General features: G+C 37.2%; 2 protein-coding genes across 6 annotated transcripts; one reads left to right on the plus strand and one right to left on the minus strand.

Annotated features, from left to right (window-relative positions):
- Positions 1–58207: 58207 nt before the first annotated feature.
- Positions 58208–95964, plus strand: MOCS1 (molybdenum cofactor synthesis 1). Of its 3 annotated transcripts, none has more exons than XM_074311014.1 (11): positions 58208–58438; positions 75612–75744; positions 76430–76597; positions 79364–79528; positions 81305–81366; positions 81700–81811; positions 82866–82978; positions 83402–83512; positions 86114–86234; positions 86721–86783; positions 93000–95964. In XM_074311014.1, the coding sequence occupies exons 1-10, from the start codon at positions 58316–58318 to the stop codon at positions 86774–86776; spliced, it is 1164 nt and encodes a 387-aa protein (XP_074167115.1). In that variant the 5' UTR covers positions 58208–58315; the 3' UTR covers positions 86777–86783; positions 93000–95964. The 3 variants fall into 3 exon arrangements, with proteins under 3 accessions (XP_074167115.1, XP_074167112.1, XP_074167113.1); XM_074311011.1 differs by having other exon boundaries at positions 86721–86768; XM_074311012.1 differs by lacking the exon at positions 86721–86783.
- Positions 95965–98925: 2961 nt separating this feature from the next.
- Positions 98926–235947, minus strand: DAAM2 (dishevelled associated activator of morphogenesis 2). 3 transcript variants are annotated; one of them, XM_074311009.1, is made up of 26 exons: positions 235830–235947; positions 158069–158271; positions 146899–146988; positions 140658–140732; positions 139751–139845; positions 136495–136828; positions 134443–134553; positions 131677–131780; positions 131167–131233; positions 130108–130225; positions 128141–128279; positions 127041–127099; positions 126724–126908; positions 125662–125964; positions 115312–115419; positions 112816–112845; positions 110820–110926; positions 108707–108791; positions 108071–108177; positions 107328–107416; positions 104483–104651; positions 104227–104334; positions 103665–103725; positions 101868–101999; positions 101540–101710; positions 98926–100493 (listed from the first exon to the last, which is right to left on the minus strand). In XM_074311009.1, the coding sequence occupies exons 2-26, from the start codon at positions 158234–158236 to the stop codon at positions 100275–100277; spliced, it is 3234 nt and encodes a 1077-aa protein (XP_074167110.1). In that variant the 5' UTR covers positions 158237–158271; positions 235830–235947; the 3' UTR covers positions 98926–100274. The 3 variants fall into 3 exon arrangements, with proteins under 3 accessions (XP_074167110.1, XP_074167109.1, XP_074167111.1); XM_074311008.1 differs by lacking the exon at positions 235830–235947 and adding an exon at positions 198838–199099; XM_074311010.1 differs by lacking the exons at positions 112816–112845; positions 235830–235947 and adding an exon at positions 198838–199099.
- Positions 235948–288358: the final 52411 nt, after the last annotated feature.

Raw genomic sequence — 288358 nt, forward strand, 5'->3', positions numbered from 1 at the left:
AGATAATGAAGCAATATCAATATTAAACATATATGCACCAAGTGGTGTAGCATTTACATTCTTAAAAGATAAATTAAGAGAGCTGCAAGAAGAAATAGATCGCAAAGCTATACTAGTGGGAGATCTCAACCTTGCACTCTCAGAATTAAATAAATCAAACCACAAAATAAATAAGAAAGAAGTCAAAGAGGTAAATAGAATACTAGAAAAATTTAATATGATAGATCTTTGGAGAAAACTAAATGGAGACAGAAAGGAGTACACTTTTTTCTCAGCAGTTCATGTAACCCATACAAAAATTGACCATATAACAAAAACCTCAAACTCAAATGCAATAAGGCAGAAATAGTAAAAGCATCCTTTTCAGACCACAATGCAATGAAAACTACATTCCATAAAAATCCAGGGGAAAATAGACGAAAAAACAATTGGAAACTAAATAATCTCATACTAAAGAATGATTGAATGAAACAGCAAATCATAGACATAATTAATTACTTCACCTAAGAAAATGACAATACTGAGACGTCATACCAAAATGTGTGGGATACAGGCAAAGTGGAAATAAGGGGAAATTTCATATCTCTGGAGGCCTACTTGGATAAAATAGAAAAAGAGAAGATTAATGAATTGGGATTGCAGCTAAAAATGCTAGAAAAAAAAAACAAATTAAAAACCTAGTCAAACACTAAACTTGAAATTCTAAAAATAAAAGGAGAGAGCAATAAAATTGAAAGAAAAAAACTATTGAATTAATAAAACTAAGAGTTGGTTCTATAAAAAAAAACAAATAGACAAACCCTTAGTAAATCTGATTTTTAAAAAAGAGCTATAATTATTTATCCATCACACCTTAGACCTCTCATTAGCCTTTAGGCAACATACAACTTTAATTCTTTGAAGGCTGTGATATTCCATGAGGCAATTCTGTTCTCTTGAATATTATCATTTTTAAATGGGTCTTTGATTCTGGAAGAAGTTGGGGAGTTAAAAAAAACAACTATATAATTCCCCAAGACAAACCAATTGACTTTTTAATTTTTCCTCTTCAATTCTATGAGCAGTCTCTGTCTGCTATATAGTAGGCCAATTTTATGGGTTAGTCATCTAGCTGAATATCATTGTCTAGATAACAGCCCATCTTCATCCACATGGCTTTTCCAGTGTAGATAGGAAACTTTTGATTGATTGTAAATTTGGTTTATGAAACTCAGCAATATCTTGGTGCTTCATCCAGTCAATACAATTTCTTCCCAGAATAGGACTATTTGAAGAACCTCCCCATCATTAAAGAATCTCTCTTCCTTTTGGATTCTACAATAAAAATCTTCTATGATTGGAACCAACAAAAATGGTGAAAACATGTTTCCTCATTTTTATGCTTTATTTGCTGTTAGTAATCATAAAACAAAGAATCTATAAAACTTTCAAGAATCTGGTATGTGTAACAGGCAGATTTGGGTTTGCTTAATCTTTATTAGATACATATCTTCTCAAGTTCTCAAATTACTTGGATTTTATTTCCCATGATTAGGCAGTAATTAATTACATGATATCATATTGTAGTGATTTAAAAGAAAAAAAGACAATTCACCTAAAATAGAAATATAACCTGGAATCAGAAAAAAAATGCAGCAACAATAAAAACTTTCAACTCCTATTTCCTTAAATAACTCATTTCCCATACCTCTAAAACTAGGAGATTGGAAGCCCTCTTTTCCATTTCCCCATGTTGTTAAGGGAGGACTAATACCTCAGCTGCAAGGGTTTGCCTGTCTGCTCATTCACCTTCGACTTTCACCTAACTCATCTGTAGCTCCAAGAAGTTGTAGCATGCACAGTGGGCACCCTGGTAAAATTGTGTGGGCAGAAGGGTTAAACCAGGTTAGGGATAGCCAACAAGTCTCAAACCAACTAGTAAGTTAGGGGGATATCTACCCCAAGTATATAAAGACTTCTCCTGGCAGAAAGGATGCATGAGAACAATTTATTCCGAAGGCCATGAAGGCGATTAAAGCAGGCTTTGAAGCTTAGTCAGACTGCATCCCAAGCTATCCTCAATCCTGCTGATTTTTATCCTGCCATTGAACTCTGGAAGAGAGACTGAGGCTGACAACTTTGTGTAACTGTTTCACTTAAGTCCAATTCACAACCAATACAAGATGACATCTTCCTGATGTCATTGGTCCTTTTCAGGAATGAGGGATGAACAATAGGATATAAACAAAATGTAGCCGGGTAGGTAGCAGGGTAGATAAAACACTGCACCTAGAGTCAGGAAAACTTGAATTTGAATTCTTTCTCAGACACTTCTGAATTGGATAAGTAATTTAGCCTCTCTGTCTCAGTTTCCTCATCTGTAAAATGGGGATAATAATAGCCTCTACCTCCTAGGGTTGTAGTAAAGATCAAGTGAGACAATGTGCAAAGTATTTTGTAAACCTCAGAACACAATGTAAGTTATAACTTTTATTATTATTATTAACATGCTTATCAGTGAACTAGATGTCTGGATTCCCTATGTCTCTCCACACAAAAACACCAAGTCTTTGAGGATCTGCTTCTACCGCTTCAGCCTCTTCTCCCTCCAGGCAGGACAGAGCTGTATTGAGTTCAAAGGCTTGCATCTCCAAACATAAAGAAACAGCTCAGTGTCTGTATCAGGGAAGCTAAACCAAGGCTCACAAGCCTGTCATTGCAAGAGAAGAATGGAAAAGTTTAATGCCTCAAACCCCAGAAGGGCATAGCACTACATGGTAGAGGAAAGGTGGAGGCTAGACAGCATCAGAGTTTGGAATCTCTGAGCTTGGCAGTCATACCATTCCCTATTGGTTTATTCTCCCTTTCAATTCTCTTTTCAAAATATTTAGCCTCTGAGACATTCCCACACTACGTTCACACATAGACATCTAAGACAGAACAATCGGGACTCTCTCCACAACTAGAGATTCTCCCCCTTCTTATAGCCCTGTAGAAGTGGAATAGTTTCATGAGGAAAGGTTTGGTACTCCTTGACATATGATTTTGCATTATGCACTGAGTATAGACACCATGTTGATAAAGAGAAGACTTTAAGACTCATTTTGCTCTCACAGATTAAAAAAACAAAACAAATCAAAACACAACTTTCCTATAGCAAACAACCAATATACATTGTGTTGTTTTGTATTCTCCATATCAATTGGTGTGATGGTAAAGATGGCATCTACTAAAGAATGCCACAGGTGTTCAGTGGATAGAGTACCAGACCTGGCATCAGGAAAATTCACCTTTTTGAGTTCAAATCCAGCCTCAGGTACTTACTGGCCATGTGACCCTGGTCAAGTCACTCTCATCCTGTTTGCTTTAGCTTCCTCTTCTACAAAATAAGCAGAAGAACTATTCTAGTATATTTGCCAAGAAAATCCTAAATGGAGTCACAAAGAGTAAGACATGACTGAACAACAACAAAGAATGACATTTGTAAACCACTTTATTTTTCCTTTCCCTTATTGTGCCTTACTCAAAAATGCCCTGCATCCACATGTGATTATTTTCATCAAAATTGTATAGAGATAGGAAAATCTGTGTTGGTTTTCTTATATGTAGCGTGGAGATAATAAATACCAGGAATGTGGTAAAAATCAAATAAGGTATTTGTGAAGTGCTTTATAAACCCTAAAATGTTCTATAAAAGCTATCAATTCTTTGAGCTATCTTGTTAGAGCACCAAGAATTTTTCCCCCAAGACTTTTGGGATATCTTAAAATCGGTTTCTCAATGCCATCAAAATTGTGCTGCCTACAAGCATGGATCTTATCTGTGTACACTTATTTGGTCTTGTTCTGACCATCTTTACTTCTCATATTTGTTTTCCTTGGTGCTACTTCTGTTTCCTAATATAACATATAGGTCATTGTTGTATTCAAGGACAAACATTTGTATGTATCTTATATAAGCATCAAATCCAAAAGGTTCACATTCCCTTCTCCTTTAATAACAAACAAAAAACAATTACACCATGTAAGACCCTGGAAATCATCAAAATTCATTCCATTAGTCAAGAAGGTATTTGTAGAAAGGAAGGAAAGTCAGGCAGGAGAATGGAAATTGTATTACAGTTACTCTGCTTTTCAAAGGTCTCCATCTCATTTCAGATTCTAACACTGTCATTGTTGGTGAGGGGGAAAAGCTTCTTTTAAAAATCAAAAACAACTTTTACAGACCTTTTGCATTTAAAAAAAATCTGTTTATTGTCAGTCTTCCACTGTCACCCTTAAACGACTTAGAATGATTTTACTAGATAAGATTTTTTTTTAATTTAAAAATAAATGTTTCTTGATGTCTTTGGGTTATTATTATTTTTTTACTTCACCAGAATTTCTCTTTCTTCATCAATAGTTTTTCCATTGCCCCCTCCAAGAGAGTCATCTCATACAACAAATATATGTTGTTGTTTTTTTAAAGAAAGGGGAGGAAGAGAAAAGGGAAGAAGAGAAAAAATCAGCAAAACTGAGCAATACATCAAAAACTTTGCAAGTCTAAGCAACATATGGACATCCTATCTCTACAAAAGAAGGAGAGAAGAGGATCTTCTTTGGGGAAATAGTTGTTCTTTATATATATAATAGTTTTGTAGCATTCACTTTTGATTATTTTGTGGTTGTTCATTCCAATTACATTGATGAAGTCATTGTAAATGCTGGTTTCTTGGCTCTGCTTACTTCAATCTAAACAGATGATATAAATCTTTCCATACTTCTCTATAGTCACCATTTTTTTTATAACACAGCAATATTCCATTATATTCATGTACCACAATTTGTTTAGCTGTTCCCCAATCGATAAGCATCTACTTTGTTTTCAATTTTTTTGCTAATATAGAAAAGGGCTGCTATAAATATTTTAGCATAGTTATAATATGGTTATTGTTTTCAGCCAAATGGAAATATGCAGTTTGAATTCAAATAATACGACCATGTCAGGGGATTTGTTATTAGTGCTATTCAAGATCTAGCTGTATAAGAGGCTTTTCTTTATGAGCCAAATTTTAATAAAACCCTTTTCATAATTGGTAAATAATACTAAAAAAAAGTCCTGTAACATATTAATTGTAACTAATGATGCAGTTTTCTCATTTAAATCAATGTATCTTTGTAACTTTTCCAGTAAATGACTTGTCATTAAACCAATTAAAATAAACTGAATCATATCTTCAATTCATTGTATCTCAGTACTAAATCAAGATATTAAAAGATTTATCATTTATTAATTATTTAAAATTATTAATTTTAGTAAGAAAGTTTTGTATTATTAATAGAGAAATTTTTAAAAATATTTTTATTTTAACTTTTACAATTTTATTTATACATTTTATAGTGTACATCACACATTTGCATAGCAAAGCCTGTATATAATTCAAAAATAAATCTATATAAAATGAGGATCCATGCTTAAAATTGTTTTTATTAATAGGGATATGTAATCAAAAAATTTTGTATATATTTCTCTAGCTTGATACATTAATATTACTCCTAGTAAAAGCTTTTTTTCAGCCTCATTCTTAATTTTCATTTCCTAAGCAGGCTGGGAAACAAAACCTCTTCATCCCTATAAGCTAATCTCTTGCCTTTTTTTGATACAATTGGTTTATTTGTGTAAAATGGAGGATCTTGAACAATTAAGGTTATGACCAAGACTATTTGGATGGGAATAAAAAGGAGAATCTAGTCCAGTAAACTGGGAGTATTCTAAGAACAAGAATCAAGTTCTAAGCTGAGAGCTTTCAGAGCACTTGGAATAATGAGATTTATAACAAGAAGAGACATTAGATATCATCTATCCTTACCCAGGAGATTAGAGCAGTGATACAAGTGAGACTGACACTTTGAGCAACTCTGCCTCATTTAAATACAATTCACAAACATGTTATCATCCCATGATGTCAGTGGTCCCCTTCAAAAATCAAGGATATCAACTCCACCTCTAAGACCACTCCTCAATTGTACCTCTAAGCCATAAAATTAGCATATCGGTGACTTGGAGCCCCGATCTTTCTTTTTCCTATAAATATATCTTCTTGCTCCTGGTTCTTAGCTAAATTCTATTGGAATTTAACCTTCTTCAATTGTTACAAGTATGGTAAACTTTGTCCCTTGACTTGGAAAAAAAAAAATGAAGGTTAAACAGCAGCAGCAGCAGCTGCAGCACTGTCCCCAACAAGTTAGCAATTTTGTCAGACTTAAGCAGAGATCCACCAATCTGAGTTGCAAAGGTAAACAAAGCTTATCCAATTTGATGTACCCTGAAAAATAATCCCCTCTGCAACACCGCTGAAAAGTAGTCTCTGGGTTTCTGCTTGAAAACCTTCAATGATGGGACATTACTTCTACTTTCAAAAGATTCTTTTAGTAGACTTGGAATGGAAAATGCCATTTGCATCCAGGGAGAGAACTATGGAGACTGAAGATGACTGAATTGAAGGATAGTATTTTCACCTTTTGTGTTTGTCTGGTTGTTTCTTTCTTTCTCATATTTTTTTCCCCTTTTGAAAATGGAAATATATTTTAAAATATGTAACTAATGTCCCAGAGGTATATTAAATGATTTGCCCAAGATCAAATAGCTAGTAGTATTAGAGGCAGGATTTGAACCTAATTTTCTGGTTCTGGAGTTAGTGTTTTTCTTACCTTTCTAGGAAAAAAAAAATTTCCCAGTAATTATATGCCATATTTGCCTCAGTTTCCTCATCTGTAAAATGAGCTGGAAAAGGAAATTGCAAATTCCTCTAGTATCTTTGCCAAGAGAATCCCAAATGGGGTCACAAAATATCAGACATGACTGAAATAATTGAACAATAATGCCCAGAACAAGGAAAGTATTGGTTTTGCTATACTCACTATGTGACAGACCATGTCTAAATAGTCTATTGTGGACGTCACACATTCAAACTCTCTCTAGATGTGGATGGAGTTTTCCATCCAAAGTTTATTGGAATTGCCTTGGATAACTAAATTGATGAGCAGAACCAAGTCTATCATAACTGATCATCACACAATCCTTCCGTTGCTGTACAATGTTTTCCTAGTTATGCTTGCATCACTTGGCATTAATTCTGTAAGTCTTTCCAGGCTTTTTAAAAATCTGTCTGCTCATCATTTTTTATAGAACAATAATATTCCATTTCATTCATATGTCATAACTTATTATGGTTGCTACGAATATTTTTGCACATGTGAGTCTGTTTCTTTCTTTTACAATCTCTTTGGGATTCAGACCTAGTAGAGACACTGCTGGATCAAAGGGTATGCAGAATTTTATGACCTTTGGACATAGTTCCAAATTACTCCTCAGAATGGTTGGATCAGTTCCAGTTAGGACTCTTAATGAGTTTGTGATCTATTAAAATATTTCAGCACCCCTATTTATGCTTTGTTTTTCCATGAAATCACAGATTTTAAGAATTGGAATATGGTTTAGAGACCATCTAGTTCATTCTACAATGGAAAGCCCTACTATACCATACCTCAAAAATGGTCATAGATTTTTGCATAGCATTATTGGCAAATTTCTTGTCATCTTGTTTAAATTGCCCTCCTTTGCATCTTCTTCCCATTGCTCAGGCTGCCCAATGTGTAGTGCCTAGTTCCCATTCTGAGATGTTGCTTTAGTCTCTACCTTCCCCAGATCCCTTCCTCTTTTCCTTTCCTTTTTTCTTTTGATTCCCCTCCATCCTGAAGTCCACCCGAAGGAAGAATAGAAAAGAAGAAGAGACTCTGAGGCTCCCATCAGAGCAGAGCTAGCCTTTAATATAGGAAAGCAAGACTATATGAAGAGCAGCCTCTTCTATTATACTGGAAAGCATCTGAGTTTGAAATCTCAAGATCAGATCCTGATTCCTTCTGTTACTCATTGTTCAATCTTAAGCAATTCTCTACCTTTCTGTGAGTTTATTTTCTCATCTGGATCAGATTACCTCAGCTCCCACTGGTTCTACTTTCTCTGATTCTCTATCCCTTTTCATCTTCCTCAATCTTAGACAGTCATTCTCTCCAAGCTCCTCTTTCCCAAACCTAACCCACGAGATTCCATGTCTCTCTCATGCTGAAATCTCATCTTCTCCATGAAGAAGACAGGGATAGGAACCATATCTATGATTTCATTTTTTTATTTTAGTTTTTTTTTTATTTTTCCATTTTTAATGGTATTCATTTTTCCAAATACTTATGAAGATAGTTTCTAACATTAACTTTCACAAAACCTTGTGTTTCCAATTTTTTTCTCTCTCTCCTCCCCAAGACGCAAGCAATCTGATATAAGTTAATCATGTGCAATTCTTCTAAAGATGTTTCCATATTAGTCATGCTGAGGGGAAAAAAAGTCAGTCAAAAAGGAAAAAAGACATTCAAGAAAGGGGGGAAACAAACAAACAACAACCAAAAAAGGTGAAAAAAACTATGATTTGATTCACATTCAGTCTTTATAGTTCTCTTTCCTGATGTGGATGGCACTTTCCAACACAAGTCTACTGGAATTACCTTGAATTGTCTAACTGTTGAAAAAAGTCAATTCCAGAACAATTGCTCATCATATAATCTTGTTATTACTGTTATGCCTATGATTTCACTGGTACATGGAACTCCCAGATGAGAACTTTCCCTCTATCAGTGCAGACAAGTTCCTTCTCTCCAATTTATAATCTTAATAGAACACTAATTTATCCAGGATTATGTAATCAATATATGTCAGTGTTTGGACTTGAACAGAGGTCTTCCTAGCTTCAAAGTCAACTTTCCATCCACTATTCCACACAACTTTTTTCTGCTCTGTAAAATTTTCCCAAATTAATCAATTTCTCCCTTGACCTTCACATGACTGCAGGTTATATAAAATGATCTCTCCCTGAAATTTTCCACAAGTCTTTGAATAGGTACTGAGTGCCTCCAGAATACTCTTCTGAATACGTGCAATTTGAAAAGGGGAAAAAGCCATTAAGATTAAAACCTTTGAGACAAAGAAAAAGTTATGCAAAAACTAACCAACACTGTAATATCAACTAACAGCAAACATATTGTCTACCTTCATTATCTTCCTACATTTCTAAGAAAAGCAGGGAAGTTTCTCTCTTCTAGAAACAAGGTAGGCCATTACAATTTCATAAAGTCTTCAATTTATTTTTATATTGTTTTTATTAGAGCTTTTTATTGACAAAACATATACATGGATAATTTTTCAATATTGACCCTTGCAAAAACTTCTGTTCCAACTTTTCCCTTCCTTCCCTCCACCCTCTCCCCTAGATGGCAGGTAGTCTCCTTCAATTTCAATGTAACATTTTTTTTCAAATACATTACTCTAGTCACTATGCATGATCATTACCAGACTATTTTCTTTATTCTCCATCAATTCCTACAAATGTCCCCAGAATCTATGTTATACAGGTGAGGAAACAGAGAACCAGAGTGATTTAGCAAATATCACATATGTGGTATGTGACAGAACCAGAGTTTGAACGTAGGCCCAATTTTTTTTTCCACTTTACCATACTGCCTCACAAAATATCCCACTATATTAATATTATGGAAATAATAATTTATTTAGCTATCATTTTCCACTTTCCAGTGTTCTTTTCTTTATACCACACTGTGTGAGGCTGGAGCCAGAGTGAGCTCAGTTCTGGCTGGCATTTCCTCATTTGCAGCTCAAAGATTGTGGGATCAGGGAATTATGGGGATTTTGATGGATTTGCTTGATGCAGGAAAAAAGAATTACTGGTGTAGAAGTCAGGAGACCTGGCTTCTGGTACTAGCTCCGCCTCTAAAAAGTGGCCTGACATCTTTGGACAAAATATTTAATCTCCTTAGATTTCAGTCTTTCCTTCTGTAAATGGACTAGATAATATGTAGTTTCTCTTCTACTTCTAATAAACTATGAGTTGTGATGACCTAAATTTTTTTCAATCATTTCCCTCATGTCTGACTCTTTATGACCTCATTTGGGGTTTTCTTGGCAAAGATAATAGAGTGGTTTGCCCATTTCCTTCTCCGGCTCATTTTACAAATGAGGAAACTGAGGCAAACAGGGCAAAGTGACTTGCCCAGGGTCATAGAACTAGTAAATATCTGAAGCTAGATTTGAACTCAGAATTGTCTGAGTCTAGACCTGGTACTCTACATACTATACCACCTCAATGTCCCTATGATCGTCTAATTCTGGTATAAACTGAGAACAGAGCTGTATCTAGGAATTTTGGCACATTAGGGTAAATTCAGTTGGGTAGTAGGGATTGGGGAGTATCTAAGACCCCTTCTTATACATAAGTGCAATAGACTACAGATATAAAGAATGGGAGTTGAGGAGTATAAAAGTGTTGGAAGTGAAGAAGATTATGAGTCAGTTACCAAACTTTGGAAAAAACAAACAGAGAGATCTGGAAGTATATAAACAGCAGCAACAAGAAACTGGCTACGATGGGGTGAGCTTAAAAGAGAGAGAGAGGCGGTTAATGACTGATAACTGCAAAGAGAAGGTCTGAAGATGACATTGGGGAGTAAATAGTATGGTGAATCTTCCTTCTGGCCTTGTGTGTTAGGGAACATGAGAAAAAAACCAGTCAGATTTGGAGAGAATACTAAGAAAATAAAGTGTTTTCAAGACATAGTTAGTGTTCAGGGCACCACAGGATGAAAAGAACAGATAAAACCATCTAGTATCATAGAGTTAGAGCTCGATGAGACCTCAGAGGCCAGAAATTCTAAACCATCCACCCATGCATTTTACAGGTAAAGAAACTAAGGATAAGAAAGTTTAAATGTCACATCTCATAAATGTCTGAGGCAGTATTTCAGCTCAGATTATCATGACTGTGTAAGTCCAGTGCTTTATCCACTGAGTCACCTGGTCATCCAGAACAACTCTCTCATTTTACAGATAAGGAAACTAAAGCCTAGAAATTTTTAGTGATTTAAGGGAAAGTCACACAAGTACTAAGTGGCAAAAGTAGTATTTGAAATAAGAGCCTTCCAAAAATGGAATGGGGCAGCTAGGAGTTAATGTGGATAGAACCCTGGAGCTGAAGAGAAGAAATTTCATCTTTCTGAGTTCAATCCAGCCTGAGACCCTTATTAACAGTGTGACTCTGAGCAAGTCACTTAATCCTATTTGCCTCATTTCCTCATTTGTAAAATTAGTTGGAGAAGGAAATGTCAAACTACTTCAATATCTTTGCCAAGAAAATTCCAAGTGAATTCGTAAAGAGTCAATGATAATCGAAATCTACTGACCTGAACAAAAGTAGAATGGATTGCTTTGAGAAATGTTTGGGTTTCCCTTCTTGGGGATCTTCAAGTAAAAATCTGGACAACCATTGGTTGGGTATACTCTTATGGCAATTACTTTCATTTATTAATTAGACTAAAAGGTTGCTGAGGGTCCTTCTAATGCTTAAGTTCTATGATTTCCTCTCCAAAATACCAATAGATCTCTTTCTTTTGTGGTAACTGTTTGCAGTATCTGTCACTATTTATAAAGATTGGATTTGTTGGGTCTTATCTCTGACTTGCTGTCACTCTTTACTCATTCACTAACCAGTCTTTTATATTTTGAAATAATCATTTAACCAAGTAAGGACAATTCCCTCTAAGGATGCAATCACATCAGTGTGTGTATAAAACTCCACTTCTACCCAAACCTGAGGCAGTTTTCCTGAGGGATAGCTCTGAGACCTGCTGTAAGATATTATTCCTGATTGGCTGAGAGGCCTCTGAGTCAATAATGATTCATACTTGCATGAATCAGGGCAATCACTTTGAAAGAGGAGGTAGAGAGAGGTTTTTCTGGAGAAGCAAATGAGGACTTTTGCTTTTTGTGTTTTAATTAAATTTTTTTTCAATCAATAAAAACCCATCTTATCTACCTCCCAGTTCCAATACATTGAGAAAGAGTAAAAACAAACAAAAAGAAAGAAACAGCTTTTGTCAAGAAAAACAAATTCCCAAATTGACCATACCTAAAAAAAATGTGTCTCAATCTCTATCCTGAGAGCACATCTCTAAATAAGGTGAGCAACATATTTCATCAAGAATCCTCTGGAATCACAAACTGGAGCTTTTGAATGACAGACCAGAGATTTCCCACAAGCAAGAAACATATGGAAAAGCTGGTCCCAACATGTCCCTTGACTTCTAGTGTCTGAAATCAAAGACAGTGAAGACAGTGATAAGAGGACATTCCGCCAACTCTTCTTTTCCTCCAATGTTGTTTTTTTTTTTTTTTTCTCTCCATGGTTGAGCTTGCTCACAGAGTTCATTTACTTTTCTGTGGTTTTTGATGTATTCTAATCTGTATGACATTCCTGATTTCTATTTACTGTTTACTTTGATAAAGAGATTTACTAGTTATTCCCTATTGTCATATGTGTGTGTGTCTATGTGAGTGTTTGTGTGTTGTACATACATGTGTGTTATCAGTATTTGGTGGGAGGGAACTAGACTGGGGAGAGCAAATTAACTGTTACCCTCCCCTTGAGTGTAGTCAGGGACACCTGACTTTTATTTCTGACTTTTATTCTGAACTCCTATTATCCTCTTGGACTATAAATATTTGATATATAGTGAATAGATTTAATTCTAACCTGATATCCTTCTTGGAGATAAGAGAGAAGAAGAGAGATCACCCAGCCACAGTAGCCTTGGATCCTGACTGCCCCTTTTCCTCATTGCCAGGCTCAAACCTCCTACTCTACATAAAAAAGGAGATTGCAATCTTCTTCGGAAACAGGACAAGCCAGATCACAGATCAGATATCTATCAATTCTACACACAGACCAAATATATTTATATTAAATGACCAACCACCAATATATTTTTAAAGAACAGTTTGTATTCCTCTGCCCCTCTCTCCATTAGATTGACATCCCTCATCTTTGTGTACCAAGGCTTAATTTACGTTTGTTGAATAAAATGGGCTTAGACTTGAGACTGAAGGAAAAGAGGCTACCTCCTTTGTTTTTGGGGGAGAGGGGATACCACTGGTTACAGCTTTTTGATCCTTTTCCTTTAGATCCAGACTCCTAGGAGTGATTTTAGATAGTCCTGAAACTGCGGCTTAAATTTGCTGAAGTGGCTTGCCCAAGATCCAGTAATTTAAAGAACTATATATAAACTCAACTCTGAAGTAAAGGTCTCTTTCTCTCTTATTAGCCTAGTGACAAGAACGTTTTCAATGTGCTCCTAACTAACCTGCTATCAATAAGTAAATGATCCAAGAACTTGGCTCTGTGCCTGAGATTATCATTGTCTCTTACTCAATTTCCCTGAGTCAAGGAGCAAGGGACAGTTTGATTATCTGGCCAAATAGATATATCAGGATTTCAGGTTCGATGATCTGAAAAGTTCTGAAATTAATGGTTTCTAGAAGGTGAAAATTCTCAGTCCTTAGAGATTTTTAATAATATCCTTCCTGAATCTCTACCTACCATGAAATTATAGGCAGGGGCCTACAAGAAATGACTTCCTACATGAAAGTCTTCAAGGGCCACTGCACTGGCCAATCTGACTGAAATGATAAATATTAAGTAACTAGAAACTGATGGAGTTAATAAAAAACCTAGAGATCTCCAACATTTGTAGATGTGGAAGTTAAAGCTTAGAGATGATTTGAAGAAGGGACCTTGCCTCATGCGTCACAGATACTAAGTAAAAGGAAGGAAAGAATTTATTAAGTACCTACTAAGTGCCAGACACTTTACAACTATTATCTTATTTGATCCTCACAAGAAACCCAGAAGAACAGTACATGTGTTGTTATTTCCATTTTATAAATAAGGAAACTGAGCCAGAGAGTAGTGAAATGATTTGCCTAGAATAATACAAGTAATTTTTCAAAGGTAGGATTTGAACTTGGATCTAACAAACTAGGTACAACACTTTATCCACTGTACCATCTAGCTGCCTTTAGCAGAGCTCACATTTGAAACCAGGACCTCTGTTCCCAAATTCAGTATTCTTACCACTTACAATCTCACACAACAAGCTTCCATTCCCTTCCCAACTTCTCTCATTGCCTAAGAGTTTATCCTTAAGAATATAGAATATAGAGATTAGAGTTGCAACTAGAATGGATATTTCCTAATATTGAGTCCTCACTATACCACATTAGAGTTCTAGATCTGGAAGGGATTTGATTGGTTATTCAGTCCAATCTCAAGATGAAATTAAGGTTCAAGAAATCTGCTCATTATTATCAAATTAAGTGACTTGCTCAGGCAAAGGCAAGATTTAAACCCAGGGACTGAGATCTCCTGACTCCAAAGTCAGTGTTATTTCTCCTCTATCCTGCAAAGATATTCTTTTACTCCAAGATAGTCCTGTCCTCTATATCCCTCACTTCACTCTTCTAGTGACAATTCTATGACTAGTAAAGATGTTTTTAACCTGTCATATGTGGCTTACAAGGAAACATCATTGGACGGCTTTTTCCTCACTAAAAAATACTTTTTTTTCCAGCCAGATGTTTGTTCACATTCTTCTCTCCAGAGAGAAAGGGTACTGGGCTAGAATTATATCTATTTGCTCCCTTAAATGTTGTTAGTCTGGATGATATGACCGTAAGGTTCAAACAAAACTAAATTTCTGATTTTTAGTCATTAATGAGGAAAGGAGAACCCTAAGCTTATATTCAAGTCTAGACTTCCTTCTCACCAAATACCATTTCCACAATGAACACATACTGTAAGTAGCAAAAAAAAAAAAAAAAAAAAAAAAAAAACAAAACAAAAAAACAAAAAACAAAAAACACCCTCATTTATGCAAGTTAATGGTAAAATAAAAATCAAAGAAAATAGGTTGTTCTTCAGTCATATCTAATTCTTCATGACTTTATTTGGAGTTTTCTTTGCAAAGATACAATTTGCCTTTTCCTTCTCCAGTTCATTTTACAAATAAGGAAACTGGGGCCCACAAGATGAAGTGACTTGCCCAGGGTCAGACAGCTAGTAAGTATCTGAAACCATATTTAAACTTAGGAAGATGAGTCTTCTTGATTGTAGATCTGGCATTTTGTCCATTTTGCCACCTAGATACCCCAAATATAGGTATATTTTAGGAGAAAATATACAAGATGAACACGTGCTCCCCTTGGGAGAATTTAATCAAGATAAAGTCCCAAATCTCACCCAAAGAAAAAATTGCCATCTCCTTCAATGTAGCAAGCTGGGAAAAGGGACATAATGGAAATTTCCAATTCCTCCCATGTAAGCTTCTTCTCAGGGTTTTATTCTCCCTTCATGGACTTGAAGTGGAGTTATCATCATGCATCTTCTCTCTTGAATCTGGAAGCCAGAAATTCACAAAGTAATTACAGTCTCTAAAGATAGTCAAGAAACTGAAAGAAAATCAAGAAACTGGATCTTTTTTTTTTTTTCTCTTTGACTCAACCTTGCCTCCTTACATTGGTCAGACGAGGGTACTGATCTCCAGCAAAGAAGAGAAAGTCCTATACCAATGGGCCATGGGACTTGGGCTATGATGGGAATTTCTTTGTCCATTCCCCATACCTGGAATTTTTCCCTCCTTTTCTTCACCTTTTGGTTTCTCTTGCTTCCCTCAGGTACCAATGTAGAATTATGCATTCTATAGGAAACCTTTCCCAATTCTCTTTAATGCTAGTGCTTACTCTTTATTATCCCCCACTTATCTGTATACATCCTTTCTTCCTATATGTGTCTTATTTGTATGTTGTTTCCTCCATTACACTGCAAGTTTCTTAAGAGCAAAGATGATCTTTTGCTTTTGTTGCAACCATAGTTTAGCACATGTTTTATAAATATGTTTACTGACTGACTGAGTCACAGAATTATTTGCACTGTAATTTAATAGGCAGCAGCACAGTAAATAGAATGTTAGCCTTGGAATCAGAAAAATATTTGAATCTTGCATCAGACACTTAGGATCTATCTTACCCTGGAAAAGTAAGTTAACCTCTGTCTGCTTTACTTTTCTCATTTGCAAATGAGAAACCAATACCGCGACCTACCTCACAAGGTTAAGCTGAATATTTAATAAGATAATGTTTGTAAGGTTTTTTCCCAACCTGAAGTTTATATAAATTTGAGAGAGTGGGAGCAGAAATGCAATGGTCTCTGCTCCTTACCTGGAGAAGAGAAGAGACAAAGGCAGAAAATCTCTAGGAGGCTAAGAGATCTTTTGAGTCTGTTTTGATTTACTTAGGAATCAGTGAAGACTTAGATAATGAGACGAGATTATGATGAGGCCCTGGACAGGATATCAGAGGCAAATGGGGTGAGCTATTGTTGGATAATAGGTGGCCCAGAAGTGGCCAACAAGGAGTTTCCCTGCTCCAGATACCTTCTGCAGCAAACAAGGCTTCCATTCCCCACCTCCCTGAGGACAGAAAAAGTGAGATGTGAAAAGACCAGAACCTAAACAAAAGTTTTTAACAATAAAGTAGGGGGTTGCAGTTGTGCAATTGAACAGGACAGAACATACAGGTGATTTTGGAGGAAAGCCAAGCATGGATTGGGATAAAATCATGGAGAAAAGAGGCAGGAAGAAAATTTTTTTTTTTTTGTTGTTGTTGTTTTATGCCTCAACAGAGATTGATTTTAAATAATAGGATCACATATCTAGACCTCAATGAGACTTCAAAAATTATTTCTTCCTTGTCTCTTTCATCCCATCACTAATTACTCCCAGATGAGCCTCAGCCTCTAATCACTCCCAACATGTGTCACCTTCAATCCTATACATTTGTTACTGATATTCACTCAACCCTTCTGACGGGATCTGCTACAAATTTATTTAAACTGGGTCCTCACTGCTGCTGGGCAATAATACTTTACCTCCCTTACCAATTCACTATCCCATTGTCCCCTGCAGCTCTTCCAAACCTTTTTATCCCTCTCAAAACTTCCCATTCCTCTCCCTTCCCTCTCTTAGTTCAGAGACTTGCCTCATATTTTACAGAAAAATGTGGCCTCCTTTTCCATATCTATCACTCAGATGCATTCTGCCATTCTTCCCTCCTTCATCCCTGCCTTACATGATAAATTAGCCTTCCTCTTTAAGACTAACTCTTCTACTTGTTCTAGTGACCCCATTTTATCCTGTCTCCTCTAACAGATTGTTCCCACTATCATCTGTACTCTTTCACTTATTTTCAATTTTTCCCTGTCTTTTGGCTCATTTCCTACAGTCCACATATATGGCTCATGTCTTGCCCATTCTGAAAAAGGTCCTTACTTGATTCTTTCTTCCAGGTATCTTCCTATTTCTCTTCTGCTCTTTGCAGATAGTTTTCACTATAGTTCCCACTATATTCTGCAGATTTCTATTTAAAAAGCACAGACAGAGCAAGTGTGGATTCAAGGATTGATCAGGCAAAGATTAATCTTTACATCAGAGGTCTTAAATCCAGTATCTATTTGATGGCATCAGTCTCTCTCCAAATCCATTCTTCTGCTTTCACTTAGAGAGCTTTGTAGCATTAAAAAAATTTTTTTTTGTTGCTGGAAGGTTGCAGAGTGTTGAGCCAAGGACCAGAAGCAGAGAGAAAAAGAGAAACACACAGAGAGAAACAGAGACAGAAACAGAGAGAGACAAAAGCAGAGACAGAGAGAGACAGACAAGGAGAAGAGACAGAGAGACAAGGAGACAGGGAAAAAAAGACAGAAAGACAGAGACAGAGAAACAGAAGCAGAGAGAGAGGAGACAGAGACAAAGAGACATGGAGAGAAACAGAGATAGAAAGAAGAGAGAGATAGAGACAAAAAGACAAAAAACAGAGAAACAGAGACAGAGAGATAAAGAGACAAAGAGAAGGAGAGAGAAAGAGAAGGATGCAGGGAGAGAGGGAAAGCACAATCGTGTACAAAGTTAATATAGGCATTTTTTAATGTGAATTTCTTCCAGAATTCTTTACATTAAATCAGATTTGTGAAATGCAAATTTACCTAAAGAGAGAATTGTCTATATAGCTTAACTCTAAAAGGTTATTTACAACAGTCGCTCTGCTTTCCTCTCCTTTTTAACCCTTATAATCTGGCTTCCAATCTAATCACTTCTCTGTACAAAGTTACTAATGATCTCTTAATTGCCAAATCCAATGGACTCTTCTCAGTCCTCATTCTCCTTGACCTCTCTGTGGTCTTTACCATTATTGATCACTCTTTCCTCCTTGGTATTCTCTTCTCTTTAGGTTTCAGGACACTACTATCTCCTGGTCCCCCTCCCTTTCTAGCTACTTTTTTCTCTGCCTCCTTTGCTGCCTCCTCTTCCAAATCATGCCTTCTAATCATCACTGTCTCCCAGAATTCTGTCCTGGACTCTCTTCTCTTCTCCTCCTATATTACTTTTTTGGGTGATTAGTTTGAATGGATTTAATGACTATATACATGCTAAAGAGTCTCAAATCTACCTGTTGTTCAGCAAAGTATCTACTGATCTCCAGTCTCACTTCTCCAACTGTTTTGATGACATTTCAAACTGGATGTCCAGTAGACATCTTAAGCTCATTATTTCTAACACAAAACTAATTACCCCCCCCCATTTCTATCTTCCATAGTACAATAAAGAGCAACAGCATTCTCCTAATCCCTCAGGCTTGAAACCTAAGAATCAGCACATAAGAGAACATAAGATTCAGAATATCATATAGACAAAAAGGACAGCTTTTCAAAATGTTAAATTTGTTATGCATTTTTTATAAAAATATAAACTGCAATGATAATTGTGGAAATATGTATAGAAAAATTGTACATGCTTAACATAGATTACTTGCCATCTAGGGGAGGGAGAAGGGAGAAAGAAGGGAGAAAAAATTGGAACACAAAGTTTTGCTAGGGCGAATGTCAAAAACTATTCATGCATATGTTTTGAAAAAAAGCTTTATAAAAAATAAGCTACATCTGATAGATATTCATAGTTTCATATACAATCATCTTTTTCTGTTCTTTGTATATACTTAAGCAAATACTCATGTTTAAAGATGATTGTGAAATTCAAGATAATAAGATTTTAAAGAAAAATAAACAAAAAAAATCAGAAAAAGGAAATCATCCTATATTTCTCACTGTCTCTCAACCTCCATACCCAATCAGTTTCCAAGATCTGCTGATTTCACTCTTTTTAACACTTCTTTCCTCTGACACTGCCCCTACTCTAGTACAGACTCTCACCATCTCATGCCTGACATTGCAGTAGTCAGCTAATGAGCCTAACTGCCTTCAGTACTCCCTATACCAATCTAGCTTCCATAAGGCCATTAAAGTGATTTTCCTAAAGTGCATGTCTGGCTATGACCCCCTACCTACCCAATAAACTCCACTGCCTCTCTATTGCCTCCAATATAAATCCAAAATGTCCTATTTAGCATTCAAAGTCCTTCTTTATCTACCCTTCTCCTACCTTTCCAATCTTCTTATACCTTACTCTCCAGTACATAGTCTTTCCTACTGGCTAAGCAAGACATTCCTTCTCTTGGCTCTGGGCATTTTCTTTGGATGTTCACCCATGTCTGGAATAATCTCCAGTCTCCACTATGACTACTGACTTCCTTTAATTTAATATTTTAATTATCTTCATCATCTTTTTCATCATCATCAACAGCAGCAGCAGCCTCCAATCACTCAATCTCCAAATTGGTGATTTCATTTCCTGATCCTTCTACTAGAGTCTTACTAAGCTCAAGCAGTGTTTATAGAGCAATGCAAAGGCATGCTGATGAATGCATAGCAACCCATCTCTCCAGGAAAAAAAAATGCACACATTAATTCAATCTTTTACCTTCTACAGGAAGCTTTCCCAACTTCTCAGACCAGGGAGAGTTGAGTGTGAATTATGTCCCAAAATTTACTAGCTGTACAACCCCAGGCATATCTTTTAATTTCTTAGACTTTTTCTTCATCTATGAAATGATAATAACAGCATCTACCTCTTGGTTTAGTTTGAGGATCACAAGATAAAAAATATGAAGATTTTAGAAACTTGTATAACTTGTATAAACTTGAGAGTTGTATAAACATTGTCGATGATGATAGTGAAAAAGACACAGGTGATTCTGTTCAAGGATCTGGAAGGTGGACAATCTGATATTTGGGTCCCCCAATCAGGCCTGACCTTATATTTATAGCCAGTCTGGCAGTCTCATTTCAAGACATTTCAAGTCAAGATTCAAGTCATCATTCAAGATAATGGATAGAGCACTAGTCCTGGAGTCAGGAGCTCAACTCTAACCTCAGACTATTAATAGCTATGTGACTATGGACAAATCACTGAATCTCAGTTGCCTCAAAAACTGCCTGGAGTTGAGATAGACCCATAAGATGTCCCACACCATGACAAAGGTTCGCTGCTCCTAATCTCTGAGACCTGGGAAGCATGGATCTCCTGGGCTTGAGATCCCTGAAGGATCTGCCCACAGTCTTCAGCACCAGAACATAAGGAGCAGCTACAGTGACCTCAGAAGTCTCTCCCAACTCGGAGTTTCTGTGATCTATGAAACAAGAGGTCTAGCATTTGGGGAGCTGGAATGGATGAGGGCAAGCTTGTCACTGTGTGCTGCGTGATGGCACCATCTCGTGGTCATTTAGAGAGTAAGGGATTGAATCAACTCCAGGAGGCTGAAGGGCCAAAAAGCAGAGATACTTCCATCAATTAACCTAATGGAACGTGATTTCTTCAAGTCACTATAAATTCTGGTTATCAAGATCTGATTTGTAAGTATTGCTAATTTCCGAAATATAAATGCTCACTCTTGAAATTTAACAAGTGGTTCCAATAGGAGTTAGTTCCATCACACTCTTGATTCCAAAAGTAGAGAACACTTTTCCCCATTTTTTTTGGTGGAGCACTGAATGGAAGAATTAAGAAGTCCAAGTCAGGCAGATTTTAAGGGGTTTCTAGCTGGAAATTCCCTTATAGTACAGCAAAAACACTTCACCTTCAGCTGAGGAAGTTGAATGGAAAATTGTCCATGGTCATATAAGAAGTAATTATCTGGATTTTTAGTTAATAATAATTTAATAATAGAAAATATGTTTTATTCACTATATTAAAATATAAAATAATTTAAATTATTTAATTGAATAAACAAGCTTAATTTGATAATTAATGATTCAATAAATGAAATTAATAATCTGATAAATTAAATTATTTTATTTAGTACATTAAATAATTAAATAATGTCCTCTGAGGACAACACTGACTCCAAGTCTCCATTGACTCAGCTCTTCCCCAAATATCCAAGGGTCTTGGCTATCCACATGCTTATCCTCTGGACCACAGCTAGCTTAATCTCTATTTGCCTTAGTTTCCTCAACTATAAAATAGGGCTTATAATTGTTGTTGTTTCTTTATTCTCAAAGAAGACCATGACATGCAAATGAATTGGATTTAAGTGAGAGAGGGTTGGGCAAATTCATCTGCCTCATTTTCCCCTCCAGGACTATCTAGGTCCAGTGGTTAGATATAAGATCAGGATAATTGGAGATGACCCTAAATGCACAGGGAGATCTTGGCCTTTTTAAGCCAAGGTCTTCAACAGACTTCAATCTGACTGAGGCTGCACCCATTTAGGGATTAAAGCTGGGTAGAAATCAAGGCCAAAAAAAAGAAAATATAAAAAAAAAAAAGTTTTGAGACTTGAATCTACACTCTCTGGTTCCAAATTCAGTACTTATCTATCATTTTCAATGTTCTGTGCTCTATGACTGCTATAAATCCTACCTTTCAGAGTGGTAGGGAAAATTAATTGAAATATTTAAAAATATACTTAGCAGAGTAACTATCACATTACTATATGATTATTTTGATACTTACTCCATCCACTTATTTATTTTTGTTGTTCAATCATGTCTGACTTTTTAAAAACTCCATTTGGAGTTTTCTTGACATAGATATTGGAGTAATTGGCCATTCCGTTCTCCAACTCATGATGAGAAAACTGAGGCAAACTAGGATTAAGTGACTTGTCCAGGATCACCCAACTAGTAATTCAGTTCTTCTGACTCCGCCCAGAGTTCTATTCAATGAGCCACCTAGCTGCCACATCCTATTCATCCCTTTCTTCTAAATAGCTACAAAGGACTGCTGGGAAAGCAGCTAAGAGTCTAGTCGCTTTTCTTACAGACAATTTACATTGAAATTACAAGCAACTAAACCCTCCAAGGGTTTTTCACAAGACCTATAAGATACAATGGAGCCACATTGTGTTAGAAGTATCTTGGCTAATGAATATCTTATTAGATTTGGAGTTAGGAAGGTCTGAATTAAAATCCTATTTTAGACATTAATAAGTAATCTGATCTTGGGATAGTGAAGAAGCTCAAATAAGCTGATATATGTTAAGCACTTTGCAAACTATAATGGTCTATGCAAATATTGGTTTTTATTATTCTCTGCTTGTGCAACTGATTTTTTTTACAACCGATGTGTAAAACTTCACATTTATCCTTATAAAGCTCATCTTATCTTCAGACCATTTTCTTGAGATGTTTTTGAATCTTAATTCTCTCATCTGACTTGATAGATATCTTTCATTCCTCCTCCTGATTCTTGACATCTGTACATTTGATCACTATGCTGTCTCCATATACCTTTACCCAAGTTGCTGAAAGAGCCACCATCATTTTTATTTAGCTTCTATATGTGAATCATAACTCTTTGGCATAAAGGCATTCAACTACCAAATCATTCAACTGTATAATCTTTTGGCCCATTTTTCTCTCCATCTTGTTCACAAGGAAACAGAAAATGATTGCCAAGACATGTCTGGGAAGTTTGAGGAGGCAAAGCCTCTTCTGATTGAAAGGGGATGGCTCTGAGTGGATTTGATATTTCATAAGTTATGTAAAGTGGAGCCTTTCCATCCTGGCCTGCTATTTCAAAAGACTATCTAAGGCTATTCACAAGCTATTTACAATTTTAAAGCATTTACAAAATCTCCAAGACCAGAGAGAGGATTCCACTCGAATCTAGGGTCTCTTTGACTACAAGTCTGATTTTTTCCCTTCTTTATAATCCTGGAGATTCAGGAACCCCTGAAGATAATCATCTGCAAAGAAACTAAAGGAGTGGGAAGAAAAGAAGAGAGGACAGAAAATTCTATTCCAAGCCAGTCTTAGTGACCAGAAATAGGATAATTGGTAAATCTTTTGACCTTGACTGTTTCTGGTTGAGAGGGAGGAGTGAAGAGTCAACTAGCCAACTATGATCTCCATAATTTCATATAGATGTCACATTATGATAAAAATTGATGTGTCACTGTTCTACAAGAGAGCCTAAAACAAACAGAAAAAAGAAATTGCCTCTTTTAAAAAGCCATTCATTCCATAAATATTTATTAAGTGCCTACTATGTGTAGGATACTGTGCTAAGTGCTGGGGATTAATGACCAATCAATTCATTGTTCATTTGTGTCCAACTCTTTATGAAGGCCCATAATGCACCAGTCTCTTTTATCCTCCACTATCTCTTGAAGTCTGTCCAAGTTCATGTTCATTGTTTTCATGACACTCTATCCATCTCATCCTTTGCCATCCCCTTTTCCTTTTGTCTTCCATCTTTTTCTATGGGAGGCTCTTTTCCAATGAATCCCATCTTTTCATTATGTGACCAAAATAGCTTTAGGTATAGTATTTGACATTCTGGTGAATAGTGAATTAATTTAAATATTGACTAATTTAATCTCCTTGATGTCCAAATTTGCAAAAAAATTCTTGAGAACCATAATTCAAAAGCATCAATTCTGAGATACTCAGCTATCCCTATGATAGTCCAATTCTCGCAGCCATACATTACTACTGGAAAAAACTATAACTATGGACCTATTATATGGACCTATGTTGGCAAGGTGATGTCTCTGCTTTTTAGTAATGCTGTCTAAATTTGTCATAGTTTTCCTTCCAATGAGCAAGCATCTTTTAATTTTATTGTTGCATTCTATCTGCAGTGACATTTGAGCCTAGAAATATTAAATCTAACATTAACTCCATTTCTTTTCCTTTTATTTGCCAGGAAGTGATAGGACCATTTTCCAGGATATTAAGTTGTTTTCTGTTTTTGTTTTAGTTTCATGTTAAGCTTCAAGCCAGCTTTTACATTCTCATTGAGAGGCTTCTTTCTGCCATCAAAATGCTGTCAATTGCATATCTGAGACTGTTGATATTTCCCTTAGCAACTTTAATTCCAGCTTTTGATTCATCCAGCTTGATGTATTTCACATGATGTACTTTGCTTATAAATTAAATAAATAAAGTGACAGTATTCAGCTTTGTCGTATTCTTTTTCCAATCCTAAAACAATCATTGTTCCATGTTTGGTTCTAACTCTTGCTTCTTGAGTTCCTCAAGGCACAAGATGATCTGGTATGCCCATCTTTTTGAGGACTTGTGACTTTTTGTTGAGATTCATCTAGTCAATGGTGTTAGTGTAGTCAATCAAGTAGAAGTAGGTGTTAGCTTTTTGTTTGTTTGTTTTTCTGGAACTTCCTTACTTTCTCCAAAATCCGCAGAATATTGGTAATTTGGTCTCTAGCTCCTCTGCTCTTCAAAAAACCACCTTGTTCTTCTGGTAGTTCTCAGTTCACAAACTGCTGAAGCCTAAACTGCACAATCTTAAACATAAACTTGCTCAGTTCACAAACTGCTGAAGCCTAAACTGCACAATCTTAAACATAAACTTGCTGGCATGTGAAATTAGTGCAATTGTTTGATAGTAGGAACTTTCTTTGGCACTGCCTTTCTATAGGACTGGGACATAAACTAATCTTTTCTAATCCAGTGACCGCTATTGAATTTTCCAAATTTTCTGGCATTTTGAGCACAGCATTTTAGTAGCAGCATCTTTTACAATTTTAAAGAGTTTAGCTGGAACTCTACCACCTCCACTAGTCATATTGTTAGCTTTGTTTCCTAAGCTCCACTTGACTTCATTCTGCAAAATGTCTGGCTCCAGATCAGTAACCACACCATTGTGATTATGGATGATGTGAAGATCTTTCTTGTATAGTATTGTTTAATTGTTTTATTGTATAGTCCTTTTGTGTATTGTTGCCATTCTTTCTTAATTTCTTCTGCTTCTGTTAAATCCCTAGCACTTTTATTTTTTATTATGCTTATTTTTTTAATTATAGCTTTATATTTTCAATATATACATGGATAATTTTTGATATTCACCCTACAAAATGAAAGAAAACAACAACAGAAAGAGTATTGTGGTCCACATTCAATTCCCTCTATCCTCTCTCTGGGTGCAGATGACTTTCTTCATTGCAAGACCATTGGAACTGTTCTGAATCACCTCATTGTTAAGAAGTGCCATGTCCTTCAGAATTGATCATCATATAATCTTGTTGTTGCCATATATAATGATCTCTTAGTTCTGCTCATTTTACTTAGCATCAATTGATGTAGGTCTCTCTAGGTCTCTCTGAAATCATTCTAATGATTGTTTCTTATAGAACAATAATATTGCATGATATTCATATACTATAACTTATTCAGCCATTCTCCAGTTGATGGGCATCCACTCAGTTTCTAATTTCTTGTCATTACAAAAAGGGCTGCCACAAACATTTTTGCATATGTGAATCCCTTTCTCTCCTTTATGATCTCTTTAGGATACAAGCCCAATAGAAATACTGCTAAATCAAAAGGTATGCACAGTTTGATAGCCCTTTGGGCATGGTTCCAAATTGCTCTCCAGAATGGTTGAATCAGTTCACAACTCCTTTAACAATGTATTAGTGTCCCAGTTTTCCCATATCCCCTCCCCCATTCATCATTATTTTTTCCTGTCATGTTAGCCAATCTGAGAGATATATAGTGGTATCTCAGACTTGTCTTATTTTAGAAATGAGACCTTTATCAGAACCCTTGAATGTAAAAAAATTTTCCCCAGTTCATTATTTCCCTTCTAATTTTATATGCATTGATTTTGTTTGTACAAAAACTTTTTAACTTTAACATAATCAAAATTATCCATTTTGTTATCATGCCTATTTTTGCACAAAATGTTCCCTTGATTTTCCTAATTTTCTTGAAGAGATCTCTTCTTTCCCATTCTATTATTTTCTTCAATTTTTTTTGCATTGCTCATTTAAGAAAATTTTCTTATCTCTCCTTGCTATTCTCTGGAATTCTGCATACATTTGAATATATCTTTTCCCTTTCTCCTTTAACTTTCCTTTTCCTTTCCCCCCCCACTATTTATAAAGCTTCATCAGACAGCCATTTGTTTTCCTTCTTCTTCTTCTTCTTCTTCTTCTTCTTCTTCTTCTTCTTCTTCTTCTTCTTCTTCTTCTTCTTCTTCTTCTTCTTCTTCTTCTTCTTCTTCTTCTTCTTCTTCTTCTTCTTCTTCTTCTTCTTCTTCTTCTTCTTCTTCTTCTTCTTCTTTTTTTTTTTTTTTGGAATATTACTGCCTATACACTATTGTGAAGTTTTATCCATAGTTCTTCTGGTAGATAGAGTACCTAAAGAACTGTGAACCAAAGTTCATGAATTAATCATTCATCAAACATTCATTATGCCAAGCACTGTGCTAAGAGCTGGAGATAAAAAGGTAAAGCAGCCTTTGTTCTCAAAGAACTTATATTTTAATGGTAAAGGTAGCATGTAAACAAAATCTTCTTAAACTGTTGTCATGATCCCATGTAAGGTCATATAACTGAATGTGGAAGTTGCAAATAACAGTAAAAAAATAACCTAAAAAGTATCAAATATTCCTTCAAGATATAGTTCTTTATGTGAAAATAAAACAAGCACATCCATTTCATTAGTATGCAAATTTGCTTTCATCTTTTATACAGTAAAATTATATATATATACACACCAAGGATTAATTTAAAATTATTTTAATAATTTATTGACAGTAAATGTTTGATTTGTATATCTATTTTATATACATATATGCCCAAGTATATAGGTCACATAAAATTGCTTGGGCAAAAAAGGGGATTGCAAGTGGGAAAAGTTTAAGAAACCCTGACGTAAACAAGTAGGTACAGGCAAGTTATATGTTTAGGATAATGAAGTGGTCAGGTAGCTAGGTGATGCAATGAATAGAATGCAGGATCTGAAGTCAGGAACATTCATCTGCCTCCAGCCTGCTGGAGGATCTGCTGCCTCAAGTCTCTCCCCAATCAATCCATTCTGTATTCAGCCATTAAAGTGATTTTCCTAACGTGTATATCCTATTATGTCACCTCCTTTATTCAATAAACTTCAATAGCTTCCTTTGGCCTCCAGGATCAAATACAAAATTCTCAGTTTGACTTTAAAAGTCCTCATAACCTATACCACACATACAGACCCTATCTTTCAAATCTTCTAATACCTTGCATCTGTGGACACTTTTCAATCCAAAGATACTGGCCTTCTTGATAGTTTTCAAACAAGATACTCCATCTTTAGACTCCAGAGATTTTCATTGACTGTTCTCCATATAACGCATACACACACACACACACACATACACATAACACATATATATGTATGTGTGTATTTAATATTATTTACATAATTAAATACATACATTTAACAATGTCTGTATTTAACATATATACAGTTATGTGTACATGCATGCATATATATATGCAATATATATTTTAATATATTTAAATGATATATATATTTATAAATGTGGATATAGAAATATATGGATATTTAAATGGTATGTGTAATAATGTGTGTGTTTAAATAGTATATATATAAATACAAACAAATTTTATGTGAACACTATCTGACACATATGTATATATGTATATATATATATATGTCTGTATATGTAAATACACATATTTATGTACATGTATATAATCTGAAGTAGAATAGAGCAAATTCCAAACACAAGACTGGCTACAAGTTAGAATTCAATTGCCCCATGGCTACATTGTAACACCAGCCCTTTCAGTTTTCCTGAGAGACTTTGCCAAATGGCTTATGGGGGGGAAAAAACTACCTTTTATATAACATTTTTAAGTTCATAAGCTTATTTATAACTATTTACAATTCACGCTCAAAAGTCTCTTGAGTAGACAGGGCAGATCTTATTTATCAGGTCCTACTACTAATTCAAATGACTATATCAGATAATTATTTCCTGGGGCCAAAAAATGAAGTGAATTACATCACATATCAAGTAGAAGGCAGAGCTAACATTTAAACCTGAGTCTTCCTTCCAGCTCCAAATCTAGTTTATATATATATATAATTTTTTTTTTTTAGGCAATTAGGATTAAGTGACTTATTCAGGTTCACACAGCTAGTAAGTGTCTGGGGCCAGATTTGAACTCAGGCGAATAAGCCTCCCTAACTTCAGATTCAGCACTCATACCATATCATTATATACTGAGCCACCTTGCTTATATCTACTTATATCAACTTATATCTACAACATACAACTTTCATCTAGGAACTTCAAAACATGTCAAGAAGGGAAACAAGCTTTTATTAAGAACCTATTATATGATAAACATTGTTCTAAGTACTTTACAAATATTATTTCGTTCGATTCTCCCAAAAGTCCTGGGAGTGTTGTTGCTATTATTCAGTCATATCTAATTATTTATGACCCTATTTGGGATTTTCTTGGCAAAGATGTTAGAGGGGTTTGTAGTTCCTTCTCCAGCTGATTTTACATATGAGGAAACTGAGGCAAACAGGGCAAAATGATTTATCCAAAGTCACAGAGCTCTAAGAGGTGTCTGAGGCCAGATTTGAATTCAGAAAATTGAGTCCTTCTGACTTCAGGCCTAGTGTTCAATCTACTATGCCACCTACTTGCCCAACCCTGGGAATAAGGAGCTATAATTTTCCCCATTTTACAGTTGAGGAACAGGAAGCAAACAACGTAAGTGCTTGCCCAATCAGGAGCACAAGCTAGAAAAGGTCTGAGGTAAGATTTGAACTTCATTTTCCTAATTTCTAGCTCGGTGTTCTGTCCACTGCAGCATCTGTCAATTTTAAATTAATTTGACATGATTTAGAAAAAGAGGCTAATCATTAGGTGTGTATAATCACAAATCATCTGTTTTATTTATTCATCCCAAATTAAGCTAATGAGTGATTCCCAAATTAACTAATCTATAATTTCCATTATCTATTCCTCTTTCCCTCTTTTTTTTTTTTTTGTGAAAAATGGTTCAAAATTTTCCATCCCCAGTATGCTGGTATGTTTCCTATTTCCTTTATTTCAAAAGGATCACTTCCTAATAGTTTCAAGTTACTAATATCTGTTGTTATTCTGCTCTTAGAAGGTTGAAGCACCTAGCTGTTTTAAATGAGCATTAGCTCCTATTAACTGTGTATTGTCTCAGCTTGGTTTGCCAAAAGACATTCAAAAATGATAGAAGCCCGAAAGTCTCTCCTTATCATCAGCTATTAATGTTTCTCCTCTGCCTCATTCATTTTTGTTATTATGGGTGCAGGTGGGAATCAGGGATGGGAAAACTTGTGATTTCACTGTTATAAGGAATTCTCTGTGAGGAAATTCTATCTACCAATACAAACCAGCAATGCCCCTGTGATTTACAATCTTAGAGTGTATCTTGGGGTCACACATTCAAAGGGGACAATTAAATGTCTGGAATTCCTGATGCTGGAGAAGGTACAGCTGGTGGATCTTTTGAATTCAGGATAGCATGCCATAAAGCAGGTTTTGTAGACTTCTTAGAGCTTGGTTAGGTATCAAAGATGCCAAGGTCATCCCCTGAAAGTCAAATATTTTGACGTGTTTTGCCACTGGACTTAGAAAGAGAGAATGAGTCTGGTAACTGTACAATTATGCCTCACTTAAATCCAATTCTCAAGCAAGCTATTAATTCTCCAAAAACAAAAGACAACATTGTTGAGTTCAGGAGTTATAAACTGCACTGGTAAAGGCTTGGAAAGAATGGAATTTGAGCTGAGTGATAAAGAATATTACGGACACTAAGAGGCAGCATGAAAAAGAGTCCCCCTTTATTCCTAATCAGCATCATATGTCATTATATGATCACAATTTAACTTTTGTGGCTCTCACATCCTACAGTTTGTGTGCGATTCTGCTATTTTTTGATGACAGCCAGGGAGTCAGAGAGCCAGGGAAGGCTAAGTCCTAATGTTATGAGCTACTTTGGCAACCAAAGAATCCAATGGTAAGAGAAGGAGCCAATTAGCTAACATGGAGGCAACAAGCAGGAATAATCATTAGGAAATGAATTGAAACCAGATAAATAGAGCAGTCAAAAACTAAGTAGAACAATGAAGCAAGAAATGGTTTGGGAGCCAGCATTCAGGATCAACTAGGAATTAGTCAATAATGCCTGAAGCTTGAGCAATCATGAGGAAGAGGACAGGTTTCTATGGGACAACACTTGCCCCATGATTGCTCCTTGCTGGCAGGCTGGGGCATGGCATTCAGCCCCCATTTCTGATTCAACAAAAATAATTGTAGAGTCTAAACAACATTCTCTCTGCATTCCCTCCAGCTGCAATGTAATAGGGTGCTGGAAACAAAATGCTTTTACAAGTAGAAAGGTACAAAGGTTCTAGAGGATTAGTACTAGAAGACATTTCTAGTTAACCTGCTGATCAGGAGTCTAAGACAACTCTGATTAAGAATATGTCTTTTTTGTTGATCAAATTTACAGAAATAAGGATGAATGGAGCTTAGGATCTCAGCTATCCTTGACTGTTTATTAAAAAAATTGATTAGATCTTGGGCAAAGGGAAAGTAGGGAAGAACTTCCTAGCTGGGCAGAACCACTCCTCTACCTTGTTTCCAAAAGAACAAACTGTTCTTTTGCCAGTTCCATTTTATGGGTAGTCTTGTCCCTATTAGAAAATAAATGCATTGTCTTGCTTCTTTTTACTTGTATCTTCAGCAAAAGTTTAATAAATGTTTTATTTATCTTTTCCTTAGCCTGTTATTATTGAGTTGTCATGTCCTTCATGACTCCTTTTGTGTTTTCTTGGTGGAGATACTGGAGTGGTTTGTCATTTCCATCTCTAATTCATTTTACAGATGGGAGAACTAAGGGTTAGTAACTTTCCCAGAATCACAAAGCTAGTAAATAATCAGATTTTAACTCATACAGATGAGTTTTCTTGACACGGGGCCCGTTCACTCTATTTACTGTGCCATCTAGCTGCTCTCAAGGAAAATAAGCCAAAGACTGGACTATTGCAAATGTATGGACATGCAGAAATTTAACATGATCTCTTCCACAAAAGAGTACCAACTTGCACTGATTGTGGTGGGACTTCCTCCTTAACTTCCCCCTCTAATAACAGAGCTAAGAACCATCTCTAAAATAGGAATCTTGGTGAACAGCATGGCCTTTAGAGTCACAAGTTAGTGGCTAAGAAGTGGGCCCTGGAAAGAAATGAAGTACAAATCATCACTATCATTAAAGAGAACATTTAGTAGACTAACAAAATCATCAGCAAAATGTTTGGAGGAAAGGTGTAGAATAATATAAAGGATAGGGAACCACAAAGAATTGAGTTGAAGCCCTGTCTCTAACATTTCCCCAATTAAATCAGAGATCTGGACAAAATAATTAATGAACTCATATTTACGTAGAACTTTGAGGTCTGCAGAATATATTTTCTCCCATAACTGTGGCAGTTAGACACTGCCATATTGACATACTGAAACTGGGAGATGGTGCAGAAAACTGCCTAAACTCTCCCCAGTTTCTCTTAAAACAACTTTAAATCAAGCTGTAAAGTCTGGAGTACCAGAATTACAAAAGCATGGAGTTAAACAATTTTCCAGCTCAAGATAACTTAAAAGGCCTGCAGGAAAGGTCTTCTCACTTCGGGAAAATGGAATTCAGGCCAGTGCAGACAGTGTCAGGACAAGCCAGCAAGAGGCTCTTAGCCTAGTACATAGCAATAACCAAAGTCCCAGAAGCCAATGACACAGTGGGACAGGTGTAAGGCCTTTATCCTCAGAACAGCTGGAAAACTGCCAGCCCAAGTACCTGTGATGCAACAGGCACTACTAAGCTAGTTGATCTCTGGACAGTGGGCAAACCACAAGCCTCAGAGACCCCAGTACAGAAAGCCAGTAACCAGGCCCCTGACCACCTTTGCAAGAAGCTTGGGACAGTGTTCCCTGTACTTCAGGGGCTCAACTTGAAAAGTCATAAAATAAGTTGGAAAATGAGTAAAACAAAAACAAATATATTAATCTTAAAAAAAAGTTACTATGGTAACAAAAATGATCAAAACACAAACTCAGAAGAGGACAGCAATGTCAAAACATCTAGTTGTAAATCTTCAAAGAGAAATATGAATTGACTTCAAGCCCATAAAACTTCCTAAAAGAGGTCAAAAGGGATTTTTTTTAAAAATCAGAGATATTAAAGAAAAAATAGAAAAAGATATAAGAGCGATGCAAGAAAATAATAGGGAAAGAATCAACAGCTTGGAAAAAGAAAATAACTCCTTAAAAAAGTAGACCAAAATGCAAAAAAGGTACAAAAGTTAAGTAAGGAAAAGAATTCGTTAAAAATTAGAATTGGGCAAGTGGAAGTTAATGATTCTATGAGATATAAAGAATCAATTAAACAAAATCAAAAAGAATGGAAAAATAGAAGAAAATATAAAATACCTCACTGGAAAAGCAACTGACTAATCTATAAAATGAGGGGGTTATACTAGAGTAATAGGACCTAAAAATAGATCCAGGAAAGATAAATTTAAAATTATTGGACTACCTAAAAGCCATTATTAAATACTGAAAATGAGCCTTAGGGAGATAAATGGACTTGATTTGTCTGAGGTCTTGCAAACTTGTGTTAGGAAAAAAAGTCAACCAAAAAACAACATGGATAGGGAATCCTGGGCTTGGATCAACAGGAAGACCTAGGTTCAAAATTCCCCATCCCATATGGTTATTTGCTGTGTGATCCTGAGCAATTTACTTTGAGCTTGACTTTCCTCATCTGTAAAATGAAGGTGATAAGAGCTATAGCTTTTACTTCATCAAATTATTATGAAGAATAAAAGAGTTCATATATACATAGAAAATGGTTTCAGATGTTATGACTGGTCATTAATTTGAAACTTTCTTCCATTTAATAATGGGACTTAGCTGCAATTAACAGTGTCTAACACATAGAACATAGTTGAGGATCTCACACATTTATTAAATACCTACTATAGTTTTGAGTAAAGGTTCTAATGGACACTGGGAAATCCAGAACTTTCTAGATCTTATATAATCCAATAAATGTGTTCTATTACTCTAGTGCAACCCTCTCATTTTATGGATAAGAAAACTGAATCCCAGAGAGATTGATAGTTTAAGAACCCAGAAAGGTTACTAGGCCAGCGAGGTGGCCTAATATTCAAAAATCTACAGGTAGCAAAGGATGCCAAATAGGACAGATGCATGTGGATGAGGATTAGAGGCAAAGTAATTCTGCTAATTCTCCCCTTTAAACAGAAATCTATCTATTTCTCCCTGTCAGTCCCTGTCCATATTTATAAGGACTAGATAGAGGAAATTAAAAGAGGAAAAACTAGCAAAATGAAAGTCTTTTATGTCTATTTCATGAGAGGGACAAGAGACATGAGCTCTAATAGACTGGGGTTGAGACTGGGAGCAAACCATTAAGTATAAATGAGGGTACTAAACCAGCCTTGGTTATATCAAAGGCTCAAATCAAAAGCATTGTTGAATCACTTCAGCTAAAAAGGGGTATACCATGAGTTAATTTGGCTATTGTTGACCTGTCACTAGGGAAATAGACCAAGAATTCAGACAATCAGTACATCTAATCTCTCTGGACCTGTTTCCTTATCTATAAAATTATGGGGACTACACTGAGCGAACAATAAGGACACATTTATATGAAGGACCTACCATATACCAGGAACTATGGGTTAGGGATAAAAAGACAAAAGTGAACAAAAAACTCTCCTCAAGGAGCTTACATTTAATAGGATGAATTGGCGGTGTCAAAGAAGCTCAAAGTAATATAGAAATAGATCTGGAAAGGATTTCAGAGATCATCCAAACCAGGACTTCTTAAACTTTGATCCCTTTACCTAGAAATTTTTATGCAACCCAAGTAAATAAGTATATAAAATATGTATGCAAACTGATAAAAAATCATAAAGAAATTTATTTTGGTATATATATGTATATATATACATATATATACATATACATGCATATATGTAATTTTATCATTTATTAAAGATGAAAGCAAATTTGCATATTAATGAGATGGATGAAGTTGTTTATTTTTATTAAGGAATTAAATCTTGGAGTAATATTTGATACCTCTTACTTTTTCCAAATTTTTCACTACCGTCATATTCAGTTATATGACTCCATGTTCAAGAAGCTTTGATCTAAAACCCTCATAGATGAGGAAACCAGGACCTAGAGAGGAGAAGTATTTTGACTTCCCTAGCTTCAAAGATACTTCTTCTGGGACTTCAAGTCCCAGATAAAATCTCACCTTCTCCAAAAAGACTAGCTTAATGGTCATGCCTTTTTTCTATGATTATTTCTAATCCATTCAGTGTATATCCTGTTTTTTATGTAGTTGTTTACCTGTTCTCTCTCCTCCCTGCATTATATTGTGAGCTCCCTAGGATCAGTTTTGCCTTTCTTTGTATTCCTATTGTTTAGTACAATTCTTGGCACATACTAGACACTTAAATATTTGTTCATTGATTGTTATCCATTGTAGGTTACAAAATATCAGGTTCATCTATCCAGTACCTGACGTGAAGAAATTAAAAACAATGTCCTTGGGGGAAGGGTGAGTTACTGTAAGAATAAGCTTTGCGTACAACCAGGGCAACCAATAATGGGGAAGGAAATACAACATTAGCTGAGGAAATAACAGGAAAAGATATTAGGAAATGATTTGAATCAGAAGAAAAGAAAAATATCACAAATTCAGGAGGAATGCAAAAGAGAATTAAGGAAAGAAACTAGAAACCAAGAATATCCTGGGATACTGGTGCTCTTCTTATTGTTGTTGTTGTTATTTTTAATTTTTAACAATATTTATTAATATTTTAATACTATTTTATTTTTCCAATTACATGTAATAACATTTATTTTTAACATTTACAATTTTAAAATTTTCATTAGCAATTTTAATTTTTAAAATGAATTAAGATTCAATTTTGTTAAATTTTGAGTTCCAAAATCTTGCCAAAAAAATGAATGTTAAAAACTATTTTTATATATAATTGGAAAAACAAAATGCTATTAACCAAAACAGGATTTTTGAGTTCCAATTTTTCTTCCTCTCTCTCTGTCATTCTCACTTCCTAAAACAGTAAGCAATTTTATATGGGCTGTAGAAGAAAAAAACATTAAAAATACAGAAAGTGAAAAGAATATGCTTTAATCTACTCAGATGGTTCCAGAGGAGAAAGTGAGGCTGGTAACTTTGTACAGGCTTCACTCACTCAAATACAATCCACTTGCATATCATGATATCACCTCTTTAACATGGTCATCTTTGAGAACAAAGAATAAAGAATAGCAACAAAAATAGTTGATCATCAAAAAAAGTTCCTGTTATTATACAGAATGTTCCCCTGGTTTTGCTCATTTCACTTTGCATCATTTCTGTCTTTCTAGGTTTTTTTGAAATCTGTCTGCTCATCCATCATTTATTTAGCACAATACTATTCTATTGCATTCACAAACCACAATTTGTTTAGTTATTCCTTAGTTGATAGGTGGAGCAGTGGACAGAGCACCAGCCCTGAAGTCAGGAGAACCTGAGTTCAAATTTGGCCTTAGAAACTTAATACTTCCTAGCTTGTGTGACCCTAGGCAAGTCACTTAATCCCAATTGCCTCAGCAAAAAAAAAAAAAAAAAAAAAAAAAAAAAGGAAGAAAGAAAGAAAGAAATTAAGAAAGAAAGAAAGAAAGAAAGAAAGAAAGAAAGAAAGAAAGAAAGAAAGAAAGAAAGAAAGAAAGAAAGAAAGAAAGAAAGAAAGAAAGAAAGAAAGAAAGAAAGAAAGAAAGAAAGAAAGAAAGAAAGAAAGAAAAGTGAGGAATTAATCTGAATTCAAAAGCCTTTTAAACATTTGTATTTGCAAAGTTGGTGTTATTGAATAAATTGTTCTCCTAGCTCTGCTCATCTCACTTTATATCAATTCACACAAGTCATGCCAGGTTTCTCTGAAATTATCAATGTCAGAATTCACATCCGGAAAATCATCTAATTCTACTCTTTCATTCCTAAAGGAGGGAAATTAAGACCCATATAATAGGAAATAATTAAAATTACATAGTTATTTAATAACAAATAAATGCCATATCTCCTGTTTCTCAATATAGCAAGGTTCTACATAGAAGAGGAGTAGATCAAAGTTAGGTGACAGGGATTATAGTGACTTCTCAATTTCCCAAGGTGGGTATATTGATTAAATGCTAATAACAACCTTGGACTATGCTTCTTTTTTTTTTTTTTTTTTTTTTTAATGATTTTATCTTAAGTATCTTGAGCAGCCTAAAATCTGACTCACTTTATAACAGGTTGTCCCTCTGAGCTTAAAGCACTTTGACCCTAGAAAGATGTCCATAGAGATCTATGGACACAGTGGGCTGGGCCCCATTCCCTGGCACAGACTTGTTAATGCCCTGGTTTCTGTGAATATTTTTCTATCCAGAAAAGGGTATAATTTGAATGCTTTAGCCTTATGCCTACCCAGTAAGAAATCAAAACCTCTCATACCAGGTGATTATTTTCCCAGGTTTCCCTGCTGCCCCTCCCTATTCGATACATGAGCAGGCACTTCCTTTCCAGGAGTAATCCCAGTTTCTGGCTCTGTCTACTGTTCCCCTCACAGCACACCTGCACCCATCACATGCCTATACTTGCAACTCAAGCTAGGCAATAATCTCCTCTGCAAATTCCAAAGTACTGTTTATCCCTCCCAACAATAACAACTAAAATAGTTCACATTCTGTAGTTCTTTGTACTTCATTTTACATGCATTATTTTGCCATTTGCTTCCTGTATCACCTTAAGCAAGTCATTGTAATTTCTTTGAGTCTCATCTCAATCTTTAAAACAAGAGGGCTGAACTAGCTAGCTCCTTCTACAATTATAGGTTCCTTCTACTTCTAAGTTTTTGGTTTTTCTGAATTCTTCCAAGATTCATCTCTAATGCTATCTTCTGCAAAAGGTCTTTCCATATACCCCTAGCTACTGATTCTTTTTCCTCTTAAACTAGGTATATTATATATACATATACATATATATATATAATATACCTAGTTATTTACATGTCATCTCCCCTACTTGAATTTGATCCTATTTTTTTTAAAGATGCTGGAGTGGCTTGCCATTTCCTTCTCCAGCTTATTTTACTGATGATGAAACTGAGGTAAACAAGATTCAGTGATTTGTTCATGGACAAACAGCTAGTATCTATAGTCAGAATTGAACTCAGGTCTTCCTGACTCCAAGCTAGGTGATATATCCACAATGTAACCTAGCTGAGATTATGTAACATAAATATATAAGTGGACCTAATCTGCACAAGTCTGTAATTTTCTCTAGCTTCATTCAGCGGCATGTGAATTCTATGTTAAAGAAAAAAAAAGTCCCAAATCTATATATGCAGCCTAATTTTTTCTTGAGCTCCAGTACCATTCTACATTCAATACTATTTTACATTCCCAATTATATGTCCAATAGATATTTCAAAATCAATTTGTTCAAATCATAACTCATTACTCACACACACTCGCACTCACAAGCCCTCTATTGTTCTTAAGTTTCCTGTTTCTATAGAAAGCACCTTCAAATTACTGGATTTACATTACACACCTGTCAGATTGGCTAAGATGTTGGAGGGGATGTGGGAAAACTGGGACACTGATGCATTGTTGGTGGAGTTGTGAAAGAATTCAACCATTCTGGAGAGCGATCTGGAATTATGCCCAAATTATCAAAATGTGCATACCCTTTGACCCAGCAGTGCTACTACTGGGCTTATATCCCAAAGAAATACTAGAGAAGGGAAAGGGACCTGTATGTGCCAAAATGTTTGTGGCAGCCCTTTTCATAGTGGCTAGAAACTGGAAAATGAATGCATGTCCATCAGTTGGAGAATGGTTGGGTAAATTATGGTATATGAAGGTTATGGAATATTATTGCTCTGTAAGAAATGACCAGCAGGACAAATACAGAGAGGATTGGAGAGACTTACATCAACTGATGCTGAGTGAAATGAGCAGAACCAGAAGATCATTATACACTTCAACAATGATACTGTATGAGGATGTATGCTGATGGAAGTGGATATCTTCAACATAGAGAAGAGATAATCCAATTCCAATTGATCACTTTTTTTTTGTTTTGTTTTGTTTTGTTTTGTTTTGTTTTGTTTTGTTTCTCTTCCCAGATTATTTTTACCTTGCGAATACAATCCTTCCTTTGCAACAACAACAACAAAATGTGGTTCTGCACATATATATTGTATCTAGGATATACTATAAGATATTTAATATGTATGGGAATTCCTGCCATCTAGGGGAGGGGGTGGAGGGAAGGAGGGGGAAAAACTCAGAACAGAAGGGAGTACAAGGGATAATGTAAAAAAAAAATTACCTATGCATATGTACTGTCAAAGACAATGTTATAATTATAAAAATTAATTTTAAAAAAATAAAGAAAAAAAAATTACTGGATTTACAACTTTGGAGTACTCCTTGATGCTTTACTCTCTCTGATCTCTCATTATCCAATGATTGTCAAATCTTGTCAAATGTGTCCACATCTTTCGTGTCTCTTACCTTTTCTCCACTCATACAACTACCACCACAGCTCAAGTCCTCATCCACTCCTATGGGACTATTGCATTAATCTCCTGATCATTTCCTTGCCTTCTGACTTCTTTCTCTAATCTATCTTTTATAGTCTGCCAAACTGTTGTAAAGGCCAGTCCACATTAAACTCTTGATCAAAAGTTCTAGTGACTCTCTCTTTGCATCTAGGATCACAAAATCCCATTTGGCTTTTACAGACTCACACAGTTCACTGCCAGTCTTCCTTTCTAGAATTTTTTACACATAATTCTCCTTCATACATGCTATGTTTCAGACAAACTGGTCAACTTGCTATTCCCATTCACAGCATTTCTTCTCTTATCTTTATGCTTTTGTACTAGTATACTCTCAACTATAATACCCTCTCTCTTCCTCAAAGAATCCCTAACTTCCTTTCCAGTCTGAGCTCAGGTGCCACCCCTTCTTTGGACCATTTTCTTTTCCTCTAAGGTATTATTGATCTCTTCCTTCTCACCTTGTCTGGTATTTATTGTTTTATCTTTTTGCAAATTTCAGTAGAATATAAACTAAGGGCAGGAAATATTCCATTTGTTTCTATGTATTTTCAGTATCTATCTCTGAACCAGACTCATAGTAACCCTTGACAAATGGATGTTGAATGAATCAGTGCATGAAGGAATACCCAAATGGATAATGAATGATTAAAGCCATATTAAGCCTTTTCTTACTATGGGCAAACACTGCATTAATCATTGGGAATATTAAAAAAAGAAGTGAGACAGTCTTGTTCTCTATAAAGTCTTATTGTAATGGAGAAAATAACATATAAGGAGTGTTTGAGCAGGAAGTCAAATGAAAAAGTCCTATGGTCCTTGGGATACAACAGCAAAGAAGATATCATTTTTTTTTTTCATTTCCACTGATGAAATTTTATCACTTTCTGATTTCAACCAAGATTTTGATGGCAAAAGTTTCTTTCCTGAGTCTTCAGTAACTGTGGCTTTAATACCCACAGGAGTAATGGCTAGGTTGTATTTCCCTGACTTTGCTTCCCTGGATGATGCCTGAAGGCATTGAGCTAGAATCATTGCCATTCCCAAGTTCTTGGGTTCAAGATCTTGGATTTTTTTATTGGAGTTTGAGGAGAGACAGTGGTCAAGGTAGAAATGGGGGGGTTGACTTCCCTGCAACATCCTACCTTCTGTCTCTCTCACTCACTTCTCCTACCCCTTCCAGTAAGCTGGCCTATCTATCCTGAGTGCTAAGATCATGGATCCATCATAATATGTATGTCTGTGTCAATGTGTGTGTGTATTTCATCTTGTTTGATTCTGTCCTTTGTTCAGCTCAATTAAGTACCCATTATGCTCAAGGCACTAGTTTGGGGTTGGAAAATTCAAAGAAAAAAACTAAAAAAGTCCCTATGTTCAAAAAATTTGCAAGGAACTAGAAGGATGTAGCTTGTGCACAGATAAATAAATGCAAAGTGATTTGAAGAGACTGAGCATACACTAATAATGGAGGGAATCAAAGAAAGATCTGATACAAGAAATAGCACCAGAGTTGATGTCTGCATGAAGATAAAGATTCTAAAAAACAGAAGCAAAAAGATCTCCCATAATAGATACATAGAATGAACTGTTGAATTCAGGAAACTATAGTAGTCCAATTTTATTGGAATAGAGAACATGTAGAGCTGGGGAATAATATGAAATCAATCCAAAAAGGTAGATAGGAGGCAGTTTATGAAGGGCTCTCAATTCCAGACTAAAAAGCTGTCATTTTATCCTAGAAACAATAGAGCTCAGAATGAAATGTTTCTGTTTTGTTTAAATCTTGTTTCTGTCATCCCAAATATTAACTATTATTATTTCAAAATTTGTTTTATCCCCAAATTTAACAAGCATTCTATCAGTATCCATCTTCACTGAAACTGTGAATACAACGTTGGAAAAAAAAGAGGACCAAGGACAGAGCTCTGAAGTATTTCAGAAAGGCACTCCCTCCCACCAGGTTGGAAGGTACAATGGGTTAAGCAATGAAAAAGAGGGAGAACAAAGATACAATCTGAATTTTGCATTGGTGTCTGCAAAATATCAAAAAAAATGATCAATCAACATTCTCTGAGACCATTCTTTAAGTCAATTGGAAACCCACGTAAATGGACATATGCTTTCATTAACCAACATCTCTCTATCTCATCCACAAGGATATCTTGAAGAGTTTTCATCAAAACCTTCCCTGAAAACCAGATTTTTGTGTCCATAGCATTCCCTGACCTAGTCTAATAATCCTGTTAAAGAAAAAAGAGTAGGTTGAATGACTTGTTTTTATAAAAGCAGTAACTACAAGGAGGCAGCATAATTAAATGTTTCTAAACCATTCACTTAATAATTTAACCTAGAATTTTGCCAGTGGAGAATGTTAATGGATCACTGTATCATTTACAGAATTCACTTTCTTCTCCTTTGTGGTAATTGAAACATGACCATATGCAGTTTTGAAGTAGGCTTCTAGATTTTCAAGTAAAATTCCTCAAAGATTGTTATCCAGTTGTATTCAACTCTTCCTGTCCTATTTAGGGTCAAAATTTTGGAGTGGTTTGCCATTTCTTTCTACACAACTCATTCTATAGATGAAGAAACCAAAGTTTAAACCAAGTTAATTGACTTGCCCAGAATCACATAGCCAATAAAGTGTCAGAGGTAAAATTTAAACTCAGATCTTTCGGATTCCAGGCCAGGTGCTCTATTCACTTTGCCACCTACCTGTCTTGATTCAAAGATTAAGGGGACATGAGAGAAGTTGTACAACTATCATATCATCATGTTTCTTCATGTAGGTACAATAAGCAGTATGTCATAATAGAGAAGAAAGTGAATGTGGGGTTTGAAAACCTAAATTCAGATCTGGCTTCTGCCATTTGCTAACTTATACTGGACAAATCATTAGGCCTTTAAAAACATCTACCTTCCTTATATGGATAAAGAAACTTTCACTATCTATTGAACAGGAGTGATTATTACCCTAGGACATAATTAATCTGTAAGAGATGACAAATTCAGTTAGAGAACCTTGATGTCTTTACTATTTCCTCACTTCTTTGTTTCCTTCTATACCCTAACTTGACCCTCTTAGTAATACTTGCACAAGCCACCTTACTCAGTTATGCTCTTTCTCTCTTCTCCAGTACTCAATTCTATATTTTTCTAGCTCTTAAAGCATGTTTCCATTCTTCATGAAGTAACTAAGACCCTCACAGATATCTCCAAATATGAGAGAAATATGGTTAGTTTAAGGATATAATTTTGCTGACCTTTCCTCCCTCTTTACTTCTTAATATATTCTTCCCTCCCCTTAAATCTCACCCTGTGCTTTTTTTTTTTTAATGCATGAAAATCTTAGAATTCTTAAGGGATATTTGTCTCATCTCTTGCTTTGAAGACAATCCTAAAAATAGATGGGAAGAAAAGCTATTTTTCTTCCCTTGAAAATGTAAATGATTGTGAAACAAGTGGAATTGATTGCATTGATACTCAACATTATTTATAGCAAATCATTTTAAAACCACATGGAAATGTACCAATGAAATATTTTCAAGTAATTCTTTAATTTAAAAAAAACATAAAACATTTTAATAATAACTTTTTTATTTTCAAAATACAAGGAAAAATCGTATTCAACATTTACTCTTGCAAAACTTTGTATTCTACATTTTCCCCCTCTCTTCCCACCACCCCACCCTTAGACAGAAAGCACTACAATGTAGGTTAAATTACATGCAATTATTTTATACATATTTCATATTTATCATGCTGACTAAGAAAAACCAAAAAGGAAAAAAATGTGAAAGAAAACAAAAAGCAAACAAACAACAACAAAACAAGGTGAAAATAATATGTTGTGATTCACGTTCAGTATCCCTAGTCCTCTTTCTGGATGCAGATGGTTCTCTCCATCACAAGTACATTGGAATTGGACTAAATTACCTCATTATGAAGAATCACATCCATCAGAATCGATCATCACAAAATCTTGTTGCGCTGTGTACAATGTTCTCTTGGTTCTACTCACTTCACTTAAAATCAATTTATATAAGTCTCTCCAGGACTTTTTGAAATCATCCTGCTAATTGTTTCTTACAAAACAATATTTCTTAAAATTCATATTTACTTATTCAGTCATTGCCCAACTGATAGGCATCCATTCAATTTCCAGTGCCTTGTCACTACAAAAAGGATTGTTACAAACATTTTTTGCACATGTGGGTGGATCCTCTTCCCTTTTTTATGATCTTTTGGCATACTGACCCATAGAAATAGTGCTGGATCAAGGAGTATGCAGTTTGGGCACAGCTCCAAATTGCTCTCCAGAATGGATAGATCATTTCACAATTCCACCCACAATGTATTAGTGTCCAATTTTTCCATGTCCCCTCCAACATTTGTCAGTATCTTTTCCTGTCATCTTAGCCAATCTGAGAGGTGTGTAGAAGTACCACAGAGTTATTTTAATTTACATTTCTCTAATCAATAGTTATTTAGATTATTTTTCATATGACTAGAAATGTATAATTTGTTTGTTTGAAATTTTTCTGTTCATATCCTTTGACCATTAATCAATTGGAGAATGGCTTGTATTCTCATAAATTTGAATCAATTCTCTATATATTTTAGAAATGAGGTTTTTATCAGAACCTTTGGATGTAAAAAAAAAATCTCACTTTTTTGCTTCCTTTCTAATCTTGGCTGCACTGGTTTTACTTGTACAAAACCTTTTTAATTTAATATAATCAAAATTATTCATTTTATTCTCTACTTCTTCTTTGGCCATAAATTCCTTACTTCTCCACAGAGCTGAGAGATAGACTATCCCTTATTCTCCTAATTTGGTTTTACCATTATCCTCTATGTCTCTATATCATGAACCCATTTTGACCTTATCTTGGTTTGGGTGTTAAGTGTTGGTGAATGCCTAGTTTCTTTCATACTATTTTCCAGTTTTCCCAACAATTTTTGTCAAACAGTGATTCTTATCCTAGAAGCTGGAGTCTTGGGGAACATTAGATTATTATAGTCATTGACAATTGTCAACTTAATCTATTCCACTAATCCACTACACTATTTCTTAGCCAGTACCAAATAGTTTTGATATGACCCCTGTTTATAATATAGTTTTAGATCAGGTACAGAAGAGCATCTTTTTTTAAGAGGCACCAAGAATAATAAGTCAACAAGCATTTATTAAGCACTTACTATGTATTTTATATATATATATATACATATATATATATATATATATATATATATATATATATATATATATATATATATATATATATATATATATATATATACAGCTAAGTGACACAGTGGATAAAGTGCTGGAGCCTGGAATCAAGAAGATCTGAATTCAAATCTGACCTTGAATATGGACTATGTGACCCTAGGTAAGTCATTTAACCTTATTTGCCTCAATTTCCCCCTCTGTAAAATAACCTGAGAAGGAAATGGCAAACCACTCCAGTATCTTTTCCAAGAAAATCACAAAGCGGGTGGCAAAAAGTTGCATGGGACTGAAAACTGCTAAATGATAATAATATGTGCTATATATGTAATGAGAAAGACATGAGAGAAGGCATCAAAAGCCCTCACTTTCAGCTCTGGTTTCAATGTTTACTTACTGTGCAATCCTATATTTAATTAATTTTCTTTCTCATCTGTAAAATACGGATAATGATTCCATTACTAAGGTGTAATGATAAGAATATATGATTTTTTTTTTAAACATAGGACTTGAATTCCACCATTGAAACTTACTATGTTTGTGTTCTTGGGGAAGTTTTTAATCTCTTGGATTCTGCTTCTTCATTTGTAAAGTAAGAAGATAGGACTAAAGGATATCTAAATTTTTATAATCCTATGACTCCCCACAGATTAGCCTGAAGAAGATATTTTGTGTTCTCTATAAGCAATTTTGTTTTTTAAAAAAATGTCTTTCATTTTATTTCCCATAAAGGATATTTCTTTGGTGGCATATAAGATTTTGTGTTATAAAACTTTCTTAGCAATTACAAAAAGAAAACTACTTTCCTTTATAAAAAATATTTTGTTTGGGAAGATGATGTCTAAGATTAAGGAAAGCTTATTTCACTATTTTCTGATCAGGTCAGAAATACTATATTCAGTTCTACTGTCTGCAGTTTAGGAAGAAAAATTGATAGATTGGAAAAGAAAAAAAATTACTTAGACTACAGGAGACCAAATCTAGATCTGAAAATGTCCTCAGAGGAAATATAGCCTAGATAACTTTATCAGTTGAGAACATTTCTATTAAATCAGGTATTAAATTATTGTATGTCTAGGTACACCCACCCTGTGGGAAGAAGAAGAAAATTTAGTAAGCAGAATGACTCCATGGTAAGTGAGAAAAGAGCCATTCCAGCTATACCCCAGAGAAGGACTTCTTTGTAGGAAGAGGAGAGAACATCTTATTCGTTTCACCTCAAGAAGATGACCTTGGCAATGTGTCTCAGATATTCCTCTTTTTCTCTGATACTTCCACCATGCTGGTATAGACCATGAGATTACATATAGGTATACTTATCATTTCATACTTGGAGTATCATAATAGGTTGCCAGTAGGTTTTCTGGCATCAAGTCTTTCTCCAGCCCCAATTTATCCTTCATTCAATCACTTAAATGATTTTCCTAAAGCTCAAATCCAACTATGTCACCTCTCTACTCAATAAACTCCAATAGTTCTCTTTTGCCTCCAGGATCAAATACGAAATGCTGTTTGACATCTGAATGCCAAAGTTCTTGCTAACTCAGCCTCCCTCTTATCTTTCCAGTCTTCTTATACCTTGCTCCTTGACAAGTATTCTTCAATCATATGTAACTGACCTCATGACTATCTATAGCCTTTCACTCTCCCTCTTACCTCAAATACTCTCCCTTCTCCAGTCTAACTACTGACCTCACTGACTTCCTCTAGCTCTTATCTAAAATCTCACTCTACAAGAAACCTTCCCCAAACTTTATTAATTCTAATGCCTTCCCTCTGTTAATTTTCTCCTATTTATTCTGTATCTAGCTCTCTTATACATATTTGTTTTCAAGTTTCCATTAAATTACAAGATCCTTGAGGATAGGGACCAAGTTTTTGTTTGTCTGTTTGTTTTTGCCTTTTTTACTTTCCCTCCAGTACTTAGCAATACAATGTTTGGCCCATCATAGGCCCTTAATAAATGTTGACTGGTTGATAGTGAACAATCACTTTTCATCCCTGTCCTAGTAGTATCCCAAGAACTGCAGTAGATATTGGCAGTCTCTGCATTAAGGTTCTAGAAAAATTATATATATTAAGGGGGAAAAATCACCTTCAAGTACTATAAGTAGTCAACCAAAGGCTTATTTTATCACATGAAGAGAATTTCATAAAGTATCCCCTAAAGATAGAAAAAGATTTGTGCTGGATAAAGCTAGCTAAAATCTGCTTGCTAATTTTCTGTGGAAGCATTTACACCTCAGAAATGGCAAAAGTTTCAAACTAGATTTTGCTTATCTTTTTTGTTGATTGTTTAGACTTAAAAAGTGACAGAGGAAATGTTAATAATGGCAGTTACACATAAAAGCCTGTAAGGTGAACATTTTTCCCCCAAGAGAGTTGGTTTTAAAGATTCCCCAGCACATTTCTGACCTGAGTTCATTAGTTCTAAACTTGAGCTCACTTTTCTCTGAACTTACACATTTTTAGGAGATAACATCCCCTGTTTGAAGTAGGGAGGGATATTTTATCAACTATTCTTACCTAATATACTATATTTGGTTGCTTGTTTTAATTTTTTATTTAAAAATAAACCTCTGACCAGCTTATTGAATCACTGAAAAATCATCAAGGAAGCCCTACAGTAAGAGACTTGTGAGCTACAACATTAGAAATGCATCTTTCCCCATTCCCACTCTGGGCCCATCAGAGTTTACCAGAGCCCTAGGGGATTTAGCTACCTCCTAGGGATCCAACAGGCAAATGAAAATGAGAATTGAGAAACTTGAGTCCCCAGAACTCATGCTACAGAAGCAGAAAGTGAACCCAGGTCCTGAATACAGGCATTGATCACAAGTATAGAGTAGGGAAACAGAAGGACAAAAGGCCTTCAAGCCCTGAAAACTAGAAATGTTTAACTTGAAGAACTTAGATAGTGATGGTGTTGTTAATGTTATTAAGTGGTAATATAATACATATTATTAATGATAATTATAAATGATAATATTGTATAGCATTATGTATTATACTATATATATCAACATATGAATATTGCTATAATTAAATAATAAAATTAATTTAAATAAAGTATTAAAATATATTAAGAATATCATATACATTTTATAATACATATGATATGCTATATAAATTATGTGATTGTGTTATATAATATCATACATATTTATATGTAATATATATGATATATAATGCTATATGTTATGGAACAATATGTACTAATAATGATAACTTACAGACATTATAACTGTTTTCAAGTAGCTAATTTGAAGGCCTGCTCATGGAAGGGGAATTAGATTTATTCTGTTTGACCCCAAAGAGCAAAACTAAAAGCAATGGGTGGAAAAGGTAAAAAGATAAATTCAGATTTGAGGTAAATAAATACTTTCCCCCGCCCTCCTGAGGCAGTTGGGGTTAAGTGACTTGTCCAGGGTCACACAGCTAGGAAGTATTAAGTGTCTGAGACCAGATTTGAACTCAGGTCCTCCTGACTTCAGGGCTGGTGCTCTATCCACTGCACCAATTAATTGCCCCTGTAAACACTTTTGAAGAATTAAATTGGCCACTTTTGGGAGGAAGTAAGTGATCCCAAAGCCTTCAGGTCCTTGTCACCGAAAGCCTTTAAACAAAATTTCAAAGGGCATGTCATTTGTGAAATTTACAATGGGAAATATATTAGTTTAGATTCTCTCTGAGGTTTTTCTCAGCTCTGAGATCCTGTGACTCCCCACCAAACTCCATGCTAAGTTTGTAGTCAAAGATATGCTACTTCCTAGCAATGTGACCTTGGGCTATTATCTAACAAGATAGTTGGGAATTTGAGCATTGTTTCAAAACCAAACAAATCTGTCCAAAGTTGGGAAAGATAAGGTATAATCTCTAAATGAAAAAGTGCTAAAGTCTCACAGAATGTATGGCAAAGACATAATAATTAAAGGAGAAAAAATGGCACTCTAATGTTCCAATACTCAAAACTTTTTGACATTATTCAAGAAACTGAAGGTGTAAGATAATCACAATGGGACAGTAACAGAGAGCTTCAAAATATTGGAATATATATTTTTTAAACTTCAAATTTAATTTTTTTCCAATTCCAGACACATTTTAGCAGATGCCTCTAGCACTTAAGTAAACTGTTTCAGAGTACAAAGTGAAATTTAACACTCAAGAGAACAAACTGTGCCTAGTGGCTGAATTGGACTGGACTTGTACTTGGACTTGGACATCAGTGGAAGGCATTCAGAATTAGGGTGAGGATTGATTTAGTGCCTTAATGAAGAACAAGATTATCTGAATAACTTTGATCTAGGCAATTTCAAGAGAAGTCATGCATTCACTCATAATTATCTTAATTTCTCTGTGAGGTAGTTTTGTTTTGTTTGAGAGATACTGTAGTCTATTCATGATGTCTTAAGTTGAGAATTTGGAAGAACTTGGGTCAAATATTGTCTAAGACTTAATAGCGATGTGACTATGAATGGATAACTTAATCTCTTGAAGTTTCTGTTCCCTCATTCTATAAAATAAACAGGATTGGACTTGATTTCTAAGATCCCTTCCAGGTATGAATTTGGTGCCAAGATGACAGAGCAAAACGCTCTGTTCAAGCTGAGCTCTCTCAACATTGTCCTCTAACCATATATAAAATAATGCATCAAATCAAATTCTAAAATGGCATTAGCTAAATAATGATTTTTTAAACCATAAACAAAGGTCAACGGTCAACAAGACAACTCAAGACAACTTTGGAAGTCAAAATGAGAAGCCCCACCAAAATAGGGGCTGTGAGTGAAATGCAGCTCTGACAACAAGTGGGGATCTTGGAGGTAGAAGGGCAGCATCATACCAAAAACTCTCACTGTTTTCCCACATACAGATGGTGAGGAGATTGGACACCTGAGACACCTGGGCTAGCACTGGAATCAGGAGAGGGAAATCTGGAAACTCCATTACTCAGTTCTGGGTCTCACTTCCAGGATGGAGAGGGATATTTACTATTTAGAATGAAGAAAGAGATCATAGTTCTGATCACTGTTCCAGAAGGAATGTAAAAGAATACCCAGGTTCTTACCTGGAGAAGAATCTGATCACAGATTAGAAGAGCAGTGACCATATGTCTTCCCAGATTATGCTATCTTGGAAGCACCCAAAACTTAGCCCTCAGAACTAGCTGTGAAAGCATCAGAATAAAAAAGCCAAAAGCTTGGGCCAAGTTACCTGAATAAATTATGGTATATGAATGTTATAGAATATTATTGTTCTGTGAGAAATGACCAGCCGGATGATTTCAGAGAGGCCTGGAGAGACTTATATGAACTGATGCTGAGTGAAATGAGCAGAACCAGGAGATCATTATAAACAGCAATAACAAGATTATATGATGATCAATTCTGATGGATGTGACTCTCTTCAACAATGAGATGATTCAGACCAGTTCCAATTGTTTAGTGATGAAAAGAACCATCTATATCCAAAGAGAAGACTGTGGGAACTGAGTTTGGTTCATAACATAGCATTTTCACTCTTTTTGTTGTTTGCTTGTATTTTATTTTGCTTCTCGACTCTTTTTCTGGTTTGATTTAATTTATCTTGTGCAGCAAGAGATTATATAAATTATATAAATATGTATGCATACATTGGATTTAACATATATTTCTACCATGTTTAACATATATTGACATATTTTAACATGTATGTATATGTATAATGCTTTAAGGTTTACAAAGTATTTCATATACATTTTCCCATTTAATCCTTGTAATAATCCTGGTAGGTAGGTGCTATTATTAGCCCCATTTTATAGACATGGAATCTAAATCTAAGAGAGTTCAATATTTGGCCAAGATTTTCTCCCTCCCCCATAATCCTCATTCCAACTTCAAATAAAGATTATTTACTTCCTCCAGGGCATTATACCTGTAATAGGTAGTACCAAAGAACTTTATGGAATCTACCTGAATGGGATTTAGAGTTTAATCCAGATGTATGCTGATGTTTTAATAAAATTCTATTTTCATAGCACAACTGGCTGTATTATGTGCTCCTGTTCAAAGTTCAAAGATATCACTTATCTATCCATAGAAAATAGAGACTCAAGACTTAAGAGTTGAAAAAGATCTTAAAATAATCTAATCCCAACTCCTCAAACTGAGGTCCAGTGAAATTCCTAAAGTGACATAGGAACACATAACAGAAATGGGATTTGAACCCACATATAAATCTAGTACTCTTTCCATAACTGCCCCTTAGTTTATCTGTATGATTAACATGTTAGCCAAATGAGAAATCACCATTTGAAACAAGGTTTTAAGAAATATAATGTTAGGAATAAATTAGTGTTTTTTACTTAACTTTAACTAGCTTTAGTTATACCTTAGCTTAATTCAATGAATTAAGTAGCAACTAAAAGGGGAAAACAAATATGCATATTATAGACCAGTATGCTTAACTTCTTTTCCTCATAAAATTCTAGAACACATTAATAAAGACACAGATTATCAAAGGGGAAATAATGATTACAAAAATTTCCATAATTTCATATAAAATAGATCAGACTATACTAACCATATGTCCTTTTTTTGAGTCAGGTTACCAGTAGATTAGAAAGATACTATAGAAATAGCATACCTAGATTTTAACAAAGTATTTGATAAAGATTTTCATGACAGAAAAGACAGAGCAATAAGTGTTTAGGGTTCTCTGAGGCAGTTTAAAAACAAACGGCTGAATGACTGGATCCAAAGACTAATTTTTATCTTTTTTTGATGTATTGATGTCTAAAGAGAGGTCTGTTGAATAAGCATATAGGACACATTTCTTCATTTTGTAGATGGAAAACTGGGAGGAATGGCTTATAAATGTTAGATGTGAGATAGTATTTTTAAAAGTCCTCAACAGATCCAGAGAATTGGCTAAAACAATTTAAATGAAATTTAATAGCACAATTTTATTATTGCTGTTCATGTGTTCCAATTGTATCCAACTTTTCATGACCCCTTTTGGTGTTTTCTTCACAAAGATACTGGAGTGATCTGCCATTTGCTTTTCTAAATTATTTTATGATGAGAAAACTGAGGCAAACAGGGTAAAGGGATTTGCCAGGATCATACAATTAGTAAGTGTCTGAGGCCAGATTACAACTCAGGTTTTCCTGACTCTAGCCTGAACACTATCCACCACTAGTTTCTCAGGCCTGGCCTTTAATAGGTGCTTAATAAATGCTTATTTGTTTACAGTTGACTGATTAGCAATGCCTGGTATATAACAAGCACTTAAAAGTATGTGTTAACTGATGTATATATAAATTCAAAAGATCAACTTCACATGTACAGAATAAAGGAAGTTTCTCTGGATCACAGTTATATGAATAAAGATCTGGAACTTAAGAAATTGCAAGTTTAATATAAGTCAAAAATATGAAACAGAAGCCATGGACTTTTATAAAAGTTTATGAGCATAGAGGGCAAGCTAGGTGGTACAATAGATACAGCACTAGCCCTGAAGTCAAGAGGACTCAAGTTTAAATCTGGTCTCAAATATTTAACACTTCCTAGCTGTGTGTGACCCTGGGCAAGTTACTTAACTCCAATTGCCTCAGGGAAAAAAAAGTATATGATTATATGTATATATATATATATACATGTATATGCATATATATGTATATGTGTATATATATAATCATATACTTTATATATGTATATATGCACACACAAATATATCTATATATAGTATTTATATGAGTATAATTTCAAAGTACTTTATGTATACTGGTTTATTTCAACTTTACAAGAACCTTGTGAGACAAGGATTATAGGTATCACTTCACTTTTATAGATAGGGAATCTGAGTTTCTAAAGCATTGTGACTTTCCTGAGATATTTAATAATTGTCAGATATAGGATTTGAATCCAAATCTTCTTTACTTCCAGACCAACATTCTATTCAGTACACTTAATCACAGTGGGTCTTGTTAAAAAACTAATCCTATCTTGAATTGCCTTAAGGTAAGATTTATTTATAGAATATGAGAGCTAATAGTTCCACTATATTTAACCCTGATTAAGCCATATCTTGAGGTTCTGCACTTCTGACTTTCTCCAGCTCTTCTTTCTGAAGGTCATTGCAGTCCCAAAATTTTTACACTAGATGTATTCTCTGGCCTTGTAGATTTATCCCTCTGAGGGGAAGGCTCCTCTCAGAATCTCCATTTTAAGGAGGATGCCTGGGTCAGCCATGTCTTAATCCTTTCCAGGTTGTAATCTGGACTTCTACCATGCCCCAGCACTGGCTACCTTTGCCTCTTATTCTCTCTTTCCCTGCCTGTTTTTTTTTTTTTCTTTTCAATTTTCTTTTATGTGTTGACTTCTCCATTGGAACATATTCCTTCTTGAGAAAAGATTGCCTTTCTTTCTAATTTCTATTACCAATGCACTTAAGCACTATTTGATTGAGTGAAGTATTGTAATCAGTTCTGGGTATTGACAAGCATTACCAGGATGGTGAGAGAGACCTCAGGAACATACTGTACAAGGATCAGTTGAGGGACCTGTGAATGGGCATCCTGAAGAAGAGAACACTTCCAGGAGTCATGATAACTGTTATGTCAATATTTTAGTAGAAGAGGTGTTTCACTTTTCTTGATCAATGTCAGATAGCCAAACTCAGAACAATGGGAAGAATTTATTAGGAGAAAGAATTAGGTTTGACAAGAAGAGGGGGAAATAGTGCATAACAAACAAATCTGACCACAAATGAAATGAAGAATCTTCAGAGATGGCAGGTTCCTCTACTTTTAAGTTCTTAAGTTTTGATCAATTTAACAAGCACTTATTAAATATCTACTCCATATCAGGTACTATGTTAGGAACTGGGGATACTAGTATAGATTATGAAATAATCCCTCTCCCCAAGAAGCTTACATTCTAATGAGAGAAACAATAAGGAAAACAATGACAATAATAAAACAAAAATATAACATGCTTTACTGTATACTGAACTGTATGTTCAATCCATACAGAATAAATACAAAGGGATTATGTAAAAATAAATGCAGAGTAACTAAGCACAAGGTAGTTAGGGAGGAAAGACACTAGTTCTTGGTTAGGAAATCAGAAAACAGAAGGTATATGGTTTATCTTAAGGGAAGGGGATTCTATGAGATTGGGGTGAAGAATGCATTCCAGGCACATAGAATGTCTAGGACAAAATTACAGAGATAAGACATAATGATTCTAGTAGATGAAGAAGACAGAAGAGGACATTTTGACTGGGTGTCATGGAGTGAAGGAAGGGGAGTAGAATTCAATGATGTTGGAAAGACAGGTTGGGATAAGATTGTAGAGGACTTTAAAAGCCAATGAGGAGTTTGTAGATGGAGAAAGTCATTGGATTTATTGAGGAGTGACATCATCATATTTAAGGCAAGTGTTTTGTCAGAAGGGTATAGGATGGACTAGAATGTGGAAAAATTTGAAATAGGGGGACAAATTAAGGAGTTATAGTAATATATGAAAGTAATGAGAGTGATAAATATCTAGGAGGCGATAAACCTCCAGAAAGATGGCAGTGTCTTCAAAAGAAAAAGGAAAATTTGAAAGAAGGGACAGTTTAGGAGAAAGATAATGATTTATATTTTAGACATATTGACTTTATGATGTCAATACCTAACAGGTGATGTAGGATTGGTGCTCAGGGGAGACTGGGCTGAATAGATCTGGGAGTCTTGTGAATAGAGATGATTGCTAAACCTATGGGAATTAATGAAGTTATCTCTTCTCTACAAGAGACTGAATGAAAAAGGAGAAATAAACAAGATCCAGCACTTAGATTAAAGGAAAACCCACAGTTGAGGCTAAATCAGCAAAAAATCTCAGAAACATCAGTCATCTCCAGAGAGGAGAGAAGATTCAAGAGAAGGGGAAGGTCAAGAGTGTTAAATGCAGTAGATGGATTAAGAATGATAAGGATTAAGAAAAGACTATCAATCAGTAAAGGAATCATTGGTAACTTTGGAGAGAGCAATTCCATTAGAATCATGAGGTCAGAAGTCAGATTACAAAAGTCTGAAGGGCAAGAGAAGAGAAGGCAGCAAGTGTAGACAAATTTTTCAAAGAATTTGGCTAAAAAAAGGAAAAACAAATATAGGACATAATCTCAAAGGGATGATAGAGTTCAATGAGGATTTTTTTTTTTTTTTAAGATGGAGAGACTTGGGCGTACTTTAAAGCAGTGGAGAAAGAAGGAAAGATCCAATAGATAGGGAGAAATTGGATAGGGATGGAGAGAAAAAAAAACAGACAGATGTTCAGACAGTTAAAGAGACAGAAACAGAGAGAGAGAGGGAGAGAGAGGATCAAACAAAGGCATCTCTTTTAGGGACTGAAGGAAAGGAGGTGAGAGTGGGAAATGTCAAGAGATTTTGCAATAAAGAGAATGAGGAAGGAAAGATCTCAACAGGAATGGACTCATTTTTCTCCATAAAATAAGAGGCAAGACCTTCAGATAAGGGGGTGGAGAAGGCTTTAGGAGGGAAAAGGTTTGTGATAGTTTTTGCTGTTTTTTTTTTTTTTTTTTTTTTTTTTTTTAAGTCATGTCTGACTCTTGTGATCTCACTTGGGGTTTTCTTGGCAAAGATAATTTGTGATTGGAGTGATTTGTCGTTTCCTCCCCAAGCTGATTTTACTTATGAGAAAACTAAAGCACATAGGGTAAAGTGATTAGCTCAGAATCACACAGCTAATAAGTAGGTGAAGCCAGATTTGAACTGTTCTTGAAATCTTCTTGACTCCATCATGCCACCTCGTTGCCTGAGTGGAATGCTTTAGATAGGCATAAAAAGACCGTCTTGCTGCAGCAAGGGCTCATTTGATGTTGGATAAAATGGATTTATCATGTAGCCAATCAGCATGGCCATGGAACTTCTTCCAGACTCATGAATAGGATCAGAAAAAGTGAAAGTATAATGCAAGGCCAGGGTTTATCAAAATATGAGGGGGTTGGGTCAAGGGATCAAAACTTTCAAGAGCAGAGAATGTACAGAGTTGAAATGGCTGGTACTGGAAAGAGAGAAAAGGAAAGTTAGATCAGAGGTTGCCAGGGCCTTAGGAAATCCTAAGCAGAGGGGATGATTGGAGGGCCTGATGGAGATAAAGAACAGATTTAAGAGCTGCGATAGTGATCAAATTGGAATATGTGTGAATTTTTAATTAGGGAAGTGCAACACTTCTGGAGGGATGGTGATATCTAGAATATGACCAATCTAGAATGTGACAGAAGTGGGGGGAGGGAGCAGATCTTGGCATTTAAGAAGGCTAAGGAATTAGTAACTGACTATTTGTTGTGAAGTCTTAATGATTCTATCTCCACAACATTCTGCATCTCTTTCCTTCTTATCACTCAAACGGCAACCGCTCTTCTTCAGACTCTCGTTCCCTTTCACCTGTTCTGCTTTATTCTGTCAGACATACAGCTCCTTCTCTCTTGAATTCTTCTCCCACATAGATGAAAACGTAATTTTCCTCAGAAGTTTTATCTTCTCTTCCTTGTTTAGACGTTTTCAGTGGCTCCCTATTGTCTCCAAGACAAACTCCTCAGCTAGACATCTAAAGTGTTATATCATTTGGCTCTGACCCACCTTTCAGGACTTACTTTTGCATAAGTCTATTTACTTGTAAATTTACTTATATAGTTCCATGTATACATTCCGTACTTCAGACAAGTTTTCCTTTTTACTTCCCAAACTCAGTATCCCACTTCCCATCTGTGCTTTTGTACAAGCTGCCATTCAGCCCTCTTCCTGGACTCCGCTCCCTCCCACCTTCAGCTCAAAGGTTCCTTAATGTAGCTTTTAATGTAATGTGTTAATGTGACTTCCTTCCTTAACTTCCTTTGTATTGCTTTTCCTGTTGTTGTTTTTTTAAGTTGCTAATACTCTCTTCCAATTTATAGACTATCTTTTATTGTCTTATCTGATTTACATGTACAATTTACAATTGTCTGTATCTATACACGGAGGTTGGCATACAACAGATACTTTAATAAGTTATAACTTTATGTAGTGGAAGAGATTTCTGGTCAGGGATGAACTCGTAGGTGTATGTGTGGGGGGGTGAGGGGAGGTCGGGCTGGATGGCCTTCGGATCCCCTTCCCAGTCAGTTTTTCTTCCTTAAGTCTTGCTGAATCTTTTCTTAAGAACGAAAGACCAGTTACCTCAGTGCTAAAGCTTTCAGTGATCACTTAAAGCTCCCAGTGTGATGTCCGGGAAGGGCTGCTCTTTGTCAGGATATCTCATGTTTTAGACTTTCACCTCTCCACCGAGCCTCCACTCTCACCATCTAAAACAAGACTGGATAACAGCCCACAACATTGATGGGAAATGAAACAGATCGTGGTTAAATGTGTTTGACCATTCTCTCCCATGTGACAAGGCAGCCTGGGCCATCTCCAGGGACCCTGCAGGATGGGGAGAGGTGCAATAAAGGAACAACTACATTTAGAGTTGGGAAAGAAGGAACATTCAAAACCCTTCATGACTGACCCCTCCTAACGCGCACACACACACACACACACACACACACACACACATATACACATCACACACAGACACCACACACACATGAACACCACACACACACCACACATACACACACCACACACAAACATACACCACACACACACCACACACTCCACACACCACACACACACACCACACATACACACACCACACACGCCACACACACACCACACACACACCACACATACACATACCACACACACCACACATACACACACCACACACACCACACACACATACACACCACACACATACACATCACACACACACCACACACACATACACACACCACATCACACACACAACCACACACACACCACACACCACACACACACCACATCACACACACAACCACACACATACACCACACACACCACACATACACACACCACACACAGACACACACACATACACTACACACATACCACACACACCACACACCACACACACACCACACACAGACACACACACCACACACACACAACCACACACACACAACCACACACATACACCACACACACACCACACACACCACACATACACACACCACACACAGACACACACATATGCACCACACACACCACACACACACACATACACCACACACACACACATACACCACACACACATCACACACACCACACATACACACACCACACACCGAGACACACACATACACCACACACACACCACATACACATCACACACACAACCACACACATACACCACACACACCACACACACACCACACATACACACACCACACACATACACCACACACACACACCACACACACCACAACACACACCACACACCACACCACACACACACCACATCACACACACAACCACACATACACCACACGCACCACACACATCACACATACACACACCACACACAGACACACACACATACACCACACACACACCACACACATCACACACACACATACCACACACACACTTCTTACACCTTTCTCTACATTTTATTTAAATTGGTTCTCGGGTGAGAACTTGCCTGCTCGGGGTTAAGGAGATGACAGTCAGAGTCGGTATTTAAGGGACCTCTTCTGACCCGGTGTGTGGTTCTGTCTGTCACACGGCACGGTTCCCGAGAACACAGGGCTCCCCAGACAAGTGCACCCGGCGCGTTAAGCCTGGCCAGGGCCAGAGGGGCTGCTGTGCGCCGTGCGCTGTGCTCAGCGCTAAGGATACTCGTAAAAACTTAAAGAAAACAACCTAGGACCCCTTGGCGGCCCCTGAGTCCCTGCGGGAGTGCGGGTGTAGTTCAGCTGTTTCTTCGTATTTCGGAGAAGACCAGTTTCTCACTGCATGGATGTAAGGGGCATCCGTGACAACCCTTAAGGAGCCCGAAGCGCGGGCCAGGGCGGGAAGCTATTCATCCAGTGCGGGATGAAGACTAGGCAGCGGAACTGTCATTTACACCAAAATCTCGGGCTCTCAGTTCCCGGTATCGGGACAGAAGTGTCCGGCCCCAGTTTAAAGGAGCCTGGGACTACAAGTCCCAGAAAGCATCGAGGCACCGGCGCTGATTGCTGATTGGCTGCGCGGGCCTCGCCCCCGCCCCGCCTCTCCTGAATTGGGATCTCTGAGGGGGTAAATAGGAACTGAGCTAGCGGGGATCAGTGAGTCGCCGGGAGTCCTAGGTCGGGGAGTGGACTGCCTCTCTCCTGGCCCCATGGCTGCACGGTCACTGTTCCGGACGGTTTCGGGACTCCTGCGAGCTGCCGGTAGGAGCTGCAGCTCGGGGGGCCCCGTGACGCTGCCTCGGCGTGGGGAGCCGGCTCTGCCAGAAGCACAGGTGAACTAGCGCCTTCTGGGTATCCCCCAGGGGGGCGGGAGCCCGGCCCTTCGGAGAGTGCGCCCCCGCCCGGCCCACAGGCGCCTACCCTCTTGCTGGCGACCCCTAAGCCCTTAGAGAGTGGGGAGGAGGAGTCAAAAAGGCACGGTGCGCGCAGCGGCTGGGCTGGGGCGTGGGAGGGGCGGAAGGAGCTCCCCGGGCTTTGCTAGCCCTCGGACTTCAAAGTCTGCCGACTTTTGCTAGAAGGGGGTCGGAGACCCCCAAGCGAGTGTGTCCCTGACGTCTCCAGTGCGTGTTCCACCCCTGTGATAAAGGAGCGTGGTGGGGGGTTCCCTGAGCTCGGACTGCAGAGACCCTGTGGGTCGGTGTGGGACTGTGACACGGTGTTGCATCCGCCTCACGTGTGTCACAAACTGTCCTTTCTCCTTCCAGAGCCTTCTCCCCGGGGGGACGGGGCTGGGGCCTCCGAGGAAGGGCCCGCTATCCCTCTGACAGTTCGGGCCCCCTCGCCAAGCGCTCTCTGACCAAAGGCTGGGGATGGCCTTACATAATACTCTGTCGTTAGGAGCTGTTCTAAGTTTACAGGGAAAGTTGGTCAGGTAAGCCGTGAAGGGGTAAAGTCCGGCAGGGAGAAGTCCCGCTCCTCCCGGAGAACCCCGTCCTGTTTGGGGCGGGCTTCTTCCCGCGGGCCGGAACCCCTCCTCCGGTATAGAGCCCAAACTACACTCGGCTAATGGATTTAGGAGAGGCACTCATGGGGCAGTGTCCCAAAACACTAAAAATGGCCCTGTGGGTGTGGGTGTGGTGTCTGTGTGTCTGTGTGTCTGTGTGTGTTGTGTGTTGTATGTGTGTTGTGTGTATGTGTGGTGTGTTGTATGTGTGTGTTATATGTGTGTAGTGTGTGTGGTGAATGTATGTGTGGTGTGTGTTATATGTGTGTATGTGTGGTGTGTGTGTGTGTGTGGTGTGTGTGTGTCCTTTCTTAACTCAGACCCAGCTAATCGGTCACCATCCCAAGGATTGGCAAGGACTTGTGCTAGGAACTTTGTAAGTGTTGTTAGCGGTCTCCCACCTCAGGCGGGCAGAGCAAGACAGGGGCTTGAGCAGTTCCTAACTAGCACTAAGTCTCCCTCCCCTCCCATCACACCATGGACCGCCCGAGGGCAGGCAGTGCAACTCCTGTTAGGCCGGAAGGCCTGAACAGTGCGGACTTCTGCCACCAAACTGGAGGTTCCTTCAGGTCCCCGAGTTTCTTCTATTCTTTTTTTTCTTTATTCTCCTTTCTTCCAGTTAGGGTGTGAGGTGCTGCAGTCCTGAAGTCAGGAGACTCATCTGAGGTCAAATCCAGCCTCAGACACTTAGTAACCGAATGCCCTGGGCAAGTCACTTAGTCCTGTTTCCCTGGTTTCCTGATCTGTCAGATGAGCTGGGGAAGGAAACGGCAAACACTCCTCTATCTTTACCAAGGAAACCCCCCATGCGCTCCCAAAGAGTCAGGAGTGACTAAAACAACTCAGCAACACTGACAGCTCTAGTTCTCAAATCGTTTAATAATACAAGACTCTGTCAAGAAAAATAGCTGTTGCCTATCTTAAAGGAGATTATTGTGTAACTGCTCTGTGGGCAGCTGCTGGAGAGGATATAAAAATGAACGCGAGTCTCTACTCTCCATATTGGGAATTCTGAGTTAGAAGGGGCCTTAGGGATCATCTGTTCCAGCCTCTTCATTTTTCTGGGAAGGAAAGAACCTCAGAAAGACCACCAGATCTTAGGATAAAGGCTTTCTAGTCCAACCTCTTCATTTTGTGGAAGTAGAAATAGGTCCAGAGAAGTTAATTGACTGACTTGGAGTCACACAGGATCTACATAAGAGGGACAGGATTTGAACCCAGGATTCTCTAACTAAGATCTAGAATTCTTTCTACACATTGCTCCGCTTCTTGGGCACTTATTATATGTTGATATTTTATATATGCACTTATATCCATTCACTTATACATGTACTATTTACTGCTGCTAATGATCTTTGTCCTTATTACGGACATTTGTGGTGGGGTTTCAGGGCAGGGAGATGTCTGCATGGTTAGGTTTTTTATGGCTGTCACCATAGGTCTCCTGTGTCTATGCATGTCCCACCAAGATGATGGGGACACTCAGCATTGGGGGAAAACCAGCTAGAGTTAGTTATTTAGGGAATAAAACACTTATTTACGTGAATACTACGTGATACGCTAAGCACTAAAAAATGTAAAGAAAGAAAGGCATAAACAGGGTCCCTCGCCTCCTCATTCTGATGGGGATGACCTGCAAACAACTATGTACATTCAAGATACACGGCTGTATAGTTATAGATAGTGTCGTGTGTTACAGCTAGAAAGGGACTTCAAGGAATATCTTTTTTGCAGATGAGGAAACTGAATCTCAGAGGAGTAAAACTAACGAAATAGTTATTGAATTACATAACTAGTTAAAACTGAAGTAAGTAGCCCAGGGTAACACAACTCATTAGTTTCAGAGGTGGATATTTAAAAGTTTAGGATAATCTATGGCACAGCTATCTTGAGAGTTACTTGTAGCTAAGAGATGATGCTTGTTTATCTTCAAAAGAAAGAAGCCCCCATTGTGTGTGTATGAAGAAACTTTTTTACATATATAAATTCTTGAGTCAGGGTTGGTAAGCTGCCTCGTCTGTGGGTACATGGCCTCATGGGAGCCTGAAATCCTAGCACTAGTGATCTAAGATCGAGTATGTTGGGGCTGCTTCCTTCTTTCAGCTCCTCTGCTCTTTTTGGTTCTTGTGCCATTGGGGAAGCAAGCTCAGGGTCACTGCCCTTTGGACCTGACACTCCTTGCTGCCTTTGCAACCACAGGGAATTTTAGAAAGCATGGAAAATGCCAAAATGGAGTATTTATGCATTTATAATTTACTGCCTGAGCCCCTAGTTTTAAGTTAGGATGGGTGAGACTACTACTTTGTTATTTTTCTTTGTAGTCGAGAAGAATGTTTGCTTTCTTATGTATGTGATTGCATTCATATGTATGTATGTGTGTCTTTCTCTGTCTTTCTTTCTCTGTCACTGTCACTGTGTGTGTCTGTGTCTCTCTGTCAGTCTGTCTTTCTGCTTCTGTTTCTCTCTCTCTCAGAAGTTAATCTGGGCATATGGGGATAGGAGGAGTTACAGTATAGCAGAATCTGACTAAACCACAAGTTGTACACCTTAAGTGGAATCTGCCTGGCCCTCCATGCCTTTCATTATTGCTTTACTCCCTTCCTGCTGAATCATTTCCCTTGGCTTTCTCACCTTCTCAGTTTCTGGTTTCTTAGATTTCACTTTCCCATTCCCCCCACTCCCTAAACTCTCTCCACTCGTGGTGGCTTAGTCTGTCTTCCGGGTAGAATCAGGAGTGGGACACCTAGGCCCTGGGGGAGGTAGGAGACCAGGATAGCTGTTTTAAAGGAAAGAGAGGAAAAAACACAGCAAACAATCCCACGCCCTGGAATAAACGTGAATTCCCGAGATAGCTGACATCTTGGACCCTTGACTCAAGCTGTTCAGACAGAGATCAGGGATTTGGAAAGGAGAGCTCAGGAGGAAGGAACGTGGGCATGTGTCCAGGATAACACTGGCTTCTTCACCTTGCCTGGAGTTCAGGCCCTGAGGATTGCCATGAGTTGGATAACGTTGTCATTTTTGTTAACAGCTGGTATTGAGGAGGAGGGGGAAGAGATACAGGGCTTAAAATTTAGAGGAGTTCCTGGGAGTTCAATGAACTTAGTTTTAAGATATAAATACAGATAATTATATATCAGTATAATTGGTTTCTTTTGTTATCCTATGTGTTTTATGTTTTTAAAAACATTCTGAGAAGAGCATTGCCATACTGTCCAAGGAGTTCATATCATAGAAAGATTAAGAACTCCTGAGTTAGAGGATGTTAACATCTCTTGTAGAATTTCAGCTGCCTATAACAATAGAGATTAACATCTAATTAGCAATAATTGTTTAAAACAGGGAGCTACCAGATAATGGACTGTGTTAAGCTCCCTTTATCTCCCCTCCTCTTTTTAGTTCCTGATTGATGAGGTAGTAGTCTATGCTCTGACCACAAAATATTCTTAGCTCTGGTGCTAGTGGAATGACAATGGAGAATCTGAAAGAATGGGGGAAGCAGCCTGATTTTCCCCTTCAGTTATCTAGAGCTTTCCAGTAACCAAAAAAAAAAAAAAATAAAAATAAAATAAAATAAACACCTTTATTAGATGTGTCTTCTAATCATATAAACTCTTCTTCCCTTCATGAGATAGGCATAGTGGCAGTCATTCAATATACATTTATTAAATGCATATTGTATACAAAATACTATATTCATCAGAGAAAGTATAACAAAATTTAATGAATACTTAGTCCCTATCCTTATGAGATTCATGGTCTGGCAAAAGGATTAATTACAATGATAGTCACAAAATATATGCTAATTAGTATTAACAAGCATTTATTATTAACTATATTGTAGAAAAGAACAGTGGAGAATATTGAAGAGCTAACTTCATTATCAGGAAGATCTAAGTGCAAGTCTGTTATTTGGTCAAGCCCAATTCTTTGTAACTCTGTGGACCATAACTATCCATGGGATTTTTTTGACAAGGATCCTGGAGTGGTTTATTTTTCAGATGGGGAAACTGAGGCAAACTGGGTTAAGTGACTCGTCCTGGATCATACTTCTAAGTAAGCATCAGGTCTTCCAGAATCCCTGAACTACTTAGTTGCCTCGCTGGTTTCAAAACCACTTTTGACATATATTCTCTTATTGTCAGAGCAAGATATTTAACCTAACTTAAAGATTGCCAGTTGCAGAGCAAGAACCAATTTATATTGATGGAGGGATTGTTCCCTACTAATGAAATCATAGGTTTGGTCTCCTTGATCTCCCCTTAGGCATCTCCCCAATCCCCAAATGGCCAGGTACAGGGACTGGATACTGAACAGCACAGACTGAGTAGATTTGGTGCTTTTCTCCCCAGAGGGCATTAGAGGTCTTGCCAACAGAAAAACCTCAATCCCTCCAGTACACCCTGAGGTGTAGTCATTTGGTAACAAAGGAATGGATTCATGGCTGCCTTGCTCTGAGTTGGGACACCTGTAAAGAATGCTGGAGTAGCTTCTTTACACTGTGATAAATCATTCAGGCACAGCCCAGGGCAAACCTTGATTATTGCTCATATCCTGCATGCTCTAGGCCTTTACCCAACTAATGTATTTTTTTTTTAACCACAACTCATTGATATTACTCCCCTTCACATATTCTATGGCCCAGGAAAACTAGACTTCCTGCTGTTCTTTACACTTGACATTCATTGACATAATATCTTCATCTCTCTGCTTTTTATACAGCTCCCCTGTACCTTGGGTGACTAGGTGGTGCAATAGAGAGAGCACTAGGTTTGCAGTCAGGAAGACTCATCTTCCTGAGTTCAAATGTGGCCTCAGACTTTTACTAGCAGTGTGACTCTTGGCAAATCACTTAAATCAGTTTCTCCATCTATAAAATGAACTGAAGAAGGAAATGGCAAGCCACTCCACTATTTTTACAAAGAAAACTCTAAATGATGTCATATACCACTGAAAAACAACTCAAAAAACAACAACTACTACTACTGTATAATGAGCAGGTACTGGAGTAATAAAGACTTAAATTCAAATCCAGTCTCAGACATTTCCTAGCTGTGTGATTCTAAGAAAATCACTTAAATCTGTTTGCCTCAGTTTCCCCATCTGTAAAATGAACTAGATAAGGAAATGGTAAGCCACTATAGTATTTTTACAAAAAAAAAAAAAAACAACCCAATGATGTCATATACTACTGAAAAACAACTCAACAAACAAAAACTACTCCTGTATAATGAGTGGGTGCTGGAGTCAGGAAGACCTAAATTCAAATCCAGCCTCAGAGACATACTAGTTATATGACTCTGGGCATGTCATTTCACTTCTATTTACCTTAATCCACTGGAGAAGGATATGGCAAACTATTCTAGTATTAAAAAAAATACAACCTTGGACAGTTTGGTCCATGAGATCCTGACACAGCTGAATAACTGCCTAGAATGCATGCTCTACTGACTCTGGGCTCCCCTTCTAGGCTTGGCTCTTAGAATCTCTAGTATATTCAAAGCCTTTCCTAATTCTTGTCTCACATTCCCTCCCCTCCCCCCCAACCAGTGACTAGTCCCATCAGATAACCTGGCATTTATTTTGTATGTATTTATGCATGTATATGTCCTCTATTAGATTGTAAGCTTCTTCAGGGCACACAGTGTTACAGTCATTTAGCCATTTTCACTTTGTGACCCCATAAGGAGTTTTCTTGACAAAGATAACTGGAGTGGAGTGCCATTTCTTTCTCCAGTGGATCAGTGCAAATGGAGATTATATGATTTGTTTAAACTCACACAGCCAGCAAATGCCCAAGGCCTTCCTGACTACAGGACCAGCACTGTGTCTACTGAGCCACCTAGCTGCCTGACACATAGTTGTCTCTCTCAATAGAACATAAACTCAAGAGCAAGGATAATTCCATTTTTCTCTTTCTATCCCTAATTCTGAACTCCTTAATAGCTGAGTCTGATGTGAAGATGAATAATAATGAACTCATCTTTTTACAGGGCTGGTGCCTAGCCCTTCCTGAGCCACATACTACCCCCGAGCTCTCTTCTGTACTGCCTTCTACTTCTTGGCAATGAGGATGAGTATGTGGGGTGTTCAAGAAGGACTAGCACTTCTGGTATGAAAGGCTTGCTGAAGCCTTTTCAGAGCTTTACATCCAACTTTGAAGTGCACCTTTCACCCAAATCTTACTAAGGCTCCAAGAAGTATGTTCAGCAGCCACACCCCGCAGACTGTCTTGGGTTAAACCAATAGAGGCTAATTGACAGGTCCCAAACCCATTGGTGAGTTAGGGGGGTGTCTACCCCGAGCATGTGAAGACTTTCCCTTGGAAGAATGGGTGAATGAGGACAAATTGTTCCAGCAGCCACAAAGGCAGTTGAAACAGGTATTGTGACAAGCTTAGAGCTTGTCAGAAATTGAAGCTGACCTTGGCCATCACCAGTCATCTTAACTTTTATTCTACTACTAGATTTTAATGACTCTGAAAGAGAGAAGCTAATGACTTTGCAACTCTGCCTCTATTAAATTCATTTCATGCACAAATAGAGACATCATCTGGGATATCATTGGTCCTTGGTCCTCATCAGGAACAAGGGGAAAACAACAGACTAGCAACAACAACAACTCTTTCTTATCAGGAAAGATGATGGGGACAAAGCCAGAAACATGTGATGAGGCACTAAGGGAAAGAAAGTCTAAATTTGTCAGTCAGTCAGCTAACAATGATTCAGCCTTACTATGTATGTGATTGCTATCCTCAAGAAGCTCCCATTCTGGAAATGTAAATGCAATATGATCTCAAAAGATACTAGAATTGGTGAATAGCAGGAGAGCCTTCTTGCAGAAAATGAGATTTGATTAAGTCTTGAAGGAAGCCTGGAAAACCAGGAGGTAAAAAGGAGGAGAGAGAAAATTCCAGGTGAATAGCCAGGGAAGTGGAGTCAGAAAATGGAGGACCTACAAGAGGGCCAGTGTATCAGTCAAATGGCATATAGAAATGAGAAACAGAAAACTTGGTTGTGAAAGATTTCCAAAACCAAATGGGATTTTTTTTAATCCTAGAAGTAATAGGAGCTATTATAGTATATTGAGTTGAGGGGAGGAGTGTAGCATGGTCAGGTTTGCAAGAAGATTGTTTTGGGAGCTGAGTAGAGAATGGAGTGAAATGGGGAGAGAATTGAGGCAACCAGAATATTCTTCCAAAGTCCAGGAACATCATACCCTGGATGCTCTGCCAAGTAGCCTGACCTCAAGGTATGATTGATTTGGAATAGGATCCTACTCTATTGCCTATTCCCTGACCTCCCCTCTCCTTCTTTATCTGAAATCCCACTAATTCTTTTAACCCTCTGCTTGCCTCTCCCTTTCCTCCCTGCTCCTGCCCTGATAGCTCTTTAGGGCTAAAGACTCAGGAAACTTAGAGATAGTAAGTAGTTAAGGGGTGCAATAGGGAGAATGTGTTTCTACAATTAGAAATAAACCTTTCTTTCCTGTGAGGAGACAAGAGTGGAGTGGTAGAGATTTCTAGGTACAGAGATAAGAAATAACTACCGTCACCTCCTCCTCTTTTTTCTCTTCCTCCTTCTTCCTTCTCCTCCTCCTCCACTGCCTCTTTCTCCTTTTATTCCTTCTCCTCTTCTTTCTTTTTCTTCCTTCCATTCTTCCTTCCTTCATCATCATCATCATAATCATCATCATCGTTTTTTATTCCTCCTCTTCCTCCTTCTCCTCCTCCTTCTTTTCTTCTTCCTTCTTCCTCTTTCTCCTCCTTTTCTTTGTTTTTATTCTTATTTTATTCTTATTATTATCATCTTCCATATAGCCTCTTAAAGTTTTCAAAACGCTTTCCAAAAATATGCTGTATCACTTACTATAATAGAAAGAACTCTGAAGTTTGTCTGATGGTTTGAAGTGAACTGCGCCAAGTCAATTAAATTGTAAGCATTTATTAAGCTTTCTGTTAGGAGCCACGCTCTGTGATAAGCAATGAGCATAAAACCAAAAATGAAACAGTCCTTCTGCCCTCAGGGAATATACATTCTAATGGGGAACATTTCAGTGTATAAGTATAACAAAACAGATGTAAGACAGCCTTGGACAAATAAGTAAGAGAACCAGGGAGGACCTCATGTAGATGGTCTCACTTGAATTGCATCTTGAAAGAAATAAGGGATTTGAAGAATTGGAGGTGAGGGAATACATTTCAGATATAGGGCCACAATATATAGACTTAGAAAGAGGAGATGGAGAGTTGTACGTGGGTCAGTGAGACTGGATCATAGAATGTGTGGAGGGAAATAATGTTTAAGAAGTCTCGAAAAGTAGGATGGGGCCCTATTGCAAAGAGCTCAAAAAGCCAAACAGAAGAATTCATATTTGATCCTAGAGGCCATTGGGAGACATGGATTTTATCGAATCCATGGGATTTAGGAAGAATCCCTTGATAGCTTTCTGGTGGAGGATTTGGAGTAAAAAAAAAAAAAAAAAGTTCTGAGGCTGGGAGATCAATTTGAAAACAAACTATTGCAATACCCCAAGTAAGGAATAATTAGGGCCTTAAATAGGATGATGATCCCATTAATTGAGAGAAGGGCATGTGTTCAAATGGAAGTTAAAAAAGGAAAAGAAAATTTTCTAATTTATTAAATATTTGCAATGCACAAAATATTGTGCTATCAGAGAAAGGGAGAAATAGACAACACTTCAACTTTGTTTTCTTCTAAATTCTGAACTTAATACCAGATAAAGAGGGTATTTTCATATAAAAGGTTTTATAGAAGAGAATTATATATGTTCAAATTTTGGGTCTCTTTTTTTTGTTTCTTGTTTTTCTTTTAACATTGTAACATTCAAAGTTGTTTAGTCTATAACTGTATTTCTTTATCTACTCTTTTGTGCATTTAAAAATAAAAACTAATTTTTTATTTCCTTTTTTTGTGTTTGTCTATCTCCATTCTTTCTTTCCTTCCCATTCCAATCCAAATGAAAACCAAAACCAAAACCAAAAACAAAAAACAACAACAAAAAAAGGAAAATCAAAGTCCTTCTTGTGAATATGCATAGCCAAGTAAAACAAATTCCTGAATTAGTTGTGTCTGAAAATGTATTTCTTATTCTGTATTATGGGGCCATTTCCTTTCTCAATGGATGGATAGCATGTTTTATTCTGTATCCTTGGGAATCATGTCAGTTTATTACATTGATCAGAGTTAGGGCTTTCAAAGTTGTCCATCTTGATAATGTTGCAGAAATTCTTCTCTTAGCTCTGTTCACTTAATTATCAGTTCATATAATTATTCCCAGGTTTCTTTGGTGAAATAATATACTATTGCATTCATCATAATTTGCTTAAGACACTTCCAGATTAATGTACATCTTCCTTAGTTTCTGGTTCTTTGTGACAACCAAAAGAACTACCTTAAATATTTTTGTCCATTTTGATCTTTTTCTTCTCTCTTTGATAGCTGTGGGAATATTGGTCTAATGGTGGTAACCTAAGGTAACGGCTATTTAGAATTTAGTAACTTTTGTGGTATGAATCCCTGCATACTTTTAAAGAAGATACATGAATGAAAGTCAGAATAAAATTTATCATTATAGTCACATAGATGACTGAGAGCATAAGAAAAATGAGCATTAGGCAAAAAAACAGGAATAGAAAGAGTTTCATATGTCTGAAACTTGTTAGTTATTAATTTTTAACCCAATCTGAAAGATGAGCATTTTGACTTTAAATAGTAGTACCAAATTGACCTTGTGTTCTTGATCCTGTTCAACTGCTTCTGGTTATATAATGTAACTTTTGTTGCTGTTATTGTTGATGTTACATGATTATAGCTACCTTCACATGTTTTGTTGTTTTGGAGCTTTTTTTTTTTTTTTGGCTCTGCTTTCTTTGCTTGGAGTCATATCAGGTGAATTTCTGTGAATTCTTTATACTACTTGACTGGTAAAAAAAAAAAAAAAGATCAGGTGAATTCACTAGTCTAGTTTCCAGTATTATTGTTGTTCTTCAATCATTTCAGTCCTAACGGATTTTTCATTACTTGAACTGAGAACGTCTTGCACACATGGCCAGCTTTTTATCCTTAAATCTTTTGGTCATTGCTTTTTGTTTGTTTGTTTGCTTGTTTGTTTATTTGTTTGTTAGTTTTTTTGGGGGGGTTATGGTATAGTGATATTCTTTTGGGCAATTAGGTGATGCAGTGGATAAAGTGATACATCTATAGAAAGTAAGTCTTATCTTCCTTAAGTTCAGATCTGGTTTCAGACACTTATTGCTGTATGAATGTGGGAAAGTCTTTTAACCCTTTTCTATAGTTTCCTTTTCTATAAAATGGACCAGAGAAGGAAATGGCAGACCACTTCAGTATCTTTGCCAAGATGGCAAATGGGGTCATAAAGCATTAGATAGGACTGAAATGACTGAAAACTACCAATAATATTTCATTATATTCATGTAACATTTTTTTTCAATCTGTCTCCAATCAGTGAGCACATTTCTTTTGTTTTTTTAGTTTTTTTTTTTTTTTAGTTTTTTTTTTTATTTTGGGGTTTCTTTTTTTTTCCTTTACAAATACATGGGAGTATTTTTATAAAAATTAAACCTCCCTCCTCCTCCCCCCCATTAAAGACCTCTTTGGGGTATATATATCCTTAGTAGTGAAACTACTGGGTCAAAGGGTATGAGGAGTACTTTGTTATGATTGCATGTTTATGATTCTAAGTTTATGATTATTAACTTTAAGTGAGAAAGATAGACACAACCAGCTATAATATAAGGAAGAGGGAAGGAGAAATTTAAAAGAAAGGTCCAGGAAAAATGCTATGAGGAATTTGAGAAAGAAGAGATTGCTGAGGCTGACAGTAAGGGTAAGATTGTAAGGCTTCCTAGAAGAAGAGTTGATGCTAAAAGGGACAAATTTAAACAAAATGGAAATGACAAAGAATCCATTCCAGGAATGGTGGAATGGGAGTGAAGACTTAATGGCAGGATTAGATTGGAGAATGAAGAGCAGCCTATTTTGGCTGGAATGTGGAAAATATTCAATTTAGTTATGTGAGACAAGAGTAATGTCAGATTTTGAATGAATGAATGAATGGATAAAAAAAATCACTATTAATGCTTACTTTGTGCTAAGCATCTTGCTAAGCAATAAGAATACATATATAAAAAAGCAAACCAGTCCCTATTCTCAAAAAGCTTAAATTCTACCAGGAGGATTCAATACCTTTTGGAGAGTGGTAGCTATGGAGGGAAATTTTATTTTGCAGTTATAAGCAGAAATTGTTGTTGTGTCCTTCATTTCTTTCACACTAAAACTGTCTTCCCTAATCTCTATTTCCCTATTTGTGTTATCTCTTCCCTTGATATAAGTTCTAAGAAAGTAGAATGGTCCTCTTTGAGAAGAAAGGATAAACAATAACAGTTGTTTCAGTGACATCTGATTCTTTGTGTTTGGATTTTCTTGGCAAAGCTACTGGAGAGGTTTGCCATTTCCTTCTCCAGTTCATTTTACAGATGAGGAAACTGAGGCAAATCGGGTTAATGACTTGACCAGAGTTGCACGATTAGTAAATGTCTAAGTTTGGGTTGGGTCTCATGTCTGTCTCCCTGACTCCAACCCTGGCACTTTATCCACCGTATCATCTAGCTGTTCCTTAAAAGCAGAGGAGTGTGCTGGTAAATTACATGGTTTAACAACTGGTTTTCTGGGGAAAATGTGAGCACAACATTTTGCCATTACTTTCTTGAGCCTAGACTATCAAAAAAATAATAATTTAAGCTCTGATTTGTAATCTTTGCTGATTTCTAAGGTATAAATTCTCTTGCTGAAAATTTAACAATCAGACAGGAGAGATGAGTGGAGTCATAAGAGAGCAGATTGAGATACCCTTTCCAGAAGCACTGTTTGTATTGATTTGATCCAGTGTATCATTGTCTCTGATTCAGGTGGTGTTGAGAAAATGACAGGTTGGAGAGACCAGTGAAGGATGGCTACAGCATGGTATAGTTGGCCCACACATAGAAACTCATCAATTAGAACTTCAGAAGCTTTAGTCCTCCAGGGTACTATATCCAGTCCCCTTATCAGGTCAGCTGGTGAGGAGATGGTCTTGGAGTGAAGTAGGGGATGTTGGCTGTCAGGATGAAACATTTAGCCTTTATTTGATAGGCAGCGGGAAGCTTCTTCATTATTTGGGTTTTGATGATGCAAAGTGAATGTCAAAAACAATTGTTTCTGTTTTGGCAAGAAAGGATTTTCCTCTCCCAGATTGATTCTTTTCAGAAGATAAATTAGGCCATTTTTTTGCCTCAATTCTTCTCTAGCCTTTAAATTGAATAGGCATTGTCTAAATCAATCAGTCAGGGAGACATGAGTTCAAACCCAAACTCAGACATTTACTAGTTGTGTTACTCTGGGCAAGGCATTTACCTCTATTTGCCTCAGTTTCCTCATCTGTAAAATGAACTAGAGAAGGAAATGGCAAACCTCTCCAGTACCTTTGCCCAAAAGAATCTCAAATAGGGTCACAAAGAATCACATGTCACTGAAACAATTGTTGTTGTTCATCCTTTGTTCTCAAAGAGAACCATTCTATTTTCTTAGAACTCACATCCAGGGAAGAGATAACACATACAGGAAAGTAGTGGCCAGGAAGGGAGCTTTGACATGAAACAAATGAAACCTGAGAAAAGACCTTAGCTTAAAAAAGTCAAGGCCCCCCCCACTGCATCTGGGGCCAGTGCCGGTTGTTTTGACCTGTGTTTTATCACTGGATTCCAATAACTCTGGAGAGGAGAGTGGAGCTGATGACTGCACACCTCTACCTCATGAAAAACCAATTCATTTGCAAGTCAAGATATCACCTTCCTGATTTCATTAGTTCTCTTCAAGAATGAAGGATGAAAAATAACAAAAACTACAATAGTGGGAAGCCACTGGTTTTGGAAGACATCATGTAATATTTGTGTTACTTACCTCATTGTTCCTGTGAAGAGGATTTATGAGATAATGGTTCAAAGCCTCTCTAGTTATAAACTATAGAGCAGATAGGTGGCAAAATGGATAATAGTGAGTTCAAATCTGGCTTCAGACACTTACCAGCTATATGACCCTGACCAAGTCACTTTACTCTTTGCCTCATTTTCTGCATCTATAAAATAAGCTAGGGAAGGAAATGTCAAACACTCCAGTACCTCTGCCAAGAAAACCCCAAATGGGCTTAGGAATAATCAGACACAACAATGAGTTGCAAACATCAATACTTCAAAGATATGTGATCTCTTAGGTAGGGGTATTTCATCAATGCAAATAAGATACTTTTTGTTGAATTACTGCATCCTCTTATTACTATAATTATTCTAGCAATAGTAATATAATAATGATAGACACTGTGTTATATTTGATAGAGTGGTAGACTTTGAGTCAGGAAGGAGGCAAAGTGGTAAAATGAAAAGAAAAATAGCTCTGGAGTCTCTGAGTTTAAGCTTTTTGTGTAATTTTGGCAAATCACATCAATCCCTAGATCACATTTTCCTTATTTGTAAAATGATAGGGCTTCTGAGGTTCAATCAAGATCTTAATGGTTACTGAGTGAAATCACCTAATTTCTCAGCATTTTAGACAATTTTTTAGGACTTAAGTAGGTAAGTCATTGCAAGCCAGTGGTACTTAGCTACCTGTAAGGGATGATAACTTCCCTTCTAAGATTACCTTCCACTTTTTCTTTTTACTTTGTTACAGATGAAGAAACTAAGGCAAACAGTTAAATGACTTGTCAGGGCATCAAAGCTATTAAGTGTCTGAGGTCAGATTTGAATTAGGAAGATGAATGTTTCTGACTCTAAGCCCCCGCACTCTGTGCACTATGACACCGCTTAGCAGCCCTTCCACTTATCTGGATTTTTATATGTCCATATTTATTTACATGTTATCTAATCTTTAAAATATAAACTCCTTGAGGGCAAGAGCTGTTTTTACTTTTCTTTGTATCCCCAAATACATGGAAAGATAATTTTCAACATTCATTTTTTGAAAGATTTAGAGTTCCCTCTATCTCCTCTCCTGACAAGCAATCTGATACAGGTTATGCATGTGCAATCATGTAAAACATTTTCCCCATTAGTCATAGTTTGAAAAAAGAAATGGAACAAAAGGAAAAACTCACACTACACACAAAAAGGTGAAAATAGTATGTTTTGATCCATTTGAATGCCAGATGTACACTAGCCAAAAATACTTTTATGGAGAACTTAGAACAGGGCAAGCACTCACTCTTAAAGTTTCTCTCAAGAACTTTAGAATTGAGTGTTTAACATGGAAGACACTGGCATAGAACCCAGCATGGTGTGCCCTTATCAGAGAAGGTGCTGTGCTCTATGAGCAAAGCAAAATTAAACCAACTAAAAAGAAATATGAGGTAGGCAGAGTTGAGAATCCACCAACCTGTAGCAGAGCATTGTCTTTATTTTATTTTTTAATAGTTTTCTTTTTCTGTTATGTTAATTTTTAATAAGCATTTCTTTATGAATCATGTTGGGAGAGAAAAATCAGAACAAAAGAGAAAAACCATGAGAGGGGAAAACAAAAAACAAAAAAAGGGAGAGGGAGTGAATATAGCATGTGTTAATTTACATTCAGTCTCCATAGTTCTCTATCTGGATGCAGATGGCATTTTCTGTCCAAAGTTTATTGGTGAAAATGGGACACTAATACATTTTTGGTAGAGTTGTAAAGTGATCCAGTCATTCTGGAGAGCAATTTGGAACTATGCCCAAAGGGCTATCAAACTGTGCATGCTCTTTGATCTAGCAGTGTTTCTATTGGGCTTGTATCCCAAAGAGATCTTAAAGATGGGAAAGGGACCCATATGTGCAAAAATGTTTGTGCAACCCTTTTTTTAGTGTCAAGGAACTGGAAACTGAGTGGATAACCTAACAAAATGGCTAAATAAGTTACGGTATATCAGTGTTATGGAATATTATTGTTCTATAAGAAACTATCAGTAGGATGATTTCAAAGAGGCCTGGAGAAACTTACATGAACTGATGCTAAATGAAGTGAGCAGAACCAGGAGATCATTGTGCATGGCAACAGGAAGATTAGATGATGACCAATTCTGATAGATATAGTTCTTTTCAACAATGAGATGATTCAGGCCAATTCCAATGATTTTGTGATGAAGAGAGCCCTCTACATCCAGAGAGAGGACTGTGGGAACTAAATGTGGATCACAACATAGCATTTTTACTGTTTATTGTTGTTTGCTTGAATTTTATTTTCTTTCTCATTTTTTCCCTTTTTAATTTATTTTTTCTTGTGCAGCCAGATAATTGTATAAATATGTATGTATATATTGGATTTAACATATTTTTACCATGTTCAACATTTATTGGATTACTATTTAGGGGAGGGAGTAGGAGAGAAGGGAGAGAAAAAATTGGAACATAAGATTTTGCAAGGGTTAATGTTGAAAAATTATCCATGAATATCTTTTGAAAATTAAAAGGCTTTAACAAAACAAATAAAAACAAAGTTCATTGGAATTGGTTTGTATCATTGAACCACTGAGAAGAACCAAGTCGTTCATAGTTGATCATTATACAATTTTGCTGTTACTGTGTACAATGTATTCCTGATTCTACTTGTTTTGCTCAACAAAAGTTGTACATCTTGTACATCTTTCCAGGCCTTTCTAAAATCAGCTTGTTCATCATTTTTTATAGAACAATAATATTCCATTAATTTCATATACCATAACTTATTCAGTCATTACCCAATTGATGGGCAACAATTCATTTTCCAGTTCTTTGGCAGAGCATTCTGAGCATTTGTATAAATCTGATCAGCCATACTAACTTTACTCTAACATAGTGACATCATTTTGAGCCTCTTCAAGAACAAAGGACAACAACCAACTGATTCCAGCATTCTTTCTCTAGATGTGAATAGCATTTTACATTATGAATCTTTTGGAATTTTGTCTTGGTTCATTGATTGTATTGCTAAGAAGAGCCAAGTCAATCATAGTTGGTCATCATATAATGTTGCTGTTACTGTGTTCAATGTTGTTTTGGTTCTGCTCACTTCACATAGCATCAGTTCACGTAATCTTTCCAGGTTTTTCTGAAATCTAACTGCTCATCAATTCATATAGCCCAATAGTATCCCATTGTATTCATATACTGCAACTTGTTCAGATCTTCCATAGTTGATGGGCACTTCCTCAGTTTCCCAATTCTTTGCCATCACAAAATGCTGCCATAACATTTTTGTATCTATAAGTCTTTTTCCTACCTTTATGATCTCTTTGGGATATAGACCTAGGGATGATATTGTTGGATCAAAGAATTTGAAGTTTTATTGCTTTTTTTGAGCATAGTTCCAAAATGCTTTCCAGAATGGTTGGATCAGTTCACAACTCCACTAACAATGCACTAATGTCCCCAATTTTTTATTTACTAATGAAGAAGATATATACCCACTGATTTATCTCTGCAGGCACTATCCCCAGCCAGGAGGAGGGAGTTTCTACGAGATCATGCTGCCCCCTTTTCTGCTTTCCTCACTGATACCTTTGGTAGAAGACACAACTATTTGCGCATCTCCCTCACCGAGAAATGTAACCTGCGTTGTAAGTTGGTATTTTTCCTCCTCTCCCTCCTCCCCACCATTGAAACTATTTTAGCTCTCTACTGCCCCCCATCCCAGATAGCCAAACATCTATCCCATTAATTAAATGACTCCCCAGATCTTGTCTCCTCTAGGAAGCCTTCCATCCATTCAGAGAAGAATTCATGACTTTTACTGACCACTGTTGACAAGGAGCTTCCATACTTACCCACTTCAATAATCAACATTTTAGTACAAGGGATGAAATTTAGGATTGGGTTAGGGCTAGAGTAAGGAGTAAGTCTGTATTTTTAAGAGTAAGATTTAGATGATGTCTAATGGTAGCATCTCCAAGGTTAGGGAGAAGGGAGAAAAAAGGGGGAAAACAAAAAAAGTTACATGATAACTTTACTGTATTTTTTACAGGAATATCAGGTTGTACATAGTAGATTTGCAGTTTCGTATGCAGTCATCTTTTTTTTTATTCTGTCATATTATAAATGCTTGTTTTATTAGGTTCAGAATAAAAAAAACTGTTTAGGTTGATCATATAAGGCTTGAGTCAGGCTTGTAGCTGTGTTTAGGGTGAAGATTGTGACTATGTTGTAGTGGGGGGAAGCACAAGAGTTGTAGATAATAGAAAATTGCTCTTTGAGGGAACCTTGGACCTGACTACTTTCCCCACTTTCCCCCTTGCCCTTGCCCAGGTCAGTACTGTATGCCTGAGGAGGGTGTCCCACTGACTCCCAAGGCTGACCTGTTGACCACAAAGGAGATTCTGATCCTTTCCCAACTCTTTGTGAAGGAAGGGGTGGACAAGATCCGGCTCACTGGTGGGGAGCCTCTCATCAGACCAGACGTGCTAGACATTGTGGGTGAGTCCTGGCTGAATCTGGAATTTCACCCCCTGTCCCTGCTACTGCCTTCCCTCCTTTCTTACCCCTGACACAGTTATCCAATTGGGTGTAGTGGATATCTGGGCTAAGTCTAACACTTTCTAGCCCTTCATTTTCCAGAGGTGTTTATAAAATATGCTGTGTGCTTGTCCTGTGACTTACAGCCTACAGCTGCTGTTTGCAGAAGCCACCTGGTGCTATTACAACAGCCTTGAATTCTGCTCATATATACAAAAAAGTTCCCACCCCACTTTGCCTGCTTCCAGCCTTCACCCCCACAAAAAAGCAATGCTCCCCTGACTCTCCCCTACCTCTTAGCTCCTTGGCTTGCATTTGTGCTTCCTTCTGAGCTCTGCCCACTTTTTGAAATCTTGATAGCATTTCATTCCAGTCTTCCTTGTATAGTGGCAAGAGCGCTAAATTTGGAATCAACTTCAAACCCTACTTTTGCTACTCACCATCTTGTGACTTTAGGGAAATAATTTCCCTTCTCTGGGCTGAAATTTCCTCATCTATAAAATGAGAAGATTGGCTTGTCTCATCTGTTAAGGTTCCCATCCAATTGCAAATCCTGTGATTATTATTATCCCTTCTCCTCCCCCTCTCTCCCTCAGCACACTCTTAGGGATATTCGTAACATTCATTCAAAGAAAATGGCCTCCTTGAGGGAGCTGGTCTCTCCTGGGTATTGCCTTGGTATTAGGGAATCAGGCACCATTAGAATACCCTGAACCCTATAAACTCTGTCTGGTGCCAGCTTCCTCCCCATCTCTCTTCTCTCAGAGTCCTCACACCTCAGCTTTACCATATCTTTCTGGGCAAATAGTATGGGCAAGGCTCTGGATCAGAGGTAGCAATAACAACTGGCACAATGTAGTTAATGGAGTTGTTTCCTTTCGTTATTTCTTCAGATGCTCACACCAAGCCTATAAAGCAGAAAGTGTGAGTATCACGATCCTTATTTTATTGAGGAAGAATATGAGTCTCAGAGAGGTGAAGGGATTTCCCTGGGGAAACACAGGATGGAGCCAGAACTCCCTCAGACTTAGGGCTCTTGCCAGTATGCCACAGCTATCCATAAATATGATACATGATAGCCTACATAGCACCAGTAGCCAGAGCCTTGATTGTGATTTGGCTTCAAAACACTATCTGAATGGACCAATCTCCAAGCCTCTGGTTGAGAAGATGGCAGGTAAAGCACCTCCTTCCTTAGGAAGATTTAGAAAACTGCAGCCCTGATTTCTCACATTTTGGAAGACTTGCTGGTACATGCTTCAGCTTTATGGTGTAATCTTACCTTGTTCTCATATTGTTTTGTTGTTCAGTTGTTTCAGCAAAATCTGGCTTTTTGTGACCCCATTTGGAGTTTTCTTGGCAGAAATACTAGAGTGATTTATCATTCCCTTCTCCAGCTCATTTTTCAGATAAGGAAGGAAACTGAGGCAAGATTGAAGTGCCCAATGTTACACAAGTACTAAGCATCTGAGGCCTTATTTGAAATCATGAGGATGAGTCTTCCTGATTCCAAGCCTAGTGCTTGATTTACCGCAGTATTCAGCTCCCCATTTGAGTTTTTCTTAGCAAAAATGCTGGAGTACTATACCATTTTCTTTTCCAGCTCATTTTACAAAAGAGGAAACTGAGGTAAGACTTTACATGTGTCTAAAGCCACATTTAAATTTAGGTCTCCCTGACTTCAGGACCTCATATTATATTAATAAATATTTATTTGATGAAAACAGCTATACCAGGCCATGCCTGAGGGTAAAGATAGATTAGGAAAGGAGGACAGACCTTGTAGTGAAAAGATCACTGTTTGGAGTCAGATGATGGAAGTCTGAATCTCAGCTATGCTAAATCCCTACCCATCTCTGGACCTTTGTAAAGTGGAGGGGTGATCTGGGTCAGAGATGTCACACTTAAAAAATAAAAAAAATGTGGATACTAAACTGTTTAGAAAGATCCTTATGAGCCTTATATTGACTTAAGAAGCCACATATTAATATTATCTGCATTCTATCATATTTTAATTTATTTTGTGAAATATCTCCCAATTACATTTTAATCTGGTTCAGCCTCATATGGATTTTGCTGCCTATTTAATACATCTGGTTTAAATGACTTCTGTGATTCCTTTTAGCTCAGAATCTTATACTGTTCTGAAGTTGCTATTGTTTCTGCCTACACTGTCTCACCCTAACTCACCACTCCAATCAATCAATCTGGTGGCTCCTACAAAAAATAATCAAAATCTTTCCCTACTTCTAGCAAAGGGGAACCACACAATGAAACTGAACCAATTCTGCATCTGATTATATGGATCTACTGCCTGGTTTCATGGTCTCACTGGTCTGATTTCCTTATTGGTTGAAGGCTCATATTCAAGCATAGAGCTGAATTAAATTATCAGAGGGGTTGTGTAAAAATGCTCACAAGCAGTGATTTGGGTGGAGGGCAGGAGTGGGAAGCCAGAGTTGGAAGAGTTCATGTTGAAAGCCATCATATTGCTTTAAAAAAAAAGTCTACTTATTGGGTATGGTGAATTTTATACATTTAACCTTCACTCTAATTCCATCCCTATTATTTAAGGTCTCCAGGGACAGTCTGGATTATGAAGCTCCAAAGAGATTTAAGAAGTTTTTTTTTGATCAAAAGCTTTACTTTCTTTCCTTTATCTTATGAAATAACACAAACTATTCTGAATTCAATGCTTTCACTGCCTCTTTTCTATTTATCTCTCAGGTCAACTTCATCAACTGGATGGTCTGAAGAGTATTGCCATCACCACCAATGGGATCAACCTTGCTCGACTGTTACCTCAGCTCCAGAGAGCTGGGCTCAGTGGCATCAACATCAGCCTAGACACCCTAGTGCCAGCAAAGTTTGAGTTCATCACTCGTAGGAAAGGTGATCAGAACAGATATATGGGAGGGTGGCACTAGAGAAGGGATGGGTTCAAATAGAGATAACATGGTGTCAATCCATATTGGTTTCTTAGCCAAACATTGGGGGTAAGATTGAAATGGCCATCCTTCATTGATCCTGTTAATCACTTTATCCGGGAGTCAATCAAGAAGGTATTGAAATGTTAAAAAATGGAGTGAAATAATAAGGGGGAAAAGCGAGAGAGAGGGAGAAAGAGAGACAGAGATAGCGAAACAGAGAGATCAGCTGGAGTCAGGATCACTAAACTTCTTTATTCTTGATCTTTTACAGTCAAGGTCAGGGGTTGGGCCTAGCAACCTCACACACACCTTCCTCCCTCAAACGCCAGGAGAGATTGACTCAGTGTCCTTGTCTCAATTTCCTCTTCCTCCTCCTACTCCTCCCACACAAGTCACTTCCCCCTCTTTGTCCCACCAATCAAGTCAGCACAGAACAGCTGGGGAGGGTCAACCTTCAAACAAGTTAATAGGGAACTGTCCAATTGGCAATTAGTCTCACGTGCTTCATTATCCAAGTGCATTGCTCAGTTCTAGCCCTTTAGATCTCCCGCTTTCTTTTGTTTTAGACCACAGGTGGTCACGCCATCCCTGACTTTTCAGGGGAGGTGAGAACCCCAAAAAGGAGAAGAGAGAGAGAGAGAGGGAGGGAGGAGAGAGAGAGAGGGAGAGAAGAAGAGAGAGAGAGGGAGAAAGAGAGGGGGAAAGAGAGGGAGGGAGGGAATGAGAGAACATATGCAGGCAATGGGAGCTTTTGAAAGTTTTTGACCACATGAGTGAAGGGGATTGAAAGTGTACATTAGAAACATTATTTAAGCATCACACTCTGTGGGATGTTCTGAATTAGGGTGGCAGTGGTAGTATAAGTGGAGAAGGAAAGTTCTGAGAAAATTTACAGAGGTAGGAAGTTAAGTGATTAGGGGACCAAATGAAAGGATATCTGACAGTTACTTTTTTTTTAAACTCAGATTATGATTTCCATATATAGAGAACTCCTAATGATTTAAATTAAAGAACTCTTAATGAGGCAATTTCTTCCCTCAGTACAATGCCTGTTTTGTAATACGGAATCTTACTGAATTGCTTCTTTAAGAAAACTGAAAAGCAGTGTAGTATGGTGTGTATCCACTATATTAACTTAAAAAAATCACAAATTAACATTTTTTCTATTGCATTGTATCTTTGTTAAAACATATCCCAATTACATTTTAATCTAGCTCAGGCTGCACTGGGAAGTTTTGCACAGTTTGTGGATAAAGTAGATAAACAATGGAATTTAGAGTTAGAAAGATCTGAGTTTCAGTCATGCTTCTGACATATACTGGCTTTGTAAACCTAAATAAGTCACTTAATCTCTCAAGCCTGAGGAACTTCAGGAAGCTTTCAAAGATTTTCCATTACCCACTCATAAATTGAGGCGGCAGTCCATAGCAGGGTAATCCGTAATACTGGAATAATCAAAGCAAATTCTGTTTGGCTTTGGAATTCCCTCTAAGATTTATACATAACATATTGAGTTTTCCATAGAGTTTAGGCTTGGCTAATGGTTCTACTGAATAGCATAAACTGGGGAAGTTAGAAGAAAATGAAGTGGGAGTAAATTTTGACATTGGAGAGAAACACCAGCAACAACTTAGCATAGAGTATTACAATAATGGCCACCACCACAACAACTGCCCAGGGATGTATGTGAGTGGAGAATCCTTAATTTCCTCACTCAGCTCTCTTCTTTCCCATACAGGCTTCCACAAAGTTATGGAAGGCATCCACAAAGCCATTGAGTTGGGTTTTTATCCCGTGAAGGTGAGGGAGTATTCGTTTGCTATTAATTCCTTATTTCATTCATATCCCTTCTTCATCAGTCCCTTCCTTTCACATCAACTCCCTGGCCCCTTAGTGCATGTTTTCTTCCTTTTAGCTCCCAATCTTTCATCTCTTCTGGTCCCATTGATTTGACATCCAGATCCCAGAAGGAAGCCAGAATGGGAGGGGGTCACAAAAAGGAAGTTAAGGACAGACAAAAATAATGGGAAGTTCCAGGAGCTATTCAGATCCCCAGGGGACTGTTGTGTTTGGGGCTGCTTGGGATGCGGGATAACTTGGATAACATTGAGCATGCTGTCCCTTCCTGGCCAGGTGAACTGCGTGGTTATGCGTGGCTTCAATGAAGATGAGCTGCTGGATTTTGTGGCCCTCAGTGAGGGACTCCCACTGGATGTGCGCTTCATAGAGTACATGCCCTTTGATGGTTAGTGACTGGGCTATAGGAAGGGTCCTAAAGCCTAAAAGACTGAGTTTTGCTAAAGCATCATCAAGGCCTCAATATTGAGGGGTCTAGTTGCCCCCAATAATGGATCTCTTTGATTGGAAATTCTGATAATGTGTCAGAACTTCTCGGTGATCCTTTACTGAGGATGTTTTAACGACTTACCTGTTTCTAAGTCCTAAAAGAGGAGCCATGGATAGCAGGGATTGGAGAAGGATTGGAGAATTGAAGAATCATGTATGAGCCAGAAGGAACCTTAGGGATTATCTAGTCCAACTTTCTTATTCTTATAGACAATTAAAATGAGCTTCACAGAATCAAAGTGGCTTGCCCAGAGTTGGGAGAGCTGGGGATTTGAACTCTAATTATGTGACTCCAAATAATAATAATAATCTAGCATTAATATAGAGCTTTAATTTTTGTAATCGCTTTACAAATGCTGATTTACACTACCATCGCAATAGCCAGAGGAGGTAGGTGCTATTATTATTCCCATTTTGTAGATGAAGAAATTGAGGCAAATAGACTTTAATTTGCTTAAGATCAATAGCTCCTAATTATCTGAAGCTGGGTTTCACCTTGGGTCTTTCTGACTCTAGGTTCAGACTTTATCCACTTCATCTCCTAGATGCCTGTTTACAATTAATAATTCACATTTTTGTAGCACTCTATAGTTTATAGAACTCTTTTCTTATAAAAATTCTATGAAGTAGGTAATGAAAGTGTTATTATCCCCATTGGCAGTTGAAGAAACAGAGGCTTTGAGAAGTCAAATGATTTGTCCATTGCCACTTTGCTACTTACATTCTTATACTAGAAGGAAAATTAGGACCCTCCTAATTTTGAGGGTCCTGCCCCATATGAATGTTCTATGATTCCCTAAAATTATTATTTTTATAATGACAATAATAGCTCTATTATGTCCATCTCTGTGATAGGGAAACCCAAGGTAAAGTGACTTGTGCAAGATCACAGAAGTTTGCAATTTTTTATTTTCTGGAAAGTGACCAAGGCTGCTATGTTGCTGACCCCACAGGTAACAAATGGAACTTTAAGAAGATGGTCAGTTATAAGGAAATGCTGGACATGATCCACCAGCGCTGGCCAGAGCTGGAGAAGCTACCAGAAGAAGCCTGTAGCACGTCTAAGGTTGGAGAGAAACTAGGGCTAGGGTCTAAGAGAGAGCGTAGCCTGTGTCTTCCCCCGAAGAAAGTGACTGGTGTGTCAGAGTAGGAGGTCTGGGGTAGGTGTTGTAAAATGGGGGAGTAAGGTAAGATAATTGAAAACAAAACAATTTTAAAAACTTCCCATGTGTCTTAGTTGGAAGACACTGAACTGTTTCACTTGGGAGAGTGGGAGCACTGGGGTGGATTGGAGGGCAGCTCTCCTCCATGATCTGTGTAGGGAATATTTTAGTGTGAAGAGCAAGAGATGATGAAAAGGCCCTTAATGTGTCTTAATTGGTCTGTCTGGAGGAAGGGTTAGGTAGTAGTAGTTCCTACTAAGATATTAAGAGAGGTTTCATCTCCCTAGCACAATCTCCATAGCTCCAAGCTTCTTCTTCTCCTTCAGGCCTTCAAGGTCCCTGGCTCCCGAGGCCAGATCAGCTTCATCACCTCCATGTCTGAGCATTTTTGTGGGGACTGCAACCGCCTTCGAATCACAGCTGATGGAAACCTCAAGGTAGGTCCCCCCTTCCCCATCCTGCCTCAGCAGATCTGTCATTTCAAACAAGTGCTTTGTCTCCCCAGTGTTGTTCCATTCCCCATCCTTCCTTTCCTGCCATCCTTAATGTCTTCCCTTTCCTCCTGCTGAGATATTATATAAGGGGGATAGGTATAGAAATGCTGAAAGGGATTGACTTTATCAACCAGGAGTTATTAACCTTAGGTTCATGAACTTAAATTTTTGGAATATTTTATATAATTGGGTTTCTTTGCAATCCTATATATTTTATTCATTTAAAAGCATTATTCTGAGAAGGGATGGGGCCCATGAAACAAGAGAGGCTGAGATTTCTAATTTAGAGATTTCTTCAGTAAATAGGACACAGAGATGACTGATGGTGAGACAGGCCAACCTTGAGATATTTTCTGGGTCATTACCTGGGAGATAATTGGAAAAGGACTATGGATAAGCTTTCCTCTTAAGCCTTCTGGGACTCTCTGAGCTCCAGTTTAGGAGTTGACTCTAAGGTGGATTATGATTGTTTAGAAGCTTCCTCTCTGCCCTATTCTCCTTTTCTCTGCTTTGAAAAAAAATAATCCCAATTATATCCCCTTATTCAACCAAAGGGGCTGGAGCTCACTAAAATCAAAGACTAAAACTAAGAAGAATCATGTGGACTCTGCTTCAGGACAGCCAATTTGGGACACTGCAATTAGTGCTATTATCCTTGACAGTGAACCTGTTTATTATCTAATAAGTATTTAATAATTATAATCAGGGTGCGCATCATTCTAGATGACTATGGGAGAAGCATGCAGAAAAACATAACCCTGTCCTTTAAACTCTTATAGTTTCAGAGAAAAGAATACATAAGAAAAAAATTTTAAAGAAGGCAACCTTTCTACAAGGCAAGGTTCCAAGTACTGCAGGGATCAGAACAAGTGCTATTATTGTGTGTTGGAATGGTGGCCCTGACTTTTCCTAGAGGTGGGAGCATTAGAAACAAGCCAAGCAGAAATTGGATAGATATAGAAGATCAAGGAAGGGCATTCCAGGAACAGGAAATGTTGTGAACAAAGGTAGAAAAGAACTAAATTTCAGCAAATGGTAACTAGATTAGTTTGATTGCATCAGAGAATGTAGGGAAGGGAAAGTAAGAGGAGTTAAGCCTGGTAAAAAATAAGTTGGGACCAGACTGTGGAGGGCCTCAGGTAGTAGGATGAAGAATATGGACTTTATTCTATAAGCAGGGGAGAGCCACCAAAGATTTTTGGCCTGGCAATGGCATGATGGCAATGGGTAGGGGGCAGGATGGAAATGATATGTTTAAGGGAAGATTCTTCAGTGCATAAAGGATTAAAGTAGAGCCAACTAGCGGCAGGGAGACCAATGAAAGCACCATTTTAGTAATTCCAGATTTGAGAAATATTTTGAAAGAAGATAAAACAATTTAATGAGTGAGTTTTCCCCAGAGCTGATTTTGAAGTTATGGTCATAGAGTGACAAAGAGTGATTGAACCATTGGCAGAAATAGAGACTTATGGAAGAGCAGTTTGCTTTAAGTATAGGACAATTTCAGTTTTAGAAACTTTGAGGTGACTGGGACTTCCAAGTGGAAATATCTTTGGGACACTCACGTGTGACTGATCTGAAATCTAGACAATGATTTTTGCAGGTCAGCCTGGTTGGCCCTTCCCCCTCAATATGCAAGAGCATCATTTTTTATTGTCATGAAGTCCCAAGAATATAGATCCTAAGCTGAAAGGTACTTACTTAGGAAGCCTCTCCTCTTACAAATAAGGGAAATGAAGGCCATGGAAGTGAAGTTACAGACATCTAGGTGATACAGTGGATAGCTCTTTAGAGGTTGAGTTCAGATCTGGTCTCTGATACTGGGCAAGTCACTTAACCCCTATCTGCCTCAGTCTCCTTATTTGTAAAATGAGCTGGAGAAAAAATGGCAAACTATTTCAGCTTCTTTGCCAAAAAAAAAAAAAAAAAAAAAAGAAAAGAAAAGAAAAGAAAAAAACCAAATGAAGTCATGAGTAATTAGATATGATTAAAAAACTGAACAACATATTTCTACAGAGCTTTGAGGTCTGAAAAATGCTTTATATATGTCTTTTAATTCTTACTACAAGTATGTGCTTGAGGCTGGATTTGAAACTAGTGGTTCCTGTTGCCAAGTCCCACATTTTTGTCTCCTGCATCATCTAATTTTTCCCAATATTATTTTATTTTTCCAAATACATGTAGAGATAATTTTCAATATACATTTTATAAAACTTTGTATTTAAATGTTTTCCCTCTTTCCCTTAGTTGCCCCTGCCCCCATCCTAAGACAAACAGCAATTGGATTACATTAAATATTATACAACCTACTTGCCTCTGATCTGAGCATAGGTCCCCTGACTTCAGAAACAGTGATTTTTCTGCTGTACCAGGCTGCATCTTTATATTTGACCTCATCCTTTCTTGGTATAGCATTAATCCATTTCTTTTGGTTCCAAGAACAGTGGGCCAAGAGTGGGAGGAGTATATTTGGCCCCCATCCAAGGGACCAAATCTCAGGAATGAGGATGCTTGTCATCAATTCTATGTTGTGATATTTGGCAGGTTTGCCTCTTTGGAAATTCAGAAGTGTCTCTACGGGATCACCTTCGATCTGGGGCCTCCGAGGAGGAGCTGCTGAATATCATTGGGGCTGCTGTGGGCCGAAAGAAGAAACAACACGCAGGTATTTGAAGTTGGGAAAGGAAGACATTTTTTGACAAGGGTGAGAAGGAATTTGATGAGGCTTGTGTTGGGGGTGGAGTAAGGGCTGCAACTTAAGTTTTGGTAAGAGTCTTAGTTTTGAGAGCTCAGCATTCTCCCTTACCCTAGTCATTCCCTTTGTGCCTGATGTTTCTCTCCCATGGATGGGGGAAAAGGGAGGATGGAGGAGAAAGATAATCTGCTTGCTTAGTCTCTTCTTCTCTTTCCTGTTTCTATTCCCTTTTTCCCACTTTTTCTGAGGTTTATCAAGAATTAAAGTCAGTGAATCTGGAAGCCTAGTTTCCCCGTTATCCTAAAAATAGCCTCCTTGTTTACATGTGTATAGACATATTTGTGTTTGTGCATGAACACACAGGTATTTGTCATACCATGTGTATGGATTGTTCATCCATCTCTTCCATTCATTGATCTATCCCCCTGTCCCTCCCCATTTTCCCCCCTAACTTAGGCATGTTCAACATTGCTCAGATGAAGAACCGACCCATGATCCTCATCGGTGGGTGATCCATCAGTACGTAACCATTTGCCCTTCCCTTCCCTTTAACCTTCCCTGTCCTTCAGAGACTCCCTGGGGAAAGGAGAGAGAATTGGGTGGCTGAGAAGTCAGTGAAGGAACAATAATGTTATTAGATCTCTAATGATAGATATCATTTTCATTAAAGTTCAATCCAAGTAGGATGGGTAGAATTAAACTTTGGGGAGGAGGTATGGTGGATGCAAAGTCAGAAGTCTTTGTTCAGTTGTTTTTCTTCATGATGACCTCATTTGGGATTTTCTTGGAAAAGATAATAGAATGATTTGTCTTTTTTTTTTCTCCAGCTCATTTTTTAGATGAGGAAACTGAGGTAAACAGGTTTGAATGACTTGCCCAGAGTCACAAGTAGTGTCTAAATAAAGCCAGATTTGAACTCAGGAAGATAAATCTTCTTGACTCTAGGCTTAGCATGCTGTGGCACCTAGCTGCCTTTTGGAGTCAAAAGACCTAGATTTGAATCTTAATTTTCCTACTTATTACCTCTGTGATCAAGGTGCAAGATTTTTGCTTCAGAAACAGATGATGTTTGTCACTTGACTAATACCCAGTGGGCTCGCAGCAGACTCATATAAGTACTATATCAAGGATCCATGATTTCATCAGCCCAGTACACCTTCTACTGACATGAGCTTTTCATGCATGTCTTGGTCAGATGATTCCATGACTTTTGACCAAAAATGGCAACTGTAGCCAACTTTCCTGCTAATGAGCCTCTCCTTATTTAGCTAGGCTGGTGCTCAAGAAACAGACACATATGGCTGGTCACCAAACCCATCTTTTTCACCTTTGTAGCTTGGGGAACTCTTCAAGTTTGTGCCTTTGAAGATCCTGGATCACCTTCCTTTCATGAGAAGCTATTGGGGAAGATGAAACTGGATCACAGAGTTAAAAGGGGTCCCAGAGCTAGTCTACAGATGTGGAAACTGAGGCCCAGAGAGGTTCAATGGGTTGATCACATGGATAGCAAATGTCAGAGATGGGATTTGAATCCCAATTCTTGAATCTGTAGCCAGGGCTTTTTATACTAGATTTTGAGAAACAACAATGGTGCCTATAAATGCCTACAAAATAATGTGCCAACAGAATAACAAAACAGGTGCTCACCATATAATTCGTATAGAATCTGTCTTATTTCTTCATAATCAAACTTGAAAGGTACATCCTCACTGAGGTGGGGATAATGGAGGTTGTAGGATCATGAGTTAAGAGCTGACAGGGGTCTTACAACAAGGCTTCTTAATCCTAACCCCCAAGGAGTCCATGAATAGATTTCATAGCAGGGAAGGGTATAGTATGAGGAAAAATGATCTCTCTTTCAATATAAGTGGTTTCCCTCACAATCCTATATATTTTATTTCATGCATTATTCTGAATTATTTTGAACATTATTCTGAAAAGGAGTTCATCAGGCATGCATAGGCTTCATCAGACTGCTAAAGGAGTTAGAAGCATTATATTATTATATTAGAGGCAGTCTACCTCACCCTCATCCTACTCATTTTATGGATGAGGAAAACAAGGTTAAATGATTTGTCCAAGATCATGTAGGTAAAAAAGTATTAAAACTGGAATTCAAACTGAGATTCTCTATTTCTAAAGTCAGCACATTCACTATCCCATGACTCCTTCATGGAATAGGAATGTGACTTTAAAAAAATACAGAATAGAATATTTAAAGAAAATAGATACCAAAACAAAACTTCGAATTGGTTGGGGTTTCTTCCCATGAGTCCTTCATGGAATATGATGGGGATTTTTTAAAAATACAGAATAGGATTAATTCATAATTTAAAGAAGAGAAATGCCACAAAAAAAAGATTTTAAATTGATTGGGTTTCTTTCCCTGAATTTTCTTTCAGTCATGAAATCAATTATGTAAAACTCATCTTGAAAGTGACAAAGAGGTCCTATTAAAAGTGGTTTACTTATAAATAAAAAAATATAACTTTAGAGATACACATACTGCTTTATAATCTAAAGAATTTGTTGTTTTTCAGTCACATCTAGCTCTTCATGACCCTGCAAACCATATCACATTAGTACTGTCCATGGGATTTCCTTGACAAATATACTAAAGTGGTTTGCCATTTCCTTCTCCCATGGATTAAGGGAAACAGAGGTAAAGGGACTTCTCGGGTTCTCACTGCTAGTAAGTGTTTGAGACCAGATTTAAATTTAGAGCATTCTTAACAGCTTAAACTTAAACAGGCTTCCTGACTCTAGACTCAGCACTCTTACCTACTGAACCACCTAGCCTAATCTAAAGAATATGTACATCCAATAGAATGGAAGTGATGGGGGTAAAGAACTAGCAGGTTTCCCAGGAATAATGATCATATATATGGAATAAGAACAGAGTCCTATAGTTCAGACTTTCTAAAGACTTCTTTCTAATAAGAGAGTAGCATGGCATAAGTGTTTAGAAATTCAGTCTCAGAGTCTGGAATCCCTGACTTCCATACCAGTTTCTGGAATTTACTCTCTCTTTGTGATTCTAATTCTGACCAAAACATCCAACCTTTTAGAATTCTAGGCAAACTCTTCAAAACTATAAGCAGCTGAGAAGGTGCTGACTTACATGTAGAAGGAATTTCCTCATATCATTGAAATCACAATTCCAACCTCTTTCCCCATACCTACCATTTCAAAAATATTTTTAGAATCATGGATTGTAACCTTGTCAGAGACCATAAAGTTCAGTGAACCCCATGCCTTCATTTTTACAAGTAAGCCTCCTTCAAGTAGGGTATGATGAATGAAAAACCCTGAGATGCAGAGTTTCTGAGTAATTATTAATCTATTTATTAATTACGCTAGCCAGCAATCAATAGTGATTTTTCTTGGTAACAAAAGCCAAAAGCCATGGGGATTCTGATAGCTTTAAATAATCCTTGAAAGGGAATTCTATTGAAAACTGAAAATCAACCCTGATTGGTGGATGTTTAATGAAGAAGTAGGCTAGAAGTCTTCACCTTCTCCTGAGAATGTCACTTATCATGAGACTAAACCTCTTCTAGCATTCTGGACAAGGGAATCCAACTCCATCCAAACCACTCTGGTCTGGTTTTCTTCTTCCTAAGCTGGGTCACCTAAACTCTAATGGGGGGCAGGGTACAAGGACAAGGGCTTATTCCCTCTGAGTAAGAACTAGCCTAGTCTGGATTTTTATTATATTCTAAACAAGAGTAAGGTCTCCTAGTCAAGGGGTCCTGCCTGAAATTGAAGAGCATGTTTGCTGATGATTAGGGATAATCTCAGTCATGTCATTCAGAAGCAGACCTTCCAGAGGAGCCAGACCTCAATAAAAAAAATAGAAAGAAAGCTTAAATACCAAATTACTCATTGATTATTAATATTGATAATAAAATGATTTCTCACTTGGAGAAGTCCTCAAGAACCATGCGAAAAAGAAATTAGATTTCTTTTGTTTGGCTTCAAAGAGCAGAAGCAGGAATAACAGGAAGGTATTGCAAAGGAAGAAATTTAAATTTCACATCAGGAAAAATATCTTTGAATCAATCAGCAATTATTTATTAAGCACATATTGTGTGCCTGGCTTAGCGCTAAATTCTAGAGCCAGAAAATCTAAAAAAAATTAGCTCTCTGTTCTCAGGGAACTTACATTTTAATGATCTAGACAACAGAAATCAGGACATACAGAATAAGGAGAGAACAAAGAGATGGCAGTAGCAATTGGGAGTAAGAAAGCTGAGTCCTGAAAAAAAACTATCGATTCCAAAAGTCAAAAGTTAGGGAAAAGAGCATTCTGGGATTGAGGACTTGCCAGACAAAGGTATAAAAGTTGGGAGATGGAGGGGTTGTGTTTAAATATAGCAGGCAGGCCAATATTTCTGGATTTTAGAATAGATGAGAAAGAATAGAATTTAAAGAGGTTGGAAACACAAAAAGGGGCCGAGTTGAAGGAGCTGCCAAAAGGTAGCAAAGTGGATAGAGTGGCAGGTCAGGAGTCAGAAAGACTCATCTTCCTGAGTTCAAATCTAGCCTTAAACATTTACTAGTTGTGTAACCCTGTCTGCATCCATTTACTTATCTCTAAAAGGAGTTGAAGAAGGAAATGGCAAAGTACTCCAGTATCTTTGCCAAGAAAATACCAAATAGGGTCACGGAGAGTCAGATATGACTGAAAAATAACAAAGGACTTTCTGTTAGCACCTGGAGTATGTAATAGGAAGCCACTGAAGTTTATTGAGCCAGGGATGTGACATAGAGCTACACTTGAGAAAAACCAATTTGGCAGCTGAGGCTGGACTGGAATGTGAGAGACTTGAAGGAAGCAAGAAGAGGCTGATTAGAAAGCTATAGCAAATAGGTGACAGGTACAAGAGCCTAAAGTGGAATATTAGTTATGTGAGTTGATAGAAGGGGATGTATCTGACACATGTCACGGAGAAGGAGTTATAATACTTAGGCAAATGGATGCATAAGGTAAAAGAAAAGGATTACTTATAAGTAGTGGATTGGTTCCCCTTTGTTGGAGGTTTGAAAGCAGAGGTTAAGTGAAAATTGATTAGGTCATTTCACTATTGGTTAGGTTAGTGCGTCTAGAACCCTACTGAGATCTTTCCCAACTCTAAAATTCTATAATTACTTCAGAAAATCAAGGCTCAGAATAAAAGAGTAGACTTGTCCAAGATCATAAAGCAAGTTAGTGCAACAGCCAAGACTAGAGCCCATATCTCTTGTTTCCTTGTCCAGTGTTACTGTTGTGACATCTCCAATGAAGTTTTATTATTTTCAAGTATGTAAAATGACTTGGTTCAAGTCACAAAATGTGCCCCAAAGGTCAACTTTAAGGAAAAGAAAAGGCCACCCTGAAATGAACCTGTCTAACATATATAAATGTGCAGGTCTAAAACGCTTGAGGGCTGCTTGAAGGCAGTTGACAAAATGTATTCTCCTTAGTACATTAAATGTTTCCCCTGGTATCTTGTTTATACTTGTTAATTTGCTTAACAGACTTTTTACTGGAGATAGACTTCATCTGGGGACATTTTAGTCCTTCATCTAAGAGCTTTTTCCCCATTTTTTTCTTTCTTTCTTCCTTTCATTTTTCTTTTATTCCCTTTCTTCTTTTTCTTCTTTCCCTCCTTCCCTTCTTCCTTCTTTCCACCTTTTTTCCTTTCTTTCTTTCTTCCTTCCTTTCTTCTTTTTCTTTCCTTTTTCCTTCTTTCTCTTTCCCTTCCTTCCTTCTTCCCTTCCTTCCTTTCATCTTTTTTTGAAGCTGTCAAAAATTCTGAATAAGGGAAGTTGTGACACAAGAGTCTAGATACCTAGATTAGAATACCAACGCTGAGCCCTCATATTTGTGTAATGTTAGGCAGATCCTCCTGTTTCAGTTTCCTTATCTATAAAACAAAATTGCACTACGGGATAGCCTTTGACATTGTGCTGCACATTTGTAATACTCTGTTTTCAAAGACAGCATAGCAAAGTAGATAGGGCAGTGTACTTGGACTCTGAGAGACTGATTTGAATCCTACTTTAGACACTATTTTTGTGACACTCTCATGTACATCATGAGAAGGGGGTTAGACTCAATGGCCTTTTAGATCTCTTCCCCCTCTAAATCTATGATCCTATAAGTAAAAAATCTTTGTTGTTCAGTTCTGACTCTCTGTGATTTCATTTGAAGTTTTCTTGACAAAGAAACAAGAATGGCTTGCCATTTCCTTCTCCAGCTCATTTTACAGATGAGGAAAATGAGGCAGGATTAAGTGACTTGCTCAGGGTCGCACAACTACTAAGTGTTTGAGACCACATTTGAGCTCAGAAGATGAATTTTCCTAGCACTCTATGCACTATGGTGCCACCTAGCTTCCCCAAGTAAATATCAAAGAAGTTCTATTATTTTTTTTTAAGGGAACATTGCAAGGTCATCTGGCTCATTAACTCTTAAATCATAATAGATAGAAGGAAAGTAGCTTATTTTTCCTAAGGGTTTCCCAGGATAGGAGCTCACTGTACAGTCTAGATCAGTGGTTTTTAGTACATTGGTAAAGCTGACCAGGATGAGGGGGAGGGTGAAAGCTTTCAAGAAAATATTTAATTTAGGGTTTGCCTTTGTCTCTTGCCCTTCAGCTCCCCATGTCTCTGTGGCTTTCTGCCCACCGTCCTGTTCCTGTCGGTTCACTATTGCCTTTAACCTCTTCACTTCTCCCTCTCTCCATTTAGGGTGCTTCCCAAAGCTCCAAGATACTCCTCTGACCTCATCTAGCCTTCCCTGGGGGGACCCTTTTCATGTCCAGGGGATCAGAACCAGGGAGAGTTTCTCCAGCTATATGGGAGCCATGTGGTCAAGATGGAGATTGCCGCAGGTCCTTCTTCCAACCCAACTGAAGTTAGAAGCAAGCTCTCCCTGGAGATTCTACAGTTCTTACCCACAAGATCCTGACCACAGCATTAAGTGCCTTAACACAGAGACCCCTGCTGTCCCAGCCACTCCCAGACCCTCTCCCCTCTCAGACAAGCTAACTCACCTGGACTCAAAGGGGCGGGCTGCCATGGTTGACGTGGGAGGAAAGCCAACCACAGAACGGGTGGCTGTCGCCTCAGCAGTAGTCTTCCTGGGGCCTAAGGCTTTCGACCTCGTCCACCAGAACCAGCTGCGGAAAGGCGACGCTTTGGCTGTGGCCCAACTGGCCGGCATCCAGGCTGCCAAACTGACCAGCCAACTGATCCCACTGTGCCATCATGTGCCTCTGAGCCACACCCAGATACAGTTGGAGATGGACTCAGCCCGCCATGCTGTGGCGATCCAGGCATCATGTCGAGCCTTGGGCCCCACTGGGGTGGAAATGGAAGCCTTGACTTCTGCCACCATAGCTGCTCTCACCCTCTATGATATGTGCAAAGCAGTCAGCAGGGACATCATCCTGGGAGAGATCAAATTGCTTAGCAAAACTGGGGGTCAGCGAGGGGACTTTAATCGAAGCTCAAATTCTGAACCATCTCAGCCCCAACTCTGACAGACTGAAGATCCCTCCCATCCTTAGAATCCACATCAGTTTTGTAGCAGCATCTAGGATGAGGAATGAGTTGAGGTCATCTGTGCCCATTGATCACTCCCCATTATCCAGGACCAATGGATGTCCAAGGATGTCAAAGCTCGGAAGTACATTAAGAATAAGAATAATCTAGTCAGAGCTAGCAAGGACCTCAGAGACATCTAGTTAAAACTATAATTTTTCAAGATGAGAAAACTGAGGTCCATAGAGGAAGAGTAACTAATTGGGATGAAGGAGTCAGGATGACACAACTAGCCAGAGGCAGAAATGAGATTAGAACTTACATTTTATACCTGGGGATAGTGAGAATGAGAATATTTTACCTTTGCAGAGTTTTCAACACTTTTCAAAATGCTTTTATATCCATGATATCATTTAATCTGTGAGGCTAGCAATGAGGAACTAAAAGTCCACATCATCTACAAATTAAATCAGTGGCCCTGGATAAGAAAATTTATTAATACTGCAACCCACCCCCAATGTACTTTTACTTGCCTTTACCATTTTACCACCTAATTTGTTTTGCCTTGGTTCATGTCTTAGAGCAGTTTTCCACTACTATAGCTTAAAGGGGCACCATAACTTTGTGGATTGTTGCTCCCTTGCCTTAGCTTCCCACCCCTACCCCAAATAGGTTGATGTTCCCTCCCTTCCTAGGAGAGGACTTTGAGCCATTTTCTTTTTTTCAGATGTGGAAAGGAGAATCTACAGACCCTAGGGATTTTAAAAATTGTTTTATTGATATCTTTAATTTCTTTTTAAACATTACAGTCATTTCCAGATATACCCTCCTACACCCTCTATGAGCCTTCTTTTATGATACAAACAAATAGTTAAGGAAAAACCAGCCAAATGCAAGACTACACTTGACAGTAGAGGGAGCATTCCAAAGCAATCATCTCCCACTTTCACAACCTAAGAAGGGGGGTTCTTTCCTCATCCCTTCTTTAAATCTAAGTTGTTCTTATGCTTGTGATAACCTTGCTCTAGACAACCAGAGAAGCAAAGATTTATGATTGGTTGGCACTTATTCCTTTCTCTCCCCATTCCTAGGAAGTTTATAAACTAGGTGGAGTGGGAAAAGGAATTTTTTGGGTGCAGATGAATGAAGATGATTTCAAATTAGCTATGGACTTCGAAGGCAACTTAAGTGACCATTCCCGTTTTGTGTTTATTTCTTTCTGGTTCAGGAATGCAGTCTGACTCTTCACCCATAACCCATATGTTTTTGAAGATTCACATTAATTATCTTATTTCACAGAAATGGTGTTATGGATGTTGTTTGGCCTTGAGACAGGAAGACAGTTCAAATACAGCCTCAGATGCTTCCTTTGTGACCATCCTTAAGTCATGTTAACTCTGTTTGCCTCAACTTCTTCATCTGTAAAATGGGGATAATAATAGTAGCTGCCATGCAGGATTGTTGTGAGCATCAAATGAAATTTATAAAATACTTAACATGGTGCCTGGTCCCTAGTAGGTACAGTAGAGATTCCAGCTTTATTGATATTACTAAATATGAGGGGATTGTGAACAGGGAAGCTTAGAGAGGCATTCTTATTCATTATACATCAGTCTTTAGTCTTCTCAGTTTTAGGCTTAAAAGTGACTCCTCCTTCTTGTGTCTTCCCTCTCCCTTCCATCTGCCTCTGACAGTGCCATCTTGTCAGACTATGGAATATCTGACATCTGATACCACTGGTTTGACAGCTGTGCAAAATGACAGTAATTAAGTCTGGCTTCTAAAGTTACCTAGTGTTTCCATCTTCCAGGGAAAATGGGGACAAGAAGGGAAGACTGCCTTTCTATTTCATTTTCACTTAATGATACCTAGTTGTTTAATTGAACAAGAAGGGAGAATTGGCATAAGTAGGTGGCACTGTGGATAGAATATTGGGTCTGCAATCAGGAAGATTTTTTGAGTTCAAATCCCACCTCCAATACCTGAGAAAGTTGCTTCCCCTTTGTTTTCCTGTTTCCTCACCTGTAAAATAAACTGAAGGAAATGGTAAACCCCTCCATAATCTTTGCATATCACAAATGAGGTCACAATGAATCAAATTTGATTGAAAAAAAAAAAGAATGAACAATAATTGAATGAATAAATCCTTATGATTTTTAAAAAGAAAAAAGTGAGAAGTTTGTCAAGAAAGGGTAAGGGAGGTGATTATAAAGATTTAAGGCAGCTCTATTCTTCCTCATCTGCGTCTCCCTCTATATTGGTTCAAAATCCTCCCAATTTGCCTATTTTTGACCAAGCTAATAATCTAGGAGGAGTCTTAGAAGCTAGGTGTCTATCCTCCAAAGGTTGGTTCTAACAAATATTTTTGTTTTCTAAATTTGAGTCCAGTTAGTATTGAGGGAGGATGTAGTGTTAAGCTTGATTTGTAGCACCACGCCTCCTTTCTCACCCCCCCTCTCACCTTCAGCCACTTAGGATTTCTTGGAAATTGTAGAGCCCAGACTTCCACTGTAGTATCAAATGGAACCTTTCCCTGCATTCCTTGTCCCCCAAAACAGGGATCAGACCAACCTTCCCCCACTTTTTCTCCCCAGCCATCATCACCACAGGAAAACTTATTCCCTTTTCCCACCAGTTGAGGATCCATGAACAACTTAACTCACCTTACACATTTGACCATAAAAAGGCTTCCTCTTGCAATGATACTAAAGTAGATGAGATCTAAAAAGGCTCTGCTCTTGTCTTTGCAGTAGCACATTCCCCAGGACCACCCCTACCTTCTTTGTTTAAATTCAAGCTTTCTCTCCACCCTCAGCTGATCTTAGGCTTTGCCTCCTGACCCTAATCTAACCTTCTCTCTCCCAGGTTCCATCCCCATGTCATCTTCCCCAGTTCTGAAACATAAACACTCATTTTTGAGGCAAAAAGATGCAAGATAACAAAGACTAGGCACAAGACAGGCAGTAAAGGGGCTGTACGGATTTAATATTTTTAGTATTACAGTATATTCTTATAAAAAAAAAGGTGCGAATAAAAAGGACACTACAGATTTTGTACATTAGACTCATTGTCTGAGATAGCTGGTGAATGGACAATGCCACTGATGGAAGGGGACAGCCCCAGCCTGTGGGGGGTGAGGAAGTGAGAGGAAGAAACTGACAAGAAGAGGAGATATATTTCCCCCCTCCCACCCCTGCCTTAGATTCCTCCTCCAGCATCTTTCTTTCAGGTGAGATCTAGAGGTGGAGGCCAACGGTGGGTGGGGGATGAGTTCTGTGTTGGGGATGGGGAGGTTCAGGGGTTTTGGGGGGGGGTGAGAAAGGTTGGGTTGCATGACATTAAAATTAAGACGGAAAATTTACCTTGACAAAAGGCAGACCGGGGGAGAAGGGCAAAACTTAATGATTTTGAAAGAGAATAAAACGAGGCAGTACACCAGGTACCTGTTAGACCCAGCCTCAAAGGGGCATCGGTCAATGACTCCCTTTTCCCCCCAATTCTTGCTGGGCCAGCCTCTTCAGTCAGTCAGTTGGGGGGATGTTGGGGAGCTAATCTTGCCAAGCAGCCTTCACTGCCCCCATTGGCCCTCAAGGCCAGCAGGAACTAGGGAACAATAAATAGAAAATGGGCTGCCAGGGCTGATGGGTCTCATCATCTAAATTAAAACAAACTAAACAAAACTGTGTGCTCTATGCTCCTGGACAAAAAGCACAATAGCCACCACGTATCTCCACATGTCAGCATAGTATAAGGGGGATGCCAGGAGGAAGAAACATATGCTATGGCTAGACTACCCTACCACGTGCCACCCTCTATGGAGTGGGGCTGTACCATAGGGCTGGGGACAGGGGTGCTAGCACTGTTGGCTTTATGGCTTGGGAGGAGGAAGGAGCAAGAAGCTGAAGTGGTTTTCAAATGGAGGTACACCAGGACCAAATACCTTTCCCAACATCTCACTTTCCACCCCATTCACTCCTTGGACAAATGTAGCTGAAATCCTTCCCAATGCCTCCTTGGGATTAGGGAGTATATGTGAGAGAGGAGCAGCTTATAATTAGAACTCCAGAGGACCAAAACCATAATCGCATCCCTCTCTAACACCGCCCGCTCCAGTCCAAACAAAAGCCCAGACTTTTTATCTTTGACCCTTTCCATCCTACACTACCCCATTCCCATTTCCTTACCCCTTCCTCCAGTCCAATTCACACTCAACACATGCTGAGCACATACTTCTCAGAAGGCAGGATGGCCTTCCCTTTAGAGTCTCCTAGCCTTTCTCTTGGGCAAGACCCTGGTGCCTTGCCTTCAATACATTCAGGTCACCCGGAATGCTCACTGCGCTCTCACCCTCCTGAAAGCCAGAAGATTGGCAGCTGGACACTGAGTGGGCCTGCTCATCAGGTCACCCATTTGATCAGAGCAAAGAAATGTAAAAGAAACACGAAGTAAAAAGAGAAGAATCTAGTTGTGAGACTCCAAGTGGAAGGCACTTAAAAGGCTGGAAGGTCATGAGCAATAAGGAGGGAAAGTCCACTGAGAATGGAAGCTTCCTGCCTCTACCATGATACCTCTGGTCTTTCTGATCAGGAATTAAAGGGCAAGGCTGTCAGTGAACTAACCAAAGAACAGTATAAGATGAGAATTAAGATAAGACTGGAAGGGGATAGAGACAAATCTGGAGAGCTGGAAGGGAGTTATCAGCAGGTCTTGTTAACCTGTCCCCCTATCTATTCCACCTTCTCCAAGCAGGGTTACCTATGTGGACAGCTGGAAAGTGGGAAACGGATTTATGAGCTGGGAGCTAAGTGGCTGGAGGCCAGAACCACTGCTTGGTTCTAAGCTCCACTCTTCATTGACTACGTATTGAAGGGAATCAGTTCTTTGAATCCACAAGCCTCATTTTAGATCTGAGTTTGACCCCACTGATCCTAAATGGTAAATCCCTCATTGGAGATATGTAAACATGGACTGGCTATATTAGGCCTGATTTGCAGAGCACGGCTTTAAACTATGGGACCGCCTCTAGAAAGTGTGGGAAAATGACTTACTCCTTCCTAGTGATGGTTCATGCTTCAGGTGAGGGAAGAGATGGTTTTCTTACAAGTGGTTCTCCATCTGCCCCACATATACCCAGGCCTTTCCTAATAGGGTAAGCTTTGAATGACCAAGGAAGAGAGGGGGCTATTTGCTCCCACTTTTATGAGATGGGCTGCACTGGAATTAGGCATAGTCTAAAAGAAATGAGGCTGTGAGCAATTTAGTTTCTTCAAGAGAACAGGAAAAATCAAACCTGGCTTTGAAGGGCTGGTGTTCTCTGGGCTTCTGGCAGAGAATGCTTATATTCCATGTCTCCAGGACAATGGTCAGTGGGGATGTACATTTGAATAGGAGTTGGCGTGGGTGGGTAAGAATGAGGTGAACATTGGAGCAGGAGTGGACAGGGTGTTTGAGTTTGTGGTCCAAAGTTAGGGGGTAGTTTGGAAAAGGGCTTAGGCAGTTGATCCCAAGTCATTCCCCTTCAAGAAGAGGAAGAAGAGGAAGCCAGATTCCATTCTGGGAGTAGGGAATACAGTCTTCATACATAAGGCCAAGTCTCTGACTTTGGCTACAATATAAATGATTTACTTAAGGTAAGGCAGGGCCCAGCCAGTTCCAACAATACTGAGTCTCTCCTCCATACCAACATTGTACTGAGGAAAATAACCCAGTTCTCTAGCTCATGATCAATCTAGATGATCTTTCTGTTCCTTGAACCACTTTTTTTTTTGGCATTGGCTACATTCATATCCTTCCCTCCAATCACTTTTTACATTCTAATTACTGTTAGACAAATACATCCAAAATCCTTATGTGGAAGATCAACGAACAAAGCTTGTCTGTGTTTTGGCAGCTTCCAGAAAAATCATTTTTTTTTCCTTTTTCTCTTTCATCTAAGTAAAACATTTTGTCTTCAGGTTTGCAGCCAGACCTATCCCTACCCTAGATGTTCCAGGTCTTTATTCAAGAGAAAGGGGCAGCAGTACCAAGGATGAGGGGACTGTGTGCTTTAGTGGTCAGAGGCCATACAAAGAAAATGTCCCTCCTCCCACTACCATTTTCCCATCAATGAAATCTGCCTTTAGCAGAAGCTGATCCTTGAGATGCTAGAACTATTTTATGCCAAGATGCAGGTGGGGCCATGGGCCCTCAGAACAACTTCTTTCTAAGCATCCCTTGGAAATCACAGGACCTCTGGCCAAGTAACAATAGAGATAATTGGAGATGCTTTCAGAGCAGGAGTCCCTTTCAGCAGAATGGGGCAGGACGCAAGAAGAGTAGTTAGAGAAGTAAGGGGGATGGATATACTTGGGCCAGACACATACTTCTGCCCCAAATCCAGCTTAAGCACCCAATTAGGCAACCCCTTACTCTGCCACTTTAATCTTCCCTCAGTTTCCTTGAGCTGCAGCCATCCACTTTCTGTCCCCCAAAATCTCCAAGTCAATAATTTAGTTTGTTCACTGCCCGCTCCCGGCTTATTTCGAGTGCTTGGGTTCCTGACCGCTTGCGGCTTCGTTTGAGCTTGGACAAGTCCTTGTCAAAGACTTCACCTGAGCGCAGAGCAGACACCAGGTCGTCAAACTCTCCACCCTCCTCCAAGGAGCTGACCCCAACGGCTGCTTTTCGCTGTCGCCGTTCTCGCTCCCGCTGTTCCTTCAGCTGGGGGAGAAAAGAAACATACCGAATTTAGTTTGGAGAGAGGTCAGCCCAAGCAAGGACTGGAAATCAGTTTCTTTCACTGCACCCTGAATGAGGAACCAGAGAAGGTGGGAATTCATCTCCCCCCTTTCTCAAAAATGGCTCAGTTTCTGATCAATAATAAAAATATTAGCTACTAGCATTTAAATAACATGGTCTGCTTTGCAAAAATAAAGCACTTTACATAAATGGAAAAATACATCCAAAGAGGATTTCCAGCTCCATTGTCTTGCTAAACTGTTCCACAGATTGCTAGTGGGATGCAATGAACAGAGAGCTGGACCTAGAGTCAGGAAGACCTGATTTAAATAAGGTTTAAGATACTAGTTGTATGATGCTGAACAAATGGCTTAACCTCTGTTTGCTTCAGTTTCCCCAATCAAAAATGGTGATAAAGCTTAAGATGCTACTTGTATGATGCTGGTTTCCCAACTAAAAAATGGATATAATAAAGCTTAAGATACCAGTTGTATGAGGCTGGACAAGTGGCTTAACCTCTGTTTGCTTCAATTTCCCCAACTAAAAAATGGAGATAATAGCATCTGCCTCCTAGAATTGTTGTAAGGATTGAATGAGCTATTTGTGAAGCTCTTAACACAGTGAAGCTTAACACAGCACATAGTGGGCACTCTGTGAGTGCTGTTTCCTTCCCCCTACCAGCCTCACAGAGATTCCTAGCTCTCCTTGAAATAGCATGAATCTTTCCTTAATCCTCTTCCTCAGGGTCTTTCCTTCTTCCCTCAAAGTCTTTCAGTTTCTGTCCATTTCCTATCATGTTTCTGTGATGACTGGGGCCAGGAAAGGGGAGGACCAGGCCACTGAGCCCAGTCTTCATGAGTCCCATCTTGACTCATGACAGTCCCAAACTTTGCCTTGTTTCTCCCTACCAAGGAATACTTAGCATGCACCACTGAAAACTCTCCCCTTTATCTCTCAAGCATTCAGGGTTTTTTCCTCTTCCCCTTTCCTCTACAGCCCACCCTCCTCTTCCCCCTGTCTCTCCCTACCATGGCTTCCATCCGTGCCCGTCTCTCCTCTTCCTCCTTCTTTCTCCTCATGGTCTCCAGGTCCTGCCGGGCCTCAGAGAAGGCCTGAAGGAAGGTGTCAAAGATGCCAAAAAACTCATCTGGCTGCATCTTGCCCTCGGGTTCTCCAAAGTGCTTCAGTGCCAAGGCAAACTGTCATTGGGGCAGAGTAAGGAGCAAGTCAGGGCATGGAGGATTGGTTACCAGAGGCTAAGGAGTAAGGAAATTCAGGCTGAGGGACCTTTAGTCTGTCTCAGAGGAGGTGATGGAGCCAAGGACCAAGAAGATGAGAGGGTGGAAGTATCCCTACCTTGTCCCTGGCTTCATTAAGTTGATCCTCCAGCTCTGAGAAACTGAAGCTGGCAACGGTGATGAAATCGCTCATGATCGGGACAAATTTATCACCCGACTCCCTTTTCTGGTGCTTCTGATATTCTAGCTCCTATAAAGTGAGGAGAAAATGGAAGAAGAAGGGGATTTCAGGCTAAAATGTCCAGCATTAAGAGGGAAAGAGAGATTAGGCGGAAAGCTCCCTTACACCAAGCTCCTATCCTTCCTTCCACTAATAGAACCAGAGTAAGGAGGCAATATCAGAATTTCTTGGGCTGAGAGGCTCCTCAAAATTTCCTCAGTCTATAACTACTTGTATCCTCCAGTTGAACAGATTGGGGGGAGGAGGAGAGAACTTGCTCCTCTTTTAGGGACTTTCATAAAAGGTGATTCTTCATCCTTCTATGCAATTGTGTTTTTCCAGATATCTAGCCTCAAGCAATTGTGGTTACAATCAAACCCCATTACCAGTCATCCTGGATTTGTCCATCTGCCTGCCTTCTGGTCAGCAAATTTCTTCCTTGCACACCCACACTCAACCAGAGGGGAAAGGAAAGACATGTGTGTCCCTGCTTCTTTAGCTCCCACACCCACCAGAAGAAGCTATCCAGAGGCTCAGAGAGAGGCTACAGGATGTTTCAATATTTGACCAATATCCAAAATCCAGGAGACATTTGCTGGGGTGCTCTAGAACCCTGTGCTTAGAGTAATGAAGAGTCGTTAACCTCCCAAGAATGGGATAAAGAGAAATAAGACAAGATCTTGAATTGAACTTGTTATGTAGGATATGATCTTGACCAGTTCCTTATGTTGCCCTGGGTCTCAGTTTCCTTAACTGTAAAATGATGGGAATAGGGGTGACACAATGGATAGAACACTGGCTCTTGAGTCAGGAGGAACTGAATTCAAATCCTGGACATTTACTAGCTGTGTGATCTTTAGCAATTCACTTAATCCCAACTACCTCCAAAAATAGAAATAAAATAAAACGAAGGAATAGAAACAAATGACCTCTAGAGCAGGGTTCTTAATCATTTGTTCTTAGTCTAGTTTGTGTCATGGCCCTCCTTTGTCAGTGCAATGAACCCTAGATATCCCTTTTCAGAATTATGCTTTTAAGTTCATACAATAAAATATGCATTTTTAATGCTCTTTTAAAGTGTCTTCCAGCTCTGGGTCTATGATCTTATGACCTTTTCCAGGATCATCTCCAGGACTAACTCTTTGTCTTTTACTGGCATATATTTATGGCATCTTCCTTCCCTGATTTCTCCAGCTCTTAACCCCTGGCCCCGTTCTATAAACTCGTTTTATTATCAATCTAAGTTAAACATAATTAGGAAGACAAAATTGAAACCATGAATTTGTGCCAAACAGAAATGACTTTCTGGATTACCTGTTGTCTAGATTGGACCCTAAATAGCCTAAATAGGGGCAGAAATTAGAGGGGGTATCATGATTATTGTCAATCAATGTGCCAGTTGGAAAAGAGTCCCTACTAAGTGACTGTAGCATTGTGCCAAGTACTGGGTGAGTCCTTGGAGGGGCAGGAGAGAGGTTAGGGTAGGACAGGATACAGGGAAGTACAATCCCAAGCCTCAATAAGTGACATAAATACAGTTGAAAGGACAAAAAAAATACACATCAAACAGTGATGAACAGAGAAAGGCTTTGCCATCCCACTCACAGGGCTCATCCCTATGAGCAGCTCAGCTTGCCTCATGTAGTACCAACTTCCAAGTCTCAGGGGATGGGAATCCGGGGGGGGGGTACTCACCGCCTCCACAGCTCTCAGCCCTTTTCTGATGTTGTTAATCTCCTTCTCCAGCTCTGACAAACTGCAGGGGAAACAAATCAGGGGACTGGGCTGTGATTTTCTGATTTATAAAAAGGCAGGATATAGGGGACCAAAGAAAAGGAGGAAGAGTCTCCATGACCCTCCTTCCACAGAAGTTTTCTAATAAGCCCTTTCCCTGGTGGATCTGGGATCTCAGATGGAAACAAGATTCTGGTTTTCCATATAAATTCATTATATTTATTTAAAACCTAGGTTTTCAAGTGCAAAGTTATGTTTTCATTAAAAATAAAAAGAAAACCTTGTTTAAATAAATTCTGCACACCCAACTTTCATTTGCATGTAGATTATCCACAGCAAAAGTTCAGCATCTGATTGTCTTCTCCCTATCACTCAGTACAATTCTGGGAGCTGTTCTCCCTTTTTCTCAGTCCCTCCTTGTCATAGGAAACCAGTGGAAATAACTAGGACCCAGGAGAAACTTGTGGGATAGAGCTAAGCCTGGCTGTCTGGAACACTAATAGAGAAGGATGTATCCACTCACTTGACTTTGGCAGCTTCGGGAAGATGCTGAAGCTCGGTAGGCATGTTGAGGATGTCAGGGAAATTCTTTTCCAAAACCATGATCAGATAATGGAGCAAAGAGATGTTCCTGCAGTTGAGAGGTGGGGGAAGAGTTGGCACAGATTTGGGAGACTAAGAAAGAAATCTAAACAGTAAACAAGGGAAATGTGTAGTCACAGGCAAGAAAACAAGGCAGCATAAAGACAGAGATTGGAAGTAGAAGGGAGGGCTCGCACCTGTCAATACTGGACTTGGTGTCCGCAATCTTGTTGAGGCTGGAGACTCGGAAGCCATAAGCTCCCCCTCGTTGTCCCTTGTTCATGTAGTTGCCAATGGCAAGGACGACTTCCAAGAGACGCTTTAGTCGGTTGCTGCGGGTCAGTTCCCTGGAGGCCAGCAGGAGGGCTAGGGGGTAGGAGTGGGTCACCCCCAGAACTGAGTGAGACCCCTAACACTGGCCTGGGGGACAGTCATAAGGAAGGAAGGCAAATTCCCATCCCCCAAGGATTTTCCAACACAAAACTCAAAGCAGAACTGGCCGAGGCTTCAGAATAGCAGTGGTCATCCAACTAGTTCCCAATAAGTATTGCCCCTCAACTAGTGCAAGGCAGGTGAAAGCTCACCTCTTCCTGCCTTCCTGGATTAACTGAGAGAGTAACTATGAATTTTCTCTCCCATACAAGTCTTAATTTTTGCTGCCCTTACAAGGGATGTCCACATTTACTCCTCTCTTATTCATGATACAATTACAGTCGACTCTCAATTATCTATATGCTTGGAAGGGAGAAGTGGAAACCAAATGCACACCAGATTCAGTTTCATGTCCTAATTTTGAGACTACCTCTTTGATCACAAATCTTCACCTCTCACTTTGGTCATGTGCAAAGAATGACAATGCATGGAAATCATTAACCTCCCCTTCCCTTCCAGGGTAGTTTTGAGGAAGGTGTCTGATTAACTTTAGGGATTTTGATAAGGATTGGAACTGTGATTTCAATGGTAAAAAAAACTGCCATATATGGAAATTCTCTCCATCAATGCCAGTATACCCTTCTCCCCCCCACCACCTCCTTCTTTCTAGGCAATTTAGAGAATTACCTGGATCATTAAGAGATTAAGTGACTTGTCTTGGATTACACAGTCTGTGTTAGAAGCATAAATTGAACCCAGGTCTTGTTACCCATCAGCTATGCCATGCTACCTCTTTTGTTAACCCTAAATTTTGTTTCATATAAATATAATGTATTAAATATATTATATAACTTGTATTTATATAATATGGTATATAAATTATATAAATGTAATGTTTCTTTATTATATATTATGCAATCACATTATATCATATATAATACAATTATTTTATATTATTTTAAATATATTATTTAAATTGTTATTGAAAATATATTTCATTCTTATAAATAATATATTGTATTACATATAATCTGTTGTCACATTATATATATATATAATTATATTGTAGTACATTTTAATATAATTACAATGTTATATGTATTTGCATCCTTTATGTTAACGGCTTGCATAAAAATTACACAAATATACCATTGATATTATTATATGTTAATTATGATAATAATTATGATGATAATTAATCTGCATGCAGTCAAAAGATAATTAGGCAGAATTTATTTAAATACTATAGTTTTTCAAAAGTACATTCATGTATTTGTGCATCCTGAATCCCTGTCCATTTCTGTTATAAGACTGGGAGCTTGCCCAATGATGAGACCTTTATCTGTGCTATTTGTATGATGAGACTGGAAAGCTACAGATTGCTCACTGCCCCTCCTTGCCCCACCCCAGGCTGGGATGGGGTAATTATATTGTAGCAGCAAAGCAGACTTGAAGTGAATGGGGAGTCTCTGTATTCATTTGTGTCTCCTTGGAAATTCTAATGATACCCATATGAGAAAATTATCACGGATAGTCTCCCTGAGAGCTGAAGCTCTGGTGTCCAGCAGAGGGTGCTCAAGGTATTTCTTAGATGTAGGTCTCAGGGTGAGTCAGGACCTCTGGCTTCCTAGTCTTACTCATGGACTTCTTTTCCAAACGTTGGATGAGGAATGGAAGTCTAGAGAAAGCTAATTCACCTTCTGTTTCCTTAAACACCCAACTTGTTCTCTGCTTCATGGACTCCCTCATCATTCTCACTTCCTACCAAGTTAACTACCTGTCCTTTCAGTCATTTGTGCCCTTCCTATCATTCCTTTTAGGAAGCCTCAAGTCCCAGTATCCTGGGGTCTAGGGAGGAGAGGGAGACAGGCTTTGATGAGCTCAGCCTTGCTTTCCATGTCCCTACCTGGACAGAAGCAGAGAAAGTTAGAACCAGAAAAGATCCAAGAGATTATCTAGTCTAAAGTCAGAGGGGTTAAGTGATTCTTGTAGTCATATAGCTAATTATTGGTACAATCACGTCTTTTGATTTCCACGTTCTGAGATCCTTTCATTCTAACATGGAAATAGGAACTAAACATTCTAGGCCAAATAAACACATTCTGTCCGTCTTCTCTTCCATCTCCTCTCCTCTAGAACAACCATCCCCTGCTCAAATCAGCTTTTAGAATTCTAAAATGTATTCTATATTTATACAAAAAATTCTATGTTTACGTAACTTCTATCCCATGCTTGGTTGCTGTAACATATAGTCATAGAACAAAACTCTCTCCCTTTATTGATTAATCATTAGGATCATCTATTTAGAGTTACAAAGGACCACAGTGGTCATCTAGTCCAATCCCTTCATTTTACAAAGAAGGAAATTGAAGTCCTTGCATCTGCCATGCTAAGGTGCCACATGTGCCACCTGGAAAGCTTATATATCAACATGCACATGCCTCTGTCTTCTATTGGGGTTAGTTTTCAATTCTGCATTTGACTTCCAGTTTCTTTGCAAGCCTACAGAGATTTCATAAACCCTTTTCTGCCCTGTAGCACTCTGATCTTTTTTTGTTTGTTTGTTTGTTTCTGCTCTCTCTGTTCTTCCATCTTTAAATACATCTATCCTGACAGTTAACACCAGTTCTGTGTATTCCAGAACCTCCTCCAAGCCTCCCATAACCTTACCTTCTACTTTCGGCTTAGCCTCTGCCAGTCTCTCTTGAAACTTTTTCTTGAAGAAAAGGGCCTGTAGACGCTGTTGATAGTGATCAATCCTATGGAGGAAAGGAAAGAGAGTCATGAAGAGTCATTCAATAGGTCCGTTCCTCCATGTTTTCATCAGGAGCCCCAGTCTTCTACACAAGACTGATAAGAATATAAGGAGGAGCTAGAGGTCCAAAGTCTTCCACTTGCTTGAAGCTTCTTAATCTTTTTGGGTCTCAGTTTTTTCATATACAAAATGACAAGAGTTGAACTAGAAGGCTTCTGAGGTTCCTTTCGAAGTCTAGGAGTGTGATGCTGCAGGACTACAATGTAATACTTAAATTATGAAAAATGCATTCAGTAAAATGAGAGTCTAGAGACCTGAGAACTAGCCCCAGCTCTATTCCTAACTCAGGAATCTCATGGAAATCATTTCCTGCTCTCTCCTCGGTCTCCTCATGTGTGAAATGAGAGTTGGACTAAATAGCCCATGAGATCCCCTTGCAAGCTTAGAGTTATGAGCTTCTGAGCTTCCTCAGCTCTCTTTAATCCTCTGCTTCTGTCTCCATGAAACCAGCTCTGTTCCTCCCCCTTTACTCCCTTAATCACACTCTCATCCCTCTCTATCTTTCTAGTATTGGCCCATATCCGTCCACATTGAACAGAAGTCAGCTCAAGGCCACACATATTGGTCCAGCTAAGCCTTCTACCCATTGTGCCCATACCTGCTCATCTCATAGAGGAAACGGTCAGCCCGGGCCATGCGATCTATTTCGTGCTTGTGCTCCTCCAGTAGATCAATGTCACTCTTCTCAGGGATGAACTTGAGGAGCTGTATAGAGTGACATGGGAGACAGATAAGAAATTCAGCAAGAAGCTGGGGAACAGGGATTGGCAGGAAAGGATGTCCATCCCATAACTACTTAAAATAGGGGAGGGGGAGGTTTATAGACAAACCCGTTTTTAATCCATCTCCACTGGTTTAGGTCTAGTTCTGCCCAAGGGCAGAATAGATGAATAGACCTTTTTGGCTATACCCATTACATAATTCTAAGATCTTCTTATTAGGGATGAAAGCCCAGCTATCCCCCTCAGTTCCTCTTATGAATGTGAGCCCTCACCATTTCTGCCTTGAATATGATGGAAGGATATTACTGAGACTCATAGAAGAGTGTTATAACAGAGACTATTTTATTCTTCCCATTACTGTCTCATTTCTGTCCCTTCCTCCCCTAAAGAATGCTTGCAACAGGATAATTTCTATTTTTCTTAAAACTTCTCTGAGTTCTTAGCTTCAGTTTTGCTTAGCCTGATTTCTTTTTGGGCTGCTGATTGGAAAGAGCGTGGTCATCAGGTCTCACCTGCTCCAGCATATCTTTAGCCAGGTCTTCTTCTTCATCCATCTTAAGCACAGCTCGTCGGATTTCCTCATTAGAGAGCTTCAACCTAATTACAAGATTCTACCTTGTTAGCAACCGCCTTTAGAGATTTCCTAAACCCGTCATTCAGACCCTTCATTCTCTCCTTTTTTAGTTCTCCCCATCAAAATCAGGTAATACATTATAAATATACTTCTGTTTGAGCAAAAATACACTTCAGCTCATGTTCACCACCTATAGAAAACCTACCAAGATGAACCAAAACCAGGTCATTCTTCAATCCATCAATTTAATTTAGCTACTTAACTTATTTTCCCTCAGACAGAGTTTCCTGTATTACAATCATCTAATTCCTACTGATTTTTTTTAAACCTTGGCTTCCCTCACACAGAATTGCCTGTATTACTACTTTCTACTGGGTTTTTGTTTGCTTTTAAATCCCGGCTGCCTCTGACATCTGTGGCAAAGACACTATAACTTATTAGCTGTGATTTAGTTGGATTTAACTTTGATTTTTAGAGATAGGACAAAGGCTCTTGGCTCCTTCCTCAAACACTTCACATCAATCAAACACTCAATCAAATATTTATTAGGCATTTATCAAGCCTATCCACCATCTCTTAAAAATTGATGGCACTCTTGTGTTCTGCCTTCTCATCAAGGGACTAATTGTCTACTTTCTTGGCACTCAGAAGTGGCCTTAGTGTTCTACCTTCTGCTGGATCTTGGGAAACCCAAGTGCCTGGACAGATGCCATAACATTTTCTTCTTCTTTCCCAAGAGAACAGGCTGCCTTCTCAATTCAGAATCTTATAGAGCCGGAGTTCTTAACCTTTTTTGTGGCATGGACCTAAAGAACCCTTCTCAAAAGTAATGTTTCAGTACTTTATGTACTGTACTTTTAATACTTAATAATCCTATTATTATAAAGGAAATCATTATATATTATGCATTATAATAATACATATTACATGTTTTATATATATATGTATATATACTTATTAGTTATCAAAATAATCTCAAAAAATAAAGTCAAAAATATTAAAAATTCTTGCTATAGAAAATCATTTCTCCCCATTACTAAGAGTGGGAAACTGAGGCATGGAGTAGGATGGGATCTGATCCAATAAAAGGAAGGGAGAGAATCCAAAATAGAGCTAAGAATAGGCTATGAGACTGTGACCTGTGGCCCCAAGCTCAGGCAAGGAGGTCTCACACAGAAGCAGAGCTGTTAGCTTGGATACTGCCTGTCTTGTTCAGCATGTAATGCAACATGTTTTGAGGCTGAGATCATTCAACCCCATGGGCATATTCTGAGCTCAGTCCCTTGATGCGTGCTCCTGCTTAGATCCCTGTGGGATAACAGCAGTTGCTGGACCCTAATCAGGTGCCTGACTCTTCCCAGATAACCAGAAGTCTCTGTAACTTAGGCATACTGGGGATGTGGAGAAGCCTCAGCTTCTTTTTGACCTACCCTTTGCAAATCTATAATCTCCTACCTTTAGATGGGAAGAATAAGAGATGGATGGTGAGATCTAATTAACTATCTGGCTCTCATTGGTCTTTTGTTTTCTAGTCCCTCACATTGAAATACTGAGGTGTCACTTTTGTCATTTGCACCTGGTATATCATCATTTGCACCTGTATCATCAATCATTTGCATTTGTGTCATCATTACAAACAGTACCCTAGGAGAATAGGCCTCTCTTATTAAGTTTCATGGTACCCAGAAGTCAGGTAAATGTCAGGATCAGGACTTGAAAGCAGAGTTCAAGTATCCTTGAAATAGTTCAGTGCCTTTTCCACAATGCTAAGAATCTCACTTTTCCTTAGACCATTAAAGGAAAATTAAGGGGACTGAGACTGTAATAGCATTTGTCTTTCCTGAAACTTTGATGGAGTCAAAGAACTCAGTAGCAAGTAGAGTTTTGTGTAGCAAAGTCTCCAGCTGTCTCCATCCTAAGTCCCCAAGTTAGGAGCAAAAGAGATGATGAGATTTGCAATCAGCCTGGTAGTTCCTGTTATGGGAGATCTATATCCTGCAATGCAAGGTCACGTGTAGAAATGAGTATGATGGTAGAGGAAATCCACATACTTGGAAAGGAGGATGATACAATTCTGGGCTCTTCGGCCATCAATGACTGAGAGTTCTTTGACCTTTCTTGTGGTCAAGTAGAGGTCTTCGATGGAACCCATCTCTTTCTGCAATCAAGCAGAGAAGAGGTTAAGGACTTGCTTTTTCTTGGCCTCCCTGGATACCCAGCAACTGTATAACCCCCCCCAGACTATTTGCTACCAAGGAGATAGGGAAGCAAGGAAAGGACCATATAATCTATTCAAAGGATCTTTGGAAGCCATCTAATCTAACTCCATCTTTTTACTGATGAGGAAACTGAGGCCCAGGGAGATAAAGTGATTAGCCAAGTTACACAGATAGTAAATTCCAGAGTTAGGATTTGAACCCAAGTCCTCTGATTGCAATCATAGTTCTTTTGAAAAATGGGTTGATATTTCTAGTCATATGAAAAAATGCTCTAAATCATTATTTATTAGAGAAATAGCAATTAAGACAACTCTGAGGTACCACTGACGCACTTCTCATACTGGCTAAGATGACAGGAAATGATAAATGTTGGAGGGGATGTGGGAAAACTAGGACACTAATGAATTTTTGGTGGAGTTGAGAACTAATCTAACTATTCTTGAGAGCAATCTGGAACTATGCCCAAAAGGTTATAAAACTGTGCAGTCCTTTAGTGCAGCAATGTCTTTACTGGGTCTGTATCCCTAAAAGATTATAAAAAAGGGAAAAGAGCCCAGACGTACAAAAATGTTTGTGGCAGCCCTTTTTGTAGTGGCAAGAAACTAGAAACTGAGTGAATACCCATCAGTTGGGGAATGAATGTTATAGAATATTATTGTTCTATAATAAACGATCAGTAGGATAATTTTAGAAAGGCCTGGAGAGACTTCTATAAACTGATGCTAGTGAAGTGAGTAGAACCAGGAGAACATTGTACACAGCAACAAGATTATGTGATGATCAACTCTGATGGACGTGGCTCTTTTCAACAAGGTGATGTAGGCCAGTTCCAATGGTCTTGTGATGAAGAGAGCCCTCTGCATCCAGAGAAAGGACTGTGGGGACTAAGTGTGGATCACAGCAATTATTTTCACCATTTTTGTTATTGTTTGCTTGCTTTTTTTCTCTTTCTTATTTTTATCTGATTTTTCTTGTGCATCATGATTATGTGGAAATATGTATAGTAGAATTGCACATTTAACAAATACTAGATTAATTGTAGTCTAGGGGAAGGAGTGGGAGAAAAAATTAGAAAACAAGATTGTGCAAAGGTGAATATATTTTGAAAATAAAAAAAAAACTATTATCAAAAAACATGGGTTGATACAGACAGCTAGGCTGAACAGTGGATAGTGCCCTAAGTCCTGGATTCAGAGGTATCTGAGTTCAAATCCAGTCTCAGACTTTGTAGCTGTGTGACCCTAGGCAAGTCAATTAAACCCAATTGCCTCCTCCCAAAATGGGTTGATATTAAAATCTGATTTTGCAGGTAGATATTGAATTGATGTATGAAGAAATATTTGACTTTGTGGATTAAAATGTATTGGAATAAAATGAAGGACTATGGACTAATTCTTCCTGTACAAGATGGAGTAATCAGACTCTGGGAACATCTTGCTTAGAATTATCTGATTTAGAGCAATATCAATTCTTGCCATCCCTTAGATTATTTCAGTATAACCCCAGGCAGCTGGCTGAGTGGTATAGGAGGCTGGAGTCAGGAGGGTGTGAATACAAATCTGACTACACACAGGTTCATCAACAGCAAACCAGTTCATCGAATGGAACTGAGAAGTTTAAGTGTCCAGATAACCCGTAAAACTCCTGCTAGAATTCCCCCAAGCATCCCCTCCCATCTCTGCTCTGGACATTCTTATCTTTTCTCAATGACTCTTTTCTCTGGGGTTTGGGCAGGTAAGTATTCCTTTGTGCTAGGGCCCAAGTCTATGCAATAGGAATTGGGAGGGGGGTAGAAGCTGGAGTTCCCAGAGCCCCAAGAATAACTCACCTGCTTAAAGGAAGGATTAGTTAGCAGGTCCTAGGCAGCAGCCACAGAAAACAAAGAATTAAACATGCAGAACATTAGTTACAGGGATTCTACAGACCCCAAGGACCCCGAAGCAATAGCATAGAATCTTGGAACATCCTGGTTCTCAAGCATCTACTATCTCATTCCAATCTCCATGCAGCCCATCATAGTTTGCAATCATGCTCTAATAGATCAACATGCATTTAACCCAAGCCACTTCTCCAAAAAGGGGATGAATTCAATAAGGTGCAGAAGCAGAGAAAAATTAATTGACCTTCTCCCAATCCCCTATCCCTACCTCAGGATGATTATTTTGAGGTGCCTAAGGTGGGAATCTGAAGCTCAGACTCCTCATCACAAACGAGTGCCTATTTTTCTTTCTTCCACTAATGTCTCATTAAAAATAAAACAGACCCACTCCCTTCTCCAGTTATTTTTTTTACCCAATTTTTTTTTCAAAATTGATTTGGAAATAAGTGAAAACTGTTCTCATTACAAAAAAAGGAAACAAAAACCTTCTTGTTCTTTATTCTCTCCCTCAATCTAGAAGGAAGGAGTTAAACTTTCCTTATAATTATCCTAAAAGTAAGGCAATAAAAGTACTATCATCCCATTATAAGGATTATCAAATTGAGTTCCATTGAAGCATGTGATTTGTCTGTGATTACACAGTTAATAAGTATAAGAATTAGGACTTGAACCTAGAGCTTGTTTCCACTTTCTCATCCAGTGCCCTTTCCACAATATTCACAGTCTCACTTTTCCCTTGACTACTTAAAGGAAAGGAAAGTGGCCTGAGACTGTAATAGCATTTTTGTTTCCTGAAATTCTGGTGAAGTCAAAGAATTCCAATATCAACAGAGCTGTGGTAGCTGAGTCCCCAGCTGTCCCCATCCTGGATGTCCTTTTGTCCCAAATCAGGGGCAAAACAAGCCCTAGTGAGTATGAATTAGAGGGAAAGTTGGAGAGACAGAAACTTGGCTTCCCCTTTTATCGCTGCAGTTTGCCTTGACCCAACTCTCAGATTAGGGGACAAGATGAACAGGCTCAAGAAAAACTTCCTAACCTTGACTTAGCAAAGTGAGAATTCCATTCTCAGCTAATGCAGCTCAACTCATCCAACTGGGCCTGAGTTTGTAGGAATGGCTTTGCTCATAAATTCAGCAAAACATTTGACCCCACTTAGTTTTTAGCTGTACTAGGAAGAAAGGAAAGCAACATTTAAAAACACTTCCTATGTGCCAGGCACTATTCTAAGCACTTTATGTTGTCTCATTTTATGCTCACAACAACACTGGGAGGTAGGTGCTGTTATTATTCCCCTTTTACAGATCAGCACATTGAGATAATCAAGTGACTTGCTCAGGGATCACACAACTAGTGATTCACTAATAGAATGATGTCAACTTAACTCTGTTGGTGCTTTAAATCCTTAGTCAGTGACCAAGACAGTGGGCATACTATCAGAGTAACTGAGGGGCATCAACATTAACATGGTTGGTGTGAATGAAACAAAAAGAAACAAGTTACAGCAAAATGGAAAGATTACACAAATCCTCAGTCGGGTGGCAGCATAGTGGTCAAAGTCTGGGCCTGGAGTTGGGAAGATGTGACATCCTTAGCAACGTGACCCCAGGTTCTCAACTATAAAATGAGGATAATAACAGTATCTACTTCCTAGAATTGTTGTAAAGATCAAATGAGATATTTATAAAAGCACTTGGTAGAGTGAATGACTTATAGTATATGTTTAATAAAATCTTATTCTATCCCCTTTCCTAATTTATTATTATTTTAGAGAGATAAATATGAGTTCATTTTATTGTACAGCCAAAGAAAGCAAGAAATATTCCAATGCGGGCATTTGATCAACTCATACTGCAGCACTGAGGATAAATATTTCTTTCTTCCGCTCAAAAAAGAAGTTAATCATGAAAATACCTGATTATGTGTTTTTATTGTTGGTCATATGATCATTAAGTTGTTATGGCTACAGTAGATGTAGCGTTTTCTCAGTGTGCCAAAGCCTCTGCCTCTCTCCAGGGTCCTAGCCCTTTTCCTTCATATGTACCTTTAAGGTGTTTCTTCACTATCTCTACATTTTCATGGTCATGATAAGATTTACTCCACTTACAGGTTTGTTGTGAGGAATCATAGAAAATAATTTTAAAATGCCATCAGAAATTGTGTGTAATGTGAGATTATTGTCATTCTTATGCTTTTCAACTGTTTAATTCCCAGTCTCCAGGTTCAGAAGAGAAGTGGGCAGTTTTCCTCCTGACTGAATCTTCCCTGGGATTGGGGATGGGGAGTAGAGAAGGGGGAGGAGACCAGCCATTTGGTGCCAGAGAGAGATCTGGAGGGGTTTGGGAAGGAAGGAAGAGCAGGGATGGGAAGGGATCAGGAGAAAGAAGCAGGGGCCCAGGGGTAAGGAAAAGACAGGGCAAGAAGCAGACAACACATAGAAAACCTCACCTGATGCCTCTGATAGGCTGAGAACATTTTTTCTAAGTCCTCCAAGTCCAAGACCCGAAATACTTGAAGATCATCAATCTCATTCCACACAGTATCAGAGATTCGTTCCTAAAATGCACAGTAGAGAGAATTAAGACCCCAAGACTACACTTTTTCTTTTCTTATTTTTAGCTTTTTTAAATTCCAAATGTTCTCTCTCTCCTACCCATAAAGCTAAACTTCCATCCCCATTCCACACAGAAGCTATTCACAACTCTCTCACTCTCTATTACTGCTTTAGGGAAACCTCTAGCCTACCCCTCAGGAAATGAAAGCTTCCTCTCCAATACTCTCCCAAACAGCTCTCTCTCCTTCCTGAACCCACTCGCTCTCTCCCACATAGAGAATTCATAATTCAGTGGGTGTTATAGACAACACTTCCTGAAAGTACCATTCCTCTAGACACTCTGATAAGAGCCAGATTAACTCAAGGCTGGATTCAAACTCCAGCACACTCTAACTCCCTTCTCTCACCTTTTCTTATGCTCTCTCTGCATTCCTTATACACTTATCCATGATTACTTATACTTTGGTAGGAATGGACTGGAGTCAACTGCACCAAATCATTGGTGGGGGGTGAGGGGGAATAGTCCTTGTGTCCCAGCAAAGTGCTTGGTCAAACCCAAAGCATTACTGTTGTCAGCTCTTGTCCTTTTCATTTTTTCTTGGAATTTTATTGCCACTTCCTTAGAGTATTAAAAAGTAAAAAGGCTGCCAGAGGCTTTTATCAAGCTTCCTGCTTTTAGGACTGCAGTAACTTAAGACGGGTGAAGTTCTCTCCTAAATTCATTTGCTATCCAATTTCTACAGGTATACTACCCCCAGTTCTTTAATGAGAAAGGACTGGCCAAATGATGATGATGATGATAACAACAAATACAATAACAATGAATGTTTAGTATTTCTATATCGATTTAAGGTCTGCAAAGTACTTTACAACAAGCAGATATTTCTTTTTCTCCTTTTTTTTTTTTCTTTTTGTCTTTCTAAGTATACATGTAAATTCCTGGGTCTCCTAGCTCAGCTTTTCTCTTCCTCATCTCTGAACCAAACATTCACCTGCTTGAATACTTAGAAATCAAAATAGCTGAAAACAGTCTAGATGCTCAGCATTTTATTTAATTGTCTTTCTCATTCTCAGGTGACGTTTCCTGATGTCAGGCTTACATCAAAAGAAAACTGAAAGAAACTACTAGTTTTTTCTTCCTCCAGGACAAAAGTTTCCATTTCCATAATTCCCAAGGATTGACCATGGGTAGGGGGAGAGAAGTGTTCTCTCTAAACCACTTTTCATAGTTCTAGAGCTAACAGACACCCCCTGCCCTGACCAAACCTCTTCCATCACTCTTTCTTTGGTTCATCTTCCTTGCCACCTCATTTCAGAATCCCTACATATTTGTTTCCTCTTCCTTTAAATTGTATCTTTCACAATGTCCATAGGAAGGGAGATCTTTTCTTTGCTTCTCCTTTCCTCCAACACCTATTTATCCTTGCCTTACCTCTCTTGCTTTCTCAGCAAGCTCAGAAAATGTAACTTACATTTTCATTTAGTTCTATTTTTAAAAACTTGGGAAAAGAAAAGAAAAGAAAAAGCTGGACTGGGGGTGGGGGCAGGGATGGGGTAAGAACATTCCTGCGGCCTTCCCAAGGCCCTGGGACCCTCACTAGGAATGTTGGGCCAGGGAGTCCGGAGCAGCAAGGGGTCTAGGCATCTGGCCAAGTCCAACACAGACACATTCTTATCGAGGCAGAAATAACCATGGATTTTGTGTGTGTGTGTGTGTGTGTGTGTGTGTGTGTGTGTGTGTGTGTGTTGGGGAAGAGGGATAATTTGCTGAAAAAGGGGAAGGGATAGATGGAGGAGGGAGGAGGGAGAAAAGCCAAGTTCCTCCGGGTGAAGGATCAGAGGGAAAATATGAGGGAGAGCAGAGAGTACAGGGAGGGTAGTGCTTGAGTCAGGATGAAAAAAGACTGGGAAGGGAAGGGATGGTAGATGAGGTGGGGAGTGGCAGTGAGGATTGCTGCAAGACTCATAACGGGAAGCTCTACTACAATTGGACTTCTCTAAATAACCTCTTGTCTAAATCTTGCTCCAGTTCAGAGAATCACAACATTTTTAGAGGTGGATGGGACTCAGCAACAATCTGGTTCAACCTATATCCCAACTATAGTATTCCCAATGAATGGTTATATAGTTTTTGCTTAGAACCTCTAAGGTTTGCTACCTCTTCCAGAGCCTTCCCCACAGGTTTTTCCTGACATCAAGCTTAATTTGCTTTTTCCATTTTTTGCTAGTTGTTCCTGATTTTGCCCTATGGGGCCAAAATGAATGCATGACAACCCTTCAAATACTTGGAAGCATCTTGAATCTTCCCTTCTCAGGGCGAACTATACCCATTTCTTTCAGCCAGTCCTCATATGACAGGATTTAGCACCTTTCCCCATCCTTATTCCCTTCCTTTATATGATCCATAGCATACCAATGGCCTTTCAAAAACATGGCACCCAGGATATATCACAATACTCCAAATGTGTTTTAATTAGGGCAGAATATTATTATTCCTTATTCCTGGAAGCTATTCCTCAATTAATGCAGCCAAGATCTCATGAACAAGCAAGTAAATAAGTATATTTTCTGAATTACCATTTTTATCATGCTCCTAACTCTTCTGAATTTTTAACTATATTCTTACTGGTACCCTCATCAGCTCCCATGAGTTCAATGACTATTTTTAAGGTAGTTAACTGGCACAAGGGATATAAAAGGCCAGATCTATAATCAAAAAAAGCTGGGTTCAGATCTCACTCCAGAGCTTACTAGCTATGTCTTTAACTCTCTGCCTTAGTTTCCTCATATGCAAAATGGAGATAATAATACTTACCTTCCAAAGTTGCTGTGAAGATGACATGATATTTGTAAAGCACTTTGAAAACCTTAACATACTCTATAAATGAAGCTTATTATTGCTATTGTTAATACCGATTCCTAAATGTATATAATCAGGCTTTATTTCTCTTCTGAGTTCCAATCCCATACTACCAAATAGTTCCTTGACATTTTAAGTCGGATATTCTGTCAGAGTTTCAAACTTAATACGTCTGAAAAAGAAGGCATTCTTTTTTCCCCTAAACATAACCTTTCTTAATTTTACCATTTTGTATGAAAAGCTTTTTCCAGTGCTTATTCATTTTAGTGTCTTCCCTTTGTTGTTTCTTATTTATCTTGTGCATCCCTCTCTCTCTCACTGTCTTTATCTCTCTGTCTCTTTCTGTCTCTTTTTGTCATATGTGTGTAGATATATATGTATATATATATATAGATATGTGTGTATGTATATGTATGTATATATGTATATGTATGTATATGTATGTATATATGTATATGTATGTATATGTATGTATATGTATATCTATCTATCTATCTATCTATATATGTATATATATATATACTCCCCCATTAGACTGCAAACTTCTGGAGGGCAGGGACTCTCTTTTGTCTTTTATTCCCAGAACTTAACACATGTCTGGAAGATAGCAGACACTTAATAAATATTGGTTTATTGATTGATTCCCTAATTCCAGCAAAGTGTTATCATTCTCCTAATCAGCCAGATTCACAGTCTGAATCATATTCAATTCTTCATTCCTTATCATTCCACATATCCAATTAGTTGTTGTATCTCATGAATTCTCCTTTAGAACACTTTTTGTATCCATCATTTTCTCTCTACGTACGTGGTCAGGACCTTAATTTATAAGTATTCATCTCCTGTCTCTTGAAATATTGAAATATTCTACTAATTGGTCTTCCTGTCTTAATTTCTTCCCTCTTAATCCATGCTCTTTATAATCTCTATTTACCACACATTCTCTATTTGAAATTTAAGTTCATTAGCAACCTGACTCCAACTTCTTTTTTCAGTCTTATTATGCATTACTCTCTTTCACACAATTCATGGTCTTCTTGCCATTCCTTACATATGGCAATTCACACCTTTGGCCTTTGCATTATTTGTCCTCTCTGACATATTGTCTGAGGACATAGTCCTTCCTTTCTTTTGACTGTCACAATTTGTCCCTGTCTATCTGCTTATCTCCTCCATCCCCCACCCACCTGCCATTATTTCAATGACACCCTCCTAGTCTTTTTCCATTTAATTTTCTTTTACTATAACCAAGTCCTGATCATTCTTCCTCTATAATAATTCTCAGAATCAATTTCCATATCATATTAGTCCAGGACTTCATTACTCCATGGAGTAATTGGATTGTTACTGCAACCCTTCCCTGTGCCAATTCATCCTGCACATAGCTGCCAAAGTAATATTTCTCAGAAATATTTTCATTTTGTCATTGTCATGCTGAAGAACTGACAGTTCTGAAATCCAACCTACTTCACATGTAGTAGTCAAGCAGTCACCTATACCTTGTAGACCTCAAGGGTTTTTTCACAAATCATAACAACGTGATCTTTTTTCTTTTCTTTTTTGCTGAGGAATTTAGGGTTAAGTGACTTGCCCAGGGTCACACAACCAGGAAGTGTTAAGTACCTGAGGCCAGATTTGAACTTTGATTCTCCTGACTTTAGGGCTGGTGCTTTATCCACTGTACCACCTAGCTGCTCCCTAGTAACATGATCTTAATTTATATGTAATAATATATGAAACATATAGAATAAATGCACTCTGGTTTCTGACCTCAGGACTTAATTGAATCAATCTCTCTCCCTCCCTCTCTCTCTCTCTCTCTCTCTCTCTCTCTCTCTCTCTCTCTCTCTCTCTCTCTCTCTCTCTCTCTCTCTCTCTCTCTCTGTCAAGTTTCTCTCTGTGTGTCTTTCTCTCTCTCTCAAGTTTTTCTCTCTCTCTGTCTTTCTCTCTCTGTCTCTCTCTCTGTCTCTCTCTGTCTCTCTCTGTCTCTGTCTTTCTCTGTCTTTCTCTCTCTCTGTCTGTCTGTCTGTCTCTCTCTCTCTGTCTTTCTCTCTCTCTCTCTGTCTCTCTCTCTCTCTCTCTGTCTCTCTCTCTCTCTCTCTGTCTCTCTGTCTGTCTGTCTGTCTCTCTCTCTCTGTCTCTCTGTCTCTGTCTCTCTCAAGTTTCTCTCTCTGTCTCTCTCAAGTTTCTCTCTCTCTCTCTCTCTCTCTCTCTCTCTCTCTCTCTCTCTCTCTCTCTCTCTCTCTCTCTCTCTCTCTCTCTCCTCTATCTCTCAAGTTTCTTTTTCTCAGTCTTCCTAGACCACTCAGGGAAACATCTGACACTTGTTGACCATCCTGATGATAGGGCTCTCTCTTTGTTCTCCTCCTAGTTATCTGTCCCTTCTTAGCCCCTGAATCATCAACCATATCCCACTCCTTTCTATGGATGACCCCACAAGGCTCTGTCCTATACTCTTTTCTTTTCAATTTACCTTCTCCCATTGATCACATTAGCTCTTATCTCTATGCAGATGACACCCAGATCTTTATATTTTGGTCTCTTTTACTCCAGTGAATTATCTTTTGAACATTTAGAAATAAATATCCAATATGTATCTCAAATATTATCTCCCTTTTCTCTCCTCCATGAAGCCATTTTTTCTTCCTAACTTCACTATTTATGTTGAGGGTGATGGGGGTTGAGGTTCCTTTAAGATTCTTTCTAATTGCTGACCTTGATTCACAAATCCTGGTCAAAGGCACCCTTTGAATATCTGGGCCCAACCCCACTATCAGCTCAGCTTCCCCCAGCCCTCACCTGATCTGAGCTAACTGAAGAGCTGACAGGAATTTGGAACTGCCCACAATCTTTTGGGTATAAAAGACGTGAGTTGGAACTCCCTCTTAGCAGGAGCTCTCCCAGCCAACACATGGTATCCTTCCAGCCATGTAAGGGTTCCTGCCCACCCAGCGGCCATCTTTGGCCCTGGCGTCTAACTGAGCTTTACTTCCAAATTTCCACAATAAACCTTTTATTTATCAATCTAGGTTTTCAGGCCTGTAAATTCATTTACAGGAGACACTGCGCCTCATGGGATTATCTTACTATCTATGCACCGAGAAATGGGGTTCCCCCTTTCCTTTCCCTCATTAAGGGCACTTTTGATTCAGTCAGAGATGTCTGCAACTTTGGAATCATTCTTAAATTATCATTTATCTTCATCCTCTCCCCTCCCCCACCATATTCAATCACTTGCCAAATCTTGACAATTCTATATCCACAATATTTGCCCCATCTATCCCATTCTTTCTGATTACATGACCATCATCCCAATTCAGAACTTCACCATTCCTAACTGGTCTCCCTTTTGAAAGTCTCTCACCTTTCCATGTGACTTTCAAATTAATATCCCTAAAGAACTGATCTGACCTTGTTACACCTTAATTTAAAAAAACTCTAATGGCTCCCTACTACCTTTAGGATAAAATAAAAATTCCCTTCTTTAGAATTTAAAAACATTCTATCCCTACTCCTAGCACAGAACCTAGCAAGGAATATAAATTAATAAATTCTCTTTGAAAGAATACATAAATGATAAAAGATCAAATCATTATAAAGATCTTTTTATGATGGAAAGATCAAACAGTTCTGAATGATTCAATTACTTCAGTTGAAGAGAAATATAACATAATTCCTGTATAGTCAAAGGATCTAAATAATCTTTTGGAGATTACTATTATGGGGACATTTATATAAGGTTTGAATACTTTCTTCACATTTACTTTTAAACAGCATGGTTGCTCTCTGATGAGATGTAATACTTCTCCATATTCAAATGAGATAATATTTGTAAAGTGCTTAGCATAATATCTGGTACACAGTAGACACTTAATAGATGCTTATTTCCTTTTCTATTCTCTTATCAGCATTGAGTAATTGACCATGTACTGACTTGTAACATCTCAAATATCTTCAAACATAGAACCGGATATGATTTTATCAGTGGAGATTCCATTAAAGAAGAGGCTACTGCACACTAAGGACAGTGGACTTTTCCATCTGACTTCCAAGTAAAAACTTCCATATGTGTCAGCTTCCTCATAAGAATGTGAGCTTCTTCGAAGTAGGATCTTGCTCTACTATTTGCACATAATAAGCACTTAAGAAATGACTCATTCATTCATTCATTTCTTTGTTGTCTTGTAATTGTTATTTAACTCATGTTTGTAGTCTATATAAATTTGCCTAGTTTTTAAATATATATCATTTTAGCTTTAGTAACTTAGCTTTTATGAATATGAGTGATAATCACCAGTATTTCTGGTAATGAAAGGTGAATTTTGTTCCCATAATTATCTTCATACCCTGCTACCTCCACTCTGCCACTTGTCCTCATCCCCTGCTTATAGGAGCCTTGGCCTTTGTCCCTAGGATGCTGCCTTTGATAGGTGAGTTTTTATCTTTCCTGCAACCAGATCTCCAGAGTCTTTTCTCAGCCACTTTCACAACATGCCCCCTCACCTCTTTAACTGTTCTTTTTTCCCTCCTATTAGAATTGTCTTCCCTTTTTAGAATGTAAACTCTCTTAGGGCAGGGACTGACTTATTTGCTTATATTTGCATTCCCAGGATTTAGCACAGTGCCTGATGCAGAGTAAGTGCTTAAAAATGCTTTATCTACCTATATCTTCAGTTCTGCTGGCCATAAGACACAATTTACCTTCTCATCTGTAACAACCATTTTCATTTGTTACAGATTTTGAATTAAACAGACATCATAGAATCATAGATTTAAAGGTAGATGGGACCTTCAAGTCATTAGCATAATCCTCATATTTTGCAGTTAAGAAAACTGAAGCTCAGAGTGGAGGCCACACTGGATGTAAATAAAACCAAGATTTGAACACAAGTGCTCTGATTACAAATCCAGCAGTTTTTCCACTACACAGTGATGACTGCAAGAGATATTTGTCCTAAACTTTATTAATAATTGCTATTATACTTTATAATTTCAAGAGTAGATAGCATTCAATATTGTTAAATCATATCTATCAACTATTTCAGGATTTTAAAAAAATCCCATGGACTTTTTGAATACTTTCTATTTATTTATTTATGCAGTGTCTCCCCTACTAAATTACCTGTTTGGGTGACATCATACATTTCCTTCCTTGGACAAAACAACAGTACTCATTTGCTTAAAGTCATACAGACAGTTTATCCCCAGTTTAAGTACTAGACTGAGGTTTCCCACCTTCTTTTATTAGGGAATAAGCCCATTGTGGAAAAGGACTATTCATTCTTCTTATATGTATCTTTTCCTAGCAACTAATATAGCTTTACATATAACAGATGCTTAATAAATATCTATTGATTGGCAGGCTGAATGACTTGCTTGAAAATAATAGGAGTCCTAGCAAATGGTCGACCATCTCAGTCTCCTCACCTATAGTGATGCAATTGGTCTAAAATTTCTCTACAATTTTTTCCAGTTCCAAAATTCTGCAATCCTATTATCTGTTTATGCCAGTGGCTAAGCTATTTAGAGACAACTTCATTACTCAATTCTACATCTATAAATGGCTACTACTTTTCAGTGGCAACAGTCTTAAATAAACAGTCATAACTAGCGTGGGACAAACAGGGCTTTGCCCCAGGGCTCCAACATTTGGTGATTTATGCTCCCTGTCCATGGCAACTGCTATTCCTGCATCTCTCCATTGTCCAGGAGACACTAACCTTATACATTCAGAGCACTGATACCCTGCCTAGCATACTAATAGGGAAAGATAAAATAACAGTGTAGAGAATTATGTGATGGCAGGGCTAGTATGCTAGACAAAGCAAAAGCATTCTTAGTTAGAAAGGTGGGTATAAAATACAACTCAATTAAGAATTGGTACATATGCCAATGAATTTCATTAGTTCTGCTACAAATTTATATACTACTGGCAACCACTAGTTAAGTAGTAATTAATATGTGTTCAATTATTTGCAACTATGCACTGTATTTGTGTATTCACATCTATTTATAGGTAGTTAAGTGTAACTCTCATTCTGATGATGCAAGTGAAAGGCATCTTTAGTCATTCATCTTTAAACTGACAGTTCCTTGAGGGCAGGAACCCTTTTTGAGTACCCAGCACTTAGCACAATATCTAGTATACAATAAGTGTATGTCTGCCAGTGTCTGTGTATCTATATGTCAAAGAAATGAATGGAATATCAGTTCATGAGGTTGGTCTAAAAAGTGGTTAGATGCCCTGAACCTTCATAGACACATCTAGATATTATTTATATGATTAAAAAACAAACTGCCAGAGACTTTTAAACAATCCCCCATATCAGTGACAACAAAATTACCTCCAGAATGATGGTAAGCACTTATGTTTGTTGACTGACTGACTAAATACTATGTTTCTACCCTTATTCCTTGGCAAGATTTCTTCACTTTGCTCTTGTATTATATCTCTTGATAAGAATTAGTCATTTCAAGTCTCTATTATGCATTCCTTGCCTTTTTCTCACCTGAGATTGTAAACAAACTGCTCTCCTTATTCAGGTTGTTCTCTTTCCTTTTCTCCATGTGCACTATTCTACTTAAAAATCAAATTTATAATTCAATGCCCTCTAGGAAAAGTTCCCTGATTATCTTACCCAGCTCTGATTACTGCACTCCTTGAACTCTTAGGACTTAATCATTTAATTTTCACTGTAGTATTGTGTTACAAATATTTTTTTAATCTCTCTCTCTCTCTCTCTCTCTCTCTCTCCATATATATATATTTTTTCTCTCTGTTTCTGTGAATCTGTCTTTCTCTTTCTATATATCTATATCTCTCTCTATATATGTTTCTCTGTCTCTCTGTCTCTCTGTCTGTCTGTCTCTCTCTCTCTCTGTGTCTCTCTGTGTCTTTCTGTCTCTCTGTGTCTTTCTGTCTCTCTGTCTCTCTCTGTCTCTCTCTCTCTCTCTCTCTCTCTCTCTCTCTCTCTCTCTCTGTCTCTATCTGTCTCTCTCTCTCTTTCTCTCTCTCCCTCTCTCTGTCTCTGTCTCTCTGTCTCTCTCTCTGTCTCTCTCTCTGTCTCTCTCTCTCTCCTCTCTCTGTCTCTCTCCCTCTCTCTCTCTCTGTCTCTCTCTCTCTCTCTGCTTCTCTCTCTCTCTCTCTCTCTCTCTCTCTCTCTCTCTCTCTCTCTCTCTCTCTCTCTCTCTCTCTCTCTCTGTCTCTCTCTGTCTCTCTCATATCATAGCTCTCCAGTTAGAGAGAGCTCCTTAGATCTTAAAACAATACCTCTTCTATATACCCATCCAAAACACTTGGCCAAGGGTTCTGGAGACTATGTATATTCAAGGAATGTGGTCTCAGGGTAAAGAACACAGAAGTATTCCAGGTCTTTTTGCTCACCTCATTCAACTTTATCCAGTTGAAAGACTTCAGCGGATGGGAAGGCTGCGGTACACACTTCTTCCTGAGAGGCAGGCAGCTGCTAGGTAGAGAGGTTAGAGGAGGGGGCATCTCCACACCAAAGCAAGGGGGTGCCCCTGGAGGAGGGGGAGGTCCACCAGGTGGAAGAGGTGGGGGTGGGGGTGGGGGGCTACAGGAGAAAGGCAGGGGAGGTGGGGGTGGAGGTAAGTCAGTGGAGTTTTTGGAAGAGGGGAGGGAAAGGGGACCTCCTGGAGGAGGAGGGGAAGACACAGTACCAGTGGGCTGAAAGGTAAAAGGAAATCAAAGTAATAATTAACAATGTTGTCTATGAGCCATGACCTCCTAACTCCATTTCTGCCTTTGTATCTTATACCCACTCCCTTTCTCAACTTTATATCCACCCTAACCCTCATTGTTTTCTTTCTCTCCTCTTTAACCTTTTTTTTTTTTTTTTTTTTTTTTTTGATGCTGGGGTTAAGTGACTTGCCCAGGGTCACACAGCTAGGAAGTGTTAAGTGTCTGAGGCCAGATTTGAACTCGGGTCCTCCTGAATTCAAGGCTGGTGCTCTATCCACTGCGCCACCTAGCTGCCCCCTCTCCTCTTTGACCTTAACCTCCTGCACTCACCCTAATCCTCATGTCTGTCTTTCCAAATCCAACAAACACACAATGGATAAGAAAGAATACAAAGACAGGAACATACATAACACCTATTTGGGATATTCATAATTACAGAGACACAGACTTACACAAGGCTGCAAAGATGGATGCAGCCTTGCATATATTCAATGCAGTCTCACTGTTATCTTGAGGGCTTCCTTTACCCTTTCCCTTAGTTTTAGGTTTTCTCAATTCTCCCTTTCTCCTTATCCCCTCTCTGATTCCCCCCGCCCCCACCCTTTTCTCAGTAGTGCTATTTAACCTTCTCACTGGAAACCTGGTACACTCCCTTTCTCATCCCCGGTCCTGGATATTGACTCTGGCACATTCACATGGCATAGGTGTGTGTTACAAAAGGATGTAACAGCTTAAAACTCTTACCGAGAACTCATTAAACTGAGCTACCAATTCTGCCAACTGTCCCCGGACTTGACGTAGTTCCTGGGACTCTCGGGCCAGCTTGTCCTTCATCTTGTTCAGAGTCTTCATCATCTCATCTTTTTCTATGGTTTTTGTCTCACATTCCCGCTCTTTCCGCTCTAGCCGGCTCACCAGCTCTGTGTGCTCTGGGGGATTAGGGAGGATCAGCAGGGAAAAGGGAGTCACTATCTTACCAATCATGGCAAGAAGGATTCTGGAACATGAAGAGACTGGGGTGAGAAGGAACAAAGCAGGCAGCCCTGTTCATACATACTTACCTTTTCGGAATTTCTCAGCTTGATCTCGCCACTGATTCACTTCATTTTCATTGACAAGCCTGAAGAAAGAAATTATCTTTCACTTGCTGATAATCTTTGAAATTCATCCCTTTCACTACATCTGGCCCATCTAGCTTGCTTTCCCTTCCATCCAGTCCAATTTCTAACCTTTCAGCCTCCTTTCTCCTAAATTGACCAAAATCAGTCAATTGATTTCCCAATCAATATCCTTAGATTTGCCCCAAATTTTCATTTTCTTATCCAACTCACAGTATTCTAAAATATCTGAATTAGGAATTAAAAATAAGCCCAACCTTCTCATTTTTTTTATAAACCATGTAAATAAGGCCCCCAAAGATTAAGCAATTTGAAGGTCACACAGCAGATTAATGCCATTACAAAATGGTTCTTCTACTCTCATCTGTTCTCCTCCCCAACCAAAAAATATTTTTTTTATATCCCACCTTCTGTTTCCATGTTAGCTGGAGTCAGGATGATTGGGGAAGGGATAGGAAAACTGTTATGGGCAGAGATGCTAGTCTTTTGGCCCTAACCAGTGGTCCAAATTCTCAGCTTCTGTGTTAGTGGAGGGAACTGTCCTCAACTCTCCTCAATTCCCCAACAGTGTAGGGTCAGTTTTTAAGCTTCCTAAATAGAGTAATGCAGCAAACTCTCGATTATCTGGGCTAATGAGAAGTGTGGCACAAAATAATTCAAAACTCTGTATAATTAAAATAACCATTTCTACTTGGCTTAAAAATATACAGCATGAATTTATTTTAAGCAGATTTACTCCCCTAATGATATTTGGCTCAAGCTGATACTAAAATATGCTTGTGTTATTTGAATAGACATTGATTGATAGTGTAGAAATGGCTCCCAGAAATATATTGGGTAGGGAGGAGAGGTAAAAGGAAGTCAGACTGGAACTAAACATTTGTTGTGCATAAACCTCAAAGTGGATAATCGAGAGTCAATTAAAATTCTACACACTACTTGGAGGTTGTTGACTTTGGAAAGAGAAAGTTGAGATTTTATGAATGGAAAGGGTAGAGAAGAGTAGGGAGAAGAAGGAAGGGAGAAGGGTCACTGCTGCTCACATCTTGATGATATTTTTGACGTTGAAGTTCTCCAGGGGTGCCAAATCAGGGTCCACGCCCCTCTCATCCTGTAGGACGATCTGCTGGAGGATCCGATCAAGGAGCTGCCAATGATGGATGCTCCCACCATTCCGCTTATCTGAAGGCAAGGCAGTCACTGTGTCTTAACTGAGCCCCAGGGACTAGGGCCTGGGTATCACAGCCTGGGGCATAGAGTAAAGAGCAGACACAGCCCCCAACTGAAGAAGGAGATGTGGTCTGCCCTTTGGGGAAGCTCCCAATCTAATGAGGGGAGATCAGAAAAATGTAGCTCCTGGAAATTCATAAATCTAATTCACTCTCAATTGGAGAGCTTATCTGCTGTGGAATTTTAAATCCCCAGGTCCATCTCTCATCATTCCCCCAGCTAGATCTAATTCTCCTAGCTTTTTGTTAAAAAGAGAAACTCATTTTCATATCTTCCAAAGGAAAGTATATTTAGAAAGGTGAATCAATTACAAAATTAATGAATTCCAAAGGAAAATAAAAATGAAAGTAGATTGTGCTTTGAATTATTCATGCCACTACTCCATAAGAACAGACAATTGAGAGATAGATATAACATATTACAGAAGAGTAGGGGTCATTGACTGTGTTTGTGGGATAGAGAATGAGTAGTGTTATTCAGGGAAGGCATCCCAGAGGAAGTCCCTTTATACAGGTGAAGACACTGTTTTGTTTGTTCAAAGGCCTAGTGTTATTGAGGTCACTGCTCTCTAATCATTTAGCTGCACTCCAGTCCCTCATGAACCCTATTCTTGGTCTGACTGGACATGTGGGGATTTGTGTTGCTATTACTTGTGTCTTGTATCTTTTGCCCCTCACCCCCATTTACAAGGTAGTCACCCAATCTGCTTCTTTGAGTAAATGGATTCTCTATTTCTTCCTATGCTTTCTAGCAATCACAGGAAAAAACAATCTTGGGGAATCTGACCGTGAAACATCATAGAATCGCAAGGATGGAGTGTGCCATAACACCAAAGTTTAATTGAACAAAGAATATACAGAATCATCCTCACTGTCCCACATGAGACCTACTGTCATGAGAAACAAGCAGTCCAAAAAGACTGGAACCCAAGAGAGTAAAATTAGAACTCAGAAAGGAAATAGAGGGACCTCCTACTTCCTCTGTCTTCTTTTTTGGAGAGAAGCAGTGGCAGATTCCCATTGCTCTCCCTTTCTACATTTTATAGGACTTTTTTTGCTTGTTTGTTATATTCTTCTTTCCTCAAGGAAAAATGAGATGAGAGGGCAAAGCAGAGGTTTTCAGGTATGGAATATATATATATATCCTGTGACAATTTAAACCCATTTCTTCTTTTCAAGTCTTTATGACTTCAGAGTAGAGTAGTAATCACAAATAATGTGACTAATCTGTACTCTTAGAATAACTCTAAAAATGATGAAAACAAGTATGTGGGCAAGTAGAAAGTAGAAAAGGAAAAAATGGGGAATAGGAAAAACTAGGGGGGAAAGATATTTTTAATAAGATCTCCCCTATTTACCTAGCACAAATATTATTTTTTTCCTAACTGGAAACTCCACAAGAAAATGGAAAGCTTGACTGTCAGAAATACGAAAGTGGGGACTATATGACTTTGAAATGAAAAGATCAAGATTATGCTTGCTGGTCAAAGACACTGGAAACTCAATTATTTAAGTCTCCTGTTCCTCCCAAGAGCCTCGGTCCTTCAGAGTAGACTAGAGGTAGGGACCTAAACCATATTTTTCTTTCCACAAATACAAGGAGCTAACAGTAGCTGGAGCTTCTGGACATTTTTGATATGTCCTGGTCTCCTAGAAGAGTCATCCGACTATCTTCCCGGGGAATTGCACTCGGGAAAATTCTGCTAAAAGGGGACTCTCCCATCTCCCTAAGTTAAATGTGTGTAGTCTCTACTGATAGTGTAGGAGGAGACAAGACTTACAAGGTAGCTGCAAACAGTGTTGCAGCATGGAGAGCAGATAGGGATATGCTTCCGTGTGTTTCAGCTTCCTATGGATCAGGTCAAACATTTGTGATGCACTCTTGGTATCAATGTGTACCTGATGGAAAAACAAAGTAAGGAATAAATGAATGAGGAACCCAAGGAAGGGAAAGAGGGAGGCAAGAAGAGGAAGGAGATGATTCTGAGTTTTAATTTAATGAAATATCTCTGAGATACCTCCTTCCATTTCTCATCTCCCCAACTGTCTCAGCATAAACAGCCAGAGATCCCACCCCTTACAATTTGCTTAGATACAAGTAAAGAAGTTCATAATTAACTGTGATGATGTGGAGAACATTGCTATGGATAATCATAACATAGACAATTATCTGGCTTGGGAATTTATCACATTTTTATGGTGTGAATTGTTTAGCTGGGATTCTGCCAATACTGTCTATGTGTTAGATCTTCCAGTACAGTAAGCAGCTCTCTAAGAATTTAAATTGCTAAAAAGGTACTGACCTATATTCCTCACCTAGAAGTTCCCTACACTTAGGAAATCACAGGTCCAGAACCTACCCTATTCCTATATTTTGCTGAGGTTGACATTAAAATAAGACTATATTCCCTTAAATACAAATCAAATGAAGATATATCCCAAGAGGAGTATGTTGTTTACTAGTCACCTATGTGTTGGATAATTACAACTGATAATCCACATAGTAGCCATAGGTAATACAGAGTTGATTCTATGTTTCTTTAAGAATGTATGCCTTCCTTGCCATGTGACCCTAGACAAGTCTCTTAACCCCAATTGACTCAGTAAAAAAAAAAAAAAGGATGCCTTTTTTCCTTTGAGGATCAGGACCTATGGACACATGCTAATTCTACAAAGAGTTCTGGCAGAATCTAGACATTGTAAGCACGCTGGAAACAAGAAAGCTAATAATGTTCTTTGTATAATGCCCACTTTGGTGTACCATCCTTCAGGAACCTCTGGAGAAACCATTGGGAGGATTGATACATATTGTGCTTGCATTGCATCCTGGTGGACCTCACCATGTCAAACCTTCTGGCTAATTCCAAGTCATCCTCATTCCGGACCATTTCAAAGAAGTCTAAGTGCCTGGGCAAGGAAAAGATAAAAATGTCACAAATGAGCAGTATCTAACAGTAAAGAAATCAAAGTTAGATAAGATCCAAACACCCCTTCAGCCAAACATTTACTCTCTATCTCCTCCACACAGATGGGCAGAGAATATTTAATTTGCTTTGGAGGAGAGATTGGTGAACAGAGAAATGATCAAGCAGAAAAGAAACTAAAGATATTTTAAAAGATCCATAGGTTTTAGCCTAGACCAAATTGTGAAATGTCTAGCTTAATCTGTATACCATAAATTCTTCCCTATGCTTCTCATTCTTAGAAGTCTTCTCAGATACTTGATAATTACTCTAGGCTTACTCTCCTTGGATTGTTCCTTTTGTGCTTCTCCCCACCATCCTGAGTTTATTATTCTTAGGCCTCCTCTTTTACTATGAAATGAATAAGTCTTTCATTTTTTTCCCTACCTGTCCAATATGGCGTTCTCATGCCTGCGAAGTTTGTCAATCACAGGCTGTATTCCCAACATTAGGAACTCATATCGCAGATGTAACCGAAACTCCAGATTATCCTTGAAGAAAATTGGGATGGGGTGAAATTTGAATGAGGATGAAGTGGGATATAGAGCAGAATCAGTAAAGAAACATTTATTTCATTGTCTAGGTCAGTAAAGCACCATCATTTAATGTTTTCTTTAGCTCTTAATGCACTTCTCCCCCAAACTGTACCCCATATCCAATCTGTTGCCAAGTCTAGTCAATTCTACCTCCACAACATCTTTTTTACAATTCCTCTTCCCCCCTGTGGTGCTGCCGCCATCTTGATGTAGCCACTCATCCCTTAACTCCTAGATTTTGGAAATAGCCTTCTACTTGATGTCCATGTTCTATTCAATTATTAAGTTGATCTCCCTAAAAGGAAGGTCTGACCATGTCACACCCAGTTCAATAATCTCCAGTTGTTTCTTATTGCCTCTAAGATCAAATATAAAATCTTGTTTGATTTTTAAAAACTCTTCATAATGGGGGTCCTTCCTGCCTTTCCAGATATTTTATATCGTACTTCTCTTGCACTGCAATTCTATGACAATGGCCTCTTTGTTATTTCTCAAGCATTCCATCATCCAAATCCATGTATTTTCACTGACTTTTTCTCCCTATAACTCTCTCGCTCTTTATCTTGTCATCTTGACTCTCCTGAAATCTTGGCCATAATCCTGCATCTACAAGAAGCTTTTCCTAATCCTCCAAGTTGTATATCTCTTATTTGTGCATAGTTGTTTGCTTGTTAAGATTGTGAGTTCCTTAAAAGAAGGGTTTTTTTGTTTGTTTGTTTGTTTTTTTGCCTTTTTGCATCCTGACACTTGATAGACACTTAATAAATGCTTGATGATTTGACTTTCTCATTATATCCTACACTAGTTCCTGAAATATATGTTCTTGGTCACTCCAAAATTTACAAGGTCCCATAGGAAATTCCACCCAAAGGGGAGAGAGAGAAGATGCAAATTTTATTCAACTTCTTATTAGTCTTTTAATGAGAATATACAATATATTACCTATTTAATAGAATATGTTACCTATTCAACTGCAGGTATATAAAAATATTACCTATGCAATCTGCAAATATATTGCTTACACAACTTTGGCTTAGCCTGCCTAGCAAAGCTGGTACATATTCTAGGCTTCTGGAACCTAAGTAATAACACCATCACAAGGTCAAGGCACTATCAGAAACTTATTATACTTTTGACACTGTCCTGGTGGACTGGATTGGGAGTGTCATTTATAAGGAGGATAATGGAAATAAAAACAATGTTGAGAACATGCACTAACCCCATCCTGGAACAAGACCATACTGAGAGCTGTCTGTTTAATTTAGGGGTGCCCTTTCATGTACACTATAGTTACTTTTCTAATGTCTTTATTCTTAAGGCTTTATTTAGTCAATCTCATGGATAAGCTCTAACTCTAAGATCTAAGAGCATTAAGGATTATTATTATACAATAAAATATATCAAGATAGTATGAAGTTCAGGATTTATAGTCACATCTTCAGAACATAGTTCAAGAGTAACAATATCACTGACATCTCAGAAAGTTGTTCTAGAAATGTTAATCCATACCCCTTATTCTTCAGTTTGTTCCCAAGCACTAATTCTTCATTCTCCAACATTGTTTTAAATTCCAGCACTGTTCCCATCCTGGATTTCTCACTGCCTTTAGACCCTTCAGATAAGACCATTTTTTTTTCTGATTTGTCTGGCTTTCCCTCCAAACCCTCTCACTATAATAACCTATATCTATTCCTTTTGCTCTAGTTAACTTATTAGACTGTCTTCTATTATTCAAATGATCCTTCAGATCTCTTCTTTTTCAGGAAGTTTTCCTGAATTTATCTATCTATCTATCTATTTTCTGGGATTGATTAAAAAAGAGAGATCAGAGCCTTTGAGTCCTCTAATTTAACTGGTCTTGATCCATTTAAGTTTTAAACTTTATACTGGGCCTGTTCTGACTAATGTTAACAGTAGAAAAGAACTGTTTATACTTGCTCTGTGAAGAGTAATTACTTGTTAGTTTAAGTAAGAAGCTAAGCCTCAATCACAGCATTTAAAGTGATCTTTGCTGTGAAATTCAAGACACTTAGCATGGACTAAGAGTTTTGAAGTCTAAATATTTAATTGTTTATTCATTGGCTTTAATGGCTATAATGGCTTTAATGAAGACCAATCTTTTTGCTTAAAAGAAACAAAAAGCTAACATTAACAAAATTCATATAAATAAGATCTTATTTCTTTAATTGACTAATGTCTGATGGCAACCATTAGGACTGATTTCAATGGTAGATACAATGATAATATAATGGATCCCCTCCTCTTCATAATATCAGTATGATAGAGACACAGTTTTACATTTTACTTTTTATTTATATTTTGCTTTTATCAGGCTGATACTTCAAGTAGTTATATTTCAGAGGGCATGACTCTGGCCTATGATGTATACAAGTACATAGTATCTGTATTGTAACAGTTGGCTTGGACTTTGTATTTGTATCACATTTTAATTTTGTTGGTTAATATAGAGAGAAGGTTAATATAAACTTCCTAAAAGTGATGATGGTGACAGACATTGCCCAATATTCTACCCTAGGATTCCCTAAATTGGAAAAACCTAATTAAGGCAACACTGCACTCTGGGAGAGACTAGGGATTTGGGAGGAAAGTGACCTACTTCTCCAGCACCAGCATTGAGGACGGCGTTAATGAAGGACATGATGGCTGTCTTCAGATTCACTTCATCTCGATAGCGCCCCATGCTTCGGTCCAGCTCATTCAACAAAGTCTAGAAGGGGAAAGAAGACAGATCTTAATGCCTTACTAGTCTTGACTTGTTGCCTGCTTTTGTTCATGTTATTCTGTTGGCCAATCCCACCCCCATCCTGCCTATTGCCTTCTTTAAAGCCTCTCTTAAAGTTTATCTTGACTCCTTCTGATTAAGACTTTACCTTACCAGTTATATTAGTGCTGGCAAAATGTTTTTTTTTAGTTTAAACTCTTTTATGAGTTGTGTTCTGTGTTCTGTTACTCCAACTGAGTTTAAGGGAAGGAACAAATTCTTTATATCTATATCTATATCTATATATCTATATCTATATCTATCTATATCTATATCTATCTATATATATAGATAGATATAGATAGATATAGATATATATCTTTTCTGAAGTTCCTAATATAGAGACCTATTCATTGCAGACACTCAAAATTGTTTAAAAATTAAACAAAAAAAAAAAACTCCAAATGGAGTTCTATGCTAGATTTGGGGTAAAGTTGGGAGAAAGTTAAATTGAAGTTTTAGGTATGAAGAAAACCAATAAATATCAGTTTCTTGAGACTCTGGAAAACTTCTTGTAGCCCAAAATTCTAGGCAATATTTGGTCATCTATAAGGTCATTGGACTTTGGGCTCAGGCCTATCAGAGCATTCTTTGTAATATCTAACTTCAATAAAAGGCAAGGAAGCAGAAAGTATTGGCCCCTAGCATTAGAAAGACCAGAGTTCAAAGCCCACCTATGTCTTTTATTAGCTTTGATCATGGGCAAGTCCCTTTACTTTTCTAAGCCTCATTTTTCTTATCTGTAAAATGAAGATAATCATATATGCCTCACAATGTGGTTGTGAAGTTCAGATAAAATAATAATAGCTAACATTTACATAGCATTTACTAAGCATTAACCACTGTCCTAAGTGTTTTCCAATTATTTTTATAATTGATCTTTGTAATAATCCTGAGAAGCAGGTGCCTTTATTAACCCCATTTTATAGAGAAGGAAACTGAGGCAAATAAGTGTGAAGTGGCTTTCCCAGGAATCTACTGCTAGTAAACATCTAAGCCCAGATTTGAATTCAAATCTTCCTGACTCAATGTCCAGCACTCTATTCACTCTATCACCTCTCTGCCTACAAAGTAAAAGTGCTTTGCAAACTGTAAATTGCAAATGAATACCAATATTGTTCATCTTGTTATTATAAACATCTCATTCTCATCTTTTTGGATGGGGTTCAGAAAGAAACAGTGCTAGACTGCTCTTATTCTTATACATTTGATGTTCTATGAACCATTGCAAAAATTTTCTCTATTTTTGTAGTTAAATGAAAGTATTGGGATGTGAGCTTATTGTCCAGAGGCCTGATAAAAGCATTCTTGATACAAGGATGTACATAAATACATCTTCCTCCTACCACGTGATTTTGATTTCTTCTTCTAGGTCTTTCTATATGTCAAAAGCTTTTTGTTCCATGATTTAGTATGGCAATATTTATTAACTCTATTATTTAGTTTTATGAATCAATGTTATATTAGAACAACTGTAGTCCACAGCTATTGATGTCCTGATACCCTGAGAATTTATTGATTGAATTTTCCAGGATATTTCAAAATCTGTATAACTTTTACTATTGCTATTATTATCAACTTTTGTAAAAGTAACCCGTTTTCCTGGTCAACCTCTTGGAGACATCTCTGGTCCATCCCTTTCCCATATTAGCTCTTTATTTCCCAAGTCCCTTAACCTAGTTGATTTATCCATATACTCTTTACATGATGCCTTCTTCATACGTCCATCTTTATGCTATCTCCATGCATACTCAAATTCCTTCCATGTAAGCTTCATCACCTTATTCCCCCAGTCCCTTTACTTATATACATTCCTCATGCCCCAGTTGAAATAGCACCCTTGTGTAGCTTTGTAAATGACTTTCATATTGTTCTCATATCCCTCACCTGGAAGCGTGTCCTCTCAGCTGCATACACCTGGTAGTGCAACATGGCTTGGAGCACCTTCTTATGGCCCCCAGGCACCAGACAGACAGCACCCAGGATCTCAAGCACAGCCACCTTGGTTTTGCTATTCTCAGTGCGTAAGCTTTGGGCAATGGTGCTAATGCCCTCAGGTTGTGCCAACACATGGGCACGACCCTGGGAATTGTTCATCAATGCCTTGATGCAGCCAATAAGGGATGTATGTATTCGGCTCTCACAGGTGGCATGGTCCATACTCCGAAGAAAGTTCAAGAGGCAGGTCAACCCATCCAACTCAATGAATCGAGTCACAAATCTGGGGAGGGGAATAAGGAGAGCAGCGTGGAGTGGGAGAAAAGAATGTGAGAGTAGGCAAGGTACACTGACATAGCATTCCACATTTTGTTGCTATTATTTATTGTTCGGAGTTTCACCTGTGTCTGACTCTACATGATCCCATTTGAGGGTTTTTTGGGGGGTTCCATTTCCTTTTTCAGTGCATTTTACAGATGAGGAAACTAAGGCAAACAGGATTGAGTGACTTCCCTCTAGTCACTCAGTTAGTTCATGTCTGAGACTTGATTTAAGCCCACAAAGATGAGTTTTCCAGATTCTAAATCTGTCATTCTATCCACTGACCTACCTACCTCCTTGTTCTTTCACATGTGCAATACCTAATAATGTAATAATAATACCTAATAACCCACACCACTGTGCACCAATTTGCTCTTCATAGCTATGCATGTATTTATATTATGTATTTACTATACATAACATTCATATTATATTTGTATTCCAAGTACATTATACCCACACATTAGTTCCTCGTCATCCTATCATTTGGCATTGCTCTGTTTTATAACCTGGCTTTAGATTATAAACTCCTTGAGAGAAAATTCTGCCTTTTGATGCTTTTGTATTCCACAGGGCTTGACACATCATAGCCACTTAATAAATATTGATTGATAGATTTCAATTTATGTTTTTAGGTTATTACAGATATTCATACATTCTAAAATCTAGCTAAATTGACCTTGATGATCATTATATATGTCTTTCTATCTTCAATTTCTTTGCTCTTTGCACAAGCTATTTCCCAAATCTGGAAAGCATGCTTTCTTACCTCTGCTTCTTGCAATACCTAGATTCCTTTCCTTTGAAAAGAAGTATCTAATTTTTAAAGATTTTTGAAGGGATGCTTGCGCTCTCACAGGCTTCTCTCCATTTCTATATACCATGACACTCTGATGAAGTCCTTTTGGTTCTCTTGTCTAGCTTCATTGCCCTCTTCCAATAGCATCTTCTTCTATCTTTGATCAAAATGATTGAGGATAGGGCAGGTAGCATTTAGTAGTTCTAATTACTATCTTTTTCACCTCCATAAATTCACTAAAAGGATACAGTTTTTGTTTATTATTTTTTCAAAGTTAAGCTGAAATGCCTCCTCTTAAAAGAATCTCTCCAGAGGCTATGGTCCTCTCACTAAAATAACACTATATTTACTTTGTATATTCATATTCCATCTTGTGCCTGACCTGTAGAATTTCCCACTTGTACTTACCTGCTCAGATATAATCAGACACATTGTACCTTGACTCCAACATAATATCATTTTGGTTCTCTTAAGAACAAAAGAAAACAACCAGTTGTACATAGGTGTTATTTGCTTTAATAGAATATAAGCTCCTTGAGGGAAACAACTGACCCTTTTTTTCTCCTTCAACACTTACCACAGTGCCTCAAATGGCACAAAGTAGGCATTACGAAATGCTTCTGGATTAACTGATTGCATGTTGGTGAGAAAGATAATAATTAGCTTTACTAAATGCTCATTATTCCAGCCCTCAACTCTCTTCAGTCTCGTCAAAAGAAGAAAAAGATACTATTAGAGAAGGGTAATTAGGCTAGACAAGAGAATTGAAGGACTTTCTCAGAGTGATATGCTATAGAATAGGAGAAAGAGCTGACAGGAGCCTAAGCATCTCTTTAAGAAATCTTAAAAGAAAAAAAAAAAATAGGTATCTTTCTCCAAACAGGGTTGAGCATAAGGCACATTTACATTTATTTGTGCATTTCTGTGCTCTTGATTGGAAGGGGAAAATGTTTGTTGTTCTGCTTCCCTACCCTTCCCCAATGATAGGCTCACAGGGAAGGAGAAATCAGAGGCTGACACCACTTATTAAACCCTTCATTTTTCACTTCTCACTTTCTTTTCTGACACCCCTCCTAGTTGTTTACCCTAGTTATAAAACTGAAATTCAAAAAGATAAAGCGAAGAAAGGTGGTAGCAGGAGGAATCAAAGGCCTCAAGAGGGGAAATCACACACAGGGCAGACATAATTTCTACTTTTTATCCAGCCTGACCCTCTGTTCAATGGAAAGAAAGGGAAAAATCTCATCTGGGTACATCACAGAATCTTCAGGCTGGCCTTCATTCAATGTGGTATCTTTTTATTTTCTCGAATCAGGAAAAATTCTACCTCACACTGGACTATCTGTGTCCATCTGTCATCTCCAAGTCTTTGTATTAGCTGTCTTGCATTGTCCGCTCTTCCTTATTACCTCTATCTCTTAGTTTCCCAGATTTCTTTCTGGACTTAAGATCTTCCAGTTGTTAACACCTACCCCTATCAGTCTGTCTTGTATCTACTCTATACATAGAGAGTATGTACCTATTTATTCTCATGTTGCCTCCTTCATTATAATGTTAGCCCTTTGAGGATTGCAACTGTTTTCTACCTCCATTGTGTCCATAATACCTGGATGGTATTGTTGGTTGGTTGGTTGGTTGGTTGGTTGTGGGGCTCCTTTAGAGGAGCCTCTGAAACTTGTTTCAGCCCTGTTGCAGAAAATCCTTTCCAGATTTAACCTGGCTCCCATTTTTCTATTGTCCTAACCATGAAAGGAACCCAAATAGCCACTCTATCCTTCTCCCAAGATGACCCTTCATGGATTTATGATTTACTGAAATGTTCTCTCTCAGGCTTCTCTCTTCTTCAACCTCTTAAACCCTGAGCCCTTAACCTCGGCTACCTCCTAGCTCCAAAAAATGGTAAATTGAAATAAAATGTGTCAGAGTAGTATGAAGTGAGGTAGAGTGAGAGGAATGGAACTGGGCTGATATAGAGAGAAATGAAGAAGGAACGTAATGTTCCAAAGTCCTCCAACTTGTAGGGAAGGCATGGGAGGTGAACTGGATCCAGGGGAATCAAGGTTAAGGGAGAGGACTCAGAGCTACCTCATGGGTTGAGTTCGAAGAGCTGTTTTTAGGTCTTCAACAACTTTGTTCCTCATCTCTGTTTCCTCTTCATCAAAGGCATACAGAGTTTGCATCTGTTGAGAAAGTAGAAAGAAAGAAAAAAAATGTGTGTATTAATGGAGCAAAGCAGAGAAGGATCACTCTGCCTATCTGCCTTGAGATGGAATACATGAAGAGTTTGACTTTGAGTCATGAAAATCTAAGTTTGAATTCCTGTTTCCAATGACATTTACTATCCATGTAACCCTGCACACATCACTTCATCTTTCTCTGAGCCTCAACTTCCTCATCTGCAAAATAGGTATAATAGCACCTACTCCTTAAGGTTATGTGAAGATAAAAGGAAATAACATGTGAAAAGTGTATTGCAAATTTCAAATACTAATACCAGTTTTTATAATTATTATATACTCCTCTTCCTTTCTACCCAGGATACCTCATAGATAATGCTTTCTCATTCAGGTTACCTTCCATCTCTATATTTATATATTGTCTTTTCCATCTTATATTGATATATTGTCTCCCCCATTAGAATGTAAACTCTTTGAAGGCAGAGACTGATTTTGCCTTTCTCTGCATCCCCTAAAACTTTTCACAGTGCTCGGCCCATAGGAAGCACTTGTTAATGAATGCTTATTGCTTGATAAGCTTTAAAAAGTGTTTCTTAAAATGTTGTAAAATATAAGCATATCAGCACTATAAAAATATCACATTATATTCAAGGTAAGGTAAAAGTTGCAAAATGCAATCTAGGATTTAGGGTACACAAGTATAAACTTTCTGTTTGGGCTGGAGGAAGGCTAAGTGTTATCAATGCTGAAGCCCAAGTAAGCATCTCATCAGAAATTTTTTAGGATTTCCTCAAAAATAAGAAGAGACTACTCACGGCAGCCATGGAGTTTATCCGATCAATGTAGTAATCTGGCCAGCTGGTTGCCAACTTGTTGGGATCCTCCTGTTCCTGAAACAAATAAAGATTTGGCATAACATTGTGGAAAGTTAAAAAATAATTTGGAGATTTATGGTTTGGGAAAAGATGACAGTGCAGTAAAAATTTATTAAGTGCCTATTGCATACAAAATATTATACTACGCACTGGAGGTGGGACACTCTTTAAATAAGATCCAATCCCTGTTCTCAAGAATATTTAATTTATATCTTAAGTACCTTAAATACCTTAAGTATAGAGTACTACATGATAAATGCCTTACAGAGTTATGGGGAAAGTATTTGGTGAAGTTGGAGTGAAAAGGCTACTCCCCATCCTAGGGAAAGGCTCTAAAAAATCACCATGGTGGAGGTAGTGCTCAAGAAAAGCTAAGGAGCTGTTGATGTCTTCTCCAGGACTCTCCTGAACTCATTTTCTTTATATTGTCAAAGATATTAGTACCAAGATTAAATGCTGCCTAAGAGTCTTGTCTTGTCAAACTTTCAGACTTCTAGATACTTTTCTTCTCCATAGGCAAAATGATTCTCAGAGACTAGGGCCAGGCTACATATCCATGGGAAAGTTATAGAATCACAGATTTAGAGAAGACCTCAGAGACCACCTAGTCCAAACCATATTTTTTCTTTTTTTAATATTTAACAGTATTTTATTTTTCCAAATACATGCAAAGATAGCTTTCAACATTCGCCTGCAAAATCTTTTGTTCTAAATGTTTCTCCCTCTCTTCTCCTCTCTTCTCTCCCCAAAACAGCAAGCAATACAATATAAGTTATGTATGTGCAATTTTTCCAAACATATTTCCATATTCATCATACTGTGCAAAAAAAAATCAGATCAAAAGGGAAAAACACAAGAAAGAAAAGAACAAGAAAACAACAACAAAAAGGTAAAAGTACTATGTTTTGATCCATATTCAGTCTCCATAGTTCTCTCTCTGGATGTGGATGGTATTTTCTTCCACAATCTAGTCCAACCCATATGTTAACAATAATTGTTTCCTGATCCCCCGGAAACATACAGTCTTTGCTTGAAGGCTTCTGTTAAAGGATGACTTTGTCATTCAGTTGTTTTTCAGTCATGATCCATTTGTGTTTTTTTTGGCAAGGATACTAGAGTGGTTTGCCATTTCCTTTTCCAGTTCATTTTTACAGATGAGAAAACTGAGGCAAACAGGATTAAGTGGTTTACTACCATCTAAACAACAAGAATAACAAAAACCTTTCTATTTTGTTAGCTCTGTTAGCAAGATTTTTCCCCCTTATCTCAAGACTAAAAATCTCTTTCCTTCTATAACTTCCATTGATTTTTCTAAGATGAAATATAGGTTCCTATGTTTGATTTTTAAAAATCTTTCATGTCCTGGTCTCAACCTACTTTACCAACTTCATTATTAATATTTTCCCTTTCTTATACTTTAGGGTATAACCAAACTATCTATCTCTCTGTAACTCATACATATCATTTTATCTATCACTTTGTGCCTTCGCACTGGTCCTCTACCCCTCCCTGGAATACGTTTACTTACATATATTGTATACATATAGATCTAGAAAATTTATTCTGTATACTTAGACATGTATATATTATCTTTCCCAGTAGAATGCAAATTCCTTGAGAACAATGTATAATATGCTTTCTTTCTTCTGCTATTACTACCACCCTAGCATAGTCCTCATCACCTCCTACCTAGACTATTGCAATATTATTCTGATTGGTCTCTGTGTCTCAATTCTCTCTCCACTCCAAACTCTCCTACACTCAACTCAAATGATTTTTCTAAGATACAATTCCTACTATATTACTGCCCTATTCAATTGCTGTTTGTTTTCCATCCTTCTTCTTGAAGAGTACTAATGATATTGCAACAAATAAGAAAAAATCCTGTTTGGATTTTGAAATCTTTTATAACCTGGTCCCTTCCCACATTTTCAGTCTTCTTACAGGTTATTTCTTTGACATAGTCTGTGATACAATGACATAATCCTCCTTACTATTTTGTGATTGCAATACTCCATCTCCAAACTCTAGGTACTGTGGAACATGGCTATGTTCCATGCCTAGAAATGTTCTCCCTTTTCACTTCTACTTCATGACTTCTTTCATTTCATGTCTTAGTTCAAATTCCGAGTTTTAGTCTTTCCTTGTCCCTGTTAGCCTTAGTACCTTCCTTCTGAAATTTTAGCAAGCTCCTTCTATACATTCTTTTTTGTACATAGCTTTTACATTCTCTATTCCCCATCCCCAACTAGTTTGTGAGCTTCCTGAAACAAGGACTAGCTTTTGCTTATTTTCCCATAATCCTAGTATTTAAGTACCTAAGTGGTTGATCTGAATTCTGTCTTATGTGACCAAGTAGAACAAATCTAATCCCTTTCTCACATTAATCAACCTCCAAATACTTAAAGGTAATCTTCATGTTTCCTAGAGTCTTCCCTTCTTTAAACTAAACACTCTCAGTTCCTTCAATTGATCATGGCATATCATTTAACTCTCTCCTCCCCCTATCTTAATCGCCATATCTATAGAATGAATGTTGGACTAACTGATCTCTAAGTTATATTCTAAAGGCAGCTAGTTGGGAATGGATAGAAACCTGGGATTGGAGTCAGGAAGACACTTATTAGCTCTGTAATCCTGGGAAAGTCACTTAACCACATCTGTCTGGGTTCCCTCATCTATAAAATGAGCTGGACAAGGAAATGGCTAACCATTGTAGTATCTTTTCTGAGAAAACATCAAATTAATTATGAACCAACTGAACAACAACAAATACATTAGCTCTACTCAAAACTTGGTCCTAACCAGAGATCAATTAATTAGCATTTATTAATTACCTACTAAGTGCCAAGTACTATGCTAAGCCCTGGATATGGAGGCAAAAGATAGCCTCTGCTCTCAAGAAGGTTACAATCTAATGGGCTGTTTAAAAAAAAAAAAAAAAAAAGAGGCGAGAGCAGAGTAAAGTGAAAGGCATGATAAATCACTTCATCTTACCCTACATACGTGACCAGGAATCATCTCCACATTATCCTTGGCAAAATAATAATAATAATAATAATAATAATAATAATAACCTAATCTTTATTAGAATACCTTCAAATTAGGAGGAACTCACTACATTTGGAGGCAGCACTTTCCACTATTGGACAGCTCCAATTGTCAGGAATTGTTTCTTTTTCCTCTGATAGCAGAATAACTTCTTGCTGCTCTAAGCTCTTGCCTTGCAGCAATCAGAACAGATTTCTGCCATGTACTCCCTTTTCAAATAGACAGATGTTATATGTTCTCTAAGTTTCCTATTCTCCACCTTCATTATCCTAAGGCCTTTTAATCAATCTTTCAAAGACATGGAGTCTTCTCATCACCCTAGTGACTCTCCTTTGGACAAGTGTCAGAAAAGGTCAGTAGTTTCCTTAAAAAAATATAACATCCATAATTAAATTTTGTTCATTTTGGTTTATTTGGAGGGAGATGTTGTTTTACACTGATTCACATTGAAACCCATAGATCTTTTTCATAGGAATTTTTACCTAGCCATGACTCCCTAAATTTGTGCTTGTTTGATTGATTTGTAAAATATAGTTTAAAATTTATTTATGTAAATATTTCTCCATTTTTGATTTGTTTCCATTAAATCTCATCTTATGAGATTCATTGCATTGTTCCCATCAGGCAGGATCATTTTTAGTCTTTGCCATAAATATCTCCTAGTTTACAATCTAATGGATCCCCGGCATAAAAGGAAGAAAAGGCAAGAGCAGAACAAGGTAAAAGCAGATAATTTATCCAGTCTTACCCTATACCTGACCAGGAATCATTTCTACATCATCCAAGTTAATCCAAGGAGCATGCAATTTATGCCTCACTCAATTCACTGATTTCAAAAGTTGAACAAGGCCAGGGACAGATCATTAGGGCACTCCACTTAGAGGCTTCCCTTCAAGTTTGAATCAATGCTCCTATAACTTTTATTTGGGTCTGAAGAAAGAGAGGAAGCCAGAAAATGAGAAGATACAAAGATAAAGTAAAAGGAATAGATGCAGTGAAATGACAATAATAATGATTCAATCATCTGGTGCTTTACAATTTACAAAATGCTTTCCTGAGAGCTAGATAAGTAAAGCTATATAGAGAGAGATAGGGGAGAAGAGAGATAATATGCAAAAGAGACACAATAGAAAAAGATGGAGGTGGGGGGAAGAAGAATGAGAGACCAAGAGATAGATAAGAAACATAGAAAGTAAGAAGAGATAAGAGCAATGAAAATTAATGAGAGATGAAAATAAATTAGTCCCAGATAGAGCACAGTGCTGTACTCATTTGGAAACAGCAATAATTTCTATATAAAGGAGGTTAGAATATATGTGAAATGGATGAATGCCATCTGAATGTTCTTCTGGAAAAGCAGGGATGGCTTGGTCTTTGCTCTTTTGACAATATATAGTAAAGCTCAATGGTTTTTAAGAGTGGAACATTTAGCATTATCCTTAACTCTTCATTTTTATTCACCACACATATCTAAAGAACTGCCAGTTTTTGTTGCTTCTACTCTATGCTCAAATAGCTATCACTCTTATTCAGGCATTTTAGCAATAACCTCCCAATTGGGCCTCCTCCTCATCTCTCTTCACTCCAGTCCGTCTAACACAGAAAAGCCATAGTGATTTTTTAAAGTACAGATTTGATCATGTAACTCAGTCAATCCTATTGACCCTTTATTGCCTTTAAGATCAAGTATAAATTCCTCTGTTTAGTTTTTAAAGCCTTATCTAACTTGCTGGAGTCACTGGACATTGCTCTCCTTCCAAATTATGTGCCTAAACAAAACCTAAACAAAATGTTATTTCTAATCTTTACACATGGAATAATTTCTCCTGTTCCTGTGTATTTGCACTGGTCATCCCTCATGCCAGGAATTTATCCTACTCTCATTTATTTCCTAGAGTCCTTCTCTTTCCCCTAAGTGTAGCTTAGATACTACCCTTTATATAAAAACTTTACTGATCTTACACATACACACTTTCTCTCTCTCTCTCTCTCTCTCTCTCTCTCTCTCTCTCTCTCTCTCTCTCTCTCTCTCTCCCTCTCCCTCTCTCTCTTCCCCCCCTCTCTCTCTCCCTCTCTCCCCCCCCTCTCTCTCTCTCTCACACACACACACACATACACACCTATCTGCTGGTACTCTCTCTTTCCTAATCTATTTGTATAAATTTTCTTTATATGTATCCTATCTCTAACTATCTATCTATTTGTCTAGCTATCTATCTGTCTATCTCTCCCATTAGAATGTGAGCCTCTCTAGAACAGAAACTATCTTGATTTTTTATTTGGATTTCTGGAGGTCACCATAGTACTCTGAACTTAGTAATCACTTAATAAATGTTTAATTTAGTCATTCATTCCTAAGTGCTTGTCTCCCTCTTTAGTATATAAACTTCTTGTGAGGAAGGATAAATAGTTAGTCTTGATTGATTTATTGATTGATTAGAACAAGAATGCTTCAGAAAATCTTCTTCCCCATGACCTCCCAACCTAGACCTACAACCTCATATCCACAGTTTTTTGTTCGGTCATTTCATCCATGTTCAACTCTTCATGACCTCATTTGGAATTTTCTTGGAAAAGATACTGGGTAATGCAGCATAAACAAGCAACTATATTAAATTCTCTTTGGACTCAAGCATTACTGGTATCAATAATCAATGGGATTAAACCACACTTGCAATGTACTGGCAGACAGAAATCCCAGAAGATAAAGCCAATCCAAATATACTGCACTTTGTGCATCTCTTCCAAGCCCCTTATGTATGCCTCCTATACTTTGTTCTATATAATAAACCAAGTAATATCTACTTAGAAGAATTTTTAAAAAGAAAAGAAAAGATACTAGAATATTTCTTTCTTCAGCTTATTTTACAGATGAAGTAAAGAAGTGATTTGTCCAGCTAAGTAAGTGTCTAATTTGAATTCAGGAAGATGAGTTTTTCTGACTCCAGTACCAGCATTCTATGCACTGCCTTTCCAGCCACAATATACTGTCTTAATAAATGTGGTTCTCATACTCATGGACCTGTATGGCATAGATGACTTTCCTTGAACAAGAAAGTCCATCCCAATAGCTGATAGACCAAAAAAACTAGAAAAAAAGGGGGGGTGGTAGAAATAGTAGAGAAAGCACCTTCTTCTTGCTGCAGTAGATCTGCCATTTCTTCTCCAATGGCAGTGCAAACATGGCCTCCCTATTTTTGTCTGTGAGATCCAACTCATCCTGTAGAGAAGAAAAAAAACAGCAAAAAAATATCATCAGAGGTACAGTAATTTGTTGCAAAATTCAGCTCCACAGAAGTTTATGGCTTACCCATTTTTCAGCCTCATTTTGTACATATATACATACAAACACACATACACATATACACATATGTATATTTAGAACTGTCTCCCTACCTTTAACATTTTTACTTGACCCAATTTTCACCATCAAATGATTCACACTGCCATTTTCCTTTTTTTTCAATGATATAGAGGATTGCTATTAACTCAAGGAAAAGCTAAGGTACAAATGGAGGTGGGTCGTTCATATTATCACCTCTACCACTTGCTTAGAGCTAGATGACCTTCATGCAAGTTACTGAATCTCAATCTCAGTTTTTTCTTCTACAAAATGTACTACGTGGTTTCAAAATGTACTACTAAAATATACTACGTGGTTTCAAAAGATTCTTCCAGCTCATTTAATTCCATTTCCAAGTGTGCGATTACTGATTTTTATATCATGAGAGATTACAGTGGTGCTTAAACCAGAGAATCACAGTCTAGCTTCCTATAAAGTATGGTTGATTGAATCATGGTTAACATTGCATCCCTGCCTAAGATTATGGATTGCTTTTTTCTGTTTAAAACAAAACTATCCAAACAAATATAAAAGTTGCTAATAAGTATACTTGCTAATTTTTTCCCCAAACAATCAGAGTAAGATTTAAAGAACATATATTTGCCCAGGGACAATTAAATGCTTTTAGCAACTGAATTTTAATTCTTTCTACTCTATTTCGGGTCTTTGTCATTATCTCTTGTCTAGAGTATTAGAAATATCTTCTAACGGATCTTCCACCTCCAGATTCTCCCTCCATCGTTCTCACTACTATTAATTCACTAATACTATTCTCTATCCCTAAAATTTCCCACCATCTCTACCCGTTGAAATCTCTTCTTTCAAGCTCTAAGTCAGATGCCACTTAGTAGATATAAGTTCTCTGAGTATAGACACTGAGGATGGCATGAGCAAAACTATGAAGAGGACAAGAATGGGGAATGGTGAGCAGACTAATTTAACTAGAATGTAGAGCACATAAAGGAGGACAGCATGAAATAAGGCTAGAAATAGAGCCATAATATAGATGTTGTTAAATGGTAGGATAAGGATGAATAGAAAGGTATCATTTACATTAAGGACATATTTATTGGTAAAAATAAAATATAATTTTAAAAGGCAATTTTATTTCCTCTTTGATATTATAACTATAATATCAGTAGGTAATAGGGAACTATTTTGGTGGGAGTAGGAAACAATCAGGGTTAAGTGACTTGCCTAGGGTCACACAGCTAGTAAGCATCTGATGTCATATTTGAACTCAGATTCACTTGAATCTGGGGCCAATGCTCTGTCCACTGTACTATGCAGCTATTTCTGGGTAATGGGAAACTATTGAAAACATTTTAGCAGAGATGTTATTAGAAAGCACACATGCAAAAGCAGAAGAAAACAATCATGGCTTTTGAATATATCCCATTTCTTAATTACTATCCCTATGAGTGCTCTTTTCTAATTAAGGACTGAAACTTAACTTTCACTTAACCAATTCACAATTCTAGCTTTTTTTACTTCTCAAATTTAGAGTTTAATGTTATATTTATATAGTTCCTAATGGTCACTGTCACCAAAATCTTAAATCAACCTGACTCTGACCAATCATGTCAAGCCCTGATTTTCCATTGCCCTAATGGCATGGGGTTTTAGAATAACTCCCATGATCCAGAAAATCAGGTCTGAAAGCCTTTCACTTGGCTTTGACCTACAGAGTTTTATGCTACTGTGTTTTAAGTAATATCTGTGATGATTTTTTTCTTTTATTTTCTATACCATTTTATTTTTCAATTACATGTAAAGATAGCTTTCAACATTCTTTTTTGTTAGATTTTGTGTTTCAAAGTTTTTTACCTTCCCACTCCCCATCAACAAGCAATCTGATATAGGTATACATGTATAATCATTTTAAATATATTGTGAAAGAAAAATCAGAACAAAAGGGAAAAACTATGAGAAAGTAAAAGCAAACAAACAAACAAACAAAAAAAAAGAGGTGAAAATAGTATGCTTCAATCCACATCCAATCTCCATAGTTCTCTTGCTGAATGCAAATGCCATTTTCTATCCCAAGTTCTATCCCAAGACAATTTAGAATTGTCATGGATCACTGCATTGCTGAGAAGAGCTAACTCTAGTTATGTATCTAATTGATCATTATACAATCTTGCTGTTTACTGTGCTTAGTGTTCTCCTGATTCTGCTCACCTGCATCAGTTCTTGTAAGTCTTTCTAGATTTTCTGAAATCAGATATCTCTTCATTTCTTGGTTTTTCTGAAATCAGCCTGTTCATCATTTTTTATACAACAATAATGTTACATTACATTCATATGCCACAAGTTATTCATTTCCCAAACATTGGGCATCCACTCAATTTCCAATTTCTCACCACCATAAAAAGAGTCACTACAAACATTTTTGCATACATGGGTCCTTTTTCTTTTTTTATGATCTCACAACTACAGCAAAGGTGTTTTCCCACATCCCCTCCAACATTTAGCATTATTTTTTCTATCATCTTAGCCAAACTGATAGATATGAGTTTTACCTCAAAGATGTTTTAATTTGCAATTTAGAGCATTTTTAAATTAAAGGTGGCTTTAATTTCTTCATCTAAAAATTGTCTATTCATATCCTTTGACCATTTATGTGATGATTCCCTGTAACTCAACATAAAGTAGCTTATTTTCTCTGTTTATCTTGGTTACATCTTCATCCAATTGCCTTATACCTGTCTAAAGCTCTCTCTTGAAAGTTCAGTTTACCAACCCATCAAACAGGTCTCAAATTTCAGTTCCTTCATGAAGCCTTATGGGATTAGTCACAGTTTTAGAGGTGAAAAAGTCTTTTCACTTACAATCTGTGACCTTTTTTGTTCTTTTTAATAGTATTTTATTTTTCCAAATACATGCAAAGATAGTTTTCAACATTCACCTTTGCAAAACTTTGTGTTTCAAATTTTTCTCCCTCTCCACTTCCCTTCCCTAAGACAAGATATCTGATATAGGATAAACATGTCTAATTCTTCTAAACATATTTCTATATTGTGAACTTGTTTTAAATATTTTGGTAATTGAATTTCAACATAATTAGTTTCATTTGAAATCCTATATATTTTATTTTATGCATTTAAGCAACTTTATTCAGAGATAAGGATTATAAACTTCACTGACTAGAATTGCCCAAAAGTTGAGAAACCTTGATCTTACTCAACTACGCCATTCTATAGAGAAGGAACTAGAAGCACAGTGGTTAGAAGTTTTTCTAAAGTCACATGCATTGTCTGTGACAGATACAGCATCAGATGACAAAGGATTAGATTCAGCATCTTCTGAGTTTTAATTCATTGCTTTTATTCTTCTTGCTGACATCTGCCCTTATGTTACCTTGTCTGTACAAGAACCTCTCATAGTTCTTTCTCCAATGTTATCACTATCATATAAACATCCTTCAAGTTTTCCTCCCACTCCACTCCTAAAATGCCCTCTCTCTGACCTGAACACCATGTAAATATCTCACTACCTAGTCATACTCTGATTTAATGTTGCTTTTTTACTGTCTGTAGCTATATGTCTTTTTGGAACTCTCCAAGAAACTCTGGGCTAAGGCTACATCAAGTCTCCAAAGCATAAGCATAAGCAAAAATAGAGCATATACCAAACACCAAGATGTCAACCCCTTCTCAAAGTTAGCATAAAAAATATCCTCTTCTCTATACTGACTTCTTTCTTCTTGATTGGATTAAGTTTGAATTCTGAGGGGACAGTGATTTCCTCTATAATCTTTCCCTTTACATTTTTAGCACATGGGAAACATTCCACTATGAAAAAATGTCTTTTCTTTCCCTATTTCTTTCTCCAAAATCCTCTGTTTAACTTCAATCTCTATCACATCTAAATCCCTATCTACTTCAATTAATCAATCAATCAGTAAGTATTTATTAAACACTGTTCCATGCAGACAGCTAGGTGGCACAGTGGATAGAGTGCAGGGCCAGGAGTAGGGAACACCTAAGTTCAAATATGGCCAGCTGTGTGTGTGACCCTTATCAAGTCATTTAACTCTAATTTGCTTCAATTCTATTACCTGTAAAAAGAGCTGGTGAAGAAAATGCCAAACCACTCCAATATCTTTGCCAAAAAACAAACAATAACAACAACAATCAAAAGGAGTCACAAAAAATCAGGCACAGCTGAAACTACTCAATAAAAACACCAAAATGTGCTAGACACCATGCTAAATTTTGGGGAAATAAATATATAAAAAGTCCCATCCCCACACTCAAAGAACTCATAGTTTAACAGGGAGATAGCATGTAAACAACTATGTAAGATAAACTATACTGTATAAACTGAATAAACTGTAGAATGATCAACAGAAGGGAAATGCTAGCATTAACAGAAGTTAGGAAAGAGTTCTTGTAGAAGGTGTAACTCTAGTTGGGACTTAAAGCAATCCAAGAAAAGTCTGAAGGCAGAGAGAAGATGGGAGATCATTCTGAACTTAAACAATCTGAAATTGCAGTCAGCAAAGTGTTTTTGTTTTTGTTTTTGTTTTTTGCTGGGAACAACAAAGGGGACATTGTTAATGGATCACAGAGTACATAGGGTGAATATAAAAAGACTAGAAAGATAAGAAGGGTTAGTCTTAATGTCTAAGGGAAAATTTTTTACTTGGTCCTGGAGTTAATGGGGAGCCCTTGGAGTTTATTAAATAGAGCAGGGACATAGTCAGACTAGAGCTTTAGAAAGCTAAAAAGCTTTTTTGTGAACTGAGTGGAGGATGGACTGAAGTGGGGAGAGACTTGAAGCAGGACGCCAGAGTTCAAGAGTATTACGGGTCTATATCAGATTGTAGCACTTCCATATTCACTCATATTAAAATTAGTTCCACACTTTTAACTTAGGGTCCCAAATCTAGCTTTCAGCATGTGATCTGAAAAGCTCAAAGCCATAACATAGGAGCTTCTTCATTGCTCACTTTCAGGTTCAGAGGAAGAAATAGTTCTCTAGAGAACATTTAAATGCAAGATGGATAATTTTGATTACATTAAATTAAAAAGGATTTGCACAAACAAAATCAATGCAACCAAGATTAAAAGGGGAGCAGAAAACAGGGGGAAATGTTTTATAGTCAGTGTTTCTGATAAAAATCTCATTTCTAAAATATATGGAGAATTAACTCACATTTATATGAATACAAGTCATTTCTCAATTGATAAATGGTCAAATAATACAAACAATTTTCAGATGAAATTAAAGCCATTTTTTAATCATATGAAAAAAAAAATTCTCTGGTTCACTATTGATTAGAAAAATGCAAATTAAGACAGCTCTGATGTACCACTACATACCTTTCAGATTGGCTAAATGACAGAAAAAGATAATAATAAATATTGGAGAGGATGTGGGAAAACTGGAACACTAATGCATTGTTGGAAGAATTGTGAAATGATCTAACCACTCTGAAGAACAATTTGAATCTTTGCCCAGAGAGCTATTAAACTTGCATATCCTTTTACACAGCAATGTCTCTATTGGATCTGTATTGCAAAAAAGATCATAAAATAGGGAAAAGAACTCACATATATGCAAAAATGTTTGTAGCATCCTTTTTTGTAGTGGCAAGGAACTGGAATCGAGTGGATGGATGCCTATCAGTTGGAGAATAGTTGACTAATTTACAGCATATGAATGTACTAGAATATTATTGTTCTATAAGAAATGATAAGCACTCTCTAGCTTTGTGTGTGTGTGTGTGTGTGTGTGTGTGTGTGTGTGTGTGTGTGTGTTTGTGCAAAATGCAAACTTCTGAACTGGACATTCAAGGATATATGCAAATTGCCTGTAATTTATATTTTTGGCATGTTTTCCAAAATATTCACCTTCAAGTAGTCTCATTCTTTAGTCAAACATTTTTCTAATATCATCCTTTCTCTTTTCAGTTATGCATGCAATCACCCATGCCTCAAAAGGCCTTCTCCCATGTCGCTTGCCTGATGGATTTTTTTCTTTTCTTCATATCCCAGGTCAGTTACTTCAGCCTTCCCTCTACCTAGCAAGGATTTCTTCCTCATCAAATCAAATCAAGTCCAGAACTCTGTACTTGAAACAAGGATTTTTACAAGGTGCTAATTCAGTGGAATTGATAAAACAATGATTATCTGGTTTAGCATGGTGATTAAAAGTTCTCTAGTTCAGTACATGTACTTAGTACTTAATATAGTTCTACAAGATTGACATCTATTCTATAAGATTCACACCTACAATAATGTAATTATAATAGAGCACATAAGCTGGGACAAACTCAGCAGACAGATTCATTCCATCTCACACCACCATGGTGGAAGGCCTGTCCTTCTTCATTTCTCCACTGAGAACAAGGCCTATCTGAGCCAGAGACAGACTTGGAGAAGACAGGGGCTGGAGGCTGGAGCACAAGCTCTTGGACTGAGACAGACTTCAAGACAGAGACCATGGTGGTGGTCCTCCTGCTTCCTCCACAGAAACCAAAACACATTCTGGAAGACCTCAAGAAAATTAGCCTGGGCCCCAGGCAAAAAAACTAGATCATGAAGGAGATAATAAAGAACTTGGACTTTATCCCTGGCTATTCTTGTGGTGATTACTTTGCTGAAACGAAAGCTGGTCCAGAGAACTCCAGAAAACCAACCAAAATACTACAATATTGTATTGTTCTAACTTGGATTATAGTTATTTTTGCACTCTATCTTAATCCCTAATAAATGCTAATTTCTTTGAGGACAGAATTATGTTTTGTTTTGTTTTGTTTTGTTTTTCCTTTTCAAAGATATTTTGGATGGTTTGCCATTTCCTTTTCCAGTTCATTTTACACAAGAGGAATCCGAGGCAAACAAGGTTAAATTACTTGCCCAGGCTCACATACCTGGTAATTATATTAGGCTCTAACTAAACATTCTTTGAGCTAAAATGAGCCAGAAGAGAATTCTCTGAACTTCTTTTCATTTCTGGCATTGGTATCTTCTAACTACTTATTGACAATGAAAACTAATCTAATTCATTAAGGCATTTTAAAGAACATTATAATAAATTATTTGTTTGAATTAGAATATTGAATAGAGAGACTGTTTTCATTTTTAAACTCTATCATAGTTCTTGGCACAGAGAAAGCATCTAATGAATATTGTTTTGGTTCTTTTGAGACTGAGTCTTTCCATGTCACCAACTAACTATAACCTAAGGTAGAATATGATCAGTTGTATTAGAGAAGATCAAATCACTTTTTGATTTGAGGAGGAAGGAATCACTACAGAGTACAGGGAAGGCTGAAGGAGTTGAACTGGGATATGAAGGAAGAGAAAAATTTCAATAGGCAAGCAGTGTAGGAGATGGCCCTTCAAGACATTAGATTGAATACACAAATAAAGAAAGGTAAAATTAGATTAGGAAGACATGGAGACCACTCACTGGCCTGATCTTGCTGCTTTGGCCTATTCAATTTCAGACTTGTGGATATTTATTGCTTTTTTGTATCAGTCCAAGTTATCTCAGGGCTCTGCTCTGCTCTTAGGGCTCATCCTATTGATGTTGGACATCTGATTGGCCTTTTTTTCTTTTTTTTTTTTTTCTTTCTTTTATTTTTAATTTTATTTATAATTTTTGACAGTATATATGCATGAGTAATTTTTTTTATAACATTATCCCTTGTATTTATTTTTCCAAATTATCCCCTCCCTTCCTCTACTCCCTCCCCCCAATGGCAGGCAATCCCATACATTTTACATGTGTTACTATATAACCTAGATACCATATATGTGTGTAAATACCATTTTCTTGTTGCACATTAAGTATTAGATTCCAAAGGTATAAGTAACTTGGGTAGATAGACAGCAGTGCTAACAATTTACATTCACTTTCCAGTGTTCCTTCTCTGGGTGTAGTTGTTTTTGTCCATCATTGATCAACTGGAAGTGAGTTGGATCTTCTTTATGTTGAAGATTTCCACTTCCATCAGAATACATCCTCATACAGCATTGTTGTTGAAGTGTACAGCGATCTTCTGGTTCTGTTCATTTCACTCAGCATCAGTTGATGTAAGTCTCTCCAAGCCTCTCTGTATTCCTCCTGCTGGTCATTTCTTACAGAGCAATAATATTCCATAACCTTCATATACCATAATTTACCCAACCATTCTCCAACTGATGGACATCCATTCATCTTCTAGTTTCTAGCCACTATGAAAAGAGCTGCCACAAACATTTTGGCACATACAGGTCCCTTTCCACTCTTTAGTATTTCTTTGGGATATAAACCCAGTAGTAGTACTACTGGCCTAAAGGGTATGCACAGTTTGATAACTTTTTGGGCATAGTTCCAAATTGCTCTCCACAATGGTTGGATTCTTTCACAACTCCACCAACAATGTATTAGTGTCCCAATTTTCCCACATCCCCTCCAACATTCATCATTATTTGTTCCTGTCATCTTAGCCAATCTGACAGGTGTATAGTGGTATCTCAGAGTTGTCTTAATTTGTATTTCTCTGATCAGTAGTGATTTGGAACACTCTCATATGAGTGGATATAATTTCAATTTCATCATCTGAGAATTGTCTGTTCATATCCTTTGACCATTTATCAATTGGAGAATAGTTTGATTTCTTATAAATTAGGGTCAGTTCTCTGTATATTTTGGAAATGAGACCTTTATCAGAACCTTTAACTGTAAAAATATTTTCCCAATTTGTTATTTCCCTTCTAATCTTGTTTGCATTAGTATTGTTTGTACAGAAACTTTTTCGTTTGATGTAATCAAAATCTTCTATTTTGTGATCAATAATGATCTCTAGTTCTCCTCTGATCATAAATTCCTTCCTCCTCCACAGGTCTGAGAGGTAGACTATTCTCTGTTCTTCTAATCTATTTATGATCTCATTCTTTATGTGACTGGCTTTTTTCTTACCATATCACAGACTTTCCAAATTCAAGTCATCCACCTTCCTTGGTATTTCCCAGTAATAGGCATTCTCTAACTTGTCTGGTCTTCTTATTGGGTAGAATTGAATTATTTTTCCCAATGGAAAAGTGGTGTTTTAAATTAAAATACTATTTTAAACCAAAATACTTGATTTATTTTCTCAATTAAAATCCCACTTTATAAAAGAAGTCTTTCCCAACCCCTCTTAATTCCAATGTTTTCACCCTGTGGTTTTCTTATTTCTCCTATACATAATTTGCTTTGTATACTTTGCATATTATCTCCCTCATTAGATTGTAAGTTCCCTGGAGTAGGACCTGTCTTTTGCCTCTTTTCATATCTCCAGCATATAGCATAGAGTGCCAGACACATAGTGAGTGTTTAATAAATATTTATTGATTAAATTTATTACTCCAAGGAAAAGTATGATCCTGAAAAACTAAGAGTTTACTCTGATAGTTGTTATTTCCACCTCTCAGTAGACCTAGGAAGGAAAGAAATCATTCCTGCTTCTCTTGAATTGAGGCTTTATGAAATAACTTTATTTCTTATTGGAAATGTTACAAATTCCTAGATCCAACATGTCCATATTCAAAGAGAAGTATATTACAAAGCCAAATATTAATGACTTTATATTGTCTATATTATATTCCCTTGTGCTAGAACAGATTATCAGGATCTTATTATAAACACATTTATCTGTATTGATATTTCTATGCCAGCCCCTGTGTCCATTTCCTGAGTTTCTTTCCTGTCTCCTTTATTAAACTGGGGGCTTCCTGTGGGAAGACCTTGTTTGATAAACAAGGACAGGGATGCTTTCTCCCTAAATAGGCTGTGTTCTCCCTAGGAATAGAACTATATTTCCTGTTTCTACTAATTTCTTTTTTGTTGTTATTCAGTTGTGTCCAACTTATCATGACCCCATCTTGGGGTTTTCTTGGCAGAGATACTGGAATGATTTGTCATTTCCTTCTCTAGTTCATTTTACAGATGAGGAAATTGAGGCAACAGAGTTGAGTACCTGCCCATGATCATACAGCTAGTAAGTGTCTGAGGCCAGATTTGAACTCAGGAAGATCAGACTTCATCCACTTAGTTGCCCCTAATTTTTTACCACTGCCTAATATAGGGTGATAGAGAGATGGCACTCAGAATCAGGTAGTGACTAAGAGGATCAGTACGTCAGTTTGAACTTGGTCGTAGAATACAGGTGTCTTGCTTTCTGATCAATGCAAATGACTACTAGATCCTCATCTTGACTGACTAGATTTTTTAAAATCTCGACTTCTTAATATGGGATCAGGAGTGAAATGCATATACCCTTCATCTTCTCAAGCTAACCTCTCCCCGTTCTGCCAGTAATGTCTGCCAGTACTGCCAGTAATGATCATACCCAGAGAACCCAGCAAACAGTACCAGGGAAATTCCACACAGAAAGAAGAAAAGACAAGAGTTCAATTATTAGATATTTTTTTTCAAATTTAGTGAATGAATGATTTCCCAGAAATCTAAGTCATCTGACACCTTATGCAAAGGCTCATTCCCATGGGGAACTGTTTAGTTTCTTTAACCTATTAGCTCTATTCTTCCAGCAATGCTGAAGGGACTTACAGCAGCCCAGAATTGCATCTGCTCTCACAGAGGTCTCTCTGATTTTCTCTACTTTTAAGCGCATAGATTTAGAGCTACAAGGAAACCTTAGAGTAACAGTGAATCAATTCCATTCTACAGGTGAAGGAATGGAGGCCTACTAACAAAGTAAGTGATTTGTTCAAGCTCTCACAGGTAATAAACAAGCAAAGCTGGAATTCAAGCTGAAGCCCTTGGACTCTGTTCAAATCCAACTCTCTTATTATACTTCACTCCTTGACCTAGTCCTTCTGCCTCTGTCTTCCTCCCCCACATTCCTCTTTCTGCCATATAGTCTTGCTTCACAGTCGCCCACTGAACTTCCCATGTCCCTAATGCCTTAGGAGTTCTACATCTTCCCTTCTCCATTTCACTACCTTCAGAAAATACTGACCACAAGCTCTGCAAAGCGGGCATTGAGCTCCTCTGCAGGTGGGATGGGGCTGGAGAACTCCAGGAACTGCAGCGGATGGTTGTCCCGGAGGTTGATCTCCGGGATGTCATTGCCCCCAAAACAGCAAAGAAAGCCCAGGCCATGACGACTCCTCTTCCAGGGAGCCATGGTCAGTGGGGACCCCGTTATCTACTCATCGTGATCTGAGAAAGAGAGAAAAGGGGACATGTGAGAAGCCAGAGATCAGAGATCATCATCAAAAGTTTTTCATCATAGACATTTGTGGCCAATGTCTCTATCTTGAATGCCCCATGGCCATTCTTTCAGCAAACCCAGTTCCTCATTGGGGATGCAAATATTCAAATGAAAATATGCAAGAATGCTCCCAAAGAGATAAGATTTTCATAGAGAGAGATAATACACATAAGCATAGTAGTGTCCAGGAAAAAAAAAAAAGTTATTGGGGAGTTACAAAAATGATGAGTGTACCAGGGACAATGATCACATGGTACTATTGATCTGATTATTGAGTGCACAGATGCATCCATTCAAAGATATTTCTACCTTATTACTCTGTTTTTTGCAATAATTAAAGTCAGAATTCTTCACAAAATAGATCCCCAACAAAATCCTTCAAAGGGGGTAAAAGAAGGACATGGGCCACATTTGATTTTTTTTAAAATTGGCTATCCAATTTCCATTGAACCCATAGCTTGATTCATTCTGAAATTCCTGATTTGGGAATGATTTTAGTGGGATAGTGATGGTTTAGAGAGGTTAGTGAAAGGAATATTGATTTTAAAATATGGCTCCTGGAATAGCATCCTTCCTCATCCCAAATTTAGCTAATATAAATGAACTATGAGAGCAGGGACTCTAACAGTTTCACTGAAGTTTTTGTTAGTTTTTTGTTAGTTCTCTGCACATTGTATATTAAATCAAGTGATAGATTATATAATATGTGGAAGAAGGAAAAGATAGTATCCTTGCACTTGAGCTATTAATCTGATTGGAAAACCATGACTCCTGCTTTCAAGGTGCTCCCAGAGTGATAGAGCTCTGTGCCTAGAATTGAGAAGATCTGAAATCAAATCTAATCTCAGACACTAGCTGTGTGACCCTGGGCAAATTATTTACTTTCTATCTGCCTCAATTTCCTGAACATTCAAATGGGATTATAATAATAATATCTACCACCTAGGATTGTTGTGAGGATCAAATAAAATAACTTGCAAATTGCTTAACACAGTTCCTGGCACATACTGTCACTGGCTCTTTGTCACCTGTTTTAGAGTTTTCATGGCAAAGATAGTGCAATTGTTTGCCATTTCATTCTCCTGTTCATTTTACAGATGAGGAAACTGAAGCAGACAGGATTAAGTGACTTGTCTAAAGTCACACAGTTAGTAAGTGTCTGAAGTCAAATTTGAACTCAGGGCTTTCTGGCTTCAGGCCTAGCACTCTATCTACTGTGTTACCTAGCTGCCTTGGCATATAATAGGCATTTATAAATGTTTCTTTCTTTCTTATTTTAAGTACAGCTGAACACCAAGAATTAACTACTTCCTCAGTTTTTCTCATTTATCATTTTGCCTCTTCTGTGAGATTTTAGGCAATAGAATAAGCAAGGGACCTGGACCCCTCAACATATTCTGATGCTTGCAAAATTGGATTGTGTTTTCAGGCCAGTGCTATTCAGCACATGGCAGAAGATATGACTATTCTGCCTGTTACACAGCCCAATCTCCCTCATTCCATAGGACAAGAACACGTCTATAAACCTAGAGCACACATTAGCCACCCTTATCTTGGCTTATGCCATTTCCCTTATCTGTAATATATGCTCCCCTGTTTGGCTCTTAACTATTCTTATTAGCATAATGCTAAGAACAGGAAGAAAAAAGGGGGGTAAGGGGAGACAGAAAAGAATGCAACAGGCAAAGACTCTGAGCATGTTCCCACCAGTGCACTTACTGCTCAGCCTCACTTCAGTTCTGTGAGATTTTGGCTTACTGCCTGACATTGCCCCCCTCCTGTACACTGGACTCCAGCTTAGTTTGCCTGGCTTTTTTTTTTTTTCTTGGCTGAACATCTATTACCCTAATTCCACTCCTCCTTCTCATTCAAGCTTTTCTGTTGAGACTAAACCAGATGACCTGTGATTATACCTGCTACATGTGGAGTCTGGGGTGTCTAACAAGAATTAAATTCAACCCTTTTTGTTTTGCTGCTTCCAAACACAACTGTAGCTTGGCTGATCTGAAGCATGTTGAAAAGTTATAATGACCTCGTCATACCGCAGTTGGGAATGTCTCGAGGTTACTGGGGGTTAGGATGATAGTGAGATAGGGGCCCAGGGGATAGATGGGGTGATATCTGGGAAACCAGTAGCTGGGTTTCTTTGATGGCATCCCAATTCCATCCTTCTTCCCTCATCTCACTAACCAAGTCAGCTTGTTGGCTGCCAACTCTGACCTGACAAAGGAGAGGGTGGCAGGAACCAGAGAAGGGAGTGGGAGTGAAGCCATAGCTACCCATACCCAGCAGGGTCAGGGTAGTCACAGACCTTCCAAACAGGAAGCTGAGAAGGATCTGGGTACTCAGCACTCAGGGGAGCAGGGCATAGTTTGCCCTTTTAAGGGACTTGTTTGATAATTCCTGAATTTGAAATACTGGGGATACCATCACCCACAACTCCTTCCCTTATTAAGCACTCTTTTTCCTTTTTTCATTAAAGTTCCATTTTACTATTATAGAAATCAAATTTTAGGATGGAAGAGAAAGGAAAGTGACCTGTTTAGATCCCCAACCAGTCCTTCCTAATATTATAGCCAAGTCCCAATTAGGGCAAATAATGAATCTCTTCCCCTCACCCCCAAAGTTTTCAAATGTATTCAAATTCCCACTATTTCAACTTATAATCATGTAAAATAATGGAAATTTATTCTAGCTCAATGGAAAAATGCAGTAAGGATAAAAATAATCGGGGCCCTCCAGCGGATTCATTATTCAAACTAATCTAGACTTAGATGTATTTCACAATCAATAGATTGATCAGTCAATCAACTTGTTCCATATCTTATCCAGTCATCCAACCTGAACATCTTGCTATCTATCCGCTGATGCTCCATTGCTCACCTGGAATAGTCCCTCAGGGAATTATCACCAGGAAAAAAATGATCCCAATCTCTAAGCTAGTTGACTAACTTAGATTTGGAACTCTCACCCTGTACTTCATTAGTGAATGAGTGAATTTAGCCCATTATATTTGGATGGTCCCAGCTCTCCACTATGGAGGATCCAAATTCCAACTATTTTCCATCTCTTGCTCTGAATTCCAATTAATCAAATTAATATTACCATTAATACTACAATCAGATTAATCAGTAATCAGAATAATATTACCACTGTTTCTGGAGAGACCTATCTATTAACTGTCCTGCGGATCACTCAGACATAATCTTCCTTTCCTGAACATCATGTGTGATATCCTACTAAAATGTAAGCCTTTTGAGGACAAAAACTTTCTCAATCTTATCTCATTTTTGTATTTGTAATGCCAGCTTAGCATAGTGCCTGGCACTTACTAAATGTGTTTTTTATTTATTTGATCAACAAAGATTTATTAAGCAACTGTATTATGCCAGGCACTCTGTTAGGCTCTAAAAGTATAAACACAAAAATGAAAAAAGAAAATTCTATTCTATCAAGGAGACAATGCATGTGCAAAAATATAAACATAATACTTATAAAAAGTAAATATTAGGCAGTTTGAGTGAATACTAATATCTTAAGGTATCCAGTAGAAAAGTAGTATAAAATTCAGATGGGAGCACTAAAGAAAACCACCTATTAATATTATCTATATTTTATTGTGCTTTTATTTATTTTGCCAAATATTTTCCAATTACACTTTAATTAGGTTTGCAGTTGGGAGTGTGGCTGAGAGGTGCTGAAAGAGGTCTCACTTGATAATAATAGTTATAAATTATATAATACTTTAAGGTTTTGTTGTTCAGTTGTTTCACTTGTGTTTCACTTTTTGTGACCCCATATGTTTTTGGTTGTTGTCAAGGATCCTGGAGTGATTTATTTCTCCAGCTCATCTTACAGATGAAGAAACTAAGACAAACAAAGTGAGTGACTTGCCTAGGGTCACACAGCTCGAAAGCATCTGAGTCTAAATTTGAACACAGGAAGGTGAGTCTTCCTGACTCCAGGCCTGACAATCTATCCAATGTGCCACCTAGCACTATTTTAGTGCTTTACTGATATTCTCTCATTTTATTCTCACAATTCTGGGTACTACTATTATCCTCATTTTACAGATGAGAAAGCTAAAACAAAACAAAAAAAAATTAGTAACCTGCTAAGAAATTACAGAATACATGTCAAAGGCTACATTTGAATTTATGCCTTCCTGATTCCAGGACTAGAATTCTATGTGAGCTGATCTTTGAAGGAAACTAGAGATTAAAAAGTGATGGTAAAGAGGGAATGAATTCAAAAAAAAAAAGAAAAGAAAAGAAACAGTAGATGAAATGTCATATGGAAAAAACAACAACAAAACCAGTTTGACCGGACAAGAGAGTGAGTGAAGGAGAATTATAGAAAAGCAATAATAAGCTTGGAAAAATAGGCAGAAGTCAGGTTATACAAAGCTTTAAATGTCAGAAGGATTTATATTTGATAATAAAGGAAATAGGGAGACATTGAAGCCTGCTGAGCAAGAATAGTTTGGTCAGATTTCGGTCAGATTCATTCTTGAAGGACATCACCTGTCACAGGTGCTATTTGTCCTGGGTAATGTCATGTCTTGATTTGTATGAGAATTGGATTTAGTGAAACAAAGTCTTCAACTTCATTCTCTTCCACAGGCATAAAAGTCCTATGGCAGGAAAAAAGTCCTGATGACTCATGATAGCCTGCATGTAGTGGATGACCTGGTGTCTTCCATGCCTGACCAAGCTCTAAGTGCTCCACCCTCATGGCCACTGAAACAAATTGCTCTCATCCACTCATTCTGATGGGAGAAGTCTTTACATGCTTGGGGTAGACATGCCCTTAACTCACCAACAGAGTCGGTAACTCTGGTTCAGACCATCTGCCAAGACAATGGGATATAACTACTGCACATAAGCAAGTGTGAAAAGTTAGGAACAAAAGTAGAAGAGTAGTCCTGAGAAGAGCTTAGCAAGCCCTCATACCAGAGAGCTAGTCTTCTCTGATCACTCCCACTTGGCACAGAATCATCGTTATGTAGAGGATGAATTGGAGAGAATGTGAGGACAAGACTTAGAATTGTCAAGGTGAGAGGTGATGAGGGTCTGAACTACAATGGTGGGTGAATAGGGAGGATACCAGATGAGAAAGGAGTGAGATAGAACCAACAAGACCTGTCAAAGTAGTTGGATATATGAGGCAAGGAAGAGCAGAAAGATAATAAATCTGCATGACTAGAAGGAATTTTGTTGGTGTCTTCCACAGAAAGAGGGAAAATGAATAGATGGGGGGTTAAGATGATGAGTTCGATGTGGGATATTTTGAATTTGAAAAATCTCATTAGTGACATCAGATTGCTACTCAGGTAAGAAACCAAGGATGGATTTATACATTTATACATATAGTCATCTCCATAAGGAAGATGATGATAATAAACATAATAACAAATAACATTTATACAGCACTTAGTATGTGTCAGGCACTGTGCTAAGCACTTTACAATTATTATTTCATTCAATCCTCACAACAATCCTAGGAGACAGGTGCTATTCCTCCATTTTACATCTCTGTGAAAGACCGAATTTAAATGATTTGTCACACATCACACAGCTAGTACACTTTTTGGTTGAATTTGAACTCAAGCTTTCCTGATGCCAGGTTCAGTGCTCTATTCACTTCATCATCTCTCTGCCCCTGATATCTGAGTGCCAGGGAAAGTGGTGAGAAAGTCCAATATCTTGAGCAAGATTCCATCTTACTCTTCTTCATTGAATCTCTTCCCTCTATTCTATCTCCCAGAGTGGACTCTTCCTTTTTATTTTACTTGAAAACAGTACCAATATCTAAGCATCCCAAAAGATTGGAAAAGAGAAGGCTGGATTATTTCTCTCTCTTCCAACAGTAAGATGCGCCTCCCTTCTCCTCCCTTCTAACAGCTCTAGAATCCTTCTAGCTCTGGATTTGCAGAATATCAGAATCCCTCCGAGAATGATGGCATTGTGTCTTGGAACCTAGTGGGTAACCTGAACCATTTGCCCTTTTCCAAACAGGAAGAGAACAGGAGTGGCTTGGTATTTTAGGGACGTGTCGGGCCCACTTTAGAGAAGCTGTCCCTGCCTGACATCCAGGGTCTAGGGATCAGACAGACAAGTTCCAGCTGTGTTTTGTCTTAGACTCCAAGCCATTTTAAGTAAGGCATATAAAGGAAATTCAGCTACTTCAGCTCCTCTGGACACTGAATAATAGGGGTGGGTCTAAAGAAAAGTAATCAGAAACATAGAGATATAAAGTTTGAAGGGACCTTAAAAGTCAGTCATCTAGTTAAAGTCTCATTTTGTATATGAGAAAACTGAAGCCGAAAGAGGCTAAGTGACTTACCTAACATTACACAATTTAATATGTATCAGAAGCAAGATTTCAGTCAGGTCCTCTGACCCCAGTTCCAGTATTCTTTCTAATATATCTTTGCTTACTTTAGCTTTGAAAACTTAACACTGGGGTAGGAGCCAATCAGAGAGAGAACAAACCAGAACTATAGCCATTTGTTAGAGGAGCCCATAAATTCCTATGGATTCAACTTATAATCCCCATGCTAGTGCATAAGCATACCCAGCTCCTATTTATCTCATGGGTTCCCTCATCTCGAAGAATGTGCTGGATACCTCTACATGGATGTCCTACAAACTTGTCTAAAAGTAAACTTGTCTTATAATTCCCCTTAACCCCAAACTCCCCCTGGCTTTCCTATTTCTGTCAATCACATCATTATTCTTCCAGTCCCCCAGGTTCCCAAACTGAGTCATCTTGAACTCTCCCCCCTCACCCCGTTCATATCTAATCTTATTGGATCACTCCCCTATGCATCTCTTACTTTTATTTCAATTCAAACTACCCAAGTTCAGGCCCTTTTCACCTCAAGTCTGGACTATTACAAGAATCTCCCATTTGATGTCTCTAAATCCAAGCTTTCCCCTCCCCCATCCATATTCCTCTTGCCAGTCAATTTACATTCCAAAAGTGTAGCTTCAACCATGCCAACCCCTTATTCAAGAAGCTTCAGTGACTTCTTATTCATTCTAGGAAAAAATACAACGTTTTCTGATTGGTATTTAAAGCTCTTCACAGTCTTGTTCCAATCCTTCTTTTTTAGAATCACTTAGTACATAGTACATATCACTTACCCCCTAATAGACACCATGTGCAATTATACTGGTCTCCTTTCTGTTTCCCCATTCAACTTTTTGCTTCTAAGATTTTGCCCAGAATGTCATCAATGGTTGTAATTCTCCCTCTCCTCATCTTTTGCCTCTAGGAATCCTTAGTCTTCTTTAAGGAAAAAAGCATCTCAAGGGCTACCTCAGACTTTCCTAACTCTCATAGCTGTTAATCTCCCTCACACAGTTTGCATTCATCTGAGAACATCTATTCTCCCAATAAAGTATATGCTTCTTGAGGGCAGGGATCATCTCACTTTTGTATTTGATCTACAATGCCTAGCACAATACCTGACCCACAGGAGATGCTTAATACATGTTTGTTAACATTAATAAATAGTTACTTAATAAAATATTAATTTGTATTTGTAAATTTTTCTCTCTGTGACTATAATTTTAGTTTTTATCTATTCCTATTTCACCTAAACATTAAACAGCTTTGTTCTGTCCTGGATCTATTTTTCATTTCCCTTCAGTCCTCTCCATTTCCTAATGAGTTAAATTGTGATGTTGTTGGTCCTCTTGGAAAATGAAGGACAAACAACAAACTCTATTGGCACTATTCTAAACTATTCTAAATTCCAGAAAACTAAGATAAAAACTGTAAAGCAAAAACATTTAAAGTAACCAATTAAAGTCCTTCCCCCTGATTCTTGTCCCAAATGAATGGGACTTAAAAACTGTCAATATCTTTAGTGGAGGGATTTCCGAAGGGCCATAGGCAAGCTTCTCCTACATTTCTTGCCCCAAACACTGAGTTCAGAACCTTGCAAGCATGGCAGTTGGGAAATATCTGTTACAGCAACTTGGAAGCAGATATAGTGCTTCATCAGAATGAATGCAATACTCAGACTTCAAGACTCCTCACCTTGGGGCCTGATCAACAACTTTATCCCAAAATGGTTTTGGTCCTTGTGTGTAAAGGAATTCAGTTGCTGTTTACAAACTATAAGAAGTACACTCTAAAAATGGAGGACAGCCAGGTGGCAAAGTGGATAGACAAGCAGTAAGAGTCAGGAAGACATCTTTCTGAGTTCAAACCTGACCTCAGACACTTACTAGCTGTCTGGGCAAGTCAGTAACTCTGTTTGCCTCAATTTGCTCATCTGTAAAATGAGCTAGAGGAAGAAATAGCAAATAATTCCAATATCTCTGACAAGAAAACTCTAAATAGAATCACGAAGAGTCAGACATGACTGAAGAATGAGTGAATAACTAAAAAGAATCCATCTGACCTCCCATAAATTCTTCTTTCCTATTGCCTTTCCTTTGTTGTTATCATTGTGACCTGTAGTGAAAAGAGCCCTAATACATTCCATGCCCTAGCTATATTTGGAGTCAGGGAATTCTTGATTTAAATTCCACGTCTGCCATTTGCTACCTGTGTGATCCAGGGTAAATCACAACATGTATAGTAAGGAAAGGGAGGATCTCTGAGAGTTCTTTCTAGCTCTGACTCTTCAGGCTCGATTTTCTGAATCATTTCAGGAAAGTCACAAGGATGTGCTAATTAGCTCCTCTGACTTCCCATGATGCACTTTGAAGATGGTAGAACAAACTTATGAGTGCTGGTTACAGCTGTTTTGCCATGACTCTAACAGAGAGTAAAGGGAAAAGGGGAAGAAGGAGGAGGAGGATGTCCTGGTCTGAAGGCAGAGCTGCCCCCACTCCCAGGGCCTGAGACATTCCTCTCCTGCTCTCCTTTTTCCACGGGGTCCCTTGAGGCCCCTGGGGTCTGGGAGTTGGGCCTGACTCTTCCCAAAGCTGCTGTGGAGAAAATAAGGAATGCAAACCATTTCCTGCTTCGTGGGCCCAGAGCGTCCCATATATCTGACCATTTGCATGCTACAGAGGGTCATGCAGAGACCAAGCTCTGAGGCCCAGCTACTCAATGAAAAACAACAATGCACAATTTTGATTTATACTGTATAAAGTGCTTCCCCCCACAATAATCCTGTGAGGTGTGTCATGTTTTTTTTTTTTTTTCAGCTGCCTCTTCACAGATGAGGAAAGCAAAACTCAGATAGGTTAAGTGAATTAATGAAGACTCATAGCTACTCTTGAAGAGTATAGACCTCCTTGCTTCCTCTGGTACATCTCCTACCTGTTATCTGTTATCTATTTATTCCTGCCTCCAAGTTTTTACACAAACTTTTCTCTCCTGTAGTTTCTCTAACAAATGAACTTAGAATTTGCAAAATTTTCTTCAAGACTGGCCTCTTCCAGGAATCCTTATTTGATTAGCCTACCTAATTCTGGTCATTCTTTTATTTCAGTATTTCTTTTCTCAAAGGATCACATGAATCAGAACTGAAAAACACTTTAGGGTTAATTTTCTCTAATTCTCTCATTTTACAGGTGAAAAAGCAGGCACAAAGCATATATTTGTTCAACCTCAAATAATTATTATGTAAGAGTCAAATTTGAATCTAGGATCTCTGATTCCAAACTCATAGTCCATTCTACAAACTACATGATAATACCTCTCTTAATTGATACTGTATTAATCTTCATTTAAAATTAATTTTAAGTATTTTACAGCAGTCCTTTTTCACATGCATATAACATAATATATATTATTTTATGTACAACTTCATGCATGGACAATTTTTGAGATCTAGAACCATATCTGCCCCCAATATTCTGGGGACTTTTAAATGGGGCAATTAATGTCTTCTCTGCCTTCCATCAGATTATAGGCTTCCTGAGGAAAGGCACCATAGTTCCCTAATTAATCAGGTTTCCCAGAGTAAGGTTCCTCACTCCCAAAACAAAGTTATGCAGACAGAGAGTATTCAATTCATGTTGCTAACTACAACTTCCAAATATGAAACACAGCGAGATATTGTTCATTTCTCTTGAAGGTCTCAGGTTCCATTCTGAGCACAGAACTTATTATGTGAGCCCTTCCTTCAGCAGGCTGGGTGGGGCAGGGGGGTTGGAGGGGAAGCACTTTCGAAATAACCAAGTTCTCTTTCCAGGACTGGGGTGCTATTTTTAGCAGCCGCCCAAAAAGAAAGTGGTTTTCCCCTCTGCTCTGGGAAAGACAGAGAAAGCAAAGTCTGATCCAGAATCCCCTCTGAGAAACTGGTTGTCCCAATCTTCCCTCCTACCCTCCCCCTACCCCAGGGCTCCCTCAAGAAGAAGGCTGGAGGGTGTGAATGAATCAATCAGATGGAGGCCAGAGATGAGGTTTTGGGAAGGGTGAGGAAAGAAACTTGGAAAGAAGAAAATGAAAATTCCCAGCTTGGAGTTTGTCCTGAACTATCAGCTTTTCAGAGATGGGTAAGAAAGACACAGGCTTTCCTGCTCTGGGTGTTCTCCTCATTTAGAGGTTAATTTTTCTCTCATTTTACAAAGGAGGAAACTGAGGTCCAGAGAGATAGGAAGTAACAGAAGCTTTATTTTAACCCAAATTGTCTAACTTGAAATCTAGTGTTCCTTCCATTGGCATATATCACCACAGTGTATTGGAGGGCATGCAGCTTCTCCTCCTCTTCTTCTAAATTTCATGCTCTCAGTGAATCTCTGTCTCTATTCCTGAAGAGTTCCAATATTTACATGGATAGGACAAAGCCAGGAATATCCAATGTGGTATAGGCTTGAGACCCAAGGCTCTATCACTTTTGTATCAGCAAAACAATGGGCCTTTCATTTTCTCCTAATTATTTTTCTCTTCCACCAAAACCAAGAAATGATTTTTTTTCTTTCTTTTTTGTTTTACTTCAGCACTTTTATTTTTCTTTATTCAATAATATGTTAGGCATTACAATTTTCAAGTCTCAGAATGAATTACAAATTATGGCATTCTACTGTTATGTGAAAACATTAAGACAACATATAAAATCTCACATAAATTAATTAGATACACAAATTTACAAGTTTTAAATGTGTACTTTTTTTTTCAACACTTAAGTAATTTAGGCCCATGACATCAGGGGAAAATAATGGATTAAGAAAAGAAAAGTGGTTTCTAATGCTTGAATTCAAAATGTATTTTCCTGCTAAGATGGTGAACACATTTAATAAACTGTTGCCAGCCTTAGGAGAAAAGATTCTGCAAGTCAGCTCTTTTAGATGCTGAAAATCTGACCTTTAGGTAACCTATACAGATCTGATGCTTTATAGAACTAAACTGTACAGCTACTGAGTGTCAACCAGTCAGCTACTTTACTGAATATTATCAGGTCAACTTTCTAAAGCACTTAACTCTTAGCCTGACCTGTAGAAATGAAGTGACCAATATTAGGGTTTAGATCAAAGATATATACAGGGTGTGCTAAAATATACACCAAGGGAACAAGGTCAAATCAGTAACAGTTCAATAATCTAAAAAGTGCTGATATTTGTTTTATATCAGATATAAATTTCCCCAAGGACAATTTTTCCCAAAGATTTATTCCAGTTTCATGAGGCTAAAAAGAAGTGTATTATTTTCCAGGTCAAATTTTTACTTTGTGAATGCTCATACAGCAAATGCTACACATTTTCTAGTAATCCATTTAAGATGCATTTGCGATGGATGATGGATGGGCCAGATTCATCATATTCCTTACTGACTGTTGATCTATATCCAGAGTGCAAAGTGGAGAGAGAAGCCAGAATAGAGCTACCAATTCAGATAAAATATCTCAGGAAAAGCAATGATCTTAATTTTCACTGTTCCAGGTACCAGAGTTGTATTGTCTTTTTGCATTCTGTTAGCTGGGTCCTCGCATTTTACACCTTTCTACTCACAACTCCTTTTTGCTAAGAAATTTTTATGTGGCTCCAGGTATACAGGTATATAAAATAGGTATACAAATCAAACACTTACTGGTAACAAATGACAATTTCATGACCCTCACATTTAGTTACAAGACCCCATATTAGAACACAAATCATTTTAAGAAGCAGGGAGCTAAGTGACACAGTGAATAGAGTGTGGAGTCTGAAGTCAGAAAGACTCATCTTCCTGAGTTCAATCTGGGCTCACACACTTACTAGCTATGTGACTGTGGGAAACCCTGTTTCCATCAGTTTCCTCACCTATAAAATGAGTTAGAGAAGGAAATATCTCTGCCAAAAAAACCCTAACTGGTATTATAAAAAAATGACTGAACAAAAGCATAATAGACAATCTCATTGTTGACATATAGATCTTTTTGGATATCAACATGATAGAACTGAAAGTGGTCTCAGGAATGTCACAGATTCCATGCCCAGGAAGAGTGGTTGAAAAAGAACCTCTGGACACTTGAACTTCTTGTTTCCAATGGTGATCACGTGGTCACCAGGAAGCTCATAGCTCTTCTCTAGGGATGAGGATGAAACAGCTGTGGTGGTCTCCTGTTCAAAGTCCAAAGCACCATTTCTTCTTAGTGCCATGAATAATTTCCCTTTTAGCTATGGGTGTGAAGCTAGTCTGTCAAGCCACAGCCAGACAAGTTTAGCTGAAGGATGGTGTAAGGAAAGTGCATAACTTTCATGGATGCACACAGTGTGGGTAATACCACCACCAGAGTCCATATGATATTAGTGGTATGATCAGAGGCATACAATGACATTACAGTCTGAATAATAACTTTTATGACTGGAGTGTTGAAGGGCTTACACTGATCTATGTCATCTTCATTCTGTTTGCCTTGGGATTTAAGGGAGCTTCTGTTAACAGAACAGGATGTTCCTCAGGACCTACACAAACCTTATTGTAGAAGGTATTATGCCAGATTTTTCCATGTTATCTAGTTGATTCAATGGAATATTTCAGAATCAGGATATCTCTCTTGCCCTGGGCATCATCACCAACATAACTGTCTTCTGTCTCATTCCCACTATGACACTCTGGTGCCTTGTGCATCACAACACACAGCTCGAGAAGCATCATCCCCAGCAAAGCCAGCTTTGCACATACAAAGCCATTTTTGATGCCAAAAGCAACAATTTCTTCTTCTTCCATTTTTGTTTAATCCAAGGCTGTGTACTATCCTAATTGGAGAAATGAGAACGGGTTGAGGGGTGGGTTATGGCCAAAAAAAAAAAAGAAAAATTAGGTGGAGGGAATACCCAAAATGTGCTTGACTATCACTGAGTGAAACTTAGACAAGATTTCTAGCTATTTCTAGCATCCTGCATTCACATTGGAAAAACGTCCTGTTTATATTGTAGGGCCCTGCTGGACATAAACACTAGAACACCAACACATTCCTTCTCCTGGGTTTAGGCAGTGTCAAGGGAGGACAAGTATCAAGCTGCTTCCATTCATTACTATGTATCAGGTTGTTCTTCATGTTAAAAAGATAACCTCTCTCTGTGCACGGAACTCATTGAAAGTATAAACTGGATCACTTATAAGAACCTACTTCCCCTGCTACTGTAAAGCCTGGTAGTAACAAAGTAACCCAGCAAACAGAGCACCAGGTCTGAAATCAAGAAGACCCGAGTTCAAATTGGAAATTAGACACTTAATAGCTTTATGTGACACTGAGAAAGTTACCTAGCCACTGTCTGCCTCAACTGTAAAATGGAGATAATAGCACCGACTTCCCAACCTTGTTTCAAGGATCAAATGAGATAATATATAAATGCACTTAGTATGACATCTGGCTTAATAGATGCTTTTTTCCTCCCTTCCCCCAAACTTCCCCTTTAAGTAACTACCTTGTAAACTCTCAGTTATCATGAAATTTCCTTTCATGCACACAGCTCCCTCCGACCACGATCATCACTATCTCTTTTTTAGGAAGCAGAGTATAAGTAGAAAGAGAATCAGATTGGAAGCCTGTAGTCCAGGCTCTGTAATTAATTAGCTAATTAGTGTGGTTGGTCATGTCCATTTTTCTTCCTGATGCTCAGTTTCTTCATCTCTAAAATACACTATTTTGAGGCAATTCCTTCTAGATCCAATATCTCTGCCTCTATTGTGAGCTGGGAGGATCCAGCTCTTTCTGTGCAGAGTTAAAGGAATGGAAGAAATCAGTTCCTGAGGAAAGGCAAGTCAACTTAAAAGCTATAGAACATAAAACCTTTTATGATTCTATCCATTCCTACTGCTGTCCCTTGGTTTCATGGGGTTGGTTCCCCAGAAATCTCCAGCCCAACTCCACAGTTTAACTCTGTCTTAACCACGTAATTTTTTGGTACCTCACTTCCTCTCCCAAACAGCAGTTGCTGTGCTAGGTTACGTCATTTTTGAAACCCAAGCTCTTCTTGGAGAATCCCTGTCTCTAAATGGCCAGTGGGACTCAGAGAATATCTGATCAATGAAACTAAGATTATCATATTTGAATGTGTTATGAGAGTGTTGGGTCTCTTTCCCTGCCAAAGTTAGAAACTATTCAGGATGTATTTTGTACATACTTAATTATTCACATGTTGTTTCCCCCATTAGAATGTAAGCTATCTGCCAGGTATGGTAATGTGCACCTGTAATCCAGTCACTGGAGAGGCTGAGGCTGCCAAATCTCTTGAGCTCAGGAGTTTTCTGAGCTACAGTGGGGGCCATGCCAATCACATATCTGCATTAATATGCTATGCAACTAACTGCTGGGAAATGAAGAGGAGGGGGACCATGTTCAGCAATGGAGTAGGTCAAGCTCTCCTCTGCCATTCTTGAGATGAGGCCAGGGAACAGTGGGATCAGACCTGTGAGTAAATCCCTGTTCTTGTAGCCTGGATGAGATGGGATGACTGAATCATAATTTTTTTTAATAATAGAAATTCCTTAACTTTTTCCTCCTTTCTTTGTAATCCCCAGTTTAGCATTCTATAAGTGCTTGTTGATTGATTGAATTTTGAATTTCTTTGAGTATAGCCTGGAGTAAAAAGCAAGAAGGCCTAAATGTCCTCAAGAGGTATAGTAGGGTTTTAGGATTACTGTACTTATAATTCATTTCTTTCTATCTCACTTGAAAGGTGAGAAGTCATTAAAATAATCACAAACTTGACACAGATATCCAGAAGGACTCATCTCTACTTTCCAGCTTCCTTCAATCAATCCGTTCTTGAAATCCAAACTGTTTTGAAGAAACTTGATGATAACAGAATACCATAGACTTTGTTTTCCCTGCTACAGACCACCTCCCCTCCTATGCATCAAGAATGACACTGAATCCCACCAACTCACAATATAAACTAGGAATCACAGTAGATTTTCTCTGTATCTGGCCCTCCATATCTTATCCATAAGCTAGATGGTGCAATGGGTAGAGAGCTAGAATTGGAATCAAGAGAAATTTGAGTTCAAATCCAGCCTCAGACATTTACTAACACTAAATAAATCATATAAACTTTCTAGATTTCAGTTTCAGTTTCATAAAGAAAAAGGAAAGAAATGAAAAGAAGTCAGGGACAATTTTTTAAGAACAGACAGAGAAGCATCATGGCCCTTCCAAGGGTCAAGTGGACCTCTGAGAGTAGGCCCAAATTATCTGGGCAAATGAAAACAGATGTTCAAGGCAACAGGGAGCCTGGTTTGTAGCCCAGGAATTTGGGCAAACAATGATGGATAGGCTGAATAAGTGTCTTTCCCAGGACAAGACTAGAATTAATGAGATGGTAGTACTGTTTATTGTTTGTAATTTTTCAGTCATGTACAACTATTCAATTCCATTTGGGTTTTCTTGGCAATGATACTGGAGTGATTTGCCATTCCCTTCTCTAAATCATTTTACAGATGGGGAAAGTGAGGCAGAGAGGGTTAAGTGATTTGCCCAAGCCTATACAGCTAGTTTCTGAGGTCAGATTTGAGTTTAATTCCTCAGTGTTTCAGGCAGCTCTCCAAGGCAGTTGAAGTAAAAGTGTCAACCTGAATTGTTTTCATCAACCTGCAAGTTTTCTTGACAAATGAAATCAGAGGTCCCTATCCTTATCAGAACAAAGGACCTTAAAGGGTCATTAAGTCCAAGAAACAATACTGTGCTAGTAGATGTCTGAAGCTAAATTTGAACTCAGATCTTTCTGATTCCTGGCCCAGTTCTTTATTCACTATATCAGCTAGCTGAGGTTAAAATACTTATTAAAGCATTTATTATGTAAACTGGAAAAAAATTTTTACATTCAAAGGTTCTGATGAAGAGGTCTCATTTCCAAAATATATAGAGAATTGACTCAATTTATGAGAAATCAAGCCATTCTCCAATTATTAATGATCAAAGGCTATGAACAGACAATTTTCAGATGAAGAAATTGAAACTATTTGCACTCATATGAAAGAGTGTTCCAAATCATTATTGAGCAGAGAAATGCAAATTAAGACAACTCTGAGATACCACTACACACCTGTCAGCTTGGCTAAGATGACGGAACAAATAATCATGAATGTTGGAGGGGATGTGGGAAAATTGGGACACTGATAGATATATTATTGGTGGAATTGTGAACGAATCCAGCCGTTCTGGAGAGTAATTTGGAACTGTGCCCAAAAAGTTATCGAACTGTGCATACCCTTTGATACAGCAGTGTTACAGCCCTTTTTGTAGAGGCTAGAAACTGAAAACTGAATGGATACACATCAATTGGAGAATGGCTGAATTGTGGTATATGAATGTTATGGAATATTATTGTTCTGTAAAAAAAATGAATTCAGCAAGGCCTGGAGAGATTTACATGAATTGATGTTTAGTGAAATAAGTAGAACCAAGAAATCATCATACACAGCAACAAGAAGATTATAAATGATCAAGTCTGGTAGACATGGCTCTCTTCAACAATGAGATGATTCAAATCAGTTCCAATTGTTCAGTAAAGAAGAGAATCAGCTACACCAAGAGAGAGAACTATGGGAAATGAGTATGGACCACAACTCTTTTTGTTATTGTTTGCTTGCGTTTTTGTTTTCTTTCTTTCTAGATCCGACTTTCCTTGTGCAGCAAGATAACTGTATAAATATGTATACATCTATTGGATTCAACATATATTTCAACATATTTAACATGTATATGACTGCCTGCCATCTAGGGGAGGGGGTAGGGAGAAGGAGGAGAAAAGTTGGAGCAGAAGGTTTTGCAAAGGTCAATGTTGAAAAATTACCCAAGCATATGTTTTGTAAATAAAAAGTTATAATAATAATAATAATAATAATAATAATAAAAAGCATTTATTATGCACCTATGTATCAGCACAATACCTTTATTAATAACTTACAATGCTGGGGATACAAAAAAAGAGGTAAAAGACAATCCCTCCCCTCAAGTAGCTTATAATCTATCAACCTTATTCTAGCACAAGGTCATATTTATTAGCTTTTCTGACAGCCATGGGAGTCCAGTTCTTTATTATACACAGAAATTCCCTACTTGGTTTCAGGTGCAGGGATCATATGAATGATTAAAGGGTTGGTATAATGTGAGAATGAAATATTCTCCAATTGGCTTTATACTCAGAAATATTAATGACTTCTGGGTTGTTGACCTGGAATTAAGTGACTATACAAAAGGGGCAACTTGCCCCTTCCTCTCTTTTTTACCTTTATAACTGAAAGGAGGCAAAACTAATTAAAGCTGGTTCCAAGAATCAAGTCAGAGAGCGGTGGCAACCCTGTCTCCTACCTAACTATGGCCTTTACAAACATATAAACCTCTATCTCCTTGTGTTTTTACTTTCCTCATCTTAGGCAAATATGTACTCAGAGATGGAAGTGTCTAGGCATTTATAAAGGTTCAGGAAAGCTCCAGGTCTTTCAATTCCTAACAGTAACCAGGGCTGAATAGGGGGCATTATCAGTAAGAGACCGAAGTAATAGGATCTGAGGTAGTAGAAACTACTTCAGCCATATGTACTCAAAAAGTACAACAGTTTCAAGAAGTGCAATACCTTGAAAAGTGATGGTTATGTATACAACTGAAGAATGGATTCTCAGAATACTGCTGGGTTGCTTAGCCAGCAACTTTTAAGGAGAGGTTGCTGAGGACTCTATGAATGAAAAAATATTCTTCAAGTACCAGGAGTTGTAAGATAACCCTCAGCCTCATTTAGTCTGTACATGTCAATCTCATTGCTTTTCTTTCCCTCCCTCCCCCCCCCAAAAAAACTGGGAAATGATGAGAGACTGTGTTTCTCTGGTTGTGGGAGACCGTGGTGTTGCACTAACTGGCCATACCATATATGTTTAGTAAATTCTTTGTGTAAAAGGTAATGGAATCAACTGGCTTATTGTTAATGAATGGGGGTTCAGAATTAAAACAGAATGAAAAAAATAAATATAGTCCTTCAATTCCAGTAGACTTGTGATGGAAGATATCTGGATCCAGAGAAATAACTATGAAAACTGAATGTGGATTGAAGCATAGAGTTTTCATTGTTGTTGTTGATTAGTTTGCTAGTATTTTTTTCTTTAGCATGTTTTTTTTCTCTCTTTTGATCTGATTTTTCTAGTGCAGCATAATGAATATGCAGACATGTTTAAAAGAATTACTCATATTTAACCTATATTGGATTGCTTCCTGTATTTGGGAGAGGAAAAGTTGGGGAAAAGGAGAAAAATCTAAAACACAAGCTTTTGCAGAGGTGAATATTGGAAACTATCTTTGCATGTGTTTGGAAAAATAAAATACTGTTTTTAAAAAGAGAGGTAAAGGGAAAAAATAAAATAAAATAAAATAAATACAGCCATTCATGATTATCCCTAGAACCCTGAGAATAGTAGGTAAGTGCCATCTGAGAACCCAGCCTGCAATATAAATGTAGGCTGGAGGAAACAATGCCATAGAGGATACTACCTAATATTATTTAACTTTATGTCTTTTCTTACCAATAAGATTGCAAGCCACTAGAGGGTAGAGAGTATTTTTGCTCTTCTCCAGAGTCTAACTCGGTATGACACATTTTAGGTTGTAAAATGAATGAATATAGAAAGAGATTTCAACTTATATCTATTCTACTTTCTACCTATGTGATCTTGGCAAGTCTCTTAAGGTCTCTAGGACTTAAAACTCATCACCTGTTAAACACCCATGTTGAAATGAATGAAATGAAAAGGCATTTTTATTAAGTGTTTACTCTTTACTAAGTCTTGATCTAAATACTAGATTTTATATTCTTTTAATGTCTATTCCAAATCTACATCCTATCATACTATGACTCAATGAGTGGGTAAATAGGCAAATCCTAAAGAGATTTCTTAGCTCCCAAAAAAACAGGAATAAACATTCTTTCCCATAAATTCCCAAGTTGCTTCCTATCTTTTCCATAGATTGAATTGTCTGGGAAAGACACAAATATCTGTCTTTGAATTACCTAGGGATTATATTTGCAGTGACTGTTTTTAGTAAGGAACAGAGTATCCCTTTAAAAGTGTGGGTGTATGGATGTATGGATGTATGTACACATTTAAATCTGATCATGGAATTTACAGCTTAAGTCAGAATATAGCTTACTTTTGTGTGTATGTGTGTGTGTACGATAACAGATATATTTGTCATAAAGTCCATAAAAGACTCATTTTCTTTTCCATTTTGAAATGTGAGATACCCTTATTCTAAGAAATAAGTTCTACTCCTAGAATGCCAGTGCATGAAGAAAAAGGATCTAGTGTCTCCTATGCCCTTGCTATTCTCCCTCCCTGTACTAAAAGGTAGATATGACAGTTGATGAGGTCTTGAATGTTGGGTGTGGTTGGTAGAGAGAAACTGAAGAATTGATTTAAAAAAAAAAATTATTCCCTGGGACAGGCAGAAAGAAGGCTCTGGTAATCAGTTTGGTTCCCTGGTCCCACCCTCTGCAGCTAAGTCAGTAAGAAATTCAAGTTATTTCCAGTTCCTGAGGCTAAATTTTCCCTATAAAATACTTTATGGGCCATGGTTTCCTACTGCTCTCTTTTGGGTCAATCCATCACTGGTACCCTGCCTCATGGTGTCTTTCCCCTTACCCCTCCCTCATGCCATGTGGTACCTCCCCTAACTCTACTATGCTTCTCAATCCCACTTCTCCTTATAGCTAATTTGGTGCTAAATTCTTTTCAAGATTTAGTCTACCAGTTAAGGACATGCCCCAACCTTATGAGGTGCTCTCTTTCTACTGGGTAATTGTGAGTTCCACTAAGAACTTGTCTTTATATGCTCTCTCACTCTATTTCATATTTACCTTTCCTGGTGTAGATCCTCAACCTCAATAGGGGGGTTCATTTTTTCTGTTTTTCTGGTAAATGTACTTCCACTAGGAAACTTATCTTTGTCATCATCAATTAATATATATATATATGTATATATATATATATATATATATACATATATATATGTGTGTGTACTAAATATCTAAATCTGATTGCTTCTATTTCCTCAGCTGTCATCTAAACTTCTTGAAATGTGACTTTTAACCCTTCAACAATAACTAAATTGCATACTACCTATTCATTGATGACTTTTTTTCCAAATATCGAGCCTTAGACTATTTATAACTTCTTTGGACTTTCAGAATCATTTTATAATGTTAACCAAATCTTTCTTGAAACTCTTTCCTCTCTCAGTTTCAGCACTGCTTCATTCTCCTAATTTTTTTTCTGTCTCTGTTACTGGCTTTTCTCCTTCCTACTCTCTCCCAAAGGTAGCATTTCTCATGGCTTTTTTCTTGACCTTTTGGCCAAAGTAAATGCATTTTATCTTAGAGTTAATAGGGAGCTATTGGAGTTTATTGAGCAATGACACAAAACTATACTTTAGCAACTGTGTGAAGAATACATTGGAGATAGGAGAGACTTGAAAAGAGGAAACAATAGGAAGTTGTGAAAATTATGAGATTTTTAGTAAAGATCATAACGTCTCTAACTAGGATTGTGTTAGATTGTTAAATAGAAGAGGGAACTAAGGTAAATGATTTTTTGGAGATAGAAATGGGAAGGTTTGGTAACAAATTAAGACAATTCAGGGAGAGGCAAAATGAGGATGACAATGGTGATGCAGTGAACCTAGGAGACTTGAAAGAATGATGCTGACTTTGACAAAAAAGGGAAGTTTTAAATGAGACTTTTAAGGAGAAAAAATTGTGTTCCCCTTGGTTCACTCCTTCCTTTTTTTCTCTTATTTTATTTCTTTTCTGATGGTATAACTATTCTTCCTTGTCAATTCAAACTGTTCCCTTTTGTCTTTCGGCATCTCTATCTCCTGCTCCTCCCTAAGACCTCTAACAGTTGCTTGTTTCTTCGTCTCTTCACCCCGTGTCACCAGCCTATCACCCAGATCTGTATTCCGTCTCCTACTAGAGAAAATCACACCCCTTCATCCAGAATTACCAGGGCTCTCATTAAAGACCATCTTATTCTCTTCACAGAAAAGCTCAAATCCTAGCCTTCTCCCAGGCTCATTGTTTCTCATCAGGCAGCATTTTCACAAAAACAATAGCACATCTCTTTTCAATTACAATTCCACCCTCCCCGATTCTGGCGAGGCTAAATAACCCCCAAATCCATCAAGACTTTGGGGGAGGAGGGCTATGTTAGCCCAAGGCTTGACAAATCCCTAAAGCTAGGTTACCATGGCACCAGGCAATTGTATTTTGAAGTCTAGTGTTTTAGTGAAATCTTAACCAAAACTACCGAAGTACAGTACTGTTTTCCCCAATGCTTATGTATATTTCCATTTTACTAGAAGGAAAACTTGAAAAGGAAAAATGTTGGCAACATAAGACAGCTCTATTCAATTAGTATGTGTGGGCATCAGACTTTCAGACTCCTCAGCTGCCATGAAACCTAGGCTTTGCTGACTGTCAGCATTTGTTGGAGGAGATGGGGAGTTACACTGGTCCCCAGAACTTCTATCTTTTTAATATATGGTCAAAGAAGTAATTTGGGGACACAGAATCAGGGATCTGGCACTAGAGGGAACTTCAGGGACCATTTAATCCAACACCATGAGAAAACTGGAGGTCACAGAGGAGAAAGTCTAAAAGTCATATAGGTAATAGCATCAGAGCTGAGATTTGAACTGAAGTGCATTAACTCTAAGACTAATGTTTTCTCCACTATCATGCTACCTTACTATTAAACAAATATGGTCTATATGGGGATAAAACCTAAAACCTTGATATCAGCATCAGACCAGGTATATTCTTTGAATTGTCTAGATCAAAATACTTTTACAAATAATTCTAAAATATGTCTATAGATCATCATTAAGTCTGATTTGGACCAGGATTTAAAATTTAGAACAAATACCCTACAATAATAGCATACTGTCTTTTTTTTTTAATTTGGATTTTTTTCCCTTTTCACCCTCTCAAAACTTAAAAATTTATGGAAATTGTTTTTAGGAGTCAAAGCAAATATTTTCATTGCTATAAAAGGCAGCTGGTGGTTCAGCAGGTAGAACATTATTTCCGCAATCAGAAAGACCCGAGTTCAAATCTAGTTTCAGGCACTGTATGATCCTGGGCAAGTCATTTAACCCTGTTTGCATCCATTTCTTCACCTGTAAAATGAGCTGGAAAAGCAAATGATAAAACAATTGACTTGAAATAGATAGACTATAAAATCAATGACTCCACGGTGTGAAAGGAAAGCCATACCCCAATAAACTGTCTCAGCTTACAGCTAAATCAGATTGAGAGTAAGTGACAGGCCCCAAGCCTGGAAGTGAATTAGGGGGATATATACCTTATGCTTGTGAAGACTTCCCCCAGTAGAATGGGTAGACGAGAACAATTTGTTCCAATGGCCATAAATGTGGCCAAAACAGGGGCTGTGAAGTGCTTAGAACTTGGTCATTCATCAAAGAAGTTAAGGTCATCCATTGCAATCTAGACAACCAATACTTTGCCTAACTTTTGTCCTGATATTAAACTTCAGTGACTTGGAAAAAGAGAATGAGCCTGATGACTTTGTGTAATGCTGCCTCACTTAACCTAATTTTACTGGCAAGTTAAGATATCACCAGTAATGTCTTTTTTTTTTTTTCAAAAACAAAGGACAAATAACAAGACTGGGGAGGTGGATGATCTTTCTCCTAAAGTGAAAAGTCCAACCATGTCACTCCTCTATTCAAACTTGAGCAGCTCCCTATTCACCCTAGGAAATAATATAAACTCTCTGACACATAAAGATACTCACAATGTGGCCCTAACCTACTTTTCAGATTAATAACATATCACTCCCCTTCTTACTCTATCATTCAGCCAAAATGCCCTTCTTGCATTTCCTCACAGATGACACTCCACTTCCCATCCCAATGCCTTTGCATTGAGCTATATCCCCTATGCCTGAAATGTTCTTCCTTACCTCTGCCTCTTAAAATCCTTTTTTTCATCAAGCTTCAGATCAAGTACCACTTCTTACTTAAAATCTTAGCTCATAGATATGAACAGACAATTCTCAAATGAAGAAATTGAAACTATCTCTAGCCATATGGAAAGATTCTCCAAGTCATTATTAATCAGAGAAATGCAAATTAAGACAACTATGAGATACCACTGCACACCTGTCAGATTGGCTAGGATGACAGGGAAAGGTAATGCAGAATATTGGAGGGGATGTGGGAAAACAGGAACACTGATACATTGTTGGTGGAATTATGAATACATCCAGCCATTCTGGAGAGCAGTTTGGAACTATGCTTAAAAAAGTTATCAAACTGTGCATACCCTTTGATCCAGCAGCGTTACTGTGGGGCTTATATCCCAAAGAGAACTTAAAGAAGAGAAAGGGACTTAAATGTGCAAGAATGTTTGTGACAGCCCTCTTTGTAATGGCCAGAAACTGGAAACTGAGTGGATGCCCATCAACTGGAGAATGGATGAATAAATTGTGGTATATGAATATTATGGAATATTATTGTTCTGTAAGAAATGACCAACAGGATGATTTCAGAGAGGCCTGGGGAGACTTACATGAACTGATGCTGAGTGAAATGAGCAGGACCAGGAGATCGTTGTATACTTCAACAACAATACTATGTAATGATCAATTTTGATGGACGTGGCCCTCTTCAACAATGAGATAAACCAAATCAGTTCCAATTGAGCAGTAATGAACTGAACCAGCTACACCCAGTGAAAGAACTCTGGGGAATGACTATGAACCACTACATAGAATTCCCAATCCTTCTATTTTTTTCCACCTGCAGTTTTGATTTCCTTCACAGGCTAATTGTATACTATTTCAAAGTCCAATTCTTTTTGTACAGCAAAATAACTGTTTGGACATGTATACATATATTGTATTTAACTAATATTTTAACATATTTAACATGTATTGGTCAACCTGCCATCTGGGGGAGGGAGTGGGGGGAAGGAGGGGAAAAGTTGGAACAAAAGGTTTTGCAGTTGTCAATGCTGAAAAATTACCTATGCATATATCTTATAAATAAAAAGCTATAATTAAAAAAAAAGAAATCTTAACTCATAGTTCCTAGCATCCTCCCTCCAAACATTGCAAATGCTATCTCTGCCAATGTAACAGAAGCTCTTTAAGGACAGGGTCTAATTTATTATTTTCTTTTGTCAATAAATGCTTGTATATTGAGTAATTGATCATTCTCCTGTCATGCCATATTTATGATACTGAGCTCATCTCTAGGCTCCATATTTTTAAATACTTTTTATTTTCAAAATATATGTACAGATAGTTTTCAACATTTACCCTTGCAAAACCTTATGTTCCAAAATTTCTCCCTCCCTTCTCCTCACCCTTTCCCCTAAAAAACAAGTAATTCAATATATGTTAAACATGTTAATTCTTCTTTACATATTCCATAATTATCATGCTACACAAGAAAAATCAGATCAAAAAGGGAAAAAATGAGAAAGTAAAGAAAAAGCAAGAAAACAACAACAAAAAAGTGAAAATGCTTATGTTGTGATCCATACTCAGTCCCCACAGTCCTCTCTTTGGATACAGATGGTTCTCTCCATCACAAGTCCATTGGAATTGGCCTGAATCACCTCACTATTGAAAGGAGCCATAGCCATCAATTAATCACGTAAAATCTTCTTGATGCTGTGTACAGTGTTCTCTTGGTTCTACTCATTTCACTTAGCATCAGTTCATGTAAGTCTCTTCAGGCCTTTCTGAAATCATCCTGCTGGTCATTTCTACAGAACAATAATATTCTATAACATTCATGTACTATAACTCATTCAGCCATTCCCCAACTGATGGGTATCCACTCAGTTTCTAGTTGTTTGCCACTACAAAAAAAAAACATTTTGGAACATGTAGCTTTTTTTATTTTTCCGTTTTTATGATCTTTTTGGGATATAGGCCCAGTAGAGACAATGCTGGATCAAAGGGTATGCATATTTTAAGAAAGATCTTAATAAACTAGAGATAATCTAGATTAGGGAAACCAGGTTAGGGAAGTACCATGGGTATTATCCTATGAGGATTAGTTGAAGAAACTAGAGATGTTTAGCTTGAAGAAGAAAAAATTTAGAAGTGATTTTATAGTAGTCTTCAAATATTTTAAAATGCTTTCATATATAAGACCCTTGTGTTGCCTTGTCCTAGAAGGCAGGTGATGAATAAAAAGCTACAGAGGCCAATTTAAGTTAGGGAAAACATCCTAACAATTAGTTCTGTCCCAAAGGGGAATGGGTTACCATGCAAGACAGTGGTGGTTGTTTGTCCTTCATTCTCAAAGTGGACCATGACTTGCAAGTGAATTGGGTTTAATTGAGAATAGGCTATGCAAGTCACCTAGAATCCTCTAGATATATTTAGGTCCAATGGCAAGCTATAAATCAGGATAACTGGAGATGGCCCTAGAGACAATGGGAGACCTGTGCCTTTTTATCAGGTCTCAATTTGACTGAGGCAACCCCCAATCAGTTATTAAAGGTAGGTAAGAAATGAAGCAGAAAATGGCCTTTTTTATCTATCAAAAAAAGAAAATCAATCTGGGAAGGGAAGACCCATAGGGTTTCTGACGAAAACAGAAACAATTGCTATTTACATTTATTCTGAGACAATCAATGCCCAAACAAAAACCAAGTGAGGCTTGGCAATAAGAGGTATTGTTGGTCAATCAGTGAGAGAATGATTTGGGTTTAAGGCATGGCCTTATCCTATAAATTCCAAGATAGTTTGTGAGTTTCAGTGATCAAAACTGACATGCCTTTGGGTAAAACATTCACAGGTAAAGATATGATATGTGGACAGAGAGAAGGCACAGCAAAGAGAAATAAAAAGAAAACAACAAAGGAAAAAGGAAAGAACAGAGGTATGTTGCCCAAGTGGATAGTTCCAATTAGATCCCAAAGTTTGTTCTTTATTCTCAAAGAGGACTAGGACATCAGAGCGGTGATGCTATCACATACAAGTAAATTGGATTTAAGTGAGGAAGAGAGTCACTGTGATCCAGTGGCAAGATATAGATCAGGATAACTCAAAATGGCTCTGAATGTAGTGGGGCAGTGCACCTCACTAGAGGTCTTCAAGTAGACTCAGGTTATGTCATAGAGTATGTCAGGTTTAGATAAGGTTAAACTAAACAACTTTTAGCAATATTAAGCTTTAGTGATTTATATAGTGCTTTAAAGGATTGGGGTTTTGGGGAGGGTGTTATTTTGTTTTTTAAGTGCTTTGCTTTCAATATTCATTTGCTACAACTTTATGAGGGGAAAATATAATTATATAATAGGTAGGAGATATAGTGCTAGGCCTTAAGTTCATATCTAGCCTTAGCTGACTGATTTAGAGCACGTTACTTAGCCTCTGTTTGCTACAGTTTCCTCATCTGTAAAATGGAAAAAATAATAGGCTCTATCATCCCAAGGTTGTTGCAAGGATCAAATAGATAATAATCATAAAGCACTTAGGACTTTGCACATAATAACTCCATACAAATGTTAGCTATTATTATATATTATATATATATGCATATATATATCATGTATATTTTACATGTATATATTTTTCGTATATATTATTATTTACCGTGCAATCTGGGGTGAGCACTATAGGCTCCATGGTTGATAGCCAACACACTAAAAATGAGAAGAGAGCAAAGATGATTAGATGCAAAAGAGTCAATCTTCTTTCCAGTCATTTGTATTTGGAGGAACTTTGAAATCCAATCTCTCTTTGGAGGCACCCAAACACTTATGAAACATTTCCTACATGCTAAGCACTGTATTAAGGATAGGGATACAACGAAAGAATTTCTTTACTGAAGGGACTGAGATGTAAATTGATTTATCCCTCAAATGAGAGAGATGAGTAATGGGGAGGTAGTCTGAGGAAGGTGAGCATGACAGTAGCAATTGTTGCATTCATGAATGCAATGTGACTGAAAGGACCAGTGGGTAAAAGAATTGTCTTTTGTTCAGTTTCCAATCAGAAGTAATCAAGAACTGAACTCCTGAGGTTTAATCTCACTGTTACTTGAGATGATTGGCATGAGGATTTAATAACAATTGTTGTCTATGATGTGTGAAGGAGTGTATGTGGGTGCTATGATATCATTGCACCGTTTTTTTTAACCATTTTAATTAAACACTATCTAAAGAAATTTATCTTGGTAAAGGTAATTCAGTGAGACACAATTCAAAAAGATGGAGAGAGATAGATGGATAGACAATCAATCCATTCCCCATTCTGTTCCAGGCAAATCACAACTTCTCTGCCTTCATAAACTTTTCATCAACAAAATAAGAAGGCTGTCATTGATGACTTGTGATATTCCTTCCCTTTCTCAATACATCATTACTTGTACTTTTAGGAAGGCTGTTATATTCTAAATACAAGAAGACCTAAAATAACAGGATTCCCAAATTTCTTGGGAGCATGAAAAATCTTGATCCACCCTAAGCAGGTGATAACCTACCCTGGCTGCCATTTATCCCTAATCTCCCTAATCCCTAGCCTGTTAGAAAGGCTGTATGTTAAACCTTCATCTCTTCAGGTTGGCTTGGAAACCAGAAAATCCCCTTTCTCTCTATAAAAACATTCTACAATTATATGAAAAGAGTTATCCATGTCTTGGGAAGAAGAGGCAGCTTAGATGGTGCTGTGGATAGAACACTAGATTTGGGAATCATGAAAACCTGAATTCAGACCTTGCCTCAGATATTTGCTTAGCTATATTTCTTTGAACAAGTCATATAACTTTGCTACCTCAGTTTCCTAATCTGTAAAATGGAATTAATAATAATACAGCATTGATCAAATAATATATACTTGTCACATTTTACAGCATTATATAAATGTTAGAAATTATTTTTATGAATTTGAGTGTAAATTTTGGGAGAAGATAGTATTTGTTCAGCTGGGGTAAGGCTGTCACATTCATATGGAAAGGTATGGGTAGAATATTAAGTTATATCAGGTATCTGATGGCCATTCTCAGGTTGATAGTAGCATGATGTATATTACCAGTAGAATAAATTGGAAATTGGGTTAAGCTCCATATGCTGAGAAAAGGCAGGGCAAACTGGAACCCATGGCAGCCAGGCTAGGGAATCACCTGCTTAGGGTGGGTCAATATTTTTCATAATCCCAAGAGATTTGTATATTTTGTTATTTTTGGTCTTCTTGCATTTAGATTAGGACAGCCTCCCTAGAGGTATAAAGCATAGTGGATTGAGAAAGGCAAGGGATGTCATCAAGTCCAGTTCTCTTTGAAAGCCTATGTCACCAGCGAGGTCAAGCCACAGAAAAGGGTTACAGATAAGTAAATAGCTATCTATGGAATCACAGAATCTCAGAATTGGAAGATACCTCAGGGACCATTAAGTCCAATCTGTCCTTGACTAAGGAAATCATCTACCAAATGGCCTAGAAGCAGTCATTCAGCCTCCTCTCGAAATCATCTACCTACTGAGGCAGTCTTAGATCACTTTAGTCCTTCAATGCTTTTTCTTACATCCAATCCAACCATCCATCTAAATCTTCCACTCATTGCTCCTGATCCTCCCCGGCCTCCTTCAAAGAAGTTTAGGCAACACTCAAAGTCTGTACTCACCAGTTATTTCTGAGTGTGTTTGTCCTCTATTATATAAATGCTTTTCCCTTGTAAAATAAATTCTTTCTACATTCACTATGTCTTGGCTGTGAAGGGGAAGCAGGGAGCCTGGGAAGGGAGCTGAAACAAGAGACATCCAAAAGATAATAGTAGAGGCTAGGGTGAGAGATTCTGGAGGGCAGCATTTCAGGCTTGAGATTGTTCTGGGCTTTAAGCCAGGAGAGTAGAAGCAACTGGGGACAGTTTCTCCCTTGGGACAGGCCTACAGAGAAGCTGTGGTTTGGGTAAATGCCCTCACATACCTACACTGCTTTTCTCCAAATAACTCAATACAAATTTATTTAAGCTTTTCTTCAACCCTGGGCTTGATTTCTCCCATTTGAAACTTTCCTAAAATTCCCAGATTCTTAAAAGACATAACAAAATCGCTAAAATTCTTCAAAAACTTGGAGATAGTTATAAATTTGTCCACTTCAATCTTCTCTAAAAAGAAGAATTCCAGTTATTTCAGTCTCCTCTCCTCAGCTTGAGTCTTTAGGACTTTCCCCATCACCATGTCTTTCGTCGGGACACATTGCACATATTTTTCATGCTACAAGATGCAGAGCTGACTATAGAGTTCAAGGGTGTGTTCAGATGAGCTTTCTCTCCTGTCCCTCTCCACCTGTTCCTTCCTCCGGGTTTCCTAAAATATTGGTTGTGATCCAGAGAACTAAAGGGAGCTTCTGTGCTCAAGTTACTGCTTCTTTCAAGATACTGCTTCTTTCTCCAAGTACCCCTAGCTTAGAATAATGACATCCAATAATGGCATTTAACACAACTTCTAGTAAATTCAATAGGAAGGGGAGTGAGGTTAGGATTAGAGTTAAGCACATCCTAAAAATCAAAGATTGGAAGCTGGCTAGAGGTTATTGAGACAAGTGACATAATTTTAAATTAGGAAATTGACTTGTCCAAGGTCAAACAGCCAAACTAATCTGAGGATCACAGATTTTGAGCTGAAAAGGTTTTTAAAGGTCTAACTTCCTTACTTTATAGACTTTACGGGTCATAGCAGGCTTACTCAAGGTGGCAGAGCTCAAGTCACTTGATCAAGGTCCCATACATATTAAGTAGCAGAATCAGAATTTGAATTCATATCTTTTAACTCTTTCCACTAGACAATATTGCTGTCTCCTCTAGAGAAAGCCAACAGCAAGCACTCTATAACTTCTTCGATACTTCCCTGTCAGCCAATCCACCAGCCAGAGTTGGTAGTCAGCCCTGGAGACACAGAGACTAGATTCCCTAGAATATTTCATGAAAAAAAATACGTAAGAACCTAGATCATTTTACCCCTTGACTCCAAATCCTAAGAATTCCAGAAAAGGTACTAAACTTTGGGATGTGTAAGAAAATATTCCCACCTGACTTTGAGAAGACCACAGTAGAAATGCAAATAGAACATTTCTGGGAACATCCCCAGTGTCTCTGGACAGCAGGGAATCTTCCTTTCATAGAATCACAGAATTTCAGGAGACTAAGAGAGGTTCAACTATCTAATCCCAAACCTTTCATTTTATAAAAAAGAAACTGAAACACAAAGAGAGGTGAATTGCCCAAGTTGAGTCCTTTGGGAATCAGCCTATCCATATTACTTGTACTGAGCTGGATGTGGGTAAATTCAAGAATCAATGAAACAGAATAGGAACAAGTAGAACAGTCTTCAAATAATAGGGAAGAAAGGGAGCTGGCCCAGGTCAGAAGACATGAGCCAGGCTACTGAAAACTTGGTCAATTAGTAAATGATAGTTCACTCACCTAAATGAAAGCTGAAATAGGAGAGAACCTGTCTTTTTTCCAGTGGAATAGCAGCAGTAATAGCAGCAGCATATACTCCCCACTTAGTCTAGTCACTGGGAGAGATACTCTGATTATGCAAAAACATCCAAACCTACTCCTTTCCTCTTTTTGTTCTTTTTTGTCCAGGAGAGCTACTATATTATTTCCAATTCCTATTCATTCCTACCCTCCAATATATCTTTGAATTGGAATCAAGATTACAGCCCTTATCCTTCAACTAGGTAAGCTGAGTTAGGAGAAAGTAGTTTCAGCTCACATAGAGCTGAAACTCAGATATTCTATCTCCCAAGCTTGGGCTCTCAATATCTGGTGAAGTAATGTTGTACAACACCCCCTCTTCCTCCAGCCCTCTGGTTCCATCAGCCCAGCTGGTCTCAGCAGGAGGGAAAATTGCCTGGGAAAGGCCTAAGAGCAAGTCCAGACCTCTGTCCCACTCCCTTAAGGCCTGAATATGGCGTGGGACAATAGGTTCCCACTGCACAACTGTGGCTCCTACTCTACCAGATGCTTGAGAACTCCTGAGAGCTCCTCCTTTGCAGATGGAGGGAAAGAGGTTTATCTATTCATCTCAGGATCTCTGAATCAGGGACTGGGCCTTAACATATCAATGTCCCCCAAGACACCCTTTACATTCATTTTATATTTGAACATTTGCCAGAGGTTTTGCAGCTAAATGCAATTTGGGCTGGGAAAATAGAGAGTTCACTATTTCAGACCAAATATAAACCAGACTTATCATGTCCTTCCCTTTACCCAACATGCCTCAGCTGATTAAAAAACTTCCCAAGTCATACTTTAGTAGATACTTTTGCCAGCTCTTAAGTCTATGGCTCTATCTGAGTATAAAGGAGATTCAATATTTACCAATCAAGGCAAAAGCTGGTTGTACATTGGAAAATGTCATTTTTTTCTACTAGGAAAAGTCTCAAAACCAATGCAGATAATACCTTGTCTAACCCTCGTTCCCACTCCATAATCTGAAGTGTGCAGCTAGAATTATTTTCATCATCTGATCTTCACCCATTTCTGGGGCATCCGTTATCTATCTTGCTTACCTTTAGTAGTTCATAAGAGAATTCCTATTCTAAACTTGTTCCTACCTCAAGGATCATTGCCTAATTCCATGCTGTAATGGAAAAAGCATTAAAAAGCAATTACATCCCCAGTGGATAAGTGGTCAAAGGCTATGAAATACAATTCTCAAAAGAAGAACAGCAAACTATGAGCCATATGAAAGAATGCTCCAAACCACTAAAAACAAGAGCAATGAAAAATCAAAACAACTCTGAGGTTTGCCTCACATCCAACAAATGGGCAAAGATGACACAATATTGGAATAGTCAAATGTTTGTGGTCTGAAAAGGCAGGTATGCTAATACACTAATACAACATATAATATGCTAATACACTATTGATGGCTTCAACCATCCTGGAAGGCAATTTTGAGTTAAGCTTTAAAAACTGACTAAAATTTCCATAGTCTTTAGTCCAAACATAGGTCTAATCATGTTACACCCTACTCCTCCTCCCCAATAAACTCGAGGGACTCCTTATCACCTCCAGGATGAAGTATAAAATCCTTGGTTTGTCAGTCAAAGCCTTTCAGAACCTACCCTCCATCTTTCTGTCTTCTTACACCATTTCCAACCTTTCTCCCACCCACTTTCATATACTTTTTGATCCAGACACCTTGGCATCTTTGCAATTTCTTGAAAAAAACATTCTACCTCCATACTCTAAGCATGTTTATTATCTGTCTCCCATAAATGGAATGTTCTTCCTCATTTCTGCCCTCTGGCTTGGTTTCTTTCAAGTCCCAACTAAAATTTCACATTTTCAGTAAGCTTTCCCCAATCTCTCTTAATTCTAGTGTCATCCTTTGATTGATTACTGCCTTTTCATCCTGCTTATAGCTTGTTTATACATACTTGTTTGCATTCTGTCTTCCCCATTAGATTGTAACTTTTTATGAGGGACTATCTTTTACCTTTCTTTGTAGTTCTAGCACTTAGCACATGCCTGCCATGTAGTAAGTGCTTTATAATTATGAGGCACATGTTAAAAATCAGAAAGAAAGGTCCTACTTATAAGAAAAGAGTAATAACAGCACTTTTTTTTGGTAGCAAAGAAGTGGAAACAAAGTAGATGCTCAATTAGGGAATGGCTAAGCAAACTATGGTATGTGACTACAAAGAATATTATTACGCTGTCAAAAATGACAAATATGAAGAATTTAGTGATAAGCACAACTAGAAAAAAACAATATACCCAATGAGTACAACAGCTTAAGAAGAATGAACATTAACACTACACAATACAGTAATTACAATGACTGATCTTAGCTATGAAAGAAAGTTGTAAAACTCTTTCCTCCCTTCATTGCAGAAGTGGAAAACTATAGCTAAGTAATATTGCATACTTTCAGACATAGAAAATGTAGTAAATTTTTGCTGATAAGCTTTTTTTCTGTTTCTTTTTAAACCTCTTTTAAAATAGATGGCTTTCTGAGGCAGATAGGGGGACAGTGTCTAGAATCAGGAAGACTTTAATTCAAATTACTAGCTGTATGACCCTGGGCAAAATACTCTCTTCCTGCCTCAGGAAGCCTGTATACCTATATGATTGTTGGGAAGATCAAAAGAGATAATATTTATAAAGTGTTTAACTCACTCCTGTGGTGTCTCAATCTGGAAGACTTACTTTGTTGTTTAACTATTTCAGTCCTGTTCAACTCTCTGTTAATCTATTTGGAGTTTTCTTAATGAAAATGCTGGTGTGTTGCTATTTCCTTCTCCAGCTACTTTTATAGATGAGGAAACTAAGACAAACAGAGTTATGATTTGCATTGGGTTACAGAGCCAGTAAGTGTTGGAAGCCAGATTTGAACTTAGGAAGATGAGTTAATAGTTATGTAATGAGTTCCTGGCCCAGTGCTCTATCCCATTGCACTGTCCTGCTGCCCCTGTTGTATATAGTAGACATTTAATATCTTCTCTCCTCTTCTTCCCTTTCCCTCTCCTCCCCTCCCTTCTCTTTTCCTCCCCTCCCTTCTCTTTTCCTCCCTCTTTTTTCCTTTCCTTTTCTCCTTTCTCCTCTCCTATTCTCTACTCTTCTCTCCTCTGTTCTCCTCTCCTCTCCTTCATTCCCCTCCTCACTCCTCTTCCCTTCCTTCTCTCCTTCTCTGCTTTATTAAACATACATGTGTTAAGCTTTTTTTGTGTACAGAATACCTTAATAAATACTGAGAAGGTAAAGCACAGTCCCTGTCCTCATGTGCCTTATAGTCTAGTAAGAAAGTTAGACACTAATCCAGATAAGTATTACACAGCATTCCACAATGAGTATATTAGAGAGTTGTGAAACAAAATGCCATGTTGTGAAATTCAAGGGGGAAGGCAGGTTGATACAACTGAGAGGATCAGAGTGTCACAGAACAGAGAATATTGCATTGAGATTTAAAAGGCAGATGAAAATCCAATAAGTATAGAAGGAAAGGGAAGAGATTCTAAGCATAAGAAGTCACTGGATAGAGTACAGTCCTGGAATCAGGAGGATCTGAGTTTAAGTCCAACTTCAGATGCTTAGTAACTTTGTAGCTCTGGATAAATCTCTTAACTCTGCCTCAATTTTCTCATCTGTAAAGTGAGCCAGAAAAGAAAATGACAAACCAAGTAGAGTCATAAAGAGTTGAACCTGATTAATTCTCACACACAAACACACACGCACACACACACATAGAGGAAGGTAAAGGCCTAATTTATTTTCATTAAAAAAAATTGGATCTGGGATGGGAAGACCCTCAGAGCTTCTGGTCAGAACAGAAAGAATGGCTATTTATGCTCACTAGGCCACTAAAATCCAAACAATGAGCAAGTGAGGCTTGGGTTGGGGCCAATCAGTGAAAAACAGTGATTTGGGTTTAAAGACATAGTCAAGTAAGGTAAAGAAGAAATTAGAAGACTGTACAGTGAATGGCAAGAAGTACAAGTTTTATGAAGCATAAGGATTAATATGGGATAAGATTGGAAAATTAAACACATATAAAATAAATACATAGCATCATCCTTCACCCCACAAGAAACCAAACATATGTAGACAAATAATACACTTCTTTTTTTTATCATATCTACCTATGCAACATCTCTTATTTCTCATGCCTTCGCCCCTTCCTCCTCAGACACTGACACTTCTCTGGTACAGTTATCTTGTCAACTCAAACTATTCCATTAGTATTTTGGATGGTTCATTACCTTTCTGGCAGATATCCCTATGTGAGTCTTTTCCTACTTTAATCCATCTTCCACTCAGCTGTCAAATTGATCTATCTAAAGTACAGGTCTGGCCATGTCACCCCCTTATTCAATAAACTCCTAGATGAAACATAAAGTCAATTGTTTGACTTTTAAAGTCCTCCATAACTACCTTTTAAGGTTTTTTTTTTATATATATTTTACTCCCCTCCATACTCTACAATTGAGTGACACTGGTTTCCTGACTATTACTCAAGCAAGATACTCCATCACTTGATTCCACACATTTTTGCTGGAGATTCCCTATATCAAAAATTTTAATGATAAATGTTAGAGGTGATATGGAAAAACTGGGACCCTAGGCATTTGTGGTAGAGTTGTGAACTAATCCAACTATTCTGGAGAGCAATTTGGAATTATGCCCAAAGGGCTACCAAACTGTGATCCAGCAGTCTCATTATAGGGCCTGCGTCCCAAAGAGATCATAACAGAGAGAAAATGAACCACATGTGCAAAAATGTTTATAGCAGCCCCCTTTTTATAGTGGCAAGGAACTGGAAACTGAATGAATGTCCATCAGTTGGGGAATGGCTGAATAAGTTATGGTATATGAATGTAATAGAATATCATTGTTCTTTAAGAAATGATAAGCAGATGATTTCAGAAAAACCTGGAAAGACTTACATGAATTGATGCTGAACTAAAGTGAACAAAACCAGGAGATCATTGTACATAGTAACAATGAGATTATGTGATGATCAACTGTGATGGACATGGTTCTACTTAACAATGAGATGATTCAAGACAATACCAGTTCATATCCAAAGAGAAAACTATAGAGACTGAATGTGGATTGAAGCATAATATTTTCATCTTTTAAAAATTATTTCTTTGCTTTTTCTTCTTCTTGGTTTTTTCTCTTTTGTCTATTTTTCTTGCACAACATGACAAATACAGAAATATGATTAAAAGAATTGCACATATTTCACCTATATCAGATTGCTTATTATCTTGAATAGGGGAAAGATAAGGGAGGGAGGAAGAGAAATTTGGAACACAAAATCTTACAAAAATGAATGTTGAAAACTATATGTATATTTGGAAAAATGAAATACTATTGAAAAATGTTCTTCCTCCTCCTCTGAACCTCCTGGCTTTCTTCAAATCCCAGCTTTTTTGCAAAAAAGTCCCTCCCTATCCCTTTTAATGCTAATGCCTTTCCATCTGTTGATTATCATGATGTTTCCTTCATCACACTGGGATCCTCTTTGAGAACAAAGACTGTTTTCCCCTTTTTTCTTCATTTTTTGGGGGGGAGGGTTTTTTTTGTTTGTTTTTTGAGGTAATCAAGGTTAAGTGATTTCCTCAGGATCACACAGTTAAGAGCGCATCTGAACTCAGATTCTCCCAATTTCAAGGCACATGCTCTATTATTTACTGTACCAACTAGTTGCCCTTTTTGCCTTTCTTTTTTCTCTAGCCCTCAGCATGATCCCTGGCATGAAACTTAATGATCCAAATACACAGCTCCATAACAGATTCAGTGGGCTCTACATCAGCTGAATTGGAAAAAAAAATAGTCCAAGGGGAAAATCAAGAGGATGATATGATAAGTTACCTATTCAAAAACTCCTGAAGTTATAAGAAACTAAGAGCAAGCCCTCTTACTAAACAGGGTACTTGAGAGTGCTGGTAGGACCAGAAGCTGATCCCAAAGATAATTTCTAAATGTCAGAGATGGAATGTGAACCTTAATCCTCTAACTTTAGACACATGGGTAGCTAGGTGGCACAAAAACTAGAGTATCAGGCTGGGAGTCAAAAAGAATCTTATTTCTGAGCTCAAAAGTAACCTCAGATTCTTACTAACTGTGTGATTCTGGGCATGTCATTTAACTCTGTTTGTCTCAGTTTCCTCATCTATAAAGCAATCTAGAAAAGAGGATGGCAAACCCACAAATGAAGTCTCGAAGAGTCAGACATGACTGAAATTACTGAACAACAACAACAACCTCTGATTCTAGGGCCAATGCTCTTTTTACTGACTCCACTCTCTCTCAGTGATAAACATTTTTTATTCTAGCTAATATTAAGGGCTCTAATATTGACACATTGAACCTAACAACAAGGGAGATGACCCAGAAGTATCCTGATATATGCAGAAAAGTCACTCCAGATTTAAAATCTGTCAGCAATAATCCATATTTTAGATAATTGAAATATTGATATTCAAAAGTTGGTGGTTTTACAAATATCTCCTGGAGCCCTCCTCTCTCCTGGCTGATTAAATATAAATTGTGATGTCTTTTCAGAATCTGGGACTTTCCCAATACTAATTTTTTAATGTGGACATTTACAGATCCCAATAGAGATGGAGCATTGTCAGATGGACAAAGGAAAAGATCTACTGAATCAAAGACTTTAGGAGTTCTTTCCAGGAAACTCAAACTGATACCAATTAACTAAGTGGTCATGTGAAGCTCTCCATTAAGTATCACTCATCACTTCCCTTCTATCTTTCTTTATCTTGGACTAACTTAATTCTTGGAAAGGAAACTCAGACCTGAAGAGGAAAACTTTGAAGTCATTCTCTTATGTGGTTTACTCTCCTTTTCTCTTCTCTCCTTCTCTCTCTTCTGATCTGGCTTATCCATCTTTATATTCCTTATTTTTAAAAAAGATCATTCCCATGCTAACTTCTCCCCCTAAAAGGAACAGTTATAGCCTCAGCCCCTTAGTACTCTGTCAAGGGCTTTTCAGGAATGGCAAGATCACTCTGAGGTTGTTCTGAAGAAGAACAACACATCTAATTCCATTTCATCCTATCCCACCCCATCCCATCCCATCCCATCCAATCCCATCCCATCCTGTCTTGAAAAGATTCTATGTTGAGCTTCTCTCTGGTTTATACTCTTCTCATTTTTGTTCCCTTGCTGACTTGGTTCCTCCCTTTCAGTTTTGGCATCAGTACCCCAATCAGTGTGTCCTGTTTTGAAGCAGCTCCTGTAAAAGCTCACACAGACCCACTCTGTCCAGTATTTAGAAAACTGTCTCTGTCAGGGATTTGGGGTTTGTTTTCTTAATTAACTGAAAACGCTAACATGGGAACATAGCAGCTGGTAGGGGCCTGGCCTTGGGCGGCTGCTGTAAAAAATTCTTGCTTTGAAATCTGGAACTTTAGTTGTTCCCCCCATGTATCACACTGGATGTCAAAACAAACATGGACACTCGATCAGGTGGTGCAGAAATCGGAGCAGGCTCAGATAACAAAGCAAAGGATAGATTTAGCTGCAGGACAATCTTGAACCCAAACATATGGTAAGGTTGTGCTTTCCTAGAATGGCATGGCCATTGCTAGGATTCAGGGACTAGTAGGAAAGATACACTGCAATGGAGGCATAAGATCAGAGACAATATTCACCAGAGTGTCCCTTGAAGGGTGTTTCCAGCCCTATATATGCCTATCCTGTGCCACATACCAGGAACTCAAAGCAATAGTAAAGCAGAGAAAGAAGGAAGAACAAATAGAATGAGGAAAAGGAGGAGGAGGAGACAAAAACCAGAAGAACCATATAATATTAATGTCTGGGGCATTAATTAAAATTCCTGCCACCTCCATTCCTATGACAAAGCAGTTCTCCACTACTCTGTTTTCAGGCATGGGGAATGGCTGGGTGTGGGGCCTGGAGAGAAATCTGAATCTGGAAGGAGTGTTGGCTCTGAGTACAGTGGCATCAAGTGGTGTGTCCACAGCCAAGACAACTCAAGGAGGGGTTGAGCTTTGTAATAAATATTGCTTTTCTTGGTTTTCAGCTCAAGGGATAATCTAGCTGTTCATTCCACTTGACCTCTGGGACTGGAAGGAAAGACTGGTGGTTCAGTGGCTATCAGATAATCACTAATATTGGAGTTCCTTCACTTGTCCTATTCTCTCTGAGATAAACTCCACTCTTCGTGTAGCTTATTCCATACCAGGAGGTACAATAATTCATAGGGCAAGTTGGGAAGGAGTTGGAGCTAGAAATTAGGACCCCTGATTCATAGTTTCTTCTGCTTCCCTGACTTAAACTGAATATTCCATTCAGACTTTGTGGGCAGGGAGTATCTCACATCTGAAGAGTGGGAGACTGTGCCTCAAGAAGTTTTTCCCAAACCTTAACTTTCTTCCTTTAATTTTCAAAATCATCATCTTTTTACCTATTCTTCGAAATACAGCCCCTACTCTGTAAGAATAAGGAGGAGATGAAGGTAGAACTGTTTGCCCGGGGTGAGATCAGGGTAAACCACCATTCCCACAGCCAGCTAAATACATTCTCAGAATGACTGGCTATTAGAGCGCCTGAGAGCTGAGGTCACTAGTGTTCCTTCTCATCACAGAAAAGTCAAACAGGGTAAAATGTTTCCCAGGTTACTCCTAGACATGTGTTTTTGGAGTGGGCAGGGGGGGGCATACCCAAGCAAAAGCATGAGGAGGACTGGGAAGATTAAAGGATAATATTCTCTAGGTTGTTTCAGTGATCCAGGGATCTCTCTGTTTTCCATAGCCTGGACTTAGAGAGTTCCTCAAACCTTCCTGTGACTCTAAAGCATTGCTCCAGATATAAGAAACATCTATACTTTACTGCCTTTCTCTAGAAATAGTTCTTTTACTTGGCCACAATTTAATAAATTCACTTCCATATTAAACTGGTTCCTAGCTCAAATGAGCCAGACCTTTCTCTTACTGGCATAGGGTGTCAGCAATATTGTGGGGGAGGGAGGTTGGCTAGAAAAGGGATGGTAAGGGAGTGTTTATGGGTACCCTTTCAAACTTTGGAGAGGAACTGACATTCAAGCTTCCTAACCAGACTAAACTCCAATCCCCCCAGCTGCTCATTCTTCCAGCCTCACTCCTCAAGATAGCAAAATTGATTTAGCCCCCAGTAGTTTCTCAAATCATTGCTTTCACTGTCCTAATTTCTTTACCCCAGGCTGAAGAGAAATGAAGCAATCTTTCTTAGCTTCTCTTCACCCCCTTTAAGAAATCCCAAGCGCTTCATCCTCCACCCCTAACCCCCACTCAACACGCAAACACACTTTAGAATGAGAGTCCGGTAAGATCAACACTTAATTCTCTGTCTTGGTGCTAGAAGTCACTCTTAACAGGAGCTAGGAGCGTCATATTACCTCCCGACGTCCCCCAATTTTCAGTCCCGAGGGAAAACTCTGCTCCCCCATCGCATTTGCCTGACTGCACCACCCCACACCCCACCTACCCCAACATATACACCCATTTACTAAGAAAAAGGCTGGTGTCTGCCGAGATGATGAACAAGCGCAAAACCTGAACCTTTTCACTCCAGGAAGGGAAGGAGGATGCAACTTTGGGGTTTCACTTACCAAGTTCATCCAGCTGTTTCCCAACTTTCTTTTTATGGATCCTGAGTTCAGTCTTTAAGAATGGCCATCTTGTGTCCAAGAGCCAGAGCCTGGGGGTGGAAGCTCAGGACAACGGATCAGGGGTGGGGTAAGGGGGTCCTTCCGAGGGTGCTGATGCATGAGGATGTTCTGCTCGGACTCAGGCCTGCTCTCCCCCCCACAAACTCGCTCCGGCCGTCGCTCCTTACTCCTTTCAGTGTCCCTGCTCTAACCCAGAACAGCCGGGGGAGGCAGGACTGGCTTGCTACTATGTAAGCTACTGCCTTTCCTTAAAGAGACAGTTCCCTCAAGGGGGTGTGTGGAGAGAGAGAAGAGGAAGGAGGCTCCCTTCTCTAGGGAAAAGGAACGGACTCAGAAAAAGGCAGACTCGCAGGAAGCCCGAGCTCTTTCTGCACTCATCACAGGGGTAGAGGCTTTTGAGGAGTTCTTGTGGTGTAAGGGGCAATTACTGGCTACACCTAAAGCCTTCTGTCTGGTAACCTACGGTGCCCTATGCCATATCAGCAGTCAGCAAATATTTGAATGTGTGGCTCTGCACAAAGCTCTAGGCTAGGGCATTATGGATGCCATATGGCCCTTTCCCCCATCTTCCCTATATATGTGTATGCATGTTTATGAGTGTATATATGTATATATAATTTAGCTGAGAACATAATTCACATATATATATATATCCTATGACATAGAATATATATTTAGAAAATAAAAATTATATAGTTGTTTTTTTTTTAAAACAATTTCTGTACTCTCCCAGCCCTTGGAAAGAATCTGTCTGATATCCTTTTTGACATTTTTGTTAAATATCCAATCAGTGTTACAAGATGAGAAGAGGACATAATAGTGTTGCCAGCTTCTAGCTAGTTGCCCACAAAGCTGGTAACATACAAGTTTGTTATTGTAGTTTGTCTTTAAACCATAGTTTTCCTATTTTTGCTCTCAAACCCATTTCTTCACCATTTTCTGTGTCTAGCACTTCTTGTTCTGGCCCACTGCACTCTCCCAAGACTCCAATTCTTATGGATCTTCTTTTCTTGCCCAGTTTCCACTCCTTTCTGTGTCTTTTCATCCAGCAGGTGAATACCAGTAGTTAGGCAAGAATTAGAGAGTGATTTTCACAGCTGGCGTATGTTAAACATTCTGTCTGGGCTGCTCAACTCAGTTAGTTAGTTAAATCATAGTGCTAATGAGGTCAAGGTTATGGGTTAGATCCCCATATGGTTCAGTTACTCTCAACTGGAGAAAAAACTTCTGTTCCACAGACAGCTACAGTTTACAATCCTAATCCCAGTCATTCACTAGGGGAGTTAAAAGAGGGTAGGTCATAGAATCCCAGCATCTCAATCTGGAGAAGACCTATTTTGTTGTTCAGTTATTTCAGTTGTGTTCAGTTCAGTTCCATGACTCCATTTTGGGTTTTCTTGGCAAAGATACTGGAGTGATTTGCCATTTCCTTCTCCAGTTCATTTTCTAGATGAGTAAATCGAGGCAAACAGAACTAGGTGACTTGTCCAGGGTCATACAACATTAAATAAATGTCTGAGTCCACATTTGAATTCAGGGAAATGAGTCTTTCTGATTCCAAGCCCAAAACTCTATCTGCCATAGAGATTGTCTAAGCTAGTGTTCTCATTTTACAGAGGAGGAAACTGAAGCATTGAGAGAAGTAGTGTGCCTAGGTAATCTCAGTCCAAAGACAAGAACCAGATCTATTCAATTCTGTTTCAATTTACTTCCATAACTACTGCTGGAAAAATTACTCCATCATTCTGGATGGAGGTGGATCAAAAAAGTATAATTTATTCCGTACAAATTATTTCATTTTTCATTACATGCATCAAATCCTAATTTTCCCTGAAAATAATACAAACTTACATAATGCCCAGAAGAAGGTAATTCAATCTCCAACTCTCCAAATTGAACCACCTTTTTATGCACCAAGACTTCCAATAACCCCTCAAGTGATCTTTTTAATGCCATAAAGAGACCATTGGCCTGGAGTTTACATTAGCAAAGCAACATTTATTTTTTCAAAAACTTTAGATTCAGATACTTTCATCTCATTCCCAAAAAACCCTTTAACTAACTGTTCACCTGAGAATGAAAGAAATTGGTAGTTGGAGGTTGAGATTGAAGAACAATTCAGCCTTAAATAGTGATTTGTTCAAGTATTCCAGACTTTCTAGTGAATGTATATAGTTTTCAACATCTCTGTCTTGAAATTCTGAGGTTTAAAAATGGAATTCAAGTACAGTTTGATCAAAGGTTTAATCTCCCTGGTGAAAGAAATCTCTTAGCAATTGTTCAGATTTTAGTGAGGAATCTGACCCTAGGCCTCTCCAAAGAACAAAAGTTTCCATTACGGCAACAAGAATGTTAAACATGACTTAAAAAAAAAATTCAGTAAGAAATTGAGACCATGAATATTTGTAAGCTAAAAACAAAGGTAAAACCCTGGTTCATTCTCAAATGCTGTGTCTAGTAGAGTATTAGAAAGAGTGCTAGATGTCTTTAGTGGAAACACAAGCTCATTAAATGTTGAATCCAAAAATTAAAGGATGGCTGATTCCCTAGAAGTGAATGGTATTGCAAAGTCTCTGAGCTTCTCAAAAGACACTGTCAATACTCTGTACTTCCATCAAGAAGATTCCTTTTTGCAAAGTAGAAACCAATTTCTTGAACTGTAGCAGGAAGGATTTAGGTTAGACATCAGAAGAAACTTTCTGGTTATGAGGTATATGGAGTAGAATTGGGGATACAAGAGAGAGAGGTCAAGATTATATACAAAGCAATATACCAACAAATGAATGCAGTTCAAACTAAGTATGTAAGTGCTAACAGTGAGGGAGGGCTCAAATTTAGGTAAATTAATTTTTGAAGGTTTTCAGGAAAGATGAATTTTAAGCAATTTGAAAAAAAGAAGGGAAAAGGATAAGCAGAAAGAAAGGGAAAGAGCAATTTAGATGCAGACACAAACTCTTTCAAAAGCTTGGAAGCAGGAGAGAATTTGATGAGCAAGAGGTGCAGAAAATTTTATTTAATTTGAGAAGACAATTTAAACTGCAGTGTCATAAGACCCATAAAAGATCATTATGTAGGGTTAAAAAGAAGCACAATTATAACTGTCCTTGAAACTCATGCTAGATTTGACAGAAGAGATCATTGGGTACCATCATAGCTGCCTATACTATGAGAGAAGTTATTATTTCTCTTCTATTAATAACCAATTTTAAAATGAGGACCAAAGTTTTTCCCCTGTTTCCACTTCATCATTCAGGAATAAGCCCCCATAGGATATGCAGGCAACCTTTGAAGTGAAGGGCTGATAATGAAAGAGAAAACTCATATCTGTTCAAAAGGTAAATAAATTTTAGTTAGGCAATTGATAGATTCCAGCCCTCGGGTTTTACACAAATAAGTCTGGGGAAAGTGGATTTTCCATTTTTCCTAGATTACTTTAGACAGGGAGATATGGATATAGATAAGTCTCTTCAACCAATACTGAATAATCCATCACATTCCTCCAGACCCTCATTAGAATAAGCCTACCTTTCTTTATAATGTTTATTCTTTCAATTATTTGTTAACCAATCTGAGTTGATTACTATCTTCAAGGACACCCGCTCTTCCAAGAGTATATAAGCACTGAATGAATTCCATGGGGAGTCTTTGGCATTTAAGAGTGCCACTGACACATTTTATTAATTATTGCTATCTTGATTAATAAAAATGATTAATTACCTTAAAGTTTTTATATATCACAACTGGGAAGTGTCATAAGAAAGCAATATGTAATAAACCGACAAGTGAGAAATGGATTTGTTGCTTTGTATCTTCAGATAAGATCGGACACATCTTGAAGAAGCCCAGGTACTGTGCACTGTCTAAGGGCTTACACTATTAGTCTGAGTGCTGGGCTAATCTCTCTCTATGAGAAGAAAAAAAAAAAAAAAGATAAAAAATGCATGTTACCCACAGAGTCTATGGATACATCCTACAAAACCTTTGGAAGGAAGTCCCATCTTAAAAAGTTTGGCCTTCTCTTCATTCACACGGATACCAACCTAGTTTTGACCAGCATCATCTATCCACTGAACTATTGCAATTTCTAATTGATTTGCCTCCCTTAAATTTTTCCTGGCTCCAATAAATCCTCAATATAGCTACCAAATCGATAGTCCAAAAACAGAGCATTGGCCACTCTAGTTCCCTGTTTAAGAACCTTCACAGGGAGGACTCTGGGAAGATGGCAGAATAGGTCATTAAATTTCAAGCTCTCCAGATTCCATCCACAATCAGAACAAATTTACAACTCAGGTGAAAAATCCAAAGCTCCAAAGAAAGACTCCAAGCTGGGGATTAACTAATATGAAGTGCAAACACTTCCAGACTAGCTCCACACAAGATCATTTTCAAGGAATTTAACATGGACAAATTGTTTATGGTTTTTACATGGAAAATATGCCATATGTTTAAGATTGATATCAGCAATTGGGCAGCTCAAAGGAAAGATTGGAGCATAATTAAAGTAAAAATAATTATACAAATAAGGTGTAGAAAAAGAATAGAGAGCATTTAGAAAAGGGAGAAGGGCTTATAATTCCTGATGTAGTTACACATCAGGAATGAGTTAAATATGCAGCAGTATATATACCATGAAGGGTATAGCTTCCAAAATCTATAAAGAAATACAGGGGGAAGGATGGACAGAAAGGAAAGAAAAAGGTAGGGAAAGAAGAAAGGAAGGGATCCATGGGTGGGAAGAAGTTAAGTAATAGTAAGCAAGTTAAGGAGGAGAATTAAAGCAAAAAATTATCAGGGATAGGAAATATATGTGTGTGCGTATGTGGTGGGGAAGGAACAGGAATGTGTATGTATGCACATATCTATATAGATATATATAGAAATATATTCTAACTTAACTATATATAGCCTTATTGGGGAGGGGAGGGGAGAATGAAAGAGGAAAAAAAAAGAATAAATTTTAAAAGTACACAGCAGAGAACAAAAGAACAATTTACAAGGAAGTCAGGAATAAGACAGATATATTTATATGATTATAATTTCTTCTACTATTATATATCTTTTTTTGAACTGGTGATTTATTGTTATATATTTTGAATTCTCCCTCATATGCTGCTGAGCACATGGCAATGTTCTGTTTTGTCTTGTTTTGTTTTTCTTTTTTTTTTTTAGTTCTTTTTTAATAAAACAAATTAAAAATAAAAACTTTAGCAAATCCTTCTTGCCACTAGAATCGGACACAGACTTCTACTTGTCATGTAAAGTCCACCCCAACATGGTTCCAACCTATTGTAGCAATGACCACCACATGGAGCACTTACATAGATAGGCCTGAGACCTTGCTATCTCCAATGACACAAAAATCGTCTGACTAAGCCATTTCCCATGGAATAGTGAGACTGCACCTTACACATGCTTTGGTCTTTAGATAAAAGGCATAAACCATGAAAAGAGCCTGACTGGTTCTCCAAGTGCTACTTCTCCTTACCATGATGGCATGATGACAGGTTGGATCAAAATTCACTCTATAGACTATTTCTATTTCTCTTCTTTTATATATTTCCTTGATTCTAAAAAAATTAACATTCTTTTTAAATTTTTGATTTCTAAATTCTCGCCTCTCTCTCATCCTTGAAAAGGCAAGAAATTTGACATAGGTTGTATATATAAAATCATATGGTCATAAAATTTATTTTTATATTATTGCTATTAAAAAAGAAAATACAACCCCCAACAAATCCATGCCCCAAGCCAGCTGACAAGCAAGAAAAATAAATAAAAATGTTAAAAAAGAATGCTTCAATCTAAATTAGGACACCATTAGTTCTTTCTCTGGAAGTAGAGTGCATTTTTTCATTATTAAGTCTTTCAGAATTGTTTTGGATCATTGTTTTACTCAGAATAGCTAAATTCATTCACAAGGATCCTTGTATAATATTGTTATTACTGCGTACAAAATTCTCCCAATTCTGCTCACTTTACTTTGCGTTTTCATAAATCTTCCCAATTTTTTCCGAAACCATTTGGCTCATCATTTCTCATACCCCAATAGAATTTCACAACTTAATCAGCCATTCCCCAATTAATGGACAATAGATTTTTGTGCCTCTTTTACCATTTGATCAATACTGTTTTTAAAGGTTATTTTCTTCAGTATTTTTGTTTGCATATCTTACCAAACTCTTGACTCTCCTTTCATTATTTTCTTCCTTTGCTCTCTCATTTATCTGTCTAATTTTTCCTCTCTATTTTGCTTGATTTCTAAAGCTCTTTTTGAGCTCTTTTGGGAATTCTTGTTGAATTTAAATGCAATTCACATTTTTTTTTCTTTGAGGCTTTGTTTTGCTGTTTTTGCTGTTTTGCTTAGCTTGTGTCTTTCACTTCACTGCCACCACAGTAACTTTTTATGGTCAGATTCTTTTGTTGTTGTTATTGTTGTTGGTTTGCTTATTTTATGTTAAAGTTCATCTATGCTCCCAGAGTGAAGGGGGAACTGTCCCAAACTTCAGGTTTTCTATTTTGTTTGTCTGTTGTTGTTGTTTTGCCGCTGCTTTCAGAACTAATTCTGGTGGCTTGTTAAGTTTTTGGCACTTCCAAAATTGAATGATCTAATGTTGTTGTAATTTTTTCTTCATTCTCATACTGTGACATCAGAAGGTGATGCTATGGCATGCAAGTGAATTGGATTGAAGTGAGGGAAGGCTGTGCAGGGTCACCTGTCTCACTTTCCTCTCTATAGCTATTTGGGTGTAGTGGCAAGATTTATAGATCAGGATGCCTGGAGATGGCCCTGGATGAAATAGGAGACCTTGTCCTTTTTAAGCTAAGATCCTTCAACAGGTCTCAGTTAGACTGAGTGGATGTGGCCCACTCAGTGATTAAAGTTCTTTATCCAAAAAGGCGTCTTATTTTTTTTTTAGCCACAAGTGCTAGCATTCCTTTTTTTAAAATTAATTTTATAATTATAACTTTTTTTTGACAGTACATATGCATAGGTAATTTTTTTTTTACAACATTATACCTTGTACTCCCTTTTGTTCTGAATTTTTCCCCTTCTTCCCTCCACCCCCTCTCCTAGATGGCAGGCATTCCCATACATATTAAATAGCTTATAGTATATGCTTGGTACAATATATATGTGCAGAACCGAATTTTGTTGTTGTTGTTGCAAAGGAAGAATTGTATTCGGAAGGTAAAAATAATCTGGGAAGAAAAACAAAACAAAACAAAAAAATGCTCACAGTTTATACTCATTTCCCAGTGTTCCTTTTCTGGGTGTAGCTGATTCTGTCCATCATTGATCAATTGGAATTGGATTAGCTCTTCTCTATGTTGAAGATATCCACTTTCATCAGAATACATCCTCATAATTGACTTTAATTTATAAGAAATCAAGCCATTCTCCAATTGATAAATGGTCAAAGGATATGAACAATTTTCAGATGATGAAATTAAAACTATTTCCACTCATATGAAAGAGTGTTCCAAATCACTACTCATCAGAGAAATGCAAATCAAGACAACTCTGAGATACCACTATACACCTGTCAGATTGGCTAAGATGACAGGAACTAATAACGATGAATGTTGGAGGGGATGTAAGAAAACTGGGACACTGATGCATTGTTGGTGGACTTGTGAAAAAATCTGACCATTCTGGAGAGCAATCTGGACTTATGCCCAAAAAGTTATCAAAATGTGCATATCCTTTGACCCAGCAGTGCTACTACTGGGCTTATATCCCAAGGAAATACTAAAAAGGGGAAAGGGGCCTGTATGTGCCAAAATGTTTGTGGCAGCCCTTTTTGTAGTGGCTAGAAACTGGAAAATGAACGGATGTCCATCAATTGGAGAATGGCTGGGTAAATTATGGTATATGAATGTTATGGAATATATGGTATATGAATGTTATGGAATATTATTGTTCTGTAAGAAATGACCAACTGGAGGAATACAGAGAGGCTTGGAGAGACTTATATCAACTCATGCTGAGTGATACAAGTAGAACTAGGGGATCATTATACACTTCAACAATGATACTGTATGAGGATGTATTCTGATGGAAGTGGATATCTTCAACATAGAGAAGAGCTAATCCAATTCCAATTGATCAATGATGGACAGAATCAACTACACCCAGAAAAGGAACACTGGGAAATGAGTGTAAACTGAGAGCATTGTTTTTTTGTTTTGTTTTGTTTTGTTTTGTTTTGTTTTGTTTTGTTTTGTTTTGTTTTGTTTCTCTTCCCAGATTATTTTTACCTTGCAAATACAATCCTTCCTTTGCAACAACAACAACAACAACAAAATGCGGTTCTGCACATATATATTGTACCTAGGATATACTATAAGATATTTAATATGTATGGGAATGCCTGCCATCTAGGGGAGGGGGTGGAGGGAAGAAGGGGAAAAACTCGGAACAGAAGGGAGTACAAGGGATAATGTAAAAAAAATTGCCTATGCATATGTACTGTCAAAGAAAATGTTATAATTATAAAAACTAATAAAAAAGAATAATAAAAAAGAATACATCCTCATACAGTATCATTGTTGAAGTGTATAATGATCTCCTAGTTCTCTCGTTTCACTCAGCATCAGTTGATGTAAGTCCAAGCCTCTCTGTATTCCTCCTGTTGGTCATTTCTTACAGAACAATAATATTCCATAACACTCATATACCATAATTTACCCAACCATTCTCCAATTGATGGACATCCATTCATTTTCCAGTTTCTAGCCACTACAAAAAGGGCTGCCACAAACATTTTGGCACATACAGGTCCCTTTCCCTTCTTTAGTATTTCCTTGGGATATCAGCCCAGTAGGAGCACTACTGGGTCAAAGGGTATGCACATTTTGATAACTTTTTGGGCATAATTCCAGATTGCTCTCCAGAATGGTTGGATTCTTTCACAACTCCACCAACAATGCATCAGTGTCCCAGTTTTACCAAAACCCCTCCAAAATTCATCATTATTTTTTCCTGTCATCTTAGCCAATCTGATAGGTATGTAGTGGTATCTCAGACTTGTCTTAATTTGCATTTCTCTGATCAATAGTGATTTGGAACACTCTTTCATATGAGTGGAAATAGTTTTAATTTCATCATCTGAAAATTGTCTGTTCATGTCCTTTGACCATTTATCAATTGGAGAATGGCTTGATTTCTTATAAATTAAAAGTCAATTCTCTGTATATTTTGGAGATGAGGCGTTTATCAGAACCTTTAACTGTAAAAATGTTTTCCCAATTTGTTACTTCCCTTCTAATCTTGTTTGCATTAGTTTTGTTGGTGCAAAAACTTTTTAATTTGGTGTAATCAAAATGTTCTATTTTGTGATCAATAATGGTCTCTAGTTCTCCCTTGGACACAAACTCCTTCCTCCTCCACAAGTCTGAGAGGTAAACCATCCCATGTTCCTCCAATTTATTTATGATTTCATTCTTTATGCCTAAATCTTGGACCCATTTTGATCGTATCTTAGTATGTGGTGTTAAATGTGGGTCCATGCCTAGTTTCTGCCATACTAATTTCCAGTTTTCCCAGCAGTTTTTGTCAAATGATGAATTCTTATCCCAAAAGTTGGGATCTTTGGGTTTGTCAAACACTAGATTGCTATTTTTATTCACTATCTATCTTGTCCTGTGAATCTAAACTATTCCACTGATCAACTAGTCTATTTCTTAGCCAATACCAAATGGTTTTGGTGACTATTGCTTTATAATATAGTTCTAGATCAGGTACAGCTAGACCAACTTCATTTAATTTTTTTTTTCGTTACTTCCCTTGAAATTCTCGACCTTTTGTTGTCCCATATGAATTCTGTTGTTATTTTTTCTAGGTCATGAAAATAGTTTCTTGGGAGTCTGATTGGTATAGCACTGAATAAATAGATTAGTTTAGGGAGTATTGTCATCTTAATTATATTCGCTCGGCCTATCCAAGAACACTCAATATCTTTCCAATTATTTAAATCTGACTTTATTTTTGTGGCAAGTGTTTCATAATTTTGCTCATATAATTCCTGAATTTCCTTTGGTAGATGGATTCCCAAATATTTTATACTATCGACCGTTATTTTGAATGGAATTTCTCTTTGTATCTCTTGCTGTTGGATTGTGTTGGTAATGTATAAAAATGCTGAGGATTTATGTGGATTTATTTTATATCCTGCAACTTTGCTATAAAGTTCTGAATTATTTCTAATAGCTTTTTATCAGAGTCTTTGGGGTTCTCTAATACCATCATGTCATCTGGAAAGAGTGGTAGTTTGATTTCCTCATTTCCTACTCTAATTCCTGGAATCTCTTTCTTGGCTCTTATTGCCGAGGGCTAGCATTCCTTTTTACTCTTGAACTGTGACTAGGTGTCCTATTCTTTTTCAGCAACAAACTCCAGTGCTCTTGTGTTCTAAGAACAAGGTAGTGTTCTACCTTGGAACTGAGACCAGGGTCCCTACTCCCTCATGAGAGCCCAAAGCAGTCTTTTATACCCTGGAACTGTGACCAGGACCCTTTTTTGTCTTTGGTCATAAACACTGGTGCTTTTTTTTTTTCCCACACTGGGACTGTAACCTGGACTTATGTATGTTTAATGCAATAGAGTTCTGAACCCAACACCAGCAAAGGTTTCCTGAAATCTCTGATCAGTTTTCCAATTTCCTTACTATCTGTAGGCTGGGAAATCATTAAGCTTCTGCTATTACTGTCATATCTGCCTCAAAGACCTGACACTTGTGCTACTCTGAGGCCCCAACCACCACTTTTGTGTAACAGACCTTTCTTGCTGATTCCTAATTTTTTTTTGAATAAAAATTGTTTTACCCAATCCTTACATTGACACTGCTGCTCCAGAATTCAATCGAAAGAGTTATTTTAAAGTTGTTTGGAGGAAAATTTGGGAGAGTTCAAGTGAGTTCCTGCTTCTATTCTGCCATCTAGTCCACTCAGTAGACTTTTAAGAAAACTCATTTTTCTTCTTCTCTTAAGTCTCTGATAACTTTTCCTTGAACTTCACAGAGGTTGGGGAGATTTCATCTTCCCCTCCTCCCTGGGTAATTATAGCAGCTGCCTGCATATGGAAACAAGATTATATGCTTGTTTAAATGAGTCTGAGAGTGGACTTTACATTTCTGGCTGCCTCTTTTTTTGAGTTTTCTTTTCCTGAGCCCAGGTGAATGAACAGTAACTCTGAAATGAATACTTTTGGTCTTGGCAGCTGCCTCGTGGATTTGAGAAGTCCATAGAGGTCAGAGACTAGTAGTTTCAGCAATATGCTTCTTAAAAGAGAAAACTGCTAGCATAAAGAGAATGAACTCTATCCATGCCCTGGATTGACATAAGATATAGACCATGACTAAGGAAGGTGCAGAGCTGAGTTGAAATTGAAATAGCTATTCAGCAGTCCTACCAAATGCTTCATGTTTTATTGCTTGAAGTATCAACCTTCCAGGAAAATATAATAGAAGCCATCAGCTACTTTTTCTTGCTTTAAGTGTTTGCCTATATATATTTATAAGTTTTTTGTGTTTTAAGAGTTTTTTGTTTTGGTAAAGGAAATAAATAGCAATCCTATACCTGATCTCCTTTGTATACTGAAAATCTTTCTCAAAGGAGTTATATTAATCTCTTTTAAGGAAATAGTAGTCATGGGTCAAAACTAAGCTTTATTTAAAGGCTCAACCCCATAGTTCTAGTTTGTGAAGTCAAGGACAGTGAGCAAGAGAAAAAAAAAAGAAGAGTCTAACTCCCTTTTTAGAAGTAAGGCTCCTCCACGACCAAATATGAAAGTGAATTCAAAGCTGATGCACCTTATTGGGAGAGGACACCTCAGCCCCACCTAGCTTGTGAATTTTTACCTTGAAGAGCCTCTTCAGGATCTTATTCAAATTAGCTTCAAGTGCTTAATTCCTTTTTGGAAACCGTAAGGGCTCAAGGATCAACTGAGTTTATTTGCATCCTTTTAAAAAAATAAATCTTATTTTATTTTGAACTCAAAGAAAAATCATATACATATATAAAAAATCCATATACAAAGAAAACAGAAAAATATGTTGTAATTTGAAAATGTCTCCCTTATGTAAATTTTGCTTTTTAAAATACATAATAAATTCAATGTGTTCCTTTTAAAACTGTTTTGTCTGCCAATGTTTATTTCTGATATATTCAATTTTTTGTTTGCATTTAAAAAAAATTCCTCAGTGACCCTCATTTCTTTCTTTTTTTGGCAACCTTATGGCTAGATCCCTCCTCCAACCCCTTAAATCACTCACCTTCAGATTAAAAAAGAAAGTACAAACTTTTATAACAACATTTTTTCAGGTACAAAAATATATATCACATTCTGTACCTTGGATTCACCTGCCAAGATGTGGTTAGCATGCTTTCTTATCAGTCTTCGAGATCCATAATTAGTCATTGCACCAATCAAATGTTTTGGGTCTTACAAAGTTATTTTTCTTTATAAGATTGTTGTAGTTGTATAAATTGTTCTTCTAGTTCTGTTCATTTCATGCAGAATCAATTGGTACATTTTCCACAACAATAAACATTGTGAAATGTCTATTTGTTTGTACATTTCTATAACTTTATATTTGAGAGTGATTATATCTTCAACTATGCCTGAACCCTAACAAAAGATGCCATATTTGGAAGATTGTTTTTTTGTAAGCAACAATACTGAATGACAAATAGGAAAGACATTAAGGATTGTGCCATAATAATCAAAGAATAGAAATAGCCAATTCTTTTAAAATATATAATATTTCAACAACCATATAAAACGTTCTCCTAATCACCCATAAAAAGAGAAATATAGAATCAAATCACTCTAAAGTTTCCCTTTATAATCACCAGATTGGTAAATGACAAAAGAGGAAAATTGCAATTATTCCATGGGGTATGGAAAGGCTGATAATATTGATAGAGGTATCATTTGGTAAAACAAGACCAAAAAAATCCTTCTAGAAAGGAACTGGAACTATATCCAAAAGTCATTAAGTTATTCATATCTTTTACACACTTTGGGAATCCATCCCTTCAACAAGGTCCCAAAGAGGAAAAGGACCTTTGTTGAGTGATTTTTTATTGCAGCAAAGAATTGGAAAAAAAACAGGGAGTCCATCTATTGAGAAAATAAGAAATGCTTGTAAGAAATAATAGATTCAATTATTGTTCTGTAAGAAATGAACAACAGGATGATTTCAGAAAGGCCTGGAGAGACTTATATGAACTGAAGCTGAGTGAAATGAGCAGGACCAGGAGATCGTTGTATACTTCAACAACAATACTATATGATGATCAATTCTGATGGACGTGGCCCTCTTCAACAATGAGATGAACCAAATCAGTTCCAATAGAACAGTAATGAATTGAAACAGCTACACCCAGTGAAAGAACTCTGGGAGATGACTAGGAACCACTACATAGAATTCCCAATCCCTCTATTTTTGTCCGCCTGCATTTTTGATTTCCTTCACAGGCTAATGGTACACTAGTTCAAAGTCCAATTCTTTTTGTACAGCAAAATAACTGTTTGGACATGTATACATATATTGTATTTAATTTATACTTTAATATATGTAACAGTATTGGTCAACTTGCCATCTGGGAGAGGAGGGTGGGGGAAAGAAGGGGAACAATTGGAACAAAAGGCTTTGGAACTGTCAGTGTTGTAAAATTACCCATGCATATGTCTTGTAAATAAAAAAGTTATAATAAAAAAGAGTTAATAAAGGAATAAGAAAAACAACAAAAAAGAAGAAATAATAAAATAAATATGAAAAATGTTATGAATTGATTGAAAATAAAATAAGGAGAACCAGAAAAATATCTTATGCAAAAATTCCAATATTATTAAAGGAAAACCGCTGTGAAAGCATTAAGAATCTCTGATCTACATATTAAACTACCATGTCTCCAGAACATCAATGATGAATCATGCTTCCTACTTCTTGACAGAAAAATGCAAGACTAGAGGTCCAGAAAGAGTGCATTTGGGGCACTTAGGTATTCTAGTGCTGAATTATGACCATGGTCAAGTAACTTAACCTCTGTTTGCCTCAGTTTTCTCATTTGTAAAGTGAGAATAATAATATCTATCTCATAGGATTGTTGTAAAGATTAAATGAGATAATAATTATGAAGCACTTAGCATAGTATCCAACACATAATAAGCATGATATAAACATTAATTATTAATATTATTTTCTTATATCATCAATTTGTGGATCTGTTTTACTTGAGTATACTTTATACTTTTTATGCTGGAGAGATAATTTTGGAGGATGAGAGTGATGTCAGATAAGTGAGGCCAAAAAGGAAATAAAAATATAGTAATGAAATATTTATAAAATACACAGAAGGCAGAAGCAATTTTAGGAAGAGGAATAAACAAATAGAGCTGTATTAGAATTGTATTAAATTTATTATTTATCTAGGGAATGCTGTATATAATGGAGATGCATGGTCTCACATGAATTTTTCTCTATTCAATATATATAAAATAATCATGTTTGTTGATATCTGAAAGTTCAAAATTAAATATTTGAAGAAAAATGAACTGTTACATAAACTTTGTTGAGACACTTTATTTTGGAAGACTAGTGTGGGGCATTCTAAAAGAAGATATTTGAGACTCCTTGGACCCCTGTGAAATCTCTAAAATTGGAGATATGGGCAAATGCACCAAATGCACCCAAATTGATATGCTGAGGATAGCAAATACTTAGGCAAAAAGAGAGTGCAAAGGGAGCTAATCCAATAAATTCATAGGATAGGGCCAGGGATGGATATGCATTCTAGCTGCTTCTGATGATGAAGGGCAAGCACAACCTGAGACTTCCAGTTAATACCAGTGTGCCACTTCTTCCCACCCCCATGACAGGAATAATGGATATAGACCATGGGAAAAGAGAATTTCTGTCAAAGGTAAGTGGTCACTGAACAGAAAAAGTTGCCCATGTGGTAGAATTTAAGGTAGGGACAACATCTGTTCTCATTCTCTTCTTCCTTTCTTCCAAATTCATGGCATAGTCGATGACAAGCTCACCATTAGAATTCTCTGTGAGAAGGATGGGATTTCTTCCCTTCCCCCACCCTTGGCACTCTGACAGCTATTCACACATGGCATCAAGAGCATGGGGTTCTCCGGGTGAGCCTGAGAATGGACTTTAAATCTCTGGCTGCCTCTTTTGTTTCTTTCTTGGAAAACAGCTAAATGAATAACAATCCTGAGAAATGAACCTTTTGAATCTGATGGTTACCTCAGTGATTTTGGCTTCTTCAGCTGGGGCCAGTGGCCCTATGGGACACATTCCCTGCAGCTACTATGACTTTTCTCAGAAAAGAAAGTGACTAGCTACAAGAATCAAACTCAAGCCATATCCTAGCTTTCCACAAAACATGGACCTTGAATGAATTGGACTGTGCAGAGCCAAGATAGAGTCAAAAATACCTGGTCTTTGATGTTTTAAGTATCAATCATTAGAAGAGTGTAATAGATTTAGGAACTACTGTTTCATGTTTTAAATACATATTTATCAATGTGAGCTTATGAGTTCTGTTATGTTTTGAGCTTTTCTTCTGTGGAGGAAGAAATAATTAACAACACAATAACTGGTATTTAGGCACTGAGCTCATTTCTAGAAAGAACGGTGTTAAGCCCTTTTGGGAAGTCCCTAATAATGAATCAAGCCTAAGTTTTACTTAAATTGTTGCTGTCCAAGTTTCCCTTCTACAGAGGGGATGTAATACAGAAAAGACAACAGAAGAGAAAAGCCTGACTTTTTCTTTAGAGCTCGTATCTCTAGCATTGAACCCAAATTGTGTGAGTCCAGAACTGGGGCCCTTTAGTGAGAAATGGCTGTCCAGCATTCACAGGCCAGCAGATACACAATATGACCTTTCCAGATTTATTAAATATGACTCTCCTTTAGGCATTCCATAATCAAACCAATTCATCTTCTTGTGAATTCATCTTTCATATCCCTAATCTCCAAATCTTTGGACTTGCTTTTTTGCTTCTTAAAATGTCCAATTTTTTTTAAAGTCAATCCAAAGCTCCACTATCCACAGGAAACTTTTTCTCAGCCCTCTAACTATTTGCACTTTCCTCTAAAATTAGCTCATATTGACCTTATAAATATTTTTATAAATATATTATTATAAATAATATACTTTTATGGTTTCTGATAGAATGTAAACTCTTTGTCTTTGAGATGGATGAGCAGGAAAAGCTTCATTTTGTAGATGGGGAAGCCAGTTTGTTGGTTGGTTGGATACTTCATTCTCAAAGCGGACCAAAATAATATCACTATGTTAAATAAAGTCAAGTGACAGTATGTTTGATGGTGGCTGATCAGAACAATATGAGCTCAGAATGCTCTAACACCAGCTGGACACAAGTAGTCCCTAAGAACATTTGGGCTGAATTCTTTAAATTTACGTATCCAGAATTTCTTTTGAGTTACTTCAATTCTGCTTTTCTCATTGAGCATAGCACTTTCTTTGATGTGGGTATGCTACTCTAAGACATTGCCAATGTCTTCCTTGTCACATCACCAATTCTAAAATTCTTCAGAAAAATCTTGAGAGTGTCCTTATATTGTTTCTTCTGACCGTCATTTGAATTCTTGCATTGTGTGAGTTCTCCATAAAATTGTCTTTTAGACAAGCTTACATTTTGCATTTGAACAATGTGATCAGACCATTGCAATTGTGCTTTCTATGGATTGGAAAGCCAAAGCTAGAAACATGTCCTAATATTGCAAAGCAAACCAAAGGAGACAAGAGACCCTAGGAAATGGACCTGAAAACCTAATGCTTAATGAAAAAAAAAAGTCTCCCATTCTCAAACACTTGCAGACTACAATGCCATTCCCTATTGTCTCTTATACAATCATTGTAAAAGTTTTTTTTTTTCTCTTCACAACTTGAGTTATGTCTTGTCTTTTGCTCAGACTAATGTCTTCTTTCCATTAAATCATGGTTCTGATAAACTCAGTTTAAAAGCTTTCCTAATTATTGTGCACCTTAAAACCATTTTGATAATTAAGTTTAATTTATATGTTTTCTACAAGTAGTTTTACTGAGAGTTTGATCTCTTTCAAAAAACTTACATCTACTTGTCTATAGCTAGATCTATGTATCTCCAAGGCAGAGACCTTTCATATCCCATTAGAATGGGGATCCTTGAGTACAGGAACTGTACTCCTTCCACTGAGACTAGGAATAGATTATTCTATGCCCCTTTCCTGCATTCCTCAAAAAATAAAACAGGGTGAACAAGCAGTCAGGAAAACTAACAAACACATAAAATCTGCAATCTAATACTTTTTGTGTCCAAAGGAAAATGTTATCGGTATGTTGCCCTGAAATGAACTGGGAAGATGAGTTCCCCTGGTTGTGGTCTGTGAAAAAGGTGGTAAACATCCGTGTCAATGAGAGCCAATCCTTTTGGGATATTCAATTTCCATCTATTTCTTAAATCCACATTGATTTTACTGGACAGGACTGTGACCCAATTTCACAATGTGAGGAATTCTCCTTCTCGCATGGTGACACACACTTTCCCCCAAGAATGCTTGGCTTTTCTTTGAGGAATTCTTGTATATTTGGGATTCTTGGATACAGGACAAAGGCTAATGAATTACTGGCTCACCACAGGTCTGGAAACCCACTAGAGCTCACAGGAAGAGAATCAGAGTAAGGAGAAGGAGGCAGAAAACAGGGAGGAAAGGGGATGAACCAAAGGAATGGAGTCAAGTTGTTAAAGGCAATAGAGAATGCTATTCTGTCATAGAAATTGGATGTATTTAACTCAGGGAAAAAAGGCTGGTCATTCTCTTAAAGCCTCTAAAAATGTAGTGGTATAGTAGTATAGAGGCTAGAGTACCAGGTCTCAAGGCAGGAAGACAAGTTCAAATGTGGACTAAGACATTTTTAACTGTGTGACTCTGGGCAAATTATTTTATCCTGTTTGCCTCGTTTCCTATTTGCAAATGATTTGGAGAAGAAAATGTCAAACCACTCAGTATCTTTACCAAGAAAACTCCAAAAGGAGTCACTAACAGTTAGATTCAACTGCAATGACTGAACAACAAAAATCCAACCCTTTCATTTTATAGTTGAGGAAACTAGGGCTAATTGAGGCCAAATGATTTGCCTAAGGTTCAACAGATGAAAAGTCTCAGAAATGCGATTTGAATCCAAGCCCTCTGATTACAGAAACAGTGTTCTCAATTTCTAGCCTCATGAAAAATAGTACAAAAGGGAATGAGAAGATGAGCAAAAGGAAATCCAACTTTGAAAGGGAGGAATATGGTGAGGAATGCTTTGATGATCTTGGGGATGAACAGTAATTGAAAGGACATGCCAACTCAGATAAAGTGCTGTCAGCTGAAAGTGAGTTAATCTGACAAACCCAATGTTCTTTATCAATGTCTCATCCCTGATCTTCTCCAGCCTCATCCCACCCCCAGGCTCTTTGGTTTCATGTCATATTTCTCCAACATTTGTCCCTTTGTGCTCTCATGATGCTCTGCCTAAAAGTGAAAAATTAAACTATGAGTTTTGCTTCCTAATTAAAAAGGCCACCTGACCTTCTTTTTGATCTTCAGACTCTCTATTTCCTGTTTTCATGACTTGGTATTGATCATCCCACTTTCTTAGAATGAAGTCTCTCTTTATGCCTCTTTATTCTTTTAAGATAATAAAGCCCGGCATTATTTTGTTTTTCCTGATTCCTACAAAGTGGAAAATCCTGCCTTAACTATATTATATTAAACTACTTTGTATTTATTAATTTTATATTTATGTGGCTTGTAAGTGTATATAATTACTTTGTGTTTATTGGCTTTATATTTGTGGTGTGTAACTACTTTGTATTTATTGACTTTATGCTGTTTATGTGTGTGTGTTTGTGTGTATGTGTGTGTATGTATACTTATCTTCCTCATTAGCAATTAAACTCCTTGTGAATATGGATTGTATCTTTTTTTGTACTTATATTCCTAACTCTAACATAAAATCGGAGCTTAATAAATTCTTGTTGAATATTAATTGAATAGTTTTAAATGCCTCAAAATAGGCCTTATCCTGAGCAGCGTTAAATATGTCAATCCACTCAATTCTATCTCTATATGGAACCTTACTGATTATGAAACACCAGAGAGGGAAGGAGGAGGCATTTCCTACCATCTCTCAGGAGCTATCAATGAAAAGTGAAAAATAGTTTCAACCCTCAAAGAGCCCTTGGTCTAATAAAAGAAACAGATTCATAGAAGAAGGAAAAAAATACTTAAGATCATAAAATCATTGTAACAAGCATAAAATAAAATATCATCTGTGGAGTCCATATTACTAAGAGAGGCTATATGTTGTAGTAGACAGAGATCAGGTTTCCAAGGAAGAAGGACTCAAGCCAAAGCTCTATATCTTATATATTTTGACTATGTGATCCTAGCACATCACGCAACTGATCAGCGTTCCAGGCAACACTAGACCTGTAAATTGCAAAGATAGTTCCTATTTATATTCATGAAAGATGATTCTCACTAAGAGATGAAATCATAGGTTTAGTTAAAAACAAATTGCTAAAAAAGTTATTCAGCTTCAAACAGAGTTTAATCAAAGAAAGTTTTCTGAAAGTGATATTATTAAGGATCTTTAACAACAAGGATTCTACACCAATATTGCTATTTCCAAGAGAAATGCCATCTTTTACTCTGTGGCCCAACCCAAAGAGAATAAGTTCTTTCCCCTGGAACACTAGATTTATATAACCTTGCAATAGCAGCAAAGCACAGTGCAGCTCTGGTTACAACAACAAGGGTTTAGGAACTGGGAGAACTTTGCAATGGCAAAGGCAGAAAAAGAAAACAAAACAAAATCCACATGAGGTTTTAATTTTCTGCAACCACGTGAGAACGGCTCTCTAGATCTGAGCTATAAATACTCAGCTGCCATCAGCACAAGATGGAAAACACACACACATATATGCACAAACACATACATCTGAAATACGTACATAGTCCCTCGAGTTTAATGGGGTTCTAGAACATAAGAATGGAAAACGTTTCTAAGAATGCCCAAGTGGGCATTGTGGGCTCAGTCTTCTCAGTCAGATTTTTGTTAGACGTCCTTAATAGCTGACTTGTATTTAGGCCTAGTCAAACATACTTGACAGGATTTGGAAAGAATTGATTCCCCATTCTTCATCAGGTTGGAATGTTGTGCTGTCCCTTACTGCACTTAGGTCAAATATAATTTTATCACCTCACACAAGGAAGATCAAGGAAAACTATTTCATATGGAATCCTGTATTCTCTCAAAGCTCTCCTCTAGAAAGTTCCTCCAGATTAATCCCAACCAATTTTCAGTTACTTTGTTATGTCCCTCTTAATTCACTTTTTACCAGGTTAATTTTCAGAAAGGTAGTTTAGTATAGTGACAGATGAGTGAATTGCTATTCGGCATCAGATGAGCTCATAAGTCTAGACCAAAATTTTTTTTCACTTGTATACTTTGTGTTCTAAAGGTTTTTTTTTAATGTGTCTTATTTGTAAGATATATTTATGAGTAACTTATTCTATTATCAATGTTCCAAAGAGGAATTAGAAGATAAATGAAAGTATAAATTTAGGGACCTTGTTTTGTCCTCCTGAACATCTTCACAAACCAGCTTCCTTTTCACAAGAACAAAAAATGAATGAGAATAACATTTACTAAGTGCTTAGTATGTGAAAAGCACTTTTTGAAGTCTGTACACAACTATTTTACTAAAAGCACTGAGTACTCCATAAGACCTTGAGAATGATGAAAATTCTTATTGATCCAGATGAAGTGGATCTGGGAGAAAGAAATTTAGGCTGAGTTTCAAGTGTCCTGCATTTACATCCAAAGGTTTCTGATGCACCCACAAGTTATCATGATATATTCAATCCTCAAGCAATCCTTGATACCATCATCCTCACCCCCATAAGCCAGTTTTCCTTCTAAGTGTGAAGAACAGAGCATTAAAGGAGAAGATAAGTTTTATTAAAATGACAAGAGAAAAAAAAATGTTGAAAAATAAATGAGAAAAATAATTGAAACAGCCTTCCAGTAAGTACTCTTCTCCAGAGATCTGGAACATAGTCTTCATCTCCATTCCCATCTCTTTCTCTTCATTCTCTCCCTTGCTCCCTCCTTCCAGTGTGTTCAGGAGTAAGATCTTCTCTAATGAGAATTATGAATTCAGATATGGCAACTTTTTTACATCTAACACTTGAAACAGGTATTCTTCTTTCCCCTCTTCCCAAAGCAAACAAGCCACACTGTTTCTGGAATCTACAATTGCTTATCAATTGTTTTCTTTAACATTTTGTGGCAAGATTGTCAACATTTGACTGTAGGAAGATCCTAGCTCAGCTCAATGTATAGATGGTCCTTCTAGCAATTCTCAGGAATTCATACCATTAACCAATGCCAGGATTTCAAATAAACTCTAAGGGGGAGTTTTTAAGGACAATGTAAGTATAGATAAAAAATATAAATTGCTTTAGTGTTCGCAAGTCTCTTTACACATCTCATTTGATACTCACAACAACCCTGTGATAAAGAAGCTATTATTTTCATCTCCATTTTCAGATGAGGAAATTGAGACTAAGAAAAGGGAGTAAATATAAACAGGTTAGAAAACATGGGTTCAAATCCTGACTTTGCTGCTTACTCTCAATAAGAGCCTGGGCAAATTACTTTACTTCTCCAATTCTCAAAATCTTCTTCTGTAAAATGAGCTAAACTAGATGAATTCTCAGAAAGAAATAGATGGCACAGTGGATAGTGGGCCTAGACTCAGGAAGACTTCTCTTCCTAAATTCAATCTGGCCTCAGATACTTCCTAGCTCTATGATCCTGGACAAGTTAATTAATCATGTTTGCCTCAGTTTCCTTAATATAAAATGAGCTGGAGAAGGAAATGACAAACCCCTCTAGTTTCTTTGCCAAGAAAACCCTAAATGGAATTATCGAGAGTCAGACATGACTGAAAAATGACCAAATAAAGGTTCTTTCCAAGTCTAAATCCTAGGAATCTATTTAATAAGTTACATAAACTTTTTTTTCTTGGACTTGACTTATTATTTCATTGATATAAGAGATTTCTAGTGAGGAACTTTCTATATCATTGCAGGTTATAGCTTAACTCCAAAGCCAGTTAATCTATTTCAAAAGAGTGACATCCAGGACAGACTTGGATGTATAAGTTATAGGAGATGATAAAGAAATAAAGAAGTCATCAGATTGTCTTTCACTAACTATGCAGAAAAATCCATCAGGGCAAGTTGCTAGGAGAGGCAATGTTAAAAGAACACTGGCTCTGGAATTAGAGGACCTGGATTCAAATCTTGGATCTGCTCTGAATTGTATGACCTTGGACAATTCACTTCCCTTTAGTAAGATGGAGTTTTCTCATCTAATAAAATTCTTTTTCATTAGATGTTTCCTAAGTTCTCTTTCAGCTCCATATTTATGATCTGGTAAGACCTACTCAAATGCAGATAGATTTTTCCATGTCCCTGCCAGAGGTATTTCTGTTTTCTTGTTAAAATGGAGTTGCTTAAGAAGAAAATACTTGTTTGCTTTTTTAAATTTTAAATATTCAAATGTATTTTGGGGGAGAAAACTTTTGGAAAATTTTATCAGAAGTTTGGTGTTCAATCTTTTTTTGGAGGGGGAGAAGTTGGTGGGGGAGAATGGGGTTGCTTTTCATACATTTTTAATAATATGTAAATAGGCATTTTTTAAGTCTTCACAATGCAAAAGTTTGGATGGGTGTTCCTCCACCAAGTCCTGCTTGAATAACTCATCATGACCTTAGATTTCTGAGATTATGCCAATGAAACATTATTACATGGTATTGTCATGCTGGGAAAGCTTTTGATATGCTCCTAAAACTAACACTATTCTACCTTCTGTGAACCAATCCTGCAAAGTATAGAAAGGATCATCAGCAAGAGGCCAGCCATGTGAAGATGAAATATATATATATATATATATATATATACACATAGATAGATAGATAGATAGATAGATAGATATGTGTGTGTGTGTGTGTGTGTGTGTGTGTGTGTGTGTGTGTGTGTAGCTAGGTATGTATGTATGTATTTGAGAAATCCCTTAGTCCTGTGAAGCTTTCTTCTTTAGGAGCAGTAGCAAAGTAGCAAAAGAGCAGACAGATGGTGCTAAGAACTACATAATTGTTAGGCCATCTATAATCTTTAGTTATTTGTTGGTAGTCTAAAAGTGAGATCCTTGTCTATTGACCAAAAAGTGAATGTACAACTAACTGAATCTGAGCATGTTTCCCTATGCAATAAACTTCAGCAGCTTTCTATGATCTCTAAGACTAAACTAAGACTCTAAGCTCCTCTTAGTTCTTAAAGTTTTTAAAGATCTTCACAATCTGGTCCCAATTTACTTTGCCATCCTTATTATACGTTATTCTCTTTCCCACATATCATGGTCCAACCAAATCTTCCAAATCTTCACACATGACACTCCATCCTCTGTCTTTGCTCCTTTGAACTGGTTATGTCATATGTCCAGAATGTACTACTACCTTACTGAGCTTCTTAAAATTCCTATGTCCTTCAAAACTGCTCAAAAGACAACTTCTCTGGTATCAAGAAATTTTTAATCAGCGTTCCATGAACTAGTTTTAAAAACATGCTTTGATAACTGTGAATGTTGAGTATAATTATTTTCCTTTGTAATTCTATGCGTTTTATTTTATATATTTAAAAACATAGGTTTTAGGAGATTGCTAAAGCATAAGAAAGGTTAAGAATTCAGTCTTGGTCTGCATCTTTGGGCTACAAGTATCCTACACACAAATTTTACCTTGTGTTAGTTTTATATGCTTATCTGTATACATGTTCTCTCCCTTAATAGAACATAAATACCTAATTGGAAGAATTGTTTCATTTTTCCCTTCATATCTTGAATTCCTACCACAGTGCCTAGTATATAGTGAGCCCTTAATAAAAAGTGCTTGATTACGTTAGTTTTGACATCTTAACTAATTATGAAACCAGAAGGAAGGAAGTAGCAACTAAGTAGAAGGACAATTCAGCTTCTACTTTGAAGAATAAAGAAGAGTGTGGCAAGTCTTCACTTTATCATGCATCTCTAGGCAAAAAAAAAAAAAAAAATTCAGGACATCTGGTCAACTCATATGGTAGAACTCATGGTAAGTGTTTGCATAAAGACCACCATGAAGGTAATGGCAGGATATGTACCAACATCTGCTGGGAAAAATGAAAAGATAAAGAAATTCTACAAAGAACTCCACAAGACACTCCAAATTTTATCATTATATACTTTGATACTCATTTATTTGAGTTCAAAAATAGGAACAGGTAGAGATGGCAAGTAATATATTTGAAATTATAGATCAGGAATTAACAGAAAGATAAAAGACTTTGTACTGAAGATGTTCACAGAAACCTCATACCTGTATATCATTAATACTTTTTTTGAGGAAATAATATACATATAGTGGGCATGGAAAATGTTAAATAACATTACCTAATATCATTTACACACAAAAAAAGAAATTTATTATGTTTTTGACACACAAACAATAACTCCTTACTGATGTGTCAGTCATTTCCAAATCATATTTATGTGTCACTATATTATTAGAGATAAGATACAATTGATATAAAACTGGAAAAACAATAAAATATGAGACAAAGACATGGCATACAATTAAGACAATTCCATCCTGACCCCATTTAAAGAAGTTATATTTGATGAAAAAAAAGAAGATATGGGTAAAAATGACAGAAAAATGACAAATTATTTCATATAGAATCTGAATTTAAAAAAATTAATTGCTCTAAGAGATAAAAAAGGCTAGTAAGTCCCTTAGTCAGCAAATACTTGACTTATTTGATAAATGAAGAGTTATGACAGCCAAAAGCAGGACCAATTTAGAATATGAACTAGTTTGTAGAATTTTATGGAAATGAATGATTGAAGATAGATTATGAATACCATTGCTTCATAAAACAGAACAAAGCAATATAAGGTAAAATTGCTTTAAAGAAAGTTGAATGAGATACTTTATAATCAAAGTTATTTCAAGGGCATTTAAGGATAAAAATGTAAGGACAAGAAACAGAAGAAAGATAGAATGTATCTGCAAAGATTTTTTTTTCCAGCATCAAGAATAGTAAGTCCCTGGGGGGGGGGGGGGGAGGGAGGTGGCAAAGTGGATAGAACACTAGCCCTGAATTCAGGAGGACCGGAGTTCAAATCTCATCTCAGACACTTAACACTTCCTAGCTGTGTCACTTAACCCCAGCCTCAGAAAAAAAAAAAAAAAAAAAGAAAGAAAAGAAAAAAGAATAGTAAGTCCTTATATGTGGGCTCTAATATCTAATTAAAGAGTTCCTTATCCTCATCTCCTCATTTCACATCCCTTTGGCATCACCTAAATTTCCAAGATACTAGGCTCAAATTTGAAAGATGTTATTATTTTTTATTTTTAAATTTTATTTTATTTTTCTTTTTTATTTCTTTTTTTTTTTACTATTCATAATGTCATATTCTAATTATTCTATTGATTCTTCATAAATAAGAAGTCTAGAATAATTAAAATTGATTTTTCCTTCATATGACTCTTTCAATTATTTATATTATTTTTGTTTGACATCAATGTTCTAATGTTTGATGAATATATTTTTTTCTTGGAATATTACTCTGTTGGTATCTTATAGATTTAATAAATCTGGATTTTTGCCTTCTATTTATAAATTTTCTGGACAACTTTAAAACTAATTCTTAAAGCATGTTGGAGTTTTTAATGTCATAATTCTCTAGAAAGTCTGTAATCTTCAGATTATCTCTATACTCATCTTCAAGATCATTCTAACTTGTATAAAATTCATGTTTTTGTTCATTAAAAAAATTCTCCATTAAATTTTCTTCCATTTTCAATTTTTTGGGCCCCAACTCTGGCACTATTTTTTCCAAAATACTTACTACTTTGAAAAGATTGCTATTCTATGTTTAAGTTGTCAACTCTCATTTGCTTTTCTTATTTTTTCCTTATAAGTTCTGATATATGCCTTTACTTCCATTCTTTATTTTTCCTTTAATGGATTTATTTCTCTTTCAATTTTAGAGGGTTTTTTTGGTGTTTCTGCATTATTATTTCTGAAAGTCTTATAGAATTTATTTCTTTGCTTTCTTTTTTCAGTAAGAATTCTTGAGTCTGTAGTATTTGTTGCATATGTTTCCCCCCCCCCTAGAAACTTGTTCATTTTTTTCTTCTTCATCATGTCACTGTTCATTTATGTGATGTGACTTTTCCTAATTTTTCTTTATGTTTGCTATTATTATTTGTTAACTCCATTTCATGTATTACTTTCTGCTTTGAAGTGATGGAAGAAAATTGGTTTAGATATAAACTCTTAGTATTCAAATTTTGGTAGTTCTTATTTCTCTTCTTTTAATTGGTGTTTTTAGTTTATTTGTTGCTTTTAAAGTTGGTTTTTTAATAGACCGCTCAGCTGATTGAATTCAATGATCTCTCTCTTTTAAGGGGTCATTGCTGAGAACAACTCTGCATAAATGCCCAGTGAATAGAATGGAAAGTTGGAGTGCTGAATAGGCACATTTAAGCATACTAGGAATGGTAACTGCCTTCTATATATTTTCTGTAGGAATTACTTAGTAGGGACATTTTTTCTTCCTCCTCTTATTCTCATTATAGTTCTTACTCCTTTATTCGGCACATTTTCTTGCTATTCTGAGATGATAAAGGTGGAATCTAAGCTAATATACAACTTTGGAGGGTTAAGCAGAAAGTGTTAAGTGTCTAAGATCAAATTTGAACTCATATCTTCCAGACTCTGAGGCCAGGGCTCTATCCACTGTGCCATCTAGCTGCCCCTAATATATAACTTCTAAATGAGAATATTGAGACCCGAAGAAGTAAAGTGATTTTCTCAGGTTTACAGAGGAAAGTAACTGTTAGAGTTAGAACTCAAGCATAATTCTTCATGTAAAGTCCAGTGCTCTTTAAAGGAAACTTGAGCTTCCTCCAAGATGATTGATTATTGATCATTTCTTTTAACAATAATTACATGAATAGATGATAATCATCTCCAACAGAAATAGTGGCAATAGATATCCTCTGCTAATGTGGCTCTCCTCCAGATGAATGGAGGAGAGTAAACTAACATACAGTAACTATAGATCTGCCTCAAAAAAAGCTTTTGTAATCAGACCTTCTCATGATGGCAATAATATTTCTGGATTTATTTGGTCCCTCTTGCCCCTTTGACAATCCCAAATGAATATAATCATTTGTGCTACTTTGGTTAATTACAAATACTCTTGCTACCATTAGAAATATATCAACTTTTTCCTTCCATTCATTCCTTCCATTCTGCCCTTCTCTAAGAAACTAATTTAGGGTAAGTAATAGAAGACGAGTAAACCTTAACCTCAAATAATTTGATTTGTTATACTGGTTTTGGTTTATCAAATTTAAATCACAGAGAAGAGCTTGACTTTGGCATTTAATTTGGATTTCTCTCTCAGAAAGGCTTAAAACACAATAGAGATGACCTAGCCTTGGGACAAAAGAAGTAATAATCAAGTATTCACCACAAGAAACAGTCAGATTTGGCAGAAACAACCCAGTGATGACGTAAATACTGAATCGGAATATAAAGCCAGAGTTCCTAAAGGGACAGAGGTTGAACACCAACAGACTCCCTGGGTACTACTCTTTTTTATTTTACAGAGTCAACAGCAACCATGTTCTGAGGAAATCCCAAAGGTCATCTGGTCTGTCTAGTTCCTATCTCCAGATTATAAGTAAGCCTCCAAACCAGTCTTAATCTCAAACACTATGGTAGATCTATTCTCAAGTAAAGTTTTGAGGATAGAGGTACAAAGGTGATGAAGGGTAGGGCAAACATCCTACCTGATCTAGCCATGTATAACTGCATTTATAGGAAAAACAGATAATGGCTAGAACACATTCGAGATAGAACACATAGTTTTACCTGAATATAATATTAAAAGGGAGGAGAGATAAATAAATTAACTTTGTTTTAAGATATAGCCACCAGTCATTATTTAGCTAAAACAATCCTCCAAAGCCCATTTATCATATTTCTCCAATGTATTACATAATTATTGAAAGGCCAAAGGAGATCAGAAGAGGAAAGAATAGCTTGGAGAAGGAAAGAGACACCATCATTAAAAAAATAAATAAAAACAACTGATCAATAGAAAACAAATGGGTCAAGTAAGTGGCACCGTAAGGCTCAGAATGATTAGTCTGGAATTAGGAAGACCCGAATTCTAATCAGGACTAAGACACTTTGTAGCCCAGTTATTCCACACAAAGTCACTTAGCTTCTATTTGCTTCAATTTCCTTATCTAAAAGATGGAATAGTAACAACTATTTTCCAGCATTGTTGTGAAAAACAAATGAAATAATTTTAAAGTCTTTAGCAAATAGTGAACACTATGTAAATGTTAGCTATTATTATTGTTATTATTATTATCATATCTAGATGGATCATTTTACCTCAAGGGAGTCAACATTAGATAAAATTAATACAATTTTAAAAACTGTCCAGATAATTCAGGGTTTTGAAAACAGATTTGGGGGACTAAAATTACCCCCCTCAAAAATTGTATCTGTGTAAACACACTCATTTCCTCCTCCTTCTTCTATCCTTAATTATCCCCAGAAAATGTTTAATCTAAGAGGGTTGATGCTGGTCCACCCTAACTCTGGCCATTTTAATAACTCAAGCTTGAGTTTACAACACAATGATCATAGATCAAAAATGGAAGGGAATGTAAAGATCAACTAGTCCAACATGCCATTTTACAAATGAGGAAACTGAGGAAAAGAAGTCAGAGAGCTTTCCCAAGGTCACACAGCTAATAAGTAGCATATAATAAGTGATTTGAATTTAGGTCTTCTGACTCCAGATTGACACTCTTTCCACAGTACTAATGAGACATATTTGGATTATAAAATGCAACAAAAACAACTTTATTGATTATTAAATTTAAAATGGTGCAATTTCTGTTTAAATTAAAATAAATTACTGCTTTCCATCTCTAAATTCGCCAAAGAATATAGTAATGCCAGATCAAAAAGGCACAATGGAAATTATATCAAAACTTCCACCAACATTCCCTTAAAGGCTGGACCTTTTATGCCTTAGGTAGAAAGAAAGTCAAAAGGCTCCCCCATTCCCTCAAAAGACTAGTCTTATCTACACAAACTAGGTGATGCTCCTATCATAATCATTTTCTCCTTATCTCCTTAATAAAATATTAATTTAAGCTATATAATATTATGAACCACTTCAAAATAAAAGAGAAATTCTTTGCATTATCTATCAATTAATATTGTCTATGATGTTGCTAAGCAGTTAGATCACATAAAGATAGAGAGTGGGAGAGCAGGGTCTGGTTTGGAGTCAGGAAGATTCATCTTTATGATTTCAAATATGGTCAGATACATACAGGCTTTGTAAGTAACACAAGTTAATTAACCCTGTTTGTCTCAATTTCCTTATCTTTAAAATGAACTGGAGAAGGAAATAGAATGCCACTTTCAGTATCTTTGCTAAGAAGACCTCAAGTGAATTCACAAAGAATTGGATATCATTGAACAACAAGGACAAACTTTTCTTGGATAAAATAAAAATTTTAAAATAGCACAAAACTACTTAGCTGAATAAGCATAAATGAATATAAAAATGTAGAATAGTATTATCATTGTAAGGACCCTGGAGAGAAAATCTATTTGTGGATTTTTCTACAACTTTTGCGCTAATCAAAAGACATCATCTTGCCCACAAAGTTTCTTAGAACAAAAGCTAGGATATTTACAGTAGCAATATATGGCAGTAAAAGTTGGACTATGAGGAAAATTGAGCATTATAGAATTAATGTTCTCAAACCATAGATCTGGAGAAAAGTTCCTTGGACATCAAGAAGATCAAATGATTCAACACTTAAAGAAATTAATTCAGGCTATTCACTGGAAGATCAAATATTGAAGATGAAATTTAAATACTTTAGATGCCTAATGAGAAGACAGAAGTCATTGGAAAAGACCCCCATATTGGGAATGATTAAGGCAAAATAAAGAAGACGATAGATAATAATATGCAAATAATCAACATGAACTTGGACAGACTTCAAAAGTTAATGGAGGACAGAAATATCTGATGTGCTATGGTCCTTAGAGTTGGATACAACTGAACAGCTGAACAACAACAAGAAATTAGGTACGGCACAGTATGGAACAAAGATGGAAGCCTGGCTCTCTTAATTTCCTCTTGTTCTTTTTATTTTGCCTTCAGGTTGATTTGTATGATAGGGAGAATTATAGGATTTAAGGGAAAGTTCAGACCTCAACCCTCTCACATGAACTTCCTGTGAATATTGAAGATATAGGTAGACAATGAAGTTTTTGACTGGATTTAAAAGGAATTTTCTAATCCAAAGTCCAGTAGTTTGCTGAGGTCAGATACTTAAGTCCACCCTAAAGGAAGAGTAATCAGAATAATTTATTTAAATTTAGCCTGGAGCTTCTAGTAACTTTTGCTCACTCTGGATATGGTACATAGTTCTAAATTGTGTTCTCTACAACCATTAACTCTTTCTTTCCAGGAGGAGATTTAAAATCTACAACACCATAGCAGATAGAAGTCAGCAGTTAGTAATAGATTCACTAGCTACACTAGTAGATAGTAGCAAAATGCAACCCAGTGATTATAGAGCAAATAATGTTATGCATCAGAGAGTGAAGATAATGTAATATCCATTATAGAACAAAACTATTTCATCACCAGAGGATGGCAGTATGTCTTCCATCTTAGAGGAGACTTACCCTTCTAAGAATATATACACTGGTTACTGTATGTGAAATTTATATATGTGGCCCAGACAAATATATTTTCTGTTTGCCCTCCTAACTGCTAGTGGGAACAAGTACATCCCATTCAAACATAAAGATTATTTTTTGCCATATGATTCATAATATATGATTAAATGCCTTTTGCTTTGAATTAATGTGTTCTGTCCTTGTGAAATAAAGTACCTTGTTTGGGTCTACTTTTCTCAACTTTTGAAAGGATGATGACCTACTGAATACCTAAGACCTGGGGTGACTTTCTTGGGATGCATGTGGCGGGGGAAGGGAAGGGAGCAACCAGATATCACTCACACAACTACTATAACATTTTAAAATCCTCTCAGTTAAAAAAAAATTCATTGGGGAGAGATGGGGAAACACATTTTGCCATTAGATGCAGATTTACATGTTCCTTGCCTAAAACATCTCTGGAGAAGTTGGCCATTAGCTAAGTCTTTTAAAAGTTGTAAAGTCATCCCAGGACATAGTTACAGCAAAAACTTGAATAAAAACAAATGTGCACTTCAAAGACATAGACATAAATGTCAATTTGAAGAATCTCTTAGAAAACACTGAATAGGCCTGAAAAGCCTATAACTACATCTTCAGAAACAGAACAGTTCTATCTGTGATAGATCTCTTGTTCATTTTGGAATAAATCTGGGAGAAGAGGAAACTCAAATCAAATTCTCTATCCTAGGTCCCAATTCTGGAATTGGATTTTTATGTGTGTCTCAAGCTTTTAATTCATTAAATCCCAGGAAAGTCTCTTCCATATTTGATTCAGCATTGTTCTCAATGATTAGTGGGTCTCTTCTGTCCTCAAGCCAATTTTTCAAATCCTAAACTGATAGCGTAATGATAGCTCAGGGTTATATCTACAGTACTTGGTATCTAACTTAATCCTTCCTTCTTCTCTCAGAATTAGCAAGGCCTAGGTGGATCTGGTTTAGTAGTTTACACTGTTGGATGCTGTTCTAGAACTGAAGATATGGTATGAAACTCTAGAGACTTTTATAAGTGGCTTCATGAACAGAAAATGTACATAACTGACTTGAGATCCAGAGTTCAATGTCTGCACTACTCAATAAGATGGGAAAGAGTGATATCTGAGGCTGATTCAAAACTTCATTGCTTCAAAAGTCTTCATGCATAAATATAATTTCACTGGGGCAGCTAGGTGGTGTAGTGGATAGAGCATCAGGCCTGGAGTCAGGAAAATTCAACTTTCTGAGTTCAAATCTCATACAGTTACCAGCTATGTGGCCCTGGACAAGTCATTTAACCTTGTTTGCCTTGGTTTTCTCATCTATAAAAATGAGCTAGAGAAGAAACTGGCAAACCATAACAGTGTCCATCTCTGCCAAGAAAATCCCAAATGCAATTGTGAAGAGTAAGACACAACTAAATAAAAATAATTTCATTTGACTTTGGAATAGCCCTCCTAGTTCAGTAGAATGAATGTTATTGTCCTCATTTTAGAAAATTTGAGACATGTATCTGAAAAGAGATTTTTTGAGAAGGAAAAGTACCTATATTTACAAAAATATAGCGGCTCTTTTCTTGTGATAAGGAATTGGAAAATGAGGGATGCCCATCAATTGCAGAATGGCTGAACAAATTGCAGTATGTGATTATGATGAAATACTATTGTGCTATAAGAAATGATGAGCAGGATGCTCTCAGAAAAATGTGAAAAGATTACTATGAGCTCATGCAAAGTGAAATGTACTATGTACAAAGTAACAGCAATATTGTAAGAAGATCAGCTGTGAATGACTTTGCTATTCTCAGCAATACAATGATCCAAGTCAACTCTGAAGGATTTTACGATGAAAAATGCTCTCCATATACAGAGAAAGAACTGATTGTGTCTGAATACAGATTGAAGCATACTTTTTTTCTTTATAGTTTTTCTTTTCTTTTTTTCTAGAGGGGAATCTATGTTTTCTTTTACAACATGATTTTTGTGGAAATGGTTTACTTAAAAATAAAAATTGAAGCTTACAAAAATTTAGTAACTACTTAAGGACATAGAATTAGAAATGTAGATACCAAGTCCTATGCATACTGTCCGAGTCTTATACAGCAGAATTGGGATTCAAACACTGGTCTTTAAGCACTAAATCTGGCGCTATGTTCATTAGTGTACAATTTTTCCTAATTATGAAATACAAATTGAAACTAATTTTCACAATAGAGGAAACACAGATCATTCTTTACAGCTAAATGTGAATAGAAGAGCTTTCAGACTAGGGAGACTTAATTATCCAAATCTTAGCAACCAATCAATCAGTAAATCAACAAATATTTATTAAGTTCTGACACAGTGGGAAGATTTCTTACACCTTACTCCCCTCCATCTACTCTACAATTCAGTGACACGATCTCCCCATCCCCATCCCTCACACAAGATCAACAGAAACTGCATTTTCACTGATTGTGTCTTTAGGCTTTGAATGTTGTATGTCCTTGTATCAGCCTCCTGGCTTCTCTGGCTTCCTTCAAGTCAGATAAAATCATACCATCTGTAAGAAGCCTCTCCTGACCTTCTTTAATTGCTAGGCATTAGCAATTTCTCTTTGAAATCGGGTCATCTAGGTGGTATGATGAATATAATGCCAGGCCTGGAGTTAGGAAGACTCATTTTCCTGAATTTAAATCTGGCACTTTTTTTAGCTGGCCAAGTCATTTAACCCTATTTGCCTTAGTTTCCTTATTCATAAAATGAACTAAAGAAGGAAATAGCAAATCACTTAAGTATTCCTGCCAAGAAAATCCTAAATAAGGTCACACAGAGTTGGACATGACTGAATGACAACAAATATCTATAAAATTATTTCCATATTTATCCTGTATATTTTACATAGTTATTTATATATTGCCTCCCCTTTGAACTCTTTGAGACTTGAGTCTTTTTTTTTTCTTTCTTTGTAAGTCTACTCAAGGTAGGGGGAAAAGTTTTGCCTCAGGATCACCTATCTTACCAGACTTTGATATTTTATCAGTGAATCAAATTCATTAATTACTTGGGAACCAGAGAAACATTAATCAATCACTCAATAAGTATCGATTAAACATCTTCTATGTACTAGATATAGTGCTAAGGCCTGGAAATACAAAAAAAAAAAAAAAAAAAAAGAAAAGAAAAGAAAAAGAAAAAGAAATTCCTATTCTCAAAGAACTCACATTCTAATGGGGGAAGAAGATAGACAATAGGCAAAAACTAGGTATATGCAAACAATAAACAGAATAATTACAAAATAATAAAACAGAGATATAAACCATTAGAATCAAGAAGGATGAGGAAATGCTTTTTGTAGAAAGTGGGATTTTAACTTAGGTTAAATTAGGTCTTGAAGAAAGCCATGAGAGGTGAGGAAGTAGAAAATTCTATTTGTGGGATATAGTCAGAGAAAATACTTGGAGCTAAGAGATAGAGTCTCTTGTTTGGAGAACAACAAAGTCACTGTGTCCAGTATTACTGAACCAAAAGTGCTTGAGAGAGGGTAAGCTATAAGAAGATTGGAAAGTGGAAAGGGGTAAATTATAAAAGGTTTTTAATACCAAACAGAGAAATTTCTATTTGATCCTAAAGCTGATTAGAAGACACTGGAGTTTAATGACTAAGGAGGGATGACATAGTAATGTCTTTGCTTTAAGAAAATCATTTTAGCAGTTGACTCAAGGATGGACTGGAGTGAGGAAAGACTTGCATCAGGCAGAATGACTTTCAAACTATTGCAATAGACCAAATGTGAGGACATCAGGGTCTATATATCACAATGGTAGCAATATCAGAGGAAGTGTATTTTGGATATGTCATAAAGGTGAAATCAGGTCTTGACAACTTATTCCATATGGAGAGAGAGAGTGAGGAGTCAAGGATTACATCTAGGATTTGAGTTTACCCTCAATAATAGTAGGGAAGTTTGGGTGGAAAAGATAAGGAGTTCAGTTTTAGACATGTTGATTTTAAAATGTTTACTGGACCTCCAAATGAAGATGTCTGGTAGGCAGTAGAGATGTAGCATGAGATAACTTTTTAAATGAATTAATAGCTTCTAGGTATCACTGCCATTATGAGTTAGTGTGCATATTAGCACTCATACCTTTCCCATCCCATCACATATTCACATATACATGGGCACATTACCATGGGGAGACACATGAGCACACAAGTGTCAATACATAATAAGTACATTTGGTTTCTAAACACCCAAATGGCAGTGTCTTCCAGGATTTGAATTACTTATATAAATTCCACTTGATTAAGTTCTCTTATTCTGAAAAAAAAAAAGTCACTTTAATATTTAAGACAATCTTAGTCCAAAACACTTCAGGACAAAAGTCTGCTTTCCTCCACATGAGAAGAATCTAATAAATTTTTCAGTCAACTAATCCAAAGGGTATTAACTACCAACTCCCTTATTACCCCTCCTACCAAAATTTTTCTTTAAAAATGCCAAACCAGAATGAGACTTTCTTAGATGAAAGCTGAAAATAATCTCTTCTGTGGTCTCTTGTTTGTTGAAACTGACTACTGACTTCAGAGAGCCATACATTGTATAATCCTGACCCAATCCAATTTTTGCCCCTCTTCCATATTGAGCAAAAAGGTGAGTCCCTTTCTTTAGGACAACCAATCTTTAGAAAGAAATCTCTCAAAATGGACACCAAACTGAGAAGTTTAGATAGGATTGGGAGGAAACCAAGGAAAATGTTAAAATCCTTACAGATTTAAGAATGTCACTTTTCCCAAATGTAATTTAGGGTAAACTACAAGGATTCTTTCATCTATTCCCTTGCAGAACTTTTTTTGCATCAATCAGAGTATGGTGGGTAAGTGTATAAGGCAGAGGGAAGGGTTAACTAAGCCCAGACCTCAGCAATCTGTGTTCAATTTTGATAAAAATCTTTCTCTCCACCCCACAGCTCAGATACTTCTCTTTATGTTACAGACTCACATCTTGTTTGGGGCACTGCACACTCCCCGGGGTACCCAGCACCCACACTGCTGTGGGACAGATGTGGCAGAGACATCCAGCCCACTCCCCCCCACACCCAGGATTGGAGACTAGCCTGTGCCAGAGTCTATACCACCTCCCCCTCTTCTGCCTCCTTTTCCCTCTCCTCTTTTTTTCCCTTTCCTTTTCCTTTTTATCCACCTCACAAATTACCTGTCTCTCAGACCGATTCCCTCCATATATAAATCTCAGTGCAATCTCCCTTTAACATCAAACCCAAACAATAAAGTTATGCAGTAGCTAACTGGGGATGCTTAGGCTTATAAACTCAAGGAGTTTATTCCCAAATGCCATTTCTCCTCTCCAGTCCCTGGCATTCTTCCTCCTGAGTAGCTCAAGTCACAGGGCCAGACTAAAGAAAGCTTCCACTACCACCAAGAGGGGGATCAGATACTGCTCACTCTGCCCCATCTGCAGTCAAGACAACTTGTGCATGGCTGGGAGTTGTGTCTAGAAAGAGTTAAAACTGAACCAATCCAAGGAGCCAGTTGGGGACCCTGAACTGGGGAAAAGCCACAGGAAAGTTGCCAGTATTTAGGGGTTGGGAGAGTTCATTTTGGGTTGACGCTCCTGTGACAATCAGGGAATCAGATTTCAAATCCACAAATCTTTCTCTCCCCCTCTCCTCTTAAAGTTTTCCAAAGACATTTCCTTTATACAAATGTGCCAACACGTACGTACACACACACACACACACACACACACACACACACACACACCCCAGCAGCAGCAGCAATAGAGTCCCAAATGTGTACATAGCTTCAATGTATACTTAGTAGAAACAAAATAGCTTGCCCATAGCAGAGCAATGTTTTCCAACCACTTTAAAGATTGTAAAGAAAGTTTTTTTAAAAGATGTATCCCCCTGAATGTTGCTGCTTATTGCCATCTCCTAAACCCATCTTCCCAAAAGCATGAAACAGAATAGAGGGACTGAGGTCATCGTACTCACACTGTGCATCCCATAGCTTCGTCCTGGCTCCCCGATTTCTGTAGTCCTATAATCCACACAGAGTGCCTCTTGTCCTCCTCCTCTTTCCTCTCTGTTCTGTACAGTACTCAGATTGAAACCACTGCTGTTTTCACTTTCAGACCAACCTCTCGCCTCTCTCTTTTCCCTCCCTCCCAGTCTCTGACGTCAGGCTGCCTTGGAGAGATATTTATGGCAAGGATAGTCTGAAGTTTCCCTAGGTAGAGTATTGATCACAGTTCCTTGGGATTTGTAATTTTCACACTTTCAGACAGAAAGCTTCACAAAGAAGGGAAAAGGAGGGAGGAAACAGGAGGGTAGACAATGAGGGAAACTGCTGAAAACTTTGGCAAAGGTACCTTCCAACCCTGTCTCTCTTTTGAAAACACTTTAGGGTCAAAGAGGCAAAAAAAAATTCAAGCTAAAATATGTTCCTCCTTAGTATATCTATGCAATGCAGAAAAGTGCTTGTTACAAGTCCCACTCAGGATATCCAAGTACTTTTGGCTCTGGGAAATACCCTCCCTTCTATGAATATTTCCCAGCAAGGTGAGAAAGAAAGACAAGAGGAGAAAGAGAACAGCCAGTTGGAAGTTCTGATCCACACCCAAATGCTTTCCCGGTTTTTGCTGAGGAGTGCTTGCCTGAAACAAACATGAAAACAAAGAACTAAACATTTAAGTCCATTTTTATTAAATTGCTCTAAACTCAACACCTCTGATTTTTTTTTTTTCCTGGAGAAATCTTGCTTAGATCTAGTCAGCAATATGTCTTTAGCATCTGTGGACTCCATTTGTTTGATATTTGTTTGTAATTGTTTATGTTTCTTTGTAAGTGTTTAAAACTTGTTTAAAATTTGATTTCATCCCATCTGTTCCAGCCTTGTCTCCTCCAAGAGTGAGTACTGGGCAAAAAATTCTGTTTGCCCGTGCACTTCAGACAAAAAGTGCTTGTTACAAAGTTATGCCCAAGCCAGAAAGTTTTCTGAGACTTGGGGAATGGGACCTCCAACACCTTGAAAGGATAGCATAAATATGGTTTAATTAACTGTGCATCTCAGTCAATTGAGAGTTTCTAGGGATAGAAAAGGGAAACCCTGGAGTTAAACTGCCAGTGAATGAAGCTGACTATATCAAGTCAGAAATATTTATCAAGTTCCTACCATGATCTAGGCACATATTTATCTTATCTGATCTTCACAGTAATTCTGGGAAGTAGGTGCTATTATCCCTATTTTACAGATGAAGAATTGAGGCTCAGAGTTGCACAACTAATAAGCGTTCTGAGCAGGATTCAAACTCAGGTTAAGTATAGCTCCAAGTGTAACATTCTGTGCATTTTGCATGAAACTTGGCTCTTCAATGATCTATATATAATACTGTAATCTTACCATAGAAATTAGCACTATCCTATATGTCTAGAGTCTAAAGCAAATAAAGCAGAGAATTGATAGAAATCAGTGGACCAAATGGAAATCAAAAAAACAGGCCTAATGACAAACTGAACTTTCCTCTACCTTGTAATCCCCCTTTTCTCTTCTCTACTTGGGATTTCTGTGATCTTCTGTTCCTAAAAGCCATTCATGATATTTGTTGAAGGATAGGAGTAGGGTAGGAATGAAACTTTGAAAAAAAAGAGAATATATTGGGAAGACAAGAAAAAAGAGAGATGAAAACAAACAACAAAGGAAAGTCTAAATTGAGAAGAGAGAATATGTTGTGTTATGTCAGATTGTTTTGGTGGAACACCACTCTGATTTGGCAGTACAGAAAAGATCCTTGAAATGTGTAGCTAAATATGTGTGGAGGTAGACTGTTGTTTGCCCTTCATTCTCTCTTTTTTTTTAAATTTTATTTATAATTTTTTGACATTATATATGCATGAGTAATTTTTTATAACATTATCCCTTCTATTCATTTGTCCTTCATTCTCAAAGAAGAACCTGACAGGAAAGTGATGTCATAATATACAAATGAATTGTATTTAAGTGAGGGAGAGCTGTGCAAAGTCACTTATCTCACTTTCTCCTCCAAAGTCATCTGGGTCCAGTGGCCAGATATAGATCAAGAGAACTGGAGATGGTCCTAGATACAGTGGGAGACCATGAGGCTGATGAACCCCATAGACTAGATGATTAATCAAAGCCTCATCTCACCTATTGCCCTTTCTCTTACTCTGTCCCTAATATGTCCCAGGTGGATGAGACTTTGTCTTGTTCTCAGAGATCTCCAGGACAGGAAATTCTGGTCCTCAATTCATTATTCAAATGCCTTTTACATCTCAAAGCATGTAGTGCTTTAAAACTAATTAGTTGTCCAATATCCTTCAAAGGCAAGATCAAATTTATATGAATTCTAATGAAGGGTCATTCTTCCATGAAACTAAATTTGTATGGGAGAGATTTAAGCTGTAAAAGATTCCTTCCTGCTAGCTATACCTCAGTAATTCCCAGAGAACTCAGTCACATAGAAATGTGATTTAATTCAGTTTAACAACATTGGTATAAAACATCCAGCAATATATTTCCCTGTTCTTAATTTACAGTCACAAATGCAATAATAAGAACTAATCAGATATATCAGGTGTGTCTTGCTCTGAAAAATCAACAATTTTCTGAACTTTACTATTTACCTTGGGTAAATAGTAAAAATTGTATATTAATAATAATGAAAATAGTCAAAAAGTAGGTATAATTTCCATTGTAGAAAAATGAACACAGTACCATTCACTGTGTAAATTCCTCAGTCTTTTTGGTAATGAAATTTTGGTAGTGATTTTTGTTTATGCATATAGAAACTATATGTTGTTGTTGGAGGAAACACGACAAAAATCATAAACTTTGGTTCATCCTTTTTAGTCTCTCTACATAAAACTCATAAGTAATCTTCATTGTCCTAGTGTCAGGAATATGATGGGAGTTGAAAGGAATTTACTCATCCAAATCCAGATTTCATATCTCAGTTGGGCCTGGATAAATTAATGAAGGGGACATAAAAAAATTCAACTGACTTATGGAAATCTTATTTTGGTCTGAGTATGATTGTGGATCTGACTCATTAAAGAGCTATAATAACCATGAGGCTGTCATAGAGTAAGTGTTAAATATACTGTAGGCTGGCAATATTCCTACTGTAGTCTGAACCAAATTAAAATATATTTGGGAAATATTTAACAAAATTAGCAAAAACACAATACAACATAGATATGTTTATATGTGGCTTTTCCAGATTCATATGGGACCTCACAGGGATCTTTATGTACTGGTCCTCCATTTCTATTTGAGTTTTACACTATTAGACTAGAGAACATGCACAAAAGAGTAACCAGCCTTTCTTATTTGAAGAAACCACATTTTGTATTTGATTTTCAGAGAATCAATGACATAATGAGAATTCTTGACTCACGATTGAGTTGATTTGAGTGAAGTAGAGTTGCACAAAGTCGTTTTCCCTTCCAGAGTCATCAAAGTTCAATGTCAAAAGGTAGGCACCAAAGGTGGATGAGTAGCCCTGAAAGGGTTCAGCAAACCCTCATAACAGAGTTCTAGTCCCTGTTGAACGTCATCTACCCCCCAGATATGAAGCCACATAGAAACAATAATTCAGCAAAGGAACAGCAGATGGCAGTATGGAAGACAAAGCAGTCCCCCAGATGACTTCAGCAGCTTTCTAGGGAAGCAATGTTAGGCCCTTGCTTTTATATAATTCTAAAAGAATGAGTAGTCCAGGTTATGGTTGATCTTCCCTTTCTTCCTGTGAGAGGCTATATCCTCTCACATATACACAGAAGGGGGTATGTGGTTACCTTGATATTTATCTTTCTGGTCCATTTAACTAAATGCTTATATTTTAAGCAAATGTTTCCCAAGGTTTGTTTGGATAGGTTGTTTGGGCAGCAAGGTGGCCCAGTGTATAATAGAGTGCTATGTGAAGTTAAGAAGATCTGAGTTCATATCCTACTTCAGATAATATTGGTAATAACGGAATTTTAGTTTTGAATTGATGATATAAAGTCTGTCTTAAATTGAGTATAGTATTTGAGGAAGGGACCCAGACTGCATAAAGGATAAGACCCACTCAGTTAGGAAGGAGATTCTAATAGTCTCTCATAATTCGCATATGTACCTACTGTCTGGAAGCAATTTTTCAGAATTAGTCAACATGAAATAGAAAGAAAGTTAATACCTGTCTCAGTTTCATCCAGGGTGAGGGAGCAAAGACCTGTAGAGTGATAGAATAAATTAAAAATAATTAGCATTTACTAGTGTTTATTCTGTGCCACGCACTGTGCTGTTATTTACAATTATTATCTCACTTGATCCTCACAAAAACCCTATGGGGTAAATGCTGTTATTAGCACCTCCATTTTAAAGATGAGGAAACTGAGGCAAAGAAGTTAGGTGACTTGCTTAGGTTCACACAGCCATTTAGTGTCTGAGCTCAGATTTGAACTTGGGTCTCCCTGATTCCTGGGTCATGGCTCTATTTATTGTACTACCAAGCTATCCCTACTATGACATGACATTTAAAGCTTAGTTGCTTGATGGTCATTTCAGTTTTTATTCCTTTCTTCCTTCTTTTCTGCCTTCTTTTCTACTGATTTCTACTAAGAGCCCCTTGAGATATAAAATGTCCAGGCTGGAGTTACAAGTCTCCTGGCATCCATCTCTTCCAGCACAGACATAACCACACTAAATGAACTGTTGAGAAACTGTATACTTAGAGAATAGGACCCTGTCTATTTTCAAGAAGCAGTCTCAGGGTGTTTGCAGTGGGTTTGAGGTTCTGCCGTGTATTAATTCTCTTACGTCAAAATCTTGAGTATTCAACCACAAGACACACAATTCCAGGACATCACAGCTTTGCCCTCCACCTCCTCCCTAACCCAGACCATGCATGTGTCTAATCTGGTATGTAGATCCCCTGCAGAGGCCAGGAAAGCAAGCACGAACCTAGTGTACTAGGTGGCCAGGCCAGGCCACAAGTGGAATGGAATATCATATAGAAGTTAGGAGTGGGGGTGGAGAGGAGATAAAATTGAAAATTCTTTTCTTATCTATCCCCACCCCACTCTACCACCCCCAGACAATTTGTCTGTTCCTAAAGCCTAAGGTTCAGAGTTTAGGAGAAGAGTGTATGTTAGTAGCCACAGCTGCTCATGTTATTTCTGGAGTCAGATCCTTTGCAGCAGCAAACATCAGGGTAATGGTTACATGCAAAACCCCATTATATTTCCATTTTCAATGGCTCTCAGCCTTTTGAAAAATAATTCTCAGGGCCAAGTATTCTAGTCTCAGCTCAAAGCAAACTTTTTAAAAAAAGACATTTGAGGAAAAATTATTTTAGCTGAGCAAGAATTCATGGGCATATATTCAAAGATGTCTAACAGGGAGCATGGCTAATGAATAGAAAGCTTACATCAGAGCCAGAAAACTTGGATTCTAATTCTACCTCTGAAACTACTGACTAGGTGACTCTGGGCAGTCACTGAACTTCTAAGTGCTCTGTAAAACTCTAAAACTACCTACCTTGTTCTCTAAGAACTATATGATTGGAGCCATTATAAGGAATGACTTCTGTACTGAGAAGGCAATAATAGAGTGTTTCTTCATAATTGGAATTCCCTTTCACAGTGTTTACACTAAGTTTTGTTCATAGCTCTACATATGATAAACCTACTTCCATGCATAATCACCTAATAATTAAGCAGAGTCATTGAACCCCACTTTAGAAATTGTGTCTTCTATTAAATACTTCACAGAAATGGATACCATGCCAGTCCTTGGATTAGGAACTCCCAAAAAAGCAGATTTTTATCTCCCATACTAGAGTAGAAGTAGATTTAGTGAATTTAGTGAATCACCCCATCTCTTTTTATATTTTGAGGATGTATTTCAATCAATATATCAAAGTCTTTAGACTAAGTGAGGAAGGGAGGTCCTTGTTCAACTGGCTTTACACTGGGAGTATGTTCAGATTGGTGGAAAAATCTGGTCAGTTCTAGAAATATAATATAAAATTTTAAGCTAGGCTGAGCCCAAGAGAGTAAATACAAGCCAGGAGACAGCATCTTAGCAAAATCCCTAAAAAGTAGGCCACTTGGGGAGGGAAGATAGAGCTTCAGTTTCAGCCTCAGTTTATGATTTTTCTCCTTGGAAAGGGATCCATATAAACAAAAATGTTTTTATAGTGGCAAGAAACTGGAAACTGAATGGATGCCCATCAACTGGAGAATGGCTGAATAAGTTATGGTATATGAATGTTATAGAATACTATTGTTCTAAGATGACCAGCAAGATGACTTCAGAGAGACTTGGAGAAACTTACATGAAATGATGCTAAATGAAATAAGCAGAACCAGGAGATCATTATTCACAGCAACAATAAGACTATATACCAATCAGTTCTGATGGACATGGCTCTCTTCAACAATGAGATGATTCAACCACTTCTACTTGTTCAGTGATGAAGAGAGCCATCTATACCCAGAGAGAGAACCATGGAAACTGAGTGTGGACCACAACATAATATTCTCACTCTCCCTGTTATTGTTTGCTTGCATTTTGTTTTCTTTTTCAGTTTTTTTTTTCTTCCTTCTTGATCTGATTTTTCTTGTGCAGCAAAATAATTGTATAAATATTTACACATATATTGGATTAAACATATATTTTAACATATTTAACATTTATTTGACTACCTGCCATCTTGGAGTGGAGGCCCTGGGGGAAAGGAGGGGAAATTTTGGAACAAAGGGTTTTGTAAGGGTCAGTGTTGAAAAATTACTTATGCATATATTTTGTAAATAAAAAGCTTTAATAGAAAACAAAATTCCCTCCTTTTCCTCTCATCTTGACTGGAAGAGGACCTTGAAAGCTCAGAAAAGTACAGAGGATTTTTGACTTCTCCCCTTCCCATCAGCCTCCTACTATCATAGTCTGAAAGAAAAATATGGCTATTGGTGATTGTATCTGCATGGGGAGTAACAAGAGACATGTGGTTCCAGAAGGCAAGCTTAAGTAGCTATATACCATGCCTAAAGGGAATTTCTTGAATACTTTATAGAGAGGAATAATGTACTTCATTCAATCAGGAGATGACAGTTAATCCTTTGCTACATATGTTTTATAGCTTAAGTGTACTTTCCCTCAGAATAAGATGTATGTGTGTATGTATGTATTGTACACACATATACATGTATTTGTAGGACAGTGTGTTATAGACTTTGGTAGATATGTTTTGTGTCATAATGTTCATAATATATCATCTCAGTAATTTTTTTTTTCTAAAAGATAATTGAGGAGGAAGGATTCTGGGAAATGGCAGATTGAGTTGATAGATAGATTTCAAGCGCTCCCAACTTCTCCCACAAAGAGAACAAATTTGCACCTCAGGTGAACATAGAGTGGTGAAAAATCAAGAAGACTTGGGGGCAGAATAGGGATCCTCCAGATATAATCCAAGAAGATCTGAAGAATGATCCAAGGCTGGAGATTAATCTGTGTGAAGTGCAAATACCTCCAGCTAGCTCTGCAGAAACATCAAGTGGAGACTCCTCCAGCTAGCTGGGGGTGACTGCAGCCTCAACAGGAACAACAGAGACTTTCACTTCCTAAACTGTTTGTCTAGTTAGGATTTAAGTCTAGGAAAAAGAAGTGAACCTCAGCTGTGCTGCTGAGATGTGATCTTGGGTGAGAAGGAACCAATACCTAGTGAATACAAAAGCAGTGAGGCAGGGACTTTGCTGGTTGTGGGCACTTGCAGGAGGGTAGAGCTTTCATTTCTGGGTTCCTGGTCAGAGGGGAGAGCTGAAAGGAAGCTTGTTGCCACTTCATGATTTGCTTACACTAATACCTCTCATTTTTTAAAAAAATGAATTGTCAAAGAAGAAAGAATCCCACCATTGAAACATTATGAGAACAGGGAAGACCAGGGTTCATCTTCAAAGGATTAAAGTTAAATCAAAGGATCAGTTAAAAAAAAAACTTTTACCCCAAAAGCAAATGGGAAATGGCTCTCTGCCCAGAGAGGATTTATTGAATATTGAAATACATGGAAGCCACCTGACAGTGGCTGCTGGAGATCCAACTCAGATCTGCAGAATTTATCTCCTTGTGTGAGAGAATGATACAAGGAGACTGAGAGGCAGTTGCTGTTCTCTGACCTCACTGATTGAGAGGCAATTACATTGTCTGACCTCTCTCCTCTTCCCTCTGCCTCCAATTTATTTCATTCCCAGTCCACAACACCTGTGTCAGCAAAGGCTGCCCTGTAGCTCCTTCAGATGTTATGATCCACAGCTGTGGAGGTTCTCAGAGAATTGACCTGTCACTTAACAGAAGAACTCAAAAATAATTCAAAAATCAAATGAGAGACATTGAGGGAAAAGTAAAAAATAAACATAAAAACCATCCAAGAAAAACAAGAATATTATGAAAGTGTTAACCGATTAGAAAAGGAGGAATAGAGTCTGAAAGATGAAAATAATTAGAATTGGGCAAGGGGAGGTCAATGAGAGACCAAGAAACAACAAAACATTATAAAGAATGAGAAAATAGAATAGAATGTAAAACATCTTATAAGAAAACAACAGATCTGGAGAACAGATCAAGAAGAGAAAATGTAACAGTAATTGAACTGCCTGAAAATTGTGACCAAAAAAAGAACCTTGAAACAATAATGCAAAAAGTAATCCAAGAAAATTTTCCTGGAGTGATAGATCATGAAGAGAATGTAGAAATAGAAAAAATTTCACTGTTCACTATCTCAAAGAGATCCTTTTGTGGAAAACACATAGAAATATTATTGCCAGATCAAAGAGAAAACTTTTCAAGAAACAAGAAAAAAAAACAATCAAATATGCAGGAGCTACAATTAGAATTATACAAGACTTCTCAGCAGCTACCATAAAATATTATAGGTCCTGGAATCATATTTACTGACAAAAAAACTAGGCCTGCAGCCAAAACTATCAATTCCAGCAAAATTATAATTTTCAATGAGAAAATGGACCTTCAATGAACTTGCAGATTTTAGGACTTTCTATCAACCAAACCTGAACTTTACAGAAAAATTTAACATATAGAAGTCAATATTAAATATCACTTTTAAGGAATGCATCATGGACAAATTGTTTAAATATGGACAAATTGTTTATGGTTCTTTTTTTTTCCTTTGGGTAAGTGACTTGTCCAGGATCATATAGATAGGAACTATTAAGTGTCTGAGATTGAATTTGAACTCAGATACTCCTGATTTCAGGGCTGGCATTCTATCCACTGCACCATCTAGCTGCCCCATGATTCTTTTAATAAGGGAAATGTATATTATATGTTTAAGATTCACATCAACAATAAGGTAGTTCAAAAGAAAGATTAGCAGACATAATGTTAAAATAGTAATCATGTTATACAAATGAAGTGCAGAGGAAAAATAGATACAGAAGCATTAGAGGGAGGAGGAGGGCTCATAGTTTTGAAAACCTACTCACATTAGGAATGGGTTCAATGTAATACATGTAAAATGTATGGGATTGCCTGTCATTTAGGGGAGGGAGTAGAGGGAGGGAGGGGGAAATCTGGAAAAATGAATACAAGGGATTATGTTATAAAAAATTACTCATGCATATATACTGTCAAAAATTTATAATTATAAAATTAATAAAAAAGAGAAAAAAGAGGAATGGATTCAATAGGCAATACTACATCTATACCATTAAGGGTATAGCACCTTCCAAAATCTATAAAGAAATGAGGGTAGAGGGTTAGGTGGATGGGGAAGCAAAGGATAAAGGAAGAAGACAAGGGAAGAATCTTTGGTAGGGGGAGGTTAAGTAATAGCAAGGCAAGTTATAAAGCAGAATTTAATTGAAGTGTCAGAAGGGATAGGAAAAATGTGTGTATGTGGGGTGTGTGTGTGTGTGTGTGTGTATGTATTCGTGTGTGTGTATCTACATATGTATACATAAATATATCCTTTCTTAGCTATAGCCTGCTTGGGGGTAGGAAATATGAAAGGGGTGGGGCAGAATAAAGTAAAAAAGGTGCCCAGCAGAGAACAAAAGAACAATTTACAAGGAAATAAAGAAATGGACACTCATGAATATAATTACTTCTACTAAAATATACATTTTCCTAAATTGGTATTAGTTGTAATATATTTTGAATCTTCCCTGATGATCTGCTGAGCACATGATAATGTTCTCTTTTGTTTTGTATTGCTTTTCTGTTTTTGTTTTTTCTTATTCTGTTTCTTTAAATAAAATGAATTAATAAAAAATAAAAATAGAAGATAATTGAATCAGATTGAGTAAATGATATTAACCGATAATCATGGCAGGAAAAACAATGAGGAGGGATTCCCAACCCTTCAGGGCTATCAAGCCTTATGGGACCACTTTCTGGAAGCCAAGCCTATCACTTCAGGTGGAAGTTGGAATAATTGCCTAAGATCATGTACTATATAATAAATTATAAGACCACTGAGAACAGCAACTATGTATTTTTACTTACTTTTGTATTTCCCACCTAGCACCTTTCACATAGGAATCTATTTATTAGATATTTTCTAAATAAATGAATAATGGTTTTAGGTTCTCTTCTCCACTCTTCATCACCACAGCAAGTGATTTAGGACTCAACACATAATGAGCACTGAATTTAACCCTATAAAAGCAATTGTGGTTTCACCTACAGCCTGGGGTACCATTGAGGTAGTGAATACAGTGTTTTTTGGAAGGGAAAGGAATTTATTTTTGTTACCCAGGGTTCAAGTTTAGTGTATTTACATAAGATTCTTTTCTTTGATAGAGAGGATGATGTTAAATGCCTGTATGAGAGGGAAAGTTGGCACAGGAATTTAGGAAGACACAGACATTTTTTCCATTCTATTTCAAGAGAAGATCCAGGTGGTTCTAAACCTCTTTTGGGGGAGGGAAGGAATGGAGGAGGAAGGAGAGAGAGAGAGAGAGAGAGAGAGAGAGAGAGAGAGAGAGAGAGAGAGAGAGAGAGAGAGAGAGAGAGAGAGAGAGAGAGAGAGAGAGAGAGAGACATCAAAGGAGAGAGGGAAGGGGCAAGGGAGGAGGGAGACAGAGACAAAGACAGTAACAGAGGCAGACAGACTGACAGACTGAGATAGAAAGACAAAGATAGAGGCTTTGGAAAGAGGTAGGTCATTAAAAAAAGGTCTTTCTCTCAAGTTTCCCCTTTCCACAGACTTTGGGGAATTTCCCCTTGGATAAGATCAGGGAATTTTTATCTTACATTTGAAATATTTTTATGCTGAGATGTATTACTCCTAGTGGGATTTTCTCTTTGTATGGTATGGTGCATTCTAATTTGTATAATGTCTCCAGTTTATCTTGGCTATCTGATTGGATAAATGAATTTATTTTCTATTTGCTATCTGTGATGATCTTTTTTTATATTTTATTTTATTTTTTTTATTCATTTTTCCAAATTATCCCCTCCCTCCCTCCACTCCCTCCCCCCGATGACAGGCAATCCCATACATTTTACATGTGTTACAATATAACCTAGATACAATATATGTGTGTAAATACCATTTTCTTGTTGCACATTAATTATTAGCTTCCGAAGGTATAAGTAACCTGGGTAGATAGACAGTAGTGCTAACAATTTACATTCACTTCCCAGTGTTCCTTCTCTGGGTGTAGTTATTTCTGTCCATCATTGATCAACTGGAAGTGAGTTGGATCTTCTTTATGTTGAAGATTTCCACTTCCATCAGAATACATGTGATGATCTTTTATATAACTAGCATTTGGGGGGAAGGGGAAGGGACCAAATCTTCAAATATAAGCCTAGAGTATTCCTTCCTCTTTAAGGGACCGTGACTAGGAAAGCAGCTTGAAACAAAGAATGAAATAATTTTGTTATACTAGCAATATTTAGGGGAGCAGACAGATACTAGTATCTCCTCTCTGAGGAGAGCAGAATGGCTAGTCTTTTGTCCCTCTATCTAGAAGAATTACTCTCTCTTGAAATGGGTGGCCAGATTCTAGAGAAAACTATTCATACCTCCCCTCAAGTTCATTTACATGAACTCATATGGACATATACATAACCAAAATGGACTACACAGAAACAAATTTCCCCCCTCCCTTCTCATTTTGTATTTCAAAAGAAAGTACAGTAGGGAAATCCAACTAAGTGATGAAGTGATGGCAGCCTGAAACCACAGCTATGCAGCAATCAAACAAGGATATTGGGTGTTTATGAAATTCCATGGGCGTGGAAATGTCTGTATTTACCAAATGATGCTGTGAGTGTGCAAACCTGCCATCTGTGTTTTGTCTAGGAGTTTGCAGCAAACTTTTTTTTTTAATATGGAAAATAACTTCCCTTTTGGATCAAGTGACTATGTATTAATTAGAAATATATTTGTAACGTTTTCATTTTTACCCTTTAAAAAATAAAATTATTTGGGGGGGGGGTATGGATCTATGTGTATTTAGAACTTTCTTAATAGAGATTAGTAAGTCTTTTAAAATTATTTATGTTTTTTCATTTATAATTTTAAAGAGCTACCAAAAATATTGTACCTGTCCACAAGCATTTATTAGGTACTATGTGCCACGAACAGTACTAAGCTTTGAGGTTACAAAAGAAATAAAAAATTAGTGCTTGACTTCAAGAGCTCACATTCTAATGGGGGGCAGGGGAGGAATATCTTAAAGAAGTCCATACGGTTTTTTGCTTATTTTCATATACAATGTTGTGTATGCGTATATAATACTTCTTTTAATAAGTTGCAGAACCATGAATTATTTTTCAAATAGAGAAAACCAAGACCCTGCGGCATTTTTGTTAGTTTATTTCAGTCAATAATGGACAATTAAGGAAGACTGACATTAGAATTAAAATTCAGAACCTAGTCTAGAAAGAAAGTCATGGAGTAAAGGATTCCAACCTCACAATGGTGGAAAGGTTGATTAAGCAACTAGTCAAATTAAGAATTAAATTGATCAAAAGAAGTTCAGGGAACCCATAAGAACAAAAGAGATAGAGTAAGATTTTAAAAAAAAGTAAATAATTTCTGAAGGAAATAAAAAAGAGCTTGGAGACCTACAGAAAAAGAAACAGGAAGGTTTGAAAACTTGAGAAATGTCAGTTACACAGATTTGCTGTTCCAGAGAATCATTGTCAAATATTCAGAGTGACAGAAAATATGTTATGAATCTAGGTTTGATTTATAGTCTTGTTAATTGTATAGACATATTGAACTTGAAATGTCAATAAGACATACAGGTAGATCCTTGCTTTTCGTATTGACATCTTCATCACTTACTACCATACCTAGCATGTAGCAAATGCTTAATAAATGTTTTTTCATTCATTCATTGAAGGAAAAACAAAATATTTGAGATGCAACAGATATTGGCAAAGTGGAAGGAAGCAGTATATATAAGAGACAGAGTTAAGAGATGATTATTGATGATACAATGGAAATAGGGCACACATGATAGAATTAATTTTGACAAAGATGAGAGCCATTTCATTAGCTGAGGCAGGAGGGAAGGAGAAGAGAATCAGATAAGGCATCTAGAGGTATGTATCATGGACAAAAGAACTGAGGGAGATAGCTGTCTTCTCAGTAAGGTAGGAAGTGAAGTTCATTGCTAAAAGGTGAATCATTAACTACAAAAGAAGGGAGATATAATATTTTGAGAACAATTCCTATAAGAAATATGATACTTAGATGTTTTGATAAAATACATGTGATGAGGGAATAAATAAATGATGAATAAGAAATTATCATGCATCATTGAGTCCAACTAAAGTGAGATAGCATGTATTTGTAGTGTACCAGCCCCTCAACTCAATTAGCATCTTCTTCCATTAGTTCTTCACTATTCAGCAGAAGAGAAGGTGAGTATTGGAGGTTTTCCAGGGCTGAGAATAATAACGGTCAGAAAGGCAAAAAGATCAAGGGAGCCAGGAGATTTGAGAGCAATCTTTGAAATAGCTCCACATGCTTCAGGGGAAATGAGATCAGAGATGATGGACTAGGAGAGCAGCTGGAGAGATCAGATGTTACATTGAGTGGAAAGAACAGATTCAGGCCTGGGGGTATGAGAGATGTGGAAGAATAAGAGATCTGATTAGATAAAAGAATTACAGAGTTAAATATTTGGCCATTTAAAGTAGTTGTAAGGTCTAATGTGGGACCATCTCTATAAAGAGACCAAAGTAGAAAGATGAGTGGCAGAAAAGAGTTTAAAGACTCAAGGAATGAATTAGAAGGATCATCAACCCCAATATAAAATCCACAGACTATGGAAGTGAGTGGGATACTTTAAACAGGCACTGAAATCATTGTGCAATGTGGGAGGATTTCTTCAAAGGCTGTATAAGGAAAAGATGATAGAATCAAATGGTATAAATTTCAAAGAAGGTGGAGTTTCTAGGTAATAGTAACAAAGCACAAGTCTGGAAATAGCTAGCAATGAGGAGCAAAGTTTTTAACTAACAGGCAGAACTGGAAAGTGTAGTTATGTAATACCTTCAGAAAAAAGCTAAGTGTCCATCGATATGAAGAAGTGAAAGAAATATAATAGAAAAGACAAAGGATTGAGGGAGTTCTGTTGCCAATAGTGAAAGATTTTCAATAGAAAATGTGAGCAGTGGATGATGGGAACTAGGGTGTGCAAGAATAAGAAAGATTGAGCGTTAATTAGATTTGCATCTATAGCTTACAATCATGAAGTTATTGATGTAAAAAGAGATGTAGAGCTAACAAGTCTAAGCTCTTGATTTTAAAATAAGGAAACTGGCACCAAGGAAATAAAATGATTTGCCCAAAGTCACATAGCTAGTAAAAAGAAGTAGGAATCAAATTCAGGTCTTCTGACTCCAGACTAGGTCCTTTTCTACCAAACTACAATAAGGTGCTGTTGCTGTTGTTCAGTTTTTGAGTTTTTTAGTTTTGTCACTCTTCAAGATCCTATTTGGAGTTTTCTTAGCAAGGATATTGGAGTGGTTTGCTACTTCCTTTTCCAGCTTATTTTATAGATGAGAAAACTGAGGCAAATGAGGTTGTTACTTGTTCAAGTTCATAAGTGTCAGAGGCCAAAAGTGTTCTTAATTCCAGGACCAGCATTTTATACACATCCTTCCATTGGAGTATAATTATAAGAGGGAAAATAAAGAGCAGTAAATTTTTGTAGCAAACCAGTCTCAAGGCTCTTTTAGAAACTTGATTGAAATTCAAGTTAAAGGATAATAATAAAGTCCTTGGTTCTAGAGAAGGGGTTGTAATGATTTCAGACTTTTCCTCAAAGATACCTCTCAAATGCTTTCTTCAGTGATCGGAACTATGAAAAGGTAGCTAGCTTATTAAGGGGAATGAGTTTGAGTATGAATAGTTCAGTTATAATTCAGAACTGCTATACAAAAAACAACTTAAAGCAATATCCTGCTGCTCTTGGGTGAGTAGTATTATTTTTGCACATTATCTGTGCTGGTGACTATCTATTTGCTGAAGCACCAGTAGGATTAGTATTTTTCTGTTTACTTGGGCAGATACTGAGGCAAATGGAGCTTCTTGGAGTGGAGTACTCTTATTGCCTACATAAGACAAAACATTAGAAGGATGAAAATAGAAAAGACCATGATTTAAAGAGAATGTCTTGGGTGAGATTGAGAGAGGTGTCCTTCTAGTTTTGAGATAGAAAGTAATGTTCCTATCACTCTTCTTGCTTCTACAGAATATGTTCACTGCTTTATTTTATTTTCCTGAGACCACCACCACTGACTTTAGTTCTAGTAATATATAGCTGAACCAAGCTGAAGAAAATCACAAAACTAAATTCATGAGGAATACTATACTTTACTGAAAGAATTAAGGTCATTCATAGAATGCTCCCCTTCTTCCTCTCCTCTTTTCTCATGTTATTCAGCTATCTTCCTCCATTATTTCCTTCATTCTGGTTTCTGACAGAGTTGTCCTTTCTCCTTGCCAAAGCCAATCCCTTTTCACAAACTCTTGATATAATCTCCTCTTGATTAGTCCAATGGATTATCTTGTCTATTATCCCTATTCTTTCACTAATTTTGAACCTCTCCCTATCTTCTGTCTACTTCCCTAGTGCCTTCAGACATCCTTGCGTTCCCTTATTCTTAAAACAAATAAATATCTTACATTTGATTCAGCCATCCTGACTAGTGATCTCGTGTCTTTCATGGCTAAATTTTTGCAATTGATGCCTCCACTTACTCTCCTCTTTCTATTCTTTCATTCTTTTGAATTTGTTTGATTCATTCTTGATGTTCCAATAGCTCCCAATTGCCCTTTCTAACATTTAAGGAGTTTACTTCACTTAGTTTCTGTACTTCCTTTTCCATTTAGTCAATTTTTTTTTCCTGAGGCATTTGGGATTAGTGACATGCCTAGAGTCACACAGCTAAGAAGTATTAAGTGTCTGAAACCAAATTTGAACTCAGGTCCTCCTGACTCCAAGTCTGGTGCTCTAACCACTGTGCCACCTAGCTGCCCCTGGTCAATTTTATTTTTAAGGAATTGTTTTCTGCAATTAATTTTTAAATCTCCTTTTCCATTAGTTAATTTTACTTTATAAGCAGTTGTTTTCTTTTTCCAATCTGTTGATTCTTTTTTCATAATTCTTTCATATCACTTCCATTTCTTTTCACAATTTTTCTTCTACTTCTTTAATATAATTTTAAGTTCCTTTTTGAGTGCTCTTTTATAAGTTCTTTCTGGGCTTGAAAACTCTTTCTATTTTTCTCTGGGGTTTCGTCCATAAGTATTTTGACATTATTGTCCTCTTCCAAGTTTACATGGTAATCTTTCCTGTCACCATATGATTCTACAATAGGGGTGAAAAGCCTATCCAACTTAATGATAGCTGGTTTTCCTAGGTGTTACACTGAGAGGGGACAGGGGATAAGCATAAAGTCTGACAGCTTATTTGGTTCTGAGTCCAGTACCAAAGTCACATAGTCCAAGTGCTAGTGTCTGGCATGCTGAGGCTGGTGAGGTATTTCTGTGTTTTCCAGAGATACACTGAATTGTGGGGTAGTCTGGCCTCTGGTAGCTGCTAGTTTCCCAGGGCTATGCTAAAGCTTGGGGAAGGGCCCTGTGCTTGTGACTATCTATTTGCTGAAGCACCAGTAGGGTTGGTATTTATCTGTTTACTTGGGCATATACTGAGGCAAATGGAGCTTCTTGGAGTGGAACCTGTTTGTTCCCCTGGCTATGGAGAGGCACTTAGGGAGGGAGGCCAGAGTGGTGTTGGCATTTGCTTGCTCCATGGCATTGGGACTTAGGATCTACTTCTGAGGTAGGTTACAACTGGTTTGTTGGAACACTTTCTATTCTATACTGTGTTCCCTTTTACCTGAGTGACATAATTTTCTTGTCAATATTACAAGTTTCTTGGAATAAAAGGTTGTTTTACCCAATCTTTTTGCCAGTTCTGCTATTCTGGGATCTGTTTTGGGGTACTATTTTATGGTTGTTTGAAGGTGAATATGGTAGAATTATAGAGACATTACTTACTCTGCCATTTTGGCTCCCAGAAGTCTTCTCCCCTGTTTCTAAATCCAATCTGGCTTTTAATCTCACCATGCCACTGAAACTGCTTTCTCCAAAATTAATAATGATCTCTTAGTTCAGTTATTTCAACTGTGTCCAGCTCTTCTTGAGCCTATTTGTCATTTTCTTGACAAAGATACTAGAGTGGTTTGCTATTTCCTTCTCTAGCTCATTTTACAGATGAGAAAACCAAGGCAAACAGAATTAAGTAATCTGCCCAGGGTCACACAGCCAGTAAATAAATCAAATTTGAGGACAGATTTGAACTTAAGAAAACAAGATTTCCTGATTCCACACCTAGCTGTCCAGTTCCTAAAATTACTCAATCCTCCAATTCTTAACTTCTCTGAAGCCTTTGGCACTGCTAGTAACCTTCAACCCTATATACACTTTTCTCTTTAAACTTTTGCATTGGGTTCTCCTCCTACTTGTCTGACTGTTTCTTCTCATTCTCCTTTGCTGCATCTTCATCCAGGTTACTCTCACTAACCATGATTATCTCCTGAGGGTGTGTATTTGGGCCTCTTCTCTTCTTCCTCTATACTATCTTGTGTGGTGATTTCATCATCTGCAATGGATTCAGTTATTAGATAATAATTGCTGATGATTATAAGATCTATTTCTCCAGCAGTAAGATTTCTACAGATTTCCAGTCTCACATCATCAACTTTCTATTTGATATCCATAGCTAAATTCCTATAGGCATCTCAAAGTCAACATATCTAAGATAGAACTTGCCTTTTCCCCCAGGCCCTTCCCTCTTTTGAGCTTTCTTACTATTTTGAAGAGTATCACCATCCTTCCAGATATCCAGGTTTGAAACTTCATGTTATCCTTGACTTCTCACTTGAAATCCACTTCACATACTCAATGTCATAAATCTTATTTTTCCATCTTCACGACATCCCTCATATGCGTCTTTCTCTCTTTACTCACATAGTTATCAAACAAATACATACTTATCTCATTCTGGATCATTACTAGTTAGTTTTCAATGCCTCAAGTCTTTTCCTTTTTCAATCCATCCTTTAAGTTGTCAAAGTGATCTTTTTAGATCCTCCCTAGGTCCTATCATGTCACACACACACATCCCTACTCAATAAACTCCAGTTCTTCACGAACTAGACTCCTGTTACATTTTGAGACTTGTTTTACTTTGCTTACCTACACTCATTCTACAATCCATCAGCCCTTACATTCTTGCCATTTTTTGGATGTGAAATTCTATCTTGTAGATCTGTGATTTTTCTTTGGCTGCTCCCTCTGCTGAAATACTTTCCCTTCTTATCACTGCCTCTTGGTTTCTTTCAAAACTCATCTCTAATACAGCCTTCTATAAGAAGCCTTTTCTAGTCCATTTCTTCCCTCCTCCTACTGGTGCCTTCCCGTTAAGATTTACTTTCATCTCTTATGTACACATTTGCTACTATCACGTCTCTTCCATTAGAATATGAACTCCTCACAGAATAGGATTTTTTTTTGCTTTGCTTTGTATCTCTAATGCTTTATATAGTTCCAGGCACATAATTAGCACTAATGTTTATCAACTTGGCCTGAGTAAATTCATGAACACAATATAGAGAGTACTCCTTCCTTGAATGCACAATCCAGCTTAATAATTCTAGATCTTGCACTTTAGATCAGATCAGGCATGAAAATTGGACTTGATATTTAGTATCTACATGTAAATAACTCTATTGATTTGAACATTCCTTTTATTCAGTTCTTTGAAAATTGGCTTGGTTACCAATTAAGTATCTGTTAGGATCATAATAGGAGGAAAATGGCAAGATTTCCCAAGGAATTTCCAAAGACCATATTTAGTGACCCCAAGTCTGCTCTCTGAATCTCAGAATAAGAAGTCCAAATGCTCTTACCTTAGGGCTCCAGGCATTTCAATGAAAACGTCCTCACCACTGCTATGGTGGTCAGTTCAAAAAAATCTCTTCCAGAATGTCCATTCTGGGTGGTGAGAATTTTTTTCCCTTGGCTTAAGCCAAGTTAAGAACACAGATACCACAAACATACAAATAATTAGAGAGTAATTTGGAACAAATGTGGACTAGAGTCCTATGCACAATTCAATAGAGACTTGCCTTAATGTGCAACAAGCAAAGGCCCTACTGGTCCTTTTATCTCTCATTGGGGAAAAGAAAATTCATTCCTTCATTAAACACACCCAGAACTCTGGAGAAACACACAATTTGCTCTTCATAGTTTCCTTTGACTTGTTTAGAAGAGCAGCACCCTATCTGCTGGTTTTACTACCCTCAAACTGAAATCCCAGCTATGAATGTGACTCTTTCCCTCTCCCCGAGTCTTTCCCCTCCATTACTTCATCTTGGAACAAAGCAGTCCCACAAAGCCCTATGCCACCCACGAACCTCTGAATACACACATGACACTGAGTTTATAAAATAAACAAATATATCATTGGTAAAAGAGTCCCCCACCCCACAGATGGCAATGGCCATGTGGCTATGAATAACCTGTATGAGACCTTCATTGTTTCAGCTTTCCCAGGGAGACAAGTCACTGGAGGCCCTATATACTCTACTCAACTCCTTGGGATCCTAAAGATATGTTTACCCAATTAGGGAGAGCACATGTGCCCCCAATTCTGCCTGCTTTCTGCAGATACTAGAGGACAATCAAAAATAGAAGATTGCATGTGAGCACATCCTTTGGCTAAACCATGATACTTGAGAGGTAAAGGCATAAAAATTATAAATTCTCTGAATAGTGGCCACTGAATAACAAGCTATCTACCCTTATTCAAAAATTCAAGAGAAAAGGTCATAATTCTTCTGGCCATAGCTAATGCATAGATCTAATTATGGCACTTTCCAGAGCATCATCATCAAATGTGAACAACAGGAAGATATATCACAATAAAACAAGGGGATCCTGATGCTCACTGAGAACTAAGAGATAGCACAGGGAAGCCAACCTGAGCCAAAAACTGTGAAAAAAACACTACAACTTAAAAGAGTCCAAGTGTGGGGCAGTGTTGCTTCTTCTTTTAATTCAATTCTGCTTCAGGGGATTCCAGCATATTAGTCAGAAATGTCAGAGAAAGGTCTGGAATAATTAAAAGATATTGGGCTCAAAGGCAACTATTGTCAGTGTCCAAGAGAGATTTGGTTGTCAAGCAGAGATGTAATTAAATTCTATTGTAGACAAAATACTGAGAATATAACAGAGGTCATCTCAGATAAATCTCTGAAACACATTGCCATTTCAATACAGTATTGTAAAAAGGAAAATGATGACATGAAGCCTATCTACAGGTTTAAAAAGTTATTTTGACTTGAGACAGCTAGATGACACACTGGATGGGATTCTAGGCCGGAAGTCAGGAAATCCTGGTCTTCACAGCAACCCTTGGATGTAGAACTATTTTTGAAATTTATAATAAAATATATACTTATATATTATAATATAAATTAATATATAATATATTTATATTATTATGTATTATTTTGAAATTATGTATTTAAAAAGCATTTCTTTTTTATATTCATATGCTATTTACTTACTTATATTTTTGCTGAAGCAACTGGGGTTAAGTAATTTGCCCCATATCACACAGCCAGGAAATGTTTAGTGTCTGAGACCAGATTTGAACTCAGGTCCTCCTGACTTCAGGGCTGGTGCTCTATCCACTGCACCAACTAGCTGCCCCTAGAGTACCAGCCTTAAAGTCAGGAAGACCTGAGTTCAAATGTGACCTCAGACACTCGATACTTCCTAGCTGTGTGACCCTGGGCAAGTCACTTAGCCCCAATTGCTTCAGCCCCCTCCAAAAAAAAAAAAAAAAACTTCTCAGCACAGTACCTGGTACATAGTAGGCACTTAAGAAATGTTTATTCCTTTCTTAACTCTGTTTGCTTCAGTTTCCTCATGTATAAAATGAATTGGAGAATGAAATATAAAACCACTCCAGTATCTTTGCTAGGAAAACCCCAAATGGGATCATAAAGAGTCGGATATACCTGAATAATAAAATATACAACTTTCTATCATTTATTTCCCACAAGCCCAGAATATTCTCCTTCCTCACCTTCATCTCTTGAAACCCCTACTTCCCTTCAGGCCTCAGTTCATGTCCATATCTACAAGAATCCTTTCTTTGATTTCTCCAGTTTTAGCACCTTTCCAACTATGTATTTATTTTATATTTCTATTTATCTATACATGGAGAGATAGAGATAGAGATGTCCTGTATCTATCTGTGAATATGTTATACTGTCTCTTCCTGAGAACATGGACCAATGTAGCACTTTGTATAATTTCTAGCACATGACAGGCCCTAAATAAATGCTTGTTGATTGATTCATTGAGGAAGGAAGGAAGCCTGGGGGCATAATAGGGTTGAATTGTTAGTTTGGGAAGCACAGTAGGTTGGATAAAGGAAACCTAGATGTGTTTATAGGTATAAGGGAAGGATTCAGTAAAGAGGGAAAGATTGTAGGTGCAATGAAAATAGAGTAGATAGTTGCTAAATTAAGGATCTGACAGAGGTAAGAGAGATGGAACTAAGAATACAGTTCTAGCTATATTAAAGTTGAGGAAATACATGTCAGATTGTTTAAGTGAGTCAGATGGCAAAGATGTCTTGAATTGGAGCTCAGTGAAAGTACAGAAGTTTGAAACAGTCCATGTTGGGAACATTACTGATAGTCAACCAGAGAGGCTCCAAAAAATTACCAAGCATCAAGAAGGGTCCATTTGAGATTAATAGCTTAAAGTTGTTGTGGACCCATCTAGTAATGCTTAGAAGATTAGAAATGAGAACTAAAAAGGGCAATGAATTATTTGTTATTTTTTTTAACATATGCTTTTCAGACCTGTAAAAAAAAAAAAAAAGCGGGGGGGGATAATGATGTGAAAACCTATCTCTCAGGAAATATTTGCTGATCTACCTCCACAATTGAACATGGGAAGCAGCATTCTCATTCTCTCTTTTTCTAGGATCCTTACACATGTTGTTTCTGTGGATAACAGCTGGCATCTGAAATCTTCAGTTGATAGACGCTGGCTGGCCAATCTCAGAGAGGGACTTTGTGCTACAACACAAATGGCTTTTCCTCATTGTGAGTTGTTTATTACTTTTAATCTTGACCTTAACTTTTCTTTTCTATTAGATCCTGCATTTAAAGCCAAAGTTATACTGCCAACAAGCACACAATACTTCCATGGGGAAATCATTATTTGTATGTGTGTGTTTGAAGCACTTGTTTGAACCTTTTTAAAACGATTTCCCTGGAAATTGGTCTGGCTTAAATGTGCTTATCCCCCTTGCCTTTGTTAGCTCATGTTTGCATTCACTGTGCATTAGTAACAGATGAGCATAGCCATGTTAAGGTATTTAGGCCTTTGATGCCCTATAGTTGCTTCCACATTTTGAGTGTAGATAAAATCAATAAGAATTGGGGAAGGATGCGATGGATGGCTAGAAGCCCAGAGAGAACAAAGCTGTTTTTGAGTGAGGACTGGTTTCAATACCTAAAGGTGAGTTTGGAGATCTACCTCTCTGCACAAATAATTTGCTGGAACAGAAAGAAACTACAATAATCCAAAGATTTGATATTTCAAAGTAAAGACATAACTATGAGGTGGTGAGTGGAACAATTTACTCATGACTTAACATCGAAAGAGTAAATAGAAGAATGATTGAAAACCTCTGATCCCTATATCTGCCATTTTCTTTCCAGACGACATTTCACAATTCACTCTACCTCAATGGCCCTAAATTTTATTATCTTGTCCCCTCTAAAATCTCCCCTCTAAAAGTCTAGGACTCTGTTTTCAAGGCAAAAGAAATGCAGAGTTTACAATGTGATTCCTAAACACATTAATCAAGCAGATGGATAGAAAGGTTTTATCATAGTCCAAGAGCCTGGACATTGCAAAGAAAGGAAAGGAAAATAGCATATGATGGAGAAGAGGTCCTACTGGGGGTAGTGGTAGGAAGCCTTGCTGATGAAATTTTGTTACTGGGTGAGGACTCCTCCCAACTTCTTAATCAAAGTCCTTCAAGCCAGAACTAAGAATAGAGCTGGAAGTGGCAAAATTGGCAGCAACAATGATGGACTCAAAATTAAGTGGACAGAGTCACTGTCTAGTTTTTGAATGCACAAATATGTATTTGTGTGTGTGTATGTATATATGTGTATATGTGTATATATACATATATATATACATATATGTATTGCTATTCAGAGAAAGACACATATATTAATTCCCTAGCAAAGATACTTTTTGACTTCTTCCCCCCAACTTTACAATTTTTTAGTAGTTGTATTCTTATCATGGCTGATGATAATAATAACAACTAGCATTTATATATATAATTTTAAAGTTTTCAAAGTGATTTAGAAATATTGCCATCTTTGATCCTCATAAGAACATTAGGAATTAAATGCTATTATATACCCACTTTACAGATGAGGCAGATAGAAATTAAATGACCTATCTGAGGTCATTTACCTAAGAAGTGTTTTTTTAATTAATTAAAGCTTTTTATTTTTCAAATCATATGTATGGACAATTCTTCAATATTAGCCTTTGCACAACCTTGTGTCCCAATTTCCCCCTACTCCCCCCATGCCCACCTTTAGATGACAAGTAGTCCAATTCTAGGTTAAACATGTTAGAAATATATGTTAAATCCAATATATGCATACATATTTATACAGTTATCATGCTGCACAACAAAAATCAAATCAAACTAGTTAAAAAAAAAAGAGAGAAGCAAATTAAAATGCAAGCAAACAACAACAAAAAGAGTGAAAATGCTATCCTGTGAACCATACTCAGTTCCCACAATCTTCTCTCTGGGTGTAGATGGTTCTCTTCATCACTGAACAATTGGAACTGGTTGAATCATCTCATTGTTGTAAAGAGCCACGTATAATCTTCTTGTTGCTATATATAATCACCTCCTGGTTCTACTTACTTTACTTAGCATCAGTTCATGTAAATATCTCCAGGCCTCTCTGAAATCATCCTGTTAGTGGTTCTGAGAAGTATTTTGAGGGAACAATTGATCTTGGGTCTTTTTAACTCCCAGTTCTAAACATTGTTCTGATCATATGTAGAAATATAATAATGATCATAATGATCAAAAAGCAAACACATTTTGAGAAATAAATTATTTTCATGATATTCAGAATGTCCTACTACCTTCAGGCAAGTTTGAATATGACTTAATTTTAAGACAGATAAATGGTGCAGTAGATTGAGTACTTCTTTCTTCCCTCCCTTCCTCTCTCCCTCTCCCTTCCTCCCTTCCTCCCTTCTCCCCTCCTTCCTCTCCCTTCCTCCCTCTTCCTCCCTTCCTCCCTTCCTCTCCCTTTCTCCCTTCCTCCCTCCCTCCCCCTCCCTCTCCCTTCCCCTTCCTCTCTCTCTCTCTCTCTCTCTCTCTCTCTCTCTCTCTCTCTCTCTCTCTCTCTCTCTCTCTCTCTCTCTCTCTCTCCATTCCTCCCTACCTTCTTTCCTTCCTTCTTTATCACCTCCTTCCTTCCTCTCTTCCTTCTTCCCTCTCTGCTTTCTCTCTCCCTCCTTTCCTTTCCTCTCTCCCTCTCTCCCTCCCTCCTTTCTTCCTTCTCTCCCTCCTTCCCTCCTTTCTCTCTCTCTCTCCCTTCCTCCCTCCCTCCCTTCCTTATTTCCTTCCTTTTTTCTTTCTTTCCTCCTCCCTCATTCCCTACTGATCATTATTGCTGATGCACCACTATAAGATTTGACTATTTCTATGTATCTCCCCTATACTACTAAAATATTCAATCATTATCTGTCTTTCCTCTTTCCCTTTGATGTTTAAACGTAGTAATTCATCTCTTCAGTGTATTTTCTTCTGATAACTCTATGACTCCTTAAGTAAGAGCTTAGACTAATCCAAGCTGCATCACTTTGATCTTTCCTTTATAGAAAACCCCAGACTGCTTCCCAAGCCACTCCCCCCAGGCATCTCAGGTAAATCTCTTTTCTATTGGTCTTGATAGTACAAAAACAACTGGTCAGATCAAAGCTTTAATGATCCAATCAGCCTGAGCTCTACACCTGCAGAAATTAACTTTGTACTTCAGATGAACTATAATGCAGAAGACATTGGAAAACAAATTATATTAATACTCACACAAATCTTTATCTGTCTGCTTATTTTGTGTGTGTGTGTGTGTGTGTGTGTATCTTTTGGGGGGTTTAAATCAAGCATAATAGGGAACTTTGAAGAAATAATTTTAAAAATGCCAACAGATGACAATGCAGGAGACCCTTAAAAGTTGTTCTCAACTCATTTTTTTTAAAGATATAAAGGTGGGGTGGAGAAATAAAGAATATAGGGCTATTTTAAAGACCTATCTACTTATCTTTTTTGCATGTCTTTTCTACTCATGGAAAATATGTCACATTGATATTATTTGTAAAGAGGATAGTGATGAACTTTTCTCCCTCTTTGCCATGACATCAGGACACTGCCAAATGGTTTTAAGCTGCAGCAATAAATGTTAGACTTGGCTATGAGGAAAAATTTCCTAGAACCGAGGACCACTGGAATGCCCCAGAAGGAGATTACTGGAAATCAGATATGTCCGAGCTTAGATAATGTTCTCTTTGGAGATAGGGGGATGTAGAATTTGAGATAACCCCTCAAAATTGTATTCAACCCTAGAATCCCATGTGGAGGAAAAAAAAATTAATCTTTACATCCCTTAACATCCTTCTCTGAATACAGAGAAGAATTTTTTCTTAGTATGAAAATTGAAATTCTTAGTATTGAAATGTTCATCTACCTTCATCATTTGTGTTCTATTTAATGAGGGATTAAAAAGGCACTTCTGAATTCTATTACAATTTAAGATGTACTCAAATTTGGAGGAGATTCCTTTTTAGTTATTTATTTTTAATATACATTGCTTTATGAATCATAATGGGAGAAAAAAAAAGCAAAGCAAAAGGGAAAAACCAGGAGAGAGGAAAAAAAAAACAGAAAAAAGAAGTGAATATAGTGTTGATTTACATTCAATCTCCATAGTTCTTTTTCTGGATGCAGATGACATTTTCTGCCCAAAGTCTTGCTTTGAAACACTAAACCACTAAGAACAAGCAAGTCTTTCATACATGATCATTGTACATTCTTGCTGTTACTGTGTACAATACATTCTTGATTGTACTTGTTTTGCTCAGCATCAGTTCATGTAAATCTTTCCAGGGCAGGTTTTTCTAAAACCCATCTTGTTCATCATTTTTGTAGAACAATAATATTACATTATCTTCATATACTACAACTTATTCAGCCATTCCCCAATTGATGGGCACCTACTCATTTTCCAATTCCTTGCTACTACTAAAAGAGCTGCTACAAATATTTTTGCACGTGTATTCTTTTCCCTTCTTTATGATTTCCCCAGCTAAGTCAAAGGGTATACATAGTTTGATAGTCCTTTGGGCATAGTTCCAGATGGCTTTCCAGAATACTTGGAGCATTTCACAACTCCACCAACAATGCATTAGTGTCCCGGTTTTCCTGCATTCCCTTCAACATTTATCATTACCTTTTCCTGTCATCTTAGCCAATTTGAGAGGTGTAAGGTGGTACTTCAGAATTGTTTTAATTTGCAGTTCTCTAATAAATGATAATTTAGAGCATTTTTTCATATGACTACAGATGGCTTTAATTTTGTCACATGAAAATTGTCTGTTCATATCCTTTGACCATCAATTGGGGAATGACTTTTATTCTTATAAATTTAACATAGTTCTTTATATATTTTAGAAATTAGATTTTTATAAGAAACAAAGAATGTAAAGTTTTTCTCGCAGCTTTGTACTTCTCTTTTAATATTGTTTCTGGTGGTTTTGTTTCTGCAAAATCTTTTTGAATTTAATGTAATCAAAGTTGTCCATTTTGCCCTTCATGATTGTTCTCTAGTTTTCCTTTGGTCATAAATTCCTTCTTTCTCCAAAGATATAATAAGTAAGATTACCCTTGTTCTCCAATTTGTTTATGGTATCATCCTTTATGCCCAAATCATGTACCTTATTTTGGTATTATTTTCCAGTTTTCCCAGCATTTTTTGTCAAACAGTGCATTCTTCTTCCAGAAGCTGAAATTTGGGGATTTATCAAATATTAGATTGCTATAGGCTTTGATTATTGTGTCATACGTATCTAATCTATTCCACTGATCCAGCACTCTATTTCTCAGCAAGTACCAAATGTTTTTTTTAATAACTACTGCTTTATATAATATAGTTTTAGGTTTGGTACTGCTAAGCCACCATCCTTTATATTTTTTTTTCACTAATTCTCTTAATATTCTTGACTTTTTGTTCTTCCAGATCAATTTTGTTATTATTTTTTCTAGTTCTATAAAATAATTTGTTTGGAAGTTTGATTGCTATGGCACTGAACAAATAGACTAATTTAGGCAGAAATGCCATTTTTATTATATTTTCATGAGCAATTGATATTTTTCCAATTGTTTAGATCTGACTTTATTTGTATGAGAAGTGTTTTGTAATTGTATTCATATAGTTCTTGGGTTTGTCTTGATAGGGTAAATGCCCAAATATTTATTTTGTCTACATTTATTTTAAATGGAATTTCTCTTTCTATCTCTTGTTGATGGACTTTACAGTAATATGTAGAAATGCTGTTGATTTATGTGAGTTTATTTTATATTCTGCAATTTTGCTAAAGCTGTGAATTGTTTTGAGTAGATTTCTGGATGATTTTCTAGGAGGGAGAGATTCTTTCAATAATATGTTTGAGAGTGAGTTCAGCTTTTCTGTGTGAAAAACAAACTCTATTGTCTACTTGTTTATAATTAGTAACATTATCCACTGCATCTAGCACTGGCTGTAACGGATAAAAAGAACAAAGCTTCAGTTCTTTGTTTAAGATCCAATTTAATGCATAATTTATACTCTGGCTTAAGCTGTATCCCTAACCCTAACCCTAATCCTAAATGTGTCCTTCTTGTTGCAGTAGGAGCTCAATTGAGTTTGTTGATAAGACATATTTAAATATTGTCAGAAAATTTCTGTATCCAACTAATCCTCTATAAAACTCAAATAGTAAAGATATCCTCAAAAGCAGTCTAAAATCCTAATCCTTTTCCCACATTTTCATAATTGTTCCCCCCATTTCTTCTTATTCCCAATTTTAACTCTTTCCCAATTATTTTGATTCACAAAAGTATGTCAGTAACTTGCTATGTACTGTACTGCCTGATGGGGAAAATACAGAGTTGTAGTCCCTAAACTGGTCCCTTCTATAGTCTATCCAAGGTGGAGGGAGAAAATGGGATGACAGATAAACAAGCATCTATAATACAAGAAAGAATATAACAAGGTCACTAGAGGAATAAACCAAATGCTATATAAGCTGTAAGGAAGGATCATTTCCAACTGAGATTATCAAGAAAGGTTTCAAAGACTGCTATATTCTGATCTGGAGGGGAATTTTAGAGATCATGGAGGCCAGCACTTATTTATCAATGAACAATCTGAGAGCTAAAGAAGTTTAACATTTTGCTCAAAGTTTTCTCATCGAGCAAGATTTTGAGGTTGGAAAATGAACCCAGGCTTTCTGATTTCAGGTCCAGTGCTTTGTCCACTATACTAGATTGCTTTGTAGAAGAAGTATCATTCAAATTGTGTCTTGAAAGGTGGATAGGATTTTAATGCACAAAAATGGGATAGTACAGTTTGTACAAACTAAAAGGTTCAAACTGAAATGCAGAAATGGAAAATAGCTATTAGGGACTGAAAATTGTCCAACTGACTAACCTTTGTACTATGTGATAGGAAGGTGTATGAATTAAGGCTGGAAAGGCATAGTGACAAGATTTTGTATATATACAAAAATATGAAGAATTTAAAAAGCTATATTTCATAAGGAATAGGGACCCATAATCATATCTATGCATGGTAATTATATGAAGGATATCACTGGAAGAGTTGAGACTGAAGAAATTGAATTAAAAAATTATGCCTGAGGGGGCAAGAGCTTGGATATAGTGAGAATCCTGACTTCAAGACAACAGTCTCCTGTTTTCTTAGTCAACCTAAACAGTAATGAACCTGGTAATACAATCCATGAACAGTAAGGCATGTGCTTTGAGTTATTTTGGATTATCACTAATCCATTTGCAACCTTTCATCTGGTTCCCCTTGTGACCAACTTTTTGCACATGTAAAATGGCTAGCCAGTGTTAAAGAAATAATCTGTAGCCATGGAACAAAAAGATATTAAACAGTCTGTATTAGAACCAAATCATCAATTTGGACTTATTTGGACAGTATTCAAACTAACTGAGCCAACTAACCATATATTATTATGAAAATTGCTGAATGAAAGATCTTCAGTAGAGTTTTGTTTTCATTTTATTTTGGATTGAATATCTTGCCACTTTATATAAATATAGCATTCTGTCCTAATCAACACTCCATGGAAGTATGTTGGGAAAAAGAATTTTAAGTGTAGAATAAGAAAATGATTTTCCTGTTAGCACTTTCTAAAAGGAGTTGGAATTTCTTGTATCTCACTGTATGTTAGTAATTCTTCTTTAGGCTCATCATCAGTCTATCATTACTTATATAGCTTTAAGAAGTATCATAGGTTCAGCAAATGGCCAGGCCTGGAATTGGGAAGACTCATCTTCCTGAAGTTAAATCAGGCCTCAAACACTTACTAACTATGACCCTGAGCAAGTCACTTAACTCATTTGCTTCAGTTTCCTCACTTGTAAAATGAGGTGGAGAAGGAAATGACAAATCACTCCAGTATCCTTGCCAAGAAATCCCCAAATTGGGATCAGGAAGAGTCAGACATAGTTGAAAACAATTGAACAGTAGCAACAAAAAAGACAGTGATGGGCAATTTCTGAATAAATATCTCTAAGACTTTTAAAGGTAATCTTGGTCTGGTGGATTTTCTTTCTAGTCTTAGTCTATTGAGTTAAGATCTTTCTTGATGACCTTATCAGCTTTCAGGAGTTTCATTATCTATCCTATATAGATGACTCTCAGATTTATATATCCAACCAGTGTCTGTCCTATGTTCCAGAACCATTTGTCATTGTTGATTCATGTTTTTCAGTCATATCCGATTCTTCATGACCTTATTTGAGGTTTTCTTGGTAAAAACAAAACAAAACAAAAAACAAACAAATAAAAACAACAACAACAACACTGGAGTAGTTTGCCATTTCCTTTTTTAGCTTATTTTACAGATGAAGAAACTGAGGTAATCAGGGTGACGTGACTTGTCCATGGTCACATAGCTAGTAAGTGTCTGAGGCCAGATTTGAATTCAGGAATATGAGTCTTCCTGACTTCAGTACTCTACTGTGCCACCTAGCTTCTCCTAGAACTACATTACCTGCATATTTGATATTTCAAACATAAACATCCCAAAATGAATCAGTCCAAAACAGAGTTCATTATTTTCTCCCTAAATTCCACCCTCTTGTTGAATTTTATAGAGGGCATTACCATCTTTTCATTGTGCCAGGATCATAATCTCCATTCTAGTCCAATTTCTTACTCTTCCTCACAGCACGTATCCAATCAATTACCAAATTCTGCCATTTCTAACTTTACTATATCTTTTGAATCTGTTCCCTCTTCTCATTACTCACACAGAAACTATTTTAGTTCAGGCTTTCATCATTTCTCACCTGAGTTAAGACAACAAACTACTAATTGGTCTCTCTGCAATCTCATCCATTCTCCATGCAGCTCCTGAAGTTATATTTTCCTTGAGTTCATATCTAACCATATCACCTCACTACTCAGTAATCTCTAGTGACTTCTTATTACCTCAAGAATAAAATATGAACTCTCCTGTTTGACCTTTAAGTTTTTTACAACCTGACCTAAACTGATCTTTCTGGCCTTATTGCATATTTATACCCTTCCTTCCCTCTGTGATCCAGCCAAACTGACCATTTTTAAGTTTCTCAAATACTGCTCTTCATTTTTTTCTTCTGTTCCTTTGTACTATTTCCCATATAGGAAGGTACACTCTCTTACCTCCACCTAAAAGAATATCTTAATTCCTTCAATACCTGGCTAAATCATCATCTTTCACATAAAGTCTTTTCAAATGCTAGTGCTGTCCCTACTTAATTACCTTATATTAATTACCTTTATATTCTCTCTCTCTCTCTCTCTCTTTCTCTCTGTTTCTCTCTCTTTATATCTTCATATATATATATATATATATATATATATATATATATATATATATCTCCTCCTCTTCCTCCTCCTCCTCCTCCTCCTCCTCCTCCTCCTCCTCCTCCTCCTCCTCCTCCTCCTCCTCCTCCTCCTCCTCCTCCTCCTCCTCCTCCTCCTCCTCCTCCTCCTCCTCCTTCTTCTTCTTCTTCTTCTTCTTCTTCTTCTTCTTCTTCTTCTTCTTCTTCTTCTTCTTCTTCTTCTTCTTCTTCTTCTTCTTCTTCTTCTCTCTCTTCTCTCTCTCTCTCTCTCTCTCTCTCTCTCTCTCTCTCTCTCTCTCTCTCTCTCTCTCTCTCTCTCTGTCTCCACCCCTCTTTTTCTTTTTCTCTCTCTGAACACACATATATACCTATATGTAAATATGTTTTTTGTTATATATGTATTTTCTCTCTTTTTTCCCTCTCTCTACATGTATGTATACACATATATGTATATTTGGCATGTGTGTTTGTATATATATATATATATATACATATATATATATATATATGTATATGCATATTGTCTCTCAGAATGTAAGCTGTTTTATTTTTGTGATCATATTCCCACAAGGCCTAGTAGTAGGCATTTAATAATGCTTACTGATTACTTAAGTTAGAAGTGTGTCAGATATTGAGAAATAAAGTCCATCTCAAAATTCTAGGCTCTTGAAATATTTCTGTGTAAAACAGGAGAGCAAAATCATGCTTATTATATGCCCCCTAACTTCAATGGAGATAAATATGCACAAAACTAAGCAATGTTCTCTGTTTTTTTTAATCTTTAATAATGACATTTTATGGTAATTTAATTTTTCTTTAAATTTCTCTTTAGTCATAAATTGATAAACAATGAAAAAAGTGATCTGGGCTTTCACTGAGTTACCAGTTGGAATTATATATCAATATTCAGTTTTCTCTGAGTTCAAATCTAACCTCAGACACTTACTAATTATAGGACCCTGAGCAAGTTACTTAACTTTGCTTCAGTTTCCTCATCTGTAAAATGAGCTTGAATAGGGAATGGCAACTTACTCCAGTATCTTTGCCAAGAAAATCCCAAATAGGGCCATGAAGAGTCAGACAAGACTGAAAGAACTCAACAACAACATTCAGTTTTCTTCTGGTTATTTAATATTTAATAATATGTTGACATATTTTGCATGGATATAACAGGCCTTCCACTTCATGTATTTTGTATATACAAAGATGTTACTTGACAGAAGTTCCTTAAGGGAAGGGACTGTTTTCATGGTTTTTGCCTTTCTTTATATCCCTATCACTTAGGACACAGTACCTGGTACAAAACAGATGCTTATTGGGTGAATATTTCCCAACAAATCTCCAAATCATGTCCTCTTACACAGACATACACAAATGCCATAGACCTTCAAAGTACATTTGCTAAAGTGAGATGGTTTAAAGATTATTAACAGAAAGAAAGAATCTGCCTTTTAATTTCAACAATCTGATATTAATCTTGACCATTTTTTGACTGAGTTTGCTTCTCTATATTGACTCTATTTACATCATTGTAGACATTGTGTGTGATGTTCTTTTGTCTTTGGTTTCTTCACCTTCCTTCCCAAAATTCTCTAATGTTTTCATATTAATCATTCCTCTTTTTTTTTTTTTTTTTTTTTTTTTTTTTTTTTTTTGAGGCTGGGGTTAAGTGACTTGTCCAGGGTCACACAGCTAGGAAGTGTTAAGTGTCTGAGACCAGATTTGAACTCGGATCCTCCTGAATTCAGGGCTGGTGCTCTAGCCACTGCGCCACCTAGCTGCCCCCAACCATTCCTCATTTTGCAGTACAATTTCATCATATTCCTAAACCATAATTGTTCATTTTTCAATTATTGGGCACATATCTTGTTTCCAGTTTTTTTGTTATAGCAAAAACTTGTGCTATTAATATTTGTATAGCTATTAGTAACATCTTTGTTTCAGTCTCAGTATGTGCCCTTTGTCTCAGGAGTGGAAGATCTGCCTCAAAGGGTATGGATTTGGAAACTTTAATTGCATAATTCCAAATTGTTTTCTATAATGACTAAAGTTAATTCACAGTTTTATTCACCAAGAGTATATTGGAATGTCTGACTTATCCCTGTTCTTAAAATAATGCTTTCCCATATTTTCTATTTTTAATAGAATGATAAAATTTAAATGATTAAAGTTGTCTAAGTATACATTTTAAAAATTATTGGTGGTTTCATAAGTTGTTATATTTCAGATATTTTTGAAAGCTGTTTTTTCCTCTCATTCATCAACTGAGAAATAGCTTTAATCTTACAAATTTACTTCAGTTCCTTCTAGAATTTGGACTTTAAGCTTTTTCCAGATACAATTCACATAAATATTTTCCAAAACCATATATTTGGTCTGGTTCTGGCTGCATTGATATTGTCTATGCAAAATATTTTAATTGTATATAATAGAGATGTTCTACATTACATTTTATCATATTTCCTATCCCATATCTATTTACAAATATTTCCTTTACTCTCAGTTATAAAATATGTAAGTTTCTATTTTCCTCAATTTTTTACAGCATAATTTTTTATTTTAATTATCTATCCACTCAGAATTCATTGTGGTATATTATATATAAAGTTGATCTAAACTTATTTTTGCCAAAATATTTTCCAGCTTTCTCAGCAGTTATTATTAAAGGAATTTAAAAAAAAAATTTATTAGTGCGTTTTGTTTTTACATTTACAGATTGCTCTCACTATGCAAGAGTTCTCTTGAAACAAAACAAAATAGTGAAGTAACTTCATTTGAAAACACATCCAGAATTCCACATCTGTAGAACACCCACACTTTTCTATTAAAAAAAATTAACAGCATTTTATTTTCTCTTGTTTCTATCCACCATTACATTGGTGGAAAAAAGAAAAAAGAAATTTCTTGTAAAAGATATGCAGTCAAGACAACAAAATTCCTAATGACTGATTACATATGGATGTGTATGGAGAGAACTATTACATATTATGCATACATGTACATGTACATACATTACATATAAACTCTTCATATGTCTGTATTATCCTGTAATTCTTGTTCTTACAATGTTGTTCTTATAACATTATTTTGATTCTGCTCATTGCGTTTTTCAAGACTTATGAAAGTCTTCAAAATAGTTGATTTTTATATTATTGATATCATAGTATAAATTATTCTTCTAGTTCTGCTCACTTTGCTTTCCAATGCTTCATATGCCTTTCCCTATCTTTAAGAAATTGTCTCTCTCCTCATTTCTTATAACATAATAGGACTCATTTATATTCATATACCATACCTTATTCAACCATTTCTCAACTGTTAGCCTCTTGCTTCCCACCTCTTGTTTTTGTCCCTACCAAAAAAACAAACAAACAAACAAACAAAGAACCCTGCTGTAAATATTTTCATAATAAAGGACATTTTTCTTCTTTCTTTGATCTCCTTTGTATATAGGTCTAGCATTGGCATAGTTGTGGCAAAGGGTATATACTATTTAGTGAACTTTTTGTGTATAATTCCAAATTGTTTTCCAGAATGGTTGTGTACTCATTCACAGGTCCAGATGTATAGCACATCAATGTGCCTGTTTTCTGGTACTTCTTCCAGCATTTATAATTTTCTCCCTTTTTTGGCCATTTTTCCAACTCTGAAAGATATGAAGTGAGATTTCAGAATTGTTTTAATTTTTATTTCTGTAATCAGTCATGATTTGGAGCATATTTCTTTTAATATGACTATAGATAGCCTGGGTTTCTTCCTTTCAGAACTGCCTAGTCCTATTTTTAGCTCATTTGGTGTAACAATATCATTGTTCCTGTGTTACTGTGATGAAACCAGCTCAACACTGAGATCCTTAAATTTTCGGTGTGTTCATTCATACCTTAGAAATTGGCAAACACTACAAATTGGATCTTGATTTAACATTTTCTTGACTACATTTTTAAAAATGGTGGAGATAGTGTTAATAATTCAAATTAAATTTTTAAGCATGCATTCTAAATACATTTTTCTTGGAAAGTCATTTGCTAGAATATCACTGATAATATTCAAAAAAATAAAGAAAGAATATAAAAACATGTGCATGAAAGTTCAAGGCAGTTCTCCTAGTATTGGCAAAGAACTAGAAACTAAAGGGGTTGTCATTAACTGAAGAAAGTATGGTATATGAATATAGTGGAATATTATTGTGGTATTAGAAATGATTAAAAGGATGATTTCAGAATAATCTTGGAACATGTGAAATGATTCAGAGTAAAGTGACCCTAACCAGGAAATTTATACAATACTAATTTATATAATACAAAATACATACTTTATATAATAACAAAAAGTGATGGATTACCAGTGAAGAATAAAAAATATCATCAATTATAGTCAACGTGGGTATTTGTTGGTTTAATTATGCATGTTTGTTGAAAAGGGTTTCATTTCTCTCTTTCTCTTTTATTTTCACTTTGGAAGGTGAGGAATATGGGAGGGTTGGAAAAACAAAAGGAACAGAATAGAAAGGGAAGGAAAGGAATGGAAAGGGAAGAAGAGGAGAGGAGGTCATTGAATTAAATTTAAATATGTAAAAGAGAACAGAAGAAGGCTAAGCAAGAATAACTTTGAAAGTTGCATATTTTGAATTCCCCAATTAATAAAAATTACTGGGAAAACTGGAAATTAGTCTAGTACAAAATAAGTTTGTTATCATAAATAAATATGATAAATAAGTTATCAACAAAGTTAAGCTGAAATTATTAATTTTTGGGGGGGGGAGATTTTGTGTCTTCCTGGTACTGAGTTGGGTGTGGCAACCACAAGATGTGCTGATTACTAGAAATCATTAGAAGACCAATTTTTTTGAGAATTCATAGTATGTAAAGAAATGAAATCCTAGGCTCAGATATTTAGAATTGTCATTCAGCCATTTGAGTTGTGTCCAACTCTTTGTGACTCCATATGGAGTTTTCTTTGCAAAGACATTTGTTTGCTATTTCCTTCTCTAGCTCATTTTGCAGAGGCAACCAGAGTTAAGTGACTTGTCCAGGATTATACAGCTATTGAGACACACACACACACACATACACACACACACACAGAGAGAGAGAGAGAGAGAGAGAGAGAGAGAGAGAGAGAGAGAGAGAGGTTTGAATTCAATTTTGTATTCAAAAAGATGAGTTTTCCTGATTTCAGACCAGGCACTCAGTCTACTATACCATCTAACTTCTTAGATGAGGAACACTTACTATCCCAAATCCTATCACTAATGGATAATCATTTATCTAGACTGAGAATAAGAAGGGTGGTCCCCTAAGAAGATGTACACTTGATCAGAAAAATCCAAATAAACACAGGAATTTGAGGATGGCTTGACTTTAGGTGAGAATCCATAAAAAAAACTGTGATAAAATTCAAATGAATATTAAGTTAGGATTAACTGATGGATTATGTGAAATCATTTACGTTTGTAGATTGTGAGTCAAGAAATATTTCACATGGAATTCTCAATTTCAACCACCTTGAGAATATTTACTCATATATGGTAGCAAAGATCTAAACAAAGGTAGTTGCTGAATCAGCAGAAAGAATTCAAAGATGATAAGAAAAGATTAAAAGATGAATCTGTCTCACCTGAAAAAGTAATGAGACAAGTAAAAGGAAAGCAAACTGAGCTGATATATGAACATGATCATTCAAAGGAAACCAGAAAGGCAGATATGCTCCTTCTGTTACGATTATTATTTTTTAATGGTAACATCTGACTTTTGTTTCATGCCAAATGTTCCATTTTTATTATAAAATATCATCTGAAATGGAATAGAAATTATATTTAAAACTTCATAGACACTATGTATTAGTGATGTGAGTCATTTAGATGTAGTTAATTTTTGCCAATATAGCTTTACAAGAAAGATAAAGATAAACAACAACCCAAACTCCTCTGTACATATCACAGGGAACAGTATATGGGGTTTTTTTTTCCCAAATGTGTTTAGAATATATTTTTTGACTGATAGTCTATCCTCTTCATTAACACCAATATAACTTTATTAAAATCTGATTTCTATTCTTCTGTTACTGTAGAAGGGGGAATTTTGGAGAAGTATATTTGAAACAAGGTGTTAACTCAGTGGAATTGATGAGATGATGGTTCTCCAGTTAACATATATACTTAGTACTTACTATAGTGATGTAATGGTTCTCCAGTTCACACATAATCAGTATGCTGTAATGATATAAGGGTTAAGAAAGATTGGAAAAGAGACATTCTATCTTTGACCATCCTCACGGTGGCTCTCCTGCCTCCTGCACTAAGATCAAAACTGGGCCAGAATAAAGATTCTAGACTCTATTCTTGACCATTCTCATAGTGTCTATCCTGCTGAAACCAAGGCCCATCCGAAGGACCTCCAGAAAGCTAGCCTGGACATTATATATTACAATTGTGGAGGAGATGCCCATATATACAGCATTTGCCCCAGAAAGACAATGTAACTTTGGTTCTATGATGTTAAGGGCTAAAAGACCAACTATGAAAGAAAGAGAATTGGGCCTCTATTTCCCCCAAGGCAGTTCCTTCTGAGGCATGTGCTGGAAAGCAACATGCTCTAATTTCTGGAAAGCTCCCCATTCCAGCTTAGTTGATGCTGTTAAATAGGACCCAAAGGGTGGGACAAAATCCCCAAACCATTAGAACATCCCTCCTCACTTCATCAAATGGCTTTCAAAGACTTTTCTCACTTAGTCTAATGTCTTTTGATTGACCAACTGACTGAAATGTGTTCTCACTTAATTAAGGTATCAAGCCAAAGTGAGTTGGGGTAGTTTTTGATCCCACTTTTCCAATAGGGATAACTTTTTGGGACAGAGAAGGAGAGGGGGCAGGAAATACAGGAGTTAATCTAGGCAATGAAAAAATAAAAGGTATCAAGAGAAATCAAGTTTTAAAAGAAAGCTACATATTGAATGTATTATATGCTTAAAAAGTAAAGCAAGCTATATATAATAGAAATTTGAATTTCATACATAATCTTTTTTATCTGTTTTACTTTTATGTGGAAATGTTCATTTTATTTGTGCTTGAGTTCAATATTAAAAATAAATTAATGTAAGTTTGTTATTGGCTGTTGTATTTAAATCCCTGGCACTTGGCACTTAGCACTATGCTTGGAACATGGTAAACACTTAAATGCTTGTTCCTTCATTTATCACGTCATTGGTTTTTCAGTTTCATTTTGTCTGCCTCATAAAAAGTCACTCATATTCTTTATCCTGTACCGTCATGGACATTATAGATTTCTTGGAGACAGGACAGCTAGCTCAGGAACTCATCAAAACCAAAGCCTCTTTACACTATCAAAACTTTCATTAATTTAGTGAATGCAGAATAGAGGCCAGAAGTTTGCTGGTCTACTCCTGAAGCTGTCATCCAGCCAAGATCAAACTTGAAACTATCACATTTTTTATTTCAACAAGACAAGAAGTTATGAAATAGTAGTCAGGTCACCTGAGTTTATTCAGTACATTTCCTAAAAGGCTTAACCACCTTCATTAAGGAGTTTACATATGGTTTATTATGGCTTACAAAATTTGTTTAATATCTTTGTTCTTTGAGATGAACCACAGCAAATGACTAATCTTACATTTTTGAAGAAACAAAATCATTATTTTAAATAAAGGAAGCATGAAATTGGAGCAGCTAGGTCATACAGTGGACCTAAAATCAGAAAGACAAGAATTCAAATGTGACCTCAGATTCTACCTGTGTGACCCTTGGTAAGTTACTTTATCCTGTTTTCCTCAGTTTACTCATCTGTAAAATGAGCTGGAAAGGAAAATGGCAAACCATGCCAATATCTTTACAAAAAAACCCCAAATGGAGTTATAAAGAGATAGATACAACTGAAATGACTGAATGACAAAAAATAAAATAAAATAAATAGAAAAACATGAAATTGGGGAAAAAATAAAAAAAAAAACAACATTAAATTGGTTTTCGTTTTTTTCCCTGCTTTCCCCAAATAGTTCTGAGAAAATGCTGCAATTAGACAGTAAGTTTCTTTATATAGTAAAATCTTATTTAGCCTATATTCTATTAAGCATAACTCTGTTAACTCATACTCCTTTAAATAAAGACTATGCAATAAGTTCTGTTCATAATGATGACCATGAAGTCCTGTAAAACTGTACATGTCTTCTGAATCATTATGAATTAAAATGAATTTGCATCCCCAGAGCACCAAATGAGGGCAAAGCCCAGACATATTCTGAGTGGTGAAGAAATAAACAAGAGTTTGAAACTGGCCTCCAATAATCCATAAACTCCCTATCAATTAAACCATGCTGTGTTCTTTTTTGTTTTAATGGAGTTTCTTCTTGTACTATGTTTAATACTTCAACATGTCCTTAAAGGATCCCCTCAAAAAAAAAAAAAAGTCAAATGTCCGCTTGCTTGATTAAATTGCTACTCTTTAGATTTAGATTATCTGATGACAAATTAGAGATAATTAAAGTTTTTGAAACTTAAAACTCTTCAAACTTTGCAGTGGGTTAAACTGGACCCTCTCCTTAACATCTACTCCATTATGTTGCTGATCTCAGAGTATAAAATGCCTACATTATTTCCAGGCCAAGAAATAGACAACAATACCACACTTTGCTCTCATCTCTTTAAGTAATGTAGTCAACCACTTTCTATTCTATTCTCATAAAGAAAATGGTTAAAGTGACATACACACCATGATAAGGTTAGGGGTAACTAGGTACCGAAGTAGATAGACCACCGGGACTGAGTCAGGAAGATCTAAGTTCAACTTACTCAGATACTTACTAGCTGTGTTACCCTGTACAAGTCACTTAACAATGTTTGCTTTAGTTTCCTCATCTAAATGAGTTGGAAAAGGATATTACAAACCACTCTGTCATCTTTGCCAAGAGAATCCCAAAAGGGGTTGTGGAGACTAGGATACAACTGTACAGAAACAATTTCTTTTGATCTTTAAAATAGCTCTGCTAACTCAGTAGTATAAATATTATTGCCTTCATTCTACATACAGAAAAATTGAGACTCATAACCAAAAAGGACTAGAAACAAACAAAATTTGGGCTTCCAACACTATTACTCGCTTGTCCCCTTGCATAATATTGCCGGAGAGGTTAGACACTGGTTGCTGGTCTACATCTTTGTCAGAGGAAGTCTGATCCAAGTTAGTGATATTTTAACCCTAGCCTCCATTCTTCTTTTTCACTTCTAAACTTCCTGGGGCCCAAATTCCTATTGCATTCTCTTTATCCTTCCACATAGAGTGAGAGATTAAGAATTTCTGTGTAAAAAAATTTTATGTCTTAGTAGGAAGCCTCTCATATAGAAGGTTTTACTTGCTATGCTAAAATTAAGTCTATGGCCAGGCCAAGTCAGCTCAGAAAGAACACTTTTGAAGATTATTGGTGCGGTTTTTTTTCCCTTAGGATTTTACACAGGATGCAATTTCCAGATGAACTGTAGCTCTCTAGCTATCTCTTGAGCAGGATTCCCTCAAACAGTTTGCCAATTCACATAGGGCAGGGGGCAAAACTTTTCCAGCAGATGATTCTGCTTTCACAACTTTTAATTTAGTGGTCTTCTTGAAAACAGCCTCCCTTAACAGAACACCACTGATTTCCATAGTTTGCTAAAGTGTTTCATCCAGGATGAGCCTTCTTTTAAGACTCATGAAATGCCTGGGTAGTACTGTAGGAAATCATTGCTAAAAGCTGTTTTTGTTGCCCAACATTATCATCATCATTCTCATCTTCATCATTGTTATTGTCATCATTATAATTATTAATTACAAACTTTAATTCATTCAGATTCTAGCTTTCCTAACATTATTATTGCAGGTTTATGTATCTTTTTTATGTTTCTTCAGTGTGTGAATTGCCAATGGGAAAAGAACTCCCCTCCTTCCCTCCCTCCCTCCTTCTACCTCCTTCCCTCTCTCCTTTTCCATCTTTCCCTCGATCCTTCCCTTCTTCCCCCCTTTGCCTGTCTCTTTCTCTCTCTGTCTTTGTTTTTCTTTGTCTCTGTCTTCCTGTGTATTTCTGTCTCTGTCTCTTTCTCCGTTTAACCTGAAATCCATTTCTAAGTAAAGCAATATTTTTCCCTATTGTCAGAAATGTCTCAATACTATTTCTCTTTTAGTTCAGCCTGAATGAGGTGATCTTGAAATCTATTGAATTGTTAACAAAAAGAGGTTTACTTTGCTCAACACTGCAAAGATATGCTACAATATATGATATTTAGTTTTTCTGGATATCCATCTGGTCATAGCAAAGGATATAATGAAGGAAATGGTAACTTCTATGGTCTTCAGAAATCCACTCTGTCTAAGAGGCTTCAAGTCCTCATGGGTAGGAAATTTTAAGCTTTTAAATTATTAGGAATCTGCCACAAGGAAGCTAAGGACAATCAGGCTCTTTTTCTTTGTCATTGCCATAGTCTTTCTACTCATAAAAGAATAAAAACAAAAAACATTGAATCTCTAAAGATTAGGAAGAGATGACCTGTAGTCTATGCCCCATGATGGAAATGGAAAAGAGGGGAGGAAAAGTAAATTGAATTAGGAAGACCAGGACAATTAGGGTCCAAGGGCAGTTTTATCTTCTTTTAGGGGAGGGAGGAAAAAAGTTGGTTCATGGAAATATTGGTCCTATTATCCATCTGTATCTAGATGTTGATTTTGATTATAATGATTCTTTGAAAATTTGTCCATGTTAGAATATTTTTACTTACTCTCTTCCTTGCTTTTTATTCTTTTACATATACCATAACATTTTTCCTATTTTTCTCCAATTAAAAAACAAATATTTACAGTTTTGGGTTCTAAATTATATCCCTTCCTTCCTCCCTCCTTTTTCTCTTTTTTTCTACCCCATCCTGAGATGGCAAGTAATCAGATATAGGTTATACATATACAATATTTTCTTATTAGTCATTTTGTAAAAGAAAACATGAATTTTAAAAAATGAAAGAAAGAAAATGAAGAATTGCATATTTCAATCTGTATTAAAAAAAAAAACCCATCAAGAATTGCAAGGGAACTAATGAAAAAAAACTCAGAGGAAGGTGGTCTAAGTGTACCTGATCTAAAGCTATATTATATAGCAGCAGTCACCAAAACCATTTGGTATTGGCTACGAAATAGACCGGTAGATCAGTGGAACAGATTAGATACAAAGGACAAAAAAGGGTACATCTATAGCAATCTAATCTTTGACAAACCCAAAGATTCCAACATTAGGGATAAAAATTCATTATTCGGAAAAAACTGTTGGGAAAACTGGAAATTAGTATGGCAGAAATTAGATATGGATCCACACTTAACACCATATACCAAGATAAGATCAAAATGGGTCCATGATTTAGGCATAAAGAGGGAGATAATAAATAGATTAGAGGAACAGAGGATAATCTACCTCTCAGACTTGTGGAGGAGGAAGGAATTTATGACCAGAGGAGAACTAGAGATCATTATTGATCACAAAATAGAAGATTTTGATTACATCAAACTAAAAAGTTTCTGTACAAATAATACTAATGCAAACAAGATTAGAAGGGAAGTAACAAATTGGGAAAATATTTTTAAAAACAAAGGTTCTGACAAAGGTCTCATTTCCAAAATATATAGAGAACTGACCCTAATTTATAAGAAACCGAACCATTCTCCAATTGATAAATGGTCAAAGGATATGAACAGACAATTCTCAGAGGAAGAAATTGAAACTATATCCACTCACATGAAAGAGTGTTCCAAATCACTACTGATCAGAGAAATGCAAATTAAGACCACTCTGAGATACCACTACACACCTGTCAGATTGGCTAAGATGACAGGAACAAATAATGACAAATGTTGGAGGGGATGTGGGGAAACTGGGACACTAATACATTGCTGGTGGAGTTGTGAAAGAATCCAGCCATTCTGGAGAGCAATCTGGAATTATGCCCAAAAAGTTATCAAACTGTGCATACCCTTTGACCCAGCAGCGCTACTACTGGGATTATATCCCAAAGAAATACTAAAGAGCGGAAAGAAACATATATGTGCCAAAATGTTTGTGGCAGCTCTTTTTGTTGTAGCTAGAAACTGGAGGATGAATGGATGTCCATCAGTTGGAGAATGGTTGGGTAAATTGTGGTATATGAAGGTTATGGAATATTATTGCTCGGTGAGAAATGACCAGCAGGAGGAATATAGAGAGGCCTGGAGAGACTTAAATCAACTGATGCTGAGTGAAATGAGCAGAACCAGAAGATCACTGTACACTTCAACAACAATACTGTATGGGGATGTATTCTGATGGAAGTGGAAATCTTCAACATAAAGAAGATCCAACTCACTTCCAGTTGATCAATGATGGACAGAGGTAGCTGCACCCAGAGAAGAAACACTGGGAGGGGAATGAAAATTGTTAGCACTAATATCTGTCTGCCCAGGTTGCATGTACCTTCGGATTCTAATGTTTATTGTGCAACAAGAAAATGATATTCGCACACATGTATTGTACCTAGACTATATTGTAACACATGTAAAATGTATGGTATTGCCTGTCGTCGGGGGGAGGGAATAGAGGGAGGGGGGGTAAATTGGAAAAATGAATACAAGGGATAATATTATAATATATATATATATATATATATATATATATATATATATATATATATATATATAATAAAAAAAAAAAGTTAAAAAAAAAAAAAAACCCAGCAGGTCTTTCTCTGAAGGCGGATGGTATATTTCATCATTAGCCCTTTGGGATTGTTTTAGGTCATCGTATTGCCAAGTCACAATTCTTCACCAAATAATATTGCTGTTACTGTGTACAGTGTTCTCCTGGTATTATTTACTTCACTATGCATCAATTCATGTAAGTCTTTGTAGATTTTTCTGAAATCATCCTGCCTGTCATTTTATATAACACAAATAATATTCCATTACAATTACAACTTGTTTAGTCATTCCCCAATTAATGGGCATCCCTTAAATTTATAATTCTTAGCAAACACAAAAAAAGCCACTATCAAACAATAGAAACTGTTTTATAACACTTTGGATATAGTTCCAAATTGCTCTTGAGAATGGTGGGCTCAATGTAACTTTAAAAAAAAATCTTTATAAAAATGATCTAGGTTTGTTTCCTCTCTGATTTGTACTGATTGTACATGTTGTAAGACCTCCACACAGGTCATTTAAGCTCTCAATTGAAACAAGTATTATAAATTTAAATAAAGTCTCCTATCTGTACTGGTAGAGAATAGTAAAACAAAGTAATGTATGATGTCCAAGAATGAAAATCATTAGAGATCAGAGAACTCAAGGAAAACTTCATGGAAGAAGCAGCATTTTTTTTTCCACATCCACTGCTATCTTAACACATAGTTTTCATCCTATACTAGTAGGAAGATTTTATGCAATTAATTAATGCTATTGTAGTATTATTGTTTGTTCCAAAATTCACTTTGAAAACCATAAAAGCCCACCCTGTATTCATGTGTTAATGGAGAACATTCATGTTTAATAGGCAATTATAGTTAACTAAAGGCAGAGATAGTTTGCCTGAGTTTTCAGTGGTGGCTGGAACTGAGTTGCCAGCAAACTGGGTGGGTGCTGATGAGGAGAAGCAGCTAAGTGGCTGAGAATCAGGAAGATTCTTCTGACTTTAAAGCTGACTTTACTAAGCCTGAGTAAAACACTTAACCCTGTTTGTCTCAGTTTCCTTATCTGTAAAATGAGGGGAAGAAGGAAATAACAAACCACTCCAACATCTTTGCCAAGAAAACACCAAATGGTCACAAAGAACTGGACAGGACTGAACAACAATAAAATTCTGTACTTGAGAACTTTGATAAATTGTATTAATAAGAAAATGTCAGCAATAACATTCTGTGTATTAATATATATATATATATATATATATATATATACACAGTGGGGCAGCTGTATTTCAGGAGAGTGGCCTCCTGATTTAAGGAGGAGCTGAGTTCAAATCGGACTTCAGACACATAACACTTCCTGGCTGTGTGACCCTGGACAAGTCATTTAACCCCAATTGCCTCAGCCAAAAAAAAATACAATAAGCAATAATTTCCATAATGTACACACATAGAGATCTTTAATTTGTGCAATCCATGTAAGTTAGGATCCTTATTCCAAGTCCTATTCTCACAAATGAGTTTTGGGTTGAAGAACAAGGCTACTTCTTCCCCTCAGGGTTTTAAGGGACAAGATTCAAGGAGCAATTCTCTCTGTGCTGTTGGCTCAAGCCCCTACCCCACTTTGGTTTCTGTCCCCTCAAGATCATTCATGGAGAATAGATTCAATCAACCAGCCTTAAGCAGATTTTACAAATGGATCTTTACTAAAGCAAAGCAAAGCATCCCTTCCAAAACCCTGTGACATATTTTCAGACAAGGATATCTACAACCCAAAGGAAGGAGTACTTAACATTTAGCACTCATTTCCCATCTGGATGCATTACTTTTGGACCTCTCTGATTTCTTCCACAATGCTCAAGAATTTCATCACTGGGAAACTTCATCATTCCCAAAATGGAATAAGCATCAGTAATCATACCCTCTGCCTCTCTAATTAGAAGGTGAAACCGTAAACTTCAAAACCTCCATTTAAGGACAGTACATCTTCATTTCCCACTTGGCTATACTATTTAATACACAGAAAGTCATTGCTGTCATCTTCACATTAATACAGTATGTCAAAGTTCTCAGGTATAGAGTTTTATTGATGTTCAGTCCTGTCCAATCCCATTTGGTGTTTTCTTGGCAAAGAATAATTAGTTTATCTCTGTACTCTGTATGGATTATACCTCTTACTCTTGGCAGCTATTTCATAAATATGTGCTATTTATTGGAAATGTAGCTGGATTATTGTGATTTATCCCCACTTGGGAGGGAAGGAATAGCATATCCTACTAATGGTAAATTAGGTAAATTTTCTGAGGTAATATGGCTAGGAATTGGACCTTTGATTTCATTGGTGAAGGAAATTTCCATTGAGGAGTTTCATCTATAACTTAAATTATTAGAGAGCTGCCTGCATCTTTGAAAAGTCTTTCCCTGAGTTACAAAACTAATTTTTTTTTACTTTTATAACTTTTTCACAATACCTCCATCATGTGAAATGTGTTCTGCACTTCACTCCCCAACCTCTTATTTTTCAGCTTTCTTTTATATTTTGTTGTTGTTGTTGTTGTTATTTCAATTGTCCAATTAATTGTAGCCCCCCTTAGGAGTCCTCTGGGAAAAGATACTGGAGTGGTTTACCATTTCCTTCTCCAGCTCATTTTATGGATAAACAACTAAGGGAAACAAGGTAAAGTGACTTGCCCAGGTTCACATAGTATCTGAGGCCAGATTTGAATTTATGAAGATGACTTCCTGATTCCAATCCCAATGCTCCAACCATTTCACCACTTATTTGTTCCCTTATTAATTGCTGTCTTTCCTCATTAGATTGTAAGCTCTTTGAAGGCAGGGACTGGCTTTCTTTTTCATATTTATATTTCCAATGCTTAGCATAGTGCCTGGCATATAATAGACGCTTAATAAATATTCTTTTTTTCTGATTTAGAGAGTACATGTGGCAAAAGAGTAATCTACAGCTCTTATTCAAAGTAGTCTCAAAAAGTTTCCTTCAAGCATGGTGATCTGGGTCCATCTATCTATTTGAGGTTCCTGATACAGACACCATAGTCAATCAGAATGCTAGTAGGGGAGTTCCAAAGTTTTCCTTCAAAGTTTTTTGTCTCTTTCTTTAGCCAAAGGAAAAGGCAAAGCTTTGCCTTTCCTGCCCCAGGCAGTTCCTCCTCTGAGTGTGCTAGAAAACCACACTTACTCCAGTTTCTGGTATGAATGCCTTCTCAACTTGCTTGATAATTTATAGATAATCCCCAGAGCACAGCCAAGTTTCTTTGGCCCATCTGAGGAGGATTCTTGAACAAAGCCATTCCAGTTAGAATGACTTTTCAAACTTACAGTTAGTCGTCTGATTGAATTGATTGATAGCATGGCTTATCACTTACTTTAAATGGGCTGAGATTGAGTAAATCAATCAACTCTACCCTTGCATGTGGATCCAGCTGCTGTTTGGGGAGCTTGCCATTATTAACAATTCTGACTTTTTTTATAGGAATACTGGGGAGAGGGGACTGTTTGAACCCGGAAAATGCTTATGGGGGACTGGTTAGCTTACTTGATTAGAATTTGAATGCTAATAAAATTATGAACAAGATTCAAATGCCCCTATGGGATAATTAGTTTTTCTCTGTGCTTTGTAGGCAGCCATCTCACAAATGTATGCTATTGATTAGAAAAGTAGAAGGATTATTGTGATTCCCAATTGGGAGGGAAGGGGGGAAGCCTCAAAGGAATAGCACATTTTACTGATGGCAAATTAGGTACATTTTTTGAGATGATATGGCTAGGGATTGGACCTTTAATTCCCTGGTGAAGGGAATTCCCAATGAGGAGCTTCATTTACCAATTTATCTGTAATTTACATTACTGCTTACAGCTTTGAAAAGTCATGGGACTTGCTCTGAATTATAAAACTAATATCTGTCAGAAGTGGGACTTGATCTGAGATCTTGCTGTCTCTAAGATCTACTCTCTACCAAAACATGGTACTTTTTAAAGTATGAAGAACAACATTGAAGATATAATCTGATGCTTGGGAAAGACTGTGTTTGACTTTGGCCTTAGGGGAATCTACAATCTTGTTATATAAATCTAGTATTTTTTCTGGTCTATATGAAAGGATAAAGTGAGGAAATGGAGTTCCTTACTCACTTGGAGGGAAACAGACTAGAAGTGTCTGTTGGCTTGTTTGCTTGACTTTTATGGCCTGAAGAAGTAAATTGAAGGAAGTGCCTTAGTCCAAAAAGGTTTCTGTTTTGCTTTAAAAAAATTAGTTCTTGTGGGTTTCTTTTTTCAAGCATGCATAGGTCATTTTATTTGAAGTAAATGTTCTCCTGGTATTCCAAGAGGAATGGTATTATTTTCAGAAGCCATTAATATATTATGCAATTCTCCATAAGCACGGGTGTGCCCCAGACTATGGAAGAATGAAATGAGGGCCCATGGCCCATTCATAAACAATCTCCCTACATGGAAACATGGAAGAAGGAACATATGTGTGCTGAGCAAGAGTGTGGTGGAAAAGGAAGAAAGACATGGACATAACTATGCTGCTAGAGGGAGGAGTGTATTGATGAAAACTGGCAAAAGCAGAGAGGTTGGAAGATTAGAGAAGTGGATCACGAAGTCCTTGGAAAGCCAGATGTGGAGTAGAAGGAAAGAGACAGTCTTCTGAAGTGAGGTCGAACATCTGGACCCATTATGGGAAAGATGACTAGCTGGACAAAGAGAGAAAATATGGAGAAAGTTTGAGGATGATTTTTCTCCTACCAAAAAGAATCAGAAGAGACTTAGAATAGCAATATGCATAAATTCTTGAAAAGACTTTATGAGGCTAAGGGAAAGAGAAGTGGGTTGATACACAATTCAGGGATCAGACCAAAGAGGAGAGGTAGGGTTTTTAGCCCATTGAAATAATTTGCTCACTCTTCCAATATTTATTACGTGTTTCTTTTCACTGGCTATCCTTCAATGCTGGGAATTCTCTCCCTTCTCACCTTCACCTCTTGGATTTCCTGGCCTTCTTTAAGATTCAGCTCAAATTCCACATTCAGTAGGAGGCTTTTCTCTGGTCTTTCTCTTTAGTCATTTTCTCTTTCCACCTCTCCTGCTCCACCATTCCCCTAGTGTATTCCCTCTGAGAGGGATTTTATTTTTTAAATTTTTATTTGATTTTATTTTCAGTATAAATCTAGTTCTTTATTTTTTTGTTATCCCATACAACCCAAGACATTTCTATTCCCCCCTCAGCTCTTACAAACCTTCTTCTCCACCTCCCCTTAAGCCAATGTTGAGAAGTAGGGATGATAATTCATCGGAATTAGTGCTGGGCATAGGGAATGATTAAGATGGTGATAAGAGAAGAATCAAAGGTTCTTGACCTGTGTTTTGTGAACTTGTTTCCCTCCCCTAATATTTAGAGTTATTTCAATCTTATCTAACAAGAGTTTAACATTTGGGTTTGTTTTTTGTTTTGGGAAGAGAGGCTTGGCAAATACTAGAATGGTTTGCCATTTCTTTCTCTAAATCACTTTTCAAAAATATGTTTTAAAATTAAATTTGTTTTAAATATAAGGAATAAAACAGGCATTTCAATCATATACTACAATAGCAAAAGTACATGAAACTGCACATCTACAGTACTCAATTTCTTATTCCTTTCAAATATACAAAACATTATCATTTTCAAATCATTTTACAGATGAAGAGCAGAGACAAACAAGATCAAGTCACTTGCCCAGGTTCATACATTTAAACTTAGATCCTCCTGACTTCAGGACCCACACTCTATCCATTTTGCCACCTAGCTGCCCCCTTGATAACTATATTTCAATATAATTGGTTTCATTTGTGTTCCTATGTGTTTTATTTTGGGTATTTAAAAATATTATTCTGAGACTGCTAAAAGGGTCCATCACACAAAAATTACCTCCTGAGTTTCTCAATGAGTGAAAAGGTGAATGGGTTGCTCTATCAAATAATATATCCCTCTTTCACCCCTCAACTCTATTTTCTTTCCTCTCAAAATACTAATCAAGATTTATAGGGATGCATTCTCTGGGAAATTTCTCTACTCACATAGAGTACAGTAATTTGATGAAAAAATAAATCTTTTTAATCTGCATTTGGTTCATTATCTTTTTAATCTGATAAAATGCTGAGGCAAAATCTCCTGCTGGATCAGATGCCTGGGTGGCAGGCCACATGTCACTTAAGTCCTTTTAATACTTTGGTATCTATTTACACCTGTTCTCCCCAGTCAGTTTAAATACTATGATATCTAATGTCATTTTCTTCAATATAACAAAGTGACAACAGTGCCATTAGTAGTTGCTCAGTATATAGTATTTAATAAATATCTAATAGTTACTTCTCAATAAAACCTGGAATATTTTCTCCTGCTTATCACTACTGGAACTCTGATTCCAATTATTTTGATGCTCTTACACAGGATTCCAATTCTATTTCAGTTTTTTGGAATGACTTTTTTTGGTCTGCCAATCATTCAATAAGTAAACATATATTACAGATCTATTATGTAACAAGCATGGTCAGATGTCATTTCCTGTCACTAAAAGGCTTTCTTTTTTAAAAGTCACTTTTTCTTCCCTCCTATTTTCCTTTCTTCCTCCATCCTTCCTTCCATTCTCTTTTTCTCACTTTTTCTTTTGCTCTTTTTTCCTCTCATTCCCTTCCTTCCTTTTCTTTTCCCTTTCTTCTTTTCTCCCTCATTTCCTTCCTTCCTTTTTCTTCTTACTTTCTCTTTTTTCTATTTCCTTTCCTCCATTTCTTCCTTTCTCTCTTCCTCTTTTTTTCTCTCCTTCCTTCTTTTCTTCCTTCTTTCCCTCTCTTTCTTCTTTCCTCTTCCTTTCCTTCTTACTTCCTCTCTCCCTTTCTCTGCTTCATTCTTTGATTCTCTCCTCCTTTCTTTCCTTTCCTTCCTTCCTTCCTTCTTCCTTTTAAAGTTTTGTTACTGCATTTTGTTTTTATTTACAAATTACTTCCACTCCATGAGAGCTCTCATAACAAAATAAAATGATAGAACATTACAGTAGCATCATCTGAAAGTGCATGAAACATTTCATATTTGTAGTACTTTCCAAACTCTCTATTTTTAAAAATTATTTTTATTAATGAACAGAAGTCTATTTTATCTCCCTCAGAACTCTGTGCCCCATACTACTTGATAAGAAAAAGAGAAAAGAAAAAACCAAGAATTCTAATAAAGATGTACAGTCAAACAAAATAACCCCCATTGATAGTTTACTTTTAAAAACACATCTAATTTTATATCCTCAATCTATCACCTCTCTTTTAGGAGATGGACAGAATATTTCATCATCAGTCCCCTGGAATCATAGATGGTATTGATCACAGCTCTTAGAGTTTTCGAAGTAGTTTGTCTTGAAAGGATTGCTGTCACTGGGAAATTTGTTATCTTGGTTCTGTTCATTTCATTTTTAATCAGTTTATAAAGTCTTTTAAATTGTTCATTTTTGTACAATTGATGTTCTAGTATAAATTATCCTTCTGGCTCCACTTTCCTCATTCTTCATCAGTTCACCCAAGGAGATGTGTTACTCCAATATATTTAAGAATCCATTGATCTGCTTCCAAGTTACCAACAAATTTGCTTCTTTATTAACCTAACTATGCATGCTACACACTCCCCTCGGTGTGGGGGAAACTCTTTTCTTAGTATATGCCCCATTTGGCTGTGGGATCTTTTTTATCTTTTACATTTTCAAAATTTTCTATGGGGGAGTGTGTGTGTATGTGAATAATAGCTATCTCAAATGCAATTTCATTTCTTACCATGAATGGTTATATGAAAGATGAGGGTTCAGTTACTTATGTTTGTGGAAAACTAAGCACAAGCTTTATTTTGAGATTTCCTAGAGTTTAGTCTGTGTTGGGACTTAACAAACTAAAATGAATATGACCTTTCTAGGTAGCCCAAAAAGGTCAGATCTAGGCCATGTGAGCCCAGAACTTGTGAACCATTGAACCACTGATTACATAAATCATTTGTCTTTTTCAT

The sequence above is a fragment of the Sminthopsis crassicaudata genome, chromosome 4, assembly GCF_048593235.1.
Source record: "Sminthopsis crassicaudata isolate SCR6 chromosome 4, ASM4859323v1, whole genome shotgun sequence".
NCBI classification, from domain to species: Eukaryota; Metazoa; Chordata; class Mammalia; order Dasyuromorphia; family Dasyuridae; genus Sminthopsis; species Sminthopsis crassicaudata.

Excerpts from the sequence above, each read along its gene's own strand:
- DAAM2 (XM_074311009.1), bottom strand. The coding sequence starts at position 158,236 with ATGGCTCCCTGGAAGAGGAGTCGTCATGGCCTGGGCTTTCTTTGCTGT. Across the intron at positions 134,554-136,494 it reads CTGAGAGGACACGCTTCCAG|ACTTTGTTGAATGAGCTGGA; the intron begins GTGAGGGATATG and ends TTCCCCTTCTAG. Across the intron at positions 125,965-126,723 it reads CTCAGTTTAATGAGTTCTCG|CCCACTGGTACTGTGTCTTC; the intron begins GTAAGAGTTTTA and ends TTTACCTTTCAG.
- MOCS1 (XM_074311011.1), top strand. The coding sequence starts at position 58,316 with ATGGCTGCACGGTCACTGTTCCGGACGGTTTCGGGACTCCTGCGAGCT. Across the intron at positions 58,439-75,611 it reads CGGCTCTGCCAGAAGCACAG|GCACTATCCCCAGCCAGGAG; the intron begins GTGAACTAGCGC and ends TTATCTCTGCAG. Across the intron at positions 81,812-82,865 it reads AGAGTACATGCCCTTTGATG|GTAACAAATGGAACTTTAAG; the intron begins GTTAGTGACTGG and ends CTGACCCCACAG.